The sequence below is a fragment of the Bubalus kerabau genome, chromosome 14 (assembly GCF_029407905.1).
Source record: "Bubalus kerabau isolate K-KA32 ecotype Philippines breed swamp buffalo chromosome 14, PCC_UOA_SB_1v2, whole genome shotgun sequence".
In the NCBI taxonomy this organism is placed as follows: Eukaryota; Metazoa; Chordata; class Mammalia; order Artiodactyla; family Bovidae; genus Bubalus; species Bubalus kerabau.
The window spans coordinates 9,221,242-9,509,599 of NC_073637.1; the positions used below are offsets into that span (position 1 = coordinate 9,221,242).

The 288,358-nt window shown below is 47.4% G+C and overlaps 1 protein-coding gene and 1 long non-coding RNA gene across 2 annotated transcripts; one reads left to right on the plus strand and one right to left on the minus strand.

Annotated features, from left to right (window-relative positions):
* Positions 1-19,522: 19,522 nt before the first annotated feature.
* Positions 19,523-25,352, minus strand: LOC129626566 (uncharacterized). Its single transcript, XR_008702041.1, has 4 exons — positions 24,938-25,352; positions 23,436-23,541; positions 23,181-23,240; positions 19,523-19,880 (listed from the first exon to the last, which is right to left on the minus strand). It is a non-coding gene; the product is annotated as an uncharacterized LOC129626566 (long non-coding RNA).
* Positions 25,353-46,771: 21,419 nt separating this feature from the next.
* On the plus strand, positions 46,772-205,056 carry ZFAT (zinc finger and AT-hook domain containing). Its single transcript, XM_055545717.1, has 16 exons — positions 46,772-46,986; positions 64,458-64,634; positions 88,552-88,788; positions 103,440-103,628; positions 105,831-105,981; positions 111,304-112,754; positions 113,580-113,812; positions 131,653-131,740; positions 132,662-132,811; positions 134,425-134,598; positions 149,022-149,110; positions 167,903-168,041; positions 176,049-176,167; positions 182,575-182,701; positions 186,128-186,258; positions 204,677-205,056. The coding sequence occupies exons 1-16, from the start codon at positions 46,812-46,814 to the stop codon at positions 204,914-204,916; spliced, it is 3,870 nt and encodes a 1,289-aa protein (XP_055401692.1). The 5' UTR covers positions 46,772-46,811; the 3' UTR covers positions 204,917-205,056.
* Positions 205,057-288,358: the final 83,302 nt, after the last annotated feature.

Here is a 288,358-nt window from a genome sequence, read left to right on the forward strand (position 1 = left end):
TTCTCATTTCTTTCAGCAATGGTTTTTAAAGAGAACTAAACCATGTTCTGGTAGCCCAACTTTCCAAATAAAAGTGGTACTCGGAGCCAAGGGAAACCTCATTCTGGACATAAGGCACTGTGAGTGTTGTAACTGCTCAGTTTTCATGTTTTTCCTAAGACTAATGAAAGTACAGATGGTAAATTCCCCTGTGCTGCGCATTCTCTGCTGGTCACCAGAGTCAGGAGGGTTCGTGGGCTACCAAGCAGGCGGATTCCTGCACCGGCCGTGTGTGCTGGGCTGCGCCCACCTGTCCAGAGTGCTTTGTAACACTGTAACTTGTATTCTACCAGCCAGTTTTCTTTGCGTGTTTGATTTGTTGTTGTTTGTTTGCTTGCTTTTTCTACCAGCCAGTTTTGTCAGATTTCAATTCTTGTAGTGTGTATTGTTAGGAGAAGGCAGTGGCACCCCACTCCAGTACTCCTGCTGGAAAATCCCACGGATGGAGGAGCCTGGTGGGCTGCAGTCCATGGGGTCGCTGGGAGTCGGACATAGCTGAGCGACTTCACTTTCACTTCTCACTTTCATGCATTGGAGAGGGAAATGGCAACCCACTCCAGTGTTCTTGCCTGGAGAATCCCAGGGATGGGGGAGCCTGGTGGGCTGCCATCTATGGGGTCACACAGAGTCGGACACAACTGAAGCAACTTAGCAGCAGCAGCAGCAGCAGTAGCAGTGTGTATTGTTAAAACAGCCCACAGTTTTTTCCTGATCTAAACATCTGTTGAGACCCACTCCTCCTGTTGAGAGTCACTGTCCTGTAGAAAATGAGGCAGAAATGAGACAGTCTTCATCACCCAACCTTCTGAATACTGGCATGCCCCTCGACTTAGCACATGATGCTTCCTTATCTAGGCTGGTGGTTTTCAAACATTTCTTATAAGGGAACATATCCTTTAAAAAAAATCTTGTAACATTGAAACATATACATTACCATATGTAAAACAGATAGCCAGTGGGAATTTGCTGTATGCACTTGGAGCTCAAACCCAGTGCCCAGAGGCGAGAGGGAGGTTCAAGAGGGAGGGGACATAAAGTATGCTTGTGGCTGATTCATGTTGATGTATGGCAGAAACCAGCACAATATTATAAAGCAATTATCCTTCAATTAAAAATAAACAGACAAACAAAGAAAGGAAACTTTCGGTGACTTCCCTGGCGGTCCAGTGGTTACGTTTCCACACTCCCACTGCCCTGGTGTGTGTTCTACACTCGGTCGGGGAGTTAAGATCCTGCATGCCACATGGCCAAAAAATAAATAAAATAGAAATCTTTCATCAAAACCCAACATAAGTCACACGCCTGTGAGCCCAATTGCTAGGCTACTCCCTGAATCTAATCCCTGGAAGCATGGGAGGAGCCTGACTTGACTGCCACTAACATAAGGCCGCCTTCCTTACCCTCCTCATCTTTGGCCACTGGCCTCAATGAACTCTCCAGTCTAGCCATTCCTACCTAACCTTGTCTGCTTCTGCAGAGTCCTTCTGTGTTGCAGTTCTGTGCCTCTGCATACGTTATTCTACTGGGAATCTCCCCCACGTTCCGGAGTTTTTATTTTGATGACATTTAATTATCCTTGATCTGAACTTTTCCTAGAACCCTTCCCTGATATCCTTGTCTGGGCCTCCGGGCCATTCATTTGGCTCCTCTACCAGAGAAGTGACCTCAGGATAATGGTTCACCTATTTGTCCGACTCACCCACGTGGCAGGTATGTTCTTTTTGAGGGCAGAAACACATTGTTATTTGATATTCTGCTTCCTGTGTTAGGCAGGTGGTTGGTAAAGTGATGAATAATGTCTACTGGATGGGTGGATGGGCAGGAAGATGGACAGATAAAAGAAGGAATTTACCAACAGACCCGGTGAATGAAGTGTCCCAAGACCTCGAACCCAGCAGGGGAGCAGACGGAACAAAGAACAGAATCCTCTTCAGAGGGCCGGCTGCCTTGGAACGTGCCTGTAGGTTAGGAGTGGACCTGCCGCCACTTCCCAGAATACAGTCATCACCGGGGTGGCCCTGGGGAACAGTCCAGCATGAGTCATATGCCCTCTCTCCCATATCTGATGCCGTGTATTTATAGCTAATGCTGGTGGTTTGTCACTTGTTAAACAGCACAAGAAAAATGATTGCATGAAGGCCAAGCAAAAGACTAATGGAAATGGTTTTAATAATTAATTTTTAAAAGGCTTACGAATGACAATTCAGCTGGGAAGCTATCAAAACATTTAAGCTGAAATTTCAGCTGAAGGATGCTGCTCTTTGGATTGTTCTTCTGGGGTTAAATGGGGGTAATTTGAAGCTGGCAGAAAGAAGGCCAGTGACACATCATTTTGCTTGCCTTTTTTTTTTTTCCTCTTAAACAGCAAACCATATCCATGAAAGGAAGAATGTTTTACATTCGAGTGCTCAAGGATGAAGAGAGACTGTGAAACAAACTGGAAGCTGTGTTCAAAACAGTTTTCAAAATTACTCAGATAATATTTAAGCTTCACTGTCCTCTTAGCCTAATTGGCACATTACTTCCCCCAGCTAATTATCACAGAGCAAAAAGTCCTGGAGAGATTTTCTCCTTAAGTTTTCCCTTTCCATATGGAATTCCTTAATGAACCCTCGATAAAAGGTTAACAAAATTAAATTCATAAGTGTAGCAATTCCTTTCTTGGAAAGAAAGAATGGAACTTGCATTTATTGAGCATCTACAATATCCAAAATGCTCTTAACTTTTTCATGAGGTGTCTCAGGAAATCTTCACTATCACCCCAAAAAGAAGTACCGCTTAGGCAGTTTTCTCTCTCTGCGCCTGTGGCACAGATAGAGCTGGACCAGGCCCGTGCGTGCATGCTAAGTCACTCAGTCGTGTCTGATTCTTTGCGACCCCATGACTGTAGCCCCTCAGGCTCTTCTGTCCATGGGATTCTCCAGGCAAGAATCCTGGAGTGCCCTCCTCCAGGGGATCTTCCCAACCCAGGGATGAAACCCAAGTCTCTTGTGTCTCCTGCACTGGCGTGCAGTCTTTACCACGGCACCACCTGGTAAACCTATTAGAGGGAGCGAAAGAAGTGCCCGAAACTGTTAATTTCCTCTCTCTACCTCTTCTTTCCTTCCTTTGAAGATGAGCAAAGCTGCACCCCTGATTACGCTCCCCCGCCCCCCGCCCCCCATCACTAATCTATTCAGTGTCTAGATTGATGTTATAAAAAGCTGATAATTTACATTTGAATAGTATTCCAGGAATTTACAAAGAATCTGCAACATCTCATTTCATCCTCATTGTGCAACAGAGAAAATTAAATTCCAAATAAGTTTGCGACTTTCCTAAAGTCACATAGCTAATTAATAGCAGAGGACTTTAACTCAATCCAGAATTCCTGATGCCAGATACTCTTTCCCCCACCTCCTTGAATGAGAACGTGTGTGAGTTTTTTTTCTAAGGATGAAGGTTGCACTCTCCAGAGCACCACTTGTTCCTTCTTATCTGAAGAAAAACTTATCTTTCTAAGACATGAAATGTATTAGCCACATAAGAAACCTCACTGACAAACCGCTCCATATCCTGCTGTCATTATCTGGATGTGCAGACACTAACTCTGTGTCAAAAAATGTCAAAACATTCCAAAAATGGGCGTAGCAGAGAACATGCAAATGGTTAAACCATCATTATTTATTCCAAACGATATGAGGGCGGCCTCGTCAGAGAAGGCCCAGATTAGAAATCCGCCCACTGAAAGAGAGTCCAGCCCACGCCTCTGCCTTCGCCTTCTTACGTAACTGCTACAAAATCCACCAGCTAAACAAGCCCAGAAGATGTCAGAATAAAAGGGGGGCGGTAGTGGTGGTATGGTCTCACCTTCACATTTTTCTTTAAAGATTTCTTCTTCTTTTTTTTTTTTTTTGCCATGGGCCATTTTTGAGGTCTTTATTGAAGTTGTTACAATGTTGCTTCCGTTTTTGTTTTAGGAGGCATGTGGGAGGCATGTGGGACCTTAGTGCCCTGGCCAGGGTCAAACTCAGCCCTCTGCACTGGAAGCTGAAGTCCTAACCAGTAGACTCTAGAGAAGTCCCTTCATATTTGACTTGAAGAAAACGAGGAGGAGGGATGGCCTTGGGCTGATTCACCCACAGTGAACAGGTGAAATGACAGGGTGGGAAGATCTCCCTAGATTTGGATCCAGGAGCTGGAGTGAGAGCAGTCTGCTTCTTTACGCCTCACTTTCCGTGTCTATAAAATGAGTATATAAAGCCCCACAATGCTGTTGAGTGTCTAAAGTCAGATGACATGTGCAATAGAGGAATTTGTGTTTATACATAAGAAGACTTAGGGGTAACAATTTGAAAAAATAGCTGGTAACAGCATGTATATAAATACGATCGGGAAGTGTGATTTTGACCTATCTATAGCAAAGAAGGGGGGTACTGTTAACAAAGCCTAGGGGGTGATTTAGGGATTGCCATTTTTATTGGAAAGTATTTGTTAGTTATTTGGAATATTGGACTTGGAAGTAAACACGAGAAAATATTTGTTAACCATAACGCTTTATTCACATCACAGCTTTTGCAGTTTTATTATGACGATAAAGAAGGCAAAATGAGGGGAATCTAAAATCTCCCTTTCACTTCTCTTTGTTACTCTCAACATTGAAGATGCATGTTTTGATGTATTACTAGAATAGAGAAAAACAGTTCTTTATCCTGTCAAAGAGCTTTAACCATCATGGGCTCTGGGAGGAAGTAATGATAACAGAGGGATTTTCTTCTTCTGGTAATGGAATATTTAATGCTGCTGCTGCTGCTACTAAGTTGCTTCAGTCGTGTCCAACTCTGTGCAACCCCATAGACAGCAGCCCACCAGGCTCCCTCGTCCCTGGGATTCTCCAGGCAAGAACACTGGAGTGGGTTGCCATTTCCTTCTCCAATGCATGAGAGTGAAAAGTGAAAGTGAAGTTGCTCAATCGTGTCTGACTCCTAGCGACCCCATGGACTGCAGCCCAGCAGGCTCCTCCATCCATGGGCTTTTCCAGGCAAGAGTACTGGAGTGGGGTGCCATTGCCCTCTCTGAGAATATTCAATAATTTATACCAATCCTCCAACAGAAGACAACCAAAAAGCCTGGACCAAATAATCTTTTAAGTCAAAGAAGAACTACTAATATAGTGAAGAATTGCCAGCAGCATCCACAACCAATTTCTTGGTTTTTTGGCCACGCCTTGCCACATGGCCTGCAGGATCTTAGGGAACCTGTACCCTTTGCAGTGCAGGCGCAGTGTCCTGACCACTAGACTGCCCAGGAATTCCCCGCCAACATTTCTGTCTCAAGAGAATTTGCCAAACTAGGAAGGAAGCCAAGAGTCACAGCTGCACATTCATGGCATTTGGGCTACAGGAACAAAGTCAATGTTTAGGACTTACCGAGGTGGGAACCTTCCTATAAATCACCATTTGGGTCTGGAACCCGAAAGGTTAATATCCCGGGAACCAGAGGGTACCAGAATTAAGCCAGTCATCAATCTATTTAACCAGGATTCATGTCACATGGGTCATTGAGAACATGGAAAACCTTGAAATCTGTAAGCACCACTCCCCCCCCACCAGGTGTCTACAAGAAACAAACAAAAATCCTCTTAGGCTTCAAATTATTTCTATAAATAAATTTTCAATTACAACACACTGCATACAATCGGAAACACAAAACAGAGCCACAGAGGTTTCAAATATTAGTATCCCCAAACATGAGAAAACAAATGAACTCTGCTCTAAGTAAAATTCTAGGATTCACTGGGAGGATTTAGCCCCAGATGAGACAGTAAAAGACACAGTTAAAGAGAGCTCGTGAATGAGAAAATAGATTAGAAAGAATCATACAGAATGAGGACTGGAAAGACATACAGCTGGGAGTGGGGAATAAACAGAAGAGAGTAAGTGTCTTGAAGAATACAGTGAGAAGACCTACCCCTTGTTTACTTGGAGTCCCCGAAGGACAGGAGAGAATAGGGAGGAGTCAGTTTTGTGTGGGATGATACCTGAGAATTTTCTAGAAACAGAGAAAAGCTTTAGTCCACAGATTCAACAGACCATACAAATGTCAAGCAAGATAAAGACATGGACATCCACAATGTAATGAAACTGTAGAAAACGAAAGACAATGAGAAAAATCTTAAGGGCAGGCCAAAAAAGTGGGGGAGGGCACTTACCTTTAAAAAAGTGAGAAATCTCAGGAGCAAAAGGAAACACCAAAGACAGGGAAGTGTGCTTAAGGAAGGTCAGAGTCGGAGTTCAGTGCTTAGGCTTTCACTGCCAGGGCCCAGGTTCTGTCCCTGGTCGGGGAACTAAGATCCTGAATGCTGAGCAGTATAGCCAAATAAATAAAGACATTGTCAGATGATAAAATCACACTTTATCACCAATAAACCTGCACAAAAGAAATTCTAATGGTAATCCTCGAGCTGATCAAAGCTCAATGAGGCAGGAATGATTAAAGAGTAAAGAAAGTGATACATGTGGAGCTAGAAATATTTGGACAGAACTAGAATACGCTCTCACACTAGCATACAGATCACGAAGCAGGTAAATCCCGCTCAGGTGCGCCAAAGTGCTCGCGACGCCTGGGAAGAGAGGAAAGGCATTGGTTCACGGTAGACTCTGGTAAGTCAGCCGTGGATGTTTTGCTTTTGTTGTTTAAGCTAAGTCATAGCCAGCTCTTTCAACCCCATGGACTGTAGCTCTCTAGGCTCCTTTGTCCATGGGATTGTCCAGGCAAGAAGACTGGAATGGTTTGCCATTTCCTTCTCCAGGGGATCTTCCCAACCCAGGGATCAAACCCATGTCTCTGGCTTGGCAGGCAGGTTCTTTACCACCGAGCCACCAGGGAAGCCCATGTTTTGCTTTGTGAGACCACTAAAAGAATCAAAATGTATTACTTTCACTAATAGTGAATCCGAAATAGAATGACTGAAAAAGACAGAGCTCTAGAGGGTGGTGGGACAGAGGCAGGATAGGCAGTAAACACAGTGAGAGTGGATTTAAATCTAAATATGTCATTAAGATTACATGTAAATGGAGTAAATGCTCCAATTAAAATACAAGAATTGTGAAACTAAAAAGTCCAACTGCATGCTATTTACAAGAGACACATGTCAACATATGAATACTAATAGATTGAAATAATGGAATTAAGTTACACCATGGTAGCTATTATTACATAAAATAGAATTTAAGGCAAAAAGCATCACTAAGAAGGTCATTGATAGTGGTAAAAGTTCACATCACCAGCAAAATACACTAATTCTAGCTTCTATTTAATATGACTTCAAAACACATGAAGCAAAAGAGGAGGAAAACAAGGAGGAATATATAAATCCACAATCATCATGAGAGATTTTAACACAGTAAGCTCACAGGGAGCAACCTTACCTACTAGGGGATGAGAAACGGTGGAAAAACACTCGTCAAGTCACCCTCAGGTGACTGATTCTACATGAATCCTCAGTCCCCAGAAAAAGCGCCAGTTCCTCTCAGCAGTGATCGACTCAGTAAAGCACCCTTTGAATTGGATTGTCCTCCTTCCTTTGTCTTATTCTCCCCAGATCCCATTCTTTTTCCTTGAAATCATATTCCAAAATAAACTCTTGATTGCAAGTACTTTTCTCAACCTCGTTTCTTTGGGAACCCAGTTTAAAATACTTGGTACCACAAGCAGCTCTATAAACAGACATTCCAGGTGGATTCTAGAATTGGACCAATTGAACAGTGATAAGGATCCCATCTTTGTTGATAAGTGGGGTGATCTTAACCCCTGGTATGCCGCAGCATCACAGTTACTGAGATTTTCACCAGCAGTGAACTGGAATTATGAAGATGGAAGATGAAGCATCTTTTATGAATTAAAACTCATTAAAAATAAATACATGGTCAGTGTTCGTGACCAGGAATGTAGAACTGGCTGACTTTGGTTGCTGGTCTTTAGAAGACTTGTAAAAGGAAAGGAAACTGGCAGGCTTGGTTAGGCAACTATCAACCTCAAGGAATGCTGTGAAACTGGGAATGCTTCCCCGGCAGCTCAGAGATGGTCCCCTTCCTGCCCACAGCCGCAGGAAGATGGCTGAAATTCAGTCCCGGGGGTTAATTGTCAGCACAACACAGTTACCACGGAGAACAAACACAGCCTTAGCAATCTCTGGTGTCAGTGTCAGGACCCAGATAAGGAAACAGTAGACCTTCAGACACGGTATGGAGGTATTTGAATGGACAAACCTGAGAACCTTTAACCCCAGAAGCAGTGCTCTCCCTCTTCATAGAGGACAGTGGTCTTTCTTGCCTGCAGAACTTGCAATGACACCACCAAACGCAGGAGCCACGCGAGATGGTGTTTGTCCTTAGATCTGCTTCTGTCGCCCTTCTTTCCTCCAGATCAGCAGAATCGGGTCACGCACAGCTCGAGAAAGGCGACCCAACTCCTTCTCTAGGAAGAAATACAGTATAGACCCAAAGAACTGCAAGCTTTGGTTAATATACACTCATGTGAGCTGGGAGACCTCATGAATCGAGAAACTTCATGTTGGAATTGGTCTTAATGAAATGCTGAGAAGTAGGACCTCTTTATATTTCAGTTTCTTCATCTGTCACATCTGCTTAATAGTGCCTGTCCAACCTACTTCATAGGATTATTACAGTAAATGAAGATATTAATATCTGTAGTGAACTCTGCCAGGCACTGTATTAGACACATTACATACAGCATTTCATTAGGATATAATTGGATAAGTGTAAACACTTTGGGGGCTTCTCAAGTGGTGTTCGTGGTAAAGAACCCACCTGCCAGTGTAGGAGACATAAGAAACATGAGTTCGATCTCTGGGTTGGGAAGATCCTTTGGAGGAAGGCATGGCAACCCACTCTAGTATTCGTGACTGGAGAATCCCATGGATAGAGGAGCCTGGTGGGCAATAGTCCACCTGGTCACAAAGAGGCAGATACAACTTAAGTGACTCAGCACTCATGCAAAACACTTTTTAAATTCATAATCTTGTTTAGAAAACTTTTAAAGTTTTATTTGAATTGCATACCCTAGGAGAAACTCAATTCTAAGATTCATGAAACCTTAATGGGTAATAGTTAAAAGGAAAGAAGAAAAGGAAGCTGATATTTCAAAAGTACAAATATATTAGAACATGGCTTTGGTAAGTTATTTTGTTTGGGGGAAGTTGGACCACCCAAAGAGTCTTTTTTTTTTTTCCTAACTTTTTGGCCATCCCCCAAGGCATATAGGATCTTAGTGCTCAGACCAGGGATTGAACCCATGCCCCTGCATTAGAAACATGGAGTCTTACAACTGGACCTCCAGAGAGGTCCCCTGAAAGTCTTTTGAGGATGGCTTTATTCATTGATCTTGGGAAAAGCAGGGCAGGAACAGTTTTAATGCACAAGCTCTGGATAAGCAGTTCAGTGTCCAGTGGAGCAATGAAAATTCCTGTGTGATACTCGGTGGTATCTGGGCAAAGACATGGCCTCCAAAGCCAGACTGCCTGCATTTGAAACCCAGCTCTTGTGCTTAACCCACTGGAGAATGTATTTTAGTTCTTTCATCTGCAAAATGATAGTATCTGTTGCATAGGATTGTTGGAAGATTAAATGGCTTAACTTACGAGATGAATGGTGGATTGCCATTCAGGAGAACTGGAAAGCCTGCTTGCTTTGATGGAATTATGTACGTAGTACACCGTATCTAGAATAGAGGAGATGCTTAAGATAAGGTACATATAAACTGGATAAATGAAATGCCCAGATATCATGGCGGGAGGTACAATGCATGAAACACGATTGGCTGTGAGTTGAAAATGGTTAAGGCTTAGCAGTAGGTACACAGGAATTTGTTATACTGTTTTCTGTACTTTAGCATACCTTCAAAATTTTCTTTACGAAAAATGCTTTTAAAAAATAGCCTATTGTTTTTGTTTTCTGTCATCTTTGTATTTAACCATTTAGTGGTCTGGGAGGTTGAGAACTCCCAGATGTAATGGTAAAAAATGTAATGTGATGTAATGGTGAAAAAAAAAAAAGTACTGTTCATCTCATATTCACATTTTAGAGAACATGTGATGATTAAAAATGTTGAGCTGAGTCATGTTAGAAATAGTTTGCTCGCCTTTCTGTTCTCAAGTTGTGGCTGAGTGCCAGCACCCCTCAAAGTCCTTTCTTTCCTTCTTCTTGGGCCTGGAGCACCCAGAGTCTCCCGTGAAGCCAGGTATGCCATGTAACCAATGGAATGGAGGCAGAAAGGGTGTGTGCACTTCTCCGTATAGCCTGAGCACGGACACGCCTGCAACTCTTCTTCAAACACACAAACGAGGCAACACTCTCAGGAACATCAGAACAGCATATGGAGACACCTACGTCTCTGAGTGACCTCACAGAGCAGTTACCCTGCTAACTGATTGGCCAGACTGTTACTGGAGAGAGAAATAAATCTCCCTTTTTTTGTAGCTACTGGATCTTTGTTATAACAACCTAGCCCTCACTCTAACTAATTCGCGAGATAAGAGTTTGAGGCTCAGGTATTAATAGGAGGAATTTCTTCCCATTCAGGGTCACAGAAAGGAAGAAACCGAGTCAGAACTTGAGCCACCCTCTTCTGATATCCTCTGCACTGTATGCCTTCCCTTGCTTGGTTGATAAATATACAGTATAACCCCTGCCAGAGTAATCTCACTCAAGTGGAATGTGTCTACACTTGTTTCTTTGGTGCAGGGCCCAGTTACTATTTCTTTGGCCACTGAGACCCAGTACTATCTTGAGGTTCCGTTTATACTATAAAATTAGTAATTCTAGGGTCTGAATGTTTGTGCTCTCCTCCCCAAAATCTTATGTTGAAATCCTAACTGCCAAGGTGATGGTAACTGGAAGTGGGGCTTTGGAGAGTTGATTAGGATGCGAGAGCAGAGCCTCACAAATGGAATCGATGCCCTTAATAAAAGAGGCCAGGTGGTCAAGTGAGTAAGACTCCACACTTCTAATACAGGTGGCATGGGTTCAATCCCTGGTCAGGGAACTAAGATCCCTCCCACATGCCACGTGGCATGGCAAAGAACACCAACAAAAAAATTGCCAAAGAGGGACTTTTCTGGCAGTCCAGTTGTTAGGACTCTGCACTTTTATTGCTGAGGGCCCAGGTTCAATCCCTGGTCAAGGAAGTAAGATACCGCAAGCTGCACAGTGCAGACAAAAAATTAAAAAATAAACAAGAAACATAAATGCACTGGTGGTGGTAAGGTAAGAATTGTTAAGTCTAAATGATGTAATGCACTTCTAATTTTTATCCAAGTACAAGATCTGAGACAGACCTAGATCTGAATCTAACTTCTCCTACTTAAAAGTTGTGTGACTGAGGGCAAGTTTCACAACCTGTCTGAGTCTCATTTTCCTCATTTGGGAAGGAGAGATAACTCCAGTCTCCAGTGAACTGGTGAATGGGTAACAACTGGTTCTCGGGGCAGAAAACAAAAAAATCCTGAGCTTAACGTTTGCTAATTTTCATGGTATAATTATTCCCACGATGGCTTATTTCAAGCTGCCAGTGTGATGCCCCTGAACACAGAGAGGGAAATAGATGGCCTGCAGAGTACAGTATTACATAGTATTCCCACCACACGGTAAGATGTCGTCACCTCTACGCTTAGACGATGAACAGATTTCTCCCTGGTATCTGTCGCAGGATGTATGACTGGCCTGTGACCCAGCATTCTGGCAGGCTGTTCTCCAGAAGGGCCATCGCAGCTTACCCGCCTTCCCCTCGGTAGCCTGAGGGCTTCCAAGTTCCCCTCACAAGGTAGGTCAGTGAGGGATGAGTAAACTCAGGGCGGACCCTGCAACATCACACAACAATCGAAACATCTGTCTTGGAACATGGAACCGTTGTATAAGCAGAGTGCTTAGTGATAAAAGGTAAAAGCAGGAGATCCGTAAAACAATACTATTTATTTGAAAGTGAAAGTGTTTATAGCTCAGTTGTGTCCAACTCTTTGCAACCCCATGGACTGTAGCCCGCCAGGCTCCTCTGTCCATGGAATTTTCTTTGCAAGAATACTGGAGCGGGTTGCCATTTCCTACTCCACAGATCTTCCCAACCTGAGCTCAGTCTTCCCGATTGAGCCCTGGTCTCCTGCATTGCTCACAGATTCTTTACCATCTGAGCCACCAAGGAAGCCCAAAGCATACAAAACAACAGACTTTCAAGAATATACAAATAAAGTGCATATAAAGGACTTCCCTGATGATCCAGTGGCTAAGACTCCATGCTCCCAATGCAGGGGGCCTCTGGTTCAATCCCTGATCGGGGAGCTAAGATCTAGCACAGTCAAATAAACAGCTTTGTTTTTTTTTTTAGGGCATTACATGGGATCACATATCTATAGGCGTCTGGCATGGTACTTGCCACTTCATCTCTTCCCTCACCCTGGTCATAGCGAAAGCCATGCTGACTTTATGAGCCACGTTCAAGGCTATATTCTTATTGCCTTTAATGAGCTGTGTAAAGTTGTACCTTGAAATGATTCTTTGCCAGAAAAATACACAGATCCTGTGTTTACTACATCTCCACAGTACACCAATATTTTCTTAAAAAAAAAATTGTGCTTTATTTGTTTGGCCGCACAGGGTCTTAGTTGTGGCTCCCAGGATCTTCGATCTTCGTCGTGGCAGGTGGGATCCAGTTCCATGACCAGGGGTCTAATGCAAGCCGTGCTTGCCGCTCAATAGCCCGGAATCTTAGCCACTGCACCACCAGGGAAGCTCCGGCAACAGTTTCGGTCCAGGAACGACACACGACAGTCGTCAAAGCGTACAGCATCATGGCCCGTTTGTCTGTCTGTGGCCGGTTTTCATTGTAACCGTTGCTGAGCCACAATCAATTTCAACCCTGTCTTATGTATATTACCCCACTTAACCTTCCCAGAAAGATTTGAAGCTTAGAGAAGGCACATGTTTTGCCCAAGAAGTGAGAGCTAGCAAGAGCAAGGGCCGTAGCCGTCTGGCAAACCCAGGAGTGACTGGGTCCTCTGCCAGGAGGAGCAAGAGAGGCGCAGGTGGACTTAGGAGGTGAGGGTGGGACTGCTAATGGCACACCCACATTTGAAGACTGTCCCTTGCATCCTCTGTTCCAAGGCAGGAAGCAAAGATGGCAACAAAGATCAACTTGTAAGTGTGAATTATTTGATAAATGAAGATAAATCTGGTAAAGACTTGGGAGGTTAAAAACAAAAACAAAACAACAAAAATCTTGCATTTAGAATAACAGGGTTTAGAAATTTTAGCTTTTCTAATTTGCCCAAGATCACACAAAACTGTCCATAGAGCCAGGACAGGAAGCCTGATTTCGTAACTCTTAGACTGGGTGTGGTTTGACAGAATCAGATAGACGGGAACTCCAGGAAATCTGCCGGGTGATTGATTAGCTAGCTATAAAGCATAGACAAGCTGCTGAACATTCCCAAGGCACTGTTCCCTCCGTCATAAAAGGGGCAGTACCTCATACACGCACATGATTCATATGGCTGTTGAAAGATCATTCATCCATCTTTGTATTCCTTCCGCAAGAGGCACCTTCTCTGCGCCAGGCACAAAGATGCACCTGTGAGTAAATCAAAACTCCTGCATTTGTGGAGCTTACATCCTAGTAAATGTATATTTGAGTAGCTAAATAAACGGATATATCAATCAATGAGCACCATAAAAAAAAATACAAGAGCAAGGAGAATGGTGAAGAAGGTTAAGGAGGTCAAATATAAGATATAAGCAGAGAACTATGTGAAATGAAGGAGCAAGCCATTCCAGTGTCTGGAGGAAGAACATTCTAAGGACAAAGATCAGCAAGAAAAAAGCTCCAAGACAGCAATAAACTTGGCTTGTTCCCAGCCTCCTGTACGCCCAAGGGTGACCTTGTAACCCGATCCTGACCAATGAGACCTGAAAACACATTCACTGAAGGGTACCTGGAGCAAAGCTGCCTCTAGGTTAAATAAGGGCCCTCTTTTCCACTCCATCTCTTTCGTCTTCCTGTCTTGAACATGGTTATGTGAGGACTCAACGGGCCGAGCTGTGAAAAGCCATCTTGCAAACACGAGGCAGCAAGCAGCTTCTCTACTCTCCACCGAACAGAACCAAAAATTGGCTCCAGGAGCCTGAGGTGCTTAGAGCTCACTCCTAAACCAAGCACAGAGAGGGCAAGTAACTTCCCCAACATCACACAGCTAGTATGATGTAGAGCAGGGACTTGAATCCAGGTTATTTTATTCCCAATTGGCTGCTTTTATTTTTTTCCACTGCCTCCTTTTCCTTACCTAGAGTCCTCCTCTCAACTCTACTCTTCCTACACTCTTCCTAGGCAGTCATATCCAGGACCATGCTGTCAACCATCTCTTCCAGGAGGGAATTCAAAATCTACATTGTTAGTCCCAGGCCCTCCAATAAGAGCCAGTCCTTCCTCTGCAGATTTCTGGTCCATGGTCCCGTGAATGGGACCATGGATGGTCCTGTCTTACTCCTCCAGCTGACCACATTTCCTCCTCCAGCTCCCTCCAACTACGTGTCCTTCCCCTGACACAGTTCATTTTAGGTCCTGAAAGCTCAGTCTTCCCAGTCACCACTTGGGTGTTGAGACAGAACATGGGTTTTGATATCAGACAGACTTGGGTTGGACTTGACCAGCGTTTGGCTGCAGAATCCTTTGGAGGGCTGGAGACATAGCTCTGGCTTTAGCTTCCAGGAGCAATAACCAAAGTTACAACTTTGCTGACCTGTCCTGCCCAGGGGACTGCCAGCTCCAGAGCCCCCCGTGCTGCTTTCCTGAGGAAGGGGGAAGCAGCACAACCAGGGAGCAGCCACGGCAGCTCCAGCCCCACAGCCTGTCTGCTGAAATTCACTCTGCACAGCAGGGGCCTTCCCCTTCTCTCATCCTGAGCCCGTCTTCTCTTTCCATCAGATCAGTGGTGCTCTGCAATAGCCATTGGTTCCACTCTTTCTAGCTACCATTTTCCTCATGCTTCTCTAGTGCCAGGAATATTACACCAAGAGGCTGTCCCCCGTCACTGGTACCCCATCCCAATTCACAACCAGCGACAGTTTTCCCAGCTTCTCCCTCCCTCCTTTCCTTACACATGTGTCTCCTGAAAACACTTAACGACTTTCAGCGCTTAACTCCCCATCTCAGAGTCAGTCTAAGGCAGTTGGTACTAGAAGTGACCCTGGGAAGTCAAGTCTGAAATGGATTTTAATTACTCAGCCATAGAAAAGAATTAAATAATGCCATTTACAGCAACGGAGGTGGACATAGGGATGATCAGACTAAGTGAAGCGAGTCAGAGAAAGACAAATATCATACGCTATCACTCATATGAGGAATCTAAAATAGTGATACCAAAGAACTTATTACAAAACAGAAATAGAGTCTATGGCCATACCACCCTGAATGTGCCCGATCTCTGATCTCAGAAGAAATAGACTCACAAACATGGAAGACAAAGGGGTTATGGTTACCAAAGGGGAGACGTGGGTGTGGAAGGGAGGGATAAGTTAGGAGTTTGGGATTAGCAGATATAAACCACTATGTGTAAAACAGGGCTTCCCAGGTGGCTCAGTGGCAAAGACTCTGCCTGCCAGTACAGGAGACTCGGGAGATGATGGTTCAATCCCTGGGTCAGGAAGATGCCCTGGAGGAGAAAATGGCAACCTACTCCAGTCTTCTTGCTGGAAAGTCCCATGGAAAGGGACATTTGGCAGGCTACAGCCCATGGGGTCACAAAGAGTTGAACACGACTGAGTGAATGAGCATGAACATATGTAAAATAGATAAACAACAAGGACCTACTATATAGCACAGGAAACTTTTCAATATCTTGTAGTAAACTATGATGGGAAAGAATCTGAAAAAATGTGTACATAACTGAATCACTTGGCTGTACAATAGAAATGAACACAACATTGTTCATTTGAAGTACAGTAAATCAACTGTACTTCAATTAAAAATAGAAAGGGATTTTAGACATGGACCACTCACTGACCAGCTGGCAGTGAAGACCCTTCACTGGTGGTCGGGGGAGGATGACAGCCCTGGGCATATCGCAGTGGAGTCGTGGTATGAGGGAACCCATGACTGAGACATAGCTAGAAAGTAAAGCTTCCAGGGTTTGCAACTTGGTCCCTGTGACTCTGAAGTGAAGTGAAGTGAAAGTCGCTCAGTCGTGTCCGACTCTTTGTGAGCCCATGGACTATACAGTCCATGGAATTCTCCTGGCCAGAATACTAGAGTGGGTAGCCGTTCCCTTCTCCAGGGGATCTTTCCAACCCTGGATCAAACCCAGGTCTCCTGCATTGCAGGTGGATTCCTCTGAAGGCTGCTTCTGTTCCAATGCCATATTCCAACTCTGTGACCTCGGCTTAATCACCCAACCCCTTTCCTCACTCTGAGATTCTACAACTCTACGTTTGTTGTTGCTTAATCGTTAAGTCATGGCTGACTCTCTGCGACCCCATGAACTGTAGCCTCCCAGGCTCCTCTGTCCATGGGATTCTCCAGGCAAGAATACTGAAGTGGCTTGCTATTTCCTTCTCCAAGGGATCTCCTTAACCCAGGGATCGAACCTGCATCTCATATCTCCTGCATTGCCAGGCAGGCTCTTTACCACTAGCACCACCTGGGAAGCCAATGACCATATCATTGAATCTATTTCTCCATGATCCCAGTCATTCAGGAGATAAAGTCTGAACTGACTTTTGCCTGTCTCTCTCATTTCTCACACTCCTCAATTTTCCATTTCTCTCACTTTCACCCAAACAAAATATAGATAGATTTTTAGGTGCAGAATACCTTATTTTGCCTCTTTTTTTTCTGTACCATGCGGCATGTGAGATCTTAGTTCCCCATCCAGAGAGGGAACCCGTGCCCACTGCAGTGGGAGCACAGTCTTAACCACTGGGCTGCCAGATAGTATCCATATAAGGAAAGAAACAAGAACTCTCCCCGCTATCCCTGTGTCATGTGAGGACACAGGAGGAACATGGCCATGAGTAGATTATAGAGGGGACTCTTGGAGTGCAGACATGGCTGCTTCTTGGTCCAAAAGTGACTGCATGGGTGTTCACTTTACAATAATTTATTCAACTCTATATGGACATTTCATGCTTTGTCTACACAATATGCTTTAAATTTTAAACTGCTTTTTTTAAAAAACTAGCCCCAAACCTCAGATATTTCTAAGATGAAATGAAATACGATATTATAGTAAATATGGACAAACTTAACTAACCCACACTAGGTACATTCATTATCAGAAATAAGCTTTGACAATTGTTATCCATCTTTCATTAATTCTTCATCAAGACAGTAGCCCAAGCAGCTTTCAGCCAGCGTCAGAGACCAGGGATGCTTCAGGCTAATTCATGTCTCCTTTGGTCTACTAAAAGCCCCTGGTGGCTCAGAGGTTAAAGTGTCTGCCTGCAATGCAGCAGACCTAAGTTCAATCCCTGGGTCTGGAAGATCCACTGGAGAAGGAAATGGCAACCCACTCCAGTATTCTTACCTGGAGAATCCCATGGACGGAGGAGCCTGGTGGGCTACAGTCCATGGGGTCGCAAAGAGTCAGACATGACTGAGTGACTTCACTTTCACTTTGGTCTACTAAGAACTTAATATAATGATGATGCCTTCATTATGATTAAAAAACAGAATTAGAAACAGAAAATTCGAGGTCTCCAGAGTCAGGAAAAGATTAAACTCAAAATAAGAAGAAATACAAGTGGCCTAGATTCCATCCCTGCCAACTGGAGACTGAATTACCTGTTTGGTTCTTCACAGTTACAAGTTCCATAAATTTATTTCAAAAGCATGGTGTGTGTGTGTGTGTGTGTGTGTGTGTATAAAAGCACACATATATATAAAAGCATGATATATTTAGCTGTCTTTTGGAGGTATGTGAGTTATAAATAATAGCAGTCGGAAAACTTTATAAAGACTTTGCCAATTTGGTGTTTTGGAGAGAAGTGTTGAATTTTTTAGAAAGTCTATTAGGAAAAAATATTCATATATACCAATCATTTAAACAAATGAAATTTCAGAAAATGAGCTTAAACAAGTTTCCAATCAGTCTAATGATGTTTAGAAAAGTGAAGAAGGTATACTCCAGGGCCAAATTATAATAGCACGGATTTCCCAAAAGCAGTCGACTATGAATGTTAGCAAATGGGCTGTGATCATTAGTAATGTTTAAGAATCAGCACAGTTTTTTTAGGGACAGTTTTTCTCATTAATCTTACTTCATTTTTAAGAGCGTTACTAGATTCATGGATAAAGAGAATGTCACTGACATACCTCATCTCAATGTTCACAAGGCATCGATGATGGTTCAGTTAAGAAGTTAAAGTTTTTTTAAGGCTGTCAGATTAATAAAATCGTCATGTCAACCTCTAAGAACTCAGTTCTTCAGCCTGTCCCTTATAAAACTTGATTAGCATCTGGATTGAGAGGAATAAATGTACTTATCAACTGTACAGGTGACCTAGAACTGGAAGAAGAGTTTACACCTTGCATTGCAGACTCACACGTAGAAGGGTTTAAACATGTTTCAAAAGAGGGCTCAAACTACTGAAAAACAGTAGAAAAAGTTCAGCCACACAAGGTCAGGTTTGAGATGATCCCACTTGACGTCAGTGTAGTTGGGAAAGACCCAGGGTTTTAGCCAAGTGTACTCTACAGTTGGAGGAGGGCATGGCAACCCACTCCAGAATTCTTGCCTGGAGAATCCCTATGGATAGAGGAGCCTGGTGGGTTACAGTCCATGGGGTCGCAGAGAGTTGGACATGACTGAGTGACCAAGCACAGCACAGCACTTTATACATTTGAGCCAACAATATGATGAGGCCACTTGAAAAGCTAATATGATTTTAGGATATATTGGGTTGGCTGAAAAGTTCATACAGGTTTTTCCCATGATGTTATCGAAAAACCCAACTGCACATTTTGGCCAGCCCTATATTAACGCAAGCATAGTGTCCACATCCAAGTGGGCAATGATCTCACAGTGTTCTAGACTCACTAGATAGAGAAGAAATGCTCTTCAATTTGGAGCACCTCATTTTGAGAGGGAGATGATGAACCAAGCAGTGACCAGAGGACAGGTGGGATTAGGGATATTATAGAAATCAAGCCATGTGAGAAGACCTGGGGAGATTTCATCTTAGAGAGAACATGGAAGTGGTGACTGAGGTGAGAAAGAGACAACACCTCACAACTGGTAACCAGCAAGGGCTTTGGAGTCAGATAGACTTGCTATCAGTCATATCTTTCCATGCTTAATAGCTCTGCAACTTTGAGCAAGTTACTTAACCTCTCTGAGCTTTGGCTTCCTTATTTATAAAATGGGAAGAATAATGGAAATATAACCATCTCACAGAACATTTTTAACAATTAAATAAAACAATGCTTTTATTGATAACCCTTGAGGAATTTCCTTCAGTGGAATGTTAGATCTCAGACCTGCAAGACAGAAAAATTTTTATCACCTGATAAAATCTCCTTTGCCTAGAAAACACGTTTGCCTATGATGAATTTTTCTATAAAAATTGTGAGTACATGGCACACTCATTATCCATATTAGGCAAAAGAAAGTTGTGATTTCAAGTTATCATCTGCCCCCATTTTTGCCATTTCTGTCATGGAGACAGTAGTAAGGTTCACAGCCTTCTTTCACACTTATCTCAACCCTCTCCCTGCTGGAATATTTGTTCAGCTGTAGACTCGAGGCAGAATCTTTCTGCATCCATCTCCATGGCCAGGCAAGCTTGAGACTGTATAAACCCCTGCAGCAGAGTACAAGAGCAACACGCATGACATCGGGTATGGCTTGGCATTGCATGGCGTGAGGAATTCAAACAGGGAGATGTGCTGGGCAGAATTTCAAGGTGGCTCTAGACTCTTGACCCCTGCTGTATATTCTTGCACAATCCACTTCCCTGGAGTGTGGGGTGGACCATGAATATGATAGATTTGATTCTGGTAGTTGAGTAAAATAAGGAAGAGGTTTTGTAGATAGAGTGAAGGTCCCAAATCAGTTGACTCTGAGTTACTCCAAAGGATGTTTATCCTGAATGAGTCTGACAACATCAGGTGAACCCTTTAAAGACACCTGGGTCTTTCATAAAGAAGAGATTTAAAGCACTAAAGATTCTCCTGCTGGCTTTAAAATAATTTTTTGTCTTTGGCTGTGCTGGGTCTTAGCTGTGATATGCAGGGCCATCAGCTCTGGCATGCAAACTCTTAGTTACAGCCTGTGGGATCTGGTTCCCTGACAAGGGATGGAACCTGGCCCCCCTGCATTGGGAGTGCAGAGTCTTAGACACTGGACCACCAGGGAAGTCCCTCTCCTGCAGGTTTTGAAGAAGTAACCTGCCATATGGGCCAGCCTAGAGAGGGAGCAATGTAGCAAGGAACTGTAGGCCTTGAGAGTAAAGTGAAATGAAAGTCGCTCAGTCGTGTCCAACTCTTTGCAACCCCATGGACTGTAGCCCACCAGGCTCCTCTGTTCATGGGATTCTCCAGGCAAAAATTCTGGAGTGGGTTGCCATTTCCTTCTCCAGGGGATCTTCCCAACCTAGGGATCGAACCCAGGTCTTCTGCATTGGAGGTAGAGTCTACTGTCTGAGTCACCAGGGCCTCAGCCAATAGCCAGCAAGAAAAAGGGAATCTCAGCCAAACAGTCATGAGTAAAAAATTCTGCCAACACCAGTGAGCTTATCATAAGACCCCGAAGTCTCGGATGGGACCCTAATGAGATGACACCTTGATTGTAGCCTGGTGAAACCCTGAGCTGAGAACCCACTGAACCCATGTCCAGACTTCTGACCCATGGAAGGTGTGAAATAACAGATGTGTACAGCTTTAATTTTGTCTAAACTTGTGGTAATATATTTTGCAATAACTACATGCAATAGAAAATGTGTGCAAGAGTGAGAAACCCATTTGGCCCATCCCTGTCATTTTATCTTTAGAGCCTGCATTCTCTGTGGCAACACAATAAAAAACCAATACCCTTCTTTTTTAAATTATTTTGGGCTGCGCTGGGTCTTCACTGCTGCTCAGGCTTTCTCGAGTTGCAGTGTGCTGGCTTCTCATTTCAGTGGCTCCTCTTGTAGCAGAGCGCGGGTTCTAGGCTCATGGGTTTCAGGAGTTGTGGCATGCAGACTCGGTAGTGGCAGCTTGTGAGCTCCAGAGCTCAGCCTCAGTAGCTGTGGTGCACAGGCCCATTTGCTCTGTGGCATGTGGGATCTTCCTGAACCAGGGATTGAACCCATGGCTCAGGTGGATTCGTCACTACTGAGCTGCCAGGGAAGCACCCCTGCCACCGCCCCCACCAACCCCAAAACCAATGTCCTTCTCAGCTCAGAAGAGAAAGTCTGAATTCTGGCAGGCCCAGGTGGAGATGTATCTCCCCAGGTGCCTGATGAGTAGAAAAAAGCTGGTTGTAAGTTCTACTGTCTTCACCATCCTGGGGAGGCCAAGAAGGAGAAGCAGGCTCTGAGGTCCAGTCCCACATCCCTGCCTACGAGTCTAGATCTGAAATCTTCTGGGCCTTATGCTAAGAAGAGCAATCCAGGCTGGATATGGCTTTAGAAAGCATCTGCCTAGGGATGGTAACCAGATTCCAGTAAATGTTTCCATCACTAGGAAGAGTGTGAATGGAGAGAACAGAAGATGTGGGCAAGAATCTTGGAAAACACCTCCATTTAAGAAGCAGACAGAAAAGAGCAGACTGGCAAAGTTGACTGCGGTGGAGCCGTACGCCCGAGATGGGGAGGGTGTGATGTCACAAAGCCAAGGAACAGAGGAGAGGGAAGAACAGAGTCACCAACCACAGCGGAGAGGCAAGGTCGATGCAGATCTGGGAAGGGCTTATTCACTTTCAGGTCGATGAGGTTGCTGGAGCTCTTGACCAGAGCAGTTGCCGAGGAGCCCTGGGGCAGGGGCCAGAAGGAGGTGATTTGAGGGGTATACTGGTGGTAGAGTGGATGGGAGTCCAGCCGCCAGTGTAGGGGACATGAGTTCAATCCCTGGTCCGGGAAGATCCCCCATGCCTCAGAGTCACTAAGCCACTAAGCCCAGGCATCACGACGATTGAAGCCTGTGCTCCTAGAGCCCCCGCTCTGCAACAAGAGAAGCCAGCACAGCGAGAAGCCAGCACACGGCTGGAGGAGAGCAGTCCCCACTCTCCGCAACGAGAGAAGGCCTGCTCGTAACTACAAAGACCCAGCACAACCAAACAAAAAAATTTTTCCAATTAAAAAAATTTTTAAATAGGTAAATAAATAAAGCTTAAATTAGGGACTTCCCTGGTAGTCCAGTGGTTAAGAATTCACCTTCCAATGCCGAGGACACAGGTTTGATACCCGGTCAGGGAACTAAGATCCCACATGTAATTAATTAAGCCCAGTGAGACTGCAAGCAGCTGAGAGAAGCCTGAGAGTGTCACAACTGATACTAGATGCAACTAAATCATAGCTAAAACTTAAAAATATGAAAAAAGCTGAAATTACATTTAAAGAAAATGCAATTTGGGGGACTTCCCTGGTGGTGCAGTGGCTCAGACTCCATGTTCCCGAGGCAGGGGGCCCATGTTCCATCCCTGGGCAGGGAACTAGATCCCACAGGCCGCAACTAAGACCTGGTGTAGCCAAATAAATTAATTAAAAAAAAAAGAAATTTAAAAATACAATTCGGAGTAAAGATAGAGGATCGTTCTTTCAAGAACTTTGTGTGGTGTGGGGAGAGACAGAAGTAGGAGGATGGTGAGAGGTTGTGTGTCGAGGGGAAAGAACTTGGTTTGAATTCTTTGGGGAAGGAGTTGATATGGATGGAGGAGACCTTCCACCATGAAGGACTTTTGTTCCCTAAGCCCAGGTCTTCTACAATATCTGCAAGCTTTTTGAGATGATAGGGGAGAATTTGGGATTGGTAAAGAAATAGGTAGGCTTTCCATTGTTTCTAGAGAGCCACATTTCTGTTCTTGTAAAGACTTGATTTGTAAGACAGTAGAGTTGCTTTTAATTCCTCAGAAAAAAAAAAAAATACCTGGGTGGCAACCTGAATGAAATCAAGGTGCTTACCCACTCATCCAACTACATTATGTGAAATCTGCTTCTTCGTATCAGAGAGAAGGTCTTCAACTAAGAGGGAAATCAAAGGGAAAAAATCAGAACGTATTTTTCTCTTATGTTTTTAGAAACTTCCTCGAGCACCTACCATATGTACAGCCCTGACTCTGTTGGTAGATGTGGTGAGGGCACGGCAGAGAAAGGCTGTGCATCCAGTTTGATAATTTTCCAGCCTGTTCTTAGAAACATCTTCAAAGCTGTGCTCACCGTTGGTCCTGGGAGATTAGGTACCATCAGCCCTTGCCTCTGATGTCTGGTACTCAGTCTTCTAGACATTATGGGCTTCCCACATGGCTCAGTGGTAAAGAATCGCCTGTCAATGCAGGAGACACAGATTCAACCCCTGGGTCAGGAAGATCCCCTGGAGGAGGAAATGGCAACCCACTCCAGTATTTTGCCTGGAAAATCCCATGGACAGGGGAGTCTGGCGGGCTACAGTCCACGGGGTCGCAGTCGGACATGACCGAGCATGCACGCACACACACACTTCTAGACATTGTTCCACTAATTGGCTTCTCCTGGAGCTGCTTGCTTGGCTGTGCCAAGGGTGATTACCAGGCTCGGCTGATGTGGCTCCCAGCCCTCCTGAGGGGCAGCATGTGAGCTGGAGCCCTTGGAAACCTGGGGGCCAGAGAGGGGTCCTTCCAAAGGCCAGAGCACCCCATGGTTCCAGAAGCCTGAGGCTAAATTCCGTGTGAGGGGCCTTTGTGCTTTATTTCTTCTCTGGGTTGACCTATCCTGGGAAAGACTTGGGACAAAGCACCGTTGTTAGCTTGTGGACACAAGAAACAGAAACACCATGGTTAAGAAAGGAACTGGGCATTCTAAACTTGGGCTTCTCGATGAGCTGTAATAAAGGTTCATTTTGTTCAATTTCTTGATGTAGACTAAGGCTTACTCTCACTTCCTGTCATTGGACCCATAACACATTGTTTGTGGACCTGCCCTGGATCAAAGACCAGGCTTTGGTCAATTTTTTCTTTTAATAAAGATGCTGAATCGGATGCCTTACTTGTGTCTGGAGGTTAGGGGTGGTCAACTAGGCTTCCCTTCAGAGACCCAAGAGCTCAGGTCAGAGGTTTCATTCCAGAGACTCTGTCTCCCCCTTCTTCCAGGTGGGTTTCCCAAGAAACAGGTTCCCAGACAAGGATTTGAGTGCTGGAGAACTATTGGTAAGTGACCGTAGAAAGTATTGTTAGGTTATTGGACAGTGAGGGGCTTCCCTGGTGGTCCAATGGTTAAGACTCTGCCTACTAATGTAGGGGACACGGGTTTGATCCGTGGTCCGGGAGGATCCCACATGCCATGAGGCAGCTAAGTCGGAGCATCAGAATTACTGAACCTGTGTTCTAGAGACTGTGCTCCTTAGCAAGAAACACCACTGCAATGAGAAGCCGTGCACAGCAAGGAAGAGTAGCCCTCATAGCTCCTCGCAATTAGAGAAAACCCTCGAGCAGCAACGAAGACCCACATATTTATTGTTATTATACACTTATTAATTATAATAAATCAATAATTTATTAATTTATAAATAAACTATAAAATAACAAATAAATAAAAGAAAAATATTTTAAAAAAGGATATGTTGAAAAAGAGAGAGATTGGGAAAGTGAAATGATGCAAGGAAGGAGTCACTAACAGGCGACGTGATAAACAAGTCATCATGAAGGCTTGTTCTGGGGAAAGTTCTGAAATCCAGGGACACTCACCTCAAAGTTGGCCTGCTCAGGGCACAAGGTTTGGTGCTGATGCAACACTGCCATGCATAGGTTGAGAGCTGCTGGGGAAGGTGGTTATCCCTCCTCACTTCCTGCCTGCAGGCTCCAGTGGGCGGAGAGAGCCTCCAGGCATGGATATGTGGGAGCTGTGGCTGGAACAGCGGGACAAGGGCAGGGAGTCAGCAGCCTCTGCTACATGTGCAGGCTCTGTCCTCAGTCCCATCACACCTGCATCTTTCTTTTGCTCAGTGCCCATCACATTGTATGTAGTTACCTATTTCCTTGTTTCTTTCTTAACATCTAGGACCTAAACTATGAGCTCCCTTAAGGCAGAGGCTGTTGCCTGATCTCTGAACCTCACTGTAGGGTGTGGTCTCTAGTACCCAGAAGATGAAGAATGCGTGACTCTGACCCTCAAGAACTCCAGGGTGGGAATGCTCTTATCCCCGTTTTACAACTGAAGAAACCCAGGCTCCGAGGGCTATCACCTGCACTAGATTATGTAGGTAACCAGTAGTGGACTCCAATCTCCCAGTTCCAAAATCAGGCTCTTCTCCTCTAATTACAGCTATCTAGAAATTTTCGTCTCCATTCCGTACCCCAACACTGCACACACCGTTGACTTCCAACTGTACATACTTGATACCTTTTTTGAAACTAGGCACGGCTTTCTTAACAGAAGAGAAGCTATTTTTGACCTAAGCCTTTTTGTGATGTAAGCCTGGCCACAGGGCTTGTGCTGGAATGGGTCTCAGTAATTAATGATCTGAAGGGAACAACAGAATGCAGGAACTAACCATTGTCACCAGGCCAGAGAAGTAACAATAGCAAAGATAAAGTATCAGTTGTGAAGACTCTCAGTCTGTCTCAGTAGTAAAGATCAGCCAGAAGCGCTCAACCACCAGATCAACTGGAACCTAAGAGATGCTGATGTTGACTTTTTCTGACCCTCAAGAGTCCGGTCAACTAAAGCTCTGACTGTCAACCGCCCAAGTCCCTTTGTGAACATGCAGATACCCTTAGCTTAAAACTCCCCCGATTCAGCTGTTTTGAGCTGCTGAATCGGGGGAGTTTTAAAGTCCCCTGTATTTTAAGTTCCCCTGTATTGTCCTTACTCGCTGCAAGTAGTAAACCATTCCTTATGCTACACTTGGGCTTGGCTGTGTCTTTTAGCTCGACACCCAACAAGAAGTGAACCCAGTTTTGGGGTAACAAGAATATTCTTTTCTAAATTTTTTGAAGTATTTATTTATTGTTGGCTGCTCTGGGTCTTTGTTGCTGCACACGGGGTTTCTCTAGTTGGAGAGAGCGGAGGATGCTCTCTGGTTGCAGAGCTCGAGCTCTAGGCACATGGGCTTAGTTGCCCCGTGGCATGTGGCATCTGGAGCAGGAGTCTAAGCCGTGTCCCCTGCACTGCAAGGGGGACTCTTAACCACTGGATCACCAGGGAAGCCCAATGAGAGTATTCTTTGTTTTTCTTTTCTTTCTTGTTTTATTCTGGAAGTTTTATTATGTGTTGCAAAACAATGACAATAAATATTTTATAAGATAATCAACATATTAATAAATCATCTTGTGACTCCTAAATTTTCCTATGTGAGCCCATGTATCTTTTTTTGGTGGGGGGAGGCCTGAGGTTTTATACTTTTTTGAACTTTTTCTTCTGTATTGGGGTATAAACCATTAACAATACTGTGATAGTTTCAGGTGAGCAGTGAAGGGACTAAGCCATATATGTATATGTATAGCCATCAAGAATATTCTGATAGATATTTACAAGTTGCAAACCTGACTGGATCTATGGAATTGTCCATCCTGAGGCTGTGCAGAATGGCCCTCGATGGACTTCACAATCTACAGGAAAGGGTAGAGCCTTCAGTTGTGGCCCCCTCAAGCCCACCGAGAACTATCACCAGGGTCATACCCACCCTGTGACTCCTGAAGGGGTTGCTGGTTTCAGCGACTCTTAGCAGGCTCAGCTGTGCCTGTCCCCTTGGCTGTTTTCCTAGAAGGGCTTCTGAGTCTTGCTTCTGAGCTTAGGCCCTGTGCCTGGTCCTACCACTATGTCCATCCCTCTGCTCTCCTGCTGTTGCCAAGTTCAAGACTGCTCTGCTCACTGCGCGACAGGCCAGGTAAGTCAGGAGACAAGGTGTTGAGGCAAAGAATGATGACTTTATCTGGAAAGCCGGCAGACTGAAAAGATGGCAGACTAATGTCTCAAAATAACCATCTTATCAGGGTCTGGATGCCAGTTTCTTTTATAGAACGAAGGTGGAGGAGGTGGTGAGGAAGTCTATCAGTCTTTCAAGTTTCTCCTTGCAAGACTTAACTCCATAACTCTGCCCTGGGTTGGGGGCGGGGAGTGTTTCTTCTTTCTTGAAGCCATTCCCAGGTGGACAGGGTCTGGATGTTTCCCTGAACAGAGGCACTTTGGTTTAACATTCAGGCAGAGGGTCAGGGTTCCCCCAGGCAGGCCATTCTGTATAGACAGTATCCTTTTAGTGAATACAAGCAACAGGAAGCAAGCATTAAAGTAAAAGGAACAGGGCCAACATGGGGTCAGCTCTTGTTCTTCCCTGGAACCCTGCCACACTGGGCTTCTGTGAATTCCTCAACCAGTGTCTCAATGTCCCCACCCAGGGCCTTTGCACATGCTGTATCCTCTGTCTGGAATGCAAGCCCCTTGAAAGTGAAAGTGTTCGCTGCTCAGTGGAGTCTGACTCTGCGACCCCATGGACTGTAGCCTTTCAGGTGCCTCTGTCCGTGGAGTGGATCGTATTTCATTTCCTTCTCCAGGGGATCTTCCTGACCCAGGGATCAAACCTGGGTCTCCTGCTTTGCCGGCAGTTTCTGTCCTGTTGCTTCTGCCTAATTCCTTCCTCTTTTTCCTTGTCTTCCTATCCCTTCTCCCCCTCACTCATCAGCTCAGGTGTCTTCCTGAGCGAAGAACTCTTGCTCAGCCTCCCTGTCTCCCCCACCCCAAACACCCAAATGAGCTCCCGTACCCCTGCCTGGAAATATTAATATATTACTTGCCTCTTAGACATTATTCCAGGGTAAAAGCAGACACTCTAGGGCTTCCTTAGTGGTTTAGCGGTAAAGAGTCTGCTTTACACAGATTCCATCTCTGGTCTGGGATGATCTCACGGGCTGTGGAGCAACTAAGCCCAGGCACCACAAATACTGAAGCCTGTGTGCCTAGAGCCCAGGCTCTGCAAGAGAAGCCACAGCAATGAGAGGCCTGAGCACCGCAACTAGAGAGCAGTCCCCGCTCACTGAGACTAGAGAAAAAGCCTGCGCAGCAACAAAGACCCTGCACAGCCATAAATAATTTTTTTTCTAAAATGGACCCCATTTATTGGCATCATTTGTGGGCAGGACAACTTCCCCTTTTAGGGTCTAAATTCCCTGAGAAGAAGGAACAGTGTCTGGGTTTCACTCAGCACTTCATCTCCAGCAGAGCTGGTGCTCAGATATTTGAAATGCATGAATGGATTAATGATCAAATTAAAAGCTAATCCTCACCAGATCCTCCCAAGATAACTATTATTAATCTCATTTTATAGATAAGGAGACAGAAACTCAGAAGGCTTGGGTTTGTCCAAGTCCAAATAGCTTTTCAGCATGACTGCTCAGCATTTGGATTGACAGCTGCCTGGTTTCAACACCTTGGGGACCTTGGGGAAGGAGGCTCGGTGGAGTCATCTAGGGAAATATGAGTTCTACCTGTTTATTTTCTTTGCCGACGCTCCTGAAATGATCTTATCTCTGTGTTGATAGGAAACTGAGATACAAGCAGCACGAGACACGAGAAATGGAGATGTGACAAACTGATGCTCAGCCTTGGACTGTCATGGGAATGAATGAAGTGGGGTGCCAGGCGCTTATGCTAACAGTTCTCCCAAGAGACCTGAGGAGCTACTCAATGCAGAGTGATTTCCTTGCACAAAAATTGGTGAAAGTTTGGAGACTTCCCTGGAGGTCCAGTGGTTAAGCCTTCGCCTTCCAGTACAGGAGGTGCTGGTCCCTGCATCCACCACCCATCACCTTTGGTGTATCAGCTGCCCCCTTCCCAGACCCATTCTGACTGGAAACTAAAATGAACTAAACAGCCCCAGCCCTTCACTATCCCGCTCAGGTTTATCCCCACCTCCACCCCTGCCCGAGCTGGGCAGTCCCAACTTGCATACGCAAAAATATGCCTGAAGGTAAGGGCTAAAAACCACCTGCCAGAAATGAGACTGTTTCCTTAACGATTTGTTACTTTGTAGACAAGATCTCTGACACTGCTTTGTCCCCAGAGTTTGTATCTGCTTAACTTTGTTTATCCCCAAGGACAGAACAGAAAGAGCCCCAGCTTGAGTCTGAAGACTTGTCTCTATTTGTCTGCTTTTTTTTTAAGTACTTATTTAATTGATTTATTTGACTGCACCAGGTCTTCATTGCAGAACGTGGGACCTAGTTCCCTGATCAGGGATCGAACCTGGGCTCTCTGTATCAGGAGCATGGAGTCTTAGCCATTCAACCACCAGGGAAGTCCCAACAAAATGCCGCTTTTGACCCGCTTACTATGAGTGTCTCTGCTTTCAGTGCCTCATTCCACTGATCTTCATGGAATAAAAATTACAGAAAGATCAATAGAACTATTGATCAAATAGTTCTAAAGATCAATAGAACTATTTTTAAATTAACAAAAAAGTTCTAACAGCAAATTTTTTTTTGTCTTTTAAGTGATACCTTTTATTTAGTTGAGCTTCCCTCATAGCTTAGTTGGTAAAGAATCCGTCTACAATGCAGGAGACCACGGTTAGATTCCCGGGCCGGGAAGATCCACTGGAGAAAGGATAGGCTACCCACTCTAGTATTCTTGGGCTTCCCTTGTGGCTCAGCTGGTAAAGAATCTGCTTGCAATGTGGGAGACCTGGGTTCGATCCCTGGGTTGGGAAGACCCCTTGGAGAAGGGAAAGGCTACCCACTCCAGTATTCTGGCCTGGAGAATTCCATGGACTGTAAAGTTCATGGGATCACAAAGAGTCAGACATGACTGAGCAACTTTCACTGATAGTTAATTATTTTTTATTTTGTGGCCTTACTCCCCAGCATATGGGATCTTAGTTCCTTGACCAAGGGTCAAACCCAAGAGCCCTGCATTAGAAGCACAGAGTCGTAACCTCTGAACCATCAGGGAAGTCCCACAAGTGTTGTCTTACAGGGGTACTCTTTGTGGGTACAACAGCTTGTGTTGGACGTTTCAAGGGACCTGGAGGCCAGCGAGGGCCAATCCAGCTCTAAGAGGGGTGGCAACGCCATCACTCTCAAATAATCACTTGAGTCTACCTGCAGCAAATTTCGTAGAACAAAGACGTCTACTCTGTTGAAATCGAGTTCAGATGGCAGACAGGGCACCCTTGTCCTGCCCTGAAATGTTTATACACAGTCCTTAAAACTTCTGATGTGTGAACGTGTCTGCTTTTGCACAAGAACAGCGGTCATGAGGGTGATATATAACTCATGAGAAAGGACCCATTGGTGCTGGAAAAAACATACAAGCAAAGGCACCTGCAGTAGGTGGCCAGGGTGTGGTCATTTTAAATTCTCAACCCACACCCCTCTTCTCTCCTTACCTGACCGGTTCCCATTTATTATGATTACTTTAAATTTGCTTGGCTACGCCACATGGCATGTGGATCCTGGTTCCCCCACCAGGTATTGAAACCACGCCCCTTGCATTGCAAGTGGAGTCTTTACCACTGGATTGCTAGGGAAGTCCTCTGTTCCCACTTTAACAACTGGGGCTCTGTGGGCATGGTCTTCTCTCAGCCCCATGACCCTGTTAATGAGCTTCAGTTCTAACATCTGGGGTCAACAGAGCCCTGGTCCTGGCTCCCCGGTCTGTGTCTCAACTGCCTGAGACTCCAACTTCCAACTAAAACCGGAGGCTGGACCTTATCCATCTCTGCCCACCGCCTTGGAGCCAGTGCCCCACCTCCTGAATAAAGTGCATGAATCAGGGACAGACTTAGAGTTGGCACTCAATATCATTTGCCATTTTTTTACTTTTTAAAAATTCTGACTCATGTTCTATTTTGCATGACCCTGAAACCAGTGAAAAACATGTTTCACCCTCTTGGGATCATGAGGTCAGCTTTAACGGTAATGGCATGACATGTCATAGTCATTCATATGCATTTAATCTCTATTTCAGGCCTCATGAGGGGTTTATTGATCTTATTTTAGAGCAAATGAACAAAGCCCCACACTCTCAGGTTGCTGTGATCCCTCAGTATTTCATGTGCAGATTAGGGCACCTGAAGAAACCCCTTAATAGGTAAAAAGATAATAAAATATGAACACAAAATATAAAACACAAAAAAGTCCATGAAAACTCCTGTGATAATGGTTACAGTAAATAGTCAAGCGCTGTCAAAGATCACAACTTTGGGACTTGCCTGGCGGCCGAGTGGTTAAGATTTTCCCTTCCAATGCAGTGGGGTACAAGTTTGATCACTGGCTGGGGAGCTAAGATTCCACATGCCTTGGGCCCAGAAAATCAAAAACATAAAGCAGAAGCAATATTGTAAAAATTCAAAAAGACTTTAAAAATGGTCCATATCAGGGCTTCCCTGCTGGCTCAGGGGTTAAGAATCCACCTGCCAATGCAGGAGATGTGGGTTTGATCCCTGGGTCAGGAAGATCCCATGTACTGCAGAGCAACTAAGCCCGTGTGACCCAACTATTGAGCTGGTGCTCTAAAGCCTGGGAGCCACAACTGCTGAAGCCCACCTGTGCCCTAAAGCCCGTGCTCTGCCAGAGAAGCCGGAGAACCACGACTAAAGAGGAGCCCCCAGTCGCCTCAGCTGGAGAAAAGCCTGTGCTCACAGTTAAGACCCTGCACAGCCAAAAACAAACAAATAAATAAATAAAAACGTGATATATTAAATAAATGGCCCACATTAAAAAATCCTTTTAAAAAATGAAAAAAGATCACAATATTTGCTTAATTTTGAATTTTAGTAACTTAAGTATTTTAGTAAATTAAGTGTTTTTGTCTTCCCTGTAGTCCGAACAGTAAAGAATCTACCTGCAATGCAGGAGACCCGGGTTCGATCCCTGGGTTGGGAAGATACTCTGGAGAAGGAAATGGAAACCAACCCCAGTATTCTTGCCTGGAGAATCCGAGGGACAGAGGAGCCTGGGGGCTACAGTCCATCGGGTCGCAAAGAGTCAGACAGGACTGAGCGACTAACACTACTACTACCTATTTACTGGATTGGATATAGGATCAGCTACACCCTCTGTCCATTCAGTGCTCATCTCAAAGCTGCTTCTCCCTCTGCTTATGCTCTTGGGAGAAAGCATAGGTTTTTTGGTTGTCCCTCCGGCTTAAGGGGTCTCAGAAACACTTTAAAGCTCGGATAAAAGCCGGGGAGCCTTTCCCTAGGAAAAGGAATGCCCCTACTGATGGAATCTTGTGTATAATTTCAGGGACAAAGACTGCTCTGAAATCTTTCTAGCACCAACATTGGAAGATGACAATGAAGTTGATATATGGAGAAGCACAAATTGGAGAGCTGACCCTCATAAATCATAGAAGAGGAACAGGTGACAAGCACGCATGTACCACGTGGCTTCACTTCTACCAGCCCGTGCCAGCACGGGACAAGCGGCAGGTGTGGCTCACCCGCCCCCTGGCGAGCTGCTGACACGGTGGGAAGGACAAGGCTACAGCCTACAGCCGGGGAGGCAGGACCAGGCTGAGCTGATCTGATAAGAGGATTAAGTTTCGGCACCCCTCCCACCAGCCCTAATGCCCTCAGACTAAGCAGCTGCCCCAGCTCGGCTCTTTCTCGGATGGAAAATGTCTCTCTGCTGGGGCAGTTGCTGTGTGCCCACTTCCAGAGCCACCAGCCATTCCCGAACACACGGTGTTCTGTACATTTTTGCCCAGGCTGTGCCCTCTGTGGGTGATGCCCCACCCTCTCATCAAGTACAGGCTTGCTCTTCGAGGCCAGCTCAGGTTTCACCTCTGAGCAGTTGCCCTGGTTCCAGCTAAGGGCTCAGCAGCTCCGTCCTGAACTCTCCTGGCCCCACGCCCACCCCGATCTCCCTGCGCTCACTACCCTGTCCATGTGCAACTCCTCCTGCAGTTATTCTTTCATATGATCATCTTCCTGATCAAGAGGATGAGTATCCTGAGGACCAGGACCAGCTTCCTACACAGCCACTGGCACCGAATAGTTACTTATAAACATGTCTGGCTGGGACTTCCCTGGTGGTCCAGGGGTTAGGACTCTGAGCTTCCAGTCCTGAGTGCCGGGGTTCTATCCCTCATCGAGGAGCTGAGATCCTGCAAGCCCGGCTGTGTGGCCAAAAAAAATTCTTAAAAGTTTCTGGGATACTACCACTGATAAATAAATGGCCAACTTATGAAAAGAAAGTGACCAGGGGCTTCCCTGGTGACTCAACAGTAAAGAATTTGCCTGCCAATGCAGGAGACCTGCATTTGATCCCTGATCTGGGAAGATCCCACATGCTTCAGAGCAACTAAACCTGTGTGCCACAATAAGAGAAGCCCCTGCAATGAGAAGCTTGCACACCACAGCTAGAGGGTAGCCCCTCTTCTCTGCAACCAGAGAAAAAGCCTGGGCAGCAACAAAGACCCAGCACAGCCAAAAGTAAAACTATGTATACAAAAAGAAAACAACCAACATGATACAGGATACATGCAGGAGACAGACACCCTGGAGAAGCACCAAGTTCCTGAAAGCTTCTTTCCTAAAAGTAAAGACTACTAATCACAAAGGTGTATAAGAGCAGCCTGAAGCAGAAGGAGTCGAGTGATACATGAGCAGCTCAAAGCGGACACAGGCAGTGCAGCTGGCAGGCCAGAGGCTCAGAGCCTGGAGCCTGGGGCCTGGACCCTTCCAGCATCTTTTCAGAAACCCTAAAGGGCTTCCTGGAGTAAGAAGACCTTCTCCGCACTCTGCGCCCTGTGAAAGTTTTCGTGCAGGGATCTCGTTTTCCTAGTGCATCTCACAGACTTTCTGTGTATCAGGCCTACAAGCTTTTATTTACTTTTAAGTAAATCCCTAGACCTTAACACTGAACTGAAAGGGTCTGGGAGGAGTGGTGTGGTAGGAGGACAAAGCTGGTCCAGCACATGAGCAGACCTGAATAGATGGGAAGGGATGCTCCATCAGCAGGAAACAGTCCTCAGAACAAGTCACATCAGAAACGGGTGATGCCAAGATGAACCACCAGTGATGAGACACACAAGGAAACAGAGGGGTCTGATGGCGGGGTACTTCAGAGGGACAATCAAGAGCCGGAGCGCCAGGCTTCCCTGGTGGTCCAGTGGATGAGAATTTGTCTACCAATGCAGGGGACGTGGGTTCGATCCCTGGTCCTGGAAGATTCCACATGCCTCAGAGCAACTAAGCCCCTGCGCCACAACCACTGAGCCTGGGCGTCTCAACTACTGAAGCCGCTGCAGTAAGAAGCCAGCGCACCACAACCAGAGCGTCATCGCTGCTCACCGCAACTGGAGAAAATCCCTCATAGCAACAAAGACCCAGTGCAGCCACAAACAAATAAGAGAGACCTAGCCCCACCTCCGCCTCTGAGCAATCCCCTCCAGCCCTTCCGACACTGCCCTCTGCAGACTCAGTTCCCCTGGTCATTGGGCTAGTCCAGCGTCTGCACATATATTTACCTACAGACCACTCTCTTAGAGTGCATCGTATACAGTTAAGCCCAACAGGTCCAGCAGATAAAGGAGAAGCAGCAGTGAGGGGCGCAGAGCCCTATCCCTCGCCTCCACCTTGTCTCCTCCCCAGACCCGATACCCCTGGAGGCAGGAAGGTCTGTGAGCAACCCAGTTTGAAACCCCTTGCACTAAATTATGGTCTTATTCCAGGCATCCCAAACTCCAAAGACCCCAAAGTCCAGATGGAAAACAAAAAAGTGACATTGGTTTGCTTTGACTGTGGCAAAATCGGGGTGTCCTACCGGTTCAGTTCAGTTCAGTCACTCAGGCATGTATGACTCTTTGCGACCCCATGGACTGTAGCACTCCAGGCTTCCCTGTCCATTACCAGCTCCCGGAGCTTGCTCAGACTCATGTCCATTGAGTCTGTGGTGCCATCCAACCATCTCATGTCCTAGTAGCTGCTGCTGCTGCTGCTAAGTCGCTTCAGTCGTGTCCAACTCTGTGACCCCAGAGACGGCAGCCCATCAGGCTCCCCCATCCCTGGGATTCTCCAGGCAAGAATACTGGAGTGGGTTGCCATTGCCTTCTCCTATCCTAGTAGAGGGAGCCCCAAAGGAGAAGCTGTGCCTCTTCCATGGGATTGATTGTTGCTGGAGTCTGGCAGACCTAGGAATGCAGCAGGCTCTGTGTTCACAGACCAGGTTTTCCCAGGGAATCAGAAATCCAGACTTTTCCATGAATTCATCAAAGTTTTTTTTTTTTTTTAATTAATAGACTATTTTCTAGAGCAGCTTTAGATTACAAGAAAAAAGCATGGAAAGTACAGGGAGTTCGCATATACTCTCTTCCTGACCCTCACTCCAGTTTCTCCACTTATTAACATCTTGCATTAGTGTGGTACATTGGTTGCGACTGATGAATCAATATTGATGCATTAAGTGTTATACATTTTATGAATCTAAAAACTTTTTTATTTATTTATTTTTGGATGCACTGAGTCTTCCTTGATTTTTTTTTTTTGCATGGACTTTCTCAGTTCTTTAGTTTCAGCAAGCAGGGACTACTCTCTAGCTGTGATGCCTGGACTTCTCATTGTGGTGGCTTCTCTTGTTGCAGAGCGCGGACTCAGTAGTTGTGGGACACAGCCCCAGTTGCCCCGTGGTATGTGGGATCTTCCCGGACCAGGGATGGAAGCCGACTCCCCTGCCTGCAGGCAGATTCTTATCCACTGCACCACAAGGGAAGTCCCAATTCTATGGGTTTTGACAAACATACAGTGACATGTATCTGCCCACACAGCATCAGAGTTTCTTCACCGCCCTCAAGCAGTGTTGGAGGCAGGGGACTGGGGAGACGGGGCGAGTCATCTCAGAAGTGGAAGCCATGAGAGAGAAATGGCTCCTGAAGGAAGGATGGCTTCCAGTTGGCAGTTTGGTTTCTGGTTTCAGGTTCAAGCTCCCTCAGCTTGGGAGGAGCCCCTCCAAGGTCAGCGTGCCTGCCTCCTCCAGTATCCACCTTGTTCTCATGCCTTCCTCTTTCTCCCTCACTCCCACGCACTCTGCTTGCTTCCAGAGAGAAGGTGAAAATGCCGGGGGAGATCTGGTCTATGTACTCCCTCCCGGCTGTGACTGTGGCCAGGGTTTGCCCAGAAGCAGCCAGCATAACCATCCCCTAGTAGGCCTGGCTGCCCACAGTCAAAGCCAGTGGTAACTGGATAATATTTCTTAACATGGGGCTTACAGTTTACTTTTATGCTCATACAATGCTTGTATAAGGAGAACCATGTTTGCATTTAAACCCGAGGAGCGGTTGAAGAACAGGGGGTCGGAAATCAGATAGTCCAGGGCTCAGATGACATTTCTGGTGCCTCTAACTAGCTAAATAAAAACCCTCTCTGGGCCCCAGTGTTCTCCACTTCAAAAATGAGCCCAATAATTCCTTCTCTGAGAGTTATTAGGAAGATTGAATGTTATAGGTGGCTTGCACACAGAAGTGTTCAATCCTTGTCTGCTTTTTACTGGGAGCTGGAGACCTGGATTTCAGTTCCAGCTTTGTTATCATCCAACTTTGTGACCAGGGATTAGTCATAAATCAGACATACAAGCCAACAGTTGCCCTGCTCCTATTTATTTTTAAACTTTTTATTGAAAACCTTCTTTTTTTAAAATTAAAAATTGAAGTACAGTTGCTGTATATTATGTATTATGGGTGTACAATATAGTGAGTCACAATTTTTAAAGCTTATACTCAATTTATAGTTAATTGTGAAATATTGGCTATATTCCCTGTGTTGTACAATATATCCTTGTGTGTGCTCAGTTGCTCAGTCGTGTCCAATTCTTTGCGATCCCACGGACAGAAGCCCATGATGCTCCTCTGTCCATGGAATTTTCCAAGCAAGAATTCTAGAGTGGGTTGCCATTTCCTCCTCCGGGGTATCTTCCTGACCGAAGGATTGAACCTGTGTCTCTAGTGTCTCCTGCATTCGCAGGTAGTTTCTTTACCACTGTGCCACATGGGAATCCTTGTGGCTCAGTTTATACCTAATAGTTTGTATCTCTTACTTCCCTACTTCTATTTTGCCCTTCTCTCTCCCCAGTGGTAACCACTAGTTTGTTCTCTATTTCTGTGAGTTTGCTTATTTGTTATATTCACTAGTTTGTTGCATTTTTTAGATTCCACATGTAAGTGATATCATAAAGTATTTGTCTTTCTCTGACATATTTCACTTAGCATAATGCCCTCCAACTCAATCTACATTGCTGCAAATGGCAAAACTTCATTTCTTTTTATGACTGAGTAGTATTCCATTGTATTTGTATGTGTGTATACATATATACATATATATATATGTGTGTGTGTGTGTGTGTATACACACACACACAGATATATAAGTTCAGTTCAGTCACTCAGTCGTGTCTGACTCTTTGCAATCCCATGGACTGCAGCACACCAGGCTTCCCTATCCATCACCAACTCCCAGAGCTTGCTTAAACTCATGTCCACTGAGTTGGTGATGCCATCCAACTATCTCATCCTCTGTCATCCCCCTTTCCTCCTGCCTTCAATCTTTCCAAGCATCAGGGTCTTTTCTAATGAGTCAGTTCTTCACATCAGGTGGCTAAAGTACTGGAGTTTCAGCTCAGTATCAGTCCTTCCAATGAACATATGTATGTATGTATGTATGTATGTATATATACCATCTGAGCCATCAGGGATAGTTAAATATACATATACCACATCTTTATTCATTCGTCTGTTGGTGGACACTTAGGTTGCTTCCATATCTTGGGTATTGTAAATAATGCTGCTATAACAATTGTGAGGCATGCATCTTTTCTAGTCAGGGAGAAATCTTTTTTTTTTAATTTGAAAATATTTTTATTTACATGTAGAGAGTACACATATCAGGGAGTTCCCTGGTGGTCTAGTGGTTGGGATTCAGCACTTTCACTGCCATGGGCCAGGTTTAATCCCTGGTTGGGGAACTGAGATCCCACGAGCCTCCCCAGCATAGCCAAAAATAAAGAAAGTACATGAACATTGCGCATAACTCTGCACATTGATGAATTTTGAAAAGCTGAAGACTACGTATTCAGAGCCCAGATGGGAAAAAGCATCCTGAGAGCCTCCTCATCCCCCCTTCCATAGGCTCTACCTGTAAGGGCACAGCTACTATCCTGACCTCCAACACCCTCCACAGTAGCTCTGCCTGTGCTTGGACCTCATAAAACTGGCATCACGAAGAACGTGCTCTTGGGTTGGACCTATCTTGCCCAACACGATGTTTGTGAGATTCATCCATATTGTTGGATATGGCTGTGAATTGTCCATTTTTACTACTGTTTTGTAACGTTGGCATTCTAGGGCTGGCAGCCCAAATTCAGCCTTCCATCTGGTTTCATAAAGTTTTTTTTAAAAAGCACAGCCATGCCGGTTCAGTTCTGTACATGCCTAGGGCTGCATTCTACACTGTACTACAGCAACAAGAGCTGAGAAGACCATATGGTCCACAAAGCTGGAGATGCTATCTGCCTCTTTACAAAAAGGTTTTTGACTTCTATATAGTATTCCATCATGTGAATATACTGAAATTCATTTGCTCATTTTACTGTTAATGGGCAGTTTTGTAGTTTCCAAGTTGGGGCTCTTAAGAGTGATGTGCAAAGAACTTGTATGTCTTGGTGAAACAAGCAGGTGCATTTCTATTGTGTCTGTTCCTGGGGGTGAACTTGTTAGATTACAGGGAAGATGTAAGTTTATCCTTGTCAAAAGCCATCAACCAGTTTTCCAAAGTGGTTGTGCCATGACTTGTCCCATGAGCAGTATTTGAGAGCTCCAGCTGCTGCTCCATGTCCTGTCCCACTGGTATTCTCTGTCTTTAGCATTTTCTCCACCCCTGTTTTGATTCTTCTCTTTATAAGTTATTTCTCAGTTTCATGGCTGGGCATTTACAGGGTTAAGAGCATTCACCACGTCTAGTGGCGACTGTTTCATCTTTGGACACTTTATTCTCTTTCTCCTTACTTTCTTGTTTTTGGCCATGCCATGCAGCATGCAGAATCTTAGTTCCCCGACCAGAAATTGAACTCATGCAACCACTGAATCACCAGGGAAGCCCCTACACTTTGTTTTCTTAAGAAACTCTTCTTCATAGAGTCTCCTTTTGGATATTTAAAGATCAACACTCATGTCCCCACTGAATGTAGTCTTCTCCAGAAAGGAACACTAAACATCTCCAGCTTCTTAAAAGTGGCAAGTAACACATGGTTTGCATGCTTTCACAATCCTGGTTGCCTGGTGAACAATAGGCTTAGCATCTCTGGGCCTCAGTTTATCCATCTGAAAATAAGGAGGTTTGATGTAAAGATCTTTAAAGTCATTTTAACCCCAACATTCTGTGTTAAGTTGGGAGCCCTCACAGAGATGCCTACATGCGTGTCTGAACACAGAATTCCCGTCCCCAGATATTCCTGTTAATGTTTATCTGCTGACAGTAGAAAGTGGAGACATTTATTCATTCCATTTCTCTTCCTTCTGACAAATAGACGATAGTTTCTGAGAGCCAAGGATGTCCCAGGTGAGGCAGAAGGTGCTCAGGAAGGTAAGACTGATCTAGGTTTCTCCTGGTAGATACACAGCTTCAGCAGGAGGGTGAGGTGGACTATGGACCTGGGGGACCCAGTATGGTCCATGGAATGCATTTTAAGACAGTAAGATGGTGGATTCATTTTGATATATGGCAAAACCAATACAATATTGTAAAGTTAAAAAAAAAAAAGACAGTAAGAGTCCTGGGAAATGTCGGCTCTGATGAACGTCACTCGAGGCTGGAAGGTGACTGGGGGGAAGGAGGCGCTGATGGTTATCTGAGTCTGCTCCCTGGAGGAGGTGACCTGAGGCATTGCTCCCTCTAGAGACCGGGAAATGCTGGTTTCACCCTCACTCTTCTCAGGATTCATTTTGTTTGCAGCAAATGACTCCCAGGCCAGACTGCTCTTTGCTTCCTCCCTGACATCAGCATCAGTGGTGGGTAAGGACCAAAGAACCAGTCAGCAAGCCTGGGTGGCAGGCCCCTCTGATATTCGAATTTTGCAGAGACCAGCATAATTTAACTGACCCAAACACTGCCAAAATGTGAAGGCAGGGTGGAGAAAATGAAAATACGAATTAGGTTTTTGAGATATCAAATTCCATAGTCTCACAGGATCACTGCTTTGAAATTTTAAAAGAAAACCTAGCTGGTGTGTGTAAATTCATTTAAGCCTCACAATTTAAGCCCATGCAGTGGAGATAATCAGCCTTGTTTTCTGAATGGGGAAACTGAGACACTGTTTTAGAACTTGCCCATGGCACCAGATTGTAAGGGTGAAGCCTAGTTGTCTTGCCTTACAGACATTGGTCTTTATAACGATCCTTTAACAAGCATAGCGGCAGGGCTTCATGCTTGCAAGGAAACCTTCACTAGCATGTTGGGACTAGAGGCTTGGCAGCTTGGCTAACTGGTGTTGGAGTGGTTAGTTGATGAAATCCCACTTAATCTAACTCTCCCCAGTTTTACTGATGGGCCCATGAATGGGAGTCTCAGGGTCACAGAGCTCAGTAGTGTCAATTATACCATCAATAATAGCGACATAAAAAAAAAACACCAGGGCAAGGAAGTTCCTGGAGGGAAGCTGGGTGCTGTCCTGGGAGAAGGCGGACCAGGAGAATGAATATTCACCCTGGACTGAGGGTAACTCACCCAAGGCCACACAGGGAACAAATGGCAGAATCAACCCCGAACTCAAATCCATCTTATATCGAAACTCAAGGTTAAAAATACATCCCTTGTTTATACCAAATCCTGAATGACCAAATCTTTTCTTCTATTCAGCCAAGCACATGGTCGGCAGGTTCTTTAGAAAATAAATTACTGGGTACCCTTCTTTAAAAAGTAATTAATTTGCTTTTCTGGTCTTAGCATGTGGATTGTGGGATCTTATTTCCCCAACCAGGTATGAAACCCTGGACCCCTGGCATTGGAAGAACAGAGTTCTAACCACTAGACTTCCAGGGAATTCCCCTGAGTACACATTTATGACTTTTTCCCTGTGGGTTCATGATGGAATGAGTGGTTGTTGTTATTGTTGAGTCCCTTAGTCCTGTCGGAGGACTCTGTGACCCCACAGTCAGAGGAGCCTGACAGGGAAAATCCATGGGATTTTCCACAAAGAATATTGGAGTGGGTTGTCATTTCCTTCTCCAGGAAGGAGTGGTAGATTATATTAATGGTTCTGTCTCTTCACTCTACCCTAAGGAGACACTCTTTGTACTGGGAATTTCTCTTCTCTTACCAAAAAGGTGAGTACGTTTTTCTTCTTGTTGATTCTGAGTTTGGTCATGTAACTTGCACTGGTCAGTGTGCTGGTAGAAGAGACTTGAAAAACCACTTGACATTTCTACTTGCCCTTTTTGGTTCCTGCCATCCCATGAGCAGGGCATCCCTAGGCTACCTTACTGTCCCAGAAGGAAGCTGGAAGCCACAGGAAGCAGAGCCGCTGCAGTCTTGAGGTCAGCAGACTTCCCAGCCAACTTGCACACACAGGTTCTCCCCAGTGTTCATCCCTTGATCCATCCTCCATCCCTCCAACCCTCTCCCTTCCTTCAATAACTGTTTACTGGGCCTCCGTGTTGGGTCTGGCACTCTTGTAGTGTCTGGCTGCTGCTGCTGCTGCTGCTAAGTCGTGTCAGTCATGTCCGACTCTGTGCAACCCCACAGATGGCAGCCCACCAGGCTCCTTTGTCCCTGGGATTCTCCAGGCAAGAACACTGGAGTGGGTTGCCATTGCCTTCTCTAGTCTCTGGCAGCCCTCCTGTTTTACCCTCCTTGCTGCTGGGATCCAAGGCCACTCCTCCCTTTTTAAAATTTAATTTTTTTTACATTGCCCAGTTACTACCCCTTGTGGTTGCTTTACAGAATATTTATTACAGTTATAAATCTATTAACTTTTCCTCGGTAAACTATTTAAACACAGCTGATAAATTTAAAACTTTTTGAATCAAATTTCCTTAAACATTTATCCACTGAGTCAAATTGCCCTGTTTCACTATGAGTCTAACATAACTTCTCCTGAATGTTTCAACCACCTTAACAACACAAAAGTTTTTACTGTACCCATACTTAAACTTATTTGTAAAAATCAGAACTATTGATTGACCAATGTGTTAGCTTACAGAAGATACATTTTGTAGTTCTCCAGGACTGCAAGATCAGATACAAGATAGAAAGATTATCTCCTTCCCAGGAACATGGAAATCACAGCCTCTGGGTCAATGATTGATGGATTCTTAGTGGGAACATTGAATCCTTCCAGGTGACTCATGTAGCAGCAGGTATTTGCCGGTTGGGATGCCCTCCGACCAGGTTCAACTGCTAAGTCAACAGGACTCACAAGTAAGTTTTTGCAATCTCCATGTCCATTGAATTTTGAGTACATGATGTTTTGCCTCAGTTTACAATTAACTTGATTATGCCTCATTAGCATTCATTATAATCAGCAGGACCATAGCGCAGCTTAATCCATCAACCATTCTGCAAGGACATCTGGCTAATTCATTAACTCACAGCACCAATTATGAACACTCCTTCTACCCGTTATTTTGGAGGCTGCTGGTCTTGACCTGCCCTTCCTGGTTTTGGTATAGTTCTTACTCTTTCTGGAAATCTTTGACTTAAAGTTATCTGTTCTTCTCAACTTATATAAATACACTGTTTCCCAAACAGATATACTGAACTTCAAGTAAGAAACAAGAGTCCCATATATGCCAAACTTACCTACTTACTAAAATGCTGTTTCTATACTTTGAGTTATAACTAGCTTTGTTATTACATATAATATTAACTTTTCCTTTTTGATCGCTAAGGACTCATGGCTTTTCACAGACTCAACTTGTTCTTGTAAATCAGCAACTGTAGACATAGTTACTCTTTGTTGTATCTAAGTTGTTACAACCTGACCTGGGGACCCTGTTTCCTTTTCACCTGATTCCTTTGTCCTTTCAGCAATAGCTCAGCACTTTTGGCAGCAGCCTGGTTTTCTGGCAATAGTAAGATGTCTCAGGCCATGGCAATTTCTTTTTGCTCTCAGACGTGAACTTGGGTTCTCTGAAGGAGCCCTGGCTACTGCTAACGAAAAATGCTATTGAGATCACTACGTGTGTGCTGAGGGTACATGATGTGTGTGCTGGTGATGAGACGGCACCCTACGGCAGCTGAAAAGAAAGAACGAGAAAAGATGTTGCTTCCTAAGGTCATAATTATGTTCTCAAATTGCTCAAATCATTTGAATATTACAACATCTTTTTTATATACAATTTTAAATGAATTCTTCCCTACAATGTGTCTATTCAGATTTTTAACACTTCACTCAGACTGTGATTACCCCAATCTCTGATTTTTAGCACTGTGCCTCCAGGTCCATTATTTTGCGGCCCCTCTTACATATCCTTTATCAAAATCTGCTTTCAAGAAAACATAAAATTATGTATACAAATTATTCTGGCTTCATGTAAATGCATGTTTGCCATATAGCTATTAGATATAATTATAAAACTATTGACACAAATGTATTAAATTATGTTAATTTATTATTGCATAATGAAATATCATTTCATGTAATACATTTCTGGCACAAATTCACTCCTGTGCCTGTCTTGAGAGGCTGAAAAGGTCACCAGAGGGCAAGCTGGGAGGCTCACGCCCTCTAGGAACTGTCGCTGAAGCAGGATGCTATTATTTAGACAATTTAGAGCAATTTATATTTACTTCTATTAATGTGCCTTCACTAATTGAAGGCATTCTGGGACAGTATGCAAATGGAGAGTATAAAGATGCTTGCTGACTGAATACGTGCCAATCACTCAGCAGGGCTGTGGGCGGACTCATCTCTCCATTTGCAAATCTGGTCCCGTAGAAAGGGACTGTCTCTTGGTCATTTCTGTATGACTGTGGCCAGTAATGATAGGGGCTTAGTGATTCTTCTTTGAACAGAGAAGAAGGAAAATACCATGAGAATAACAGAGAAAATCATAGCTGTCCAAATCATTAATTCAGGAATATCATTTACAATCCACTATTTTTTTTAAAATTTGACTTTATTAATATTCTGAGGCAACTGGGTTTTGAGACAAATTTTAAATTGCTTCATTTCCAAAATTCATTTTGGTCACAACATCCAGGAGTAACCCATCGGTTAATCAATAACATTTAAATGCTGTTGTTAGAAAGGCAACCCAGCACAAAACCAATACTGTCAGCAACTCAGAACAACTCTAATTTCCTGAAGGAAATCGATTCACAGCAAAATAGTGGTTATTGCAAATATTTATCCGTCTGAAAGGGAACCCTCATCCTTGCAGCTTTTTGAGCAGTTCATTTGCAAATCAAAGACTGTGATGAGTTCCACTCAGTCATCTATCTTGAGACTTGGGAAGCACTGTGGCAGGCGGTGGGTGTGTAGCAATAACCCTAGGATTGCCTTGAAGTGGCCCTTTTGGGGATGGGTGGGTAGTGTGGATATATCCCACAAGCGATGTGGGGCAAGTATTGGGCATGGAGACCAGGTCTACACCTGGGATGTCACTGACCTGCTGTGTGAGCTCAGAAAGCCACCTAACCTCTCTGCACAAAATCTCTTCTTGAAAAGAAGGATATTCTTATTTGTCCAATTTAGCCCTCCTATTGTTGTGAAAAGGAAGGGGTGGGGGGAGGGATACCTCTTAAGTTATATTTAATGGACTGGGTAAATTTAGGGTCTTAAAATCTTGAGTCTCTATTTCCCAAGAACAGGGTTAAGGAGCAAGACAAGGTTCCCGATAAATCCAAGCATCGTCCTCCAGCTCAATGCTCTGTGCTGCTGTTCAGTCGCCATGTCGCGGCCAATTCTTTGCAACCCCATGGACTGTGGCACGCCAGGGAACTGTCCCTCACCATCTCCCAGAGTTGTTTGAGTTTTACTAACTGTAAAACAAGTGCCAATGAGAACAAATGTGTTCACTGAGTAACACTGCAGTAGGAGCTGGAAACAAAGATAAAAAATCTGTGTGGCTTCTGTGCCCAAGAAGTTCATAGTCTAGATGTGTTGGGAGGGGGCTGTGCAAACAGATAAATGCAGTGGGCTTGGGATGGTGCAGGCCCGAAGTGTGAGCAGGAGTGTGGGAACAGTCATGAGCTGAAAGAGAATTCCTTAAACTGAGCCGCAAAAGAGGGGAGGTTATTTCAGGAAAAGGCTTACAACAGGCAGAGATTAGCATTTCAGGAGAACCAAAAAACAAATCAGTATTTCCCAAATTTCTCACTTCAAGTTCACTTTCACATTTATTTTACCTTATCTCTGTTACCACATAAAACCATTTTAAGTCGACTAATTTTAGAAAATGTAAACAAGTTGGATTTAAAAAGAAAACTTTACACGATTACTACCATAAATTACATTATTTGCTATAAACAGAAGCAAACCTTTAAAATAAAAGCAACAGGAACTCATTAATTTAATAAATCACTGTCAGGCTGTTCCTAGTTTTGGTGGCCAAAGGGGTGACCAGGACGAAATCAGGATAAATTAATGTCAGACAGTAATAAATCCTATGGAGAAAACAGAGTGACTTAGGAAGGTTCCTTTGGATGGGGTGGCCCGGCAGGGCCCGCTACAGTATGTCATTTGAGCAGATATCTGAAGAAAGTGGTAGACCGAAAAGGAAAAGGAGGTCATTACAACTCAAGCAGATGCTGCGGCTTGCAGAAAGAAGGCTGCGAGCCAGATTCACGGAGAGGGGTAAGTGATGGGGTGGCGGGCTCACAGCCAGCCGACACTTTCTGCAAGATAGTCTGGAGCGCGGAGAGGCAGGCGCTCGGTCGAGGGGGTTCCAGCTGCTGAATTCTGTCTATAAGACTAAATCTAAGCTGAAGCTCCAATCCTTTGGCTACCTGATGCGAAGAACTGACTCACTGGAAAGAATGCTGGGAACGACTGAAGGCAGGAGGAGAAGGGGACAACAGAGGATGAGATGGTTTGGATGGCATCACCGACTCGATGGACAGGAGTTTGCGTAAACTCCGGGAGTTGGTGATGGACAGGAGGCCTGACGCGCTGCAGTGCAGAGTCGGACACGACTGAGCGACTGAAGTGAACTGAACTGATTCCTAGCGGAAAGCATCTGCAAACAGTGCAACCTTGGAAAGAGAGAGTGAGCGAGGCCGGCTGTGACCGCCCCGACTGACAAATTAGTAAATAAATGAAAGCCAAGAAAAGTCAAGTCGCTGAGAACTGGGACAAGAAAGCTCAAACTCTCCTTCTTCGTCCAGCCCCGTGCGGTCCAAGGATGGGGCTGGCAGGCAGACGCCGGCTCCGGACAAAGCAGGGTAGACTCGCGCTTCTGCAATCCTCACTCCCGGCCTCCCGTGAGCCCCCTTCCGGGAGAGGCTCAAAACGCGGAGCCGGCAAATCCACGGAACCGGATGGCTAAGCCGGGATACGGAGTCGGCGCACGCGCAGTGGCCCAGCCCAGCCTGGCCGCTCTCCCCGCTGGGGGGGAGGGTCATCCGAGCCTGACGTCCGCGACGCCGACGTCAGCGCCCCGGGAAGAGGAGGGCGAAGACTCCATCCGCCATGTTGGATGCCGCAGATTCGCCATAACCGCGCCGGCTCTTTTCTTAAAAAAATAAAAATAAAAAGCGAAGAATCAGTGGGGCGCCCCGCCTTCTCGGTCGGCGCGGGAGGGGGCCCGGAAGAGCCCGACCCTTTTTTTTCCCTCCGCGGCGGGGGCGTTGCCATGGAGACGCGGGCGGCAGGTGAGCCGGGCTGGGGGTTGGGGTGGGGATGGGGTGGGGGTGGGGCGCAGCGCGGCGCGCGGGAAGCCGTTGCGAGCTCGAAGTCGGGAAGGAGCGCGCGGGCCGCTGGGCGGCGGAGGGATCCACGGCCCCGGGCGGAGAGCGGACGTAGCGGCGTCCTTCGACAGCACGTTCGGTCCCTGGCAGTATCCCGCCGCCTCGGGTTTTTATTGAGAAAAAAAGTAACGAAGATGCTAGCGGAAGAACGAGCGAGGGAAGGCAGTGCGCGCGCGCGTGCGCGGAGCCGTTTCCAGGGCAACGGGTGGGGCTGGGGCGCGCGCCAGCGACCGAGCGCAGGCGTGCCGGCGGGCGGGATGTTCGAATCCCCGCGGCGCCGACTCTTTGGCCGCTCTGCCTCCTTCTTGCCTGCCCTCAGTTTCCTCCTCCGTGAATTGGGTAGCTTCTTCAGACTCACGTTCCTTGGGCAGGATGTGTTGAAGGGACAAGGTTCCACCGAGCTGCTGAAGGAAAGTTTCCTTGTGTCCTGAAGAGGGAACCATAAACGCCAGAGATTATTAGCGTTCTGGCTGCCGGTAACCCTGTAACATCCTGTGATAAACTAATTTATCCTCTACCTGCCGCCTAGCCCTGCGGGCCCCTTGGTCCTCACCCGTTAAAGTTAAGCTGAAATGCCAGCTCCTCCAGGCAGCCGTCCGTCTCTGGCTTCCGGGCGGGGGGGAAGCAGCCTTTCTGCCCCTGGACACAAGAGCAGGATGGATCTTCTGAACACCTGGCCCGAGCCCCTTGACGCTGAGCTTGGGGCTCCTTCCTGTGTGATCAACAAGAAGCGTCTGCACTGGGGCACTGACCTCGCGCTTCCTGCCTCTCTGTTTCTACCAACAGTTCTGATTTGTATGTCGTTTACTGACGAGGAACAAAAGTTCAGAGAGGTCAACTTCATACAGTTTGGAAATGGCAGAACTGAGGCTTTAAAAATCAACTTCCTCCAGCTTGGGATGAAATCCAGACTTCGGGGTGCCTGCCCGAAGGCACTTGTACTTCTGGCTCCTGGAAGCTCAAGTGCCTGGCCTCCAGTGGGTGCTGTAGGGTACCTTTATCGAAGGGAAGAGTGAATGTCTGGCTGCACTGATCACCTCCTGCCCCTTCCAGCCTGGTTCCCTGGCAGAGCCCAGTGACTTAAGGAATAATTGATATAAGTTTGGTGTCATAAGGTGACTCGGACTGGAAAGAATCTGCCTACAGTGCGGGAGACCTGGGTTCGATCCCTGAGTTGGGAAGATCCCCTGGAGAAGGGAATGGCAACCCACTCCAGTATTCTTGCCTGGAAAATCCCATGGATGGAGGAGCCTGGTGGGCTACAGTTTGTGGGGTCCCTAATAGTTGGACATGACTAAGCAATTAACACTGAGTGTCATAGGGCATACCATCAACAATGGCCCCTCCAGCATCAACTTCTGAGTCTATAACCATGTTGAAGCAGTTATACTGAGTGTCTCCCATACTGAGGGTTGCAGAAGGCATTTGAGCTTATGTATGGTATTTGGTGCCCAGACACCAGGGGCACGTTTCATGGATTCTTCAGTTGAAGCATCTCTATATGCCAGGCAGGGATGAGTAAAGAGCCCTTGGACCCTTGGTTCTGCCCTCATACCATTGTGTCAGATTCCGACAAGGAGGGCCAGTACAGTAAAGTGTGTGTGTGTGTGTGTGTGTGTGTGTGTGTCTGTATGTGATGATGGAGCAGACCCAGATCCCCAGGAACTGTGAACTATGCCTGGCATGCTTTCTGACAATAATGATGTTACCGAATCCAAAACCCATACTGCTTGCTACACGATGGGTCAATAAATCGAGAGATGAATCGCTGGGGCAAGGAACAGTGAGTTTATTTGGAAAGCCAGCAGCTGGAGAAGATGATGGACCAGTGTCCCAAAGCACAGTTGTACCTGAGTTCGAATTCAGGCTTCTTTTATAATAAAAGGGGAGAGGGGGAGTGGTTGGTTGGTACAAACTTCTTGGTGTCTGAATCCTTAGTTCTTGTACCTGTGCTCCTAGGTCTGGTTACAATGTTCCTATAAACCTCCAAGAGAAACATTATTCTCTGTTCTGCAAGTTTTTATCTGTATGAATGGAAAAGTATTGTACTTTAAAGGTCAGAGCCTTGAGAAGGGGCCGTTCTGTATATTTCAGGCTGTAGGCAAGGGTTTCTTGACTGGTAGCAAAAACAATAGAATACAAAGGTTAAAGTAGAAGAAACAGATCAGATGTGGAGTCAGACTTGATCTTCCCTACTGAACTGTCTTTGGTGCTTCCCTTCTCCCAAGTATAGATACATGGCATGCACTGCCCACTTCTCTTCTGGAGTTTACCTAACAGTTTCTAAAAACAATCCTGGACATTGTTGTAGTTGCCTTGAATTTTCAGCTATAAGTGACACAGATCATGTTTTAGAATATATTGCTGTTAACTTGCCATCTCTAATTCCTGAAGAGAGTCTCCTGTTTTGCTTGGCTGTTGGGTTACGGCAGGAGAGTCAGTACAATAAGTGATAAGGTGGAGTTGCGTTTGGCCTCTAAGGTGCAGCTTCTAGGTGGTGAGCCCGCGGTGATGGTCACCGCCTTGAACTGGAGATCTGCCTGCTACCACACTGCTCCCTTGGTTCATTTACCTTGTAGAACAGTGATTGCTGTGTTACCTTACAATTTACCCAACAACTTGTCAAAGACAGCTATCCTTCAGTAGAATTAAGTGTCTGCCTAAGGCAAGGGCAGTCAGGAATTAGATATATTAAAAAGACTCTCCCATAATTGCATTTCCTTTTATAGACAGTTTCATGCAGGCTGCTTCTGCAAACCTCTCCAGCGAGAGGAGCCGATTTAATTATGTAGAAGGGATTTAGCCTGGAGTTAAGTTTTCTTTTTGTTCTCAACTGTTTATCCTGTTAAACTTTCACTGTCTTGGCAATTTCTCAAGGGCAGGTGTCAACTTTAAGGGCAGGAACGGCCTGGAGGGGCCTGGGATCTGCTCTCACCAGATTTCTGACCTGAGGGGAGTCCTGTAACTCTTGGGACCTGAGTTATGTCTGCAGGAGATGCCCTGGGCTGGTGCCCTGGAGGCAGGTGGTCCTGTTCCTTTCACCCAGACCCAGTCTGTCTGCCCTGCAGCCTAATGCTTTGTCACCTGCTTGTTTCTTGAAAACATTTGTGGTTGGAAAAGTGTGACAGATGTTGACTGATTTTTTTTTTAATAAAAAAAAATCTGAGAGTGAAGCAAATAGTCATATTAAAAACTTACTACAGGTTTGAAGTTACAGTCTTTTTTTTTTTAAGTGGAGTCACCTTAAAAAAATTTATTTTCCTTTGTTTGACTGTGTTGGGTCTTAGTTGTGGCATGCACGATTTTCGACCTTCCCTGTGGCACGTGGGCTCTTAGTTGTGGCATGTGAGATCTAGTTCCCTGACCAGAGCTCCGACCTGGGCCTCTGCTGGGAGCACAGCTTATAAGCAGATTATAGCAGCTTCCCCGATAGCTCAGTTGGTAAAGAATCCACCTGCAATGCAGGAGACCCCTGTTTGATTCCTGGGTTGGCAAGATCCGCTGGAGAACGGATAGGCTACTCACTCCAGTATTCTTGGGCTTCCATTGTGGCTCAGCTGGTAAAGAATCCGCCTGTAGTGCGCGAGACCTGGGTTTGATCCCTGGGATGGGAAGATCCCCTGGAGAAGGGAAAGGCTACCCACTCCAGTATCCTGATCTGGAGAATTCCGTGGACTGGGTCACAAAGAGTTGGACACGACTGAGTGACTTTCACAAGCAGATCATGCTTGGCATATTAATAGAAAAAAAAAATGGGGTTACAGACTTTTCTGCTTCTAAATCATGTAACAAATGGAGCTGCAAATTGCTTAACTCTGGAATCCGGCACCTTTGTGCCCCCGCTGGGTCAGGACCAAGGCAGGATGGAACGGTGGGCACCAGCTTCAGAGGCAGCTGCTGGTCTTGTTGGGGTGTAGGGGGTTGAGGGGACCAGATCAGTTATGGCACCTGGAGCCAAGGAGCAGGGGGTTTTGGGAGTAGCATTCTGGAAAATGGGGGTCTTGGATGTCCTGGCAACTTGGAAGCCTTGGTAAGTCAGCCCCAGGACTCCCTGTAGGGCCCTGGCTGGCTTCCTTCTTCTGTTGAATGTTTTCTTCCCATCTCTGCCAGCAGGACTCTTCTTCAGGGGCCACCACTGCCTTGCCCTGTAGGGTCCACCCTCCCTCCCTCTCTCCTTCTCTCCCTTCTTTCTTCTAAGCAGCTTCCCTGGTTCACCCAGATATTTGTGTGAAACTTTGTGCTGGGAAGCGAGAATGCAGAGTCAGATGTGACTCACCGACTCCTCTTGAGAGTCTCATGCAGTCCCAGCAGTGGAAGACGGATCCTTTGGGAGATGGTGCCAGACGTCATGATGGAACTAAGCCCCAAGAATTGAGGGTTTGAGGGGTGGGGAGCAGCTCCCCCTAGCCCAGCCACTTAGTCAACCTTGGTCCTTTTGTTGAAAAAATATGTGGGTCCATTTCTGAGTTCTTAGGTCTATTCCATTGATCCTCCATCCTCCATCCGCATCGCACTGTCTGAATTACTGTAGTTTTCTAGTCATTTTTGAGCTTATAAAGAATAAACAGGAGGGCGTTCTTCGGAGGGGCAGAAATGCAGGCAGGAGCGAGACCCGGTGTCAGGCACTGTCGTGGTGCAGCGGCGGCCGTGGGAATGGAGGTTGGGGCAGGTTTAGAGACGTGAGGCAGAGGAAAGCCCCTTGGAACTGGGCTGATCGGGCTTTAACGTAGAGACCAGCCAGTCTTCGTCTGTGTTTGTTTTTAGGGGAAAGAGCAGTGATGAACCGAACCAGCGCGGGGACATGAAACTTCACAGGCTCCGTACACACGGCCAGGGTCCATAATTTCCAGGAGGGCCACACGGCCACACTTCCCCTCACTGGGCAGGAGTCAGGCTCACACACATGGCTAGGGCCCATCATTTCCAGGAGGGCCACACGGCCACACTTCCCCTCACTGGGCAGGAGTCAGGCTCGCACACACGGCCAGGGTCCATCATTTCTAGGAGGGTCACATGGCCACACTTCCCGTCACTGGGCAGGAGTCAGAGGACCAGCGAAGTTGCGCGTTTGGGGGTCTGGGTTGGCTGGTGGCTGGCCCACTCTGAGCCGCCCCTTCTCCCCCAGCCCTGGATCTTGGATGTTTCTCTAGGAAGCAGGAGCTGAGCCTTGGTTAACGATCTTCTCAGGGGTTCTAAGGTGAACATTCTGGAAATGTTCTAGTCCTTCTGACAAAGGAAATGCAGCATTTCTGTTTACAAATAAATATGTTTGTTAGCCTCATTGATCTCTTTAGGCTTTTTTTTTTCTCTTTAAGCTTTTAACTGATTTTGAATTAAGTGATATTGATGGTTTTGGAGTTTATAATCTTTTAGAGGAGACAGAGGTTAAACAAACACACCACCAAATACATGATTACAAATTGGGGAAATTGCTTCAAAGTGGAGGGTGGTGAGGGAGTGGGCAAGAGAAAGTAATGGAGACCTAATTTGTATTGAAGGGGGTTTCAGAAAAGTCTCTCTGAGAAACTGAGGTTAAAGCTAAACCTAGGTTCTGGATTTTTTTTTTTTTTTTTTTAAAGTTTGGTGATCAGAAAGCAGCCCTCTCCACTTTGCAGAATTTTTTTATGATTGAAAAATTTTTTTATATTGGACTATAGTTGATTTACAATGTTGTGTTAGTTTTAGGTATACAGCAAAGTGATTTAGTTGGACATGTATCTATTCTCTTTTAAATTCTTTTTCCACTTAGGTTATTACAGAATACTGAGCAGAGTTCCCTGTGCTATACAGTAGGTCCTTGTTTGGTTATCTGTTTTAAACATAGTGGTGTGTACATGTCAATCCCAAACTCCCAATGTATTCCCTTTTCCCTGACCTTTCCCTTTAGTAACCATAAGGCGGTTCTCTAGTCTGTAAGTCTGTTTTGTAAATGAGTTCATGTGTATTTCCCCCCCCCCGCCCCCCCCGCATCGCTATCATATGATATTTGTCTTTTTCTGTCTGACTTACCTCACTTAGTGTGATCATCTTCAGAATTTCAGGCAGCTCAGAACTAGCTCACAGCCCAAGTTCTCCTTTGCCCTCTGTCGCCGCCTAGGGGTCATGTGTGGGAAAGGCCCTGCTGCAGGAGCTCAGGAGACACCTTTGTCTACCCAGGTGGCAGATGCCAATGCGGATGTCAGGCACGACTGAGGGACTGGGGTGCTGGGCCTACAGGGGAGGAGACCCAGGGGCCACTGGGTAGCCTGATCAGATGCAGAGGGAGGGACTGGTCTTGCCAGGGTCACCCCGAGGCTGCACTAGCTGGAGCCGGATCAGGGAGAAGGATGGGCTGCCTGACCTTCTAAAGTTCCCTGCCTTGTATACAGAGTGGTTGTAGTTGTTCAGTCACTCAGTCGTGTCCGACTCTTTGTGACCCCATGGACTGCAGCACGCCAGGCTTCCCGATCCTTCACCAACTCCTGGAGTTTACTCGAACTCATGTCCATTGAGTCAGTGATGCCATCCAACCATCTCATCCTCTATCGTCCCCTTCTCCTCCTGCCCTCAGTCTTTCCCAGCATCAGGGTCTTTTCCAATGAGTCAGTTCTTCCCATCAGGTGGCCACAATATTGGAGCTTCAGCTTTGGCATCAGTCCTTCCAATGAATATTCAGGGTTGATTTCCTTTAGGATAGACTGGTTGGATCTTCTTGCTGTCCAAGGGACTCTCAAGAGTCTTCTCCAGCACCACAGTTTGAAGGCATCAGTTCTTTGGTGCTCAGCTTTCTTTATTGTCCAGCTCTCACAATCGTACATGACTACTGGAAAAACCATGGCTTTGACTAGATGGACCTTTGTTGGCAAAGTAATGTCTCTGCTTTTAAATATGCTTTTTGGTCATTGCTTTTCTTCTGAGGAGCAAGTGTCTTTTAATTTCATGGCTGCAGCCACCACATGCAGTGATTTTGGAGCCCAAGAAAATAAAGCCTGTCACTGTTTCCATTGTGTCTCCATCTTTTTGCCGTGAAGTGATGGGACAGGAGACAGTGAGGTAGCTGCTCAACTAATAAGGGGAGTGTAGGGCACTGGCGGGAAGACTGGACTCTACCTCTTCTAAAGCAGGAGTCTATGAATTTGGGCCACAAACAAAACCACAGTCACTTTAAATTGTTTTCATGAACAAAATAGAATTATTTACTTATGTTTCTGGAGTTTGTATCTTACTCATTTGAAAATGTGCTTAGCATACATAGTATGCGGTACATCTTAGGCATTCATTAAATGTTGAATTGTGTGACTAAGTTGAAAATTTCTTTTTCCCCAGTATAAAACTGAATAACCCAGGGATGTGGAGAGTACACCTGATGCTTACTTCCTGTGTTAGTTACCAGGAAGGAGGGACCAGATGATTCTGGTGGCCTGGAGCTGGGTGGCTGGTGGGGTTTGGAAAATTCATTTCCTTGTGGTTCTTGCTTAAATTTAAAGGTCTGCTCTGGAATTTGAACAGACTTTAGACACATCTGAGTATTAGAGGGCAGTTCTTTCTTCTGGAATTAATTGTTGAGTTCAAAATGCTTTTTAACTGAGATCAATCACAGGCTTTCATGATAAGTAGAGCAGGTATTTCAAATTTGCCATTGAATTTGTGTGTTTCCCACAGTTCCTGTCGGGCTGTAATTTTATCTCCTTTGATTATGACCTCAGGAGCTCAGAGCAGACAGCCAGCTTCTAGATGATAATAAATGAAAAGGTCCCCGTCCTCAGCCTCTTTGTTTTTTTTTCACTGGAGGCTGGTTGCTTTACAATGTTGCTGGTTTCTGCTGTGCAGCAGCAGGACTCGGGCGTAAGTGTACCTGCCCATGCTGCCGCTCCAGGCCGCCCCAGAGCACCGGTCCAGCTCCTGTGCCCTGCAGCAGCTCCCACCCGCCGGTGGTTCCACTCCTGCTGGGGTCTTTGTGTCAGTGCTCCTTACTCAGTTCATCCTGCCTCTCCTTCCCCTGCCACGTCCGTAACTGCCTGTTTCTTAACAGCGTGGACAGGAGTTCTGGTCGACATGGTCTAAGCTTCCTAATTCCTTGTCTCCATTTTCCTAAGTCTGTGGGTCCCCAAAGATTTTGGGGTGCTGGAGGCCCTCTCCCGTCCCACTGGCTGCCAGGGAGTGGGCGCTGCAAACCACATTTCTCTAATCTGCAGCGAAAAAGCTGCCGGTGTCCTGGAGAGAACGTGAGACTAGATTTGTGTTCTAGTCCAGACTGTCACATGCTTGTAAGTGGAAAATACACACCAGATTGTGAATATTTAGTACAGCAACCGCAATAAAAAAAGAATGTTGAACTCTCTCATCCGTTTCTAATCTCATGGATTACAAGGGAAAGAATACTATTTGGATATACTGGGGTAACAAAGCATAGTATTAGAATTAATTTTCCTTGTTTCATTTTAATGCGGCTGCTTGAAAAATTTGAAATCACACCAGTGGTCCTATTTCTGTGGATGGCGCTGGCCTGGCCGGGGGCGTTGGGCCTCTTGAGCCCTGGTGGTGTAAGTGGCAGCCCTCGCAGAGCCGCACGTGTGTGTGTTTCTGCACGAGAGGCAGTGTCCGTGGGCAGGAGCCCACGCTGGCCATCTGCACGTTGGGGAACGGTGTGTGTGCTGGGCCACGTCCACCTACCGGGTGGGCTGTGTGTGCAAGCCCGTCTCCCCTGCCCATCCCAGTTCTGGGCACCTGTGCCACGTGGAGTAGCCCTTTGCCCGGTATTCCCTCTGTGCGATTGACCCCTGCCCCCCACCATCCTCATGAGGTCAGCAGGGCGGCTGCAGTGGTCTCCGTGGGTTTCCAGCCACGGACGTGTGGGTTCGTCAAGGGAGAGGCCCCTCTAGCCACGCAGAAGTAGCCACAGTGGGGTCTGAGCCCGAAGCCTCCATCCTGAGGTCCAGTGCTGAAGCCGGCGCCAGGCGGCCCATCACCTTCCCAAGTTAAGACTGACGGTGCCCCTCCCACCACACACACAAAGGAACCCAAATAAACTAAAACAACAAAACTCCCGGACCAGAAACTCAGAGGCCTGGTGGCGGCGGCCATGGGCATTGCGGAACCCACAGAAACGCTAAAACAGGAGAGCACTTTGCACATCTTGTTTATCCCATGGAAATGACCCCGGAGATGTGGTGGTCAGCCTGGGAGTTCCGGGGCCACCTCAGTGACTTGCATAAGGGAAGTGGTGATGTCAGGGGTCCCCGTGGGGGCTCCCACCTCCTTGGAGCCTCCCCCACATCTGCTGAGGCGGGCACAGCGCTGCCACTTAGAGAATTGGGTGATGGGGATGCGGTTCCTGTTTACATCAAATTATTTGTGGTGCTTTCCCACAGAAAGGGCCCCAGGGCTGCTCTTCAGTTGTGATTATGGTAAATGTGAGTAGACTCTATTGCCCAGGGCTCTCACTTTGAGAGTGCTTAAAAATAACTTAAAAAAAATTATGCCAAGTTTCAACGTGGAAGAAATGCGTATGCATAAAATTATAATGCCACTGTTTGGCCCAGGCTTAATTATAGCTGATACTGAGCATTTCTCATTTTATTTCGTTAATCCAGTTTCAACAAAGGAACACCCAGGGGCTTTCTCCTTTGCATCTAATAGAAATGTTAACTTTGTGGGGCTATGGAAGTTGGCGTGCTCATCAGCATTTCATGAGCTGCATGATAATAATACCACAAATGAGGGCATGCATTTATTGGAACTTCTGCCCACTGAGTCTCAGAGCTGGGGGGCGGGCATCTTGGGGGTGGAGGTGGCAGGCGGGAGGGCAGGTGCCTTTTGGGCTCCTCCGGGCGTGGGAGCAGCGGGCGCTGGCTGGGGCTGCTGGCACACCCTGAGTTCCATCCAGGCAGCTCTGTCCATCTGTCTGTAAATTAGTCTCTGGGTGAGGCTCGGAGAGCAGGTTCCGTTCTAAGCCATTCGAAGGCCACTTCTCACTGGGGCCTCGAGAGGCTCACAGACTTAGGCAGACTCCCCTGCCACCGTGGAGGCGGGGCGCGGGGGACCCAGGTCCTGACTCGGGTGGGTGCCCTTCCTGCTGTTTCATTTGCGGCGGTGCCTTGGAGGGGTCGGTCAGCGTGCTGGGAGTGCCCTGCCGCTCCAGCAGACGCCCAGCAGGTGTGGGCATGGAGGCCCAGGAGGCCGGGTCCGCGTGCCGGGGTGCAGGGCTGTGGGGCGGGTTCACGGCCAGATCTGGGCTTCTCAGCCCACTGTGTGCTCACTGCTGTTGGTGACCTTGGAGTCCCCTCGGAGTGGGGAGAGCCGCCCCTCCCTCACTGGGTTAATGTGAAAATGAAGTGAGTGGTGGACCAAGGATGGCATCTGGTGGAGTTAGGACTCAGGGAATGTTCGCTGTATTTTCGTGAGGGTCTGTCTGCCTCGTCTTGGGAGTGGCTTCATCCCAGGAATGGGGGGTGTAGTGCTCAGACTGGTCACCAGAGGGTGCTGCTGGCGCGTGTATGATGTGCACTCTGGCCTGAAGGCCTGGGTTTACTCTGTGTGCTGGTAACCTTTTTTTTGCCAAGGAAAGCTGGTCCGCTGTATGTGGTGGTTCTCTGTTCCCTGCTTCAGACCTGCTGCCAAGCTGTGTGGAGGCATGTTTATTAAATGTGTGTTCTGGTGGGTTGGTGGCCCTGCATCTGGCATTCTCATTTCCCAGCTTACTGCTTCTTGAAGGGAGTTGCTGTTGTAAATTGCACAAAATAAACACACAGAGAGTTAAGTTCCCTTTTTGGTGTAGCTCTTCTTAGTTGTGATTAATTGTTATAAATGTCTCTGTAGCCACGAAGCTGGATATAGGGTGGAGCCCAAGGCTTCTTGTGTCCTTCACAGGGTCCCACTGGCCCCGACCTGTGTTTCTACCTGATTTTTTTAAGTTCCTTATACGTGGACCGAGTAGTTTTGAAAACATATAGGCCTGAACTTGATCTGCCGGGGCAGGTTACAGCTGCTTCATCTGTAACATGGGAGAGTAATACCTTTGTGGCCAGCTCGTTAGGGCCGCCGTGTACAGCTGTGCAGGTTGCACACTGCACAAGAGCAGCCTGTCTAAGGGCATCATCTCACGCCGTGGATTCGTGTATTCACTATGACAGTTTTCTGCAAGTGGTAGTAAAGTATCTTGTTCTCACAAAATCAATATGTTATGACCACTTTCTGACAGGGGGAGCTAATGTCTTTAGGAAATGGCACCCTTTTTCCTTTCTCACAGAGGTGCCTTGTGGGCTGGCAGCCACCCTGCTCGTCAGGGTGAGAGGTGACAGGGAGTGTGGCCCTCAGGGAAGGTTTGCCGCTTCCCTTGAAAGCAGAGTTTGAAGTGCTGCTGTGGAGGTGAGCCCAGAGGCAGGGCCCCCAGGCAAGTGTGTGTGTTGGGGGTGCCAAGTAGGAATACGGGGCCTTCCAGGGGAAGAGCAGGGGTTGTTGGGAGTCCAGCCTGCCAGGCCCTTAGCCCATGCTGCGTCTCCATCAGAACCTGGGAATGTCTCTGCATTTCACTATTGAAAGACTCACATTTTAACATCTGTAACTATCTGGAGGTGTCTTACAGTTGATGTGATAAGACTCCGGCATGCCTTAATTTATTTGGTAGCATTTTAATCTTCTTTTAGTCGTATTGTAAAGTATCCATGCATCTGAGGATAGATGCTGTCTTAGATTTGAGGAAATAGGATAATGAAACCCATTTCACGGGAGTGTTGTGCAGATTAGACACGCCTGGCCTGAGCCTTGCGTGCTGCCAGCTCATGGTGGGGGTGTGATTGATTTAAACTTCCGACTCTTCTCCTGCTTCCTCTTTGAATTCCTTTATTTTGGTTACAGCGAGTTCTCAGAAAGTGCGATGGTGATGATGATGTTATATTAAGCATATCCACAGCTCGTTAAAAGTTGTGCAAAACAGACTAAATGGAAGGAAAGTATTTTGATCAAGCCCGGGCCCCCTTTCCTGAAGATAAAGGGAAAAAGTATTTTCGATTGCAGTAAGCTGCACGGTGTGAGGGTTTACTCCCTGCCTTGGGTGTGACCGCAGTCTGGCTGCGTGTTACTAAAGGGTTTCCACTCCTGTTGGGATGCTGCCAGCCTGGAAGAGTTTAATAACTTAAGGGCAAGTGAACAACAGGAAGACAAAACCTAACTCCAAAGGAATCTGCCATCCAACTTTTTTCATGAGGTTGGCAGTTTAATAGGATCTTAGCTTAGTCTGTTGAACTCTATTTAAAGTTGATCAATCCAAGTAAAAGACGGTTAAAAAGCAGAGGATGGCATACTAATCGAGGAGAGGAAGGAAGAGAGCTTTGTTTTTACACTATAGCTTTTAAAGAGAGAAATCTCATAGTCTGGTAATGAGCATTTTGTCTTCTTATGGTCATCAATAAGTATTTGGGCTATTTGTAGTCATCAGCTCACCTGACATTTATCGAGCGCCTACTGTGTTCCTAGTGGCAGCCAGGCTGAGAGGAGGATGGCTGATGTTGGGTCTGGTGGGGCTCCGGTGGCAGGTGGTGTGGGGGGTGGTGTGGGGGGTCCTGGGGCTGATCCCCATCTCCTCCCGGAGGTGGGCAGGGGCCTGGACTGAGCCCTGCTGCCCCCCGGGAGTCGCCTCACTCCAGCCCTGCAGGATGCAGAGACCTCTCAGACACGGGGCTGCTGCTAACGCCGCTTCTGTTAGACAACATCCTTTGAATTTATGCTCGGGGTCCCTGTCTGTGACACGCGATGTCCCCTCTAACTCCTCTGTGGGGAGCCCAGCACTGGGGGGTGGAGGGAGGGAAGAGGCCTCAGGGTGCTGGGAGCCCTGGGGGGACTTTGGGGGCGTGTAAGTGGGGTGCCCCTGCCTCTTTCTCTCCCAGACTCACAGCAAAAGCTCTGTGCTCCGGGATGCTCTCCTTCCCAGGGGATGGTCAGCTGTTGTCTCTACCCCACATGCTTCTGTGTTATCCGACTGTTCGACAGCTTCACCCTGTGACTCCTGTAATAATTAATAACAGTGATTTTAAACGGGGGTGCTGAGGGCCGGGAGACCTGGAACACCTGCATCCTGCTCTGCTCTTCCCATCCCTACAGGAGATGCCCTTACATAGGACAACAGCAAAATTCTCCTTGACCGTGGGCTGGGCTGGATGTGCTGGGAGCTGGCCAGAGCCCGAAACTTCAGCTCAAGGCTGGACTAACCTCCTTTGCCGGTTTCCTCGGGGGCCCGAGATGTGGGGAGGGGTTCCTCAGGAGCAAGCCAGCTCCAGCCGCCTGATTCCAAAGGGGCTGCCTGATTGCAAAGGCGGGGGCGGGGGGACCGGCCAGCCCACACCTGTGACCCATCAGCGCCCAGGGGCGCTCCCCAGGGTCCCAACCACCCTCCCCGGACTGCAGGCCCATCTAGGTCATGGCCTTCCTCTGGGAGGAGTGGACAGAGGCCCTCACTTACTTATCTCTGGTCCCCCAGGCAGGGTGAGCAGGTAGGGGTCAGAGATCACAGGCAGGACCCGGCTTTTCCTGGCTGGGAGTGTTTGCAAATCAGGGTTCAGAAGCGAGGACTTTTTGACGTGGTTATTTTAAGATTTTCCATTTTAACAGTACAGAGTAGCTGGTTACAAACTGGCAAAAAAAAATCACAGAAATTGAGTGCTCAAGCTCCAGACTTCTGTGACTTGCCTTGTGCTGAACACATCATTTCCCCTCCCGAGTCCTTTTGATAAGGATGAGTGCACAGTAATTGAACCTAAAAATGCAGCCAAATTATAGCATCTTCATCAGAACTAGATGACAACATAATTATGCTTGTATTTCAGGATATAAGATCTTTTTTTTTTTCCCTCTATGCGTCTACTATGAAAAAATGAGAAGAGCAGCTTTGTTGTTATTTGGGTAGATGAACAGTTCTTCATGTCTGGGGGCTGCAGCCCGACGTGCCCGTTCCCCGTGTTTCCGCGTCTTGTTGTCTGTGCTGTGGTTCGAGCATGTCCCTGCAGGGCGCACGGCCTCCTTCCGAGTCAGAGGCCTGGGGCCTCTGTTACGGATGCCATTCCAGCGCGGACACTGAGGATGGGGCGGCACTCGTGACGGCAGAGACGAGCTCATCCACCTGCACGGCTCTGGGGGCCGTGTGGTCCGGCCGGCTGTTGTGTAGCCGTGCTCCCATCAGTGCTGACCCGGGAGACCGAGTGCTCCCATCAGTGCTGACCCGGGAGGCCGAGTGCTCCCATCAGTGCTGACCCGGGAGGCCGTGTACTCCCATCAGTGCTGACCTGGGAGGCCGAGTGGTCCCATCAGTGCTCACCCGGGAGGCCGTGTGGTCCCATCAGTGCTGACCCGGGAGGCCGTGTGGTCCGGCCGGCTGTTGTGTAGCCGTGCTCCCATCAGTGCTGACCCGGGAGGCCGAGTGCTCCCATCAGTGCTCACCCGGGAGGCCGTGTGGTCCCGCTGGCTGTTGTATAGCCGTGTTCCCATCAGTGCTGACCCCGGGAGGCCATGTGGTACATTGTAGAGCTTGGGGCTGCTGCTGCTGCGGCTGCTAAGTCGCTTCAGTCATGTCCAACTCGGTATGACCTCATAGACGGCAGCCCACCAGGCTCCGCTGTCCCTGGGATTCTCTAGGCAAGAACACTGGAGTGGGTTGCCATTTCCTTCTCCAATGCATGAAAGTGAAAAGTGAAAGTGGAGTCCCTCAGTCGTGTCCGACTCTTTGCGACCCCATGGACTGCAGCCTACCAGGCTCCTCCATCCATGGATTTTTCAGGCAAGAGTGCTGGAGTGGGGTGCCATCGCCTTTTCTAGGTCAAGCCGGGTGCCCCCTGAGGCCAGCCTCTCTGAGCCCCAGGCCTGCAACTGTAGCTGAGAGCTCAGGGAGCACGCGAGGTCATGTTGTGGGCGGGTCCTGGAGCCAGTCTGGTGCCCTTGGGCGCCCAAGGGCCCTTCCCAGGTCCGCTTTCGAGATCCTTTCAGTGCCTCCTCCGGGAAGCCTTCCTAGCACTTTAGCCCAGGATCTCTGCCGTCCCTCTGCCCAGCGTGTCTGCTGTTTGCAGCAGTCTGAGAAGGCTCAGACGTTCCTTGAACAGCTACCCCGGGCAGGCTGGAGGAGGCAGCCTTGGACAGGAGGCTGCCCTGCCTGAGCCATTCAGTGCTCATCACTTGCCACAACCTGAATGCTGTGTATACCTGTCACCTCGCTTCTCAACCTTCCTGATTTTTAAACTCATGTAAACAGGAGATTCAAGAGACTTCGATTCTGTCCCTGGGTCGGGAAGATCCCCTGGAGGAGGAGATGGCAACCCACTCCAGTATTGTTGCCTGGAGAATCCCACGGACAGAGGAGCCTGGTGGGCTGTAGTCCATGGGGACCGCAAACAGCTGGACATGACTGGGAATGCACGCATAGACTCATTGTAGGAAATCCAGAGGTGACTATAAGAAAAGAGTCCGGCGGGCAGGATCCTTTCTGCCTGGCCATCTGTTCTTCTGTCCATCACCCGTAAATCTGTCTCTCCCTTAGGAACAAAGTCACGCACCTGTCGAGCTGTGGTGCGTCCCACTCTGTAGAAGTGAACGTTCATCCTGAGCATTTTATGCATCGTCCAGGGTTCTTCCCCCTTTGGTTCTCAGCGGCTTGTGGGACTGCTCTGGGGGACGTGTCCTGGCGTGCCTGCTGTGGAGCATGCAGGTGGTTTCTGGGACTTGTCATCCTGAATGACCTCCGTGTTGAGCATCTCTGTGCAGAGTCCTTGTTTACATTTTGGACGATTATAAAGCCAGATCTCAAGAAGAAGGACCACTGCTCAGAAGTCATGAGCGAGCGTCTTCGGGGCTCTTGGCCCCTTGGTTGGTGGCAGGCGTGTCTCCGTCAGCATTCAGGGCCTGGGTCCTGCAGGGGGGGTGCCAGGCTGGCCTCCCGACGCTGCGGCTTCCCTGGCCTCGGCGCAGGTGTGGGCTGCCTCCCCGCCTCTGTCTCCATTCCATGCTGCAGCCTCTCCTCTGTGACAGTCGTCCTGGGTTGGGTATGCTTGTCTCTGCCAGCACCCTGGGGACTCCAGACCCAGCACTGGACCCACGGTGGGCATTTGGGAAGTGTGCCAAATGACACAGATGGCCATGGCCAGGAGGCATCCCGGGCCACCCAGGCCTTCGGGCTGTGGGGGACCCTGGGCAGTAGGTTAGTTACAGGCGGTGCCATCGCTTGGTCACGTGCAGACACACAAGTAGTCTTATCTGTGTGGTCTCCAGACAGTGCTTGGCGTGCCTGGGGGCTAAGGGACCCTCACAGGAGCCCTGTGGTCCCCCAAAGTGCTGCTCTGTTACCTGTCTCAGAATTCCCTTTTCTCCTGAAAGCATAGCAGGAATCAAGAGTAAGTCCAGGCTACTTGGGTAATAGTTGCAGTGAAAACTCTACGATGCTGTTGTTCTGGGCGGGTCTGTCTCCCCAGTGGGCTGGTGGCTCGTCTGTGGAGGACCCCACGCCCAGTTCATCTCTGAGTTCCGGACGCCTGACGTGGGGGCCACCCCGTGGCTGCTGCTCCACAGACGCTGAAATGACCAGGAACGTACTTGGTATGTGGTTTGGGGATTATGTTCCTCTCTGGAGTGATTTTCATTTCAGACTCGGTTGACTACAGGGAAAAGCGTTTTAGCTTTAACTTGGAGGCAGCTCAGCTCACGGTCTGCAGCCAAACAGAGTTCATGTCAGCAGGCGGCAGAGTCCAGGCTTTGACCTGGGCAGGTTGCTTCTTCTCACAGCCTCAGTGTCCTTGGCTGTGGAATAGGGATGACAGCCCCCCCTTTGCCTAAATCGTAGGGGTCATTGTGGGGTCAGCAAGACACTCAGTGAAAATGACATGGCCTCTTATGAGGAAAGACATCTATCACTGTCATCTCTTCTTGTTTTGGAAGCATTTTGGGTTCCTTAGGAATGAAGCATTTCTTGGAAAAAATAAAATATCGATTGGTGGTATTCATGAGAGACTTTCATTGATGAAGCAATGTTCTGCTTTGTTAAATTTCCATTTTGTGTGTTATTTGGTAAAGAATTCTCATAGGTCATTACCCTGCCTGCTTATTGGTGGAGAAGCCCTTTCTTTGAAGGCAAGAGAGGGACTTGGTTTCTGGGACCCGGGTGCCTCCTGGGCACCACCCTCACTGTGGCAGCTCCGTGTCAGCCCACTGCCTCGTGAAATTCTGAAGAAAGAATTTTCTGGCAGCCGGGGCCACATAAAGCAAGAAGTGAGCTGCCTGGCCAGACGCAGCCTGTGGGAGGCTGGCCATCGCTCAGATGAGCAGCCTTCAGTATTTTTTCTTTGGCAGTTGGATGCAACCAATGTTTTTTGTGAAGATGAAATGACATATTTTGCTTTTGTTTTTGTTTCTTTTCCTTACAGAAAACCCAGCCATCTTCATGTGTAAATGTTGTAACCTTTTCTCACCAAGTCAGTCGGAACTCCTCTCCCACGTTTCTGAGAAGCACGCAGAGGAAGGGGTTAATGCGGATGAAATCATCATTCCCCTCAGGCCTCTGAGTACCCCTGAGCCCACCAACCCAGGCAAACCCGGAGATGGTAAGGGGGCTGGGGTGCTGGACGAGGGTGCCTGTGGACGGCGATACTGCTCATTTGCTTTCAAATACTTTGCTTCGAGGGCTTCCCTGGTGGACTAGTGATAAAGAACCCGCCTGCCAATGCAGGAGACGAGGGTTTGATCCCTGGGTCGGGAAGATCCCCTGGAGAAGGAAATGGCAACCCACTCCAGTAGTCTTGCCTGGACAATGCCATGGACAGAGGAGCCTGGTGGGCTACAGTCCATGGGGTCGCAAAAGAGTTGTGCACGCTGGAGTGACAACAGGAACAAGAACAACAGCTTTGATGCTGTTTCTGTCTGGCAGGTGTAGGGCCTCAGAGGAATCCAAGTTTCCAACCAGAAGCCACAATAATTTCCATTTGTAGATCTTCTCAAATAGGATTGTGTCTCTGAATTCCCTGTACTCAGTCTTTATAGGTCTGTATATGGAGTCAGTATATGGTCAGTCTGGTCGGTATATGGAGGGATGAATGAATGACTGAATGAAAGGAGTCAACACCATCCCAACAGGGCAAAAAGCACAAGCTTGTTGTCAGAGAAGTGTGGGTTTAACCCAGTTCCAGCACCGGCTCCTGTATTACCTGAAACAGGTGATTTCTCTGAGCCTCACCCTGCTCACCTGAAAAATGAAAACAGACCAGCCTATTGCAAGGGGGGGCTGTGAGGATGAGGTCAGAGATAGGGTGATAGCACCACGGATGATGCCTGGTACAGGGAGGACAAAAGGGAAGCCATTACGATAACATACGTCATGAGTGAATAAGTATAGATAATCTTAGAAACATATGGATGGCCCGTGTGTACCTGGAGCAAGGATTCCCGTCGCAGAATCCTTCAGGTTCATAGTCCATATCGGATGTGAAATACACTGGTTTGCAGTGTCCAGACACCTCCCACTGAACGGCGTCAGAGGCAGCAGGTGGCTGGGTTGGAAGAACCGTCCAGGCGCTGTAATTAGGTCCCTGAAGACAAAGAAAATGTATAGTCTGGGAGGAACAGCTGCAGGCCAGAGTCAGAAAAAGCCCCCACAAAACTCTTTTTCCGTGATGAGAGAGGATGGCCAGTCCCCTGTGCCTAAGCTCAGTCTGTGGCAGTAGACTTCTCGTCGCAGGATTCATTAGTTACAGTAATAATCCAATTGCTCTTTCCTGGGAATATTCAGGCTGGCATCTCGGAACAGGCTGGCTTATTGATCATCCGTCTGACACCGTTAACAAGGAGAGACTCTAGACACAAAGTGTTTTGGTTAACGAGTCCCTCTGGCCATCCCCAGGGTGCTCAGAGAAGCTTGCCTGACAGAGGATTGAGTTGTTGGGAAGTTAAGAGAAGTTCTATTTAACTCTTAGTGGCATGAGGAGAAACTGAGAGAAGCCAGCGTCTGAAGCTCCTAATGGCAAGTGAGGAGGGCCAGGAGGTGTCTGCGTCGCCGTCACTGATCCGGGTGGTATGTCCGGGGCGTTCCTCCTCCCCTCCCGCCAACCCAGGAGACAGGGCTGACCTCTACCCGCCAGAGGAAGCTGGAGTGAGGGGGCGGGTTACACATGATTGCTTTGGGGAGGAAGAGCATGGGGGTGGGGGAAGGTCTGTGGCAGACACTGAGCATCTGCCCCGTGACCTAATGAAAGGATGGGCAGACAACCTGAGTAGACCTAATGGCCATCGGGTATGTAAAAAAGTGCTCAACATCACTAATCACCGGGAAAATGCGAGTCAACACCACCGTGAGCTGCCACCCACCTCCCAGTTGTGAGAATGGCTGTCATGAAAATGAAAAGAGGTAGCAAGTGTCGATGAGGGTGTGGAGAACAGGGACCCCTCCTGCCCTATTGGTGGGAGTGGGAATAGGCGCAGTCATTGTGGAAAGCAGTAGGGCAGGTCCTTAAACAATTAAAAATAGCACCACCATGTGATCCGGCGATCCCACTGCTGGGCCTGTGTTCAAAGGAAACGAAGTCAGGATCCTAAAGAGATACCCCCGTCCCATGCCCACTGCAGTGTTAAATCTCCGCTTATCTGTGGTTTCACTTCCCATGCCTTCTCTTATGCTTGGTCAACCGTAGTCTAGAAATCGTAAATGGGAAAATTCCAGAAATAAAAATCACATCAGTTTTAAATTGCATGCTCTTCTGAGTAGCGTGATGGGCTCTTTCCTTCCCGAGGCCCCCACCCACCAACATGACATCATCCTGAGTTCCCCACCCACTGACATGACATCATCCTGAGGTCCCCACCCACTGACATGACATCATCCTGAGGTCCCCACCCACTGACATGACATCATCCTGAGGTCCCCACCCACTGACATGACATCATCCTGAGGTCCCCACCCACTGACATGACATCATCATGAGGTCCCTACCCACTGACATGACATCATCACAAGGTCCCTACCCACTGACATGACATCATTTGAGGGTCCCACCCACCAACATGACATCATCCTGAGGTCCCCACCCACCAAAATGATGTCATCCTGAGGTCCCTACCCACTGATACGGCATCATCATGAGGCCCCACCTACTGACATGACATCATCTGATCCTGACATCCACCCAGGATCACTTGGAGCAGGTGACCGTCCCTCTGACATGTGGTCAGAAGGTTATAGCAGCCTCACACTCCATCACAGTGCCTACACCATTCACTTAGGCATTTCTCATCTCACATCATCATAAGAAGAAGGGTGAAGTGGGACTCCTAAGGCAGTCCAGTGGTTAAGACACCATGCTTCCACTTTTGGGGGCGCAGGTTCAATCTCTGGCTGGGGAACTAAGATCGTGTATCCTGCAAGCCAGGCGGTGTAGCCAAAAAGAAAAAAAAAGGAAGGGTGAACATAGTAAGATGATGGCAAGAGTGAATGTTGACATTCTAGGAATCAGTGAACTCAAATGGACTGGAATGGCTGAATTTAACTCAGATGACCGTTATATCTACTACTGTGGGCAGGAATCCCTCAGAAGAAATGGAGTAGCCATCATGGTCAACAAAAGAGTCTGAAATGCAGTACTTGGATGCAGTCTCAAAAACAACAGAATGATCTCTGTTCGTTTGCAAGGCAAACCATTCAATATCACAGTAATCCAAGTCTATGCCCCAACCAGTAACGCTGAAGAAGCTGAAGTTGAGCGGTTCTATGAAGACCTACAAGACCTTTTAGAACTAACACCCAAAAAAGATGTCCTTTTCATTATAGGGGACTGGAATGCAAAAGTAGGAAGTCAAGAAACACCTGGAGTAACAGGCAAATTTGGCCTTGGAATACGGAATGAAGCAGGGCAAAGACTAATAGAGTTTTGCCAAGAAAATGCACTGGTCATAGCAACTCTTCCAACAACACAAGAGAAGACTCTACACATGGACATCACCAGATAGTCAACACCCAAATCAGATTGATTAAATTCTTTGCAGCCAAAGATGGAGAAGCTCTGTACAGTCAACAAAAATAAGACCGGGAGCTGACTGTGGCTCAGATCATGAACTCCTTATTACCAAATTCAGACTTAAATTGAAGAAAGTAGGGAAAACCACTAGACCATTCAGGTATGACCTAAATCAAATCCCTTATGATTATACAGTGGAAGTGAGAAATAGATTTAAGGGCCTAGATCTGATAGATAGAGTGCCTGAAGAACTATGGCATGAGGTTTGTGACATTGTACAGGAGACAGGGATCAAGACCATCCCTATGGAAAAGAAATGCAAAAAAGCAAAATGGCTGTCTGGGGAGGCCTTACAAATAGCTGTGAAAAGAAGAGAAGTGAAAAGCAAAGGAGCAAAGGAAAGATATAAGCATCTGAATGCAGAGTTCCAAACAATAGCAAGAAGAGAAAAGAGAGCCTTCCTCAGCGATCAGTGCAAAGAAATAGAGGAAAACAACAGAATGGGAAAGACTAGAGATCTCTATAAGAAAATTAGAGATACTAAGGGAACATTTCATGCAAAGATGGGCTCGATAAAGGACAGAAATGGTATGGACCTAACAGAAGCAGAAGATATTAAGAAGAGATGGCAAGAATACACAGAAGAACTGTACAAAAAAGATCTTCACAACCCAGATAATCACGATGATGTGATCACTGATCTAGAGCCAGACGTCCTGGAATGTGAAGTCAAGTGGGCCTTAGAAAGCATCACTATGAACAAAGCTAGTGGAGGTGATGGAATTCCAGTTGAGCTATTTCAAATCCTGAAAGATGATGCTGTGAAAGTGCTGCACTCAATATGCCAGCAAATTTGGAAAACTCAGCAGTGGCCACAGAACTGGAAAAGGTCAGTTTTCATTCCAATCCCAAAGAAAGGCAATGCCAAAGAATGCTCAAACTACCGCACAATTGCACTCATCTCACATGCTAGTAAAGTCATGCTCAAAATTCTCCAAGCCATGCTTCAGCAATATGTGAACCGTGAACTTCCAGATGTTCAAGCTGGTTTTAGAAAAGGCAGAGGAACCAGAGATCAAATTGCCAACATCTGCTGGATCATGGAAAAAGCAATAGAGTTGAAGAAAAACATCTATTTCTGCTTTATTGACTATGCCAAAGCCTTTGACTGTGTGGATCACAATAAACTGTGGAACATTCTGAAAGAGATGGGAATACCAGACCACCTGACCTGCCTCTTGAGAAATCTGTATGCAGGTCAGGAAGCAACAGTTAGAACTGGACATGGAATAACAGACTGGTTCCAAATAGGAAAAGGAGTACATCAAGGCTGTATATGGTCACCCTGCTTATTTAACTTATATGCAGAGTACATCATGAGAAATGCTGGACTGGAAGAAGCACAAGCTGGAATCAAGATTGCCGGGAGAAATATCAATAACCTCAGATATGCAGATGACACCACCCTTATGGCAGAAAGTGAAGAGGAACTCAAAAGCCTCTTGATGAAAGTGAAAGTGGAGAGTGAAAAAGTTGGCTTAAAGCTCAACATTCAGAAAACGAGGATCATGGCATCTGGTCCCACCACTTCATGGGAAATAGATGGGGAAACAGTGGAAACAGTGTCAGACTTTATTTTTCTGGGCTCCAAAATCACTGCAGATGGTGACTGCAGCCATGAAATTAAAAGACGCTTACTCCTTGGAAAGAAAGTTATGACCAACCTAGATAGCATATTGAAAAGCAGAGACATTACTTTGCCAGCAAAGGTCCATCTAGTCAAGGCTATGGTTTTTCCTGTGGTCATGTATGGATGTGAGAGTCGGACTGTGAAGAAGGCTGAGCGCCGAAGAATTGATGCTTTTGAACTGTGGTGTTGGAGAAGACTCTTAAGAGCGCCTTGGACTGCAAGGAGATCCAACCAGTCCATTCTGAAGTAGATCAGCCCTGGGATTTCTTTGGAAGGAATGATGCTAAAGCTGAAACTCCAGTACTTTGGCCACCTCATGCGAAGAGTTGACTCATTGGAAAAGACTCTGATGCTGGGAGGGATTGGGGGCAGGAGGAGAAGGGGACGACAGAGGATGAGATGGCTGGATGGCATCACTGACTCGATGGACTTGAGTCTGAGTGAACTCTGGAAGTTGATGATGGACAGGGAGGCCTGGCATGCTGTGATTCATGGGGTCGCAAAGAGTTGGACATGACTGAGCGACTGAACTGAACTGAACTGAACTGAAGATGTTTTGAGAGAGAGAGACTACATTTACATTTATTATATTATTATAATTGCTCATCACCCTCAAGATGATGTCATGTCAGTGGGTGGGGACCTCAGGATGATGTCATGTTGGTGGGTGGGGGCCTCAGGAAGGAATTTTATTATTAGTTGTTATTAATCTCTCACTGTCTGGTAAATTTAACTTTTTGTTTGATATGTGTGTATAGGCAGAAACATAGTACGTACAGGGTTCAGCACATTATAGGGTGCTTACAGGGTTCAAACCACAGTTTGTGGTTTCAGGCACCCGCTGGGGATCTTGGAAAGTGTCCCCTGTGGATAAGGAGAGACCTCTGTGTTCATAGTAGGTGAGGTACGAAAACAGCCTCAGTGTTCATCGGCAGATGACTGGATGCAGAAAATAAGATGCACGCGTGCACGGGCACACGCAGCCAGGACGATTATGCAGCTATGGGAAAGGACGCCTTGCCATTTGCTGTGTGGATGAAAGTGGGGGACGGTGTGCTAAGTGAAACAAGCCAGGCACGGACAGCTCCTGTGTGGCCTCACTGATCCGTGGAGTCGACAGCAGCCGCATCCGTGGACCAGGCAGCAGCGTGGTGGTTGCCTGGGAGTGGGGGAGATGGGGGGAGATGGGGGGCTGCTGGTCAAAGTGCATGAACTTTCCTGTTGGATCTAGGGATCTGACAGCCTGCCCGGCGGGTCTAGCTGACAGCACTGAATTGTGCACTTGAGGTTTGCTGAGAGAGCAGATCTCAACTGTTCTCGCCCGCACGTACAGAACGGTTCTCTGGAAGGTGGTAGTTGTGTGCATGGGCTTGATGTGGTAAGCACATCACAGTGTATACGAATATTAAACCATCTTGTACACCTTAAAAACCCACACTGTACAACCTAAATATATACAGTTTTTGTTTGACAGTGATGCCTCAATAAATCTGGGGGGTGGGGGGAAAAATTTGCTTGATATCATGGCTCAAAGCTCAGCCCCCCGCCCTGTGCCCCCAGGTCTGGGAGTGAGCAAGGCTCCCTCATCCTGACCCGTCAGGAGCCCTGCCTTCCCCACGGCCACCTCCCTGCTGAGCGGTTGAGGGGCCTCAGCTTCCCAAAGAGTGTAGCTTCACAGGCAGATGGAACCATGGCTTTAGTCAAGGACTTCCAAATGTGTGTGTCCCCGCCTCAACATCTATAAACTCAGAAAAACAGATAATCTCTTTTTGTAAAATTCCTGTGGCAGATGGTTGTCATACAGATTAACATGCAAAGAACTCAGAAAGGCTGTTAACAAAGCTCTTCATTCTATTTTTATTCAGCTTTGCTTATTAAGAGTTCTCCTCCTCCTAGGGACTTCCCTGGCCGTCCAGTGGTTAAGATTCCTTGCTCCCAACACGGGGGACCCGGGTTCAGTCTTTGGTCAGGGAACTAAGATCCCACATGCTGTGCATCCACATTAAAAGGTTTTTCCTCCTCCTGAAATGAAATGTGAGTAAGAGATATATTAATTTGAATTTTTCATTTCATTTCTAAACAATAAAGGAATAAGTCATAATAAAGCGGGTGGGTTGCAGTCCATGGGGTCGCTAAGAGTCGGAGACGACTGAGGGACTTCACTTTCACTTTTCACTTTCATGCATTGGAGAAGGAAATGGCAACCCACTCCAGTGTTCTTGCCTGGAGAATCCCAGGGACGGGGGAGCCTGGTGGGCTGCCATCTATGGGGTCGCACAGAGTCGGACACGACTGAAGCAACTTAGCAGCAGCAGCAGAATCCACATGGATATATGCATGTCAGTGTTGGAAGGTAACACGTGTTCTGACTTTTACCCCTTCCCTCCTCACCGATGTTTGTGAGAGGCATCCCTATGGGCCGGGCGGCCGTCCTGAATGCCTCCCTCCTCCTGGGAATGCGTGCTCTGGCCCAGGTGGGGTGGGAGGCCCTCCTCGGGGCTCCTACGGCCCCCCGGCCCCCCCACGCCTCAGTCTGTCTTTCCTGTCCTGTGCTTGCGGGGCGCATCGGAGAGGGGCTTTGGGCTGTCCTGGGTCCTGCTCAGGCCCTGACACAGGGCACTGATGGAAAGAAACAGTCACCTGTGTTGTTGGTTATTTTCCTCCCAACAGCCTTGCTGCTCCTCTGTCTCATGGAGTGTGTGTTCCATTGCGCCTGTCACCCCTCATTCAGGAAGCTCTAGTAGCTAGCCTTCATCCAAACCTCTCCGACCTGGAAACCCTTCTGACCGGCACGAGGCCCCTTACCTTCTCTGCGGCGTTGCGGGTGGCGTGAGGGCCGCGTTGGGGCCCGTTCCTCCTCCTCCTCTGGTACTTCAGGCCCCCAAGAGCCGCGCAGATTCTCTAGACCCCAGACCTTTCTCCTTAGAGCTGCACAGGAACCCATTCCCATAAAGCTGCCCTGCACTCCTGCAGGCACACCCCGGGGCTTTTCCTGGGCCCTGCACCCACCGTGTGGGTAAAGCTGTCAAAGCAATCACGCCGTTATACTTTTATTTTCAATTAAAAAAGTAATAACACTTTGCTGGAAAAATGTTAAAACAATATACAGTGAAGAAGGTACATCTCCTTAACCATCCCTCCGAGATCCTAGAAATACTAAAACTGAATCCAGCCTCTTAATCCCGACACTGAACTAAGTCTCAGGGACAGAGTTTTGGGTGGAGTAGGAAAGAACAGCTTTATTGCATTGCCAGGCAAAGGGGACACAGCAGGCTAGTGCACTGAGCATTCAGTGTCTTGACCTTAAAGGGGTATTGAGTTCTGTAGCAGTGGTTCAAAAAGGACGTCAGCAGCTCGGGGACGTTCTTTTGATTGGTTGGTGGATGGCATCCATGTCATCACGCTTATGACTCCAGCCCACCTGGGGTCCGCAGTGCTTGTGGGCAGCGTGCCCTTGCTCCTCTCACCTGGTAGGAATGTTAGTGTCTGCACAACAGCTCAGAGATGCTGTTGTGACGCTGTGCATCCCTTGAAGGGGAACCAGGACCCTGCAGGAAGGCGGCACTATCGTTTCTTTTGCTCGTTCCTCCCTGGTCTGTGCACCTCCTTCCTTCCCTGATCAGCAGCTAGCTGTCTGAACCTGCCTAATGGAACTCAGGGAAGGTCATGGAACGAAGCCCGTTTCCTACAATGAAGAAGAGAGGAAGACAGAAAGACGTGTGTGCCCAGAAGCCCCACAGGTCCTGCTCAGTTTCAGTATCACTGCTAACAATTAAGTGTGTTCCTAGACATTTCTATATGCATATGTAAGCATATAAACTCTGTTGTCTTGTTATTTAGCAACAGAACTGTCAGCACCGTATGAATAGCCTGCCACTTCACTACCAACACGTCTCCAAATTCTTTTTATTGTCTGTGTTTCATTCTATGGGTAATTCTTAATTTACATAACCTTTTTTTTTCCTGATGATATATATCTTCTCCCCAGCTTTGTGTCATTATAAACAAGGTCACAGATAAGGTTTACATAAAATCCATCATTTTAAAGTATATAATTCAGTGGTTATTAGTATGTTTACACTGTAATGCAACCATCACAGCCACCCAGGAAACCCTGTGCCCATTAAGAAGTCGCTCCCATGGTTTGCCATTTCCTTCTCCAGGGGATCTTCCTGACCCAGAGATCAGACCCACATCTCCCGCTTTGACGGGTATATGCTGTACCACGGAGCCACCTAGGAAGCCCCACCAGGGGCGGGGGAGGGGCCAGTGGAGAATGACCATTAGTAAATACGGGTTTTCTTTGGTGGATGATGAAAATACTCTAAAACCAGATGGTGGTGGTAGTTGGACAAGTCTGCAAATGTATAAAAATCACTGAATTGGACACTTTTAAATTTAAGGATGAATTTTATGGTAGGTGGTACCTACCAAATTTTATGGTATGAATTTTACATCTCTGTAAAGGTACTATTAAAATATATTTTACATATAATAAAGAGTTTATATGCTTACATATAAAATAGTAAGCATATACATTACAAAAAAAAATCACTCTCAGTTTTCCTTTCTTCTATACTTTGGCAACCATTAATGAACTTTTTTTTCTCTTTGGGTCTGCCTTTTTTGTAAATTTTATATGAATGGAATCATATCATATGTAGTCATTTGTGCCTGGCTTCTTTCATTGAGCATGTTTCCAGGTTGTAGTCTGTATCAGTACTTCATTTTTTTTTTTTTTAAATGGCTGAATAACCTTTCATTGTATGGATTGGCCACATTTTGTCAGCTCATTGATTTGTTGACAAACACTTGGGTTATTTCTTCTTTCTGACTATCATGAGTCATGCTTCTGTAAACACTTTGTAGGAGCATTTGTATAGACATAGAAGTATTTGTGTAGAAGCCTTTGTATAGATACAGATTTTTATTAACTCTGTACCTCAGAGTGAAATTGTTGGATCATAGGCTAGTTCTGTGTTTCACTTTTCGAGAAGAGGACTGCAAAACTGCTTTCCAACCAGATGAAGCCCTGGACCCATTCCTGTTAACGTCTGTTCCTGTTAATATACGAGGGGTTCGATTTCTTCGCAGTGTCCCCAGCACTCATTAGTTTTCCTGTGTTTGATGCTAGCCATCCTTGTGGGTCTGGGCTAGTATCACGTGGTGGTTCTGATTTGCATTTTCTTGATAATTAATGATAGTGAGCACTTAGGTCTTTGGGGTATGTTTCATTTCTGTATTCTATTTCATTGTCTCACTCCCGTCTTTATAATTTCTGTTCTCCACTTGCGTTGCATCTACTTTGCTTCTAGTTTTTCAGTTGGCGGAGTAGGCTACTGATCTCCTTTCTTCTTTATTTAACATTTACAGCTTTAAATTGGCCTCTAAGCACTGCTTTTGCTGCATCTCATTAGTTTTGGTCTGTTGCGTTTTTCTGCTTTTCCATCTCAATGAATTTTCTAATTTCCCTTATGATTTCTTTTTTGACTCATTATTTATTTAGGAGTGCCATTTAATTTCCATTTACTTCTGAATTTCCCAAATTTCGTTCTGCTCTTTATTTCTTTTTCTTTTTTAAAAAAAATTATTTATTTATTTAGGGCTGCCCTGGGTCTTCACTGCTGCACGCAGGGGCTGCTCCCTAGCTGAGGTACTCGGGCTTCTCAGTGTGGTGGCTTCTCTTATTGCAGAGCGCAGGCTCTAGGGTGCATGGCCTTCAGTGGTTCCAGTGCATGGGCTTAGTTGTCCTGCGACATGTAGAATCTTCCTGGACCAGGGATCAAACCTGTGTCTCCTGCACTGGCAGGCAGACTCCCAACCACTGGACCACCAGGGAAGTCTTTTTCTGTATTTCTAATTTCAGTCCTTATAAACTTATTGAGAATTGACTTATGGCCAATCATTGTGGTCTAACCTGGAGAATGTTCCTTGTGCACTTGAGAAGAATTTGTATCCTGTTCTTGATGGGTAGGCATGTCGTATACGTATGTGTTAGGTTTTGTTGGTTTATAGTATTGTCATGTCTTCTATTTCCTTGCTGGTGCCCAGATTTTATAATTGAGGAACATGTGTTTCAGAGAGTAGAAGAGTTAAAACAGCATACTCAAGGTCATCTGGTTCAAGGGTCCCCAACCTCAGAGTCTGATGCCTGATGATCTGAGGTGACGCTGATGTAATAGCAATAGAAATAAAGTGCATGATAAATGTAATGAGCTTGAATCATCCCCAAACCATTCCCCCTCTCCCCTCTGGACCCTGGTTCATGGAAAAATTGTCTTCCGCGAAACCACTCCCTTGTGCCAAAAAGGTTGGGAACCGCTGCTCTAGTAAGTCGGAGAGTGAGATCTGGGTATGCACGCTTGCACGTTTGCTGGGTTGCACTGCACAAACCTATAAGCCCTGTACTCGCCCACCTTCCAGATCCAAGAAAGAGCCTAGAGTCAGCAATAGAGGCATTGGTGGTTTAATGGATGGGGGTTTACACGTCTGAAGCAGGGCCCTGGAGCGACACGTCCCTGTGTGTGGCGGACAGCGGGCAGGACTTGGGGGCAGTCTTCACTTCTGAGGGGAAGGGAGATGTCCAGTAGTAGGGCAGTTGATGTCGGTGGACTCATTAGTTACTGGGGAAACTGGTAGAGGGGCATGCCCCTCACCGCTCCACTAAAAAGCTCTCATTAGCTGGGGTGGGTATAGATGAGGGTCACTCATGTCAGGAGGGCATAGATGAAGCCGCCGGGTCAGGCAGGGGATGGACAGAGAGCAAGGGAGCAGCCACCGGGAGAGGCCTGGCCATGCACTGCCTCGCTCCGCACCCCGAGCGACCCTCACAGTCCTGGCAGTCCGTCTTCTGTGATATTCCCGGGGTCAGGTGTGCTGGAGGCACTGCACCCGGACACCACAAACCTAGTGCAGACAGCAGCAGCCAGGGCGTCGAGAGGAAGGCGTCTAGTATGTTAAGGACAGCCCTTTGTCACGGTGTGGGCAGATTCTGGAGCCCGGTGCTTACGAGGTCAATGGCTGCCACGCCTTGGCCGTTATAGGGAAAGTCCAGCCACCCCTGGTTGTCTCACACACCCAGAGCCACCCCCTCGGGGAGGGGAGGCCCAGTTTTAATGGAAGCATTCTGGTGGCCTCGCCAGGAGTCAGCAGTCAGAAGACAGGCTGCCAGCCCGTGTTGTGTTGGGTGCCATTAGAGGTGACCCCTTAGGTCTTTCCAAAGAGAAAACAGTTAATCCCATTTCACTTTAGACAGCCCAGCCCGGGGAACTCATAGGCAGTCAGTCATATGGTGACCCTTACCGATGGGGTCCTTCTGACGTACTGGCCCGTGGGACAGGAAGGTGGAGGGACTTTCCGCACCATGGCCATAGTCTCCACGTTGGCACAGTAGCTGGTTGACTTTTCATGGGAGCCCAGAGGAGGCGGATGGTTGTGTCTCACTGGAGACGCAGCAGTTAGACTCATTTCACAGGGAGGTGGGTTGCTGCTCTGTCCTTAGACTTCCTCTCTTAGACGAGGGACTAAATGTAAGACACCTGATAAGTACAGCACAGGGGAGAGCGTGACCATTAAGCCAACACAAGCAGTGACCCCAGCTGAGACAATACCACCTGCCAACACAGGAGACCTAAGAGACGCAGGTTTGATCCCTGGGTTGGGAAGATCCCTTGGAGAGGGAAGTGGTTACCCACTCTAGTATTCTTGACTGGAGAACCCCATGGACAGAGGAGCCTGGTGGGTTATGGTCCATAGTGCTGCAAAGAGTTGAATATGACTGAAGCGACTTAGCACATAGATTGCAGTATAGTTCAGAAAACCCTGCAGTAATATAAGAACACGTCTAAAACCCCATATACAACGGCCACCAATTTTTACCTTGGATGTCTGAACTGTGCTGCTTCATTTTGGCTTTCAAATGCATTTCCCTTCCTCAGTGGTCAAAGTGAGTGTGCAGTATGTGTCTGAAAGGCCACAAAGCAGGCTGCACTGGTCCGTGAAGGCAAAGATAAACCGTGTATACACCAGAATGACTTCCTCATGCCTCAGTACATGCAGATTTTCCATTGTTTCCCCTTTTGATCGTAGATCTTCCAGTAGAAAGCACTGATGATCAAAAATATTTGTCCTGTGATGCTGGGGTGCTAGCTCCCACCCCTGGTTCAGATCGGGTCTCCTGGGTCTAGGCCTCCTTTATATTCACCTGGTCATTCATGCTGGGGAAAAGCTAACCAGGTCTCACGAACAGGCTCAGAGGTTTGTTATTGGGGAGACACTTCTTTATAGGCTCTACGTCGTATCCCTTATACCCAGCTGTCACTGTGCGTGTGCCTTTAGCAGCAGACTTGAAGCAGCAGTGTTACACGTCATGAGCAGTCATACCCTGTGACAATTTCACTAGATAATTTTCTCTCCGTCCCCAGGTGGCTCAGCGGTAAAGAATCCGCCTGCCAATGCAGGAGACGTGGCTTCGATCCCTGGGTCGGGAAGATCCCCTGGAGTAGGAAATGTCAGCCCACTCCAGCACTTCTGCCTGGGGAGTCCCATGGACAGAGGAGCCTGGGGGACTACAGTCCAGGGGGTCACAAAGAGTCGGACATGACTGAGCAACTAAACAAAACAGCATCATGGCAAAAGCACGGCTAACGCAGTAACTTTCACAAATACAGTCCTAGCTAGCAAAATTAGAATTCAGTGTCCACTGAAATATAACACTGTTCTGTCTAAAATGATCCTCGTCTCCACCAAGCACAGCCAATTAAAACCAATCCATTTGCAAAATAAATCTGGTCAGTTGCCCACATAGGCTTCTCCAAACTGGTTGAGGGGGGAATGAAATCCTCAAGAGTTCTTATTCCCAAGACATGGTTATTGCTAGAGTTTATCTAAAAGCTCTTTTTTTCTCCTTTACTTTTAGAGATCACAAAAGGCCAACATTCCAGAGAGTCCAGGTAGATAATTTTCATTTCGAAGGCACAATACCAGTCCCTCCTAGAAAGCTGCCTTGGGTGCTGTGTGCTCAGTCCACTTCCTCCTAGAAAGCTGCCTTGGGTGCTGTGTGCTCAGTCACATCAGCCCCTTTGTGACCAGGGATCAGGAAGAGAACCCACATCTCCTGCATTGGCAGGCAGATTCTTTACCACTGGGCCACCTGGGAAGCCCAGAATGCTGTTGATAGCTTAACCAACAACAAAAGGCTCACTGTGATACAATAGCAGAACTGTGAAGAGGCCACTGTTCTCCAGAGCACTTGGCAGCCCCCATTCAGCAAGATCAACCTTCCTGGGATTTCCCTGTAACTTCGGAGTGCCGTGCCCCCCCTCCCTACCCCCCACCATGTTAACGGACAGGCCCCCAGACTTTCCATATCCCATCCTGTATTTCCTGACATCTTGGCATCTTAGCGCTCACAGGAGTCTCCTCGGTCTCCTGGCCACTCTGCTGATTGTTGGGCTGCACCTGCTTGACCCAAGCACAAGCGCAAGACCCAAGGAAGAGCCTGGTGTCAGCAACAGAGACATCGGTGGTTTAACGGATGGGGGGCTCACACACGGAAGCCGAGTCCTGGAGCAACACCCCACCACGTGCAGTGGACGGCGGGCCGCGCATGGGGGCGGCCTGTGCTCCCCAGGGGCAGGGGGTGTTGTCAGTAGCAGGGGAATCAGTGTCAAGTGGGCTCATTAATTACCAGGGAAACCAGTTAGAGGCGCGCCCGTCACCACCCCTTGGATGAGCTATCATTAGCTGAGGCCTGGGGCAAGTACTGGGCTGGCCCAGAAGTTCACTGTTACGGAAAAGCCCGGATGAACTTTTTGGCCAGCCCAATACAAACGAGGGTCACTCCTGTTGGGAGGGTGTAGACGCAGCAGCCTGGTTGGGCAGGGGATGGACAGGCAGCAGGGGAACAGCCATCCTGAGAGGCCTGACCGCGGTGGTCCTGTGGCGCTCGGGGCATAATCAGGTTCTTACCACTAAACTTCTTTTAGAAGTTATTTTCCTTCATTTACTAATTTACTTTTGACTTAAATTTTTCTTGCATACATTTTCTGTGTGTGTGTGTGTATGAGAGAGAGAGAGTATATACTGAAAAGTTAGTTGCCTGTTTAATTTAAAAAAGTATTTCTTAAGATTCTAATTAGATTTAGACTATTAATATGAGAACATTTCTTCAAAAGTCTTTCATTAAGAGCCCCGAGTCTTTCCTTCCCTCTTTGTCCAAGCCCATAAAATTTGAGACTTCCAGAATCTCAGTTTCCTCTCTAATGATTTTCATTCAGGTTTAACCTTCACAATTCATTTTAAGTTGAAAGATGCTGGAAACGCTTTAATTAAACCTCTAACTGTGTAGTAATTGATTTATTATTTTGGCCTCCCTTTATAACATGAAGCTTCCTAAGTCCTCTGGTTTATTTTATAGCCTTTTAATCTCTTTTGCTCATGTTGGAAGTGGTCTGCAAAAGAACTTTTCATTTTTTTCTCCCTTCTTCCTAATAAAATCTCTGGCTCTGCTCCAAGAAAAAAATTCCCTAATGGACCAAGTTTATTCTTCCTCTTCTGTGTTTGTATGAGTATATAAAAGAATGTGTGCGTGTGAATGTGTGGTTGTATCTGTGAGTGTGTGTGGCGGTGAGTGTGTGTGTGATGGGTGAGTGTGTGTGTGCGTGATGGGTGAGTGTGTGTCTGATGGGTGAGTGTGTGTCTGATGGGTGTGTGTGTGATGGGTTGAGTGTGTATGTGTGATGGTTGACTATGTGTGTGATGGGCTGCATGTGTATGTGATGAGTATGTGTGTATGTGATGGGTGAGTGTGGGTCTGATGGGAGTGTGTGTGTGTCATGGGTGAGTGTGTGTGATGAGGTGTATGTATATGATGGATGGGTGTGTGTGATAGGTGAGTGTGGGTCTGATTGAAGTGTGTGAATGTGGGTCTGATGAGAGTGTATGTGTGATGGGTAGGTGTGTGTGAATTTGTGTGTGTGTGTGTGTGTGTGTGAGATGGGTGTGTGTGATGGGTGAGTGTGTGTGATGGGTGAGTACAGGCCTATGGGAGTGCTGTGAGATGGGTGAGTGTGTGTGATGGGTGAGTGTGTATGTGATGGGTGGGTGCAGGTCTGAAGGGAGTGTGTGTGTAATGAGTGTGTGTGATGAGTGTGTGTGAGATGGGGGAGTGTGTGTGATGGGTCAGTGTGTATGTGATGGGTAGGTGCAGGTCTGATGGGAGTGTGTGTGTAATGGGTGAGTATGTGTGTGTGTGAGATGGGTGAGTGTGTGTGATGGGTGAGTGTGTATGTGATGGGTGGGAGCAGGTCTGATGGGAGTGTGTGTGTGATGGGAGTCTGTGTGTGTGATGGGTGAGTACAGATCTAATGGGAGTGTTGTGAGATGAATGAGTGTGTGTGATGGGTGAGTGTGTATGTGATGGGTGGGTGCAGGTCTGATGGGAGTGTGTGTAATGGGTGAGTGTATGTGATGAGTGTGTGTGTGTGTGAGATGGGTGAGTGTGTATGTGATGGGTAGGTGCAAGTCTGATGGGAGTGTGTGTGTAATGAGTGTGTGTGTGTGAGAGAGGTGGGTGAGTGTGTGTGATGGGTCAGTGTGTATGTGATGGGTGGGAGCAGGTCTGATGGGAGTGTGTGTGTGATGGGAGTGTGTGTGTGTGATGGGTGAGTACAGGTCTGATGGGAGTGTGTGTATGATGGGTGAGTGTGTGTGATGGGTGAGTACAGGTCTGATGTGAGTGTTGTGAGATGGGTGAGTGTTGTGAGATGGGTGAGTGTGTGTGATGGGTGAGTGTGTATGTGATGGTGGGAGCAGGTCTGATGGGAGTGTGTGTATGATGGGTGAGTGTGTGTGATGGGTGAGTACAGGTCTGATGTGAGTGTTGTGAGATGGGTGAGTGTTGTGAGATGGGTGAGTGTGTGTGATGGGTCAGTGTGTGTGTGATGGGTCAGTGTGTATGTGATGGATTGGAGCAGGTCTGATGGGAGTGTGTGTGTGATGGGTGAGTACAGGTCTGATGGGAGTGTGTGTGTTATGAGTGAGTGTGTGTGATGAGAGTGTGTGTATGTGAGTGTGTGAGATGGGTGAGTGTGTGTGATGGGTGAGTGTGTATGTGATGGGTGGGAGCAGGTCTGATGGGAGTGTGTGTGTAATGGGTGAGTGTGTGTGATGAGAGTGTGTGTATGTGAGTGTGTGAGATGGGTGAGTGTGTGTGATGGGTGAGTGTGTATGTGATGGGTGGGAGCAGGTCTGATGGGAGTGTGTGTGTGACGGGTGAGTGTGTGTGATGGGTGAGTACAGGTCTGATGCGAGTGTTGTGAGATGGGTGAGTGTGTGTGTGCATGCTTGTTCATCCTGGTGGAGGTGGGGACGCTGGGCTTACCCTGGGAGGGATTTGCGTGGGTCTCCTGAGAGCCGGGTTCTGGTTCTTCCGTCGCTCCCCCTTTCGGATGTTTAACAGGACCTCGTCTCACTTTCCTCTCTTCCTCCCCCCCCCCCCATTTCTTGATCTGTCCCATAACTGCCTCTGCTGTATCCCTGGGCACTGGCACCGTTCACTGTCTCTTTGCTGCTGCCTGGGCTCCTTGGGACTACGCGTCAGAGAGGCTGACTGTCAGGCGTGGCAGAGTTAATGCTCCACAATTTTCCTAAATTCTTGAACTGGTGTGACTATAGATGGAGCTGCAGAGCAGGAGCTGGAGGGCTGGCTTTATCCTTGTTTTTAGGCAGAGCGGAATTTGTACTCCCTAGTTCTGTACTGTCCTTTTCAGTGTGTGAGATGTTTTAAAATGAAGAAATTGAGGAGAAAGTGCCTTAATGAACAAGAATATGTGTACGTCGAGAAATCGCATGATCTCACAGTGGACAGGCTGGGAGGGTAATAGTGTCTTCAGAGATGGCCCAAGTCAGCATATTCATGACTGGAGCCAGAGTAAGGAACCCTTGCCGTTTATCCTTCACTTCTTAAGTGCTATGCTTGGCATTTTAATGGGCTGCTTTTTATTTAATAGTGACTTTTTATAAAATAGCGGTTTCATGTTTATTTTTTGTGTTAGGCACTGAGTCTGGGGGGTCAGTTTCTTCCCTGGTGGTCTGGTGGCTAAGACTCCACACTCCCAATGCAGGGGGCCTTGGGTTCAATCCCTGGTCAGGGAACTAGATTCCGCATGCCGCAACTAAAGATTCCACGTGCTTCAGCTAAGACCTGGCATAGCCAAATAAATAAAATAAAGTCAAGTATTAAAATAAAAGGTATACAGTCTTTATTAAAAAGAGAGAGAAGCTGAGGCTGGTGGATTTGAACCAGGTTGGCTTAACTCCCGGCCACTGTTCTCAGCAGTGTGGGTCTTGGTTTCATTCCCGCATCCAGAATGGACCCAAGGACCACGTGGCTCAGCAGAAAAACCTGGGCCGGGAAGAAGGAACCCATGTCCCAGCCTTGCCCAGTTCAGTGGCAAGTTCTGGAAACCATGCCAAGTTCCTCAAACCTTTGGGTCCTTGATTTCTTCTCCCATGAGGAGTTACATTTGCTGCATCTATCTCAAGATTTTTATGAAGATAAAATGAGATAATAGCTGGGAAAGTGCCTCACAGACTTGAGTGATGTACAAATAAAGGGCTTATGTTATTAGATTCTTGATAATGTCGAGATTTTTTTTCATAGTGCTCACGTTGTCTTTTGATTAAATTTAAACAATGCCAGCTGGTTCTTTCTGTCCCTTGCTAGTTCGGGCCTTGGATCTGCAAGGGTGATTTTCTGACCGTGAGGAAGTTATCCCCAGACTGGATCTGAGATGGACTCGAGGTGCACCATGGCTCACCTCTTCCTTTCTGGTGGAAAGTTGGGACGTAGGAAATGACTTGTTTTCTAACTGCTTCCTTTCCTGTTAGGAAATGACTTTGTTCAGTAGCTCAGTTGTATCCAACTCTTTTCAACCCCATGGACTGCAGCACACCAGGCTTCCCTGTCTGTTGCAGTCCTTTAATGGACTGGAACCTGGTGGTCTGGAGTTGACGATAAGAAAGTGAGAGAGAGAGAGAAAGACATGGGGACCCAAGCTCTGATAGAGCAAGGGTGCTTTATTAGCAGAAGTGTAGACTTATATATCTTTAGTAAGATGATTACTCAGCTATTACACAGGATGAAATTTTATTGATAGCCACAATATGGATAGTCTAATACATACAAGGTCGCTGACGCTGAAAAGAGTCACTGCATGTCTCATCTTATGACCTCAGTCCTGAGAACTGTGTGCAGCTCTACTTGTTCTCGGAATAGGAACTGATAAGGAACAGAGAATCCTTGAGAGAGAGAAAACAGCACGCAGGAATCCTCCTGTTAAATGCTCCCTGACACCTGTCCTCACTATCTCCTGGAGTTTGCTGAAACTCACATCCATTGAGTTGATTGTGGTCCCTAACCATCTCATACTCTGCCTTCCCCTTCTCCTCCTGCCTTCAGTCTTTCCCAGCATCAGGGTCTTTTCCAGTGAGTCAGTTCTTCACATCAGGTGGGCAAAGTATTGGAGCTTCAACTTCAGCATCAGTCCTTCCAGTGAATATTCAGGGTTGATTTCCTTTAGAGTGGGACTCTCATCCAAGGGACTCTCAAGAGTCTTCTCCAACACCGCAGTTCAAAAGCATCAATTCTTCGGTGCTCAGCCTTCTTTATGGTCCCACGCTCACATCCGTACATGACTACTGGGAAAACCATCGTTTTGACAACGTGCATTTCTTGTATGGAGTGTGCACTGTGCCTCCAGCACTGCCCCAGATCCTGTGGGACTTGAAGCTGAAAGGCAGCTCACACCTCAGGGTGTGTGATCGATGGTGGGGAAGGGAAGCACAGCCAGGAAACGGTGTGGGAGAGTTTGTACATGGGTGTGCCTCACACGGCAACTGGGGGATGAACCATCTCACAGAGGACGTACTGGGATTTGAACGGGGCCTGAAGTGTTAGGGTTTGCAACAGGATTTGGATTCTGATCGGGATGCAAGAGGGGGAGCAGTACAGGTAAGTAAAAAGAGACAGGTGTCATCCCCACATATTTAGGGAGGCCTTGGACGTTGCCCCGAGTGAGTGGGTGGTGGGGGGAGAGAGGGAGCAAGCACAAAGCTGTGTATGTGTGTGTGTGTTTGCACACGCATTTGTGTGCACGTGCAGGGTTGAACTATGTGCTGAGGGGCCTGAAAAGCCAGGTCTGAGAGTCATGGGGCAAACTGCTCGAGGACCATGGGAAGTTCTAGCGCAAGGGGGCGGCAGTGAGACAAGGGATGGAGGCCAAGAGAGATCAGCGCGGAAGGCGGGCGGCTGAGATGGTGGGCGGGGGTCTGGGTGCACCGAGAGGGGGTTTACTGGGCAGACATCTTTAGGACAAAGTCCACAGAGTTCGGTGGCACCTGAGTACAGGGCTTCAGGGAGGAGGACGAGGAGCTGACGCTTCGTCCGTTGAGATGCCGTCACAGCGTGTGCCGGTAGAGGTGCCAGGCTCTTCCTTGCCCAGTTCCAGGATTCTCCGCTGGAGAATTTGTACCACGTGGGTAGCTGATGGCAGCAGCTCGTTTTTGGTGCTTAAATCTTCCAGGTTCACTTATGAAAATTTCATTTTTAGCTGCTAATTGGTCTTGAGGATCTGAATTATGGATGTGGTCAGATGTAAGATTCACTTCGTCACCATCATGTCAGAGGTTTCCCAAAGCTTTCGGGGTTGATTTTATGTTTACTCCTTGACAGCAGATTGCACCCTGCTAGTTGAGTTCATTCACCAAGATTTGCAGGGCGCCTGCTGGGTGGGACACCGGGTCAGTGCTGGGGGATGCAGACCACTCTTGGGTCTGGTCGGCTGGGCTGCGGTACCACTGCACTGGGAGGGGGTGGCACCCATGGGTGGTGCGGCTGCAACGTGCTCTGCATATCCCCATGGGGCGGACTCTGGGTACCCTGCAGCGATGAGTGCTGAACCTGAAGCTGAGATGGAGGGCACGGCTCCCACAAGGCTTCTACATCTGCTCAGGATTGCTGATGCCGGTGGTACAGTGGATAGGAATCCGTCTGCCATTGCAGGGGACACAGGTTCGATCCCTGGTCTGGGAAGATCCCACATGGCATGGAACAAGTAAAGCCCGTGAGCCACGAGCCCTGAGCCCGAGCTCTAGAGGTGTGAGCTGCAGCTCCTGAAGCCAGCGCGCCTAGAGCCTGTGCTCTGCAACAAGAGAAGCCACCGCCACGAGAGGCCTGTGCGGCCCAACGCTGGCCTCAACCAGAGAAAACTGCAGCAATGAAGACCCAGCACAACCAGGAAACAGGGTTGCAGGCACCTTGCAAATCTGGGGTTCCCAGGGCCTCCCACACTTTTTCAGTTAGGTGCAAATTTGGGGGACCCAAAGGACTCCCTCAGGTTCACTAGTCTGAATGACTCACAGAACTCAGGAAAGCTCTGTACTCGGAAGGCAGTTCTAAACAAAAAGGGTGCAGGTCAGAACAGGCCAAAGGCGGTGATGCCAGCGTGCGGTTGGGGGCCTGGGGGTTCCAGACACGGGGCCTTCGGTCCTCCTCCATCCCCCATGGTGTCCTGGACACCGCTGTCTTCTTGCAGCTACGTTATACAACAGGACTTAGGAGTGTTTCCAGCCAGGGACACTCACCCAAGTCCTTGGTGTCCAGAGTTTTTATGGAGTTTGACGATGCCCACCTGCGTGACTGGCCCCCAGTCTCCAGCTCCCCCAGGAGGTCAGACTGTGTTCAGAGGTCAGACCTGACCTCACCTGTCACAGAGCCCCAAAAACAAACCCCCGTGTAGACAGTCCCGCGGCCAAGCCCCCGGGTACACGGGCACTGCGGTCAGCCTGGGCCTTCCCGGGGCCTAGGGGCCACCCATGTGGCCAAGGGCAGAGGCCGGACCTCTGCACGGATGAAGCCCCCTCTCCACTGCACAGCTGCATCCTCAGGACACGTCAGAGGAGGACCTCTGTCCGCAGGGCAGTAAACTGTCCTGTGACACATGTCCCGAGCTTGGCGGATGTGACATGCGGTGGGCGGTTTACAGCCTCTCCGCTCATTCTGCTCCTCCAGCTATTAACTGCTGCTCCAGTAAGCTGCTGTTGTAAAGAATAATCAGGAGGAGAGTTTTAATGGCTCTGAGGTGAGCGGTTTGTCCTTACTTTGCACGTTTCTCTCTTCACCTCCCTCCCCAGCCTCCCGTACACAGTGGCTGGGCCTCCTGTCCCCACAGCTGTCATTCTCCTGCTAAGATCTCGGGGCCGACAGGGGAGCCTGTTCCCCAACAAGCCCAGCGAGATGGAGGCAAGCAGTGATGGTGAATCAGTTGGCTGCCCCGGCCATAGAAGGCTCTGGCTTGGAGCTCTAGGTCAAGGAGCACCTGCCTTGGCCCTGCAGCTCAGTGGAAACCCTGCTCCTGCAAGAGCTCCCCTGTCTCAGTCCCCCTCTCTTGAGTTCCTGGGGACCCCACGTCCGAGCAGGCGCCTCCATCAGAGCCCACATTGTCTCTCTGCACTTCCCCTGCAGAGCCTTCCTGCCCTCCTCTCCTGCCCCTGTGGCTTCTCTGTCTGATTTGGGAGCCCAGGTGACCCCCTTAAAGGGTCCTCACAGTGACAGCAGGGGGCACTGTGGGTGATGCTTTCTTGGGCACAACCACAGGGAGAGCAGGAGGGACCCCGAACACATCATAATTGCATAGATGACCATTCCCCCAAGATGGTGTTAGAACCTAGGACCCTTCCTCTGCCCTGATGTTCAGATGCAAAGATGGCTGGCTGCTGATATGCCATGCCTTAGCCAGACAGATGGCTCTCCAGCGATGGCAGGGCAGTCAGGCTGTGTCGGCCAGGGCACCCCTCAAATTGCATCACCTAAGACAGCACTCCACCTGCCTACAACGGCAGGAGGCCCCCTCAGCCCACTCACCCGTCTTAATTCCCACCTTCCTTTGGAGATGAATGCCTTAAAAATGAATGCTAATTAAGAAGAGATAAGAGGTGAAAAATGATTTGAAACTTGCTCCAAAGCAGCTCTGATGATGACATTTAAATCCTCTGGCCTCCAGGAAACTTGAAAAATATTGTCTCTAGCCCTATAATCTTTGGCTTTAGATTGCAATTATTTTTGTCTCTTTTCCATCAGAACAATTTGGACCTAATAATCATGATGGCTTAAATAGTTGGAATAGTTGTATAACTCATTAAGAGCATGAAAAGCTAAGCAGCCTTTGAGAACCCTTTGCAGAGACAGTCCTTAGCAAGTTTCTGAGAACTAGTTTTCAGTGGAAATGGTGGTTTCTAAGGAGCCTGGTTTGTGAACTGGAGCTGACAGTCACAGCTTAAAACCTTCCCCACTTTATGGAAGAGGCACAGTGCACAGGTTCTGATAAATTAATATTCGTAAATCACATGATTACAGAATTGACTGTGTAATAGCACAGAGGTGCAGAGATGTTAGCACTAAGTGATTGTCTGCAGCTGCTCATTTCTGGAACTGCTTCAAGCTTTCCTTTTTTAAATAAAATGTGGGAAGCAAAAGTGTTAGTTGCTCAGTCCTGTCCGACTCTTGGCGACCCCATGGACTGTAGCTGGGCCAGGCATCCCCGTCCATGGAATTCTCCAGGCAAGAATGCTGGGGTGGTGGGTAGCCATCCCCTTCTCCAGGGGATTTTCCCACGTGGGGGTGGAACCTAGGCCTCCTGCACTGCAGGTGGATTCTGTACCATGTGAGCTCCCCGTGGAAACAGACGTATTTCCACGCTTGGAAACCGAGTGCATGGCCTACCCTGTCGCCTTCTGTGACCCCACGGTGCCCTCTGGTTTCCTCCGCAGAGTTTTCAGTCATGAAGAGGAAGAGAGGCAGGCCCAAGGGGTCCACGAAGAAGCCCAGCCCCGAGGAGGAGCTGGCGGAGCGCAGCGCCCTGCCAGGCGCGGACGGCGTGCGGGCCCCCGAGGAAGGGAGCAGCCTGGAGTGCAGCAAGTGCTGCCGCAAGTTCTCCAACCCGCGCCAGCTCCGTAAGCACATCTGCATCATCGTGCTGAACCTGGGCGAGGCGGAGGGGGACGCAGGTAAGAGTGCACCCCGGCAGGGGGCGCCCACGGCTCGCACCCCCTCTTTTTAAACCAGCTGTCTCATTTGAACTTTTTTTTTTAAGATTTTAAAAATAATTTTATTTAATCCTTTATTTATGGCCGTGCTGGGTCTGCATTGCTGCGTGGGCTTTTCTCTAGCTGTGGAGAGCAGGGGCCACTCTCTAGTTGGGGTACAGGGGGTGCTTCTCATTGCGGTGGGGGGGCTTCTCTTGTTCCGGAGCCATGTTGTCGGGCCCAGTGAGCAGAAAGGCCGAGGTTAGGATGCTTGAGCCCCTTTGAGTGACCTTGACGGCCTCAACTATGGCCGGCGCTCTTGAAGAACATACAGGATACCAGGTGCTGCCTTCAGGTAAGAGCTTGGCAAGGCTTCGGCTCTGAAGCAGCTTCTAAGAGAGGCTGAAGAGAGTGTGTGCATGAGTGGGAAAGTCTCCCAGACACCTGTCTAGGAGGAGTGAAACAGCAAGGGCCTCTGCCGTGGGCTGTTGTCCTCGTTTGATTCTTGCAACCAGTTTCGAAGTTTTCAGAATATGTCTAAGAATGTAGAAAGTTCTTACTGTTTTGTGCCAGGCTAAGTACTTTACCCCTAGAGTAGGAAATGGCAACCCACTGCAGTATTCTTGCCTGGAGAATCTCATGGACAGAGGAGCCTGGCAGGCTACTGTCCATGGAGTCACAAAGAGTAGGACTCTCCTGAGTGACTGAGCACATGCGCACGTCACCTGGGCTCTGGTTCAGGATGTGGGCTTTGGGCTTTGGCTGCCTGGATTTGAATCGCAGCTCCAGTACTTAGTAACTTTATTCTGCTTTATTTTCCTTCTCTGTAAAATGGGAATAAAAACAACACTAGCTAATTTGGTTGCTTGGAGGATTCAGTGAGACAGGACTTTCTGCAGTGCTTACAAGCGCACCTGCCGTTGCAAAGCTCCCCGCACGTGTTGGCTGTCACTGTCCTTCACAGCCCTGTGGACGCGGTGCTGCTGCTGCCCTTCCTGTGTCACAGGCAAGAGCATTTAGACACTAAGAAGGGAAGCAGTTTATCCAGGGTCTTTTAATTAGAAAGGGATCCTCCTGGCCTTTGAACTCAGACTGTCTGACTCTGAACCCCAGTTCTTCAGTCCTAGAAACACCTCCCAACAGTGAAGCAAGGCCCTTGGTTTATAAAATCCTAGCACGTTAATGCTGGGAAAGATTGAAGGCATGAGGAGAAGGGGACAACAGAGGATGAGATAGTTGGATGACATCACCAACTCGATGGACATGAGTTTGAGCAAGCTCCGGGAGTTGGTGATGGACAGGGAGGCCTGGTGTGCTGCAGTCCATGGGGTTGCAAAGAGTGAGCGACTGAACTGAACTGAACTGAGCACATTATTGAGGGAATGCACCACCTAATGGGCCCCCCAGGTGGCGCTAGGGGTAAAGAAGTCTGCCAAGGCAGGAGACTTGGGTTTGATCCCTGGGTCAGGAGGATCTCCTGGAGGAAGGCATGGCAACCCACTCCAGTATTCTTGCCTGGAGAATCCTGTGGATAGAGGAGCCTGGCGGGCTACAGTCCATGGGGTCGCAGAGAGTCGGAAACGACTGAAGCGACTTAGCATGCTCGCACGCACCACCTAAGATTCGTCGGACATCGAGTTGGTGGCCAAGACTCATTGCCAACACCTGTGCCAGTTGTAGAACCCATAAAGTGCTCTTTCCTTTAAAGAACTGCTCTCAGGGTGACCACATGAACTCTTACTAGGCTGCAGGGGCTGTTGCAAATAACAGACAAGGATTCAGGCGAGATGAGGCAGCGAGCGGGGTGGCAGCTGTCCTAAGACAGAGTATGAGTGCCTGCCGTGTGGGAAGTGGAGGCGGGGAGCCCTGTGGTTTTGGGGGAAGCAGTGTCTTGCTTCAGAGCCTCAGGTGCTTTGGCAGACACACAGAAATCAGCAGTGGGATGGCCTGGGGAGAGAGGGGCAGGAGCTCACAGCACTGTACCTGAGGCGCCGGTCCCCAGCGCACTTGTTCCTACTGGACGTGGTTGTGGAGGAGCTTCCTGGCCTGTCACCTCACCGAGCTGCCCCCCGTGGCCCTCTGAGTGTGTCTCACGCTCACATACATGCACCCCGCCCCCACGTTTCCTGCACTGACCCTTAGTGGTCGTCACGGCGTAGTCAGAGGGGCCAGCTCTAGCCCCTGTTGAGAATCTGTTCTGATTCAGTGCCTCCCTGTGGCTGGCTTGTCTGTCAGCCCCCTCTGGGAGACCCCTGGGCTTTCTGCACGGCCGTGGTTAGAGATCGGGGAATTTCCCTCTTTGGCGATGCCGGACATTCCGGCTGCCTCCTCCCAGGCCTAGGAGTAACTGAGAGGCTCAGTCCTGTCCACGGGGTTCCCCTCCCCCCTGCCCCCAGGCTGTGCTTCCCCGGGGTTTCTTCCTGAGACCCACTCTGGTGTCTCCCCCACACAGCAGAGTGCAGGCTCTTCACCTGGGTGTTCACAGGTTTTGCAGAGAGTGTCTTTCCTGGAGCTCTGTGGCATCATTTTTCCATGCGATATGGTAAGTTTCCCGTTGTTTGTGCCGACCGTGGTGCCTCTAATGAAAGTTAGGTTGTTCCCTTGTTTTTTTTTTTTGCTGTTATAAATATTACTTGAATAAATATTCCCTTATGTACATGTGTGCATTTGTATATGTGTATATATGTGTATGTTATTTTTATAGGGTAAATTCCTGAAAGTAGAACTACTGGGCCAGAAAGTGTATTACATTTTGCCAGTTTCCCTCCTAGAAAGCACAGGCTAGTTGAGGTTCCAAGTGTCCAAAAGTACCAATTGGGTGTTATCATTTGTTTTCCTTTTTTAATACCTGTAATGATATAAAAAATACTAGAAGAAAGTAAAAATAGTGCACAATTTCACTGCCTAGGTATAATTTCTATTACACTGTATATAAGAGTGAAGAGAGACCTACATTCTGTGTATGTTCACATACATTTTTCAGTAATTGGGAGTCATACATAATGTTCTGTGTTCTTTTTTCATGCAGTTAATGGAGCGGATAAATTTTTCATGTCATGTATTTTTTTCTTCAACACGCTGTTTGTAGCACTTTCTGTGTTGCAGACATTGTTCTCAGTACTTGTACACTCTTCGCTCATTCCTTCTCACAGCGGCACTGAGGACACTATTGTCACGCCCACTTTATAGACAGGAAACTGAGGCAGAGCCGTCGGGAGTCTGCCAACATCACACAGCCCGTAAGGGCCGGAGCTGTACTCTGAACTCACATAGTCTGGCTGCAGGGTCTGTGCTTTTGATTGCGATGCTCTGCTTTCTGATGAAAGAGTCAGTAAATGGAGATTTTCGTTATTTTTAAAGGCTGCACAGCATTTCACTGTGTGTGTGAGCCTTAAGTTTTCCTTCATCGGTCTCCAGTTGATCGACATTGAATACTGTTTAAAATTTTTCTCCCTGATTAAAAAACAGAAAACAAAAAAAATACACAGGTGTATAATCTTGAGCCTACAATTTGATTCTATTATTATTATATTTTGTACTTGTGCCTTTGTTATCTTAGGTAAATATCTAGTAATGTAATTCCCAGACTAATAGGGCATCTTTTAGGTCACATATCATATGATTCCATGTATATTTAGAGCAGATAAATCTATAGAGACAGAGGACAGTTGGTAATTACCAGGGGTTGGAGGAGAGGGGAGGATGGGGAGAAACTGTTTAATGAGTTTTATTTTAAATGATAGGAAAGGTTTTGTATCTAGATAAAGGTGGTGGTTTCATAACATTATGGATGCTGTAAATGCCACTGGGCTGTTCATTCTGAAATGGTTAATCTTATGTGCTGTGAATTTTATCTGCCTGGTCACTAGTGGGCGATGTCGTTGCAGATATTCAGGTTTTTGTCTTATGTGTAATTTGGGGCATTCCTTGCTCATGGTTTTTACTTACTACACTTTTGGATTGCCAGATATTCTGAAGATATTTTCCAGCTTTATCATTTGTCTTTTCATGTGCAGAATTGCTTTTTCTTTCCTTTTGCATTTTACTGAAGTTTTAAATATCAGCATTTGTCACTACTGTCAAATTTCATGCCCTTCTTATCGTAGCTTAGGACACTTATCTATATACCCCAAATGATAAAAAGCAACCTTCTATATATTCCTCTGTTATTTGTATGGTTTCATTCTTTATCTGTATTTTTGATCCCTCTGGAAATTGTATTTTTGTGAAAGTTGTGAAGTAAGGCAGTCATACATATTTGATCAGTAAATACGGGCAAAGGAATATTCTTCATTAAGTGCAGTTTGCAGATAAACTATTTCAAATCATAGGGTCCACAGAGAATAAGGGTCTGATTCCAAGTCAACCCTTGAAAAAGTAAAAAACTTCATATTTTGAAAACAATTAGTGGGATAACAGGGAGTTGCAAAGATGGTACAGAGAGGTCTCGGACCGTTTACCCTGCTCTCCCCAGTGGTGATGTTTCGCGGAGCTGTAGCGCGGTGGTGTCAGGATCAGGAGCCCTGACGGTGAGATGCTGTTTGCGTAGTTCATCCTCATCGCCGTTCATCACACGTGTAGGGCTGTGTGGCCACCACAGCAGTCAGGAGGCATGACTGCCCGTCACCATGAGGGCTCCCCGTGATCCACTCCACAGTCAGCCCTCCCCACAGCCACTCATCTCCGACCCAGTGATTCTGTCATGTCGAGGTTACACCAGCCAAGTCACACTATGTGTGATCTTTTAAGATCGGCTTAGAAACCCCCCTTTTCAAACCTGTTTCATAACTTTATACTTGGGGAAGTTGACGTGCAGAGAGATGGTTCTCTGAGAGTCGCACAGCTCCCTGGAGGTGGGCTGGGCACCACCCGTGACTCCCTGCTGCTCCCCTGCAGACGGCCCAGCTCTACCATGTTGTGCCTTAAAACCAGCCTTCTTTCTTCTTTGTGGATGTTGATTTTGTTCGTTTCAGTGTACCACTCTCAGCTTTTTCTCTAACCTCATGTGAAAGGCAAGTTCTACCCTGTGCAGTCCCCACCTTTATTTTCTATTCTGTAATTAATTAGGCAGTCTCTTCAGCAGCAGCAGACAGGCATCATCCTTCCTAACACGATTATCAGCTTCCTCCAGTGCTAAGCTGCATAGACAGTGGCCTCGTAGTCCATTGATTTGAATGACCTAAGTGGACTCTAATTTAACAAATACCAAATGGAAAGGTGGAAGCTCCTGGTGTTTTTCCCTTTCTGGCCACTGCTGAAGCCTCTAAAATATGCAGAAATGACCTAACACCCGGCTGCCTAGCGGCTGACATACCCGTGATGATTGCTCCACGTTCCTCAGTTTGCCAAACACAATATTACAATTTGGAAATTTCTTGCATAATTGTTTTAATATATGCTTGGTAAAGAGCAGTTTAGTGACATTTCAAACAGTTGACCTTGACTCTTTGGCTTGTTAAAACAATTAGAAGAAAACAAAATAAGCTTTTTCCCTACACTGAACCATAGCAAGTTAAAATAACAATTTTGTTATGTATTCAACATTTATTTATTTCATTCTGCATCTGAATAGTAAAAGAAACCAGGCAAAGAAAATTTTTTTTTTTTTTTTTTTTTTGCTTAATGCCATTATGTGGAACAGCTGGTGTTTTTGAAAAATGTTTTACAGCCTACAGAAATCAATGTGTCAAGTTTATAAAAGTGACTTCTGAACCTTTCAAAGCTTGTTATTTCTGGGGTCATTTTATGCAAGGAGAGCTGCAAAAATTTGCTTTATACTTGTTAAATCCTCCCTAAAGAAGACAAGGCATTTATTCTAAGATCTTACCTAAGATGCACCTGCAATCTTTGTGAGGATTTCACACAACAGTATTTCAGGTGTCTTCTACTATCTTTGTGTTAGCAAAAGTGCTGACTTGATCAGTAGCTGCGTAGGCTGAAAACTGCTTTGCAGGAGTCGGGTTTGGAAGTCTGCAGGTGGAAAGGCAGAGCGGTGTCAGTCCTCTGAGCGTGCCCTTTTCTCCATGGAAAGATGTGGAACGGGACGGTCTGTTTGCTCTCGCTGCTTTGCGAACCCTCGCTTCACCTCTGCTCATCGGGGAAATGCAGAAGTGCAGCGGCCTCCAGCTGTATGTGGTCCGAGGCATGCTTGGAAATGTGGGACTTGGGGACAGTTAGTATCACCTTTCTGTGACAGCCCCCGCCCCCCACCACCTCCACTTGCCCCACTTTGCTCCCATCTCTCCAGCTGCCCTGTGAGGTCGAGTTCTGCTGTTAAGCCCTTCAGTATGGCAGGTGCTGCTGGTGTGTTCCAGGTTACATCCTTCAACCAGCCTCCCCCATTGCAGTGGGCTCACAGATCCGGCTTTCCTTCTTATTCTGCTGCAGACCCCCAGGAGGCTCTGCTCACCCAGGGATCAGGCGGGGAGAATGGCCACTGCCCTGAGCATGTCTGGTCACTGGGTGGTGGGGAGGAGGGCCCGAGGCTTACAGTTGGCCCAGAAGTGGCCTCTGTCATTCCTGCCCATGCAGTTCATTGGCCAGAACTGGCCTCACGGTCCCACCCAACTTCAAGGGGTCGTGGAGTGCGACCCTCTCTGTGCCTGGGGTGGGCCAGGACTGGACATGTTGGTGGCTGTCACTAGTGGCAGCCGTGTGACTCCTGCCATTTCCGTGGATTCGCCCACAGCTGTGGTCTGGGGACCGGCATGTGTCCTCCTTGCCCCAACCCTGTCCTGAGCTCAAAGTCTGTGTCTCGGTCTGGGGTCCCAGAGGCTCCTTATAAATGTCCTCCCCCACACCCGCACACAGCCTCTGTCCTGGTGACTGGCCACCCCATCCAGGTGTCTCATCCAGAAGTTTCTCTCTCACCTGTCATGTCCAGCCACTTGCTGGACTTTGCCCGCTAAATGTTTCTTTGATTCTGCTCTGCATCTCTGCTGCCATTCTTGTGGGTTAGGTAACTGTCACAGGCAGACCTCAGATACAGAATGGCAGCAGGAACCTGAGATGTGAGGACCAGGGTAGAAAGAAGAAAGAAGTGCCCACAGAGTCAGAAGCTGAGCGGGAGCCCGTGTAACGGCTGGACAGTCAGCAGCAACAAGCCTGGGGCCTCCACCATGTCACCTGACCTGCTCTGCTCACTTCCCTCCTTTGCTGGTGCTGTGCCATCCTTGGAGCTAGAATCTGAGTCCTCCTGGAGTCCTCCTCCTGCTCACCCCCAGCCTGCTGGCTGCCTCGGCCTGGTGCCCTGCTTCCCACGACTCTGGTGCCCACGGTCTCCTCTCTGGCCGTCCTCCCTGCCCCTTGTCTGGCCTTCTCATCTCTCCTGTGGACTCTCTGCACGGTGGACTGGCCACTCCACTTCTGGACTTGCTGCCCATAAGCCCGCCTTTCACAGAATGATGTCACACGCAATGGTGACATGCACATGCCTGCTGAGCCTTCTCTCCCCCTTGTGGAGAGATCACCCCCTTATCGTGGGACACTGTCTGCTTTCTAACCCCTACTTGTCCCATGGAGCCATCTCTTCTCAAAAAAACTACCCTCCACCCTCTAAGGCAGCCCCCCAGCTCCTTCTCATCCTTGAGACTGGCATGGCTCCCCAGTGCAGGTAGCCTTGGTAAGCTTTCCCTGAAGAAAATCAACTGCACGTGACCATTATCTCTGTAATAGCTTCTGAGACTTGGAATAAAATTCAGATACGTGATACCGGGCTCTGTCGTCAGAGTTGCCTAGGGAAGGAATGGAGTGTGAGATCCACAGCCTTGAGCCCCGGGAGCCCCGACCAGGCCCTGCGTGAGCTGACTGGGTGTGGAGCAGGCTGCGAAGTCTGGCAGGCATTTGTTTACCTGCTTCCAGGATTCCAGAGGCGAGCGGGCCCAGAGCTTCCCGTAGGTCCGCGGAACCCCAGGCCCAGGTCCGCGGGCCGGAGGCGATGCCGCCTGGTCTTCCCCTGGGCGCACCAGTGTCAGCCTCATCGGGCGCTGAGTGTCCGCTCTCACCCCCTGCTGGGAGCCGGGGTGGGGCTGTCCCCTCGTTAGATGAAGAAGCAGGCTCTGCCAGATGGAGGCAGCTGCCTGAGGGCCAGCTCGTAATTACACGAACCCTGGTCCCTTTGATTTCCGAGCTCCAGTTTCTGTCACTGGCATCCAGCCATCTTCCAATGCGAGAGTCACCTGAATTAAACCCCAGGCCCTTTGGTCACTGAGTGTCCCGACGTGAGACCTGGGACACGGAGCTGGCCCTGTGCGTCCGTGCTGTCTGCTGCAGACTTGCATGACTCTTGGGGAAGCAGAGGGCACTCATGACCCTTTTTTCATGGAGGGGAGTGGGGACCAGGAGAGAAGAGGAACTACCTAAATCCCACCAAGCAGGACTTTCAGTTGGGAATTTTATTTAAAAATTTTTTTGGCCATGCCATGTGGGATCTCAGTTCCCCAACCAGGGATCAAACCCATGCCCCCTGCATTAGAAGCTGGGAATCTGAACCACTGGATCACCAGGGAAGTCCTATGCTGGGACTCTGAGAGGAGGCCCTTCCTGTCCAGCGTCTTGGAGGCCGGCCGGGGGCTGGGCAGAAGGCAGCCCCATTGCATCGTGCTGTCAGCGGTTCCGGGGCTGCCTGCATCCCGCCTGGAGGGACGTGATGGGGTGGGGGGGTGGGGGGCTGGAGCCGGTGACACAGCGGGCCTTTGCTCCAAGTGACGGCTCTTCAGACGAGTGGCAGAGATGCGTTATGACCTCCGTCTTGAAAAGAAGTCTCTTTGACCATCACAGCCTGACTGCTGAGAAATGCTGCAGGGAAGGGCCTGCAGCCCAGGGCCCAGCAGCCTTTAAAGCTGGACTCGCTGCCACGCCTGGTGCTTCCCAGCTGCCGAGGAGCCGGCTGGAGCCGAGGGCTTGGGAGGTCCCCGCGGAGGCCAGCTCTCTCCTCTCTGTTTCCCCCTTATGGGGCCTGTGCTGTGGTGGCTGGGCCCTAAGCCAGACTTTGGGGATCAAAGCGAGTAAGACGAGTCTGTTCCCTGGAGCAGCTGAGCCTGGGGGGATGAGGACCAAATAGATACAGGATGATGCGGGGGCCAGCCCGGTGCAGGGGGTGCACGGCGGGACCACACTGCAATGGGAACATCCTGGAGGGCTCCCTGGATACGGGGCTGTGAACACCGCGTCCAGGGCTGCCGTGGGGTCAGGGGCGGGACAGCATTTCCCTTGTGACGGTTCCTGCGAAAGCCTGCAGGTGCTGGGGGATCGGGTGAGGAAGGCGGGCTGGTTCACTGCGGTGGGTGTGTGGCGAGAACAGGGTCAGGAGGAGGCGGGCTGCCTGGTGCTCTGCGTGTGCTCACACGTCGTGGACCCCTCTGTGGGGACGTGGTGCTCAGAGCGGGTGCTCACCTGGCCTTCCCTTGGAGCCAGAGAGACAGGAAGACGCGAGAAAGCCCGAGGGCAAGACGGAAGGCAAGAGGGATGCATATTCAGCAGATTTGATAGAATAATTGTGGGCTAATAAGTTCCTTAAACTGCTGCATTAGCAGCCTGGAATGAATCGGTGGCAGAGTCCCAGAGTATAATCCCTTATCAGTCAGCTGTTCTGACAACTGTTCTGGGCTTTTTTCTATTAATGTGGCTGATAACACTTGACTCTTTGGGGAGTTCTGAGATTTAATTAGTTCTGGGGCAATTTGGAATAGATACTTTAGAATATTAGCGCTGTTGTTAATTATAAATGAGCACGCATGAACTAATTTCTACAAATATATGACTGCCCCTACCGTTAACTCTTCATCAGCCCACTACCAGGTCAGCTTGCCTTGTCTGGATGCTATTAAATGTCGGGGACCCTGAGAGGTTCCCAGAAGGAGTTAGAAGGTGAACACAGACACAGATCATCCCCCACCCGCTGAGAGTGTGGGGTTTGGCAAGTGGAGTAACATCCCTCCGAAGGAAGCTCCTCTAGGACAGGAGGGGGTGCTGAGTGAGGAGCAGGGGGATTCTGAGATCAAAGGAGCTTAGTTGAGAGCTTTGTATCAGATAAGCTTCGTTTTCTTAGTAAAGTCAGACAGGCTCATCCAAGTTAAGGGAGGGTGTGTGTGTGTGTGTATGTGCTTCTGTTCCATCCCAGCCCCTCGTGATCACCCACTAGTGCCCTCACCCACAAAAGGCCCACCTGCAGACCCCCACCCAGGTGGATAACACCTCCTTGGAACCCTACACCCTACCAAACTCACTGTGTGACCAGAACTAAGTCATTCACTCTCCCCCAAACCTCCCTCCCTCCCAGCTGCTGGCGACTCCACTGGCCAAACCCCTGGGAAGCCAGGAGCGATGGAGCCCCGTGTGACCCACTACAGGTCAGCCTCCAGGAGCTGGTGGAGGAAGATGAGGGTCGGCCTGGAGGGACAAGCAGGAACTTTGTGGAACATGGGGACCCTGCTTATTACCCTTCGGATGGGGCCCATGCCCAGTCTCTGCTCCTGACGCTGTGCCACCTCCATCTGAAATCTGGACACCTCCCTGCATGCGAGGACCCTGGGCACTGTCATAAGAGTGGGGTCTCTGCACCCCCCTGGGAACTCCTGCTTTCATGCTGCGGCGTCAGCGGTTTTTAAACGCCATCGTCTCAAAAGGAGATGAAATATAAAGAATTAGGTCACTGTGCTGGGGTTGAAGAGCAATGACGCACAGATGTCAAGAAATTAAACGTTGTCTTTCCCGAACATCAGCGACTCCATGGAACATGCTGGGCTGGGGGTGCAGCCCTCCCTGCACCTCTCCTGTTCACACAGACCCGATGGGACCTCCCGGAAGCTGTGGTCCCGGCCCAGCCCCGAGCCACACAAGCGTGTCTTCAGGCATGCCGTCACCACCCCAGACGTGCCGCCGGGGGAGCAACAGCATGACTCCCCACGTGACAGAGGGCTCTGCGACCTTCCCAGGCCTGAGCCTCACAACCGCTCACTTTGTGGATTCGGATCCTGGGTTCAGAGAGTTCCGAGCTGGTCCAGCCGGAAGGCAGAGGTTGGAGTGTAGCTCACACACCCCACAGCACTACGATGGCGGCTCAGAGCGGCGACTGCGCTGCAGGTGGCACAGACGCTGTCCCTCCTGCGTCCTCATCCGCGCCTTTTAAAGCTGTTTCCAGGGCTCTCGGAGGCACCTGTGGCTGAGGATTGGAGGGCTGGGAGTACCGGTGGTGGTTGGCAGGGTGGCTGGTTTGGACCCCACCCACTGTAACCAGAGAGAAGGGAAAGAAAGAAAGAAAGAAACGGAAGTTGCTCAGTCGTGTCCAACTCTTTGCAACCCCATGGACTGTAGCCCACCAGGCTCCTCCGTCCATGGGATTTTCCAGGCGAGAGTACTGGAGTGGGGTGCCATTTCCTTCTCCAGGGGATCTTCCCTACCCAGGGATGGAACCCGGGTCTCCTGCATCGTAGACAGACACTTTACCATCTGAGCCACCAGGGAAGACCCAATCTACTTTAACCAGAGAAGCCACGCCTTTTTATTAGGTATATTGAAATTGCTTAAAGAACTCACTCAAAATGTCCTGCTGCAAAAAAAAAAAAAAAAAAAAAAAGTTTGAAAAGCACATCCTGGTGCAGCGAGGGTCACGACTGGATTCAGTTGGTGACACGGCGCAATGTGAAGTTTGACAGATGAGGGTGCTTCACCCAAGCACCTTGTGTTCTGAAAAGCACCCTTGTTAGAGCCTTTTGACTGTGCTGGGTCTTCATTGCTGCAAGGGCTTTTCTCTAGTTGCAGCAAGTGGAGGCTACTCTCTAGTTGCAGCGCGTGGACTTTTCATCGCGGGGGCTTCTCTAGTGGCAGAGCACAGGCTCCAGAGCACAGGCTCAGTAGTTGTGGCGCATGAGTTCAGTTGCTGTGAGGCACGTGGGATCTTCGGGGATCAGGGATTGAACCCGTGTCTCCTGCCCTGGCAGGCGGATTCTTTACCACTGAGCCACCAGGGAGGCCCAAGCAGTTCTCTTTTAAAAAAAAAGAAATCAGACTTGTTTATCTTCCAAATGCTTGCGCTCTTTCACTGGGCACAGGTACATGAGAAATGTTTAAGTTACCTGCTGATACATTATGTAATTGACTTACTATGTTTTAGCTATATTGTCTGTCTTTTCCCACCAGCACATAAACTCCAGGAGGCAGGGGTCTCTGTCTTGTGCCCTGCACTGTCCCAAATGCTTAGAACAGGGCCTGGCATTCTGCACATATCTTTTGAATGACCTGTGGCCAGTAAAGAACAAATACATTCTGCAGTGCTGGGATAATTTCCAAGTAAATATTTCTTTCTTTTGTGTGGAAATGATGTTCTGTTTGAAGATGGACCTTGAGAAAAATTGGAAATAGGAGAACAAAGGGGAAAAAAAAGCTCGCAAAGAGAATGTTTTATTAAGTACGAGAGGATCATTGTTGAACTTGGTGATAGAGAAATTCTGTTTCAGAAGAGCCGTACTTGACATGAGTACTTCATCACATGGAGGAGAGGGTCATCACGAGCAAACAGGCAGAGGAACTGGAGAGGTGGGCATGGAGTCAGGCCCAGGGTGGACCTGGCCTTTCTGCGCCACACGCAGGAGGCGTCCTACAGATGCAAGTGAGCGTGTCCACAGAGCCTGCAGGGTTAACTTGTCTCGGGTTCCAGCAGGGTTGGGTCTCCCTGATCCTCCACCCTCTTTCTCCTGCAGCTCCACTGCCCTGTCGGAGGGGTCTCAGAATGGAGAGATGCAGGGCTTGTCTGATTGGACGCCCCACCCCGCCCGCGGCCATGTGGTTCAGTTTTTCCCAGGGCATCACGATTGCTGCGTGAAGCCCCTCGAAACCCTCCTGAGAAATGCGTCTCTAAAGCCACCCTTCCCTCGTTGGGACGGCTTGGCTTGTGTGCGTGCTCAGTCACTTCAGTCGTGTCCCACCCTTTGTGACCCCATGGACTGTAGCCCGCCAGGCTCCTCTGTCTGTGGGGATTCTCCAGGCAAGAATACTGGAGTGGGTTGCCATGCCCTCCTCCGGGGGATCTTCCCGACCCAGGGGTCGAACCTGGGTCTCCTGTGTCTGCTGCACCGTGGGTGGATTCTTTATCTACTGAGCCACCTGGGAGGCCTGGGTGGCTCTAACTGCTAGACGTTTCTTCCTCTGGCGAAGTCTGTTGCTGATCTCTACCCATCGGTCCATTGCTTCATGAGCAGAGCAGGTCTGTGTTGTAAAGTTAGGTCCTCAGGCTCAGTAAAAAGAAGACACAGCCCCAAGCTCCCAGAGGACACAGCATGGGTGAGGCTTTGTGACAGATGACTGCAGAGCAGCGTGGGGAGTCCCCCTGTTAATACGTTGATACCGTGGTGTGTGTGTGTGTGTCCTGTGATTCAGCCCTGACTGGGGCCGGGGCTGTGCTGTGTCCCCACCGTCCCCCCAGCCAGCCTCACTCACTCACGCTCCTGGGTGGTCTCCACCGGCATTGGAGTTCACCCCCCCACCCCGCTCATCAAGGGACGGCTCTCCGCGTCCTGTGGGCATTCGAGGCCCTGGATTTTACTCCCTCCCCTGGTTCTGTTCCTCCCTGCCGGCTTCTTCAAGTTCGCCCCACAGGGTACCCAGCTAAACATTCTTCCTCATCTTCATGCCCCTTCCTTAGCACCGAGCCCACCACTGATCCCCACACCACTGTCTCCTGTGCCCTCCGCCCCCCACACCGCCACCGCTCCTGTTCCCTGCAGCCCCGACCACAGTTCCACAAATGCTTGCAGTTTACACTGGCTGAAGGGCTGCCTGCCCAGAGTGGCTTGTCTGACCCCTCGGGTAGAATCTTCTGTCCCTCCCCTCGGTCATCCGAGACCCCTTCTTGCTTCAGTGGGCGCACAGCGGACTGCCCCGTCCGTCTCTCCCACCAGACGGCAGGGCTTTCGAGGGTGGGCTCTGGGTCTGTGCCCCGTCAGCCTTGGTGTCCACCACGCCTGGCACACGAAGGCACCTAGAAACTGGATGCTGAGCACGTGAATGCCTTCTTCTTAGGCTGTCTAAAGAAGACCACCGTGTTTTCCCCGCAGTGTTGTTGGCTGATGACTCTGAGGTCCGGTGGGCTTCCTGAGAGCAAGGTGAGGGCCTGTGCCTGCTGTGTCCACAGCGGGCCCTCAGTGCCCATGTGGGGGCCTGTGCTGGGGGAACGGTGTTTACTGAGTCAAAGGCAAGACTGAGGAAGCGGAGGTGACCCCGAAGTGACACAGTGTCCACTTCGCTGGGATCAGTGTTTTTCTATAACTTGATTTCTTGGTTGCACTGGGCCTTTGTTGCTGTGTGCCCTTTCTCTAGTTGTGGAGCACGGGGGCCACTCTTCAGCCGCAGTGCATGGCTTCTCTCACAGGCTCTAGGTGTGCAGGCTCGGTTGTGGTGCGTGGGCCTGGTTGCTCCGAGGCCTGTGGAATCTTCCCCGGCCAGGGATGAACCTGTGCCTCCTGCACTGGGCAGGCAGATTCCTATCCACTGAACCCCCGGGAAGTCCAGGGACCAGTGTTTCTACCACACAGGTGTATCCCCTTTACTGTCAGCCCATAAAAAGGGTTCCACGCGCTCCCCGACTCCATCACTGGTATAAAAAGGGTATTTTATACATCCTGGTATTTGCCCCTTAGGTAACGAATCTGACCTTGAACTGGAGAAGAAGTATAAGGAAGACGATCGAGAAAAGGCCCCGAAGAGGCCGCGGGCGCAGAGAGCGGAGAAAATCCAGAAGGTCTGCTCGGGAAAGGAGGCCCCGCAGATGTCTGGGGCCAAGAAGCCCATTATCAGCGTGGTGTTAACCGCACACGAGGCGATTCCAGGTGCGCACGGCGGCTGGAGGGGGCGGCGGGAACGTCTGGCGGGGGTTGTGATCACTGGGGGGCTCTCCGTGGAGTTACCTGGTGACCTGGGGCTGTGGCTGATCATCCTCGGCCCTGGGCTGTGGTGGATCACCGTGTCCAGAGGTCAGGGTGCGAGGGCTGCTCCCATTGCCGCTGCCCACGGCCTGTGCGGCCGCAACCTGTGTTCGCATGTGAGCGGCTGCTAAAAGGAACAGTGGCCCTGGAGAGCAGTTCTTTCCTTGGGGCCCCCCAGACCCCTCAAGACCATCTCCAGGATGTCTTTGCTCCTTCTTCCTGCCCGGGCTGGAGTATAAGACTACTCACAGCAGAGGGTGCCAAAACCCTCCCCGTAACTTCTTTGAAGTTCTTTTTTTTTTTTGCATTTTTTTAGTAGGTTCATTATTTATTTTATAATACTAGAGATTTCTATCTCCTTTTCTTTTCACATAAAATAGCCAGTGGATATATTACCCCCTTTTAAAAAGGCCTCTTCCAGGAAAAGATACCTTAGACAAAGAACAGTTTAGGATAGTAGATGCTAAAGTATAATAATGTTTTTTTCCCCCCCCCGTGCATTTGGGGTGACATCTGTCAGATAAAATTAAAAAAAATCAAGTTTAGGATTTTGAGGTCAGCTAGAGCCTGGCATCGGAGAAGGCAATGGCATCCCACTCCAGTACTCTTGCCTGGAAAATCCCATGGATGGAGGAGCCTGGTAGGCTGCAGTCCATGGGGTCGCTGAGGGTCGGACATGACTGAGCAAGTTCACTTTCACTTTTCACTTTCATGCATTGGAGAGGGAAATGGCAACCCACTCCAGTGTTCTTGCCTGGAGAATCCCAGGGATGGTGGTGAGCTGCCGTCTATGGGGTCACACAGAGTCGAACATGAATGAAATGACTTAGCAGCAGCAGCAGCAGCAGCAGGGCCTGGAGTGCTGCAGTCCATGGGGTCACAAAGAGTAGGCCACAACTGAGCAACTGAACTGAACTGAGAGCCTTTTAAAGCATCTGTTTTCAACGCTAATGGTAACTGACTATGCAAAATGAAAACGCTAAATAAATACCTCTTTATATTATATACATAAAATATTTATATTTTATATCCCGTAACGTGTCACAGAAAACCCCAAACGAGCTTTTTGGCCAACCCAGTACTTCACTGTAGGGTGAGGTGCTCAGTAGAGAAAAAAGCCATGTAAGATTATGCGGCATGAAGTGGTTTCACCGTCCTTTAGACAGGTGTTATTCTGGGAAATGAAAACCCCAGGAGAGAGGTTCCTGTGTTAGTCGTCTTGAGAGAAAGTTTCTATAATGATTTCTTAAAAAAGGGTGGTAGTGTTTGAGATTTCTGTAAGTGGAGGGTGAAAAGTATAATGAATTTCCTTTACTATTCATGTGCACACACACTTCTATGAACTGTCTTTGATGGTTTCACATCGTAGACTTGGACAAGTAAAGGTGACCTCTGAGTTTTCCACTCCAGACCGTTCACTTCACAGGGTGGACGCAGGGGCCCGGAGGGTGGGAGGCTGATGTCCTGTTTGGGACCTGACCCCAGACAGCGGAGATTCCTGTTCACCGTTGAGTCCATTGCTCCTTTCTGTCTTGATGCTGTTTGACGTTTACTCAAAGTTTAACACACGAGGAGCTATATGAAATCTTGCAGGGAGGCATATATGTATATGTGTATCTGTCTTGTGTTATGGTTTTTCAATAAAGAAAAAAGAAAGTCTCACAGTCGTGTCCAACTCTTTGTGATCCCATGGACTGTAGCCTGCCTGGTTCCTGTGTCCATGGGATTCTATAGACAAGAATACTGGAGTGGGTTGCCATTTCCTTCACCAGGAGATCTTCCCAACTCAGGGAGCGAACCCAGGTCTCCTGCACTGCAGGCAGATTCTTTACCAACTAAGCCACTAGGGAAGCCCTTTTAATAAAGAGATCAAGTGAACATGTATCTCACAAGAAGGTTTTGATAGATTATTGGATAACTCCCCCGAAACACACACACACAGACACACACACCCCAACACACACACAAGTTAGATGTGTGAGCTGAAGGAGCACTAGCCCCTGCATGGGTGCCACACAGTGAAGAAACACGCTTCCCAGGCTGTGCTCCCTGCACTGGGGCAGGGGGTGCCTCTTTCTTTCTCACCGAGTTGTGCCTCCCTCTCAGGTGCTACCAAGATTGTTCCAGTGGAGGCCGGGCCCCCAGAAACAGGAGCTGCAGACCCAGAGGCCACAGCAGCTGACCTGGCGCCTCGGAGAGGGTACCAGGAGTATGCCATCCAGCAGACAGCCTACGAGCAGCCCATGAAGTCCAGCAGGTAAAGCATCTTCTGTTGTGTGTGACCCCAGCCACCACCTCAGAGGGTGGGAGAGTAGAATGTGCACTTACCAGGACTCTGCTGGCTAAGCTATAGGTAAGGTGTTCTGGTTTCTTGACTTGAACCTAAGAACCAGCCCCTCCTTGATGGCCTCGTGATGTGCTGGCTGAGCCCAAGCAGCCTCTGTGGGATGTGAGGCAGACCAGCTGGCTTGGGAAACTCAGTGCCAGTTGGCTTAATGAAGGTGGAGCATTTTACTCAAGGCGAATGTATGCTTCACCTGAATAAAAAGTGGTGTGAACAAGGCCTTACTTAGTAAGCCTGCTGGTTTTCATAGCTGCACAATTTATAATGAGAAAGATCTTTATTTCCCCCTTAGTTTTGTAAGTAACACAAGCGTCCTGTAGAAACTTCCAGAGTCTTTATAACGCACAGCTGCAGTAACCATCTCGCCTCTTCTGGTTGAGGTTACCTCTACAGACAGCTTGCTTCACAGGCCGCCATAATTTTTTCACGATGCTTCCCTGGTGGCTCAGAGGGTAAAGCATCTGCCTACAATGTGGGAGACCCGGGTTTGATCCCTGGGTTGGGAAGATCCCCTGGAGAAGGAAATGGCAACCCACTCCAGTACTCTTGCCTGGAAAATTCCATGGACTGAGAAACCTGGTAGGCTACAGTCCATGGGGTCGCAAAGAATCAGACATGACTGAACGACTTAACTTACTTACTTACTTAATTTTGTTACTTTTTTCCTAACACAAAACACCAAAGGCACTGTTATCAACCTATTTTTTTCTTAAACTTACCATGTTTAACTTTTTCCTTTTCAGAAAATAATGTTTTTTTTTAATTAATTTTATTTTATTTTTAAACTTTACATAATTCTATTAGTTTTGCCAAACATCAAAATGAATCCGCCATAGGTATACATGTGTTCCCCACCTTGAACCCTCCTCCCTCCTCCCTCCCCATACCATCCCTCTGGGCCGTCCCAGTGCACTAGCCCCAAGCATCCAGTATCGTGCATTGAACCTGGACTGGCAACTCGTTTCATATATGATACAGAAAATAATGTTTTTAAAGTGCGTTTGCTGTTGTGCGGATTCTCTAGTTTACCAGAGTCAGTTTTTGCTTGGCAGGCAATGCTGTGCTCAAGGCTTTGGTCCCTCCTTCTTTCAGTACTTCAGGACTTCTTCTGGGATGAATTGCTAGAATTGACATTGCTGTCTTTTTTTGAAAAAGATATTTATTTGACTGCAGCTGGTCTTAGTTGCTACATGTGGGATCTAGTTACCTGACCAGGGATCAAACCCTGGCCCCCTGCATTCTAAGATAACCACCTGAAGTCTTAGCCAGTGGATCACTGGGAAGGTCCCTGAAATTGCTGTCTTAAAGGATATGAGTGTTAAGACTTTAATCTACGTTGAAAACTGCCCTCCAGACACACTGGGTGAACTGATGCCTGACCCCTACACCTTCCCTGTGGTCACAGTCTTGGCCATGGTACGTACCTGCTGACGTGGATCAGCAAACTCCCATCGCCCGAGCTCTGCACACACTTTCAAGGCTGAGAGGAAAGACAAAGAAGATGCCAGACAGGGGGTTCCCTGTTTCCTGAAAAGGGGAAAGAAGGCATTCTGGATGACAGTGTGAGACTTAGTGCCAGTCCTGGGTTGGTTCTAGACCCTTCTGCGCGTACTCAGTCACTTCAGTTGTGTTTGACTCTCTGTGACCCCATGGCCTGTAGCACTCCTCTGTCCATGGGATTCTTTAGGCAAGAGTACTGGTGAGGGTTGCCATGCGCTTCTCCAGGGGATTGTCCCAACTCAGGGATCAAACTGGCATCTCCTGCATTGGCAGGCAGATTCGTGACCACTGAGCCTCCTGGGAAGCCCCTAGATCCTTCTACTGCACTTCAGTTCAACAGCTCAGACACCTGCTATGTTCCAGGCACTGTGGGGGTGGGGCGGGGAGGAAGATTAGGACAGACGGGAGGCTTCTGCTCTGCTGGGACTGGACACAAGTGGTTTTGCCTCTGAGCCTCTCAGCACCACACATGAGACTGTCTAGTAGAACCTGACTCAGTTTAGTGGTGGGATTAACTGATCACATCTTTGGAAAGTGGTCTTGTTAAATTATAACGTTGTGTCACCTGGGGTGTCTCATTAATTTCTAGCCTCAGTCCTCTCTTCTCGCAAATGTGAGCAACTGAATGTATCAGTGAAGTTATAAAAATATGGACTCCTTTGGCAAAACTGAGATACAATTAATTTTGAAGACCACCCTTGTCTCAACACAGCTTGATTTGTAGACTCTTCATAATATTTCAAAGTCTGTTGGGGAGAGTTTCAAAACTCCATGCTTTTCTGGTTACAGGTAAATATACTCAATATTTAATCAGTAGATGGATGCTGTATTCCTGTTGTCAAGCATTCTATTAATATTTTATAATCTAAATTATAAAATAGTTATGAAAGAGGCTTTTTATATGACGAAAGTCAGGAAAACTGTAAGGAAAAAAAATCAGTCGTAACCTCACTCCCCTAAGATAACCACTGTTAATATTTTTAATATATTTCCTTTCAGCCTTTTTTCAGCCCATATATTTTATAAAACTGAGTTTATAATATTTTATATTCAATTTTGTATCCTGCTTTTAATACTTACCACATTATACTTACTTTCCTTTGTTACTCAAATTATTCACAAACCATGCCTTGTAGTGACATGCGGTAATATCATGAGGCTATCCTGTGACCCTCTACTCAGCTCTCCACACTGTAGCCAGTGCGGTATAAAAATGCCCATTTGGTTGTAGCTTTTAAGGCTTCACATTGTTGTTAGGAGAACTAAGCCTATAAGGCCACGTCTCCCTCTGGTTCTCTGTGCTCCAGCATCTGCTCCAGCCATCTGGGTCCTTTTAAAAATTTTTTTATTTATTTTTGATTGAAGGATAATTGCTTTAGAATATTGCTTTGGTTTCTGCCATACATCCACATAGGACTTCCCTGTAGCTCAAACGGTAAAGAACTTGCTTGCAATGTAGGAGACCTGGTTCAGTCCCTGGGTCAGGAAGATCCTCTGGAGAAGGGAATGGCAACCCACTCCAGTATTCTTGCTTGGAGAATTACACAGACAGAGAAGACTGGAGGGCTACAGTTCGTGGGGTGGCAGAGTCGGACACGACTGAGCAACTAACACTTACTTACTTATACATCCACATGAATTAGTCATAGGTATACATATGTCCCCTCCCTCTTGCATCCCCCTCCCACCTCCCACACTTTCCCACCCCTCTAGGTTGTTACAGGGCCCTGGTTTGAGCTCCCTGAGTCATACGGCAAATTCTGCTGACTATCTGTTTTACATATAATAGTGGATACGTGTCCATGCCACTCTCTCTATTCATCTCACCCTCTCCTTCCTCCCCACCGCTCGAGTCTAAAAGTCTGTTCCTGGGTCTTTTTTGTTTGAAGCTGCATCATGTGGCATTTGAGATCTTAGTTTCCCAGCCAGTGATGGACCCTTGCCTCCTGCAGTGGAAGCCCGGAGTCTTAACCCCTGTACCCCCAGGATGCTTTGTTTCCCTGACCTCTCCCGACCTCTTCCTCTTTCTGGATGCCACCCTTCCCCCTCCCATACCCGGACTTGGTTACCTCCTGTTTATACTTCAGCTGCCTGCTCAAATGTCCCATCTCAGGGCGGCCTGCCCTGTCCCTTGGACAGCTCGGTCCTCCTTGACCTGGGCTCCCAGAGCATCCTGTCTTTTTCCACCACAGCAGGGAGCTGGTCCTGTTTGCACATGTGCATGGTTATCAGACTGGCCCAGTGCTTCCTCTAGAAGGTGGGCTTCGAGAGAGCATGGAGTGTGTTTGTTTTTGTCCCCATTGTGTCCCCAGTGCCTGGGACACTTTTTCAAATGGATGAAAGAATGAGTGAAAAAAAAATGTGCAAATTAGTTCCCTATGTTGGAGCCTTCAAGCAGCTTTCCACTCCTAACTATTGTGAAAAATGGCACAGTGAGCACCTTCACTCAAATTTTGTATTCTTTCTTTTGATAGATTCCTAGCAGATAGAGTCCAGTGGATAACTGGATCAAGGGGTCTGATCTTTTAAAACTCTGCCTGAATGCTTGCAAGCAGTGCATGAGAGTGCCTCTTGAACTGAATAAGGGGACATTCAGGGTGAGATAACGTGATAGGAATCACACGACATCACAGCTCAGCGAGTCAGCCCACAGACGCAGGCTCACACCTGGGAGCCCAGCACGGGTGGCCCGGCCACTTCTCCCAACTTATCCCGCTTGGTGAGGGCCAGCACTGAGGGCTTGACCAGGCATCCGTGTAATAATACGAAAGAAATCAGAGCCAGAGATTCTCCTAAGACCATTTAGACCTTGCATTTAGAGAAGGAAATGCCCGTGATTTGTTTATTTAATTAACACTATGAACCCAGAGTTTCTTCCACTAAGTAAAATGATCACCTTCTGGATATCTCTGTCATTTGAGAAATATCCAGATTTGTTTCCTTAAATTAGCCTTGGGTTTAGCATGCAGGCATAGTACCGACTTTCAGATCTGAATGTCTTAATTACAGCAGGAGACTTGTACCCTCTGGTGTTTACAGGCTGCAATCTGTTTAAATATTTTCCATTTAAAACATAGAGGAACCTGTGTTGGTCAAACATAGTTGTATGGTTAGTTCCATAAATACACTTTACAGTTACAATGTTAGTTTTCTAAGTTGCTGCAGTCCTGTCCTACTCTTTGTGACCCTGTATGTAGCCTGCCAGGCTCCTCTGTCCATGGGATTCTACAGGCAAGAACGCTGGAGGGGGTTGTCAGTGCCCTCCTCCAGGGGATCTTCCCAACCCAAGGATCGAACCTGTGTCGCCTGCACTGGCAGACAGGTTCTTTACCACTGAGCCACCAGGGAAGCCCTACAATTAACCGTGGGTACAGCTTAATGGTGTCTGATTAATGGGACTAAATGATCGTTGGTGTTTCTGAGGACCTGTCTGGAGAACCTGGGCAGAGTCCCGAGGCAGCAGTTTGGAGGAGAAAAAGCCTCACCCACCCCCTGTGCTCACCAGTCAACTCCTGTCCCTGGTACAAGGTGCAGCCTTTTGGTGACTATCATTTGTGGATTGCAGATCGTCCAATCTTGCTTGTTGATGAATGAATGCCTCCCCCATCCTCAGCCCCAGTGTCCGCTAGCTCACCTTTAAGCCTTGGGTGTTTTGGCACCTAGAAGGAAGGGGGGTGGGAGGCATGGGGAAGGTGCAGGGTCTCCACCCATAACTGTGCTGCCCTCTGTTCCCAGGCTCGGGCCCACCCAGCTCAAGATCTTCACCTGTGAGTACTGCAACAAGGTCTTCAAGTTCAAGCACTCGCTGCAGGCCCACCTGCGGATCCACACCAAGGAGAAGCCCTACAAGTGCTCTCAGTGCAGCTACGCCAGCGCCATCAAGGCCAACCTCAACGTGCACCTGCGCAAGCACACGGGCGAGAAGTTCGCGTGTGACTGCTGCTCCTTCACCTGCCTGAGCAAGGGCCACCTCAAGGTACACGTGGAGCGCGTGCACAAGAAGATCAAGCAGCACTGCCGCTTCTGCAAGAAGAAGTACTCGGACGTCAAGAACCTCATCAAGCATATCCGCGACGCACACGACCCGCAGGACAAGCCGGTGCAGGAGGCCCTGGATGAGCTGTGCCTGATGACGAGGGAGGGCAAACGGCAGCTGCTGTACGACTGCCACATCTGTGAGCGCAAGTTCAAGAACGAGCTGGACCGCGACCGCCACATGCTGGTCCACGGTGATAAGTGGCCCTTCGCCTGCGAGCTCTGTGGCCATGGCGCCACCAAGTACCAGGCGCTGGAGCTGCATGTCCGGAAGCACCCGTTCGTGTACGTGTGCGCCCTGTGCCCCAAGAAGTTCGTCAGCTCCATCCGCCTGCGTGCACACATCAAGGAGGCTCACGGGGCCGCCCAGGAGACTCTGGTCTTCACCAGCTCCATCAACCAAAGCTTCTGCCTCCTGGAGCCCGGTGGGGACATCCAGCAGGAGGCCCTGGGTGGGCAGCTGCAACTGGCAGAAGAGGAGTTCGTGTTCCAAGGGGTGAACGTGCCCAAGGAGGCAGCCAGCCCCGGAGAGGCACGGCCCGCAGTGGAGCCCAGGGCCCCTGCGGAGGTGCCCGCCTCGCCAGTGCGCTCGGCCGCTGCCCAGCCCAATGGCACCGCCCCGGCCCCTCCACCCAGTGAGCTGGCAGCCTCCGCCATGTCCCCGGACCTCCGTCCGCACGCGGGGCTTTCCAGTGAGTTCTTGATGAAGAGCAATCCCCCCACAGCTGAGGCTCCCGCTGCTGCTCCCGAGAAGACCGGTGACACCCAGCAGGGAGGTGCCGCCCCGATTCAGGGCCAGGACATGGCACCTCTGCTGTCCAAGGCCAAAGGCATGGAAGCAAACTCCGAGGCTCCGGGCGCTAAGAGCCCCCCGGCCGAGGGGCAGAAAGTGGCAGCCTTCTCATGCGACGGCCCAGATCCCAGCAGAGGTCTCAGGTCCAACCCAGCTCAGGCCTCAGACCCTCCCCCGGGAGCTGGTGGGAGGGAGGTGGCCCTGTGCCAGCCTGCCTCTTGCACGCCCGCCCCCGAGCACCGGGCCAGTCTCACTGCCTTCATGAAGATCCTGGACAGTTTGCAGAAGAGGCGGATGAACACTGGCCTGTGTGAGAGGATCCGGAAGGTGTACGGGGACCTGGAGTGTGAATACTGTGGTAAGGGGTGGGGCCGGGCACGAGGCTGGGGGGCTCTCTTCCCCGCAGCCCAACCGGCCACCTGGCTGCGGGTCCACCTCCTGTTTGAGTTGAGCTCGTGTCTCTTTGCAAAGAACACCTTCTAAGTGAGCTCGCCGTCCTGGGTAGATAGCAATGGTGCCACCATGGTGCAGTAGCCTGTGAAGTCTGTGAAGGCAGCTAGGATGCTGGGACAGCCAAACCCGCTGGCTTGGCCAGGCCTGCAAGGCGGAGGTTTATCCTATGGCCCCCGCCTGAGCTTTAGCCAAGAGGTACCTTTCTTCTGTCGCATGAGAAGTTTAAAAGTCCAGCTTTAGTAAGTTGTGGCTGTTGCCTAGGTGGGCAGAGAGATGTTAACGGGAGTGACTGCAGCTCTTTGTAGGGAGACGCTGAGTGCATCCCTCGCAGCTCGCGGTGGAAGCATGGCCTTGGGGTCTCCTGAGAGCGGGCAGGACCCATGGGAGATGGCCCAGGTGCCCGCGGAGCTTAGAGCCTGGTGATGTCACCCATGTGCATAAACATACGTGGCACCATAACTGGTCCTCGGTAAACGCTCCTTTACTCCTCCCAGCACTGATGTCATGCAGAAGGAGTAGCAGCACCCTTAATTTTTGCCACCTGCCACCTTTGAAAAGTCATTTCCAGACAGAGATGTGGTGCAAAGTGTGAAGGGTGACCCGGACAAGCACGAGAGGGAAAGGAAGATAGTTCTTAAAAAAATAAAATAATAATAATACTAATTAAAAAAAAAGATCAACTTCAGGATAAAAGAAACTTCCTTGTTCTCATGTGAAAATATTTTTTTAGGCAAACTTTTTTGGTACCAAGTGCATTTTGACATGCATGTCCGCACCCACACCCGGGAACATCTGTATTATTGCTCCCAGTGTCACTATTCTTCCATCACCAAAAACTGCCTTAAACGCCATGTAATTCAGAAACACAGTAACATCTTGCTGAAGTGTCCCACTGACGGCTGTGACTACTCGACTCCAGATAAATATAAGCTGCAGGCACATCTTAAAGTCCACACTGAGCTGGTAAGTAGCCCGCCCTAGTGGCAGCCCCATCTCCCCTGGGTGCTCCCTGCTTGCTCTCGGCGATGTGCACGGAGGTGCCCCTGCTCCTTCGGGAGCCCGGTGTGTGAGCATCCACCCCGGAGAACGGAGAGGCCCTTCTCACGACACAGGCCCTTCATGCTAACAGAGGCCTTCCTTCACCCCAGGGCTCTTCTCACAGGGAGAGCCTCGCGTCTGTTGGGAAGATGATCCCATTGAAAACATTGGCTTCCTCTGCAGATTTTTCAGCATCAGAGAAAGCCTATAGAAGAAAGATCTACAGAACAGAAATAAAGCAAAGGTTTCTTAAATCAGGGGTCCCCACCCCCCCATCCCCGGCCCCCGGGCCATGGACCTGTAGCAGTCCGTGGCCTGTTAGGAACTGGGCTGCACAGCAGGAGGCGAGAGGCGGGCCAGGGAGCCAAGCTTCATCTGTGTTTCCAGTGCTCCCCCTCGCTCACATGGCCGCCTGAGCTCCACCTCCTGTCAGAGCAGCGGTGGCATAGTAAACATGATATGCTTGGATCATCCCGAGACCATCCCCTCCTCAGCTCCTGTCTGTGGAAACTTTGTTTTCCATGAAACCTGTCCCTGGTCCCCAAATGGTTGGGGAACCGCTCTCTTAAATGACAGTTTAAAGGACCGTTAATAACAGGGCCGTTAATACTAATAGCCACCACTAAAAACTGTTGAGAGGTTAAGTTAGATGATGCCTGCCGAGCGTAGACACACTGTTTGAGTCATAGTAAGAGCGCAGTCAACATTGAAGATCACTGATGATATTATCTCGTTATTCCTTGGAGACCCTGCGAAAGAATGTCTGTAAAGCATTTTTTTTAAAGTGATATGTTAATTCAAGGTGCTGTTAAATAGTCTCATGGTGGTAAAAGTTGTCCGATTCTCCGGTGGGTGATCCTGTGACACAGTGAGTGAGTGTCTATTTTAGCGTATGCTCCTCTACCCTGGGGTGATTCGAGACGCTCCGAGTGGTAAAGGAAGCACACCTGGCCCGCACGCTCCTCTACCCTGGGGTGATTCCAGACACTCCGAGTGGTAAAGGAAGCACACCTGGCCCGCACGCTCCTCTACCCTGGGGTGATTCCAGACACTCCGAGTGGTAAAGGAGGCACACCTGGCCCGTACGCTCCTCTACCCTGGGGTGATTCGAGACGCTCCGAGTTGTGAAGGAGGCACACCTGGCCCAGGTGTGCTGCTCTGCCCGCGTTCCTTTCTCTGCGCAGAACAGGCTTCAGAAGCTTGATCTGACACCTCCGTTTCCTGGCCTGAAATCACTAACACTCGGGAACTGCATTGCCAAGGGAAAGTCAGGGTGTTTTGGGTTTAGTGGGTATAAAGAGCACGTGCTTTGGGGCTGGATAACTGGATTCAGATATTGTCTCCAGTAATCACACAGGCTGTATGACACTGGACAAATCACTTGTCCTCTCTGAGACTCAGTAGCCTTCTGTGAAATATGTATTAAAAAGCATATTGGCTCTTTATACACACACATATATACATGTCTATGCACAGACATACCCATACATGCATTATGCACACCCACTCACGTGTGCACACATGTATCACACACACCCCTATATGCAAAATATACATGTACACATACGCATGTCTTTGTATCCGTACCTAGGTCTCTTGGATTATTGGGCCGTTAAATGGATCGCTCTGAATAAAGAATGTGGCTCAGTGCTTGTACAGGCACTTCCCTGTAGCTGCTTCCCTCCATCTCCTCCCTCCCATCAGTGACCAGGCAGCGTGACTCAGAGTCAAGGATGTATTGCCATCAAGGAAACATGGGGACCTGGTCAAGGAAGTTAGTCAATGACATTTCTGAACCCATTTTTTTTTTTTTTAACAGCACTGGGCAAACGCTGTGAAAGGGAAACTTGAGAAAACCAAGTTTGGTTCTAGCATGTTAACGTTCAGACCCCATAGCCACCTCTGTGATCTTGGGCAAATTGCTTAGCGTCACTGACCCTCAGTATTCTCCTCTGTAAAATGGAGGTATGGTACTTTCTTTGACTTCTCAGGATAGTGAAGATTAAGCTAGAAAATAAATGTGGAACACCCAGGCCAGTGTTTTTCAGCCCCCAGGTCATGATCCATTAGAGGATTGTGAACTTAGTTCAGTGGATTACAACTCAGTTCAGATCAATCATGTCCAACTCTTTGTGACCCCATGGACTGCAGCATGCCAGGCTTCTCTGTCCATCACCAACTCTGGAGCTTGTTCAAACTCATGTCCATTGTGTCGGTGATACCATCCAACCATCTCATCCTTTGTTGTCCCCTTCTCGTCCCGCCTTCAATCTTTCCCAGCATCACGTCTTTTCAAATGAGTCAGTTGTTCGCACCAGGTAGCCAAAGTATTGGAGCTTCACCTTCAGCATCAGTCCTTCCAATGAACATTCAGGATTCATTTCCTTTAGGATGGACTGGTTTGATCTCCTTGCAGTCCAAGGGACTCTCTAGAGTCTTCTCCAACACCACAGTTCAAAAACATCAATTCTTTGATGCTCAGCTTTCTTTATAGTCTAACTTTTATACCCATACATGATCACTGGAAAAACCATAGCTTTGACTAGACAGATCTTTGTTGGCAAAGTAACGTCTCTGCTTTTTAATATGCTGTTTAGGTTGGTCATAGCTTTTCTTCCAAGGAGTAAGCGTCTTTTAATTTCATGGCTGCAGTCACCATCTGCAGTGATTTTGGAGCCCCCCAAAATGAAGTCTGTCACTGTTTCCATTGTTTCCCCATCTATTTGCCATGAAGTGATGGGACTGGATGCCACGATCTTAGTTTTTTGAATGTAGTATATCTTAAAAATGAAATAGAATGAAGTAGAATTTAATCAGCACTCTTTACCCATAACAAGGTAATAGGTATTGTTTTCTGAGACCTTTGGTTCCATGTTTCAGTGTGTTTATATGCCAGTGTGTGTGCACATATGTTCTAGGTGGTAATGTCAAAAGGGTGACCTCCTTTGTAGGTCCCATTAGATGAGTTTGCAAGTCATTGACCCCGATGATGTAATTTATGACATTCTGAATCAGCAATTCTCAGGGGTAATTGTTATGAATGAGATTCCTGGCTCATACCTCCACCATAATTTGTGGGGGGGGACCTGGGAACCTATTTTTAAATCAGGTTCATCCCGACACAGATGTGTGAAGTAGCAGGAAGTCAAGCTTCCAGTGGATAGTCAGGATATATCAGTCTCTCCCCCTTTGTTCTTCCTGCCTTGTGTGCCTTCACAGGAGCCCTTGCAGGCACCCGATGCTCAGGGCACTGTGACTGTTACAAGCCCTTCACCTGGGAGGAGCAGACTCATTCTGGTCTTGCATCCTGACTCCTTCACTTGTAAGTGGTGTGGTCTCACTATCTAACGTCTCTGACCCCTTGTCTGTAAAAGTGGAGTGACAGTCCCGGCCTCCAGGGTTTCCGTGGGGACATTTGTGAGGGGCCCAGCACAAGTCCAGGCATGGGGGGAGGCAGTCTACACTAGCTCTTCCTCCTTGTTACTGGTGGTAGCAGGAGAAGCCACAGTAACAGTGGAGGTGGTAGTGCTTCCATCCAGGGCGTAGTGGCTTTTCAGCAAACATTTAAAATCAGTGCCTGTCTTGGAGAAGTGCCTAGTCTGTACTTGTCCTTATTTATTATTATTTTTTAATAGAAATTTATTTATTTTAATTGGAGGATAATTACTTTACAACATTGTATTGGTTTTGCCATACTTTGACATGAATCCGCCATGGGTATACATGTGTTCCCCATCCTGACCCCCCCTCCCACCTCCCTCCCCATCCCATCCCTCTGGGCCATCCCAGTGCACCAGCCCCAAGCATCCTGTATCATGAATCGAACCTGGACTGGCGATTCATTCCACATATGATAATGTACATGTTTCAATGCCATTCTCCCAAATCATCCCACCCTCGCCCTTTCCCACAGAGTCCAAAAGACTGTTCTATACATCTGTGTCTCTTTCGCTGTCTTGCATACAGGGTTATCGTTACCACCTTTCTAAATTCCATATATATGCGTTATTATACTCTATTGGTATTTTTCTTTCTGACTTACTTCACTCTGTATAATAGGCTCCAGTTTCATCCACCTCATTAGAACTGATTCAAATGTATTCTTTTTAATAGCTGGGTAATACTCCATTGTGTATATGTACCACAGCTTTCTTATCCATTTGTATCCATTTGTCTGGTGATGGACATCTAGGTTGCTTCCATGTCCTGGCTATTATAAACAGTGCTGCAATGAACATTGGGGTACACGTGTCTTTGAATTCTGGTTTCCGCGGTGTGTATGCCGAGCAGGGGAATTGCTGGGTCATATGGCAGTTCTATTTCCAGTTTTTTAAGGAATCTCCACACTGTTTTCCATAGTGGCTGTACTAGTTTGCATTCCCACCAACAGTGTAAGAGGGTTCCCTTTTCTCCCTCTCCAGCATTTATTGCTTGCAGACTTTTGGTTAGCAGCCATTCTAACTGGTGTGAAATGGTACCTCATTGTGGTTTTGATTTGCATTTCTCTGGTAATGAGTGATGTTGAGCATCTTTTCATGTGTTTGTTAGCCATCTGTATGTCTTCTTTGGAGAAATGTCTGTTTAGTTCTTTGGCCCATTTTTGGATTGGGTCGTTTATTTTTCTGGAATTGAGCTGCAGGAGTTGCTTGTATATTTTTGAGATTAAGTCTTTGTCCATTGCTTCATTTGCTATTATTTTCTCCCATTCTGAAGGCTGTCTTTTCACCTTGCTTATAGTTTCCTTTGTTGTGCAGAAGCTTTTAATTTTAATTAGGTCCCATTTGTTTATTTTTGCTTTTATTTCTGATGTTCTGGGATGTGGGTCATAGAGGATCCTGCTGTGATGTATGTCGGAGAGTGTTTTGCCTATGTTCTCCTCTAGGAGTTTTATAGTTTCTGGTCTTACGTTTAGATCTTTAATCCATTTTGAGTTTATTTTTGTGTATGGTGTTAGAAAGTGTTCTAGTTTCATTCTTTTACAAATGGTTGACCAGTTTTCGCAGCACCACTTGTTAAAGAGATTGTCTTTTCTCCATTGTATATTCTTGCCTCCTTTGTCAAATATAAGGTGTCCATAGGTGCGTGGGTTTATCTCTGGGCTTTCTATTTTTTTCATTGATCTATATTTCCGTCTTTGTGCCAGTACCATACTGTCTTGATGACTGTGGCTTTGTAGTAGAGCCTGAAGTCAGGTAGGTTGATTCCTCCAGTTCCATTCTTCTTTCTCAAGATTGCTTTGGCTATTCGAGTTTTTTTGTATTTCCATACAAATTGTGAAATTATTTGTTCTAGGTCTGTGAAAAATACTGTTGGTAGCTTGATAGGGATTGCATTGAATCTATAGAATGCTTTGGGTAGTATATTCATTTTCACAATATTGATTCTTCAGATCCTTGAACATGGTATATTTCTCCATCTATTAATGTCCTCTTTGATTTCTTTCACCACTGTTTTATAGTTTTCTATATATAGGTCTTTTGTTTCTTTAGGTGGATATATTCCAAGTATTTTATTCTTTTCGTTGCAATGGTGAATGGAATTGTTTCCTTATTTTCTCATTATTATTGTATAGGAATGCAAGGGATTTCTGTGTGTTGATTTTATATCCTGCAACTTTACTATATTCATTGATTAGCTCTGGTAATTTTCTGGTGGAGTCTTTAGGGTTTTCTATGTAGAGGATCATGTCATCTGCAAATAGTGAGAATTTTACTTCTTTTCCAATTTGGAGTCCTTTTATTTCTTTTTCTGCTCTGATTGCTGTGGCCAAAATTTCCAAAACTATGTTGAATAGTAGTGGTGAGAGTGGGTACCCTTGTCTTGTTCCTGACTTTAGGGGACATGCTTTCAGTTTTTCACCATTGAGGATAATGTTTGCTGTGGGTTTGTCATGTATAGCTTTTATTATGTTGAGGTATGTTCCTTCTATTCCTGCTTTCTGGAGAGTTTTTATCATAAATGGATGTTGAATTTTGTCAAAGGCTTTCTCTGCATCTATTGAGATAATCATATGGCTTTTATCTTTCAATTTGTTTATGTGCTGCGTTACATTGATTGACTTGTGGATATTGAAGAATCCTTGCATCCCTGGGATAAAGCCCATATGGTCATGGTGTATGATCTTTTTAATGTGTTGTTGGATTCTGATTGCTAGAATTTTGTTAAAGATTTTTGCATCTATGTTCATCAGTGATATTGGCCTGTAGTTTTCTTTTTTTGTGGGATCTTTGTCAGGTTTTGGTATTAGGGTGATGGTGGCGTCATAGAATGAGTTTGGAAGTTTACCTTCCTCTGCAATTTTCTGGAAGAGTTTGAGTAGGATAGGTGTTAGCTCTTCTCTAAATTTTTGGTAGAATTCAGCTGTGAAGCCGTCTGATCCTGGGCTTTTGTTTGCTGGAAGTTTTCTGATCACAGTTTCAATTTCTGTGCTTGTGATGGATCTGTTAAGATTTTCTGTTCTTTCTTGTTCAGTTTTGGAAAGTTGTACTTTTCTAAGAATTTGTCCATTTCTTCCAAATTGTCCGTTTTATTGGCATATAATTGCTCATAGTAGTCTCTTATGATCCTTTGTATTTCTGTGTTGTCTGTTGTGATCTCTCCATTTTCATTTCTAATTTTATTGATTTAATTTTTCTCCCTTTGTTTCTTGATGAGTCTGGCTAATGGTTTGTCAATTTTATTTATCTTCTCAAAGAACCAGCTTTTGGCTTTGTTGATTTTTGCTATGGTCTCTTTTGTTTCTTTTGCATTTATTTCTGCCCTAATTTTTAAGATTTCTTTCCTTCTACTAACCCTGGGGTTCTTCATTTCTTCCTTTTCTAGTTGCTTTAGGTGTAGAGTTAGGTTATGTATTTGACTTTTTTCTTGTTTCTTGAGGTATGCCTGTATTGCTATGAACTTTCCCCTTAGCACTGCTTTTACAGTATCCCACAGGTTTTGGGTTGTTGTGTTTTCATTTTCATTCGTTTCTATGCATATTTTGATTTCTTTTTTGATTTCTTCTGTGATTTGTTGGTTATTCAGCAGCGTGTTTTTCAGCCTCCGTATGTTGGAATTTTTAATAGTTTTTCTCCTGTAATTGAGAAAATCTTACTGCATTGTGGTCAGAGAAGATGCCTTCAATGATTTCAATTGTTTTGAATTTACCAAAGCTAGATTTATGGCCTAGGATGTGATCTATCCTGGAGAAGGTTCCGTGCGCGCTTGAGAAAAATGTGAAATGCATTGTTTTGGGGTGAAATGTCCTATAGATATCAATTAGGTCTAACTGGTCTATTGTATCGTTTAAAGTTTGTGTTTCCTTGTTAATTTTCTGTTTAGTTGATCTATCCATAGGTGTGAGTGGGGTATTAAAGTCTCCCACTATTATTGTGTTATTGTTAATTTCCCCTTTCATACTTGTTAGCATTTGTATTACATATTGCGGTGCTCCTATGTTGGGTGCATATATATTTATAATTGTTATATCTTCTTGGATTGATCCTTTGATCATTATGTAGTGTCCTTCTTTGTCTCTTTTCACAGCCTTTGTTTTAAAGTCTATTTTATCTGATATGAGTATTGCTACTCCTGCTTTCTTTTGGTCTCTATTTGCATGGAATATCTTTTTCCAGCCCTTCACTTTCAGTCTGTATGTGTCCCTTGTTTCAGGGTGGGTCTCTTTTAGACAACATATGTAGGGGTCTAGTTTTTGTGTCCATTCAGCCAGTCTTTGTCTTTTGGTTGGGGCATTCAGCCCATTTACATTTAAGGTAATTATTGATAAGTATGGTCCGTTGCCATTTACTTTATTGTTTTGGGTTTGAGTTTATACACTCTTTCTGTGTTTCCTGTCTAGAGAATATCCTTTAGCATTTATTGGAGAGCTGGTTTGGTGGTGCTGAATTCTCTCAGCTTTTGCTTGTCTATAAAGATTTTGATTTCTCCTTCATATTTGAATGAGATCCTTGCTAGGTACAGTAATCTGGGCTGTAGGTTATTTTCTTTGATCACTTTAAGTATGTCTTGCCATTCCCTTCTGGCCTGAAGACTTTCTATTGAAAAATCGGGTGTTTTCCTTATGGGAATCCCCTTGTGTGTTATTTGTTGCTTTTCCCTTGTTGCTTTTAATATTTTCTCTTTGTGTTTGATCTTTGTTAATTTGATTAATATGTGTCTTGGGATGTTTTGCCTTCGGTTTATCCTGTTTGGGACTCTCTGGGTTTCTTAGACTTGGGTGATTATTTCCTTCCCCATTTTAGGGAAGTTTTCAACTATTATCTCCTCAAGTATTTCCTCATGGTCTTTCTTTTTGTTTTCTTCTTCTGGAACTCCTATGATTCGAATGTTGGGGCATTTAATATTGTCCCAGAGGTCTCTGAGATTGTCCTCATTTCTCTTAATTCATTTTCTTTTTTCCTCTCTGTTTCATTTATTTCTACCATTCTATCTTCTACCTCACTTATCCTATCTTCTGCCTCCATTATTCTACTGTTGGTTCCCTCCAGAGTGTTTTTGATCTCATTTATTGTATTATTCATTATATATTGACTCTTTTTTATTTCTTTTAGGTCTTTGTTAAACCTTTCTTGCATCTTCTCAATCCTTGTCTCCAGGTTATTTATCTGTAACTCCATTTTTGTTTTCAAGATTTTGGATCATTTTCACTATCATTATTCAGAATTCTTTATCAGGTAGGTTCCCTGTTTCTTCCTCTTTTGTTTGGTTTGGTGGGCATTTATCCTGTTCCTTTACCTGCTGGGTATTCCTCTGTCTCTTCATCTTGTTTATATTGCTGTGTTTGGGGTGGCCTTTCCATATTCTGGCAGTTTGTGGAGTTCTCTTTATTGTGGAGTTTCCTCACTGTGGGTGGGGTTGTATGGGTGGCTTGTCAAGGTTTCCTGGTTAGGGAAGCTTGTGTCGGTGTTCTGGTGGGTGGAGCTGGATTTCTTCTCTCTGGAGTGCAATGAAGTGTCCTGTAATGAGTTTTGAGATGTCAGTGGGTTTGGAGTGACTTTGGGAAGCCTGTATATTGAAGCTCAGGGCTGTGTTCCTGTGTTGCTGGAGAATTTGCATGGTATATCTTGCTCTGGAACTTGTTGGCCCTTGGGTGGTGCTTGGTTTCAGTGTAGGTATGGAGGCATTTGATGAGCTCCTGTCGATTAATGTTCCCTGGAGTCAGGAGTTCTCTGGTGTTCTCAGGATTTGGGCTTAAGCCTCCTGCCTCTGGTTTTCAGTCTTATTTTTACAGTAGCCTCAAGACTTCTCCATCTGTACAGCACCGATGATAAAACATGTAGGTTAAAGATGAAAAGTTTCTCCACAGTGAGGGACACCCAGAGAGGTTCACAGAGTTACATGGAGAAGAGAAGAGGGAGGAGGGAGATAGAGGTGACCAGGAGGAGAAGAGAGGGAATCAAAAGGGGAGAGAGCAAGCTAGACAGTAATCACTTCCCTATGTGCTCTCCACAGTCTGGACTGCTCCGAGATGTTCACGGAGTTACACAGAGAAGAGAAGAGGGAGGAAGGTGACAGAGGTGGCCAGGAGGATAAAAGGGGGAATGAAAAGGAGAGAGACAGATCCAGGCAGTAATCAGTTCCCTAAGTGTTCTCCACCGTCTGGAACACACAGAGATTCACAGAGTTGGGTAGAGAAGAGAAAGGGGAGGGAGGAGATGGAGGCAACCTGGTGGAGAAAAAGGATTGTCCAAAGGGGGAGAGAGCAATCAAGCCAGTAATCTCACTCCCAAGTAAAAATGGGTACTGAAGATTGAGTTCTTAAAGGTACAAAATTGATAACAAATACCCAAAAGCAGAGATTAAAAATCTAGAGTAGAGGTTGGATTCTCAAAAATACAATATTAAAGAAAAAAACAAAGTCACAAAAATTATAAAATGTATATATATGAAGTTTGCTTTAAAAAATAGGGTCTTTTTTTTGCAAAGTAATAGTAAGTTATAAAAATGAAAATTAAAGGAGTAATAGAGGACTTAAAAATGTAAAAAAATTTTTTTTAATTTAAAAAATGATAATAGTAAAAATATATCTAGGACTTTCTCACGTGTTGTTGTGGACAGTGTGGGGTCAATTCATTTTCGGATAGTTCCTTGTTCTGACTTATATTTCTCAAGATCTATAGGCCTCTTCCTATGTAGCCAGTACTAACTACAGGGTTTTAATCTATTGCACCTGTCACTTCCAAGGCAGTTCCTTTGGTTTAGCTTCTTTTGTTTGCTGGTCTCGTCAGTGTCTAATTTCCGCCCTGACACAAGGGGGCGGTGGTGGACACTTTTTTAGGCTCACTTGTTCAGTCCTGCTGTGGGGAAGGAGGGACGCTGCAAACGAATAACATTGGTGTGTGCTTACAGTGTCTCAACCACACTGGGCCTGGCCCCGCTCACGGTGCGTGTGCCCTCCCTGCCCACACAGCTCAGGCTCTAGGTTGCTCTGCCGGGAATTGTCTGAGTCTGGCCCTGGGTTGTATGCACTTCCCAGGTCTAAGCCACTCAGGCTCAGGCACTTGGGTAGTCCTCAGAGGCGCAGACTCGGTTGGGCCTGCGTTTTGTGCCCTTCCCAGGTCCGAGCAGCTCAGGTGACCAGGTGCTTGCCAAGCGCAGTCGCTGCAACTTATCGCCTCCCCTGTCCCTGCCACTCGGTTTTCTGGGTGTACAGTGGGTGCACCTTCTCAGGTGTGCCGTGTGTCTCTCCTGGGGAGCTGATCTCTGGCTGCGACCCTCCCGGTGGATGTCGCCTGTCCAGAATCCCAAGAAGTCTTGGTTAGCCATGAAGCCTACTTGCAGTTTGGTAGATGATGCCTCTCTGGGGCCGTGATTACCCTCTTCTGGCTTTGGCAGCCCTTGCCCGCCTGTCTCCGGGGGGGATGGGCGGGTCCGAAGCCGGCTAGCTCTGGTCAGTCCTTTGTTCTGTGAGCGGGCCTGGAGGTGTCTTAGGTTAGGGCTTTTCATGGGGTAGTTTTCCCACAGTCTGGTTTGCTATCCCAAGTGAGTTCGCTCAGATTGCCCTCAGGGCATTCAGGCCCGGTCCTTACTCTAAGCAAAGCAGCCTGTGCCTCCCTGCCCAGCCCCGGCTTGCTGGTGGCGGATGCAGGCATCTTTGTTGCTTCTCTGCTGGAAGTTACCATTGGGCACTTAATCTGTGGGGGTTAATTATTTATTTTTCCTCCCGGTTATGTTGCCGTCTGAGGTTCCAAGGCTTGCCACGAACTCGCCAGTGAGAGTGTTTCCTGGTGTTTGGAATCTTCTGTCTTTTTTAAGACTCCCTTCCTGGGATGGAGCTCTGTCCCTACCTCTTTTGTCTCTCTTTTTATCTTTTATATTTTTTCCTACTTCCTTTCGAAGACAATGGGCTGCTTTTCTGGGTGCCTGATGTCCTCTGCCAGCATTCAGATGTTGTTTTGTGGAATTTACTCAGAGTTCAAATGTTCTTTTGATAAATTTGTGGGGGAGAAAGTGGTCTCCCTCTCCTATTCCTCTGCCATCTTAGGACCGCTCCCCCTGTACTTGTCTTTAAAGATACATATATAAAACTTCACCTGTTACTTTCTGGAAGTAGACTAAAATAATATATTGCCAACAATGCACAGAGAAGTAAAGGGAGCTACTTTTTTGTGTGTGTGAAGTAGAGTAAAATGTTATTGAACTAAAGCAATTGCACAAAAGTCTTTTTCCTTTCCAACGGCTGAGAGCGTATATGGTCTTTTAGTCTGTTATCACAGACCATCTGTTTCTGTGCCACCCTGTTTGGAGATTTGTCCACTGGGGACCTCAGACTGCAGAGTTTTCTGTGTTTAAAGCAACTGCCCATAAACAAGCCTGAGGACTGAAAGTGAGGGTCATGGCCTGACTAAGTGGACAGGAAGAACCTGGAAATTGAAATCCAGGCTGGAGCACGTTTCTGGCTCTTTCCTAACTTGTTAACTTAGCCACAATGTTGTGTCAGTTTTCTTGTCTTTGTCATACTTTCTCCATTTGTTTTTCAGTTGCTCAGTTGTGTCTGATTCTTGCAACCCCTTGAGCTATAGCACACCAGGCTTCCCTGTCCTTCAGTCTCTCCTGGAGTTTGCTCACACTCATGTCTGTTGAGTCAATGATGCCATCCAACCATCTTGTCCTCTGTTGCTCCTGCCCTCTGTCTTTCCCAGCATCAGGATCTTTTCCAGTGAGACCACTCTTTGCATCAGGTGGCCAAAGTATTAGAACTTCAGCTTCAGCATCAGTCCTGCCAATGAATATTCAGGGTTGATTTCCTTTAGGATTGACTGGTGTAATCTTCTTGCTGTCCAGGGGACTCTCAAGAGTCTTCTCCAGCACCACAGTTCAAAAGCATGAATTCTTCGGTGTTCATCCTTCTTTATGGTCCAACTTTCACATCCATCCATACATACATGAGTACTGAACATGACTGTTTTCTCCTTGTCCCGTGATAGTTCGTGGCCTCTGTGTGCTGGCAGCTCCCATGAGCCCTGTGAGGGCAGGGTCAGAGTCTCCCAGCTCTGTGCCCAGCACCATGCCTGAGCCAACACGGGCCCCAGAAGGGTGGAGGAAAGGTTGAGTCCGTTGAGGTCAGCATCTGCTAAAACCATGGGCTTTTTATTCCTGAGAAATTGTTCAGAGTGGAATCTCCCACTTTATTTTTTTTTAATCTTGATGTCAGATACTTTATAGATGTGCTTATGTGATAGGTAATACACTCAGTGGCTGAGTGAAAGGCAGGTTTGATATTTTCCACCCACCACTAATTTCGGACTTGAGAATAGCCCATTTGCTTCGGGGGCCAAGGCGCAGGCCAGGGTGGGGTTCACTCATCGCTGTGAGCTGGGCTGGGAGCTTCACCCCCAGAGCTGCCCCCATAGCCCCTGTCCCCTGTCCCCACACCACACGGCTACTGCCTCCCTTCTTTCAAAGAGAAAGAGCCCTGTAGTGCTTTGAAGGCATTTCCATCAGAGCAAACAAACTCCGGGGGCTGGGCTCTCGTACCGTCATTACGGCATGGAGCCCTCACTCTCCTCTGCAAAGAACTCTTTTAACCACTCTTCTTTTCAAGTTTCCTGAGTCAGTTTGGGTTTTCATCTCCAGTTGGGAACTGAGGTTTTTGAAAAAGAAATAAATGAGTCCTTAGAGTGCACTCTTCTCCCAGCACCCTTTCCCACTGCCTGTGTCCTTCTGACAATCTTCAAAGGCATCAGGAAATGAGGGGCCCTGATAAGCTCTAAGATAAATTGCTTTCAGACTATCAGAGATTAAAAGGAAAAATCAAATAGCAAGGGCTCAGGAGAGATCACTGTAAACTCCTTCAAAGCCCTTCTGAATGCCTCCATCAGCTCTGACTATGCCCAAGCAGTAGTGGGTGGTGACAGCCCCCTGCAGAATGTGTGCGGCGTGTGCCCAGGGTGTCTTTCAGAAGGGCATGTGAGCACGAGTTCGTCTGCAAGCGCTAGGAGTGATGGTGTGACCTAGAAGGTCAAGGGCATTGGAGGGCAGTGACAAGCCTGGACCCTGTGATGTAGCCTGGGCGGGAGTCCATGGCATTAGCTGAGCAGAAAGCTAAGACTGTTTGATGGGAGCTTCCTGGACCCCTTAGGCATCTGGGCATGGCAGGCCTTGATTGGAACCCACATGCTTGGTGGGAAGTGCATCCAGACTGGTTGTTCAGAAAGTCTTCCATTTCATTTTTGGTTTTGAATATCAAGTACATGTTTCTTGGGCTTCCCAGGTGGCACCTGCCAGTGCGGGAAATGCAGGTTCAATCCTGGGTTTGGGAAGATTGCCTGGCAACCCACTCCAGTATTCTAGCCTGGGAAATTACATGGACAGAGGAGCCTGGCGGGCTACAGTCCATGGGGTCGCAAAGAGTCGGACACGACTGAGCGACTGAGCAACTGAGCAAGAGAACAGCACACTTTTCCTAAGTGTGCTTCAGGAACCCCAGCCTCAGGAGACACTCTGCAGTAGTAGCAATCCATAAAGGAATTTAGGGGAATGGTCACTCAGAGGCCCCTTTGGGGATTCCCAGTGTGCCTTAGCCCATAAGAAGGTCTGTTAGCTGAGTCTGAGTTGCATTACCAGCAAAACTAAAACCACAGCAACAAAGTCTTTCAGATTTATTGGGCTCTCATTTTTACAGGCTAAGTTCTGTTCTCAGCACATAGTATGTGTTTTCTTTTGATAAACCTTTTTAGAGCAGTTTGAAATGCATTGCAAAGCTAAACAGAAAGTAACAGAGATTTCCCCATATAGCCCCTGTCCCCCCACATGCACAGCTCCCCTCCTTTTGACATCCTGTATCTTAGTGCTGCCTTTACTACAGTTGATGAACCTTCATTGACTCATGGAGTAACACCCAGAGTCCATAGCTTACGTTAAGGCCTGGTCTGGGTGCTGCACATTTTTGGGGTTTGGACAAATGTGGAATGATGCATATACCTCATAAGAGTATCATGCAGGGAAGTTTCACACCCCTAAAACTCCTCCCTGCTCCTCCTCCTCATCCCTCTCTCCCTCTGCCCCCTGGCTACCACGGATCCCTTTACTGTCTCTATCATTCTACCATTTTCAGAATGTCCTCTAGTTGGAATCATATAATATGTAGCCTTTTCACATTGGCCTTTTTTTTTTCCTCGTCATTATGCATTTAAGTTTCTTATACATCTTTTCAAGGCTTGATAGCTCATTTTTTCTTAGAGCTGAATAACAGTCCATTGTTGAGATGTACCACCATTTGTCCATTCACATACCGAAGAACATCTTGGTTGCTTCTAAGTTTTGGCAGTTATGAATAAAGCTACTCTATCCATGTGTAGGTTTTGTGTGGACGTGAGTTTTCAGCTCTTTAGGGTAAAAAGCAAGGAGTGCAATCATTGAATCTTATGGTAAGAGTGTTTTAGTTTTGAGAGAAACCGCCAAACTGTCTTCCAGAATGGCTGTCTCATTTTGCATCCCCATCCGGAACTAACGAGAGTTCCCACGGCTCAGCGTCCTTGCTGGCGCTCAGTGTTGTCAATGCTGTAGATATGAACCATTCTGTAGGTGTGCAATGGTGTCTTGTTGTTTTGAGTTGGATTTCTCTGATGACACAGGATATGGAACGTCTTTGCACATGCTTACTTGGCGTTTGTATATCCTCTTGGTGGGGTGTCTGTTGAGGTCTTTGGCCTGTTTTACCAGATGTGTCTTTTGAAACAATTTTCTCTCAGTCTGTGTTCTTGTTCTTTCATTCTCTGGACAGTGTCTTTCCCTGTCTATCGATTCTTTTTCTTTTTTCACGGGTAATGCCTTCGGTGTTGGCTCTGAAGTCATTGCCACACTCCAGGCCATCCAGGGTTTCTTCTGTGTCTGCTGGGAGTTTTATAGTTTCGCATTTTGCTTCTAGATCTGTGATCCAATGTGAGTTAATATTTGTGAAAAGGTGTCAAGTTTTTGTCCAGGTTCACTTTCTTCTTTTTGCACATGGCTGTCCTGTTTCAGCATCATGCTGAGATAACTGTCTTTGATCCATTGTGTAGCATTTGCTCATGTGTCAAAGATCAATTGACTGTATTTAAGAGAGTTTATTTCTGGACTCTGTTCTGTACCATTTGATCTATTTGACTTTTATTTCACCAATATCACATGCTCTTCATCACTGCAGTTTTATAGTCTGTTTCGAAGTTGAGTAATGTCAGTCCTCCAACTTTGTTCTTCTCCTCTAGCATTTTGTGTAGGCCTCTGTATCTTTTGCATCTCCTTATAAACTTCAAAATCAGTTTATCAATACCCAAAAATTAACTTGCTGAGATTTTGATTGAAATTACATTGAATCTACCCATCAAATTGGGAAGAACTGTTGCCCAGACAACATTGAATATTCCTATCCTTGAACATGGAATAGCTCTCCATTTATTTATTGCTTTGATTCCTTTCATCAGTTTTGAAGTTTTCCTCATATAGATCTTGTACATATTTTGTTAGATTTATTTATACCTATTCATTGTAAATAATGGTATTTATTTGTACCATTTCATTTTTTGTGTGCTAATGTAAATAGTTCTGTGTTTTTAATTTCGAATTTCACTTGTTGATTGCTAGCATATAGAAAAGCAACTGACTTGTATATTAGACTTATACCTATAATTTGCCATAACTGCTTATTAGCTCCAGGAGTATGTTTGTGTATTCCTTCAGAATTTCTTCTTAGATGATCATGTCATCTGCAGACAAAGACAGCTTTAATTTCTTCTTTCTCAGTCTCCATATCTTTTATTTCCTTTTCTTGTTTTACTGCATTAGCTAAGATTTCAGGTATGATGTTAAAAAGCAGTGGTGGGAGGGGACATCCTTGCTGTGTTTCTAATCTTAGTGGGGAAGTTTCTGGTTTCTCACCATTAAGTATAATGTTAGCTATAGGTTGTTTGTGGATTTTCTTTATTGACTTGAGGAAGTTCCTCTGTATTCCTGGCTTATTGAAATTGCTTATCATGAGTAGGTATTTGATTTTGCCAAATTAATTTTCTGCCTCTATTGATGTTATCATGTGACTTTTATTTTCTAACCTGTTGATGTGATGGATTATATTATTTAATTTTAGAATATTGAATCAAATGAGATAAATCCCACTTGGTTGTGATTTATAGTTCTTTTAAAACATTTTGGGTTTTATGTGCTAATATTTTGTTGAGGATATTTGCATCTGTGTTCTCAAGAGATACTGGTTTGTCATTTTCTTTTCTTGGGCTGGGCTTGGGTATTTTCTTTCTCCCATGAAGACATGGCATTCTCCCTCTTGCAGGTCTCTGTCCAAATTTCCCCTTCTCCTAAAAACACCAGTCATATTGGATAAGGGCCTGCAATCTCATCTTAACTAATTACATCTGTAATGACCACATTTCCAAATAAGGTCACATTGAGATTCTGCGGGTTAGGAGTTCAACATGTGAATTTGTAGGGGACAAAATTTAACACATAACATCCACTCTCTGAAAAGTTTTCACGTGAAATGGCATTAAAGTGACCATTAAAGTGAGAGGAAGCGTGGATGAGCTATACAGCGTGATTGTTCACCAAAGCTTCTCCCTAACTGAGGATGTGGCACCACGGGCAGGCGGGTTGGTGTCAGTGCAGAGTGAATGCCTTCCCTGCAGCCCACGGGACGTGGCCTGGGAGAGGTCAGGGCCTGCGGTGGGCGCCCGTACGCTCGAGTTCCAACACCTGCTCTTCCTCAGAGTCCTGGGGCTCGTCGCCCTTGGCCTTGGTTTCTTAATCTGTAACAAGTAATAATGCGTGTCCTTCAAGAGTGGTTGTGAGTCTCAATAAAATAACTCACACGCACAAGCGTCTTGAGCACTGGAGGGAGAAATGCACGTCGGGTCTTGGAGATCATTGTACAGCATGGTGTCTGTAACCGACAGTACGTATGGTACACCTAAAATCTGCTAGAGGGCAGACCTTATACTAAGTGTTCTTATCGCACACATGATAATCTTGATAAAGGAGGGAACTTTGGGAGATGGAAATGTTAACGACCTTGATGGTCTTAGACCCTGAGGCTGAGCTCTGCTCTCCGCTGGCCCAGCTGCATCCACAGGACTGTCGTTTCTAAGGCCAGTCCCTCCCTCCTGAAAGGGAGGCGAGGCCACTGCCCTGCTACCCTCGAGTCCCTGGGCCGTGCAGGGCCAGCCGTAGGCGCTGGGAAAGGTGTCCATCTGTCTTGCTTTGGTATTGGTGGTGGTATTTTTCCACAGACCCTGAGTTTAAATGAGACAGTCCATTGATTATGCTCTCTTTCTGTTAAGGACAAAAGGAGTTATTCTTGTCCTGTGTGTGAAAAGTCTTTTTCAGAAGATCGATTGATAAAGTCACATATCAAGACCAACCATCCCGGTAAGGTTATGCATCTCAGAGTGGGAGACCGATTTTAAAAATGCTTATGTTTATTTTAAGATACAGCGTTGTATAGCAGCTATGTTAAATGAAACTAAAAGAGGGATGAAGATATGAGTCCATTCAAGGGGAGGAGTTATCTTTACTTAAAACTCAGGTGTTTATATAACGATTTGCTTTATTTCATCATTTTACCTAGTTTTCAAAGGCGTCTGGCCCCAGTCTTGTGGCTCTCCTCCCCTTTTTAAAACTGTGCTGCCTTCCCAGGTGGTGCTAGTGGTAAAGAACCTGCCTGCCAATGCAGGAGACTTAAGAGACATAAGAGATATTCGATCCCTGGCTCAGGAAGATCCCCTGGAGAAGGAAATGGCAACCCACCCCAGTATTCTTGCCTGGAGAATCCCATGGACAGAGGAGCCTGGCGGGCAACAGTCCATCAGTTCACAAAAGAGTCGGACATGACTGAGCAACTCAACAACAGCAACAACCAGCTGACACAAGACTTTGTTTGTTGCAGTTGGGTTGTTTGAATGAAGTTGTCATGTCGCCTGAGTTCCTTGTGTTCTACAGGACACCCCCAACCCCAGGACACTGATTCACTGGGGAAGCCCAGTCTTTTCCCCATATTTCCCATATTCTGTTTTTGTCTGACTATTGCCTTGTCATACTGCTCTCCATCGCTCACATTTTGTGTCAACAGGAGTCTAGGTCTGAGAGACTTGCTTAGATTCTGGTATAAAAGAGCTTTTTAGGCAAAATTTCTCTCCCATGACCCCACAAGGCACAACTTAACTTGCTGCCTCAGAGCTGCCAGGATTGACTAGGGTGGGGGGTGTCCAGGCTGTGTCACAAGGCCCACTTACCTCTCACTGGAACCACAGTTCTTTGGCTGCTTCTGGTTGTCATCTGCTTTTCTTCTAGAGGTTTCCATGAGCACCATCTCCGAGGTTCTCGGGAGGAGGGTCCAGCTGAAAGGGCTCATTGGCAAGAGAGCCATGAAGTGCCCATACTGTGATTTCTATTTCATGAAGAATGGCTCAGACCTTCAGCGTCACATCTGGGCTCATGAAGGTGCGTGTCCCTCCATCAGAACGGAGCTCGTGTGTGGTTTTAGAGCTGCCTGTGGGAGTTCTTGGGGCTTCCCTGGTGGCTCAGTTGGTGAAGAATCTGCCTGCAGTGTGGGAGACCTGGGTTCGATCCTTGGGTTGGGAAGATTCCCCAGAGAAGGAAATGGTAATCCACTCCAATATTCTTGCCTGGGAAATCTCATAGACAGAGGAGCCTGGTGGGCTACAGTCCCATGGGGTCACAAAGAGTCGGACACCGTTGAGTAGTGACTAACACTTTCACTTGGGGTTCTTTAGGAGGAAGCCATGTCCACACCCCCTGCAGCTAGAGTTCCGTTTACCTACTGCAAAAATGTGTCTGTCAGCCAGCTGAGACCAGTGATTTCAGCTGTGCATGGCTCAGTCGCAGTGAGCAGAGATGTGCAGCCTTCACGGCCTGCTGGGAGCTGTAGTTGAGCAAGTCACCACGATTCCTGTGCGGAAAGTGAGCTTCAGGAGAGCAGGGACCAATGCTCCAGCCCGGTCGTGGCGGTGACCCTGGCGGTCTCCCCGGTGCCCTGCGTGTGGGGGCGTTGAGGAGGTGCTGGGGTGCTGGACGAAGGAATGACCCGAGGACATCAGACCGTCTGATTCCCGTGGGCGGGGGAGAGCTGGGTGGGGACTGAGCAGAGGAGAAGGGAGGCAGCCCCTGCCTCAGGGCGCTCACCTGTGCAGAGAGGCGTGGGCCACGCACAGGCACTCGGGGCAGCTGATGGTTGGGGCGCCATCAGAGACAGTGGGGCTGTGCTTCTCCCCCTGGGAGGGCACGTGGCCTTCCCAGCGAAGAGGCTTGGAGCCCTGAAGCTGGGGGCCAGCCTTCCTGTGAGTTGGGAACCCACAGTGCTGCAGTCAGGAAAGCAACACAGCTCCCCAGGGGGATGGATGAAGTCTTTTCTACAATCTGTGATCAAATGAACGGTTCAGTAAAGAGAGCAGGAACTGATGGACACGGCAGAAGGAGCTGAGACCAAAGCCAAGGTCGGGAGGTACTTTTTCGTGGGCCCTGGCCGATAGTTGGGGAATGGAGGAGGACTAGCCCAATGGTAAGCGTGCCTCGGCAGTGGAGCCGTCCGCCCTGCAGCAGCCACGAGCGTCGTAAAGCTCCGCTTGCCTTACGAGCTGAAACACGTTCTCACGTGTGGGCCTGCGCGCCCGGGCCTGGCGACTTTTGCCAAGGCCCTCGGTTAACGCTTGTCAGTGTAACTCAGTTCAGTGGGATGAACGGCCGCTGCTGCCCGTGCTTAGCGTCTGTGCCTTTGGAGATCACAGACCGTGGGGAGGGGCTGTAAGGGACTCACTGTCAAGTGTGGTGGACGGTACAGCAGTCATGACAGGGGATTCGGGGGCGCTGATTAGGAGGCGAGGAGGAATTCTGCTGCAGGCCGAGGTGGAAGGGCATCATGGTTGGAAGGAATAGCATGGGTCGGAGAGAGGCCTGGGGGAGCGTGCGCTGTGTGCACTGCTTTATTCACCGTGGACAAGGGGATGTGTGTGTGTAGACATGTATGCGTATACATTCCTTCAGATACACACACACACGTATACATCTGTTTATCTCTGTTTTTTCTCTTCCGACAGGTGTGAAGCCCTTCAAGTGTTCCTTGTGTGAGTACGCAACTCGTAGCAAGAGCAACCTCAAGGCTCACATGAATCGTCACAGCACTGAGAAGACCCACCTGTGTGACATGTGTGGCAAGAAGTTCAAGTCCAAAGGGACGCTGAAAAGCCACAAGCTTCTTCACACTGCCGACGGTGAGTGACTTCACAGAGAGCTTTTCCCCCTAGGACTGTGGTTTGAAGCGGACCTCCCAAGTCCGCCTACACCGTGGTTGTGTGTGGAGCAGGGAGGAGCCAGGGTCTGGAATTTCTCTTCTGAAGGAGGGCAGAGTGACCTCGCCTGCTTCCTCAGTGCCCCGGGCTCTGTGCTGACCCCACCTGTGCTTGCTGGACACTTGCTGCACGTGTGTGTGTGTGTGTGTGTAAGCACGTGCATGCATTTGTGGGGGGTGGGCGTGGAGGGGACTCTGCCCCAGGGAATAAGGCATCCTCAGGAGACCTTGTTCTGGAAGTTTCAGTCCTGTTCAACCCTCGCTCCGCACCTGAGCCTGCTGACCTTGAGGAGCTGCCCTGACTACCTGGTGTGTGTCCCAGTCACCAGGAAAGTCATCTGGCAAGGAGCCAGAGAGACAGAGAAAGGCAGAATTGCACAGTTGTTTTAGGAAGACATGCAGCTATACGGTAAAAGAGCTATCACATTTAAAATTCTCCTTTAAACCGCACTCATTACATGGAATGTTGAGGGTCTTCTCAATATTCCATGTAATGAGATTAATAAACTATACCAATGAAATGTTATTTTAACACAATTACATACAAAAATCGGAGTCTGCTGTAAAAACTGAAGTGGTTTCAACGGAGATTTTTATTTCAGTGCACAGAGGAGGATCCTGCTGGTCTGCTCGGCCTTTAATTTGAGGTGGTTCTGGGGTCTGTCGTGTGTGCTGCCAGTGAGCCCGAGGGGCTCAGGGAGAAGCTGAGGGCTTAGCCCGGGATCCGTTGGGACTTAGGATCAGGTTTGCCTCGGGCTGCACCAAAGCCAGAGCCCTGCTGTTCATTCAGACTCAAGCAGTGTGCTGTAAATTAATAAATCTGTAATCAAAATAATTAAAAATACAATGACAGTAAAGCCGTTGTATCCTGAGTAATGGAAGCATTAAGTCGTGTAATTATTCATGAATTCTCACACCTCCACCAGCAATAAGCCTCTCTGATGTTTCTTGACAGGGTAAGCATATTATTCCCTGAAGTCCCCAGTGATGCCCCAGTTACGAGATGCAGCTTCCCCCAGAGCCAGGGAGGTCTGGAGTGTCCCTGGGCCACTGGGGTGGGGTCTGGAGGGCCAGGAGGGGCACCGTGGCCTCCGCCTGGCCCCGAGCTCCAGGCTTGGCCCTGAAGGGCATTGAGGCAATGGCACTCACATCTGATTGGGCACCATGGACAGGCCGTCGGGGTCTTGGGGGCATGACATCGGCGTGAGCAGCCATGTCCCAGCCAGCATCCTCGGGACACTCAGCCCGTCCCTCCTGTCTCCCCACCCGCTTCCCCAAGTTCATTGGCAAGGAGGAGAATTCAGATGGACAGAGATGTTTTTCTCATTTAGTTGTTGTTTCTTTGGGTAAGCTGCTGCTGCTGCTGCTAAGTCACTTCAGTCGTGTCCGACTCTGTGTGACCCCATAGACGGCAGCCCACCAGGCTCCCCTGTCCCTGGGATTCTCCAGGCAAGAACACTGGAGTGCGTTGCCATTTCCTTCTCCAAAGCATGAAAGTGAAAAGTGAAAGTGAAGTCGCTCAGTCGTGTCCGACCCTCAACGACCCCATGGACTGCAGCCTTCCAGGCTCCTCCATTCATGGGATTTTCCAGGCAGGAGTACTGGAGTGGGGTGCCATTGCCTTCTCCATTGGGTAAGCTAGGGAGCCTCATGAGCTGTTTGGCAACTTCTGAAACAGGCTTTGAATCCTTGGGGAAGTGTGCTCATATAGGGCCTGGCTACCTTGATGAGGCTCCCAGCCTGTAGCCGTAGGGTTCCTGCTTTACTCGGAGCCACACGTGCCTTTAGAGCTGGCCTGAAATGATTCAGTTTTCAGTGCAGTTGTAGCAGTGATAATTCCTTAGGTTGCTCCACAGAGAAGCTATGTTGGAACAGACAGCTGGTGCCCGCTTCCACCTGGTACAGTGACCTGGGTCCACTGACCTCTCTGCGCCTCGGTTTCCACCTAGGGAAGTGGGGATAGTTGTGCCTCCCTGTCTACTGGGTGTGAGGGTGAGCAGCAGGCGATGCCCCACTCCTTGCCCAGGCCTTCTTGTAGCCCCTGACTCAGTCTCCTTCCTGGTGCCTCCTCAGCCCCGAACTCCATGCTGAGGACTCTTCTGTCCGCAGCTGCCCCCTCAGCGGTCCTGTCTGCTGCATGGCCTCACACACAATTTTCGCTGCGCTGCGTCTGTTCCTGTTCAAGCACTTTCTCTAATTGTACCAACTGGGAGCTACTCTCCAGTTGAAACTAACAGGCTCTCGAGCTGGGGCTCAAGGGTTGTGGAGCTCAGGCTTAGTTGCTCCTTGACAGTTGGGATCTTCCTGGACCAGGGATCAAACCCATGTCCCTTGCACTGGCAGGTGGGTTCTTATCCATTGTACCACCAGGGAAGTCTTGGGTCTCTTTTAATTAAGTAAAAAGGAACTGAGTAATTATCCTTTCCTTTACCTGTTTGTGGATCTTAATTTTTCACGTGTATTGGCTTCTTTAAACTGATCAAGCCTTATTTATTCATTCCTATTTCCCAAAGGAGCTCATTACTGTGCCTTAGAAGTGATAGGCTGGAATGGGTGACGGTTTTAGTTATAAAGATTTGCCAGTCGACATGTACAAAGAGAGATATTGATCTATAAAGGGCTCAATTAAACCCTTTGCATGTATGCCAGCAGGTACAAGGATTTAATGCAGAAATCGTGCTGGTAACACATCTCCTCACTTTTGACTTTAAAGAGGGTCTGGACACATGTTACGTGGTCTAGAGGTTTGAACATGGTTCTGCCCACCCAGAACAGATGGGAAAGTTTCAGCGGTGTAGTGCCTTTGTGTTATGTAATCAAACAGGAATTCTCTAATCATGAAATGAAAACCTCTTTGAAGTTCAGTGCTGATTCCTTTGGGTCCCCTTCTTCTCCCAATCCAACCTTCCCTCTTACACTGGAGATGAAGAAGTTTCCTGGTAAAATTTGCAAGGAGGAATTACCCAAGCTTCAAACACTCTTGTGTGTGTAGTAATTGGACAAGTGGAGAGTTGAATATGGAAATGAGGTCTGAGCGGAGGATGTACCACTTTTCCCCTTGCTTCTTCAATTTATAATAAGAGATCCCATGGCTCCACATCGAAATATTCTAGGAGATTTAAGTCCGGAGTTTTTTCAAGGTGCTGTTTGCTCTGAAAAACACAATCATTCTAGGGTAAAGTACCCCCACTTATCTGTGTCCTCTTTACTTCAAAGAACATGCATTCTAGAACCAAGAAGTTAAAAGAAGATGGTACTTGAGCAGCCATTTGGGTAATCTTAGCAAGTCCACTGACGAGGCTGCAGTGAGCCTGGTCTCTCCAAAGCATCCTTCTCCTGCTCTTCCTCTGACTTCCTGCTGGAGAGATGGTCAAGGGTCATGGGTGGGAGTGGGGCAAAAACATGAACACAGTGGGTTTTTTCTGTGACTTATCTTCACGGGCTGGGTCCTGGTGATGGGCAGGAGAGGGGAGGGCTGACTCCAGGATCCAGGACACCCACTTCTCTGGGCACCCTGCCCGGGGCCACCTGAAGCTCTTTTTCTGAGGTTTTTATGAACCATAAGAGTAACTGAACTCATACTCTAAAATGAACACAAAGGTTTAACTGTTGAGTTAGGCTTGGTTACCTACAGTCTCACCTGGTCAGAGGAGTCTCAGCTGCAAATACCTGGCACAGTGTCTCGAATTTAATCCAGGTCTGGTGCCACATCCTTCCCTGGTCTTTTATAGCGCTCTGCCTTATGTTTCTCTCCCTGTCTAATGCTGATCCATTCCTCCTGGTATCAGAACCGATGTACTAATTACAGAGAATCATCCGTCCCTCACTACGATTGCTTCAAGTTCAGCTGCTAAAGTGCAGAGACTTCTTAAACAGCCTTTTTATTGCTGTAGCTATTTCTGTTCTGAGTTGCCATTGCACAAATTACCGCAGATGCCAGAACTGGGAAGATGCGTTTCGCTTTGCAAAATGCCTGCTGCACAATGCCTGCCTGCAGTGCTTCCCGCAGGGTGCATTTCTCACTGGAGGCAGCTGACCCGTGTGTGCCAGGCTGTGTGGAGAGGCAGTGCAGCAGAGTGGCTGAGACCTTGGGTCCCTGGGGCAGTCCTGGGTTGGAACCACTTCCTGCCTGAGTGCCCTTGAGCAGGTGCCTCGTCATCCCTGTTTGTAACTTGGTGTCGATGATGATTCCTACGCGTGCGGGTGCATTCATTTCCCGCGGCTGCCGTAACAGACCGCCACACATGTAGTGGCTTCAAACAACAGGTTTACTATGTGACAGCTCTGGAGGTTGGAAGTCTTAAAATTGAGGGGTAAGCAGGACTGCCTTTCTTCTGGAGACCCCCAGGGAGAATCTGTTCCTTTAAGTTCTCTGGCCTCTAGAAGCTGCCTGCATCCTTTGGTTTGCGAGCCCCTCCTTCATCTCAGCCAGCACATAGCTCTCACTCCCTCTCTCCCTGTGCTTCTCTCTCCTTTCTGAGTCTGACTCCCCCCACCCCCCACCAATAAGGACACTTGCAGTTTCATTGGTCCCACCTGTATAATCCAGGATCATCCCCTAACTCAAGATTTTTAACTTGATCCCATCTACAAAATCCCTTCTGCGTATAAGGTGACGTTTACAGGCTCTGATCCACTTGCCAGCGCAGGAGACGCAGGTTTGATCCCTGGGTCGGGAAGATCCACTGGAGGAGGGCATGGCAACCCACTCCAGTATTCTTGCCTGGGAAATCCCATGGACAGAGGAGCCTGGCTGGCTACAGTCCACGGGGTCGCAAAAGTGTCAGACAGAACTTAGCAACTAAGCAGTACTTTTGGGGGGAGGGCACGATTGCCTTAGCACAGTGGGGTTGTGGGGAGGTTAACTGGGCCCCCACACACTGAGTGTCTGCTCATTCTCAGCGCTGGGCGTGTGTGCCTGCTCTCTTAGTGATCAGTATTCCCATGTACCCCGCCACCTCAGCACAGGGTGGGCTTCAGCACAGGGTGCACCTCGACACAGGTGCAAATAGATATTTGTGGTGATTAATCTGGATCACCTGTATCATTTAGGAAGGATCAAATTCCTTTCTCTCAAATATTCCTTCACTAGGAAGGGACAGTGAAATAGTTAATATTTGAAGAGTATCAGTTTTAAAAAGGGTAAATGCAGTTTTCTGAAAAATTTGCTTATGCAAAATACCACCTTTTTCAGTAAGACTGGATAAACAGTCATAGGAAAGCATTTTCGCTTTTATGCCTCCTGGTATTTTTACAGTTTATACAGATTTTTTTTTTTTCTCTAAGTATTTTAGTGCTTCTTCAAGTTTAAGGTAAACACGAAGCTTGATTTGGCAGGAATTGTTTAGCTTAGCAGATATTTCAAACATGCTGCCTTAAAGCGTGTTTTCCATCTCTGCTTTGTGTTCTGATGGAATCCAAATGCCAGAAGACAAGGGGACAGTTTTATTTTCTTCTGACAGTTTAAGGTTTTTCTGCCATTCCATTCGTCCCTGGTTTTATATAGAGCTCTATTTAAAGTAACTAAACAGCTGGAGCCATCCTCAGGGAATCTCATCAAGCCAGATGAGGGTGTAGTAAGAAACAAAGGAAGACAGCAGGTGTGCGTTTCCTTTTTTTTTTTAAAGAATTTTTTCCCGTTTTATTGAAATACAGTTCACATATAATGTTGTATTAGCTTAAGGTGTACAACATAATGGTTTGATACACGCATATATTATGAAGTGACTGCCACAGTAAGTTTATTTAACATCCATCACCTAGTTATTTGGGGGCAGTGTATGGTTTTCTTTTTTCCCTCTCATTGTTACAACTGACATTGCCGGGAACTTTTTCTTGCATATAAACCTGTCCTTCTTTCGAATTAATTTCCTAGGACATATTTCCAGGAGCAGGAGGGCTGTTCCACTTTGGTTCTTTTAATCATGCACCGCACTTCCAGCTTACTTTTCAAAAAATTACATCAGAAACTTAGCAGTGTTCCCGCTGAACTCTTTCATTTTTAGCATCGCGTCTTATTAAACATCTTCAGTTTCTTAGTTCAGATCAGATCAGATCAGTCGCTCAGTTGTGTCCGACTCTTTGCAACCCCATGAATCGCAGCACGCCAGGCCTCCCTGTCCATCACCAACTCCCGGAGTTCACTCAGACTCACGTCCATCAAGTCAGTGATGCCATCCAGCCATCTCATCCTCTGTCATCCCCTTCTCCTCCTGGCCCCAATCCCTCCCAGCATCAGAGTCTTTTCCAGTGAGTCAACTCTTCGCATGAGGTGGCCAAAGTACTGGAGTTTCAGCTTTAGCATCATTCCTTCCAAAGAACACCCAGGGCTGATCTCCCCTAGAATGGACTGGTTGGATCTGCTTGCAGTCCAAGGGACTCTCAAGAGTCTTCTCCAACACCACAGTTCAAAAGCATCAATTCTTTGGCACTCAGCTTTCTTCACAGTCCAGCTCTCACATCCATACATGACCATAGGAAAAACCATAGCCTTGACTAGACGGACCTTTGTTGGCAAAGTAATATCTCTGCTTTTGAATATGCTATCTAGGTTGGTCATAACTTTTCTTCCAAGGAGTAAGTGTCTTTTAATTTCATGGCTGCAGTCACCATCTGTAGTGATTTTGGAGCCCGCCAAAATAAAGTCTGACACTGTTTCCACTGTTTCCCCATCTATTTCCCATGAAGTGGTGGGACCAGATGCCATGATCTTTGTTTTCTGAATGTTGAGCTTTAAGCCAACTTTTTCACTCTCCACTTTCACTTTCATCAAGAGGCTTTTGAGTTCCTCTTCACTTTCTGCCATAAGGGTGGTGTCATCTGCATATCTGAGGTTATTGATATTTCTCCCGGAAATCTTGATTCCAGCTTAGTTCAGTGGATATCAAATATTATCATTTCATTATACTTTTTAGTGTTTTGATGACTCATGATATCAATCAGGTGAATTAGAAGCAAGGTCCCCAACCCCTGGGCCGGGGACTGGTACCTCCTGTCAGATCATTAGATTAGCAATTAGGTTAGAAATAAAGTGCACGATGGATGTAGTGTGCTTGAATCATCCCAAAACCATCCCCCCATCCCCAATCTGTGGAAAATTTGCCTTCCATGGAATCAGTCCCTGGTGCCAAAAAGGTTGGGGACTGCTGAATCAGAGGATTTGATGGATTAAATCAGTAACATGTGTGAGGAATTTGTAATGTTGACTGGTTCCTAGCACTGTGTGTAAACTTCTTTGTGGTCATTGAACTTCTTTTGATTAATTAAATTGGATTTGTTCCTCTCTTGAGTGCGTTGTTTTTTCATGCCCTTTCTTCCGTGTTTACTTTGAGGAGTTTTGGTGTTTTTTATTCTTGCACTCATGGATTCATTCAACAGCTGTATTTACTGGGCCTCTTTTGGTTGCTGTTGACAGAAGCTCACTTGAGGTCACTGAAACAGAAAAGGGACATTTATTGTATCCTGCAGAGACTGTCCGTTGGACAGCAAGGAGATGAAACTAGTCCATCCTAAAGGAAATCAGTCCTGAATATTCATTGGAAGTACTGATGCTGAAGATGAAGCTCCAATAGTTTGGCCACCTGATGTGAAGAACTGACTCATAGAAAAGACCTTGATGCTGGAAAAGATTGAAGGCAGGAGGAGAAGGGGATGACAGAGGATGAGATGGTTTGATGGCATCACCGACTGGATGGACATGAGTTTGAGTAAACTCTGGGAGTTGGTGATGGAGAGGGAGGCCTGGTGTGCTGTAGTCCTGGGGTCACAGAGAGTTGGACATGATTGAGCAACTGAACTGAACTGTAGAGACTTAGACACTTGTGTGTGTGTGTGTTTTAAGATTTTTTTTTTTTTTGATGTGGGCCATTTCTAGTCTTTATTGAATTTATTACAGTACTGCTTCTCCTGATTTATGGTTTGGTTCTGGGGCACGTGGGGTCTTAGCTCCCTGGCTCGGGGTCAACCCCGCACCCCTGCATTGGAAGGCGAGGTCCTAGCTGCTGGCCCATGGGGAAGTCCTGGGGCCCTGGTGTTTGGGTTTCTCCTCCTCAGGACTGTTGTTGCCTCCTCTTCCTGTGTCTGGGCCCCATCACCCTTCAGTCTTAGCTTGCCAGTCGCTTCCCCATGGAGGCCTTCCCTAAAGGCCCGGCCCCACCCTGGCCCCCTCCTCCCCCACCCTGCCACGCTGTGCGCTCCCTCCGCCGCCCACTGTGACTGGTCGCGGTCCCTTATCTTCTGGTGCACGCAGGCTGTGAGCCCCAGTGGGGCGCGGGCTCCCGTCAGCTCCCGTCTGTGCTCCGGGCGCACGCCTGGCCTCGCACCGCGCCCCCACCCCCCGCCGTGGCCCCTCAGGGAGAGCTCCTGGGGTAGAGGTCTTCATCCCTCAACCTTCGCTTCTCTTGGCCTCCTTGTCCTGATGCTCTCTCTCTGTCTCCCTTTCCATTTGGTTTGTTCACTTGTTTCATCCACAGAATGGACGTCTAATGACCGACATCTCCTGAGTTACGTACTTCATATCCCCACAGTTCGGGTTCCTAGCTCCATCGGGTCACTGTCCACTGTGGTCCCATCATCTGCAGCTGCGGGCGGGGGGCACGGCGGGCGGGAGGAAGGGGGTGTGGGGATGGAGAGTGGGGGAGGGGCGGGGGATGGCGGGCGGGGGGAGGGGGGCTGGGGTGGTGGCAGGCAAGGGGAGGGGGTGTGGGGATGGAGAGTGGGGGAGGGGCGGGGGGAGGGGGGCTGGGGTGGTGGCAGGCAAGGGGAGGGGGTGTGGGGATGGAGAGTGGGGGAGGGGCGGGGGATGGCGGGCGGGGGGAGGGGGGGGCGCGTGGCTGAGCAGCCTCCTGCTGGGACGCTCCTGTCACCAGCACTGCCAGCACAAGGGCTTAGGATGCAGCGTCCACTCTCCTGTCCCCAAAGTACAGCCGCCTTGTGAGGGCACCACAGGGACCAGGGACCAGCCAGAGAGAACTCCATGAGCCACCGCCCCACCCCCCAGGTAATTAGGCATTTTGGATACAGCAACAGGGAATGCCAGCAGCAACCAGAGAGAAAACACAGATTCCCCCACCGTCATGACGCTGAATGAGAAACAAGACAAATCAATAAGATGGGGGAGTATTTTACAGCTGAGTTATGAAGATACCTCAAATATTGAGAAATGCAAGTATGAATGTGAGATGGTTTAATTTCAATGTGAAAATGTCACAAAATGAGGGATGTCAAAAAAGAGGAATCTTTTCTTTTTCCTCTCCAATGTAGGTCACATTGTGTTCATTTCTTTTTTAACTTTTTATTTTACATTGGAGTATAAAGCCTTTGACTGTCTGGATCACAATAAACTGGAAAATTCTGAAAGAGATGGGAATACCAGACCACCTGACCCGCCTCTTGAGAAACCTATATACAGGTCAGGAAGCAACAGTTAGAACTGGACATGGAACAACAGACTGGTTCCAAATAGGAAAAGGAGTCCATCAAGGCCGTATATTGTCACCCTGCTTATTTAACTTCTATGCAGAGTACATCATGAGAAACGCTGGGCTGGAAGAAGCACAAGCTGGAATCAAGATTGCTGGGAGAAATATCAATAAGTTCAGATATGCAGATGACACCACCCTTACGGCAGAAAGTGAAGAGGAACTCAAAAGCCTCTTGATGACAGAGGAGAGTGAAAAAGTTGGCTTAAAGCTCAACATTCAGAAAACGAAGATCATGGCATCCGGTCCCATCACTTTATGGGAAATAGATGGGGAAACAGTGGAAACAGTGTCAGACTTTATTTTTGGGGGCTCCAAAATCACTACAGATGGTGACTGCAGCCATGAAATTAAAAGACGCTTACTCCTTGGAAGGAAAGTTATGACCAACCTAGATAGCATATTCAAAAGCAGAGACATTACTTTGCCAACAAAGGTCCGTGTAGTCGAGGCTATGGTTTTTCCTGTGGTCATGTATGGATGTGAGAGTTGGACTGTGAAGAAAGCTGAGTGCCAAAGAATTGATGCTTTTGAACTGTGGTGTTGGAGAAGACTCTTGAGAGTCCCTTGGACTGCAAGCAGATCCAACCAGTCCATTCTAGGGGAGATCAGCCCTGGGTGTTCTTTGGAAGGAATGATGCTAAAGCTGAAACTCCAGTACTTTGGCCACCTCATGCGAAGAGTTGACTCATTGGAAAAGACTCTGATGCTGAGAGGGATTGGGGGCAGGAGGAGAAGGGGATGACAGAGGATGAGATGGCTGGATGGCATCACTGACTCGATGGACGTGAGTCTGAGTGAACTCCGGGAGTTGGTGATGGACAGGGAGGCCTGGCGTGCTGTGATTCATGGGGTCGCAAAGAGTTGGCCATGACTAAGCGACTGAACTGAACTGAACTGATAGCTGATTAACAATGTTATGTTAGTTTCCAGTGTACAGTAGAGTGACTCAGTTATACACGTATCTATCCTTTTTCAAATTCTTTCACCATTTAGGTTATTATATAACACTGAGCAGAGTTCCCTGTGCTATACAGTAGGTCCTTGTTGGTTATCCATTTTAAATATAGCCGTGTGTACGTGGATTCTTATGTGGCCGTGATCCAGGGCTTTGGGTGCACGTCCAGGCTCTACCACCAGCTACTTCACAACCTGACAAGTTGCTCAGCTTCTCGTTCCTGGTTCTTCTTGTGTAAGAGGGATGTCCTGCCTGTGTCCCGGGCTCTGAGGGCGCTGGTTGAGATCAGACAGATCAAGTCCTGGCACAGCTGTTGACAGCCAGCAGCTCAGTACTCAGAGCTTGCCAGGCATGTTGTGTGAAAAATGAATGAAGTTTTTTTTAAAAAAGCCCCACCTCCTCTTTCCTTTGTCATCGTTTCTTTCTCTTCCCGGGCTGCTCTGGGACTCACACTGACACAGCCATTTGCTGTGCATCGCCCAGCCCTTTGAGGTCACTCTAACCTCAAGTAAATTCTGTGTTTCTAGCCGGCTCTCCCTGTGATACCCAGGAGTATCTCAATGGAAAGCAATCTGATAGTCTCAAATCATTGTTTTTTTTGTGTTTAGTCATGTGTCTATATTGCATTATTTTAATTAGGCAGCCAAAGATTCTGTCCAGTGCTCTCCCAGGCCTGTTTGGTGGGGGCGTCAATGGTTGCTGGAAACATTTGTCATATTTATTGCCCAAGCTCTGTGCCTCGTAAGGGATGCTCTTAGGAGCTGCCTTCTCTCCTTGTCTCTTGCTGAGTCACGGGAATATATCCATAAAAGGCTGACTCTGGCTCTCCAACGAGGTGATTCCATTTATTCATTTCAGGCACTAATCATTTTTAGCACTTTATCTCTTACTCTTTGGTCCAGATGTATTAGTAATGAGTGAAAATATTTATCAATGTGGAGAGTGGTTTTATCAGCTTTCCTCCCCACGCTGTGCCGGTGGGGAACCCAGACACCATTCTGCTCAGGCTGCCTGGCACAATAATGATTTTCTGGGTGAGTCACACGCCAGCAGGGAAGTATGATTGTCTGAGTTTAGATAGGAGATGTACAGCAATAGATGGCCTTCTGTTGAAAAAAGATGATACTGTGTTCAAGAAAAGGTGTTAATTGCTCTCTTGTTGTTATTATTCAGTTGGTAAGTCATACCAACTCTGCCATTCCTTGGACTGCAGCATGCCAGGTTTTCTTGTCTTTTCACCATCTCCTGCAGTTTGCTCAAACTCATGTCTATAGAGGCAGTGATGCCATCCAACCGTCTCATCCTCTGTTGTCCCCTTCTCCTCATGCCTTCATTCTTTCCCAGCATCAGAGTCTTTTCCAGTGAGTCAGCTCTTCGCATCAGGTGGCCAAAGCATTGGAGCTTCAGCTTCCGCATCGGTCATTCCCGTGAATATTCAGGGGTGGTTCCCTTTAGGATTGGTGGACCTCTGTCAGCACAGTGTTATCTCTGCTTTTTAATATGCTGTCTAGGTTTGTCATAGCTTTTCTAGAATTCTAAGGAAATTGCTCTCCAATTATGACTGATTTGCCTTAAGCATGAAAAGGTTTTCCTCAAGCTTTGGACTTGCAGAATTAGTAGAATCTAGAGCTTGGGGGTCATTCACCTGGAATGACAGGTATAGTTGCCGTATTTCTGTTATTTCTATATTTCTGTATTTCTGTTAACTTTTTCTGTACTTCTGTTAACTTTTTCCCTTTTGCTGCTCCTATTGAAAGTATTATTCATGTGAGTTGTCCAAAATTTCCTTTTTGTTTCTTGCCCAGCTCAGTTTGGTAAAATGCACAGGCTAGTTTCAGTGTGTGTCATGCATTCAGGCACTAGGAGTGCCAGAATGAGTGAGACACGGTTCCTGCCTGTAGATGGCTGATGGCAGGTGGCGACGATGCCACAGAACCGGGGCATCGACAGAGTGTGTGGAATGCTGGCTCCTCGCCTGCTTGTGCCAGAGGTGTTGATCAGCTTGAGTTTTGTGTTAAAGTGAAGAATGACCAGATGCCAAGAGACAGTGAGTGCATCCCAGGCATGGAAAGTGTTAGCAGAGGCTCAGGGGTCTTAGACGGCAAAGGCAAAACAGGAAGTCAGAGAGAGGAGTTAGGAGGGGAGAGTCAGTTCTGGTTCTGGGAACCTTCTGTGCCCCAGCCCTGGAACCTCAGCTTTGACCCGTTGTTGGAGTCGTTGGGAGGGCTTGGCAGGAAGGTCTGTGGGCGTTTCTGTGTTAGATCAGAATGGAGGATGGGGCTTCAGGATGGATGGATGTATGGTGGAGGCGGGGAGAGGGTGGGTAATGGATGGGGGGTTACCTGAAGACAAGGAAACTGGTTCAGAAGGCTTTTACCACTGCCCAGAAAACAAATGATTGGGGTCTAAAACCAGTATGGAGGTTTTAGAAACAAAAAGAAATAGAAACATATTAGGAGTTGAAATCAGGTGCTAAAAAAATGAGGTGAGTGAAGCTGGGGTCGTGGCGATGTTGAGGCAGGCTGCCAGGTCTCTAACTTGATTGATGAGGTGAGTGATCCCCTAGGAAGGTCGGAAGTGGAACCCATTTGATGGGTGAGACAGTGAGTCCGGATTAGAACAAGTGTGAGTGGAAGATTGATATCAAAGGTTTACAAAAGAAGGAGAACGGGAGTGTGGCTGGGGCACTCGGACTTCAGTGTGTAAAGGATGGAGTTGGAAGACAGTGTCTCCAGCACGCAGAGAGTGAACAGAGAGGCACGGAGGGACAGGAGGAGCATGGAGTCAGAGGCACAGAGGGCTCCCTAAGCACGGCCCATCGCAGAGCCACGTGCAGCGGAATCTGTGGAAAATAAGGGCTGAAATCTGCCTTCGGCTTGGTTGGTTGGCATCGTTGGTCACTGGTCACCTTGGTGAGACAGGTTTTAGGGTGAGCTGGTGCCATCTCCAGAGGGTAGGTTCAAGAGCGAGTAGGGAGTGTGGAGGCTGTGGGGGGACAGCTTTTTCAGCCAGCTTGTCACGAAAGGAGAGGTGGGCGCGTGGCCAGAAGGGGCTGGTGTTCCTATGGTGCCGTGTGCAGTGACCGTGGTGCTTGTCCCTGAGTAAAGCGCAGCAGCCGTTAGGAGTTCATGACGAGCGACGCTGCCACGAGAAGCAGGTCACCTTTACATGTGGTTGCATGCTACTGTTTTTGCAAGTTGTTTTATTTTTCCTCATCAGGAGGTAAAAATGTAGCCTGCCTCATGTATCCGTCGATTTAATACGTGTGCTTGTTTATCGCATTGCTGAATATTTACAAATTTCTGAAATGTTAATCCTCTGTAAAGGCTGGTATGTCACATTTCTCTGTCATTTTCTCTGTCTCGAAATCTGCCTTTTATCTCCCCCTCGAATCTGCCTTTTACCGGCATTGTTGCTTAGTCGCTCAGTTATGTCTGACTCTTTGCGACCCCCATGGAGTGTAGCCCACCAGGCTCCTCTGTCCATGGAATTTTCCCATCAAGAATCCTGGAGTGGGTTGCCGTTTCCTTCTCCAGGGGATCTGCCTGACCCAGGGATCGATCCTGCATTTCCTGTGTCTACTGCATGAGCAGGCAGATTCTTGACCACTGAGCCACCTGGGAAGCTCCCTGCTGGAGTTGGGAATTCCCAAACACAGATCTCTTCTCTGGCTGAAGGGCATTCTGCAGCTCCTCTCAGCTCTCGGGCTGGGGTCCCGGCTCCTAGGGAGACCCTGAGACCCCTGGCGTCTGACCCCCGATTCTCCCCCGGCCAAGCCTGCTGCCTTGTGCCTCCCTGCCGGTTCCCCCTGAGGTCCTGGGCCCCCACCCGCCGATGGCCCGGGGTGTCCCAGGGCCTTCATTCCCGCCCCAGGCCTGAAACCGCTCACCTCCTTCTCCTTCTCTTCAGGCAAGCAGTTCAAGTGCACGGTGTGTGACTACACGGCCGCCCAGAAGCCACAGCTGCTACGGCACATGGAACAGCACGCCTCCTTCAAGGTAAGGGCGCCCGGCCGGCGGAGCGGACCTCCAGGTCGGAAGTGCGCCGCTTCTCAAAATGAAGACGGGAGAGCCTCCTTCCCCGCCCCTTCCGGGCTGAGCCAGTGCGTGGGCCGTCACAGGGCTACAGGCCCGCTCCTCGTGCAAGTGTGGCACTTCTCTGTACTTGGGGAACCAAGTCCTGGAAGAGCATTGCGAGGATGCAGACTGGAGAAGAGGCTTACTCTTGCTGCAGTAAGATGTATAGAACAGGCTTTTGGACTTGTGGGATTAGGAGAGGGTGGTATGATTTGAGAGAATAGCATTGAAACTTAAACATTACCGTATGTAAAGTAGGTAGCCAGTGTGAGTTTGATGCATGATGCAGGGTGTCCAGAGCCAGCGCTCTGTGACAGCCTGGAGGGACCGTCACAATATTGGAATAAATAGATTTAAAAATGTGTGTATCTTAGAAAAACCTGGCGTGATTTAGAGCAAAGAGTGTTTTTTTAAGGACAAGTGTGTGCACTGTCAGATCCTGGATTGCCCTGATGTGGCAGGTGTGATGATGCTGGGCTGGCAGGCACCGGTGAGAGAGCTGGAGACATGCTCACACGCCTGGCACGGCACCAGCCTGCAACAGGGATTCTGGAGACCCTGGCTCTCCTGATCTCTCTTATTCTCTTAGTACCTCCAGTTGACGTTTCTTCCACGTAGATGGTAATTCCCCAGGACCACGGCTTATGGTGGTTACTAGCAGCAAGAGCTCTGGTCCCGTGAATTTATTTCATAAAAAATACTGCTCAGCACTTGGCAACTTGACCCTTAAAATCAATGCTGCTGTTGCTGGCATGCACATGTGGAGATGGGAACACGATGCTATGAGATGTTTGTTGAAATCATGTCCACCTCTAAGTCCCGGTAGAACATGAAAGGGACTGTGGACGGCCACACTTGGAGGTTGCATTTATTGAGCATCTCCTGTGTGCCCGTGTTGTGCCAGGAACTTCACCCACCTCACTCTGATTCCACACAGTAGACGTCATTGCCCAGATTTGACAATTGAACAGCCTGCATCTCTGACAAGTGACCCCCATGAGTCTTGACTCGACGCCCAGATCCACAGACTTCAGTCGCTGTTATAATCTCGGCCAGCCTGTGTCATCACCCCTTCCGAGGTGACACTCCTGTCGACAAGATCATCTGATGCTCAGAACAGCCTTGGAGTGAAGTCACAGGAAGCCCATGATCCCTCCTCTTGTCGTTAAGAAGCCAAGTGGCTTGGGGTGGGATGAGGGCTCTGGTGGTTTAACTGTCCAGGAGGTGAGAGAGCCGGAACTGGGGCTTGGCCTCAGGGTCCCAGGCCTGGGCGTCCCTCACCAGATCTCAGCCCTTCGCTGTTGGCAGAGAGGGGCCAGTTGGGGCATCTGAGGCTGCCGTGCCTGTCGATTCTGTAGCTGCTTTAGCGTCTGTATTGAACACAGGTTTCTTAGGTGGGACCCACGTGTCACCCAGCGGGAGTGTGAAACGTCTCAATCGGGATGTTCTGTGTTTGTGTACATTGTATGTAGTGAAAGTTCGGGCTTTATGTCCATTCCACATCTCTTAGACGTGTTTCTTTGAGGAGGGACTCCGGATTTCCCTAGACTGGTGCAGTGACAGGACTAGAGGATGCACGTCAGGGCGACTTTCACTTCACAGATGAGAGACGTGGACCCGGGGAGGCTGATTTCTGGCCTTGCTGTTCCAGAGTCAGAGCTAGACTTCTAATCTGTTCCTTGGTCTCAGTGTGGAGCATCTTCCCTTCCTAGCCAGACATAGCTGAAAGGTTCTCTGCCCTGAAATCCTTGTGGATTTGTTCCTCACAGTTTTACTTCTCTGGTTTGTGTGCAGAAGAAGTGCATTTGGGGATGGTTTAATTGCAGGTGTGTGTGGTTTCCATCACACAGCTGCACTGGGGGGCTATGGGAGCCCCATGCTGGACCCCAAGTCATGGCCAGTTTCCTGTGGGCTCCCTCTGGATGTAGGCGTAACCACTGGCTGAGTGGTGCCCCTGCTGGGGATGAGGTTCAGTCTGAGTGAGAACCAGGGAGTCAGTCCTGGGCTCCTCCCTTCCTTCAGGTCTGGGTGCTCTTCTTGTAAACACGTGTGTAAATCATGCTTCTCAGTTGCCTGGGGCCAGCGAGCCAAAATGAAGCTGATGCCTGCCAGCTGCCCTCATCCCAACAGTAATTGTCCTTTTCCTTTCCTCTCGGTCCATTAGTTTTCCATTACGTTGTTACAGATTACCTCCACCTTCGTAACTTAAACAGCACAAGTTCTTTGTCTTAGGGTCTCATTGGTTCAGAATCCCAGCATGGGCCACCCCGGGCCAGCGTCCGCATGACGTGCTCTTCCTTCCTTGCTCTCTGGCTCCTGCAGGCTGTCCGAAGGCTCGTGGCCCCTTCGCCTGTCTTAGAGCCAGTGGCCATCCTCATCCTTGTCCTCCTCTGATTCTCTCCTGCCCCCTCTTCCAGCTCGTGTGGACCCTTGTGACTGCATCGCGTGCACTTAGATAACCCAGGACAGTATTATCTTAGAGTCAGACGATCAGCGACCTTAGTTCTACCTGGAGTCTTCATTCCTTTTTGCCTTATACATAAGGTTCCAGAGATTGGGACATGGTCATCTTTGTGCTTAGTCACTCAGTCATGTCCGACTCTTTGGGACCCCATGGACCATAGCTTGCCAGGCTCCTCTGTCCGTGGCATTCTCCAGGCAAGAATACTGGAGTGGGTAGCCATCCCCTTCTCCAGAGGATCTTCCCAACCCAGGGATGGAACCCAGGTGTCCTGCCTAGCAAGCAGTCATCTTCAGGGAGGGTGTTATTCTGCCCCTGAATTCCCCTCCTCTTTTTCCTTCCTCTCACATCTACTCTGTGGTAGAAAAATTTTCATGCATACCAATAAAACATAGCATGCATCTCCCGCTTTCCCTTTTCCTACCCTCAGTAAGCGTGATGAAGAAGTCAAGCCTTGGTGTTTTCCCATCCCAGGATGAGACTTCCAGTCTTGGGGCAGCATTGCTCATCTGTTGCAGTGGGCTTGCTAGAGGAAACCAGTTTGCTTCTCTAGACCTGGATGTGTGACTTTCAATATATAATTTCTATCAGGAAACACGGTAATAAGGGCAGACTCCTGGATCACCTTTTAAAATTACATGATATAATTTATGTATTTTTTAATGATGAAATTAAAATGTGTTCACTAAATAAGATTTGGAAAATGCTTTCTGCTCCTTTTCCCTGGAGGAATCTTTGGTGATATTTTTAGACACGATTGAGGTCACACCGTAAATGAGTATTTTATTTTTTTGATGGGGATTAGCGTGTCGGCTTTATCAGTGATAAAGCTCTATTGGAGAACGTGGCTTAGACAAGTAGCCAGATGGTTTGCTAAGAATACCCCACTCCTGAGTTTGAGTGATCTCAACAGCTAAAGGCTAGACTGGGGCACCTACATGCTTTAGGCATTGTACATATTGCCTTGCCTTTTTAATTAATTGGTTCTTGGTGGGCTTTCTCTAGTTGTGGTATGCGAGCTTCTCACTGGGGTAGCTTCTCTTGTTGTGGAGACAGGCTCGGTAGCTCGGGCTGCATAGTTGTGGTGCGTGGGCTTAGTTGCCCTGCAGGATATGGAGTCTTAATGGAGCATCAGGGATCGAACCCGTGTTCCCTTTATTGGCAGGTGGATTCCCAAGCACTGTACCATCGGTCCAGTATTGCCTTTTTTTTTTTTTAATTGTCATTTCACAGGCCTTTTCTCATTACATGAAAATTCATTTATTAACTACTTTTAATGGCTGCATAAGGATGGGACTCATAGTTTTAATTAACCATTCCCTTCATAACTGCACAGTTTGGTCATTCCCAGTTCTTGCTGTTGTAAGTAGCCCTATAGCGGTCATCATCCCGAAAGCATTTCCGGTTCAGTTCAGTCGCTCAGTTGTGTCCAACTCTTTGTGACCCTACGGACTGCAGCACGCCAGGCCTCCCTGTCCATCACCAACTCCCGGAGTTCACTCAAACTCATGCCCATTGAGTTGGTGATGCCATCCAACCATCTCATCCTCTGTCTTCCCCTTCTTCTCCTGCCTTCAATCTTTCCCAGCATCAAGGTCTTTTCCAGTGAGTCAGTTCTTTGCATCAGGTGGCTAAAGTATTGGAGTTTCAGCTTCAGCAACAATCCTTCCAATGAATATTCAGGACTGATTTCCTTTAGGATGGACTGGTTGGATCTCCTTACAGTCCAAGGGCCTCTCAAGAGTCTTCTCCAACACCACAGTTCAAAAGCATCAATTCTTTGGCACTCAGCTTTCTTTATAGTCCGACTCACATCCATACATGACTACTGGAAAAACCATAGCCTTGACTAGATGGACCTTTGTTGGCAAAGTAATGTCTCTGCTTTTCCATGTCACCCTAAATTGCATGGACTGTGAAACACCGGGCAAAGCCTGCCAGACCACTGAGGATTCACGTACAGTGAAGGTGTTGTGTGTGCTTCTTGAAGCTGTAAGTAAAGTGCACTCCCTAGGGTGGAGCTGACACCTAACCCTAAAGAGATGCCAGGGAAGATGCTCGGGCGAGGGGAACCAGTGCCGAGCGGGGCGTCTCTGAACAGACACAGGCTTGTTCTCGCGTCCCGGAAGCTCTCTGCTTCTTACAGGTGAACAAGTCACACACTGTGCTGTAGGCAGCATGACCAACAGGCAGACTAGACTCACCTGTGGAGTTTTCTCCATTAGGCTTAGATGAACCCGTGACTCTGCTGATAGACATGTCCTCAGTCGTAGGGCTGGTGGACACCATGCCAGTCTCCCTGCACTTTAATAGTAAAGAGTAACTTTACTTAAAGACATTTTTAAATAATTTTAGTCTGATCATAGTTTCAACTTATGTTTGCAAATCACTCAAAGTATTTTCCGGGCGTTAGGTTTTCCTTGTATGTACTTTTAAGACGTTGGTGTTATTTTACTATTGTTGTTGTTTATGGCCTTGGAGTTAGGCAGACAAGGATCAAAATCTGGATGCCACTGCTTACTGACTAGGTTACCTTCTGGGATTCTGATCCTTCGCCTTTTTGGGTCACTGTCTCCTTATTTGGAAATTGTGAATGAACAATGATACCATTATTTCAAGGGCTGGTTTAAGAAGGAGGGGTTGATTTGAGGGAGCAGATTAGAAGGAAAGTGCCCCCAGAGCTTGGGGCAGACTCAGACCATTAGCCCTGTGCAGATCACCCTGAGGGAGGAGATGCTGGGAGGACCTCAGACTTGCTGTCTTAGTAACAAGATCGGGGGTGGAGCAGTTCTGGCCCTGGCCACCTTTCCCATCAGACTAGTTCTTCTCTTTCAGTAAGCCTGGAGGCCAGCCCAGCATCCTCAACTCCACCGCAGCCCCGTGTGCTTCTGATGCAGGCACTCCACAAGTCCAAGCTGCCGGCCACTGTGCTGGGTTTCGAGCAGTGAAGGAAAGGTCCTGTCTGGGTGTGCATATAAAGTGCGCTCCTGTGATGGCATAGAGCTGGTCTTGTTAGTGCCTGTGTGTGTGTGTGTATCCGCATGCCTGTACACAGCCCTCTGACACTCACTGCTCTTTGATGGCAGTACTCAGTCCATTTGCATTTAATGTAAGTTTTGACGCGTCTCATTGGGGAGTTAACGTTGATGTTCTCCGTCATGTCCGTTCTTCGATCCTCTCGTCTTCTCTTCTGGCTTCTTTCAGGTGAATTAGGCATTTTCCAGTATTCCATTTTATCTCGTCTATTGACTTTTTCCTCTAAGAGTAGAAATTTTCTTTTTCAGGTAAACGTTTTAGGACAGATGTAGAATTACAGAAAAATTGTTACAGTAATACAAAGAGTTTCCATATTCCACATACCCAGTTTCTCCTATTGTTAGCATCTGACGTGTATATAGTACATTTGCTGCATGAGCTGCATGTCATTATTAGCTAAAGTCCATATTTTATTCAGATTTCCCTAGATTCTACCTGATGTCCTTTTTCTGTTCCAGGAGCCTATTAGGATACTATATTACGTTTAGTCATGATGTCTAGGCTGCTTTTGGACAGGACAATGTCTCAGACTTTCCCCAGTTTTTTGATGGCCTTGGCAGTTTTGAGGAGTACTAGTCGGACACAACTGAAGCGACTTAGCAGCAGCAGCAGCAGCAGCAGTGAATAGTATTCAGTCGTGTCTGACTCTTTGCACTCCCATGGACTATACTGCCTGCCAAGTCACTTCAGTCGTGTCCGACTCTGTGCAACCCCATGGACTGCAGCCTACCAGGCTTCTCCGTCCATGGGATTCTCCAGGCAAGAACACTGGAGTGGGTTGCCATTTCCTTCTCCAAGGACTATACAGTCTGTGGAATTCTCCAGGCCAGAATACTGGAGTGGGTAGCCTTTCCCTTCTCCCAGGGATCTTCTCAACTCAGAGATCAAACCCAGGTCTCCCACATTGCGGGCAGATTCTTTACCAGCTGAGCCACAAGGGAAGCCCAAGAATACTGGAGGGTAGCCTATCCCTTCGCCAACAGATCTTCCCAACACAGGAATCGAACTGGGGTCTCCTGTATTGCAGGCAGATTCTTTACCAGTTGAGCTACCAGGGAAGCCCCTTAGAGTACTCATGAGGTATTTTATAGCATATTCCTCAGCTAGGATTTGTTTACTTTTTAGATATACCTTTTTTTAAATTTAGTTTTTGTTGTTTTTTTCTTTTTTAGTCACTGCTGTAGACATTACACTATGCATATTCTAACATATTATTCTACACTATGTATTCTAACACATTCTAACTAACTGCAGATATGCTATTTCATAAACAATGGAAAAACTATGAATCATAATTCATATTACTCCCCTCCTACCCTTTGGGTTCTTATTGTCACATATATCATTTCCCTTTGTGTTCTAAATTCCTCAATGTAGTAATATTTTTTTCTTTAAAGAGCATTTAAAAATACATATGAAAAATAATTTTAAAAATTTCTTTCTCGTTTACTTACTTAGCCTTTCTGGTGTTCTTTATCTTTTCCTGCAAGCCTAGCTTCCATGTGATAAATTCTCCTTCAATTTGGAGAACTTCTTTTAGCATTTGTTATATGCTGGTTTGCTGGAGTTTAATTATTTTAGCTTGTGTCTGTTTGGAAATTCTTTGTCTTCATTTCTAGAGGACTATGTTGATGACTGTAGATTTCTAGGGGGGCATCACTCTAAAGGTATTGTTCCATTACATTTTGTCTTTCATTATTTTTGAGCCTTCTCATTTCCTCTTATATGTAATGGCTTTTTCCCCCTCTGACCGATTTAAGATTTTTTTCTCTTTGTTTTTTCATCGTATTAATGTCATTAAGCTTAGGTGTGGTTTCCTAGTGTTTACCTTCCTGACATTTTAAATCTGTTGGTTGATATCAGGTGTGAGGTTTTGGCTATTCTCAGCCGTGATCTCTTTAAATACTGCCTCTGCCTCATTTGTCTTCTCTTTTTTCCTTGTAGGACAGTAATACCTCTTGTATTGAACTGTTTGATATCTCATAGCATTCAGATGATTTCTCTCTTTCTCTCTCTAATTCTTCTTTCTTTTTGTGTTTCGGTTTATGTGATTGTATTAATCTTTAAGTTTACTTATTCTTTCTCTGATATGTCAGTTCTACTGTTTAGATGTTCAAATGAATTATTCATTTCCGGGTTTCTTTGATTTATAGCATTTACATTTAGTTCTTTTTCCTCTGCTAAAACGTACGTATCATTTGTTCACACATGTTTCCCATTAGAGTCTTGAACATTTTTATCATCATTATTTAAATATTTCTGTCTAGTAATTTCAATATCTGAGCAATCTGTGCCTTGGTTTCTATTGACTTTTTTCCTTGAATTGAGTTACATTTTCTTCTTTGCGCATCTCATAATGCGCAAATTTACTTGGATGCTTGATGTTACGTGTGGAAGAACAGTAGAGACTGATGGCTGTGGAAAAGTAGATCCCTCTCTGTATCAGGCCATCGCAGTGGGGACCACACAGAGGATAGCAGGCCTGATGCTGTCCTTTCAAAGGTGTGATTGTGAGCGTGGCCCTTGGTTGGTGCGTGGTTGCTGGGACGGTGCTGTGTCCCTGTGGCTTTCTGCGCCCTGGGCAGCTCTTTCCCATCTCTGTGCAGCCTCAGGAGAGCGTGCAGTGCACCTGCTGAAGGCCCCATGCATGGGATGCGGGTGGTGGGCTTCCTCTCCCCGTCCTGTGTCAGCCCTGGAGTCCTTGCTGCCTTTTCTGTGCACCCACCGTGTGCCAGGGCAGGCGTGTCGGGGTGAAGCCAGGCCTGCGTCTGATGCCAGGCTCACGGGTCTGGGGAGAGCCATCTGTGTGTAAGAAGCAAGTACATTATCTGCTGCGAGACAGTTATGCACTAAGCTCTGTGGGAACCCAGAAGAGCAGCTAACTATTCCAACTCTGTCATTTTTTAGAAGCTATGTTGTAATTGAGTTAATAGAGTATTATGTTATCATGTAAAACCTATAGCTGTTGAAACCTATAGCAACCGAAAAGTTATAGTTGACCGATGTCCACAAATCAAAGGGAATTAGTGTAATCCCTTGTTGTATTTCTGACAATGAACTTGGTCCCAGAGGCGTTCGTTCACAATGTGTCCATGGGAGGCTGAGTCAAGGTATACATATAGAAGATGTCAGACAGCTGAGCTCATGGGATGGGTAAGGGGCTTAGATGCTAAACTGAGCAGAGGGGCTATTTGGACGAAGTCAGCCAGGGTGTGGTTGTGTAACTAAATCACTCCCAGCTTCCGGTCTAAACTTGGCAAACAAGGGAGTGCAAGTTCAGAAATGATCTCAAGGAAGCAGAGTGTTGAGAGCCTCACATTCTTAAACAATTCAAGTTAATCCTGTTTGAGATCCTCAGTATCCCCCAGCATGCTGAGTCACCTGGTGTTGCTTGCAGCAAGCATCGTGGCTTTATTTCTGCTATGACATCTGTTACCCAGGAGATGGTTTTGCGCTTCCACCAGAAACTTTGGCCACAGGGAAGTCGTGGCCCAGTGGCTCCCAATGCAGGTGGCCTGGGTTCGACCCCTGGTCGGGAAACTAGACTCCGCATGGTGCAACTAAGGCGCGGTGCCGCCAGATAAGTAAATATTAAAAAAATAAGCTTCCACCACAGTGTTGAATGTTTAAGTATCTTGTGTCAGAATAAAAAAGACAGCTGGACTGATCCCTTTTATAATAGCCATCTGCTGGGCATTACAACAGGTGTGTCAGTATTTACTTTATTTTGCCTTCAAAGATGCTATTTTGTAGATATTAATCTTCCCGTTTTACAGATGAGGAAACAGGCCCAGAGCCCTGTTAAGTAATATACTCAAATAACAGTTGGTGAGTAGTGGAGCTGGGATGTTGAGCTGTATCTTTGTAGACAAAGCTACCCTTGTCCCCCACCCTCCACTTTATTCACTCTCAAGCCAAGTGGGGGGGCATTTTGACCCCTTGACCTCTTTACCCCTCACTGCTTTGATTGTGTAAGCCTGCAGTTAGATGTTTATCCATCAAAACTCAAACAGAATCTTTATGTAAAATGCTGACTGAGTGTAAACTTAGCAGCTGTAGCACTTCCCAAGTTCAGTGGAAATTACTGAACCATGGTACAAAGAGAGTAAGAAGTCAAGTGGAGGGCTGTTGTTAGTAGTGTTTATTTTGCTTTTCAGTTCTTAATTTCCACAAAAGCGAAGAATCTGAGATTGTTTCCCTTTTTTCCTTTAAGTGTGTGTGTATGTGTGTGGAGGAGGAAGGGTCATGGTGGGGAGCAGAGGGTCAGAGGGGGCCATTTATTTATTTTGAACTGAAACATCTCTGCTCAAAACCTGTTACACCATCTTCAGCTTCCTTGTATTTTAGATTTTAAAAAACACTTTGGGGGGGATAAAAAAGGGAAATTGGATTGTTTTATGTTAAAATCCTGTCCATCTAATAGTATGCAGTATATTCTCAGGAAATATTGCATTTTGACAGCATAAGTGATTACCAAAAAAAAATCAATAATTGGAGAACGCTGAAGAGTCTTCTAAGCTCTTGCATGGAAAGCAATTAGTATGGATTGATTTACTGTTATTTATTGTGATGAGATAATTGCCTCAATGTAAAGCCATTTTGGACCTTGTGGTACCCCATGGCTTTAAAACATTTATTCTTTTAAATTGTTTAATTTGTCTCAGGCCTGATTTTACAGCAGAGGTGGCTTTGTGCTTGGTGAATTATGTGAAGACCTGGCTTTTTTCTCTCTGGATCCTTGGTCCCAGGCTTAGTTTTGTTTCCCTGTAGTGGTTGGCCCAGGAATGAAGTCCCAGCCTTGTGCTCTCAGGCTCACAGTTCTCAAAAGACAGGGCCAAAAAAAAAAAAAAAAAAAATCACAGTTCTCTTCTCTTCTGCATAGATGGGCAGCTTTGACTGAGGGCTCAGGCTGCAGAGCATGGTGTGGCTGGTGGGACAAGGAGATGGGGGTGGTGCTCTCATTCATATCGGCAGCATCCCTTCAAAGGCTTTGGCACAAACCTCTTTTTTTTTTTTTTTTAATGAAAAAATTTTTTTTGGCTGTAGCATATGGGATCTAGTTCCCCCACCAGGGATTGAACCCTCCTGCAGTGGAAGCACAGAGTCTTAACCGCTGCCGTGCGTGCATGCTAAGTTGCTTCAATCATGTCTGACTCTTTGCAACCCTATAGACTGTGGCCCACCAGGCTGCAGTCCTCTGTCCACGGCGTTCTCCAGGCAAGAAGACTGGAGTGGGTTGCTGTGCCCTCCTCCGGGGATCTTCCGACCCAGAGATCGAACCCACATCTCTTACATCTCCTGCATTGGCAGGCGGGTTCTTTACCACTAGTGCCACCTGGGAAGCCCAGCCTCTGGACTGTCGGAATTTCTGGCACAAAGCTCTTTAAGGGTTGACCATCAGGAACATGAGTCCATGGATGTCTACTTGTCCCCAGACCTCCTTGGAATGCAGGTCCTTTCCTTTCTGGAGTGTATCTCTTTGCTTCGGCCTCTGTGTCCCTTTTCCCCTTGTCTGTCTCCTGTGCCGTCTGTGCATCCTTAGGCTCTTCGTGTGAGTGTCGGGTTGGGGATTAGTGTACCAGTCCCTGCGCTTGGTTCTGCATGTGTGTAGTTCACATCTGTCTCTGAACTCAGGCTGAGGAGGAGGCAAGGAAGCCAGGAATCTGGATACAAATGCTCTCTAGGAATGTCCCTTCTCAGCATCACCACACTTCTTACGATTTACAGTCTCGGTCCTTTTCCCCATGAATATGCATGCTTTTCTTTTTGAGTGGCTCACTCCCCAGACTGGTACAGACATACTCTTTGGCGATTGACCTGGCCAGCGTGTGTTTCTCTTGCTGGGTGAGGGGCCTGCACGTGGCTCTGCTGAAAGGGAGCAGGCTGTGGGGACGTGCTCAGAAAATTTGTGAAGCATTACAGTCTCCTAGCTCAGGACCTCATCCTGAACATCTGCCAAGGGCCCAGCTTTTAATTTTTTCCATGATGTCTGATGGTACCTGGCAGATGGTGTGGTTCCTTGTTTATGTTAGAATGTTTCGTCTGTAAGGCACTTTGTTCTAGATTTTGTTCTAGTCTTAGCACGGAGGCAACACTTAATTATCATTTGTGGAGTGAGCAAATGAGTAAATGAATTGATTCTATAGAACTGCCGTGACAAAGGCTGATCACAGAAGCCATCCAGGTGGAGGCGGGCTTCTGGGCTCCTAGCCGGGCTGTAGCCACAAGTAGGCACGGAGTTCAGCGGCTCGTCCCTGCTGGGCCCTGCCTGCTCTTCACTCTGCCCTCAGTTCCCTGCGTGGCCTTGAACCCTCAGTACTTCCTTGCCTCATAGCAGTGAGGGGCAGTGAGGTTAAAGTGAGAAAAAGCGCTTGTAACCAAGCATGCTCCCAAGGTCCCGGGGTCTCTAGATTGACCCAGCGCTGTTGACCCCCGGCCGTGAGCCAGACATGGCGTGAGTCAGGAGGCCTCACGTGGCCCAGCAGGAGCTGTTCTCAGCAAAGCACAGATTTAATGTCTAGAAGCGTGGTGTTGTTTCACGGCAGGTACAGTAACCCCGCTTCATCGTTGTGTCTCTTTCAGAAGTGTCTCAGTGGAGATTCCCGTCAAAGGGAACGTGTGCAATCTTTTTCTGGTGCGTTCCTTGGAAACCGGTGGAAATGTAGGCATGGGGGACTTCAGTGTGGCTGTGTTGCCTACCGTCTGACCCTCAGTTTTGGAGGTGGCGGGGAGCTCCACGGGCCATGCAGATGGGGGGCTGTGCAGTGAAAGGTCCCCATGGTGGGGGGCGCGGGGATAGCGAGGCTAGGGAAGCAAAGTGAGCAGTTTGTTTTACCAGAACTTTCCAGGCTGGAAATACTCTATGAAAACAGCACTATCTTACTGGTTCTGTAACTAGAAACAGAAAGTCATTTGCAAAACTGAAGATACATAATAATAGGGAAAGCTGCAGAAATCAACTGTTTAATCCATCCCCCAGGGGAGATTGTTGCCAACGCGGGGCTTGTCTGCACGCCTTGCGGTCCACGAATGAGTGGCTGAGGGCCCCCAGCGCAGCCCAGCTTCATGCTCCTCAGCCTGACTTGGTGCTGGCTTGCATTTTAGAAAATTGGTGTCCCCTTCAGACATTCATGAAAAAAAAATCTCATCTTCCTGCCGGGTTTCTTTGCTGCAGATTTACTGCTGTAAATCTTAAAGGTGTCCTACAACCCAAGCCCCAGGGCAGCGCTCGCATAATCCAGGACCTCTGTCCACCGCGTAGCTTGACTCAGGTTTGGTGATGCTACTGTGATAGTTGATACTTCCTCCGGACCTGTCACCAGCTCCTTTAGAGGGAGCTCCCAACTGCAGTCTTCTTTTCGGACGTTTTCAGACGTGCCGAAGGGCGGCTGTGTGAGAACCTTGGTCTAGTGTCAGCCTGATTTCCATGACACTGGTGAAAGAAAATAAAGGTAAAAATTGCTTTATATGTCAGGGTATAAATGCCATTGCTGCTTTGCTGTTATTAATCATGCCGCTCATTGGGTGCTATGCCATTTAAGGCATTTTATCGAAGTTATGTGTAATCATCAAAACCCTTGTGAAGACAGTTTTTTTGGCCATATATTATCCCATTTGATCACCCATTTCTTTTTTACTTCTCTTGTTGTGAGATAGAATGTATATCCAGAATGTCAGATATACATACGAGTATGTGAGGGCATGAATAATTGTGATGTGAACACTCATGTCCCACTGCCCAGAGATGGACCGTTGCCTATCCTCAGACCTCCTTCATGGGCCCACCCCCTTCTCTACCCGAGGCGTGACTGTTAACCTGAAAATTACTTTCTGGTTTTCTTAGTGGTTCTATCATTGGCGTATACATCCCTACACAGACTAATGTAGCAACATTGTATGCTTTTGAACTTTATATTATCCATATATCTGGATGTGGATATGTGTCTATTTATGGATTTACATATATATGGATTTATATATATATAAGGGCTTCCCTGGTGGCTCAGACGGTAAAGAATCCACCTGCAATGCGGGAGACCAGGGTTCGATTCCTGGGTTGAGAGGATCCCCCGGAGGAGGGCACGGCAACCCATTCCGGTATTCTTGTCTGGAGAATCCATGGACAGAGGAGCCGGGTGGGCTACAGTCCATGGGATCGCAGAGTGGGACACGACTAAGTGACTGAGCACACACACATACGTATGTAAATCCTCATATCTAGATATATATCTATATCTAGATATATGGATTTATATGTGGAATTTATTTTATTCTTTGTTCTGAACTCGGCTTCTTTACTGAATGGTATGTTGGTGAGACTGCATGTCGTCCTCCTCCATCCATTTTTTTCTTTTTAAACTGATGGTTCTGTCATTTTTTTTCTTCTTTTAAACATTAATTATTTATTTATTTGGCTGCACTGGGGTCTTAGCTGTGGTATGCAGTATCACACCCAGGCTCCCTGCATTGGGGGCTCGGCACTTAGCCACTAGACCACCAGTGACGTCCCCGTCCATACTCCCCAGTGTGAAGTAGCGTGTGCTGTGCAGCACTCGCGGGCATGCTCATCAGCTTAGTTCATCACCGCAGCTGTGCAGCCCTAGCGGGCATGCTCATCCACTCAGTTCATCCCCTCAGTTGTGCAGCCCTCGCAGGCATGCTCACCCGCTCAGCTCATCCCCGCAGCTCTGCAGCCCTCGCGGGCATGCTCATCCACTCAGTTCATCCCCGCAGCTGTGCAGCCCTCGCGGGCATGCTCACCCGCTCAGTTCATCCCCTCAGCTGTGCAGCCCTCGCGGGCATGTTCACCCGCTCAGTTCATCCCCTCAGCTGTGCAGCCCTCGCAGGCATGCTCACCCGCTCAGTTCATCCCCGCAACTGTGCAGCCCTCGAGGGCATGCTACCCGCTCAGTTCATCCCCTCAGCTGTGCAGCCCTCGCGGGCATGCTCACCCGCTCAGTTCATCCCCTCAGCTGTGCAGCCCTCGCGGGCATGCTCACCCGCTCAGTTCATCCCCTCAGCTGTGCAGCCCTCGCGGGCATGCTCACCCACTCAGCCCATCCCCGCAGCTCTGCAGCCCTCGCGGGCATGCTCACCCACTCAGCTCATCCCCGCAGCTCTGCAGCCCTCGCGGGCATGCTCACCCGCTCAGCTCATCCCCGCAGCTGTGCAGCCCTCGCGGGCATGCTCACCCGCTCAGTTCATCCCCTCAGTTGTGCAGCCCTTGCGGGCATGCTCACCCGCTCAGCTCATCCCCGCAGCTCTGCAGCCCTCGCGGGCATGCTCACCTGCTCAGCTCATCCCCGCAGCTGTGCAGCCCTCGCGGGCATGCTCACCCGCTCAGTTCATCCCCTCAGTTGTGCAGCCCTTGCGGGCATGCTACCCGCTCAGCTCATCCCCGCAGCTCTGCAGCCCTCGCGGGCATGCTCACCCGCTCAGTTCATCCCCTCAGCTGTGCAGCCCTCGCGGGCATGCTCACCCGCTCAGTTCATCCCCTCAGCTGTGCAGCCCTCGCAGGCATGCTCACCCGCTCAGTTCATCCCCGCAACTGTGCAGCCCTCGAGGGCATGCTACCCGCTCAGTTCATCCCCTCAGCTGTGCAGCCCTCGCGGGCATGCTCACCCGCTCAGTTCATCCCCTCAGCTGTGCAGCCCTCGCGGGCGTGCTCACCCGCTCAGTTCATCCCCTCAGCTGTGCAGCCCTCGCGGGCGTGCTCACCCGCTCAGCTCATCCCCGCAGCTGTGCAGCCCTCGCGGGCGTGCTCACCCGCTCAGCTCATCCCCGCAGCTGTGCAGCCCTCGCGGGCGTGCTCACCCGCTCAGCTCATCCCCGCAGCTGTGCAGCCCTCGCGGGCGTGCTCACCCGCTCAGCTCATCCCCGCAGCTGTGCAGCCCTCGCGGGCGTGCTCACCCACTCAGCTCATCCCCGCAGCTGTGCAGCCCTCGCGGGCGTGCTCACCCGCTCAGCTCATCCCCGCAGCTGTGCAGCCCTCGCGGGCGTGCTCACCCGCTCAGCTCATCCCCGCAGCTGTGCAGCCCTCGCGGGCGTGCTCACCCGCTCAGCTCATCCCCGCAGCTGTGCAGCCCTCGCGGGCGTGCTCACCCGCTCAGCTCATCCCCGCAGCTGTGCAGCCCTCGCGGGCATGCTCACCCGCTCAGCTCATCCCCGCAGCTGTGGGGGCGGTGGAGCTCTCTCTGTTGTGTCATCGTCACCAGCTCTGCTGCTCTGCGCTGTCTGTGCACGTGTCCTGGTATGCCCGTCCACGAGAACCTCCGGGGTGGATGCCCCTGGCGGGCGCTTGGCAGGGCCATAGGCATGTCTTCAGCTTTACAAGGTGAAGCCCAACCGCTTTCCACGGTGGCTGTGCCAGGTTATGCCAGCAGCAGGGGTGCCCGGCCCAGATCCTCTGCCGCTCCGTGTCGGGGCGGTGGAACGTGCAGGATGGCCAGCCTGCTGGGCCTGCGCTGGCCTCTCCGTGTGGCTTTATTTTCATTTTCATGATGGTTAATGGAATTGGGCCCCTTTCCATAAATTTTTCTGGCCATTTGGATTTATTTATCTTTCCTTTTTTTTTTTTTTTTTTTTTAATACTGTTCAAATATTTCCCCATTTTTTATATTGAGTGGTTTTGCTTTCTTGTTTGTTTTCAGGAATCCTTCATGTATCTGGGGTGGGGATCACTTTTTGGGTTACATATTATAAATACAGTCTCTCATGCTGTGGCTTCCCCACCCCCACCCCACCACATAATGTGTTTTAAAGTTGATACATTTAATGACATTTTAAGAAACATTTCATCCAGAGTTTTAATTTTAGTTGTGGTTTTTCTGTTCCACTCTCTCATTTTAGGCCTCTAGATCTCATTTTCACCATGGCAGCAGCTGGATGTGTGGTTCTTTGCCTCCAGTCTTGTTCCTTTCAAATAATCTGCTCTCCATTCATTTCCAGAGTGAAAACTCTTCTGAAGTTGGCACGTCACCCCCTGCCTGATACCCACCAGGAACCCCATCCTGAGTCAGTTTCCTAACGCAGCGCGTCCCCCTGTGACCTGGCTGCCTTCCACCCTCTTCCCAGCCCCACCCACCCCCACCTCGTCGCAGCCCTCCAGGAATAGCCTGTATTCCTCCTGGCTTACCTTGGCAGTCCTTGTTTGTCCAAGTTGACAGTTAGACGTGGGCTGCCTTATGTCCGGGAAATGCACGCAAACTAACCATGCCCCTCCCAGGGAAGATAGGTGGGAAGTCAGATCATCTGTTTGCTGGCTGGACCAGGGGTCCAAAATCCAGTGCACACAAATGGTAGGGCAGGGAGATTGTGAAGCTTTGGGCAAATTCCCTAACCCTCTGCATTTCGGTATTTTTTATCTGTGAAATGGGAATAGCAGTTGTACCTACTGCAGGAGGTTGTTGTGAGATTTGCAGGAATTAATCCATGCAAGACTTAGAACTCTCTGGCATATGGTAGCTATCAGTAAAGGCGAGCTAAAATAGTCATAAATTCTGTTAGGTCACGCTACTTCACAAATGCAGTGTAACACCATGTTGTAGGCATGACAGCACCTTCCTGCCTTGTTTTTGATCCACTTTCTTTCCTGTCATTTAGTCTCACATGCACTACAGGGCTGCAGCCTGCATATATTTTCCTCATAACTCTTAGCTGGATGCTGGCCCGAAAGCTCTCAATAAATAACTTTCCTTTGAGATGTAGCGTCATTTGCTATCTGCAAGTATCTGACTTAGGAAACAAGTGTTGTGATTTAGTTTGCCTAGATAGCATTTAATCTTTGCAGTTGATATTTAAGTCCAAAGACTCGTGTGCATTCAGGGAATCAGAAGTCTCTCATTTGTCACCATGTCCCCAGGTGAGAACAAGGTCTGACTCATAGCAGGATGTCCGTAAATACAATATATGCTTCATAAATGGAGTCCCAAGAGGTGCCCTGTTCATGATGCGGTCAGACCCTATCCCTGGCAGTGGCTATGGGGCATTACTCAGGCTCTACTTTGCCTCTGTCTCCTGCCCCGCAGTGACTACCCCAGCAGAAGTCCTTGCTGAAATGTGGCAACATCCCACAAGTTCAAGCTTGTTCTGTGTGAAAAGCCCAGATGCGGCTCAGCCATAACATTTAGGGAGAGAGGGTCCCAAGAAGATGTTAGGTAGTGATTAAATTCCTGTAAAAGGTGATGATGGTACCAGGGAATGGAATAGATGGAAAGGTTTGTCCTCCTAAACCCCGGAGCCGTTCAGTAGTGCAGGGGGCCAGGAGGCTGACCTCCATGCCTGTAACAAAGGCTGAGATCACAGACATCAGAGACAAAAGAAGGCTGTCTCGTCACGGAGGGAGATTTGGTCACAGCCAGTCTTTGAAAGCGTCCCTTCTGGCTTTAAGAATTGAAGATTTTTCTAGAAATCAGTAGTTCAGAAACTTGAGTTCTCTTTTGGATTCATCTGTCCATTTTTGACCTATCTACTCAAACGATTTGGGAGTTCTTTTCATTAGCATTTCCACCAAGGAGCAGGCGTGGGGAAATACATGGAGTTGAAACTCTTATGAGGCAGTTTGTCTGCTTTACTCTAAAAAGGATGGAATTGACTCTTGAGCCTGAAGTTAGGTTCGTAGGACCATTTCTCATTTTAATTGCCCCTTCCTGCCTCTGTGCCCACTGACCACCCAGCACTGGCAGGAGAGCATTTTTTGGTTGTTCTTTTTGACTTCTGTGCAGAATCTAATGTTACAAAACTAATTTCATAGAACTTGCTTATATGGAGATAGGCAAGTACATCAGAATTAATGGTAAGGGGAGCTACTTGAATAGCATTCATTCACTTGAAAAAAAGAAAAAAGTGATAGCTTCCTGTGTTGGGTTTTTTGTGATTTTCTTCTTGAACAAGAAATATAAACTCTGGGGTGAACAACAGAGAAAGATATGAAAGCAGCCTCGTTTAGCAGAGTCGCCTCCTGCTCTGGGGACTTCTGCCCAGTCACTCGGGGGGTTCCCTGCAGAGGCAGGACTCAGCCACCCCAGGTTTGTGTCTTTTCTTGGAGCATTTCCTGAGGGATGGTCTGCACCTCGCAGGCCTTCCAGGAAGTGGATGCTCCAAGGATAGGGGAGTCGTGGAGGAGGAGTGGGGTATGTGTGTGGGGGGCCTCTTCCTTCCCGTGGAGGCTGATGACACGGGGCCTGGCCTGGCCCTTACCCTCCTCCTTGTCCCCCCAGCCTTTCCGCTGCGCCCACTGCCATTACTCATGCAACATCTCAGGCTCCCTGAAGCGGCACTACAACCGGAAGCACCCCAACGAGGAGTACAGCAACGTGGGCACCGGGGAGCTGGCGGCCGACGCACTCATCCAGCAAGGTAGGCGAGCGGCTGCGCCCCTGTGCCTGGCCAGGCCCCCCGGGGCCACTCTGCGACCTCCCTCAGCACGACCGCACGTTCCTGGTCATCACTGTTCGCTCCCTCCTCCTCCCTGTGAGTGTCAGTGTTACTTGCGGCCAGGACCGTATCACAGCACCCTTAATGGAAACCTTAGGGCTTCCCCAGCGGCTCAGGTGGTAAAGAATCTGCCTGCCTTGTGGGAGACCTGGTTTCAATCCCTGGGTCAGGAAGATACCCTGGAGAAGGGAATGGCAACCTACTCCAATATTCTTGCCTGGAGAATTCCATGGACAGAGGAGCCTGGCGGGCTATAGTCCAAGGGATCGCAGAGTCAGACACAACTGAGCAGCTAACACTTTCACTTTTGATGGAAATCTTAAAAAAAAAAGTGATCACTTGCCCACACATTTTAGCACCCTTCCCATAATGTTCATTTATCGGTACAGTCATCCCTCAGTATCGGCAGGGGATCAGTTCCAGGACCCTCATGGGTCCCATAGTCTGAGAATGCTCAAGTCACTTGTGTAAAATGGCAGAGAACAGTTGGTGTCTGCATTTTCAGCCCCACATAGGATGTGGAACCTGGGGGTTCAAAGGGTCAACTGTATGGCCGTCTGTCCTTAGTCCATGCACACATTTTGAACAAATGAAAGTTCATGGCTAACTTTCTTTACTTAATGTTGATTAATACACACAGTTTGTTTTCCTTTGCTACACTGTCTTCCTACTTTAACTTCTAAGGGCCTTTGCAATACAGCATGAAGTGGGAGCACCCCACTTTATTTATTTTAAATATTTACTTTGCCTTTTTGGCTGCGTTGCATCTTAGTTGCAGCACACAGGCTCAGTAGTTGGGCACACGGGCTTAGCTGCCCCGAGTCATGTACGATCTTAGTCTCCGATCAGGGATGGAACCCCTGTCCTCTGCATTGGAAGGTAGATTCTTAACCACCAGACCACCAGGAAAGTCCCACCCTACTATATTTAACCATACTCCTGTTGTTGAACATTGTAGGGTTTCTAGATTTTTCTCTTATTACAATTATGAATAGCAGTATATTAAGCACATCTATGGGTGGGGTTCTTTATCCAAAAATATTTGAGTGCTCAAATTACATATTCCTCCTGAAAAGAAGAAACGATTTAGAACATTTAAACTAAAGAGAATGAGTGAAAACTCTAATATCTTTGAAAAGTTTTGGGGCTTTTTCAATACATGGGCACATTTCCATTTGTGAGGGTTTAGCTCACATGCTGTTGCTACATAGAAACGCTGTTGTATTTTCATCTGTGCTCCGGTAATTCAGCTGAAAAGTGATTGCAGAGCACAGTGTGTCAGTGGTTGCTCTTCCCTGGATCTTGTGACTCTTTGAAGCTGAAGACCATTTTAGAAACCTATCCCCTCCCCTCTCCGCCGGCCCTGGTGCGTGAAGCTCCACTTGCTGTAACCACCATGAATGGCGTCCTAATGTAGAACAAATGAATTGACTGTATCCTTCAGGACTTCCGGTGACAGGGCTGACGTCCGGAAATAGACGAGCAGCAGAAAACTCTCGGATAATTTTAAGTCTTCCATCTGGGATAATGGGAGCATGTGCCTGGTGTTGGTATTAAAGGCAGTTTCTAGGAGTTGGAGGGCAGGCCAGTGCGTTGCCATTCGGGCAGGTTACCCACCCTCCACCGGCGGCCCTGAACCTCACCTGGAGCTCACAGCCGCCATCACACAGGATTGCGGGAGGATGAAACGAGAACACTTGAGTGTCTGGCACTCAGTACATTTGCATTCCTTTCTTTTGTATTTTTTTTTTTTTTTCTGAAACTATGCTAAGGCTTCTATAGCTGGTGATTCATTTTTGAGGACCCCGCTGTCCAGGAATCACAGAGGAGAGGGTGGATTGCCTTCAGTTCAGTTGTCACTCAGTCGTGCCCGACTCTTTTTGACCCCATGGACTGCAGCACGCCAGCCTTCTCTGTCCATCACCAACTCCCAGAGCTTACTCAAACTCATGTCCATCAAGTCGGAGATGCCATCCAATCATCTCATCCTCTGTCCTCCCCTTTTCCTGGGTTGCCTTCGAGTCACAATAAATAATTGGAGTACAGGGCTAGTGACTCATTTCAACATCCTTTACACTCTTAGGCTGGACTGGTGGGAAATAGACATTTACTTGGTCATGGGAACAGGTGTGGGGATCTGATTGATACCTCTGTCATAGTTCCCTGCTTCCAGACTTTCATCACTACCTTGCACAAAATGTGCTGAGGTCAAGTTGCTTCATGTCCTACATTTTCTTCATGCCCTAAGTAAACTTTCTAACTTGCTCTATAATCAGTTGGCATTCCCTGACAGGGTCTGGGTTTTCTAATTTTGAAGGGCTATTTTTGGCCTTCATGTGTGTGTTTATTTATTTTTGCTATGCCCCCATCAAGAGACTCACCTGGAAGGAAGCAACGGAATATGTTTTGGCTCATAGGAGACACCGTGCCTCTGTGTCTTGGCAGGAGAACTATCTCTGAAATCTGAGAGCTGGTTGAGGATTAGTGCAGCTCAGAGCCCTCAAGAGCACACAGCTCTCGCTGACCTTAGGTCTGAGGGAGAGAAGGAGAGAGGAAGAAGATGGGGCTGAATAAAAAGAATCATAATGCTGAGTTGTTTGGGATCACTCACTGGGACTTTTCTCATTTTCTTTTGATTAATTTCATGTAATTCTCCCCATCCTTGTTTGCTTTTATTTTCCTCTTCTACCAACCCCTTAAAAATTATCTTCCTGGGACTTTATAATTTCTTGTTTTGAGATAGAGGAATAGGTCTTAAAATGACATAATAAAAAAACCACATATATATCTATGACTAATTCATATTGATGTATGGAAGAAACATATCGTAAAGTAATTATCCTCTGAATAAATAAATTAAAAAGTATTTCTAAAATTAAAGAAAAAATCATAAATGTAGTTTTCTCAAAATGATGTTGCAGTCTCTTGAAACCAAGTGCAGGACTCCTTGTCCGTCCGCTGTGTTGAAACAGTGACACACGGGAGCCGTCGATGGCTGAGAAGGATGGTTCTGCCCCAGGCTCAGGGGTTTGGGGAGGGGGTCCAAGCACTTTTGTAGAGGAGGCTGGGAGAGGACCTAAAAGGCTGAGGTTTCTGCTCCCCGGCAGGTTTCTCAGGGAAGGGACTGTGGTGTTTTTCCTGCAGTTTGGGTCCTTTTCTGCGAACCCTGGAGTGGAGGCTGCTGGGGTGTCCGCCTGTCGTGTTCTGGAAATGTTCACCAGCTGGCTTTCCTGGGGCAGGGGACGGGATGCTGATATGTAGCCTTTTCCAGTTTCTGTACTGTGAATATTTCCACTGGGGCCAATTTCAAGCTTCCCATGTGACATCGCTGAGTTGGGCAGGGATGTGCCCAGCCAGCTACTGAGCTGGTTCCCTCTGGCTCCAGCACACATCTGGTCCTGGGGGCACAGGCTGTGTGCCAGCCGTGTGCCACCTACGTGCCAGCCATGTGCCAGCCGGGCCTCAGCTGGAGGCACTTGGACTCCAGTGCTTTTCTGGTAGTTAGACTTGTACTGAATGCTGTATAAATGCTTTATCTGCTGCTTGTGTTTTATCTACTTCTTATGTTTTGAAAGCCAATTATTTTGCCATTCTGAAGGTAAGGAGCCCAAGCTGGTCTTACTGGCTCAAGTCAGGTTTGCTGACAAGTCTGTATTCCTTCTGGAATCTCAAGACCAGGATGTTTTCTCTTTCCAGCTTCTGGAGGCTGTCTGCAGTCCTTGGCTCTGCCCCCTCCTCCATCTCCAAAGCTGGCAGTCTTTCTTTGTTAGGTGATGGCACTGGGGTCTGCTGTCCTGCCTGCTCTTAGAAGGATCCTTGTGATAACATTAGGCCCGTCCAGATGGTGCAGGATAATAGCCCCATCTCCAGCCCCTTACCTGATCCTTTCTGCCACCTGAGGTTTTATTTTCACACGTTCCAGGGTTTAGGACATGAATATCTCTGGGGAGCCTGTTATTCTGCTGACCGCACACTGTCTTTTTTTTTTTTTTTTTTTCTGCTTTTTATTTTGTACTGGAGTATAGCAGATGACACCACCCTTATGGCAGAACATGAAGAGGAACTAAAAAGCCTCTTGATGAAAGTGAAAGAGGAGAGTGAAAAAGTTGGCTTAAAGCTCAACATTCAGAAAACAAAGATCATGGCATCTGGTCCCATCACTTCATGGGAAATAGATGGGGAAACAGTGGAAACAGTGTCAGACTTTATTTTTTTGGGCTCCAAAATCACTGCAGATGGTGACTGCAGCCATGAAATTAAAAGACGCTTACTCCTTGGAAGAAAAGTTATGACCAACCTAGATAGCATATTCAAAAGCAGAGACATTACTTTGCCAACAAAGGTCCGTCTAGTCAAGGCTATGGTTTTTCCAGTGGTCATGTATGGATGTGAGAGTTGGACTGTGAAGAAAGCTGAGCGCCAAAGAATTGATGCTTTTGAACTGTGGTGTTGGAGAAGACTCTTGAGAGTCCCTTGGAATGCAAGGAGATCCCACCAGTCCATTCTGAAGGAGATCAGCCCTGGGATTTCTTTGGAAGGAATGATGCTAAAGCTGAAACTCCAGTTCTTTGGCCACCTCATGTGAAGAGTTGACTCATTGGAAAAGACTCTGATGCTGGGAGGGATTGGGGGCAGGAGGAGAAGGGGACGACAGAGGATGAGATGGCTGGATGGCATTACTGACTCGATGGATGTGAGTCTGAGTGAACTCCGGGAGTTGGTGATGGACAGGGAAGCCTGGCGTGCTGTGATTCATGGGGTTGCAAAGAGACAGACAGGACTGAGTGACTGAACTGAAGTGAGCTGATAGCTGATTAACAATGTTGTGGTAGTTTCACGTGAACAGTGAAGGGACTCGGCCATACATATATGTGTATCTATTCTCTCCTAATCTCCCCTCCCATCCAGGCTGCCACGTGACACTGAGCAGAGAGTTCCCTGTGCTATATAACAGGTCCCTATTGGTTATCCATTTTAAATACAGCAGTGTGTCCATGACCATGCCAGACTCCCTAGCGGTCCCTCCCCTTGGCGACCATAAATTTGTTTTCTAAGTCTATGAGTCTGTTTCTGTTTTGTAAGTTCATTTGCATCATTTCCTTTTAGATTCCACATATCAGGGATGTCACAAGATATTTCTCCTCCTCTGACTTAATACACCACCTTTTATAAGGATATAAGCTTTAGCATTTTTGCCTTCATAGGAAAAACAAAAAACCAAGACCCAAGAATTCAAGGAAGTGGTTCTGAGTCATGTGAGCCAAGTGACAAATGCAGATCTCCTGACTGTCCAACCGAGTATCCATGCCATTCTGGGAGTTACATTATTGAAAATGAAATTGAATTTTCAATAACATCAGCCACTGCAAAGGAGTGAAAATAGTTTACTTGAAATTCCTCTGAAATAGATTGAATTTAAAAAAGAACAAAAGATGCCATGATGGAGTTTCCGAATTGCTCCTGAAATTCTGTCCTTTGGCTTGGTTTGTCGTTCCTTATGAGGAAGATTGCAACTTGAGGGGAGGGGGGGTTGTGGTTTTTATGGGGTGCACTTAATATCAGGGCTGCAAGGAAACTCACTAGGTCTCCCTGTGACCTTTGCCAAGTGTCGCCTAAGCATTTAATGAATTGAAATGGAAATTAACTTTTCTCGGCTTTGATGTCAGTTACCTGCACAGTTACACCTTCTGTCTAGATTACATATTTCCATTTGTTGTTCTTTAATTAAAGCCACCGTGATAAAGGTGGGAGTTTTAATTAGTGTGGGGGCAGTCTCATATTAATTTTAATTTAAGCATAATATCAGGATGTTTTTTCTCCCTAAATTAGTTTCCATTAAAGAACAGCCCAGAAGGAATCCTTAATTTCATTTTAAAGCCTAAATTTAACCTTCGGTAGTTTGTTTGTGTTCATTGCCACAGATTAAGTCTTTACACAAGCAACGTCAGCTTAACCGAGAGACAAGGTAGTGGTTCTCATGCCTTGGAGGGTTTTAAAAGATGATTGTAAGAAAATGCATCATTTTAGATGATGAACAAGCAATAACAAAGAAGAACTAAGTTTAATTATCCTCCAGGCAAGAAAGAACAAGCTCATTTGATTTTGCCTAAAAAAGTGCAGTGTGTTTGAGTTTCAGAAAAACAACCGTCTGAGCTGCCTTTTCTGTAGAATGTTCTAGAAGTTCAGGATTTGGTAACTGTTGCCAGTCTCTGTGGGCTTCCCAGGTGATGCTAGTGGTAAAGAACCCGCCTGCCAAGGCAGAAGACAAAAGAGACACAGGTTTGTTTTGACCCCTGGGTTTGGGAAGATCTCCTGGAGGAGGACATGGCAATATTCTTGCATGGAGGATCCCATGGACAGAGGAGCCTGGCAGGCTGTGGTCCATAGTGTCACAAAGAGTTGGACACAACGGAAGCGACTGAGCACTCACATGCATGCACTGTCTGTGCTGACTCTGCCCGCTGTCTCTGTTGTACCTGCTGTGCTCCTCTGTGCTCGCCCAGCATGGAAAGGCCAAGGTTCAAGGGATTGTGCCGTCAGCCACCTGGGTTAGCTTCCATTCCCGCTAATTCCTGTTCTGGCTGTGAAGGGAAGCCGGTGGAGGGGCTTACACCTATGTGAGATGTGATTTCAGCTGAGTTTTTAAGACCAGCCGTTGTGCCGGGTGGAGAGCAGACCCACTGTGGCTGTGGGAAACCAGTTAGAGGCCTGTGTTCCCATCTCACTGCCCGGCCCCTCGGGTGCAGGCCTGATGCTGCTAGCACTTGGCCTGACTCTGGCCTGCTCCATGTCCGGTAGATTAGAGGCCTGATGCCGGGCTTCTCTGGTGGCTCAGATGATAAAGAACCCATGTGCCAATGCAGGAAATGTGGGTTCGATCCCTGCGTTGGGAAGATCCCCTGGAGGAGGAAATGGCAACCACTCCAGTATTCTTGCCTGGAGAATCCCGTGGATGGAGGAGCCTGATTGGCTACAGTCCATGGGGTTGCAAAGAGTTGGATGTACCTGAGCACAACAGGATGCACCTGAGCACAACAGGATGTACCTGAGCACAACAGGATGCACCTGAGCAACCTGCAGCCAGTGCAGCCTCGCTGCTGGGACTGCAGCTGTCCTCCCAGGGGACTATTCTGCTTCTGAAAGCTCTCCTGTTCAGTCACTTCCCTGTGCTAACACTTAGGTTAAACTGACACAGCATTCATTGTAAACCCACTGTGCTTCAGATGAACAAATAAACAAATGATTTTTGTCCAGCTCCAAATTTAGTTACTGCTTCTGATAAAATTTTAGATAGTCTTTGTATGGCTCTCATTTTTTTTTTTTTTTTTTTAAATTCTAGAGTTTTATATTCTCTTAATTAAAACATGCAGGTACTTCCTGGAACATTTGTCAAATTTAATCAGTTAAATAAATAGTGACATTTCAGGATGTGACCAGCTTTTTCATTTGTCCTTTACGGGGATATTCAAGTGGGGATTTATATCCCTGGCTTCACTTCTGACATGAAGGAGATGGAGCATCTGGCCCTCTGTCTTAGTGTTTTGGGACAAAAGAGATTGAGAAAAGCAACTGTTGTCCTTCAGTTATTTTTCGCTTTCTAAATTATTTGTTATTTTCAAATAAAAATATGAAAAAATGATTTAAGCCACTTTATCCACTCAGCCAAAGGAATATTACTCATCTTGACTCTGTCACCTAAAATATTAAATGTGTATTAGATTCTCTGCAAATTCTGATTCAATAAATGAAAAGAAATGCACTAAGTTTTAAAATCTCTGCCTGGAAAAACATATTGAACTGCTGCTATTCTGTTTACTAGTAGAGTAAGCTTGGATTGAAAGTAGATACTGGAGACGAATGCATCTCTTAGGTTTGCGGCATGTGGACGGAAGTCTGTGAGCACGCTCTTACCTGTGTCTGTGCTTCCAGGCGGTTTGAAGTGTCCAGTGTGCAGCTTCGTCTATGGCACCAAATGGGAGTTCAACAGGCACCTGAAGAACAAGCATGGCCTGAAGTTGGTGGAGAGCGAAGGAGACCCCAAGTGGGAGGTACTTTTGAAAGCTTGGTCTTGATCGTGACTTTCCTCAGCACAGACAACAAACCAGGCAAGCCCGGTGCCGTTCCTTGGAGCAATGGGTTTTCTGGTGGGAAACTTGGACATCTTTTTGAACCCTGTCTCCCGTCTGAGGGGGTATACTGGATGAGGTCCAGGCCATGCATGTGACTTCTTACGCTGTGTTGTGTTGCGACTGGTTTGTGAATGAATGTCTGCATTGGACTCATTGATACCTTTACTTCTGCTATCTGAATCCAGAGTTTCAGAAGCTGCATCTGAAAGAGCAATGCTTGACAGCATATATTGTTGGTCCCCGCCCCGAGAACAGAGAAGGGCCCCCGCCTGCTGATTTTAGGTCCTTGTCTCCCTCAGCTGAAGGCAGGCGCTCCTACCTGTCACCTTTGTTTTCCAGTCGGATGTTGGAGCCAGTTTCCTGGCTGGATTCTATAAAAGCCAGTAGCTGTATTTTGTAAGCCAGTAGCTATTTCTCTTTTCAGGTACCAGGGGTCACTGCCAAATTGCGGTTTACCTGAGGCAGAGTTTCTCAAACTCAGTGCTGCTGAGATTATGATCTGGACAGTTCTTTGTTGCAGAGGGCTACTCTCCGCCATTTTAGAGCGTTTAGTAGCGTCGTTGACCTCTGCCCACGAGGATCCACCAGCACAGCCAGTTGTGAAAACCAGACAGAAAGCACAGACACTGCCAGGTTCCCCAGGAGTCACAATGGCCCTCAGTCGAGGACCACTTCCTGAGAAGTTTCTGTCATATCAGTGTATCCAGTGGGTTTACTCCCGTTAAGAGTAAGGGCTCAGAAACAAATCCAATGACAATGTGGGGGGTGTTCCAGAAAGCAAGGGAACGGTTGTCCAGTGGGAGGGAATGTGTTAATCTGTTAACATAACCCATCATAGTATCAGAACTAGGGAGAAAACTGAAAGGATCATCTTCATAGATGGAGAAAAGGCATTTGACAAAATTCCACATCCACTGATTAAAAACAGTCAATAAAGCAGAATTTGATGCGTACATCTTTAAGACAAAAAACAAAATATATGTGTTTCAGATCAAGAGCCAACATCTTGAGTTTCTTATTAGATTTGGGAACAAGATGAGGATGCCCTAGGGGCTCTGGTCTTTTAACATCATGGGAGGCCTCAGCTGGCATGTTGGACAAGGTAGAGTAAATAGAGATGTAAGAAACAGAAAAGAAGAAATGAAGTATCTCTGTAGATACAGGATTATGTTTTTGAAAATCTAAGAATGAATGAAAATCTACTACACATGATAAGCAGCAGATTAAAACATCAATATACAATAATCAATGGCTTTTATAGAGAGAGAACCTAGAATAAAAGAACAGAGATTTAAATGTGAAAAAAGAGATATTTTACAAATACCAGAAGAAAATATAAATGAATCTATTTGTAAATTTAGAGTGTGGAGAACTTTCCTAACTATAACTCAAAATCCAGATTCAATTAGGAAAATGATTGAAAACAAATTAACCACATGAAGAACATTTTAAAAATCTTATGTAAAAGAACTCATAGAGGGGCAAATGACAAAAAAAAAAAAAAAAGCTATTTTCAGTCATATCATTGAACAAAGGTAAATATCTTAATGTAAAAGGCTTCTAGGAATACTAGTGAAAAAGATCAACAGCCCAAAATGCAAGAGATAAGAAAGGTTCAAAGAAAAAGAAATGCAAATGACCTTGGCTATCTGAAAGCATGATCAGCCTCACATGTAATAAATGTAATTAAAACTAGACAGAGATAGAATTTCTTACCTATTCAACTGGCAAGAATCCACCAGTTTGACATCATCTCTGCTGGAGAGGCTGAGTAAATAGGCATTCTCATACATTGCTGGTGGGAGTGTAAAACAGTGTGACCTTTATGAAGGGGAATCTAGCAATATCTACTGAAATTACATATGCGCTTCTTTTTCCATTAACTAAACAATCCCACCGTTAGAAAACTGTCCCAAGGTTATACTGACAAAAATGAGGGAAGGTGTCTACACAAGGCTGTTTATTACAACTCTGTTAATGTAGTATGTGAAGATAGACTGTGTGTGTATATACAGCAATAGATTGATGCAGAAATAATTCCAGATATATGTGTATACATGGTTAGTATACATGCATGTACACTTCCCTGGTGGCTCAGACGGTAAAGCTTCTGCCTATAATGTGGAAGACCTGGGTTTGATCCCTGGGTCAAGAAGATCCTCTGGAGAAGGAAATGGCAACCCACTCTAGTATTCTTGCCTGGAAAATCCCATGGCCAGAGGAGCCTGGTGGGCTATAGTCCATAGGGTTGCAAAGAGTCGGACACAACTGAGTGACTAAACTTTAAACTTTATACATGTGTGTATTTCTTAGCTTTTTGTGCTTAGAGGGCCTAGAAACAGTGACCCCAACTGTCAATGAGCACACCTAGTCTCTAGGTCTTGGTTTCTAACAGGATTCTCCAAGAAGAGGAACCGGGGTCCCTTGGAAAAAGTGGTTGACTTCAGGGCAGAGGCAGAAATTACGGAAGATGATCCTGGAGCATTTTGCAGTGCTGGAAAGTAACACCAATGTGTTCCACAAAAGTAAGAGAGAAGTGTGTCAAAATGGCACAGGAGACAACCCAGAGACTTCCTAGCTGTTCCCTTCTCCAGGGGTTCTTCCCAACCCAGGGATCAAACCCAGGTCTCCCGCCTTGCAGGCAGATTCTTTACCAGCTGAGCCACTAGGGAAGCCCAAGAATACTGGAGTGGGTAGCCTATCGCTTCTCCAGGGGATCTTCCTGACCCAGGAATTGAACTGGGGTCTGCTGCATTGCAGGCGGTTTCTTTACCAGCCGAGTGACCAGGGAATCCCCTAGAGAGTTCCTAATGGCCCCAAACTGGAACAATTTGAGTAACAAAGTAAATCATGATAGTATTGGACTAAAAAATCACTTAAAGCATAGAGTAAATATCTCTGCATCCATACTGATAAATGATTGAATAAATAGTAGAGAAGGAACAGTTCTTACTACAGAAGAATTCTGATCAATAGATCTAGAAAGTGAGGGAAATAGAAAATTACCATTAGAACACTGCAGCAATAATTACAGTAGCCAAGGTCCATTGATGAATGCCAGAATTAGTCAACAGAAGTTTTGAGGAGAAATAGAGTATTGATGTAACCTCAAAATATCTCCCCCTAAATAATCATGAATTTACAGGGAAAAGTAGTAACATCACAGACCAGACACCTGGCCAACACCACCTTAGCCACCCGACCGAGGTCAGAATCCTCGGTAGTGAGACAGAGTGACATCATGTACCTGCCCACCCCCCCACACCCCGCCAGCCCCCGGTGTGATGTGATCAGAAGGGCCCTCATCACACCATTTGGATTCATGTGATGGTTTCTTGTGATTAGGTAGGGGCCGAGGATTGTAGGAAGATTATTGATGGCCCTTCTGATTTTATATAACAATAAAAACAAAACTGAACTTTAAAAAAGCAAGCCCTGAAAATTAAGAGTAGAATGAAATCAAGGATCTAAACTGTATGTCAAAGCAATGGCAGAACTACATAGAGAAGAAATATTTTAAGAGATTTTAAGATAGAAATTGGATTGTTCCTCCCCAGTGGAATAGAACATAAGGGTGAAAGGAACTGGCAAAAAAAACATACTGTTCTTAGTTATTCCACCAGCAGCGGTTGATATTGTTACTCTAAAGCTGTTGTTAGTATTTGCAGAGTGGAGTGAAGCACATCAAATGTGTTTAAATCCATGAGTTTATAATAATCCTGGGAGAAAACTCCTTAGTTACCTGTGCAGAGTAATAGTAAATCAACTCTATTTTGATAAATAAAATTGTTACTTTGGTAAGGCTCAGAATCGAACAATTATTCCACCTCATCGAAACAAACCGTATCTCAGAATAACCGAATGTTGGAGGAGAGAGATTTCTTTGTGTAGAAGTATTCCAGCCAACAAGTGAAGGTTTTCATGACTTCTGTTTTACAACCCTCCACTGGCATCGTGGGTCTAGCGATGACCGTCAGTCTCCTGCCAACACAGCAAAAACAGGGACGCTCAGTCACAGAGTGTCTCCTGATGGAGGTACACGGTGTTACCGTGGGGTCCTCCTGCCTCCTGATCGCCTGATTAAGCGTCCACGTCTGACTGTCAGTGAATACACTCAGTGATTCCCTGGTGGTGCAGACAGCTGAATCCAGGCTGTTGGAAACTCTGACGGCAAGCGACCACTTTTCACAATGAAACCATAAGCAGAGGAGAAAGAGTGGAAGGAGAGCCTATAAATGCAAGTCTTGTGAGACTTTTATCAGACGGTTCTAATATATGGATTTCAATAACTTAAGTACGACTTGTGGGATTAAGTTGTGAAAAATGAATTGGGGAAATTAGAACAGCTCTTAGGGATGTGAAGTCATTCAGGAATCACTGTTAAGTGTTCTGAGTGTGATGGCGGTGTTGTAGTTCTGGTTTGAAAGAGTTTTATCTTTCAGAGGTGCATTCTGAAATATTTACATTGATGTGACGTCTGCATTTGCTTCAAAATCAAAGGGCCGTTGTGTGGAGCGTGGTGGGGGCGTCGGCAAAAGCGGACTGGCCGTGAGGTGGTGACTGCTGAAGTGGGGCTGTGAGCATGCAGGCTCGCTTCTCCGTCTTGTGTATGTTTGACATTTTCTATAAGAAAATTTAAGGAATGTGCACTTCGAAAGACTTCCTTGCGATTTCCTGGCTCTTCCTGTAAACAGTTTGACCTTGAGCCATTGCTTGTCGAACCTCTGTGACCGCTGTGTTCTAATGTCTATGGTGAGGCTCCTGCCACTCAAGAGGTCAAAAGGATTGAGAGACAGGATGTATGAAATGCCAGGGTTACTGTCTAGTCCCCAGCAGGTCCGCTGTACGGCAGCGATGGTGTCAGCAACATCACCGTCGCGTGCCCATCTATGGAAATCCTCTGGTACTTTGAGTCCATACTTGCAGGGCTTTGCTCTCTGTTAACAAATAGACATGGAATGCTGGTTCCTGATGTAAACAGCATCTCTTCTGGCCAGCTGGTGCTTCTGTTCGTGCAGTCATGCCCCTCTCCTCTGAAGACCTGGCTTCTTACAGATCTCGACACCTTCAGCAGAGCTGTGACTCGACAAATACAGTTGACACAAAGTCACCCACTAGACTCCAGAAGTATGACAGTTGAGCAGCCAAGACGCTGGCCAGGGGTGGTCCCCGAGTGATGACAGGCTGCCTGTTCTAGCCATCACGCTGTTGCCAGGCTCCCTGGAGTGCCCTGCAAAGCACTGTCTTCCCACAGATGGTTATTACAGAGAGTACCCCAAAGACCGGGAGTCATGCCACGCCCTTCCTGTTCATCACAGGCTGAGATCCAATTCGCATTGGCCACAGTGTTGCCTAATGGTACTTATAAGGAAGCATGCTTCTTTTTGTTCATTTATGCGTTCATCAGATACTCATTGGGTGTCTACTAAATGTCAGGCTGGAAATGAACTAAATGAACTTGACCACTTGGCTGTAAAAGAATAATCACATTCTATTCTGAGCCTTTGTGAATAGCTGATAAGTGCTTACAGAGTATGATAACTTTGGCTCCTATAAATTGTGTATAAAATCTCCTTTTCGTTCTTCTTTATTGGTGACATTCATGCTTGCCTGCTTTCCAGTGCCAGGAAGAGGTGATTATGAATATCTAGTTCATGTGAAATGTCCACCTCTCCTCTCCTTATCGGTGTGAGATTTCTGTAAATGTCCCTTTAGCTTCTTCTCTCGTAGGGTCCTGATTCTGCACAGGTGTATCTTCTCTGGTCAGTTGCATTTGTCATACCCATCCTGTAAAAATAAAATGAGCCGCAGACTGCACGAGTAGCTGAGATCTCCTGAGATCTTGCTGTGTGCCGGGACCCATGCTCTAAGCTGGCCAGAGGTTGTGGTGACTAGTCCTCTCCTCCCATCCACCGCCACCACGCTGTGTCTCCCTCTTGACCTCATAGCAGGAGGCCCCAGGCCCAGGGGATCAGAGCAGTGTTGGTGGCAATGGGAGGAGCAGAGCACACATGAGGGTCTCTCTGTGCGTGTCTCATCTCTCATTGTGAACAACATCCTCTATTCCCTGCGGCAAGAACGTGTCACCAGAGGCTTTCCTCCGAAGCTGGTTTTAAAGCCTCGGCACTTGGCACAGAGAAGTTTCCTCTTTGGGAGATGGGTTTTTATCGAAGCACTGGTTTCTCAGGGGTGCCAGGCAAATGAGCTGCTGCAGACGCATTGCTGGTGTGTGTTTGTTTTGTTTGAATCCGTTATCCCGGGGCTTCTGGGGACCTTCTAGGGGATCTTTTAGGCGGTCCCATCAGTGATTCTGTGTTTTCATTTAGCCAGCAACAGAAGCTCCCGAGGAGCCTTCCACCCAGTACCTGCACATCACAGAAGCTGAAGAGGATGTTCAGGGCACACAGGCTGCCGTGGCCGCCCTCCAGGACCTGAGATACACCTCAGAGAGTGGTGAGAGCGCCCCCCGCCTCCCCGACACCTTAGAGCTGGTCTTTGGCAGGCTGAATGAATGAATGAACTTGTGAATGAGTGATGTCCGTCACTCGATCTCCTTCAGCTGCATTGTGCCCTCAGGAGCGCTCTAGTTGTCAGGCTTGGAGGTAGAGATCTCTTTCAGAGTGTTCTAGAACAGAGCTTCAGGTGAAGTGGTGCCTCCAAACGGTGTTGCCGGATGTCCACGCGTATCGTCACGTCTCTCCCTTCCAAGTGCTAACCAGGCCCAACCCTGCTTAGCTTCTGAGATCAGACGAGATTGGGCCCGTTCGTGGTGGTATGGCCGTAGACTCATCACGTCTCTGAGCAGCGTATGGGAAGACAGGTCTTACAGTCCTCACTTCACAAGAGGCAGGAGACTTCCTCCTTGTAAATGGTTGGCTGAGGCTTGGGTATTGGAGCTGGTCTTGGAATCTAGGTCTCCTAACTTCTTGTTGGAGTGCCATCCCTGCTCCAGGCTCCCTCAGAGTCATCTGTTCTGGGGGGCTTGTTCCAGGGTCTACAGGAGGCAGACGGGGGGCGTGGCTGAGACCGGGGGCCAGTCTGCTGGCCTTCCTAATGGCCCCTTATGGACCTGTGGGCCCAGGACTGTCTGCTGTCCAGTTCTTCTGAAAAGCCCCAAGTCAGGATCTTCATGTCAGATGTCATCATTGTCAAATGTTAGATCAGTTCAAAAAACAAACCACTGTGCCAGCCTAGTGGCAACTGGGGCATTGGGCTGAGAACACTTTTTCTTAATGCTCTTTAAAAAACAGGAACAGAAGACAAGTTAATATAAGGTGCCACAGTGCTCTGTGTATGGTGGGAGCAGAGGTCAGGCAGGCGGGATTAGAGGAAGCGTGCGGTGAAGTCAGACGGTGACAGGAGATGGGAACTCACCATTTCACCCAGCTCTTAGTCCCTAAGCCCCAGGTGGTAAGAAGGATGCACAGAACGTCCTGTGAGCCGCTGTCTTTGGGGAAGATCCGAGGCCGGCGCCGTGCACACTGCCCAGTGAGCTGGGGTGACCCGGGAGACACCACGCAGCCTGTGAGAGCGGCAGGCCCTGCAGATGGGGCGTCCAGGCCCCGCCGTCAGCGCAGTTCCTGGAGCTGACACCGTGCCTGCTCGTGTTTCCTTCCCTCACGTGCAGTGACTTCAGCTAGTGCTCACACCGGGCTGGGCCAGCTGGAGTCCCCCACGCACACACTCCCTCGCTCCCACGCTCCCTCTCTCCTTTGACAGGTTCTCTGTGTCCCCTCCTGGCTGTTAGGAAACGATGCAGCTCAGCAGCTGGGCCTCCGCTCTGGGTCCTGGCCTCCCTGCACTGCGTCTCCGGCCACCTCGGAGCTGTGCCCGCCTGGGCCAGACTCTGCACGTCTCAGCACGAGCTGAGTCTGCTCCCCCCGCCCAGCACTTTCCCTAGCAACGGCATCTTCATCCTCAGGGTTCAGGCTGTGTGTCACCTCCCGGGAGCCCGCCTGACCGTCCTGCAGAGCTCCCTAGTCGCCCCCTCGACATGAAACTGCCCAGGGGCTGGACACAGTGGCTTACCATCTGTCTCGGTCACCTGCGAGCCCCGGAAGGAGAAGGGGGGAGGCAGCATTAGGTCTTTGTCTGTGTTCCCACTGGGAACCATGTTGCTGGCTGACACTTGGGACTTGATAAATGGTCATTAACAAAGGAAATGGATGAAGAATTAAAATCTTACTTCCGTGCATTTTTTTAAGGGTCAATATTTTGTTTAGTGTTTGGCTGTTTAGAATGGTTGGCTGCAAGGCACGCCCTCCCCCCCTCCTCCAGGAGTGTGTGTGTGTGTGTGTCTGTTTGTGTGTGAGGTGTGTGCAGGAGACCCTAGGCCTGTGCATGGTGAGCAGGTGCCCATGTCATTGCTTCAGTCATAAGCCATGTCCTACCCTCCATGTAGAACACAATGAATGCCCTTCTCTCATCTCTTAATGATTCACGTTGGAACGAGGCCCGCAGAAAGCTGTCCAGGAGGATGTAGACATTGGAGGAGACTTCGTACTATTATGCTAACCTGGAGACCAGGCAATAATTTCCCTCCTGGTGAATTAACGATCAGGGTCAGAGTGGCGTGTTCAGGAGAGTCGCAGATGGTCAAGCATATGGCGAAAGCAGGCAGGGTGTGCTCAGTGGCTGTCCTGATGATGTCGATTCCAGGCTTCTGAGATGAGTAAAAGAAAACCCGGATTTAGAAGTCTAAAGACCACAAACTTGATGACTGGGACGTCCTCGCGTGTCCTGCCCATATCCTGTGTAGCTTACCTGGCTCGCGCTCACTGGCCACCTCCCACCGTGCTGGAGGGAAACCAGCTCTGCCGTTTGCTTCCCAGGAGTTCCGTTCTGAGAGGCAGCCCGGTGTCCACAAGTTTGCATTCAGAACATCCAGGCTTGAGCCCTGGCCTTGTGACGTAGCCGATCCGATGGCTCAAGGCAGGTCTCTTCGATTTTTTGTGGTGAAGTGATTAATTTATAAAGTGGGGATATACCACCACAGTGTCATCTCCTCACAGGTTGTGTGGAGTTTGGAGATGTTCTTACAGGGAGTGTGTTGTGAGCTGTGATGTACCACTCACTTTGTTTCTGTGGTCACAGTGAGTGCTTACCGAGAACGCGTGCATCCTTGGAGAAGGCACCACCCAACCATGGCCTGCTGGGCATACACACTGAGGAAACCAGAAGGGAAAGAGACATGTGTACCCCAGTGTTCATCGCAGCACTGTTTATAATAGCCAGGACATGGAAGCAACCTAGATGTCCATCAGCAGATGAATGGATAAGAAAGCTGTGGTACATATACACAATGGAGTATTACTCAGCCATTAAAAAGAATACATTTGAATCAGTTCTAATGAGGTGGATGAAACTGGAGCCTATTATACAGAGTGAAGTAAGCCAGAAAGAAAAACACCAATACAGTATACTAACGCATATATATGGAATTTAGAAAGATGGTAACAATAACCCTGTGTACGAGACAGCAGAAGAGACACTGATGTATAGAACAGTCTTATGGACTCTGAGAGAGAGGGAGAGGGTGGGAAGATTTGGGAGAATGGCATTGAAACATGTAAAATACCATGTATGAAACGAGTTGCCAGTCCAGGTTTGATGCACGATACTGGATGCTTGGGGCTGGTGCACTGGGACGACCCAGAGGGATGGAATGGGGAGGGAGGAGGGAGGAGGGTTCGGGATGGGGAACACATGTATACCTGTGGCGGATTCATTTTGATATTTGGCAAAACTAATACAATTATGTAAAGTTTAAAAAATAAAATTAAATTTAAAAAAAAAAAAAAAAAGAAGGGCTGCTTCTGCGTTCAGTGACCTTCACCGCCCTTGGACTTAACCATCTCCTGTTTGCTTCTTCCTGCTCAGGTGACCGACTTGACCCCGCGGCCGTCAACATCCTCCAGCAGATCATCGGGCTGGGCACCGAGGCCCATGACGCCACCGCTGTTGCCTCAGTGGTCGCCATGGCACCGGGGACCGTGACCGTCGTGAAGCAGGTAGGGCCCGCCCCTCGTCCTTAAATACCGTCTCCTCACACTGCCACACAGCCTCTGCCCCCTGCCCACTTTGGTTTTCAGACCTTTGACCTACCCGAGGGGGAATTTGGAGTGAAACTGACCTGGGTCTCATACATTCTCTTATTCTTTTTTTTTTTTTTAAGTTATTTATTCATTCGTTTTTGGTTGTGCTGGGTCTTCATTGCTGTGGCTGTGTTTTCTCTAGTTGCAGCGAATGGGAGCTACTCTCTCTAGTTTCGGGGTGAGGGCTTCTCACTGTGACGGATTCTCTTGTTGCGGAGCACGGGCTCTAGAGCCACAGGCTCAGTAGATGCAACTCGCGGGCTTAGTTGCCCTGCGGCACGTGGGATCTTCCTGGACCAGGGGTTGAACCCGTGTCCCCAGCACTGGCAAGCTGATCGTTAACCCCCTGGACCACCAGGGAAGTCCCATTTTCTTCCTCTTATTATGGGGTTGATTGTATCTGCAAGAGCTCCATATGTTAGGGCCGAGATACTGAGGCAGGTGCATCACCCCTTCCAGAATGAAGTTCTGGAAACTTCATTCCTTTCCTTTCAATGAAAGGAATCCCTGAGTGACACGAGTGTGATGTGGACCGGTCTGGACACATCTGTGGTCAAAAGCAGCCTTGGTGCCTAAGACACAATGTCAGTGGAGCAGGGGGCCGAGGGGACCGCAAGAGGAGCCAGGAGGGCTTCCAGGCCTGGCCTTTTAAATACTGAACATCACCTGATGCAGTCAGCACGGAGGATGGCTGAAATAAACGGATGGGAGCGGATGGCCACCTGTGAGTAAAGGTTACTCCACTTATTGATGGTTGTTACACTGTTTGGCTCATTTCCTCTCCTGCTAACCTCAGAGGAGACTTCACCATCTGTTAGGATGTGGTGTGCGTCATGATCAAGTCAGCCTGTTTGTCTTTCCTACCTCTCTCTCTGTACTGCCCCTGGCTTCACTGTACAAGACTTGTAAGCTGGCTTAGGCAAATGCTTAAGAAAACCAACACAGCAAGCACGTCGGAACCAGGGCAGACCCACGGTGTGTCGTTTAGAACCAAAGTTCAAATTCGTGGAGAAAGTTGAATGGCAGACTGTAGCATTTTACACGGTTATCCATTGTTTTAGCGATTCACTCAGGAAGTGTTTAGTAAGTGCCTGCAGTGTTCTCATTGCTGGTTCTCCAGGAGAGAGCTGACATTTGCCATCAAAGTGGTTATTCCAGTGGGAAAAAGATCAATAAGACAGAGAGGTTGTCACACGGTGAACAAGGGCAGTGGAGAAAAGTAAAATCAGAAAGGGGGAGGGCCGGGGGCTGAGGGAGCAGGGGTAGGGGGGTGGCTGAGGGAGCCGGGGAGGGACAGGGGCTGAGGGAGTGGGGCTGGGGGCTGTTTCATGAAGGGTTGTTGGGACAGGGCTCTGACGTTTGCCCTGAGACCTGGGAGAGGTAGGCTTCACTAGAACAATCCAAGTTCTGCTGTACATGTGGTACCAAGTTTGATAATAACAAGAAGGAAGCATGAACAGTTAACAGTAGAAGAAGTAAGGTTTTCTTGGCAAATAACAAATAATTTCTTAATGCAGCTCTCCTCTCCCTGAGTGATGTGTTGTTTGTGACTTGCCTTCGATGACTTGGTGGACTTCCCAGTGCTGCCCCCTTGACTGTCCACCCGCCCGCCTCCCCCCCACCCCGCACCCCCCTCGCTGCCCAGGGCCAGGCCACAACACAAACAGGGAGTTCAGGCTATGGAGCTCCCAGCGGAATTAGTGCATGTGGCTTCAGCTCTGGATTTCCGGCTCCTCAAACAAGACTTAGTGCGTCTAGATGGTCGTTTGAATACTCCACGTGTTCGTACTCCTCCGTTAGGATGCTGTCTCTCAGTGAAACCCCGGGCAGAGGTCAGACAGGACAGCAGGAGTCTGATGTTTCAGGCTGCAGGGGCTGCGTGTTCTGCATCGTTGGGAGCAGATTCATAACGCCTCTAGGCCAAATGCTCTCTCAGCTTTTCTTTGTATTTGTTAGATTGCAGTCCTCAGTATGTCTGGTAATCTCTTCTGAAACTCCTCGTCTGTATTGTGGCATGTGGCGTCCCTAGCTAGACCTGGCCACTTCGGGAAGGGCATCAGGGGACCTTTGGCTGTTTCGGGCATGCCAGATCCTTTGGAGAACTGCAGGGAGGCGCCACCACTGTGACTCACGACTTCCTTCTAGGAACAGGATGGATTTGCTGCTCCCTGGAGATATGATTTATTGCGTGTCACAGGCGGAGTGGTGATACGCGAGGTTGCGGGTGGAGGAGATAGCTTAGCTGTGCTCCGAGGCATCAGGCTGACAGCATGACGAGGGATGAGGCCGATAAGCCTCCGCTGCATCCCTGTAAAGAGGGATGATGTGTTCGCAGTGCTGGAAAACAGGATGTGAGTCCTGTCTGCCTGGCTGGCACCTGGCACATCAAGGGTTAACTGGGGGTGTCCCTGGTGGCCCAGACGGTAAAGAATCTGCCTGCAATGCAGGAGACCTGGATTCACTCCCTGGGTGGGGAAGATCCCCTGGAGAAGGGAATGGCTACCCACTCCAGTATTGTGGCCTGGAGAATTCTGTAGACAGAGGAGCCTGGGGGGGATGTGAGTCCTGTTCGCCTGGCTGGCACCTGGAGCTCTAAGGCTGTTGATAAATGATGGATGGGAGAATGGATGGATGGACAGATGGGCAGGGAGGCCTCAGACTGCCCCTGAAATGCCTATGGGGTTGCACTGTGTCAGGTTCCCCTAGCTAAAGGAATGACCTCTCTATTCAGTTATCTTATTTAAGCTTAAATATAGCTGTTTTTAAAAATTTATTTGGCCACGCCAGTTCCTTATTTGCATTAACACAGGATCTTTAGTTTCAGCTTGCAGGCAGGATCTAGTCTCTTGACCGGGGATCAAACCCGGGCCCCCTGCATTGGGTGTGTGGCGTCTTAGCCACTGGACCACTGGGGATGTCCCAATATAGCTGTTTTTATTACAAAAATCAGTTTCTTTTTCTTTTAACTAAATTCTGGTTTAGGATTTTCCAGTAGAGAAATCATATCTGTTTACCGAGAGTGCTTAGGCCACTCAGATGTGGACTCTGGGGCACCTACTGGGAATCAGTGATGTTCCCTTCACCCTGGATTTAGGACTGACTGATTTGATCTCCTTGCTGTCTAAGGTACTCTTAACAATGGTCCATATAGTCAAAGCTTTGCTTTTCTCAGAGTCATGTATAGATGTGAGAGTTGGACCATAAAGAAGGCTGAGCACTGAAGAATTGATGCTTTCAAACTGTGGTGCTAGAGAAGACTCTTGAGAGTCCCTTGGACAGCAAGTCAATCCAAAAGGAAATCAACCCTGAATATTCATTGGAAGGACTGATGCTGAAGCTGAAGCTTTAATACTTTGGCCACCTGATGTGAAGTACCAACTCGCTGGGAAAAAACCCTGATGCTGGGAAAGATTGATGGCAGGAGGAGAAGGAGGTGACAGGAGAAGGAGGTTGGATGGCATCACCGACTCAATGGACATGCGTTTGAGCAAGCTCCAGGAGATAGTGAGGGATAGGGAAGCCTGGCGTGCTGCAGTCCATGGGGTCACAGTATCTTATGGCCTTGTGATAATCCAGTGTCTTTCTGAGATAATTCGAGTGCTGTCTGTTGTGGAGGTTACCCCTAAACAGTAGGCGGCAGAGCTGGGCACCCCTTAGCCCAATCGAGCTGACACACAGTATTAACCTTCACACGTGTTCACGTGGCACGTTTCAAAGTATGAGGACCTCTTTGTTAACCCAGGCTACTGCTTACTGAGATACTCCATTGTCATAGAGACGACTTTGAGTCACAGACTTCAGGGTGAGGTGGCAGCCTTGAGACACCCTTGTTTCTAATCACAGGTGACATTTCCCTCAAGGTTCCAGAACGAGAGCCACCTTGCAGGGCCTTGAAAGAGTCATGGTTGAGGAGGGGCCACCCTGAGGGGTCCTCCACTTTCATCCCCAGGTCAAGAGCGAGCAGGTGGCTCTCCTTGTTCCTCCCCTGTGGAGTGAGGGGCTCAGTAGCGACTGTGGTTTGCAGACTCTCTGTGGACAGGCCTGTGTCTCTGTCCCCGCTCCTGCGTCTCTGCAGCGCTTCCTAGAATTGCCACTCTCCTGCTTTTGTTTCCCACTACGTGCTGGAGGCTAAGACTGCCCCAGACCTGCAGGCACTCACCCATTTCCCCTTGTAGACCCTCAGCCTGGCACAGCCCAGAATGCTGCTGCCGCCATCCTGTTCAAAACCCCAAGTGTTCTTCCCACTTGATTTTACTTATGATGAAAAACATAGGCAAAAATCTAACCTCAAAGCAGAAGTTCCAGCTTTGTCAAAAGCACCCCACCTCTCGAGGGTGCTTTTCCGCACCCCCTGTCACATCCGGGCAGGTCCCCTGTGGTGGCTGGCGCTGGAGGCCGAGGTCAGTACGTGCCAGCCTGGAGGGGCGGAACCCGCCCAGCCTCCCTTGCGGGCTCAGCAGGCAGCCCGAGAGGCAGTTTCCGCAGCAGGTCTCGCTGGAAGGGGTACGTTGGTTGGCAGCCAACACTGGAACTGCTGTCTGTTATTTGTGGTTCATTGTTTCTGTGAGGAAGTGCTGTCTGCTCCAGTGGCCGGCCGTGTACATCAGTTGCCTGTTTTCAGGTAAAGTGGGGTCCAGCCTGTCCTGTTTTTCATGTAAGGCCCTGAGTCACATGGTCCCTGGAACCTCTTTCATGCTGTCTGTCAGTATGGGGGCATCTGGTGGGGAGAAGCCACTCTTCAGAGGGGACTCCTCAAGTGCGGCCTCTGAGTGGGGGGCCTCGCTGCTGTGGTCCGTCCTCCAGGGGAGCCCGGGATGGGCCTCCTGCCCCGCTGGAGGCAGATGTTGAGCATCCTCATAAGATTTGTGGCAAAATAATGGCGGGGAGGTACCTGGAAGGTCATTTGTGTGAGGGAACAAAAGCTATTTTCATTACTACTTAAAAACAGTCACTCCATCCCCTGAATTTGATCTCTTAACTCTCAGCGAGAGACCTGACAGAAGAATCACGTCTGCACAAGATGCTCTTGTAAACTGTGGAAATCACAGGAGATACTGGCCGCCTGCATTGCCATAAAGGGAGACTGAGTTGAGGTCTCCCCCTCGTCCTGCCCGCAGACACAGCTGGGTGGAGACACCCTGTTCTCTTACCGCTTTAAGCTCCAATAATTTGGGAATTAATGAGTGTCCTTTCCTCGTTCCTGCAGAGGCTCTGTTGGACTCACACCATAAACAGACCTCTCCTCGACTCCCCCGCACGCATGGAAATAACAGGAGAGCCACCCCTTCTTTTCTCTCCATTCACATCTCTCCTCAGAACCTGCTCTGTCTTCAGATCACTTGCGCGTGAGCGCGGGAGACGTCATAATCGCAGATTTTTATTCTTTTCCTCATCGCCAAACCCTGGCACCTTCAGTTGACTATCTGTTCTATTTCCCCGATACAGTGGCTTTACCACCGCTGTGGTTCATGTAAGGATTCTGTCCTGGAAGAGGGAGACTGTACATAGTGTGGGAGGAGCTGAGGCAGCTGCAGCCTCGCCCCCTGGGAGTACTGCTCGTGCCTCTGTGTGTCCTCGCCGTGTGATGGGGATGCCCCACGCCCTCCCACGCACGCTGACTCTGCAGGGTGATGGCAGTCGCGATGGATTCGTGCCTTGGGAAGGCCCCTGTCGGGAAGCTGCCTGCCTTTTGTGGGCAGTCAGATTCGATGTGGACTGCAGGACTGAGGCATCAGCGTCCCCTGTGCTTGCTGACCCTTGGATGATCTCATTCTGGGTTCTCTGTTAGCGGTAGAAGCGATGCCTGCCATCCAAATAGACATCTACCTTTTATCTTCTGATTCCCAGTTCTTCTGATTGGTATATAAATGGGGACGTCTCACCGACTACTTTCTCTGTTTCTCCCTCTTCTCATGGCCCTTCCCATGAGAGTCAGTTTTCACCTGCATGTTTTGATAGGTGAGGTCTGGCTCCTACCTAAAGAACTTTGTGGCACAATTTATTTGATCCTGGGGCTCTGCCAACTTGAATTACATCAAGCGTCTAATTACACAGACAGGTAGCCTCTTCAAATATTTGCCCACTTCACATTCCTTGTGGAGTGCCTGCTGCTGAGCTGGGTGGTGACCTTCAGCATATAGATCCAGATGGTTCGCTCAGGGGCTTGGCTGTGGGTTACCCTCCCGGTCACGCCATGCCAGCTGCTGTCCTTGCTGAGCCTGCCTTAGTTCTCCCTCGGCCATTTCAATCTTTGTCTTTGTCTCAAATACAACTTTCCCTCAGTGATTTCTACTTCTGGTATGATGTCTGAGGCTGATATTCACAAGTGCTTCCTTTCACGGCTCTTTTGCGACTTGCTAAGCCCTCCTCTTCCATGGCAGTGACTGAAAATTCCATCTCTTTGTGAAATTTTAAAAGTAAAAGTAAGTTCCATTATATATCCATGATCATATGGGAAATTGTCTGAAAAAAACAGAATAAAAGGTTTTCTCTACTGCCGGGAGCCGGCATATTGCATATTGAGTGAGGATCTGTAATAGCTCAACTGGAATTCTATCACTGCCTGGAGCCAGCGTGAGGAACTCCGCCCATGACAAAGGTCATGAGGAAGGAGGCTCGGCATACGCAAAGGCGGGATCGAGCCTCAGGAGTCCCCCTGGAAATTCTCGAGCATCTACCCCCAAAACCAGAGTCTGCCTACTTTCTGCTTTGTGCTTTCACCTACACCTCTGACTTTACAGGGGGCTGTCCCCCACTACCTCTCTCTGGAAAAAGAGTTAGCTTACAGCTCCAGTTAATAATTCCTGGGTGTGACAGTGTTTAACCTACAAACTCCTTTGGAAATCCTCTAGCCTGCCTGAATAGGTTTTTCCGGCCACATGTGATTGTTCAGAGCCTCCCAACTGTGAGAGGCAGGAGATGTTCTAAACTGCCTAAACACAGATTCCTTTGAGTAGTTAAAAGATTGATTAGAAAATGTATTGGTGAAGGGTTTTTCACTTGTTGGGCCAATGTTTGCTGCTAAGTCTCCATACTCCTTACCTACTGTGTCCTTGGCAGTGTATTGATTGATATAATGGGCGTATAGAAATGTAAAATGCAGCTTTGTCCAATGCTTTTTTGGAGGCTGGTGCCTGACTTTGGAATAATCACCTTTAGAGAAAAATAAGTTTCTTAAAATGTTAACAGGCCTCTGGGCCAGAAGATGATGTCAATCACCTGAACTTTTGCATATGATAAGTTTGAAAGCCTGGCTTAGATTAGAACCAGGAACTGCTGTCCTTGCATGACTCCACCCCTTCCCCCATTATCCTCTATGCATACCTTAAGGTATAAAAACTACTTTGGAAAATAAAGTGCGGGCCTTGCTCACCAACGCTTGGTCTCCCCATGTCATTCTTCCCTTTAACTTCCAGCTGAGCGTCCATCTGGAGCGCGGATGTCCTCTGCGACCATTTATTTGCCTGGGCTTCTAAGACCCACTCGAGAAGGTGTCTAAGGTGGGGCACCTTCCGCTATTCAAGAGGGCGCCTGCGGCCTCCGTGGTCAGAGCTAACCTGGTGTCACGGGTTATATTGATTTTCCGCGTAAACCAAGCCACTCAGCTTCTTTTCTCCACTGAATTTTCCTACTGAGCTATCCTTATTTCAGCCGCTTTTCTCCAATGAATTTCCTCACTGAGCTATCCTTATTCTATTACTCTTTGTATCCTTAATTAAAGTGTAATTAAGCAGTTGTTCCCTGACCCTCGCCTAGCCGTCTCTCCTTCGAATACCCTGGATCAGCCGGGGCTGGTCCCCGGCACTCTACTCCATCCTGACACTCTTTTTCACATAAGACGTTTGTTAGCTGACCTGAAGGTGTCCGTCATTGAACCTTGCTTCTTTTACCCTTTTCCCTAAGACCCGATTTCCCCTTGTGCCTCAGAAGCTGCAGCTCGGTTGGTGAAGTTTGCAGAATCCCACTTTATTTGAGTGTTAATACTCTTGTCTTTGAGGCTTCCCTGATGGCTCAGTGGTAACCCCCCTGATGATGCAGGAGATGCGGGTATGATCCCTGGGTCGGGAAGATCCCCTGGAGAAGAAAACGGTGACCCACTCCTGTATTCTTGCCTGGGAAATCCCATGGACAGAGGAGCGTGGTGAGCTATGGGCCGTGGGGTTGGGTCACAATGAGTCGGACATGACTTAGCAACTTAACAACAACCCAACTCTCGTGTTTATTAGTTTGCTCGGGTGCCCGTTTCCTGATCCGTGTCCTTGGCCAGGATAGCTGGGTTTTAGCTGCCTCCTCCCGTCCCTGCAGCGTGCCCTTGCTGGCTGAGATCTCTAGGTCTGCTGCAGGTTTGGGGCAAAGGCAGGGCTCTGATGGGAGGAACCAGAGCTGCAGTCCCCATCCGAAGGGGGTCTGTTCCAGCCTCAGGCTCAGCCCAGGGCAGTGCAGCTGCAGACTGGTTCTTGCTCGTCACTCCCACATGGGCAGGAGCGCCCATCTTAGCCGAGGAGCTCCCCCTGCCTCCTGTCCATCTAGTAAATGCAGCTCTCCACTCCTGCTCCTGGGAGTCTGTCTTCCCTCCTCGGCCTCTCTCACCCCCACATCTGATCCATCAGCAAGTCCTTCCCTGCTGTGGGCGCTCCCTTCATAAGGTACCTTGAATATTTCCTCTGTTCCCAGGCCGCTGCCCCCATCAAGCCCTGACTATGCAGAATGTGGTCCCAGGGCCAGCAGCATCAGCATCAGGGAGATTGTTAGAAATGCAGACTGTCTGGGCCCCTTCAGACCTGCCGAATCAGACTCCACATTGCACTGTCGTCCCCTCCCTGGGCGGCTCGTGAGTGTCGTGGAGCCCAGGGAGCTCCGCCCTCAGCTGTCAGCTTCCCTTCCTGGTCACAGACCTGGCTCTTCACCAGGCTGCGTACTTTCTCTTCTGTGGCTCTAAATTCAAGTTTTCAGACAGAGTGATCTTTTCAAAACGTGAATCAGAGCCCAGCATCCCTGGGGGACCAGACTCTGGATGCCGAGCTGGGTGGGCTGGGGTGCCTGTGCTGGGGCAGCCTGTGATTTCCAGGTGCTGTGGATGCCTTGCCCAGGGAGCCTCAAGCCCTGAAGACGGAGCCCGTCCCTGGATGAGTGGTGCACAGGGCACTCCTGAGAAGCCCGTTTTAGGGGTCATCCCAGGCCAGGTGACAGTGGGTGGAGGAGGACACAGCCAGTAATGCAGCAAGCAGCTGGAAGGGAGCCCGACTGGCTGCACTTGACCCTGAATAGCGTGTGGCCTGGGGCAAAGCCCTTCTCCTTTCGGAAATTCTGTTGTTTCGTCTGTAAAGTGGGAAAATAATAGAACCTACCCTGTGGGGCTGATGTGCGGGTTATGCATAATTACGCAAATGAAGCAGCTGGCAGGGTGCCTGGCTCTGGTTGAGTCTAATCTTAGCTCCTGTCATAGGAGTGACATAGCTCCTTAACTCCAGTCTGAGCTCCTAGAAGTCAGCCATAACTGTTTTTGCTTCCGGAAGCTTCTGTGCAGCAGGCAGGTTCCGATGCAGCCGTCCAGGCCCTGTGCTCAGCAGTACGAGTCCCAGCATGGATGAAATGCCTCCTGCTATGTAGGAGAGTCTGTTGCCTGGTCCAGGTAGATGGTTGCATCATGTTCACGGCTGGAGACAATGTGACCCTGTCTGTCCCACGTGCCGTGGTTGTGACATTCAGGGTCACCCCGCTGGAGAGTGGAGAAGGGAATGGCAACCCACTCCAGTATTCTTGCCCAGAGAATCCCATGGATAGAGGAGCCTGGCAGGCTGCAGTCCATGGAGTCGCAAAGAGTCAGACACGATTGAGCGATGAACACTCACACATCCCTGGAAAAGCCCTGGAGGAGGCTGATATGGAAAATCTGGTGCCAAGCAGCATCATGGGACCTCCTGCCCAAAGTAGCAGGGAGTTGGGTAGGCGGCTCTGAGCCAGAAGGGGCACCTGACTTCAGCACAGGGCAGGAGAGACGCCAGGTGGGCTATCTCCCTACTCAGAGAGAGAAGTACAGGAAGGAAAGGAGTTGTGGCCAGATGAGCAGGAGGCGGTGTCCACGTGGGATTCCCACCCAGGGTCTGGGGCTGCTCATGTCAGCGCACATGGTGGGCATCAACCTCGGAGTTGCACTGGCCTCAGAGTAAGACCCTCACAGTCCCTGACTCTTCTTAGATCTGCTTTGTTACCAACGAACCTACCTGGGTGAGTTTGAAGAGTGATTGAAGTGGTTTATGTTTTGTTATGATTAACCGTCTCTAAACAGGATACTCTGACAAACCTAGACATCATATTAGACCAGCGGAGGCATCACTTGCCGGCAGAGATTCATCTAGTCAAAGCTATGGTTTCTCCAGAAGCCATGTACAGATATGAGAGTTGGACCATAAAGAAGACCAAGTGCCAAACAGTTGATGGCTTTCTAATTGTGGTGCTAGAGGAGACATTTGAGAGTCCCTTGGATTGCAAGATGAAATCAGTTAATCCTAAAGGAAATCAACCCTTCATATTTATTGGAAGGACTGATGTTTAAGCGGAAGCTCAAATACTTTGGCTACCTGATGCCAAGAGCCAACTTACTGGAAAAGACCCTGATGCTGGGAAAGATTGAAGACAGGAGGAGAAGGGGTCGACACAGGATGACATGGTTGGATGGCATCACCCATACAATGGACATGAGTTTGAGCAAACTCTGGGAGATAGTGAAGGACGGGGAAGCCTGGTGTGCTGTAGTCCATGGGGTCTCAGAGTCAGACACGACTTAGCAACTGAACAACAACAAACAGAACTCGGATGTGCTCCGTCGCTGGGAGTTTAGTCTGACTCCCTTGGGCAGTCTGTCTTCCCTTGGCGGCTCTGAAGGTCCTGGGGGGAACAGGGTGTGTACTGCCAGCTCCATGTCCTTGTCCCCAGGGTCTCCTGGAGGCTGCCCGTCACCTGTGTAAAAGGACACGGAGAGAAACTTCTAGAGGAAATAGATTGTTGGCTCGCAGGGAGCAGAGTCTCCATTGATGAGGCGAGAAGCCAGTGCCACCTCCCCGTCCCAGCATGGAGAGGGGCCCTGGGGACGGCAGAGGGAGGGGAGGAGTCCATCGGGCCCAGGTCTCCATGGAGCGCCCACCCATCAGGTCCGGGGGCTGGTGAACATCAGGTGGGCAGAGGTCTTTTGTCCTGAGCCACACGCAGAGGGAAATACCCCCCAAATGCAGTGGAGGGGGCTTCAGTGAGCACAGTATTGGAACCCCTGACTGACCCAAGAGTGGTCCACCTTTGGACGGGCTTCCAGGCAGGGGGAGGGAGGCTTCCAGGAGAAGCACATTCCCCCCGCCACCCCCTCCACCCGAGGCCGGGTGCCTACCAGCGATGCGGAGCCCAGGCATGCGTGGCATTGAGTGGAAATTAACGTATGTGTGCTGACAAGTCGCCAAAGGGCAGGATCCTGCACAGCAAACTTGTCTAAATATCAGAAGATACTCAGAGGCGGTTAGAAGCCACCGCCTGCCCCCTCCTTCCCTGTCGCTGGGAAGATGCTCTGTTTGGGTTCCATTTAAAAACATCTCCTGCGGCAAACATTAGGCTCATTCACATCAGGCCTGCTGGAAGCTCCGTGCTGCGTGCACATTGTCCGGAGGAGGGTGTGTTAATCAAGACCCGGGGGGCGGGTGGGGGTGCCGGGGGAGGTGGCAGTGGTGGGGGCACTGCCCCGGAGGGGCCGACCTGCCAGCAATTGTGAGCACCTCATGCCGCTTCACTCTCCCTGTGCTAGGCACTGGGTCCCCACTGTTTATTAATTCTCGAGTGAGGCCATGCTGCCCTTCCCACTGTACCACTGTTCACAGCAGAAGGATTCTGATTTCCCGAGCCACCTGGTTTCCTGAGATCACACCAGTCTGCACTCAGACGCCTGAGAAACACAATGGGTCCTGGCCACGCACTCCCGCTTTTTGCTGCCCGGGCCCCTGCCTCTAACCCAGCTGCCTGCCCAGTCTGTCTGGCCAACGTGCAAGCCTTCCCACGCTCATCCTGTGACGAGCTCGAGGTCTCTCTTCCCGTTTCTGGGCAAAGAGACCCGCCCGTTCGCCTCAGGCCAGCCCCTACCCGGCCCCTGACCAAGGCCACTCTGTGCAGGGGGCTCCCCAGTGCCCTGGTGTCTCAGCACCGGGGGGCCCAGTGTTGCCAGATGGACCCCTCAGCGTCTCTGAGAGCAAGGACACACTCATGGGGACTGTTTTTATCGGGCAGTCAGTCTTTACAACCCGGACTTTGCACTGTTTATGGGGTGTGTATTTTCAGAAAAGAAGAAAGTATCTGCTGTCTCATTGCAGCCAAGAGCAAAATACGGTGGAGGGGAGGGATGTCTCATGAATGCGGGCATGCGTCACAGTCCTCCTCCCTTCCGGGAGGGATTCGTGCTCTTTTTTTAAAGGCTTTAAATTTTCTTTGATCTCTGGAATGGTTTCTCCCTGTCTGTGAATATCTTTTGCTATCTTGTGCTAATTTCTTGCACATAGTATTCACCTCCTCTTTTTTTTTTTTTGGTCCCCTGGATGTGTATATATTTTTAGAGTTGGGAATTTATGATGCTTTTTTATAAACCACATTTGTTTATACCTTTTCTTTCCTCTGTAAATTCAGGATCATATTTACCATTTCCCTTTGGTTCCAATTCAGGCAGCGCCACACCTGACCTAGGGTTGTTACAGTAAACATGCTTGCTTATTAACCTTGGAAAATGGGTCTGCAGTCTCCTGTTGAGAATGCTGGAGGAAGCTCTTGCTTGGTTATAATTTAAGCGGTGAGTGAAACCCTAATTGCTGCAAAAAATAAGACACCTTCCGTAGAGCTTCAACACACCCAGGGGAGCATTTCACCTAAAGGAACTGACCGCAAGGTTCTTTTTCATTGTTTTCCGGTTTGTTGTGTTTGGATTTTTGTCTGCAGCCCTCTAATTCTCACTGTACCCTGGAGTCTGAGAATTTCTGCAGTGCAAGGGACCTTAGAGGATGTTTGCATTCTTTCGATTCCTGGAAACCCTCCAGTGTTCAAGACAGGGGTCATCTCCTGCAGGAAACCACTGCTGACCACCGCCTGCTCCCCACCCACCCAGCTCCTCTGCACCCTAGGGGTCCAGGAGAAGTGTCCTCTCCAACCCCTCCACTGAACTGGCAACCCTTTTGTGTCTAGAACGTGGGGGACCCACGGTTCTGTCTCCAGCCTCTAGCAGAGTGTCTGACAATTAAGCGTTTGAAATACAGGGGGCTGCGTGTATGACAGACGAGAGCCAGACACTTGTCCAATGGCTTATTCAGTAAATGGTTCAGTATTCAGAGGTGTCCAGACAGAGCTCACTGCTCTGTCTTGCAGAGCAGGTGCTAATGTAACTCGTCCCTGTTCCAGCCAAGGCCGCACCTTTGCTGCCCTGCAGCCCATTGCAGGCACCCGCCCTTCAGATCTGCTCCTGATTTTAAAGCTTGTTTTCATCCCTCTTCTGGTTTCTCAGCCTCCCTGGGCCCGGGTAACCTTTGTCCGCCCACCCACTGGCCACCATCATCAGGCGATGCTCCGAGGGGCCTGAGTGCACGTGGGGACCCCGGCGAGCAGCGTTTTATGCTGCAAGGTCCCTTCAGAACCAGACCTCGTCTTCCTGAGGAAATCAGCCTCCACCCGGTAGCTGCATCCGCCTCCTGCAGGGTCCACTGCATTCACTCTGCACGGTGACTCCCATTCCTGCTGCTTCAGGGGACACATGGCCTTGGGACCTCTTTCATCTTCTCGGGGTGCAGGCTGAGGGGGCACGTGGCCTTGGGACCTCTTCTGTTGTTGTCTTCTCTTGGGGTGCAGGCCAAGTGCCTAATGGACTGCTCTGGAGAGGTCAGCTTTTCCACAGCTGTCCAGGTGACTGCCCTATGCCCAGCCCAGCGCTGATGACTGTCCTGTGCATCTGAGGGACAATGTTTTTTCAGCCAAGATACCTTGTGGCATTTGAAAGAAGCAATTCTGCATATTCCTTTTTCCTTTTTCCTTTTTCTTTTTCCTCTCTTACTTTTTGCTTCATTTCCCCCATTTATTAAAGGACTGTGTTATTTGAAAAAAAAAATTAGGTAACAGAACAAAGACAAGAAGGGCCCTTGGTTGCAAAGCACGTAAATGACCGTGGAGAATGCAGATCCCCCTCGAATGCAGTCATGGGGCCAGATGCTGACTGTTCATGAGGCCCTGGCCAGACCCTTCCTCATGCCAGGCCACGTAGTAGGTGCTGGAATCAAGTAGCCAAAACATGGCCTGGGTCCCTGGCTTCTAGAAGCTCCTGATGAAGAATAGATAGATGAGCAGGTGACATGGTCTCCGGGCGACAGTGCACTGAAGGAACAAGGGCAGGAGAGGCGGGGGTGTGTCTGAGGCCGCTGCTTCTGCTGGGGGTAGGAGTTGTCTGGGAAGCCCTGTTGGACACGGTGACACTGAGGAGCTCGAGTGAGAGAGGGGCTCCAAGCAGGGCAGTCACATTTCAGGGAGGGCCCAGGCGGCTGGCAGGGTACTGGGCGTGGGGCGGCGGCTCCGGGCACACAGGCTCCGGCTGGGCAGGGACACCCGTGGGGACACGCAGTATGGCACGTGGGGTTGCGTGCTGCCCTCTTTTCATTTATTTGCTCAAAAGCCCTTTTGTCACTTATGGCCGAGTTTGTATGGCAGGTGACGGGTGCTAAGCATCCGGGTCTTAGAGATGGAACCCCCTCCATATCTTTCGGAGGCAGGGCAGAGGTGTGGACTGGGGCACAGGCCAACCCCATTCATTTCCCAGATGCCCCTTAGCTGCTGTATCTCTGTGGAGAGGGTGGGGTCTTGGCGGAAAACTCCAGGAGAGAAGAGCCCTGTGGAGCCCTGGGCTCTGTTCGTGCTCTGCTGCAGACAGCGTTAGTGGTAAAGACCCCGCCTGCCAGTGCAGGAGGCGTAAGAGACCCTGGTTCCATCCCTGGGTCAGGAAGAGCCCCTGGAGGAGGGCAGGGCAAGCCACTCCAGTGTTCTTGCCTGGAGAATCCCATGGACAGAAGAGCCTGGTGGGCTACAGTCCATAGCGTTGCAAAGAGTCGGACACAACTGAAGCGACTTAGCATACACACACACAGGGAAGAAAACCAGATTCTGGAACACTTGAGATGGGCAGAGCTACAGAACTCAGAGCCTGATTTAGTGAATAATTTGCACAGTCCTGTGGGTTAAGGTTTTCCATTAAGCTCTCTGTGCTGCTAATAATTTAGCTGGAAGATGTGTTAGATACAGCACTTGGGGAAAATGGAGTACCCATCTTGGGGGATAATGACACCGTGAAGGCAGATTATTTCTACCGTGGAGAACAATTGTAAGCCTGTGCTAATAGATTAAACTGCTAGAGCGATCGTTCTGAACAAAGAAAATGGTCGAGAGCTATACAGTCAGCCCTAAACTGATTAGGACGGGTGGAGACTCATAATTTAACCCTACTGATCTATGACGCATCATTTCCTTGGTCACTGCCACACAGCACCAGCCAGGGAAGGTCCCTGGACTTGAGGTCACCTGGATTAACGTCCAGATCTGAGCTACCTTCCAGCCCACAGACCTTACATGAGTCACTGGGCACTAGAGATTTCCCTGAGGTGCCCAGGCCACAGGACGCCGTGTGCAAGTGATGGGCCTGGGGTGAGGAGAGTGTCCACTGGGTGCCACGGGGGCAGAGAAGGAAGTCTGTGGTTGGCAGAAACATAAAACATAGAAGCAGAGTGTGAGTCCTGGCAGAGGTGGCGTGCCTGAGGGTGGGGGAGGGGCTCAGCACCCCCTCTGTGATGTAGCCCTCCATGCCCCCCAGTTCCCGTTTCCACAGCCTCACACGAAGCTGGGCATTTGCACACTCAAGCTCATGAGAACGTGAGCTCGAGCCAGTACCAGCTGGCGACCGAACCCTGGGCATCATAGTTACTCTTTGAATGCCCCTCCCGTGACACGTGTGCCGGCCAGGAGGGTCACCCTTCACAGGATTTCCGTGGCTGCACGTTCACTTTCGTCTCCATCACTCTTCCTGGTGAAGTAAGCCTAGAGGATCGAATTTGGAAAGTTCATTTTGCTCTCAGAATTGGCAGTGCGTGAACCGAACTGGTGATCCTACCTGCCCAGTGAGTTTGGTGACTGGCAGGGCGGTGAGCACACACCTGCTCTTCGCTGCCTCCCCTCTGCCCGCCATGCCTTCTCCCATCATCTGCAGACACCACCGGCTTCCACGAAGTGGCCCCAGCCCTCATGGGACAGAGTTATTTTCCCTTGTTTCAAGCCCGGAGGCCTCATCTTGGTCTCTGCCCTTCTTCCTGCACCTGGGTTATCCTGGGCCGGCTCCTGGGACCCCACCCTGCCACCCTGGGAGCAGGGACTGCAGGCTCTGTTCATCCGAGGCCTGGGCCCGGAGGGACCTCCTTGTCTGCGCAGCGGGGTCAGCCCTGATCAGCATTCAGGTGTTAGAGTTGTTCAGAAGGACAGTGAAGTCCTCGTCCTCGTTCCGAGCTTCACCTCCGACGGCAGTCACTGTATATGAATCGTGCTGTCGTGCCAGGAGTGCGTCTCAAAGCTCACGTATTGGTGGGTCTTGCCCATTTTATCATGATTGTTGGCATCTGTTTACCTGAAGTCGATGGGCTTGATTTGCCCACGTGAGGTCCTGGGACCCCAGCGTAAATCCCGTGTGCCCCCGACTCCTTACTTTCATGTGGAATTGACCGGCAGTTCAGAGAAAAGCATTTGTCCAGTATTCCCTCCTCCCTTGCCCACCCGTCTGTCAGGTTCCCTCTTTCAAAGTGAAGTAAATCAATATTTACTTCTAAAGTCTTGGTTCACAGTACATTTTCCCATTTCATGAAATTGAAACAAACAGTAAAAGAAAAGGGGATGAAAGGCCTCCATCTACTGTAGAAAGACAGCTCGGGCTAAATGTGCTAATACTTCCCACTCAGGGTATCTCTCTAGCTTCTGGAAAGTTCTGTGCAAATTGGAGGTTCCTTCCAATCAGTAACTGTGTGACGCCCACCCCAGACGGGCCTCCTCCATTTTCTTCTCTGAATTAAACCTGACCACGCTCCCCCCAACACAGCCCTTCCTGCTAGCAGGGAATGGCTCAGGCCCAGGGCAGAGGGAGGCCCCCGGAAGCCTGAACGTGGGTCCCAGAGATGGTGTGGGTCGTGTTTACAGGGGGCTGGGCAGGGAGGAAAGTGTAACCCAGGCTTCAGCCTCCGGGGAGTCAGAAAGTATTTCATGAGTGGGAGCTCTCAGACGGCACCTGAGCAAGCCCGCTGCTCCTGGTCTCTCCTGGGGGTCCTGGGAGTCCTTGCTCCTTCTGTCCCCACTCTGCCTGGAGCCCACCCCCGTTCCTCCCCTGGAGGCTGCCCTGACGCTCTGTCAGAGCACCGCCCTGTCCTGTGTCTGCCCCCCTGGTTTTCCCCCGTGTGCTCCCCGAGCATCCATCACTCACCTGCACCCAGCAGAGCACCCTTCCACAGATACTGGGTGCTTGCCCTGGGCCCACACCTGCCCCGCCCACCTGTATCTGGGGAGAGCTGTGCCATGGCAATGACAGCCTGGCCCTCAGAGAGCTCAGTCCACTGGGACCCTGATGAAACGAGGACGGTCTTGTTGAATGAATGAATGAATGAATGAGTAACTGACATGCCGCAGTACCATAGGGAAACATTGTTAGTACATGAATGAGGGCCTGGAAGGCGTGGCGATGTTATAAGCACCCACTCTACTTACAAAAGCGTCTTCAGTTCTCCGAGCCGTTCTCTGAAGTGGGCATTCTAATCTCTGTTTCACAGATGAGACAGCAAGGGTCATGGGGGAAAGTGGCCTTTCCAGGCTCACAGCCCACAGCGAGGGAGGTGCTGTGTGCACCCCACCAAGTGCAGGACAAAGAGGCTCTTCCTGCCTCGCCTTCACAGACCCCTGGGCAAGGCCAGTCACCCTGACGTCTGCTCTGTGTCCGAGGTGGTCATTCCCCAGCTTGGCAAGTCTGGGCCCGTCACATTCCTCCTCGGCTGGTTTTCTGTCAGTCACTTTTGCACCTCTTAGGGTCTCAACACTTTCTAATTTTTGCCTATGTTATCTGTATTATTTCTCTTCTCAAGATCAAAAGCAGTTGTAAAACAGACCAGAACAGAGTCAGGGCATTAGCACCAGCTGGAGTTTGGCCTTGTCTGGAATCGGCCTGCTCTGTAGCCAGTCGCTGGGATTGCTCTGGTCCCAGCTGGACTGGAAGCGGGGCCCGCCTTGTGACCTCTCTCTCGCCCTCCCGCAGGTCACGGATGAGGAGCCCAGCTCCAACCACACGGTCATGATCCAGGAGACCCTCCAGCAGGCCTCTGTCGAGCTGGCCGAGCAGCATCACCTGGTGGTGTCGTCCGACGACGTGGAGGGCATCGAGACGGTCACCGTCTACACTCAGGGCGGGGAGGCCTCAGAGTTCATCGTCTATGTGCAGGAGGCCGTGCAGCCCGTGGAGGAGCAGGCCTCGGGGCCGCCGGCCCCCGAGCTCTAGGGGCATGCCACAGAGCCATGAGGCTGGGCTGCGCCCGGGAAGGCCCCAGACCGATGCTCTGCATGCACTCGCGTCTGCCCTCCTGGCTCCAGTGGCCACATGTGGCCCTCCTGGTCCTCCTCGGGGTGGGTAAGACCATCGGTTGGCATCACCAGCAATACGGGAGCCCCCCTTTCCCCTCCCTGCAGCACAGACACACACACATCCTCCCCCACTTCACCCGCTTCCAGGAGGACTTTAGCATCAACTTCCCCAAACAGGGCCCTCCCTGGGCAGCCCCTTTGTGTCAAGATTCAAACAGAGACCACCCCTCCCCACCCCAGTCCTCATCAGCACCTTCTCTGATTTATGGCCCCAACCCCTGTCCCCCTGACCCCATGTAGGTGCCCCGTCTTTATCTGGGACTGCCCTGCAGCCCGGTGACTGAAAGACAGCTGCCAGAGGAGGTGACCTTAGCATTTCTGAATCACTTAGCAGAGAAAAGAGGGGAGGGATGGGCCTGCAGAGTCCCGCCCTCCTGGAGCCTCCGAAGCACTTACTATCATGTGACATGAGCGTGATTTGATGACCCAGTCCCATCCCAGGTGGAGGGGTCTCAGCTTCCTCTCTTAGAATTCTTTTGCTTTTCCAATAAATGCACTTTTTCCTATTTGCCACCTGCTCTAAGGAGGTGGGGTGGATAGAATCAAAGCATTCCTCTACCTGAGTCCTTCTCCTCCTTTAGGTTGGCGGATTTATGTCTGCACCCCACCACCTCCCACCCCCTCTGAGACCCCGGGCCCCAGAACTCGATGGTGACGTCGTTCTCCCTCTAAAGCGTGAGCCTTGTTTCAGGGTCACTATGAGAGGCCAGTGGTCTTCCCTTCCACTTCCCGGCACCTCACTTTGGTTTGCTGCAGCCTAGAGGAGGCAGCAGCCGCTCCCCGCTTCAGGAGGGGCAGTAAACCCACCGTCAGGCCTTCCCGACGCTCCTAAGTCTGACCTTTTCATCCAGGGGCTCTTGGTAAAGCCCACACCTTTTGCGCCTCTGCTGTGTGACAGCTTTGTGGGGGTGTCAAGGCACGTACCGCCACCCCCCGTCCAGCCCTGGGGTCTCCTGATGGCGTCACTCACTGTCCAGCTCACTGAGGTCAAGATGTTTTTTTTATTAAATGAAATTTTATTTAATTTATAGTGATTCTAACCAATTATTTGAATAAACCATCCTTTTGAGGTGTAAATTGCCAAACTGTTGCTTCATGGTTTTAGACTTTCACATTTCTAAACAATGAAACAATGGAAATACGTGACATAGGAGGACTCACAAAACTGTTCACACGAAACAAAGTCCTTGACGCTATTTGGGTACTAAAAACAGCCAAAGATTTCCATTCAGTAACAAAGAAAAAAGCTTGAGAATTGTTTTTAATCCTACAACGGCTGGTTCTCTTTTGTGGCCAAGGACGACATTATTGACCCATTTTCAGTGAAGAATGGGGCCTCCGTGGGGGATCAGTGGTAAAGAATCCACCTACAAATGCAGGAGATGAAGGTTTGATCCCTGGATCGGGAAGATCCCTGGAAGAAGGAAACGGCAACCACTCCAGTATTCTTGCCTGGAAAATCCCGCAGTACGTGGGGTCGAGAGTTGGACAGGACTTAGCGGCTAAACACCACCACCACTAAAGAATGACCTTTGAGTCATTCTCTAGTAAGGATGGTGAGCTTTTACCAATCTTGGTAGAAGTGAATGGTACAACCAAATGATGGATTTTTCCCCTCAATGTTTAGAAGCCTGTGTGTGTGTTTGTTTCTTGCTATATGATTGCCCCACAACACTATGTTAGTTCTAGGTACATGGCTTAGTCATTGGATGTTTTTATACATTACAAAATGATCACCACAGTGAGTCTAGTATGCTAGACGCGTCATGCACGTGACGGTAAGACTCAGAGGCAGTGAGATTCACCGAGAGAATACATGAGGTGCTTGGCACAGTGTCGGGCAGAGAAATGCCCAGGAAGGAGGCTGTGACCTCCTAGTGTGGCCGTGGACGCGCAGCAGCATCGGTTGCTCTGAGTTTTGAGGGTTTTTTAAAAAATTATTTTATCTGGAGATTTCCTGTTATCTTATATTGTTGACCCCATGGACGATACAGTCCAAGGAATTCTCCAGGCCAGAATACCGGAGTGGATAGCCTTTCCCTTCTCCAGGGGATCTTCCCAACCCAGGGATCGAAGCCAGGTCTCTTGCATTGCAGGCGGATTCTTTACCAGCTGAGCCACCAGGGAAGCCCGAGTTTTGAGTTGTCTGAGGAGATGGTGACTTATTTTATAACTGTATCTACAGGGCCAATTTAGCAAATTAGTTTTTCTTATAGTAAGTATTTAAAATACATTATCTGTTGTCACCGATGATGTTCCCTGTATCCTTTGGTTCCATCCTTCAAGGCTGAAAAGACTATTTGATTCCAACTCCATCACCCCACCTCACCCCTTTTAAAATTTCAAAATGAACTGTCCATCTCACCTACAGATGAAGTCCAGGTCCACGTCCATCTTCCCCCAGTGGTAACAGTTTTAGGTAGTAGCAGGAAGTCTTTGGGAATCAATTAAGTGGAGTATTACTTTGGAAGAGGAAAACTAACAAAAAACAAAAGCAGAAACGTGTTCTGAAGGGAGGACTTAATTTACCGTACATCACAAAATTTTCTAAGTAAATTACTTTCCAGTCACCTCGGCCCTTCCCTTAGCCGTGACGGGGACACGTTTGGGTTTGATTAAAAATTCTGATCTATCACTACTGTCACTATTCCTGCTGCAATTTAAGGCTTTGGTGGTTTGTGGTGGAGAACAGGTGTTACACTTCCTGCAGGCTAAGAAGGCAGTGTGACGGCTCGGTGTACTAAACTATCACGAAACAGACGAAGCAAGGCAGGTCGGTGTCGACAGAAAGCAGGTCAGGTCGGAGTCATCTGCGGCGTTTTCACACCGCCCCCTCCTTGCTCCTTCCATGTTGCACCTCTTTTAGGGCCACCCATCCCAGAACCAGACCAGAGGGTGATGGAGAGCAGCCCCGCCCTCGGTGGGGGGCCCTCGGGTGATGGTCCAGGAGAAACTGATGAGGGAACCACCAGTGGCAGAGCCACCTGTGGTGAGTTCTTAGGTCACATACATCCCTCCCAGGTACTTCGAAGGAAATGAGCCTTGAAAGAAGCTTCTGCCAGGCCTGGAGGGCGGGATGCTCACCGTGCCTCCTTGGTCACAACAGATTGACTGTAATCATCAGTAGACTCGGCCCAGGATGGGGGGTCTCTGCAAACCTATCACCTGGCACCCTGTGAAGTGTAGATACACCTTTAAACCTTTGCTATGTCTGAGGTCAGACTCCTGGGTTGAAGCTGGGGGTTCACCACTTACAAGCTGGTCCATCACACATTCTCTCTGAGCCTCAGTTTTTCCATCTCTAAAATGGAGATCACAAGAGCACCTTCCTCACTAAGTCATTGTGAGGCTTAGAAAAGGTGAGCCTGTTCATCTCCTAATGCAGCACAAGCTTCCGAGCTGGGTTAATTATTACCATCCCTACAATTATTGGAGCTTCCCTTGTGGTTCAGCTGGTAAAGAATCCGCCTACAATGTGGGAGACCTGGGTTTGATCCCTGGGTTGGGAAGATCCCCCAGAGAAGGGAAAGGCTACCCACTCCAATATTCTGGCCTGGAGAATTCCGTGGACCATACAGTCCATGGGGTCACAAAGAGTTGGACACGACTGAACAGCTTTCACTTTCCACGATTATTGTCATCGTCTTCTCTCATAACTGTGTTGAATGTGTGAATGAATGATCTAGTGGCTGGAGGGTGGGTTACCACCAGAGGAGCCCCAGAGCCTGGGAGAGGCCACAGCTGACTCCCTGGTTTATGATAATCAGAAAGGACAGAGCAGGGCTTCCCTGGTGGCTCAGTGCTAAAAGAATCAGCCTGCCAATGCAGGAGATACAGGCTTGATTCCTGGGTCAGAAAAATCCCTAGAGAAGGAGATGGCAATCCATTCCAGTCCTCTTGCCTGGAAAACCCCATGGGCAAAGGAGCCTGGTGGGCTACAGTCCATGGGGTCATAAAGAGACATGACTGAGCACACACACACACACACACACACACACACACACACACACACAGGAGCTTCATGGATACTAAGCTAAGAGCCTTGATCCAATTTAGCCTCCTTGGTTTTCAGAATAAAATATACAAGACACTGAAGTCAGGTCTGGCCAGCGTCACACAGTCAGGCGTCTGCATACCCAAAGTTTAGTAGGGCAGGAGGTCAGAAGATGCTCAACAAATACTTCTTGACTGTTACTTTTCTCCCCAGTAATTGTATGAGGGAAAAGAGGCCAGGAGGACGTTGCCCTGGCTGCTGGTGGCCCGTGGGGATTTGAATGCAGGCATGCCCAGCTCCAAAGCCCTTTGTCTCCAGCCCTCCTTCACCCTCGTGTAGTCTGCGTGCGTGTCACTTGGGCCAAAGCCTGTGGAATCTCTTTGTAACCTGCAAGCTCCAGGCAGGGGGGAGTGAAAACTGAGCCAGAGCAGGTTTTTAAGTCAGAGAGGTGGGGCTGTGGGATCAACACCAGCAGGGGGAGCCAGGAGCTTCCTGGATGACAAGCCCCTGAGCCGGGCTGGGTGCTAGGCAGGTACACAGTGGGTTCAGAGGATCAGGACAGCCCCCAGAGAGCAGAAGGGGGTCATGACTTTCTCTGCTGCTGTCTCCAGTTCACCTGGAAGCCTGAGGCAGAGGGAAGAAACAGACTTGGGGCTTGCGGGAACCTGTGTCCATGCGTGGGCTCTGCTAGCTGGGTGCCCTGGGACACAGCCCTTTCTATTTCTGAGCCCCAGTATCTTCATCTGAAAAGCGGGATACTGAACTTGTGTTGGTCACTCTTCTGTGGCTGAACATTAGGTTTGGTACCTGCTTAGTGGGGCTTCCCACAGAGAAGGTGCTGGCACCCCACTCCAGTACTCTTGCCTGGAAAATCCCATGGACGGAGAAGCCTGGTAGGCTGCAGTCCATGGGGTCGCAAAGAGTCAGACACGACTGAGTGACTTCACTTTCACTTTTCACTTTCATGCATTGGAGAAGGAAATGGCAACCCACTCCAGTGTTCTTGCCTAGAGAGTCCCAGGGACGGGGGAGCCTGGTGGGCTGCTGTCTATGGGGTTGCACAGAGTCGGACACGACTGAAGCGACTTAGCAGCAGCAGCAGCAGTAACGGGGCTTCCCAGGTGGTGCTAGTGGTGAAGAACCATCTGCCAACGCAGGAGATGTAAGAACTCTGGCCCGGATTCAATGCCTGGGTCGGGAAGATCCCCTGGAGGAGGACACGGCAACCCACTCCATTATCCTTGCCTGGAGAGTCCCATGGACAGAGGAGCCTGGAGGGCTACAGTCCATGGGGTCACAAAGAGTCGGACACGACTGAAGCAACTTGGCATGCATGCCCTCACCTGCTCAGTGCCTCACCCGACTCGGAGCGGGTGCTGCGTCATTCCGGCCTCCACATCACCTTAGCCCAGTCCGACGGGATGCATGGATCTCTGCGTAGGGAGCCAGGAGCCCTGGGCTTTTCTCCATCTCTGAGCGGCCTCGGAGGTCTCTTCCACTGTCTGGGTGTCCATTCCCTACCACCGGGCACAGGGTTGGGGCTGGAGGACCACTGAGGACATCGCCCCATGTGGAGGAGCTGGTGCCAGGGGAATGTGGAGCAAGGCTCTGTCTTTGGCTCACAGCTCCGTGGTCTCTGGGGTCCCTCAGCCCCCCTGAGGTTCTGTGAGCTCCTCTGTGCATGGGGATGTTCTCACCCACGCATGGGGTCAGCGAGAGAGTTCCCCGTGGCAGCGTTCTAACAGCCAGCCTCTGGTTTCCTTGGCATGCAGCCTGCACCCTATGTACCATAGCTATTATTACTCTGATTTCTCAGGGAAGGTATTTTGACTCCTCCAGCCCTGGGAGGCTTCTTGATGAGATCACAGACTCTCACCTGGGGTTTAATATTTTAGGCCTTGTGGGCCACCTAGTCTCTCTAGCAAACTATTCACCTCTGCCCATGACACCTGAAAGCAGCTGTAGATGGTATGGTAACTGTGTACAAATGTGTGTGTTCCAATAAAACTTTATTGGCAAAAATAGGTGGCAGGCCAGATGGGGCCCACAGGCTGCTGTTAACTGACCCCTGTCCTAGGTGCCTGGGTCTACTAGGCCAGATTCTTAGGAACTGCAAAGGCATTTGTCTCAATGTTGATGTCCAGCAACCAAACACTTTTGCACTCGAATTTAACTTTGATGGGCACCATGCCATTTTAAAGAGGAATAAACTGGAGTCACTGGTTGAAGATTCCAGCCCTTCATGGAGTGGACGGAGGGGAGATGGAGGGGATGGGTTTGTCATGATCCAAGTCTGCCACTGGTTTTTGAGATGACCCCTCTTCTTCCTGGGCCTCGATTTCCTGCTCTGGTTATCGGGTGGGGGGTGGGGGTGGAATGGGGAATGGGATGTGAGTGGGAGACGGGGTGTGGAGTTGGGGGATATCTGAGTCGTTGTGTTGGCTCCTTTCTGTTCTGATAGGGAAGCAACTCTAGAGACTCTGGATTCTTTTACTGCTTCTCCGAGGAAAATGAGACATTCTTGTAAAAGGGAAGATCCTTTAATTAAATTGCTGGGAAATTAGAAGGATTGAGTGATTGAGAACAGAGGGTGATGCGGAGGTCAAGGCGCTCTCTGCGGATTAATTAAGATGCTGCTCTGCTCCCTGCTGTCCAAGACAGCAGACCCTGGAGCCTGGACCCCAAGGAACACTGAGCAGACCCTTCACTGGGGGGACTCTTGCTCTACCCAGAGGACACTCCCCCTTTGCACCCCATTCCCTCCTCCCACTCCCTGCTGTCTTCCTGCTACTAACAGGGATGGGCCCAGGGTGAGCCCATCTTAATTAAGTTGGATGATCTTCCTTGGGCTTACAAAAGCAATGAATGCTTTCTACCTCAGCCAGGGTTTTAGGTTCAGTTTGATCTGGTCGTGCCTCCCAGAGAAGCTGGGAAAATGTCCTCTCTAAATATAGGCTCTCTGTTGTTAATCCTGTGCTCCATTGGTCTGACCTGATCCCCCAACTTCTAACTGATCCACCCCACCCCCAGCCCGTATCAGACAGGGATGTGAATTTTGACCCGGACTTCAGATTCCCATTGAACCAGAAGTGTGTTCTTTGTTGGGCTTCCCTGGTGGCTTAGCGGTAAAGAATTCGCCTGCCAGTGCAGGAGACGTGGGTTCAGTCCCTGGTCCGGGAAGATCCCCTGGAGGAGAGAATGACAACCCACTCCAGTATGTTGCCTCTAGAATCCCATAGACAGAGAAGCCTGGTGGGCTACCGTCCACGAAGTCACAAAGAGTCAGTAATGACTTAGTGACTAAACAACAAGCGTTCTTTGTGGCCCAGCGTTATCCCCACCCTCTGAGGCCTTTCTCATCCTGCTGGCTTTTCCTGCCTCTGGTCTCCTGACGGCGCCTGGCCCGTGTCACTGCCAGCACCCCGTCAGGTCAGCACGGAGAGCCTGCGTCTTTTCCTCCCTTGGACGTGCACTTGGCCTCTGCAGCCAAGACACACCGTCAGCTTCCCTGGCTGTGGAGGGAAATAGTCTGCTTAGTGTTTCCCCATGGAGTCGCACATGTGCACTCCAACTTTGTGTGTTTGTTTACTTTTGTGCAATCCCTGGAGACCCACATTTGCACCACCACACCACACACAGAGAAAGAGACACACACACACACCCACCTCATATTGCATACATCACACAGACACACACACACACACACCACCCCCACCCCCATCTCCGAAGCCCCCACCCACACGACACAGCAAGGGAAGCCCTGCTTCTTGCCCGAGGAACGTCTCCTCATATCGCTGACTTGTTAATTGACTCTGGCCGCAGGCCTGTCTGTCATCTCCCCTGTGCCTAGGCACCAAATGAAGACAGATTCCAGGAAGCTTTGAAAATGTCTGTGGTGCAGAAGCCTCGGATTCACAGGCTTTAAAGATTAGAACGAGCTTTAATTCTCCTGTCCCTACCCTGGCTCTTGAATTATTTTAAAAATATTTCTCTGAAAATGCTCTGCACCCTGTGATTTTACAGCAAGTCAAGGCCATCGTGAGACCTGTCACTCACTCAGCTTGGAGGGCTCACCGGAGAACCACCCGCAGTTCCCTGGCCCCACCTCACTGGTCCTGATAACAGCCCTAACACAGTGGCCGAGGTGTTCGTATGACCCCATTTTGGAGAAGAGAAAGAAGAGGCTGAGGATTGGCCGCAGATCAGAGGAGTCTGTGGGGCCAAGGATATGAATCCAGGCCTCCCGGTCCCAGACTCCATGTTCGTAAACCTGGTGCAATAATGCCTCTTATAAATGGCAGGGAATTTGGAGAAGTACAGAAAAGGACAGAGAAGAAAATACAAATTCTAGAGAACAAAACTGTTTACCTTTTATGGATTTATTTTCAATGTATCTATGTAAGCATAAACATATAGTTTGTTTTATAAAAAAGTTTATAGAATCTATATTATTCCTATAAAATCACTCCTTTTCAAAGACTTAAAACCAAGGGAAGACTCGGGGAAGGAACGGCAGAAGGTGTCTTTGTGAGTCAGTGAAAGAGTTGAGCCAGGAGAGGCTCACAGCCTTGTACCAGGACCAAGGGAGAGGAAACCAGAATTCTCTTAAGGGAGAAGAGAAGTGGCTCAGAGTTGTGTGGCCCAGGTGTGAGCCTCGCTGGCTGCCTGCCAGCTCTCGGGGCCAAGACCCTGCAGGGTTAACCCCACCCATGCTAGTTTGAGATGCCAAGACACCCATCTGTGAACTGGGGGACTCAGCAGAGGTCAGTCGTGAAGAATGGCCTAGGGTCCTCAGGGAAGGGCCTGGCCAAGCCATGCGCACAGTAGGCCCTTAGCACGGGAAGGCCCATTTGGTCATCTTGTCCACCTAGCCCTGGGGACAAGCAGAAGCAGCAACACCCAGGGCAGAGCTCGTCTGGTGCCCGGGGCCTCCCGGGAGTGAGCTGTGGGCAGCAGACAGCACCACCTCCAGGTGTAGTGGACGGCATAGGTTCTGTCGGGAGGAGAGGCGTCTATTTGCCCCACATCCAGCCCATCAGCCCACTCATCACTCTCCCTGTAGAAGTGTTGCTGAGTCAAGCTCGCTCTGGTTTAGAGAATGAACTTATGGTTGCAGAGGCGGCAGGAGCAGGGTGTGGGGAGTGGGTGGGAAGAGGGAAGGGATAGTTAGGGAGTTTGGGATGGACACATATGGACATGTACCCATTGCTCTATTTGAAATGGATAACCAACAAGAACCTACTGTGCAGCACAAGGAACTCTGCTCAATGTTCTGTGGCTGTCTGGATGGGAGGGAAGTTTAGGGGAGAGTGGATACATGAATGTATGGCTGAGTCCCTTTGCTACTTACCTGAAATTGTCACAACATTGTTAATTGGCTATATCCCAGTACAAAATACAAAATTAAAAAAAAAAAAAAAAAAGATCGTTCTGCTCACCAAACGACAACCAATAAGTTGGAGTGCATGTGTGAGACTCCATGGGGAACACACTCAGTAGACAAGTAGAAAGACAAGTGTATCGGGCAAGGAAAGCCAGCAGGTGGTCAAGATGGTAGATTAAGGTCTCCGAATAACCATCTTATTGGGGTCTGTATGCCAGTTTCTTTTACAGAACAGAGAGGGGAGGAAGTAAAGTAAAAAGGCCATTGATCTTGCAAATATCTCCTGGAACGGCCTTGAGGAGGAGATGTGTTAACTTTCAGGCGGAGGGGCAGGGCTCCCCAGGCAGGCTGTTACGAATAGACAGTGTCCTTTTAGTGAACAAAAGCAACAGAACAACTGGAAGCAAAGATTAAAGGAACAGGTTTTTCCCTGTAAGAGTAGCACCCAGAGGCTGTCCCCAGGCACCATTCCCAGCTACCTGCTGGGTCTCAGCGCCACCTGGCCTGGTCCTGCTCCCCACTGGCTCACCTCCCTTCTCCTGCTGTTGCTCTTCATGGTCGTTTTCAGCCCAGCTGCCGGAGGGGCCTGTGAAGATACGATTAGGGTGCACAATTCCTTCTGGTCTACCATGGCCCCTCCATCCGTGGGGCTGAGTCCCTGCTCAGGCCACGACCTCCCAGCACCTCCTCCTCCTTCCAGCCTCCCAGCTCCCTGCTGCCCCTCCTGTGACCCCACCAGGCTCGTTTGCCTGACGTTCAGTAAACGAAACACAGAGACACCAGGGTGTGCAACAGAGAAAAGGTGTATTCATGAGGCGGCCAAGCCAGGAGATTCAGGAACAAATTTCAAACCCATTTCCCTGAAGGTGAGGGGCTGGGATATTTAGGGATAATGAAGAAGGGTGGTCTAAGGCTTGGGGAGCTTGGGGGAGGGAGACTGGAGGTGAGGAAATGTCTTCATTCTGCACCAGTGCAGCTAAGCTACGTTCTTCTTGGTGGGACACGTGGTCAGAAAATGGCAATGTGAGCATTGCTTTCTTTTAACCATTTTTAAAAATGTGTGTTGGTTTCAGGTGCAGAATTGAAGACTCTTTATCAGAGATAGCATCCATAAAGGGAGTGAAGGGGTCTTGTGATGCATTTGCACCCTCCCCCAACTCAGTGCTAACATCTGTACCTGCATCTCTGTCGGCATCCACATCTCTATGTTGTGATTATTGCCCCTCTCTTCCCCTCACACTAGAACCCAAGCTCCAGGGGCTGCACTCTGCTCTCTGCTTCACCCACCCAGCGCCTGGTGCACAGTGCCTGGCACATTGTAAGGGTTCCATAGTTATTGAATAAAAACATGAATACCCTCAGGAGGTAAATGGGGAAAGAAAAGCAGCGCCAAGAAATGATGGTGTGAAGCATGGGGTCCGGTGAGTGGTGCTCACCGTCTCTGGATCTCCAGATTCCCGGGGCGCCTGCAGTGACCCTGCTTTATGGTCTTGGTTTGATTTATTGTGGGCTGCATTGACCTGTAAGCGCCCCGACATGGGGTGAGATGATGGGCTGCATTGACCTGTAAGCGCCCTGACATGGGGTGAGATGATGGGCTGCATTGACCTGTAAGCGCCCTGACATGGGGTGAGATGATGGGCTGCATTGACCTGTAAGCGCCCTGACATGGGGTGAGATGAGAGGGGTGCACCAGCTGGGGGCGGGGGGCTGAGTCACAGCTGCCCTCCCCACCACGGGGACTGCGTGGTCACCACCATGAGAACGTGTGGGGCCACTTTGAGGAGTGGAGTGGAGAAGGGATGGGAGGCGTCCTGACGCTCTTCTCAGGCAAGAATGGAGACGGCTGTCTGGGGATGTGCCAGGACAACCTGCACCAAAAATTAGGGTTGTGAGGGGCAGGAGGAGGGAAATAACATAGACTTCATCATCCCCTTTGAAACCTGCCCAGTGGCCTGAAGACATTGCAAAAGCTGGTCCCACGGCTGGATGTCCAGGCCCACATGGGTTCATCTGCTGCTCTGGGGCAGAGGCCAGTGGGAGTTAAGCTGCCACCCGGGGACTTGTGCAGCTGGCCTGCATCCTCCGAGGGGCAGGGGTGAGGCTGAGGACATGGGGAGGAGGATAAATCGCCACATTGTAGCCCGTCTGATTTGGGGTGGTTGGAAGGAAACGCTTGACGCAGGATGTCAGCATTTGTCACGGGCGTGTCAGGCACGGCATGATACAGCAGGCCAGCGCTTCTGGTCCCAGGCAGAGAGAGGGACCGCGGTCCCCCAAAGGGGTCGGTGGCAGGGAGCAGGTGCTGGTGGCTGGGGGAGGGCGCTGATGACAGCGCCGACTCTCGTCATCTCGCTGCGGCATGAATTATTAATGGTCGGCTATTACACACACAGAGCTGAGAATCAATTTGCCACCATTCAGCTCCTGGACTGTTCTGTGCTGTGATGATGAAAGTGCCTTTTGATCAGGAGACAGGAGTGGCCCCGAGATGCCTGCCCCTGCACCTTAACATTTGCCAAAGACGACCTGAGCCCAGCCTGGGCGGGCTCTTCTCCTTCCTTGGTGCTCTCCTGTCAGTAGTTGGCCCTCTCCCCACCTTCTTTCATTTTCCTCTTTTTTTTTTCCCAGCTGTTCTCTCTGCCTGACGGAAGGGCTTTGCCCCCTCCCCACGTGACCTTGGCTGCCTTGGGGCTGACTCCTTCCAAAGCCTGAGTCCCAACACCTGTACCCACTGTTTCAGTACCAGGAACTGGATTTCCAACTTTAGTCTCTCTTGATGCGTTATCAGGGAATGAGAAAAAAGAAAAAGAGTGTCTCTTCCAGCACAGGTATCAAGAAGCGTAGGGAGCTGCAGACTGTTTTGGAGGTAGGGGTCCTCCGTGGGTAAAGAGAGTGCAGGTACCCTCATCTCTGAAAAACAGCTGTCCTATGGAGGATGCTGGCATAGGGGCGGTTCACCCCAAACCAATTCGTTTGGGACCAATCAGTGGAAAGCCATTTTGCCAAATAAGCAGGTAGCCTGATAACAAACTCCTAAGGATACAAACCAAAATACCACTTTCTAAATAAAGATTGATTATAGGAAAACTGACGGGAAAGATCCTTTTCAAAAATTATAAAAGGGGGATAAAAAATAATAGGACATCTAAATAGAAGGAAAAAGACCCTACGCAGGGACGGATTTTAGGTGAAATGATCATTTGGTAGGGGAACAACGTGTGCTTTCCCCAGGAGCTTTCCCTGGGCTCATAGAACATAAACCTGATCCACCAAGCAGAGTGTGTCTTGATGCTTGCTGCCTCTCAGGCTTCAGAGGACTCAGCCCAGAGGCAGCCCGGACGTGGGAATCCGAGGACAGCATCCGCAGGCTGTAAGGCTGGGCTGCATGGCCTCCACACGGGCAGCCTGGTTTGTGTTTGCTGTAGCCCAGGAAGCCTGGCAGCCTGGATCTCTCTCCTGGAGTAGGAATGGACCGCATTCTTCAATGCAGCTGGTGTCTGTCTACTTCCTGTCCCCTCCCCCACCTCTGAGCGGCCTCCTGCCCTCTCACCTCTCACCTGGGTGCCCACCCAGCCCTAACCTCCTTCCTCCAGGCCCGACCCCTCCCATCCAGTCTCCAGTGTTGCCCCAGAGCACCCTGAAAACAGAGTCATCTCACCTCCCTGCTCAAGGCCATTCCCTGGCTTCCTAGGAGGTTTTCAGTCAAATGTGAACTTCATCCACTGGCCTGCGGGGTCTTCTCTTACCTCTTTCCCACTTGCTCACCAGCCTCCTGCCACTTTATTTATTTTTTAAAAAATTTTTATTGGAGTGTAGTTGCCTTACAATGTTGTGTCAGTTTCTGCTGTACAGCAAAGTGGATCAGCTCTATGTCTCCATATACCCCCTATTTTGTGGATCTCCTTCGCATTTAGATCACCGCAGAGCAAGGAGTAGAGTTCCCTGTGCATATAGTAGGTTCTCACTAGTTATCTGTTTTGTACACAGCAGTGTTTGTATGTCAATCCCAATCTCCCAGTTCATCCCACCCCCATCTCCCTTCCCTGCTTAGTGTCCACTTTGGCCTCTTTTCTGTTTCTGGAACATTCCAAGCTTTCCCATGCCTCTGTAATTCTCTTTGCCTGGAACAACCTTCCTCCTCTTCCTCTTTGCAAGACTACCTCATTCTCATCCTTTGGGGCTCAGCTCAGGAGCCCTCCTTGGAGAGGTCTGCCCTGCCCATCCCATCTGAATAGCCTCTACCCTCAGCCCAGGTCATACCATTCACATTAATTGGTCCCCTTTCCTCACAGCATGGATCGCACATGATGTCATCTCAGTCATTGACCACCTGTGTCCCCCACTGTCAGGTGAGTTCCAGAGAGCAGGGACTAGGTCTAGTCCACCTCTGTGTCCATCCACAGCCCCTGGCCCCCAGAGCAGCACAACAAACCTTCAGTCAACATTTGATGAATGAATGAATGAGTGAGTGAATCCTTTAGCACCTAGGAAGGTGAGGCAGAGGGCTGCCCTGGTGGCTCAGGTGGAAAAGAATCTGCCTGCAGTGCAGGAGACCTGGGTTCAATCCCTTTTGGGGAGATCCCCTGGAGAACGGATTGGCCACCCACTCCAGTGTTCATGCCTGGAGAATCCCACGGACAGAGGAGCCTGGTGGGCTCGAAGAGTCGGAGACGACTGAGCAGCTAACACACAAGGTGAGGCAGACGGCACTCCCATTGCTGAGCTGAGGTTAGACCAGGGACGGAGCACCTTGGCTCTGTCTACATACCTGCCCAGAGCCAGACCCAGGGATATGGCAGGAGCTTCCTAAAACCTCTCCCACAGAAGTCCTCAGCACATTAGTGCTCTTAGTAGAAAAAGAAAAGGTATTTGTGTGCAAAGCCACTTATCTCTGTAGCTCCTCGAGATAAATCATTTAATTTACGGGTGAGCTGACACCCTCCAAGAGCCAGAATCAATGTGCGTCACCGTAAATCCAAGCCAGGCGTCTGCATTGACTCACCCCTGCCGACGGGTGGCTTTTGCTTCTGCACTGGGCCTGGCTGGTGCACAGATGGTTGGGGCAGAGCCTGGGGGAGGGCTCCTGGAAGCCCCCTGGGGGACGCCTGACCCTGTCTCCCCGGCTATGGTCCTCCCCCACCAGACGCCATCGTGGCTCCAGGGCCACGCCACTAAGTCCTTCCTGTTTTCTGGGCGGCCTTCCCCTCCTCCCAGCCAGCTCAGGTACTCCCTGCCCTTGGAAGTCTTGCCAGGCACATCCACTTGGAATTCACTTCCTTTTGTGTTGCCCTGGGGGTGTGCCTGGGCAGTGGCACTGTGCCAACCAACTTCTAATGGTAACAAGGCATGCGCTTTCCTCTTCTACAAGATGGGAGCGCTGTGATCAGGGCCTCCTCCCTCCCCACTTTCTTACCCACTGGCCCGGGGCCCGGATTGTATCTCATTAATTCACTGAGCATCTGCTGTGTGCCACTCACTGTGCTTTTGCCCTGGGTCCAGGGCAAATAAGGCACAGCCCCAGGCTGGGGGTGCTCACAGTCTAACCAGGAAGCACGTGGGAGATTAGACATCGCAGTGCAGGAGAAGCAGGGAAACGCAGGGCAGGTGTCTGCATCGGGTGGAGAGGTTGGGGCCCCGAGGAGGGTCTGGTTGTGCTGAGATCTGACAGTGAGAAGGAGTAGCCAACTGAGCAAGGCAGGGGAAGACCACTCCGGGTGCCACTTGGTGCCTTTGCTTGGCAGGTGCAGAGAGTCATGCAGGCGCCCTATGAAGATGGAAATGAGGGAGGGATGGGTGAGGATGAGGAACACAGAGAGTCTCTCTGACCTTCTGGCCCAAGGTGACTGGGTAACAACTCCATTGGCCACGACTTTGTTGCTTGTAGGAATCAGGGCTACACCATCTTCCAATACACCCATGAGAGAATTCAACATCACCGCAAAACACCACACCCAGCAGCTTCAGGGTTTTATACATACCAGTTTGACTGTGGCAGCATCATTTCAGTCTGGGAGCCCTGGCATAATTCTTACTAGAAGCCCCTCCCACTCTCACAAGTGCTCCATTTTGCATGATAACTTACATGATCATATGTTCTTGTTATTGCTGTTTAGTTACTAAGTCATGTCAGATTCCTTGAATCCCTATGAACTGTAGCCCACCAGGCTCCTCTGTCCATGGGATTTCCCAGCAAGAATACTGGAGTGGATTGCCATTTTCTCCTCCAGGGGATCTCCCCGGACCAGGGATTGAACCTGTGTCTCCTACATTGGCAGGCAGATTCTTTACCGCTAAGCCACCAGAGAAGCCCATGTGGTCATATATTGATATCCTAATACACGGGACATTTTCCTTATGAGAATATGTCTTCTAGTCTTAGAAATATTCCCTGCTAGAATATTTCTAGGCTCCAAACTGCAGCGTTCCTTTATTGCCTCTTGCAACTTTTTTTTCACTTAAAATCTGTGAACTCAGACATTCCTAAAGGTGTTAGAATTGTGGCAACTTGTTATGGGAGGGAGATGATTTCCCAGCCTGGTTCTGAGCAAAAGCATTCCATCCTCCCAGGTCCTTTGACCTTTGGACTCTCAGGACTGGCCCATAGACATTTCTTGCAGCCCCAGTGTGGACCACAGTCAATAAGCCATCGATTAGAACCATGTTACAGCTGTTCAATTCAGCCCCTGAGATCCCAACACTTGTTCTTCAATTTAATTCAGTAACATTGATCTAGCAAACACTAGATGATTTCCAACTTTGAGGGTTTTTTTGCTTATTTGAATTTAAGCTGTCACGATAGGAAGATCTGTGGTTCTGTGAACTCGTTGCATTACACATCTTTTGCTGAAAGTTTGCTTCTAGTAATCGTGGAGTCATTTGTACTGGGTCTGCACTCCTAGAAACAACAACAGTAAACTCTGGACAAAATATTTTTTAAAAGCACTATGTGGAGGCCCTTTTGTTGGTCATTCCGTAAGTTATGACCCCATGGACTGCAGCATGCCAGGTTCCTGTCCTTCACTATCTCCTGGAGTTTAGTCAAATTCACGTCCGTTGAATCAGTGATGCTGTCTAAGCATTTCATCCTGTCTCCCCCTTCTCCTGCCCTTAATCTTTCCCAGCATCAGGGTCTTTTCCAATGAGTTGGCTCTTCGCATCAGGTGGCCAAAGTATTGAAGCTTTAGTTTTAGCATGTATCCTTCCAATGAATATTCAGAGTTGATTTCCTTTAGGATTGACTGGTTTGATCTTCTTACAGTCCAAGAGACTCCCAAGAGTCTTCTCCAGCACCACAATGTGAAGGCCCTGTGACAAAAAAGGTAGCAGTGAGAGGGGATTCCTAAAGAAGGAATAATCTCTGACTGAATTTCCCACTTTGCAGCTTTGCACCTGAGAGCAGGTAAGGTAAACACTCCCACTAAACTGATTTCAAGCTACTGATAGGATGCCATTGAACTCAGAGTCGGGAAGAGACGTTAGAAGCATCACTGATAGATTTTCCACCAAACAGACACTAGATGCAAATTATCTTAAGCATAGATACGGTGAACCATAGCAACATAATTAACAAGTGGTGAAGTTTTATAATTTTTTATCTTTGCTGTTAATATCATTATGTTTGTATAATTTAATTTTCCATGAAGGCTAGATTTAACAATCAACTTGCAAACTTCCTGAAAATTTAGTAATTGGCTCTTGCAAGCCCATGTGAGCTGGCTCTGGTGTACCACTGTGGCTTCTTTCCTTTTTCTCCCTGCTATTAGGAATTCTAAGGACAATGAATTTATGGGAGAAATTTACCTGTTTCCCTCATAGTTGTATACCTAGTACTTAGCATGACACCTGGCCCAGAAAATGCCCTCAGTAATGTTTATTGAACAAATAAAGTCCTAGGCTTTTTCTTTTTAGAACCTGTGATTCTAACGGGTGAGCCTCTGTGGCCACTGCTACTACGAGGGAAAAGGCAATGGAGGTAAAAGTCAAGGCTGCCTGAATTTGGGCCCCAGCTCTGCCACCGACTAGCTGTGTGACTTTCCACAAGTTAGTCACCTTCCCGTGCTTCTATTTGTCTTTTGTAAAAGAGGAAAAACAGTAGTAGTTCCCTCATAGGGGTTGATCATGACACATGAACGAGTGAGTATTTCAAGTGCTGGAAACTGGTGGCTAGCAGATCCTATGTGGGTATTCGCCGTCATTAATAGCTGTATCATTTACTGGGCATCTGTTGTGTGCCGGATACTCTGCTGGGGGCTTTCCATGCTTTCTTTGTAATGTTTTTGTGTGGGGGGCCGTGCTGGGTCTTTGTTGCTGTGCCACGGCTTCTCTAGTTGCAGCGTCCAGCCTAGGTTGCCTTGAAGCATGTGGGCAGACCCACCTACCTTATATTAGAAGGAGAATTCTTAACCACTGGACCACGAGGAAAGTCCCTCTCTGTAGTTCTTTAAGACAAGATGAGGTAATTGAGGTCCAGGATGACTTCATGATGTCATTAATGGGGAGCTGCAAACAGGACCCCGGCTGTTGGCCCCAAAGTGCAGGCTCATCCTGTGAGGTCAGGAATCTGTGAGCCTTGATTACTGTCTTCCCTGCACATCATTCAAAATAACTGTTATTGCTCTGGATGCGTTACTTACATTTATCAACTTGTTTCCAGAGTCCTTTGTTTTGCTTTCTTTAGTTTAGGGTTTCGGGTGTGCGTGCGTGCACATGCATGTGTGTATGTGACATTTAAGTGGAATTTAAAAATGTTGACATTTCATCAATGCTCAACCGTCTCCCAGTTTCAGTGCTCACATTCCTTACTTTTTCCTTTCTCCTTTTTTCTCCTCCTGCTTCTCAGGCCCGCCCCCAACCTGTGGGGCGCTTGTCCTTCAGATGCCCGGCTTTGGTCCCTCTGCCCTGGAGTTCCCTAAGACTGTGTGAGCTGTGCTTTATCACCACTATTTATAGGTCTGTCTCCTCCACAGACTGGTGATAATAATAAAAACAGTGCAGTTATTATTGTGAATAGCTGACATTGTTTGGGTGCCTTCTACAGGCTAGGCACTGGGCTAGTTGCTGTACATAGAATCCCATTTAATCTTCATATCAACCCTGCCTGAGATGCGATTATCCTCCCCAACTTTACAGCTGAGGAAAATGAAAGCCGGGAAGGTCAAAGACATTGTCAAAGGTCGCACAGCAAGGGCGTGGTAGGGAAGGAGTCGAATGACCCTGATTCACAAACATACATTATCTAGCAATTGCATGTATAATTGTACAGAGCTCTTGGACAACCCTAGTAAAAGGATACAGTTGCATGGACAATTACTGCTGCCTTATTTCGTAGGTGGAGCCCAGAGATTTGTTTAACTTTACCAAAGAGCATATAGGGATGTTGGAATCTGAACCTAGGTATGTCTGCACCAGACACTCAAGAATCTTCAGAGCTTCAGCTCAGAGGCAGTCTGCTCTTCTGGAGAGTGCCTCTGCCTCTGAAAGCTGGGTGGGCCACCCAGGGAGAGGGAAGGCACCTTACACAAATACCCCAGTTAACATGAGGACGCATCTTCTTTGTCAGTGTTAAAGGTCTTTGAGCCGTTCACTTGCTGAGCTGAATTAGAGTGAAGAAATCAATGTGACTTCAGTCTGTTTGCTTCCTGTCTGTCTGGATCTGTCTCTCTATTTCCCCGGGATCTCCTTGGCTGTGCAGGGCAGCACCTTCTGCGTTATAGACCTGTATAGGTAGGGTGGTATTTTCGATAACTTGAAAAGTCACTTTGAACACATGGTCCCTTAGCAGATGGTTTTATTGTTCAGTCGCTAAGTGGTGTCCAGCTCTTTGGCAACCCCATGGACAGTAGCCCAGCAGTCTCCTCTGTCCATAGGATTTCCTAGGCAAGATTAGTGGAGTGGGTTACCGTTTTCTTCTCCAGGGGATCTTCCCAGATCAGGGATTGAACCTGTGTCTCCTGCATTAGCAGGTGGCTTCTTTACTGCTGAGCCACCAGGGAAGCCCCACTAATGGATGGGCAGGGGGCGGTTGTGGCTTGAGGTCCTACAAATTGTCTGACACGTTGCATATAGAATCAGCTTTCCATCCCTCAAGGTTTAGGCAAGCTTGTCTTCAACCTCCCACCAAATGCATGAACTTTGGAAATCTGGGAGTCTATGACTTCTGGTAGTGGGGGCTTCCTCACATGGGTGATGAGCCTAATAATTCCCATTTCCCTAATTTTGTAAGTTAGAATACGGTGATCTAATGAGGAAACTGTTTTGAAATCTGCATTCTGGAAGCAACGTCCTCTTCAGCCCTTATGCACTGATGTTTCCTTAAGGTACCCAACCATTTTCACTAATTATACAGAAGGGTTTTTCAAAGTCTTCTGAATGACATCCCCGAGGCAGTAAAATCATACATTCTGTTGTAAATCAACTCGAGGAGCATTCACTGAACGTGTGGTGTGTCCAAGACACACTTGTGTGATCCGTGTTCCTTAAGACAAAATTTAGTGAACGGCCCGCAGAGCATTAAGTGGGATTCAATGTGAAGAAATTGAATTGTTAGCTGTGTGTATCTGTTAATCCTGTACTCTTAATCTCCCCCATTTCGGTAACCATAAGTTTGTTTTCTGTGTCTGTGACTCTGTTTCTCTTTTAGATTCGTTTGTGTTATTTTTTTGATTCCACATTCAAACGATATCATATAGTGTTTGTCTTTGTCTGACTTACGTCACTAAGTACAATAATCTCCAGGTCCATCCACGTTGCTGCAAATCTTCTTATCCCTGTTTTACAGACAAGGAAACTGAGGCTCAGAGAGGCTGAGCACCTTGCCATCGTCCCTCACTTAGAAACCAAGCTGGGACTGCAGCCCAGCTTCTTCCAACCCTGGGCCCGTGGCTCGTCCTATGTCACACCCACTGGTTTAGCCAAATAACTTCAGCCTCTTCACAGGACACTGCAGTTGTCTCAATGCAAAATGCATGTGCTTGCACGGAGCATCGAGAGCGACTGTCTGGACCTCAGGGTGTGGAATCCTGTGCCCAGGTCTGTGTTATCACCCCTGCCTCCCAGATGCACCTTCAGACCCAGGACAGACCACAGAGACCTGCTCTGTTCGCTCATTCTGATTGGAAGGCACAGATAATGGGATCCTACTTGACTCCCTTTTTTTAAAATGCTAAGATCAGGGCCTGTTCCTGATGCTCCTACAGTCCCAGCCCACCATCTGAGTGCACACTCTCTTGACAAGACCAAGAGACATTTAAATCTTGCCTTTGAAAGTTTACCTGCAGGCTTGGAGGAATCCATTTTTTGTTTGTCTTTTGATTAACTTATTCATTAATTCATTTGACAAATATGTCCTGGGGCTCTGTACTTGTTGTGATGGTGGAGACAGAGATGGAGCAAACATTTGTTGTTACTTTTTTGTCACTAAGTTGTGTCTGACTCTTTTGGGACCTGCAGGGACTGTAGCCCATCAGGATCCTCTGTCCGTGGGATTTTCCAGGAAAGAATACTAGAGTGGGTTACAATTTCCTTCTCCAGGGGATCTTCCCAGCTGCGAGTCTCCACCATTAGCAAGAGGATTCTTAACCACTAAACCACCAGGGATGCCTGAAGCAAGGCTTACTATTGTCCTTTTCCTGGTTAGGTTTCCAAGTCCTCAGACAGAGGATGATCCTATGCCATACCAACTGCCCATTCACCAGGGTCCCTTTAACTCTCTGTGGGCCTTGAAAATGACCATTCCATGCTGGAGCCATCCTAACCACTGGTACCATTTCCCCTGGCATGGTCCTGCCACCCCTGCCCTCTCCCAACTCTCCATGGACACGGGAAAGCTCTCAGCCTACCTTGGGCTCTGGTCACTTTGCTCAAGACAGAAGCCAAGGTCAGAAGGACATCTTCGAGATGGAGAGGGGGGAACTCAGTCCTTTACCCGCATGCCAGAGCCCTTTGTGTTAAGCACAAAAAAGGACACGTGGGTGAAATTCTGGGTTGATCGTGTGTCCCTAAATAGCTGCTATAATAGCATTGTGCTGTGATTATTGAAAGCTTGAGTTAGCAATTGATTTCGGGCTGAGAGATCAATGGAAAAAGAGATTGCAGTGCAGGATTATGAAGAAGCCATCCGTGACTCCTCGCTTGAGCTGGCCTCTACCATAGCCTTGTCACCTTATTGTAATTGTCCGTCTGCTTGTCTGTCTATGTCAGTGTGAGCTCCTGGAGGTTAGAGGCCATGGCTGACTCCTCATGAACAGCAGCTGGCTTAGGGTAGGTGCTTGATCGATGCTCACAGCAGGCCCTACTTTATGATGAAGAAACAGAGGCATAGAGCAGTTATATTACTTGGCCATAACCAAATAGGGTGACAGAACGGGGATCTGAACCCAAGTCACGGTCACTGCAGATTCTCCATCTGGAAGAGTTAGAGAGAGTCCATGCATGCACGTGGGGCTTCAGCTGTGTCACTGTGCTCTCATCAGCTCCGAGGACCAGCTTTGCTCCATGGTCTGGGTCTCGCCCTGGTGCCCTCTGCTATTGGAGTTATTTATTCTCTGTTCTGGCCTGATGCTACTAGGCATCATCACCCCAGCACATGACTATGGACAAGATCCTTACAAGCTCTGCCTCAGTCCTCATGTATTTCCATTTCTCTGACCACTGATTTTCTTTGTGTGTGTGCCCAACTGCTCAGTCATGTCCCACTCTTTGTGGACGCAAGTAGCCTGCCAGGCTCCTCTGTCCGTGGGATTTTTTTTCCAGGCAAGAATACTGGAGTGGGTTGCCAGTTTTCTTCTCCAGGGGATCTTCCTGACCCAGGGATTGAACCTGTGTCTCTTGCATCGTCTCCACTGGCAGGATTCTTTACTACTGAGCCACCTGGGAAGCCCTAATAAGAAATCTGTTATGGTTTTCTGCTCATTACCAGGTCTAAGAGGGAAGAACAGCAGCATTAACGCATGCATGTGGGGTAGTTGACTTGCTTCCTTCATAAGTTCAGTAACTTGTTTTTGTATGCAACCCACTATAATTCAAATTCAAGTTTGAGGAGGTAAATATTTTGAGTGTTTTGAGGAAATTCTCCAAGATCTCATAGCCAGGGCTTGGATAAGATGGCTCTTGAAGCCTGCAGTCTCTTGCTTTGGAGTTGGGAGTCTTAATACCAGGCTTTCCTCTTTCTCAAAGTTTCTAGAGAGAGAAGAGAGCACAAACCCTAAGGAATACAAATCACCTTGGCATTAAATGTCTCAACAATGGGGTCAAGAAGACAGTGGAGAAATAATTTCAAAATATTATGAAAAAAAAACTTATAGTGTGGAATTAGCTAAACTATATTTAAAGAGGTTAGATACATTGAATGAAGAAATACATATAGTAAGGGGAGAAGCAATCTTGGTTGCAATCCATTTATCTTTTAAAATACTCTCTCTGCTAAATGTTGGGAGAACTGAGTCTCTGACAACCATTTTTTCCCCCTGAAAGCCTAATTGACTTCTTGGGAAGGAGGACAGAAAATATACAGTAGTTGAGTTGGGCTTGAACTTTTACCCTCTCTGATAAACCAGGGCCAGGGACCCAAGAGCAAGGCTGTCAATAATGTTAGGTAAACCCAGACACTCCCTTTCTGCATAGGTTGGTGGATGGAGACAAATTTGAGGGAAGGAACACAGATACATTAATTTTATGATGCAATTTCCAGGCTGTAAAATGGACAGAGTGGATGCTCTAGAAAGCCCCAGAGATAATTATAAAGTCAATGATTGAGTTTCATTTCCACTTAGCATAAATACACTTTAACTGGACGTGTGCTGATCAACCTTGGTATCACGCTCTGTAACGTCAGTGTTTGCATTAAAGGGCTGTCATTAAAAAGTCATCCAAGGGCAAGTTCCCTTATTCTAATGTCCCCCAAAGGCCCACCATCATAGATGGTAACGTGCCATTTAAAAATCAGATGGAATTGCTTACTAGGGTCCTTAATTTTTATGGATAAGAAAACAGACTCAGAGGACATGAACATGAATGATTTTTTCCCCATAGTCATCCCAATAGAAAAGGACAGTCAACACGGGAACACACATGTACTCCATTATTCCGTGTGTACTCACTGTCTATTTGTCACACTTTCCTGGGTCCTGATGTACAGCAATGAACAAGAGAGACATGGTCTCTGTCTTCAAAGAGTTTACATTCTAGAAAGGAAAGAGTGACTCAAGGTGCAAAGCAACAAATCCTCAAAATAATTAAGATGATTAAAGATATAAAGCCAACAAAAGAGGGAGATAGATGGTAGAACGGTCAGACTACTTTAGACCAAAGAGACAGGATAGACTTTTTGAAAAGATGCTATTTGGGATGAGATTTAGTCATTTGAAAATGTGGTTTGAGGGGAAAAAAAGGAAGCCAACAGGTTCCAGCTTGGTTAAGTTACAATGGAAAGAAAGCAAATGTTCGTAAAACAGTGAGGGGAGAAGATGAAGTGAGAGAGATGCACTTGGGACAGATTGCTGTAAAATATTTGGATTTTTACTCTGGAGGCAATGGAAGCTAAATAATGTCATAATCTGATTTACATTTTCCAGAAAGATCACTCTTGGTTGCTGTGTGGAGACTGAACTATAAAGGGGCAACAGAGGAGGTTTCAGGCGTAAGGTAGGGGGAAGTTTGGCCAGCAGCAAAGACCCTGTTTCTGGCTAATCCCTGAAATTCTTCTCAATCCAACTACCCCACGATGGAATGAGATTCCAGTCAGGTCGTTTTCCCTCCACTGCCCCAGGTTTCAACCATCTTTCACGGTACTGGAAGAAATGTACAAAGCCAAACATGTTGATTTTAATGTTTATTCAAACAAAGAAAACATTACTCTTGGTCTTGCTAAGTGCTAGGCATTCTGCCTATCTCTTATCTGGAGATAAAGAGATGAGAGACTTGGTCCCTGCTGCTGAATGTGGTCGGGGAGACCCTCATGTTAACAGTAAGAAAACTGTGCACAGAAGGAGGATCTGCAACGTGGCAGGAGGCTGGTGTCCTGGAACAGCCAGCTGCACTGGCATGGAACCTCAGTGGGAGACATAAGACCTGTGTTTGAGTCTGGGAAGTGCTTTTATTATTATTATTATTTTAATGTTTATTTACTTATTTAATGTTTTGGACTGCAATGGGTTTTGTTGCTATATGCAAGCTTTTTCTAGTTGCAGTGATTGGGAGCTACTCTTCATTGTGGTGTGTGGGCTTCTCTGCTACAAGACAGCATAGGTTCTAGGTGCCCCGGCTCAGTTGCTCTGCTCTGAATTTGACCTGGAGTCAAACCTGTGTCACCTGCCTTGGCAGTCAGGATTTTCAAAACCACTGCACCACCAGGGAAGTCCCATGAGAGGTGCTTTTGAGCTGAGTCTTGCATGATAGATACAAGTGTACCAGACCAAGGAGGGAAGGGGTCTTTAAGCACAAGGATCAACATTTGCTATTCAGGTAGATAATAGGCAGAAAGGAGAGTTTAAATAATTTGCAGTCATTCCATTTGGCTGGAGTGCAATGTGAGGATGTCCAGAGGGAGTGTCAGGAAAGGTAGTGTAAAGAGTTCAACTGTGTGGTAGGTGAGAGTCCAGTCTTCCTTCATCTGAAAGACTGCTGTGAATCCCTGTGTACCATCTAGGTGTCTTTTGGGGATGCCTTAGTTAGGACTCTTAGTTTTCAGAAAAGAGACTCACTTAGACTAGTTTAACCAAATGGGAATATTTGTCTTTAAGTTTTAGGGACACTTGATGAATTCCCAAGGGAGGAAAGGATATAGCTAGGCCTCTGGTATGAGCTTGTAGAACTATAAGAAATCTGAAAGATTTTCTATCTTTCATCTTTGCTTCTTTCTGCATATTTATTTGGGGCTTCCCTGGTGGCTCAGAGGGTAAAGCGTCTGCTTGCAATGCAGGAGACCTGGGTTTGATACTTGGGTCAGGAAGATCCCCTGGAGAAGGAAATGGCAACCCACTCCAGTACTCTTGCCTGGAAAATCCCATGGACAGAGAAGCCTGGTAGATTACAGTCCATGGGATCACAAAGAGTGGGACATGACTGAGGGCATATTTATTTGAGTAATTCTCACTGCAGTCTGAATTACTTGCTTCTCAGTCCTCAAGACCACAAAAAATTTCTAGTTTTTGTCTCCTTTGTTCAAGACACAGAATGAAACAAAAATAGCAGATTAAGATCCAAATTCCCAGGAAAGGAATTATCATTAGCCCATTTAGAGTAAAGTATTCAGTACAATAATTTGCTTCCAGGAAGGTCAGGCCAGGTGGTAAAACATGGCTTCTGGGATCCAGCCTTGTATTTATGTGGCTCATAAGATAATTTGTATAAAATTCTCAACAATATGCTTGGCATGTGGAAATTGTCCTAAGGATGCTCATTTGAATGAGTTAGGAGGTGTGGGCAGGGGTCAGTACAGAAAGTTGTGTTTAAGGCTGTTTCTCTTTGATGGTGTCAAATGACGCAAAGCCTACTGTCTGGCACAGAATAGGGGATCAATAGGCGGTATATGCTGCTATAATTGTGCCAAGTTGCTTGGATTATGTTTTTGCCCTCTTTACTATCCTGTTAGTTTCTGAGCTACTGAAACTTTCCTTCTAACCTGCATTCTCAGGACCTCGGACAGCTCCAGAGATACAGAATTGTAAATGTTGTCAGTCGGAGGTTAGAGTTTCCTACCCAAGTGAATTGCCATGTTCTCCCACTTCCTTTGTCCCCCCTAAGCTTGGTCTTTCTTGAGTCTTAGAGTCAGGACCACTCAAGCCCGAGTCCACTGTGCTCCTGAACGCCTTCTTTATCCTTCCTCTCAGCAATCATGTTAACAACATCCCAGCATGCCTTGCAGTGTCTGAATTTTCTCATTGCAGAAACACAGTTGCCAACTAGCACATTTGCTGCTTTAATTAGACTAGTTTTGACAAGCTCCAAAACTTTGTTTTTGATTGTTATCTTTGGGATGATTTAAAGCACCATAAAGTTGTGTAATTGTTGTGGGCAGGTCACATATCCACCAACATCCATCTGGTTCTTCAGAAAACTAACTATCCCAAGCTTGGAACAGAGCATGAAAAGCAGATAATAAAAAAAGAGGTTGCCATAGGTTAATGTTTTTTCTCATGTCGAACACTCCCCCCCCGCCCCCGCCCCAGCTCTTGTGTTTCTGGCAATATAGCTAAGTCTCCATTTTGACCTTCTGTTCATCTTTGACCAATAAAAAGTAATTAGCATGCTAGTATTTTGGGGTTTTTGCTTTCAGTGAAGGTGAATCTGTTTGCATGGTGCCTGAGAGTTTACAAAAAAAAATTCATGTAAATTATCTCATTTAACATAAGCCTAGGAAGCAAGGCGCAGTGGTTATTATTGGTGGCATTTTACAGATAAGAAACCTAAGCTTAGTTAGGTGAAAGGTATAGAACAAGATAACCCCAGTTTAATGAAATGAGTATTTGCTGAATTTCCACTGTATTGCCATGGACACTGAGATGATACCAAATATATAAAAAAAATTACTTGGGGCTTCTCTTGTGTATCCCTTTTTCTTGCAATCGTGCATTCCCTCTCTGCCCTCGTGTTTATTGAATTTTTTTTTTACTATTTATTTATATTTATTTATTTGGCTTTGCTGGGTCTTAGTTGTAGCATGCAGGATGTTTGCTGCTGCATCTGGGATCTTTGCTGGGGCATGTGGGATTTAGTTCCCAGACCAGGGATTGAACCCAGGCAACCTGCACTGGGGTCTCAGGAGTCTCAGCTACTGGACCACCAGGGAAATCCCTTTATTGAGTTTCAATCACTGGTTAGTCTATTTCTATAGAGCATCTCCTTGTATTTCTTAATATTGAGACAATTTGGAGGTTTCAGCTCCCAGGAGGCAAAGTCTGGGATCTGTAAGGTCAGTTCTCCTCTTAGATATCTGTAAATTTATAATTTCATGGTTGTTGGGCTCCATTTCTACTAATAGCACTGAAAAAAGCCCTATTCTCTCTGTAGTTTTTCTTTCCCAGAATTATTTGATGTAGCCTTTAGGATGTACACTTCCTTACTTGTATAGGTGAATAAAAAACATCACCTACCTGGGAATGTTCATTGTGGACTATTTAACAACAGAGAAATAAGCTTAAGGGATTGGTGAAGGCTTCGGCCACCCTGACTACTACATTGACCGTGGGTGGGCTCCTTCTCTCAGCTTCTGGATCATCCAAAGCCAACCACATAGTCTTGAATAATAAATGGTTGCTTGTGACAATTATCTAAAATCTGTTCAGGACTCTTTTTTTAATGAATCTGCTATTTACTGCATTCTCTCCTTTCCTATTCCTTTTACAAGGCCTTTACTCCTCAATTTCCCTTCTTGGAACTAACCTCTGAAATTCCTTCTCCTGGGAAATATTCCAGTGAATACAGATACATTGGGATCATTATTTTCCTTCTTTGCTATCAAGTGTAAAACTTTGTCATCCTTCTCCATCCCAAGCACTCAGCACAGCACTGATTCACATGGTCCCCCAGCTGAGTCTTCTGAGTTCCAGCAAGAGCACCACAGGAAGGAAACGGGACTCCCTTCAAGTTTGTGGTTTATGACCAGTCATGACATTATGCTTCCCAGGTAACGCTAGTGGTAAAGAACCCACCTGCTAAGGCAGGAGACATAAGAGACGTGGTTTCAATCCCTGGGTCAAAGATCCCTTAGAGATCCCCTGGAGAGGGAATGGCAACCCAGTCCAGTGTTCCTGCCTAGAGAATCCCATGGACAGAGGAGCCTGGAGGGTTACTTCATTGCAAAAGCATTAACCTATGACAACAGTCCATAGAGCTTCAGAGTGTGGACACGACTGAAGCGAGAGCATGCACAGGACACTGGACAGGGGGATGTATTTCAAGTAAAACAGAGGAGATGAAAATTAAGTATTTCCCCCTTGGCCTCCCCTCCTTTCTTGTCTGTCCAATGCTCCTGCTACACCCATCTGCCTCTGGGCTCGTCCTCATGGAGTTCCCTGTGCCATGTCTCACCTTTCCCTCACCTCCACCTGTGACCTGTTCATGCCTCAGCATCTCCATGAAATGACAACTCTTCTGCATGGTGCGGTGTGGCCTTCCCTTGCTCTGTGTGGTCAGAACATTGACAAGTATTGCTTGATCGATGTTTTGGGTCTAGATCGCTGGAAACCATGTCTGAAAAGTTCTCCTGAAGGCAATTGATTGAGGGGTTGCTCAAAAGTGCGTGTGTGCTCAGTTGCTCAGCCGTGTCCAACTCTTTGTAACCCCATAGACTGTAGCCTGCCAGGCTCCTCTGTCTACAGGATTTTTCAAGCAGAAGTACTGGAATGGGTTGCTATTTCCTCCTCTAGGGGATCTTTCCAACCTCAAAAAAGGGACCTACAAGGTAGCAAGGTCAGCAGGATGGGTCAATGAAAGGAGTGAGACAAAACTGGGTTTCATGAACTCATAGAAACAGAGACTACAACGGCAGTATGGGGTCCCAGGTGGGGGGAAGCGTATATGTTGGTCAGAGTTATAAGATGAACAAGTTCTGGGAATCTAAGCTATATAACATGGTGGTTATAGTTATAATACTGTGTTATATACTGGAAAGTTGCAAGAGAGCAGATCTTGAATAATCTCACCACAAAAAAGGAATGGTCATTATGTGACATGATGGAGGTGTTAGGTAACCCTACAGCTGTAAGCATTTTGCAACATATAGGTGTATCAAATCAACATTTTGTATACCTTAAACTTATACAATGTTACATGTCAATTACACCTCAGTCAGGATTGGGGGAAACAACCAAAACTAGGCAATCAGAGAAAGCCTGGCCTCAGCCTGGTCCCAGGGAGCCCAGGAGGGTGAATTGCACACAATAGTTGTCTTGCCCAAAGGAAAGGTGGCTTAGACCAAATTAGACATTGTCTAGATGCTCCTCCCTGCTGTGGGGCAGGTGTAACCTCTAGGCAGATCTAACCTCTAGACAGCAGAGAGATGTGCTGTCATGGGTAAGCCAAGGGCAAACCTTCAGAGGAGGTGCAGAACTGAGCCCTGAGCAGCCAACCCTGCCAAGTGCTGATGAATGCGCCCACTCGGTAACAGATCTGGGCAGGACACCCACATCATCTGCTATAAATAATCAATGAGGTCTCTGTTAATTTTATCAAACATCTGATGGATCTGTGTTACATCCCAGGCACTATTCTAGGCAGTTTGGAATCATAGATGATGGAGTCGTGCTTGTGTGGAAATTTCCTGAAGGCAAACTGGCAAAGGCACACAGAGTGAGACAGGACCCAGGCTCTACAACTGGAGACCTCGGGGGAGCTTGTTTATATGAACAAAACAGCACTGGCATTATTGACACTGGGGACCAGAGAGGGCTGGCACGTGCATGCCTGCTCAGTCGTGTCTGACTCTGCAACCCCGTGAACTGTAGCCCGCCAGGCTCCTCTGTCCATGGGATTCTCCAGGCAAGAATACTGGAGTGGGTTGCCATTTCCTCTTCCAGGGGATCTTCCCGATGCAGGGATCGAACCCTTGCCTCCTGCATCTTCTGCATTGGCAGGTGGGTTCTTTACCACTGCGCCATCCGGAAAGCCCCATATCAGCAAAAGGTAAAGTGAAGCCATCAAAGCTTTTGAATTACTATTCCCTAGCTCCTCTGTTAAGTCCGAGCAAGGACAGGCTTGTTGCTGAGCTGGTTGAGGATTAACCTAAATGGTTCCAGTTGGGGAGAGGTGCTGTTCAGGGCACAGAGAGTGCAGTGATTATATCAGGCAGGATGTTAATCAAAGCACCTTATGGATAAAAGGAAAATTTAGTGGCCTTTGCTGAAGCCAGGAGTGGATCTCACCTGAGTCAGGCAGGATTGGGGCCCAATGGGCATGCACTCACCTCCTCATGCTCCATCCCTCTGCTCTGTCTCCCTCTATGTTCTCCTTATTCTTATACAGCTTCTATCCCTGTACCGGCTTCCAGAAACTCCAGATTACATTCTAGCAAGTTCTCAATCCCAGAGATGAGAGAGAGATCATTTCTCAATAGTTCTAGCAAACTTCACAGGATTGACTTCATTGGGTGGATTTTGTCGAAGGAGGTCATGGAGAAGGTGTGACCACCGGTTGACCTGAGAACCAGACCTGGAGAGTTGGAGGCTCCTCACCCCTCCCTTGCCCTTGGACTGTATGCTCTGCCCACTGTTCTCATGGCCTTGAGAGACCATCTGGATGGTATATGTGGCTGAACACTGTTAAGGCCTCTCTGTACATCTTTAAGAGTCCCGTGGGTGGGTGTGGACATCTACTCATTTTGCAGCCTGAGATAATTCTGGTCCTAAGTCAGTCCCCTTGCTTATTAAACCTGCCACCAGTAACCTAGACCATCTGCCTCTTGCCTCAGCCTCTTTGCCCTACATGTACTGGGGGCTCATTTGTGAACTAACAGGATTTGAGTCATGTGAACCAAACATAAATAATCACCATGGTGAGGGATGGAGCTTACTGATTCTTCTGGCTGGTAGACTGCATACCACCCCACCCATTGAACCTGTGCAGGTCAACCTTGAGTGAACCACATGGTCTGAGAAGGGTTAGGGGAAAGGAAAACTTCTTTCAAATGAGAGGAAAGGTTTTTTCATTAGAAGAGATATGCAAAGAAGGCGGAATCATCAGATAAGTTTCACTGCAACTCTCTTCCCCCAGATTTTCACTTTCCTGTCTTGGACCATATGCACAGCCAACTACAGAGCCCTGAGCTCATTGCCACTGGCAAGCTCAGAACAGGGCGGATTTGATAAGTCATATTTAATGCTGGGCTTGTAAAGAAGGTTCTCATTTTCATCTGACAGTTTTTATGATGGAAGTCAAGCTCACTAGTTTATAATTGACAGGAGTTTTATTCATTTTGGAGAAGTTACAGCAGCTGGTGACCTGCAGTTTGCAATCTATACAGACATTTCTGTTAACCTTGCAGAGCCGGAGAACTCAGCATCCGCATTTTGTTACCGGTCTTGTCAATTTCTAGACAGGTGACTTCACCCCAATCTCTTCGGGCAGTTTCTCTCCTTAAATTCAAGATTTATTTCCCTGGACAAGGCCAGTGCCAGAGGCTTGAATATTATTGTTTGCTGACTTGTGTAACTTCTGGGAAAATGATTTTCTTGCTGTGATGTGAAATTGACTTTTCGTCTTTGGTGACCAACCACTCCGCTCACCTTCCCTGGTTTGGAGGGGCACAGATCTATTGAGGGCATATACGTGAGCTTTGAGAATCAGATTGCTTGCTTGTAAAGAACTGGAGAGTAATGATTATCTCTGAGATGGCTTTGAAAGAAGTGTTCTAAAAGTCATTCCTAATACTTTATCATCAAAAAAAACAATAGTTGCAGTTTAAAGACTTTAGGTTTTTGACTCACAGTACTGGGGGTGGGATCTCCTTTCTGCTCCTAAATATTTCATTGTTTCTCTGTAATAGCACCCTACAAACCCTCCTAGAAATATCTCTGTGTGGTACTTTCTATTCTATATCATGAACCTGATTGCACTCACTCATTCAGCTATGAATTCAGGGGGCATCTTAATTTTAAGCTTGGGTAAAAGTCATGTAGGGCTTCCCTGGTGGCTCAGCAGTTAAGAATCTGCTTGTAATGTAGGAGACATGGGAAGACGCGGATTCAGTCCCTGGGTCAGGAAGACCCCCTGGAGGAGGAAATGGCAACCCACTCCAGTGTTCTTGCTGGAGAATCCCATGGACAGAGGAGCCTGGCGGGCTACAGTCCGTGGGGTTGCAAAAGAATCAGACAAGACTGGGTGACTAAGCAACAACAAAAGTCATGTGGCTGGTGGAATGGTTTGGGGTAGTGTCTTGGGCTTGGAGTGAAGTGGGGGTCAGGATACAGAGCCTGGGGAGACTGGGATTGGAAGCCAAGCATGCAGGATGTCTGTGGTGAGAAGGATGGACAGATCTCCTTCCTGTCCTGCAAGGATAGTTTTAAAGCTTCTAAAGAATGAAGCGACACCCATGAACCCAGGCTGATATTTCATGCATGTGAATCAATCTTCTGGGATAAGGTTGGAGGAAGTTGGCAGCCCAGGCTCAGAGAACCTGCTATGCTACCCCCTTGGCTAAATTTATTTTCTGTCTCCATAGAAATCTTCAATTTTTGTACTTTTTAGCCTAGTGGTAGTAAATTCAGCATCAAGAAGAACATTTATTTGCAGGCGTGCCTGGGTTCGCTGACTTTGCAAGATGGGAAAAAAATAATGGGACGCTGTCGCTCTGTTTCTATTTGCCACACTGTTATTTTTATTTCCAAATGTGAATATAGACCCCACCTTGTCACCCTTTGTCCCCTCATTTTCGTGCATTTTCCACTTTTTCTTCTTGGGCCTCCCTCCTCTGAGTTTAACCAGGCTCCCTAGGCCATATGCATAATATGTATTTCACATCCTCTCAATCTGTTAAGGTATTTTTCATGTGCATTTTACAGCAGATCCTGATTGTAAATTGGTTGTAGAAACTTCATTGGCTTCCTGTCTCTGACATTCTTGATGGATGGTCCCTATTTATACCGAGCAGGATGGCGTGTGCAGAGTTACACAGCTCCATGCCATGCTTAATGGATTGGAAGGAGGGAGCCAGCAGCCCCACTGAGAAGAGAATCATTTGCTTCCTTTGTGTGCAGGAGTCAGAAAAGGCCAGGGATGGAGCTCAGGCTGTGAGAGGCCCAGGAGGCTGAGTCAAGTCCTGGCACTTCCGTAAAATGGGTTCCGCGAGAGCTCAGCCCTGGAAAGGACCCCAGGCAATAAATGCAGGGTGAAGGGCATGGCTGCTGGGGTGCGTCGGCAGACGTGGACCCCCGCCCTGGTCATTTGCTGGTATGTGTGTGTTACTGTCCTCATATCAAAGGATGGGGGTGTCCTGTTTGGGGGGACCGTTTTGTGATTTTGGCAGGACAGCCCACCTCTCCACCTTCGTCCAACTGGGAGAGAAATCTTGGAAAAATAAAAGAATGTTGGACCTATGCCTTTTAAAAAAATTAATTTATTTTAATTGGAGGCTAATTACTTTACAATATTGTAGTGGTTTTTGCCACACATTGACATGAATCAGCCACAGGTGTACATGTGTTCCCCATCCTGAACCCCCCTCCCATCTCCCTCCCCATCCCATCCCTCAGGGGCATCCCAGTGCACCAGCCCTGAGCACCCTGTCTCATGCATTGAACCTGGACTGGTGATCTGTTTCACATATGATAATATACATGTTTCAATGCCATTCTCTCAAATCCCACCCTCACCTTCTTCCACAGAGTCCAAAAGTCTGTTTTTTACATCTGTGTCTCTTTCATTGTCTTGCACATAGGGTCATGGTTACCATCTTTCTAAATTCCATGCTGCTGCTGCTAAGTCGCTTCAGTCATGTCTGACTCTGTGCGACCCCATAGATGTCAGCCCACCAGGTTCCCCCATCCCTGGGATTCTCCAGGCAATCACACTGGAGTGGGTTTCCAGTTCCTTCCCCAATGCGTGGAAGTGAAAAGTGAGAGTGAAGTTGTGTAGTCATGTCCGACTCTTTGTGACCCCATGGACTGCAGCCTACCAGGCTCCTCCATCCCTGGGATTTTCTAGGCAAGAGTACTGGAGTGGGGTGCCATTGCCTTCTCCGTTCTAAATTCCATATATATGCATTAGTATACTGTATTGGTGTTTTTCTTTTTGGCTTACTTCACTGTGTATAATAGGCTCCAGTTTCATCCACCTCATTAGAACTGATTGAAATGTATTCTTTTTAATGGCTGAGTAATACTCCATTGTGTATATGTACCACTGCTTTCTTATCCATTCGTCTGCTGATGGACATCTAGGTTGCTTCCATGTCCTGGCTATTATAAACAGTGCTGTGATGAACACTGGGGTACATATGTCTCTTTCAATTCTGGTTTCCTTAGTGTGTATGCTCACCAGGGGGATTGTTGGGACCCATGCTTTTTGTTGTCAAATTGATGGCTTAGGATTGGGGGCAGGAGTGAAAATTTTCTTTCTTTTGTTAAAGATCAAAACTATGTTCGTGAGAGGAAGGCAAAACTCTGTTGTAACCTGGTGAGAGTTTCATCAGGAAGTTCATTTTTATGTTTGAGGGATTTCCGGTTTATTTAGGATAAGCGACGTATCTGATATGAATCCTTCTGTAGCAATCAAGACAAGACAAGACACTCGAATGGCTTAAGAACAAAGGGGACAATATTGTAAAGTAATTAGCCTCCAATTAAAATAAATAAATAAATAAATTTTACAAAAAAGAACAAAGGGGATTCCCTGGCTCGCAGAAGAGAACACTCTGGGAGGACTCAGACTAAAGCGTGGCTTGATTCAGAGACCTGAACTGTCAGTGGGGCCCAGCTTCCCCTCATTGTCTCTCAGGCCCCCTTTCTCTCCACTCTCAGCAGCTTCTTTCCTCATGGCCCCCTTTTCTCCCCCAGTTCTCCTCACTGAGGAAGAAAGGGATTCTCTTCATCTGTCAATGTGGGGCAGGAGGAGATTATGGCCCCTCTGGGGAAGGAGTAGGGTGGACTTTCCTGAGTTCCCTTCGTTTGTGATTCTTGTTCAGTCGTCAAGTCTCTTTGCGACCTCATGGACCGCAGCAAGCCAGGCTTCCCTGTCCCTCACTGCCTCTTGGAGTTTTGAGTCAGTGTTGCCAGCCAACCATCTCATCCTCTGTTATCCTCTTCTTCTGCCCTCACTCTTTCCCAGCATCAGGGTCTTTTCTAATGAGCTGGCTTTCAGATCAGGTGGCCAGAGTATTGAGCTTCAGCTTCAGCATCAGTCCTTCCAGTGAGTATTCAGGGTTGATTTCCTTTAAGATTGACTGGTTGGATCTCCTTGCTGTCCTTAGGAGGACATAAACTATATACAGCGAAAGAAAAAAAGATGGTCACGCAACCTTCAGGAGATCTAGCACTCTGTGGGTCAAGCACGACTGATCATAGAGAAACAACTCAACAGAACCAGCGTTGGCTCCACCAGTGCACGGGCTGAGGTCTGTCTTGTCTCTGAGCAACAGGCAAGTCCTCAAATTTCATGTTCTGTTTTTAAAATAATCACAATCTTGACATCCCTAAATGGCTTTCTGTGTATCAAACTGGCCTTTCTGTTGCTATCCTTCTAATGATGACTGGGAGCCGTCTCGCGGGGGTGGAGGGGGTGGATGGGCTGCATGCCAGTGGCTGTGTGACGGAGGAAGATCCAGGTCTCTGTTGACTCAGCAGCAGTTGGCGGTGGGTGTGCAGAGAGGAGGTGCTACCTTCCCTGCCCTTCTCCTGCTTTAGCTGGGGAAGCAGAGATGATCCCACATCTCCAATCCTAGTTTTCTTTTTTGTTTTGTTGTTGTTTTCTCTCTTTCCTTTTTATTTTTTAAATTATGAATGCATGATACCACATTTACAGGAGATTTGGAAAATTCAGAACAAAGTTACATGTAGTTCTACTATATTTTTTAAAGTAGATAAATTTAGTTTTAGTTGGAGTTTAAACTCTCAAGCTCTTGAAAATTAATAGAATGAATATAAAAAAAAAGGATTTAATAGACCTAAAAAGCACCATGAACCAATTCAACATAATTAAGATTTGTAGAATTTTCACACAACAGTAGGATACAAATTCTATTCAAGTTTCCATAGATTTATAAACTAGGAGACACTGGAACAGATCCAGGGACATAAAACAAGGTGTAAAAATTTCATGGTCTAAAGGTATTAAAATCTTGGAGAGTCTGTTCTTTTATCACTGGAATTATGCTAGAAATCAATATCAAAATGTATTTGAAAATAACCCACATATTTTCAAGTGCAATGTGACATTTGCCAAGAGAAATCTTTGACTCTGAAAGCCTCAATAAAGTTAGAAGACTGAGGAAACAGAGGGTGTCCAATCCTAGTTTTCTTCAACCTAGGTGTCAGGGGGAACCACCAAGTCTACAGATGGCTGAGGTCCTAGAGTCTCTTCTCCTGGACCAGTCTCCTCCCCAGCCTCCTCACTCATCAGACTGTGCTTCCTCTATCTCCTCCTTCTCTGGGGGTCGGTTTGATTCCAGTCCTACACTGTGAGTGGGGAGACTCACCACTCCATCACAAGGCCTTGATTTACAATGGTGGGGCATGAAAGTTGATCCAGTGCTCTTTGGTATCCCTTGTTTTCATATAAGTTTTATATCAAAGTATAATATACGTACAGAAAAGTACACAAACCATGTGCGTGAAAGTGAACGTGAAAGTGAAAGTGAAGTCGCTCAGTCGTGTCTGACTCTTTGCGACCCCATGGACTGTAGCCTACCAGGCTCCTCTGTCCATGGGATTTTCCAGGCAAGAGTACTGGAGTGGATTGCCATTTCCTTCTCCAGGGCATCTTCCCAACCCAGGGATTGAACCCAGGTCTCCCGCATTGTAGACAGACGCTTTACTGTCTGAGCCACCAGGGAAGTCCTAACCATGTGCATAGCTTGGTGAATTTTCACAAACGAAACATTTACTGGTGCCCCAAAGTTACCCTTTGTCCCCATTCATTGTCAAATATCTTTGCTGATTTTTGACTTTATGCAAAGGAAGTCATTTGTCATCTACTCTCTTGTGTTTATCTTCCTTGGCTCAATGTATTTGTGAGCTTCGCCCATGGTTTTGCACGTAGCAATGGTTCATTTCCATCAGTGCACCATTTACTGCTACAAGACTATGTCACAATTTGGGTTTTCCTGGTGGCTTAGTGGTAAAGAATCTACCTGCCAAGGCAGGAGGTACAGGAGATATGGGTTTCATCCTCGGGTTGGGAAGATCCTCTGGAGGAGGACATGACAACCCACTCCAGTATTCTTGCTGGGAAATCCCATGGACAGAGGAGCCTGGAGGACTACAGTACACGGGGTCACGAAAGAGTCAGATATGACTTAGTGACTCAACAGCAGCAAAATATCACCATTTATTTGGCTGTTTTTGGATATTTTTGTCCAGTGTTGGGCTACTGTGAATTATGTTGCTTTGAACATGTTCTATTACATGTCTTTTGATGCATGGATGTGTTTATTTTTGTTGGATACATACCTCAGCATGGAATTTTTAGGTCTTAGGGTGCACATTTGCTTTGGTAAGTACTCCCAAGCAGTTTTCCAGAGTGATTGTAATATTACAATATTACATAAGTGTCATAATGTAAATCCAGGTCAGCAGCCATGTGAGAGTTTCAGCTGCTCTACATATTCATTATTTTAAAAAAGCCTCTTCTGATATGTGTGTAGCTGTGTCTTACTGTGACTTTAATTTTGCATTTCTTTGTGACTGAAGGTGTGGAGGAGCCTTTCGTGTGTTTATTGTTTGATATTCTCTCTGTGAAGCACTTATTCACTCTTCTTAACCATATTCTATTGGGTTACCTGTTTTTTTCTTATTGATTTGGAGGAGTGTTCAGGAATCTTGGCTATGAGCCCTTTGTTGGGTACATGTGCTGCAAATATCTTATTCAATGGTGCCTTTGATTTTTTAAAAGATTTAAATCTTTAAAATGTTCAGTTTATTCATCTTTTAACCATCTTAGTGGTTACATCTTTGTGTATGTTTGTTTTGTTTAAGAAGCTTTTCTTCCTCCAAGGACATATTTATATTTTCCTGTATTATCAGCTAGTTTATTATCTTTCACATTTAGATCTATAATTCATCTGGAATTGATTTTTGTTTATGGTGTGAGGTAAGGATATTATTGTATGCATATAAAGAAATATTTATACATCTATGATTTGCATTGTTATCTGTAGAAAGTAAACATTTGAAAAGATCCATATGCCATTCATCAAAAGATGGAATAGTCAGGGCACAGAGAGACAACAATCTATTATTCATCCATTTACAGTGTGAATTAAAACTGACAAGTAGATAAACAAAGTGTAGTACATCCAGAAGTGGAATGTTACTCTGCCATGAAAAAGAATGAAGTGCTGATACATGCTGTGCCGTGGGTAAACCTTGAAAACACTATGCTAAGTGAAAGAAGCTTGTGACACAAGATCACATATTCTATGACCCCATTAATATAAGGGCCAGAAAAGGCAAATGCATAGTTAGACCCTCACTGACCTGTAAGTTTCCCATGATATTTATTAACAGGAAGTAGTGGCATTTAAAATGATATATATATTAATATTATGATTTTATTTTTTATTTAAAGAAAAATATCTTTTGAAGGTGTTTTAAAAATGGAGTGTTGCTACGTAAGCTGAGTCAAGTCATCTATATTAATATGTCTTTCTCATTCTTCTCAAAGTTTAGACACTTTTAAGACATCAGTCATGGGCTAAAATGTGTCTAAACTTTGAGAACAAAGAGGAAGACGTATTAATATAGATGAACTTACTGCAATGCAGGAGATGTGGGTTCTATCACTAGACTGGGAATATCCTTTGGAGGAGGAAATGGCCACCCTCTCTAGTATTCTGTCTTGGAAAATTCCATGGACAGCGGAGGTTGGTGGGCTATAATCCATAGGGTCTCAAAGAGTCAGACACGACTGAGTGACTGAGCACACTCAGACATCAGTCATTCTGCATGGACTTCACTATTAAATGATACGCACTAATTTTCATGGATTCTGCATTATTATGGTGATGATGACCTGGAGTTAGAGAGACTTGACATGCTGGGCAAAGATGAGATTTGTGTTTTAGATCAGCCTAAGCTCTGGAGCTACACTGGGAGATGCCAATAGCCTTGCTCTCAAGACATCGGTCATCATCCTGCATCAATAAAGTTGCTTAAGGTTTTATGATTCAGGTTTTTGTCTGTACTATATTACACCATACCACAAAGACCACAGCCTATAAAAAGATGACAATGAGATATCAGTTGTATATCTGTATACATATTGAACCTGTTCCTGTGTGTATGTGTGTGTATGTAAAACGTATGTTTCACTTCCATCTCTATACTTTTGGTATTGTCTAGGTTATTCATCGGAGAAGGCGATGGCACCCTACTCCAGTACTCTTGCCTGGAAAATCCCATGGACAGAGGAGCCTAGTAGGCTGCTGCAGTCCATGGGGTCACGAAGAGTCGGATGTGACTGAGCGACTACACTTTCACTTCTCACTTTCCTGCATTGGAGAAGGAAATGGCAACCCACTCCAGTGTTCTTGCCTGGAGAATCCCAGGGACGGGGGAGCCTGGTGGGCTGCCGTCTATGGGGTTGCACAGAGTCGGACACAACTGAAGCGACTTAGCAGCAGCAGCAGCAGCAGCAGGAGCAGGTTATTCACAATCTGCTTGAATAATTTTATAATTAGAGAAATGGACAATTTTCATTTTGGAGGAAAAGCAGTTATTTATAGTATCAATTCTGCAGGAATCAATATAGGATGAGGCAAGAGGACATTATATCTAATGTACACATTATTTTTTTGTTTTAAAGCACTTTTCTATGCTTTTATTTTTTTGGATACTTATGGGGTGGGCATGGAAGAAATCATTATCACATTTTATGAATGGAGAGAGTGAGGCAGAGAGAGTCAGTATCTTATCGACCCGCCTGCCAAAGCACACGACTTAAGAGACACGGGTTTGATCCCTGAGTCTGGAAGAAGGAAATGGCAACTCAGTATTCTTGCCTGGAGAATCCCATGGACATAGGATCCTAGAGAGCTATGGTCCATAGGGTTGCAAGGAGTCAGACATGACTAATGCGACTCCACACACACACACACAGAGGAAGAGAAGAGCTGCCAGGTTAAGGGCAGTTCTGGGAAGGGGTCTGATGGTGGGGATGGTGCAGGTGGGAGCTGTGATGAGAAGAGAGACTTGGAAAAGGGAGTCGATAAGGCAGGCTTCTGACAGCATTGCCAGAGACTAGCCCTGGCTGGCTCCTTTCTTTTCGGTTGACCTACATTTGTAATTTTTACAGGATTTTCACCAATGTAAAAATTTTACGGGATTTTTACTAATGTAAAATTTTTAGTAAAATTAGTAAAAATTTTCACTAATGTAATTAACCCTAATTAATAATGTAATTTACTAAAGTAATTTTACTAATTACTAGTGTAATTAGTAATGTTTACTAATTATGTGGTCTTTGGAAATTCACAGTACTTCCCGAGCTTCAGTTTCTTCACCTGTAAATTGGAAAAGATGCTTCATGTGCTGTCACGAAGATCAAGTGGAATAATGAAAAACCAAATGCTCTCTACATGAAAGGATCATGCCTTTGTATGATTTTATCTATTTATTTTTAAAATTTAGTTATTTATTTGGCTGCATTGGACGTTAGTTCGCTGCGTGCTAACTTTGATTTGTGGCATGTGGGATCTAGTTCCCTGACTAGGGATTGAACGCTGACCTCCTGCTTTGGGAGCTCGGACTCTTAGCCACTGGACCACCAGGGAAGTCCCTACAGGATTTTAATATGCAGCCAGTCACATGACGTCTCTTTTCGTCATTACTTGAGTTTTTGTTTTATATTTTGTGGTTTATTTCGTTTAATACCCTCTGGGTTCTCCCATTTCTCACATGGGAAGAGTTGGTCAGGCTCAGCTGTGATCCAGAGAGCTGTGTTTTGTGGTTTTGAGCTGTTTCTTTTATATCGGGTGACCTTCCTTACAATTCTATCACTTTCAAAAAAAAAGAAATGAAAACACAAAGCAGTTGTCTCCACCTGAACACCGGCGCTTCTCCAGGGCTCCTGTCTCCTTTGGTGGAAATGAGCTTTCTGAGTGTTGGACCCAGATTTCCCTGGGGACTCCCAGGGCTACTTGAGCTGAATGATGCTTATGACCCTGAAGCTGTTAAGCAGCACTTGGGGGGGGACTGGCTCGCAGCCACGCTCGGACGGTAGAGGGTATTTATCCTCAGTCCTTTCTACCTCCCTTACTGTGCCCTCCCTGAACTCCGACAGCATTCTTGTCATTGTAACTGTCACCCGCCTCTGAATGTCATCCCCTCTGGGAACCCCGGATCCTGGGGTTCAAGAAACCCCCAGAAATACCTGAGCTAAGTTTTAGGGGGATGTTTCCCAAAGTGAATTCTATAGCACGTGGTTCTGGGATACGCTCCCTGGTAGAGTGGTCCTGTTGTCGCATTAGTTGCTCAGTCATGTCTGACTCTTCGAGACTCCATGGAATTCTCCAGGCAAGCACACTGGAGTGGGTAGCCATTCCCTTCTCCAGGGGATCTTCCCAACCCAGGGATTGAACCGAGGTCTCCTGCATTGCAGGTGGATTTTTTACAGTCTGAAGAACCAGGGAAGGTCCTAGACTCAAATTTTGTAGTCTCTGCTTATGATGGTCTGTTTTGGAAATTCTTAATGCATAGCTTATTAACGGCTCTGAGAATTCCTGCTTTTTATCCTGATGCCTTTCTTTTTGAAATATTCAGTTCAGTTCAGTTCAGTCATTCAGTTGTGTCCTCATCTTTGCAGCTTCATGGAGTGCAGCATGCCAGGCTTCCCTGTCCATCACCGACTCCAGGAGCCTGCTCAAACTCATGTCCATTAATCGGTGATGCCATCCAACCATCTTATCCTCTGTCATCCACTTCTCCTCCCACCCTCAATCTTTCCCAGCATCAAGGTATCTTCAAATCAGTCAGTTCTTCCCATCAGGTGGCCAAAATATTGGAGAGTCAGCTTCAGCATCAGTCCTTCCAATGAATTTTCACGACTGATTTTCTTTAGGATTGACTGGTTTGATTTCCTTGCAGTCTAAGGGACTCTCAAGAGTCTTCTCCAACACCACAGTTCCAGAGCACCAATTTTTCAGTGCTCAGCTTTCCTTATGATTGAAGTCTCACATCTACATGTGACAACAGAAAAACCACAGCTTTCACTAGATGGACCTTTGTTGGCAAATTAATGTCTCTGCTTTTTAGTATGCTTTCTAGGTTGGTCATAGCTTTTCTTCCAAGGAGCAAGCATCTTTTAATTTCATGGCTGCAGTCACCATCTGCAGTGATTTTGGAGCCCAAGAAAATAGTCTGTTGCTGTTTCCATTGTTTCCCCATCTATTTGCCATGAAGTGATGGGACCAGATGCCATGATCATTTTTTGAATGTTGAGTTTTAAGCCGGCTTTTTCACTCTTTTCTTTCACTTTCAACAAGAGGCTTCTCAGTTTCTCTTCACTTTCTACCATAAGGGTGGTGTCATATGCATATCTGAGCTTATTGATATTTCTCCTGGCAATCTTGATTCCAGTTTGTGCTTCATCCAGCCCAGCATTTCCCATGATGTACTCTGCATAGAAGTCAAATAAGCAGGATGACAATATACAGCCTTGACATACCCTTTCCCAACTTGGAACAAGCCCATTGTTCCATGTCTGATTCTAACTGTTGATTCTTGATCTACATACATATTTCTCAGGAGGCAGTTAATGTGGTCTGGTATTCCCATCTCTTTCAGAATGTTCCACAGTTTATTGTGATCCACACAGTCAAAGGCTTTGGAGTAGTCAATGAAGCAGAAGTAGATGTTTTTCTGGAACTCTCTTGCTTTTTCCATGATCCAGCGGATGTTGGCAATTTGATCTCTGGTTCCTCTGCCTTTTCAAAATCCAGCTTGAACATCTGGAAGTTCATGGTTCATGTATTGCTGAAGCCTGGCTTGGAGAATTTTAAGCATCACTTTACTAGCGTGAGATGAGTGCAATTGTGCAGTGTTTGAGCATTCTTCGGCATTGCCTTTCTTTGGGATTGGAATGAAAACTGACCTTTTCCAGTCCTGTGGCCACTGCTGAGTTTTCCAGATTTGCTGGGATATTGAGTGCAGCACTTTCACAGCATCATCTTTTAGGACATGAAATAGCTCAGCTGGAATTCCATTACTTCCACTAACTTTGTTATTAGTGACTAAGGCCCACTTGACTTTGCACTCCAGGATGTCCGGCTCTAGGTGAGTGATCATACCATCATGGTTATCTGGATCATTAATATCTTTTTGTATAGTTCTCCCATGTATTTTGGCCACCTCTTCTCAATATCTTCTGCTTCTGTTGGGTCCATACCATTTCTGTCCTTTATTGAGACCATCTTTGCATGAAATGTTCCCTTGGTATCTCTAATTTTCTTGAAGAGATCTCTAGTCTTTCCCATTCTATTGTTTTCCTCTATGTCTTTGTATTGATCACTTAGGAAGGCTTTCTTTTCTCTCCTTGCTATTCTTGGAAATCTGCCTTCAGATAGGTATAGCTTTCCTTTTCTCCTTTGCCTTTCACTTCTCTTCTTTTCACAGCTATTTGTGAGGTCTCCTCAGACAGCCATTTTGCCTTTTTGCATTTCTTTTTCTTGGGGATGGTCTTGATCCCTGCCTCCTGTACAGTGTCATGAGACTCTGTCCATAGTTCTTCAGGCACTTTGTCTATCAGATCTAATCCCTTAAATCTATTTGTCACCTCCACTGTATAATCTTAAGGGATTTGATTTAGGTCATATCTGAATGGTCTAGTGGTTTTCCCTACTTTCTTCAATTTCATTCTGAATTTTGCAATGAGGAGTTCATGATCTGAGCCACAGTCAGCTCCCAGTCTTGTTTTTGCTGACTGTGTAGAGCTTCTCCATCTTTGGCTGCAAAGAATATAATCAATCTGATTTTGGTATTGACTATCTGGTGATGTCCATGTGTAGAGTCATCTGTTGTGTTGCTGGAAGAGGGCATTTGCTATAATCAGTGCATTCGAAATATTATGATTGCTTGTTGTACCCCATGTCCGAGGTAAGGAGTGGTGGCTGGGCTTTGCTGGAGCAGCTGTGAAGAGATACCCCACGTCCAAGGTAAGAGAAACCCATGTAAGATGGTAGGCATTGAGAGAGGGCATCAGAGGGCAGACAGACTGAAACCACAATCACAGACAGCTAGCCAATCTGATCACATGGACCACAGCCTTGTCTAACTCAATGAAATTAAGCCATGCCATGTGGGGCCACCCAACATGGATGGGTCATGGTGGAGAGGTCTGACAGTCCACTGGAGAAGGGAATGGCAAACCACTTCAGTATTCTTGCCTTGACACCCCATGAACAGTATGAAAAGGCAAAAAGATAGGATACTGAAAGATGAGCTCCCCAGGTCAGTAGGTGCCCAATATGCTACTGGAGATCAGTGGAGAAATAACTTCAGAAAGAATGAAGGGATGGAGCCAAAGCAAAAACAACACCCAGTTGTGAATGGGACTGGTGACAGAAGCAAGGTTCAATGCTCTGTAAAGAGCAACATGGCATAGGAACCTGGAAGGTTAGATCCATGAATCAAGGCAAATTGGAAGTGGTCAAACAGGGGATGACAGAATGAACTTTGACATTCTAGGAATCAGCGAACTAAAATGGACTGGAATGGGTGAATTTAACTCAGATGACCATTATATCTACTACTGTGGGCAGGAATCCCTTAGAAGAAATGGAGTAGCCATCATAGACAACAAAAGAGTCCGAAATGCAGTACTTGGATGCAATCTCAAAAACGACAGAATGATCTCTGTTCATTTCCAAGGCAAACCATTCAATATTACAGTAATCCAAGTCTATGCTCCGACAAGTAATGCTGAAGAAGCTGAAGTTGAACAGTCCTTTGAAGACTTACAAGACCTTCTAGAACTAACACCCAAAAAATATGTCCTTTTCATTGTAGGGGACTGGAATGCAAAAGTAGGAAGTCAAGAAACACCTGGAGTAACAGGCAGATTTGGCCTTGGAGTACAGAATGAAGCAGGGCAAAGGCTAATAGAGTTCTGCCCAGAGAATTCACTGGTCATAGCAAACACCCTCTTCCAACAACACAAGAGAAGACTTTACACGTGGACATCACCAGATGGTTGACACCAAAATCAGATGGATTATATTCTTTGCAGCCAAAGATGGAGAGGCTCTATACAGTCAGCAAAAACAAGACTGGGAGCTGATTGTGGCTCAGATCATGAACTCCTTATTGCCAAATTCAGAATGAAATTGAAGAAAGTGGAGAAAACCACTAGACCATTCAGGTATGACCTAAATCAAATCCCTTATGATTATACAGTGGAAGTGAGAAATAGATTTAAGGGATTAGATCTGATAGACAAAATGCCTGATGAACTATGGACAGAGGTTCATGACATTGTACAGGAGACAGGGATCAAGACCATCCCAAGAAAAACAAATGCAAAAAGGCAAAATGGCTGTCTGGGGAGGCCTCACAAATAGCTGTGAAAAGAAGAGAAGTGAAAGGCAAAGGAGAAAATAAAGATATACCCATTTGAATGCAGATTTCCAAGAATAGCAAGGAGGGATAAGAAAGCCTTCCTAAGTGATCAATGTAAAGACATAGAGGAAAACAATAGAATGGGAAAGACTAGAGATCTCTTCAAGAAAATTAGAGATACCAGGGGGACATTTCATGCAAAGATGGGCTCAATAAAGGACAGAAATGGTATGGACCTAACAGAAGCAGAAGATACTGAGAAGAGGTGGCAAGAATACACAGAACTGTACAAAAAATATCTTCATGACCCAGATAATCATGATGGTATGATCACTCACCTAGAGCCAGACATCCTGGAATGTGAAGGCAAGTGGGCCTTAGGAAGCATCACTATGAACAAAGGTAGTGGAGGTGATGGAATTCCAGTTGAGCTATTTCAAATGCTAAAAGATGATGCTGTGAAAGTGCTGCACTCAATATCCCAGCAAATCTGGAAAACTCAGCAGTGGCCACAGGACTGGAAAAGGTCAGTTTTCATTCCAATCCCAAAGAAAGGCAATGCCGAAGAATGCTCAAACTACCGCACAGTTGCACTCATCTCACACTAGTAAAGTGATGCTTAAAATTCTCCAAGCCAGGCTTCAGCAATACGTGAACCGTGAACTTCCAGATGTTCAAGCTGGATTTTGAAAAGGCAGAGGAACCAGAGATCAAATTGCCAACATCCGCTGGATCATGGAAAAAGCAAGAGAGTTCCAGAAAAACATCTACTTCTGCTTCATTGACTACTCCAAAGCCTTTGACTGTGTGGATCACAATAAACTGTGGAACATTCTGAAAGAGATGGGAATACCAGACCACCTGATCTGCCTCTTGAGAAATTTGTATGCAAGTCAGGAAGCAACAGTTAGAACTGGACGTGGAACAACAGACTGGTTCTAAATAGGGAAAGGAGTACGTCAAGGCTGTATATTGTCACCCTGCTTATTTGACTTCTATGCAGAGTACATCATGGGAAATGCTGGGCTGGAAGAAGCATAAACTGGAATCAAGATTGTCAGGAGAAATATCAATAAGCTCAGATATGCAGATGACACCACCCTTATGGCAGAAAGTGAAGAAGAACTAAGGAGCCTCTTGATGAAAGTGAAAAAGGAGAGTGAAAAAGTTGGCTTAAAGCTCAACATTCAGAAAACTAAGATCATGGCACCCAGTCCCATCTCTTCATGGCAAATAGATGGGGAAACAGTGGAAACAGTGGCTGACTTTATTTTTCTGGGCTCCAAAATCACTGCAGATGGTGATTGCAGCCAGAAATGAAGAGACACTTACTCCTTGGAAAGAAAGTTATGACCAACCTAGACAGCATATTAGAAAGCAGAGACATTACTTTGCCAACAAAGGTCCGTCTAGTCAAGGCTATGGTTTTTCCAGTGGTCATGTATGGATGTGAGAATTGGACTATAAAGAAAGCTGAGTGCAGAAGAATTGATACTTTTGAACTGTTGGAGTTCAACAGTTGTGTTGGAGAAGGCTCTTGAGAGTCCCTTGGACCGAAAGGAGATCCAACCAGTCCATCCTAAAGGAGATCAGTCCTGGGTGTTCATTGGAAGGAATGATGTTGAAGCCGAAACTCCAATACTTTGGCCACCTGATGCAAAGAACTGACTCATTTGATGCTGGGAAAGATTGAGGGTAGGAGGAGAAGGGGACGAAAGAGGATGAGATGGTTGGATGGCATCACCAACTCAATGGACATAGGTTTGGCTGGACTCTGGGAGTTGGTGTTGGACAGGGAGGCCTGATGTGCTGCGGTTCATGGGGTCACAGAGTTGGACAGGACTGAGTGAATGAATTGAATTTGAATAGTTGTAGGAAGGCGAGTCTGATACTAGTTGGGCCATCATACCTGGAAGTTCAGAGGTGATAATTTAAGTACCTGTTTTGCCTCCATATGCCATGTATCGCATTTTCAAATGGTAATGGCATTGCTCTTGCTTTCAAACTTAAGCTCAGAAAGAAAATCTCAAGTTCCCATCTCTAACCATTTGTTTGATTCTAAATTCCATATCAGCAAAAATTAATGCAAGAGATAAAAATCAGCTTAAATATTTTAAGCAGAAATGCATTTGGTGTAAGGATTTCAGTGCTAACAAAATCATTGAAAGGAATTACTGCCAAATCAGCATAGAATAGATTAACGAGGGGTGCTTCTATTTTTGAGGCTGTCAAGGAAGCTTTTCTAGATTAAAAGAGTCCTACTATCATATCTAATGCTTATTGGAAGATAGAGAGTTGGACAATAGACCCTGAAATGCTACTGCAGAAAATCTTTGAATTTCCATAGCCTTTCTTAACAGCAAAAGCAGCTCAAGAAAAGGAAGATATGTTGGCTCAGCTTGTTTACTCCTTTCAAATCCCACTCAAAAGCATCTAATTGGTGGAATCTCATTTGTTTCCAGACCTTGGTTTCAAGGGAGTCTGTGAAATGTGGATTTTGGCTTTCTAGTCTCCCCTAGAAGGATGTAGGGAAGGAGTTTGAGCCAGCCCAGAATATCCCATACATACTTTTCTCTCTGTTTAGGATTGCCTCTTCATCCTTTGGACTTCCCAGGTGGCACAGTGGTAAAGAATCTACTTACCAGTGCCAGAAACGCAGGAGACTCTGGTTTGATCCCTGAGTCAGGAAGATCCCCTGGAGGAGGAAATGGTCACTTGCTCCAGCATTTTTGCCTGGGAAATCCCATGGACAGAAGAGCCTGGTGGGCTACAGTCCATGGGGTTGCAGAGAGTCAGCAGTCCATGGGGTTGCAGAGAGTCAGACATGACCAAGCAACTGAGCACATACTTCATCCTTTAAGATGGATGCTAAGCACTACCTCCTTCTTCAAGTTCATTTGTTAATCTCCTGTTGTGTAGCTCATATATCCATTGCAATGTTTTTCCAAATGGTTTTATAATTATTTATGATTCTCTTTTTCCCTCTAGACAGAAAAAAAAAACCCAAACCAAAAAAAAAACTCAGGAGTGAGAGTCACCTGTAAGTCACTGACTGAGGGTTAGGAACTGGCTTTTTCATTCTTTATTATTATTACTTTTTGGCTGCACCTTGAAGCTTCTGAGATCTTATTTCCCCAACCAGGGATCAAACTCTTTCCCTCAGCAGTGAAAGTTTTAGACTGCCAGGGAGTTCCCTGGCTTATCCATTCTTAACACTAATGTCTAGTCCAATGGCTGGCATATTATGCTGGGTGCATGCTTACTGACTGAATTAACATGTTCTAATAAAAGAATAATGGCCATTCCACACTTTCAGGTCACATGGCATAGGAAGATAGACCTGTGGGGGGAATGACCTTGAGCAGAGGCTAATATCTCTCTCACCTTATATTCATTTTCTTTCTATGTGAGCCACTGGTGAAGATTGAAAACCCCCCACACATCTGGCTCTTCTGGAATCAGGAAAAGAGACAAATGATGCTTTGACTTAACCCTGAAGATTTAAAGAAAGTAATTCATCACGATGGTTTGTGTCTGTGACTGTAATCTTGGATCCAGTGGGACCAATCTGGGCCCTGGATCCAGGTTTTTCAGAAGGGATATAATAAGTCACTTGCCACCTGAATAATTCTGGTCTGTGAACTGGAAAACAGCACGCTCCCTGGAGGGTGATACATGCAGACACCAGGCAAACGGCTTCCCTTGCATTGGCTGGAATGGATGATTTGCCTCTTGTAGGCAAACACTCCTGTCCCCAGAGGAGCCCTTCCCACTCCCTGATCCCTCATTAGATGTAGCCCATTAGTAGCGCTGACCCAAATTCTGCCTCCTGGAGTTTGGCAATGGGGCTTGAGCTTGTTTCCGGCTTAGCCCAGCTCGTTGGGATTTTGCTGGTCCTGCATGTGATGGGGAAGCTTGTGTTTATGTGTGCACTTTGCAAGTCCAGCATCCTCTATCTATTCTACTTCTGCCTGCCACAGAATCTTAGCACTGAGACTCTGGAGAACCTGGGAGGGCAGGAGGGTTGGGTGGGGTGCTAGAGAATAGACTCCTGCCCAGCTGCTCTTCCATGTCATCCATCGGCAGTCACATCATCGTTCAGCCAGGACAGCACAGCTGCCTAACCTGCCTGCAGTTGATCTGACATATAAGAGCAGTTATTTGTCACTAAGGCTTTTTGGGTTGCTTTTTTTGCAGCATCATTTTGGTAACAGATAACTGCTGCTCCAACAATCCTCCCATTAATAATGCTCATTTACTGGGACTTCCCTGGTGGTCCAGAAGTTAAGACTTCGCCTTCCAATGCACGGGGTACTGGTTCCCTAGTTGGGAAGCTAAGATCCCACATGCCCCATGGCCAAAAAACCAGAGCATGAAACAGAAGCAATATTGTAACAGATTCAATAAAGACTTTAAAAATGGTTCCCATCAAAAAAAAAAACTTAAAAAAAGAAATTAACACCACGCTGTAAATCAACTATACTTCAATAAGAAAAAATAATATTGATTGAGTAAATTTTTATTGAGCACTTCCTTCATGCTGGGTACTTCCCAGGTCCTCCGGTCAGTGATGGGGGCCCTGGGTTATGAAAAGCTGTGCGCCTATACTTAGATGTTACTACTTCCCACTCTAAAGGATGTGTTAGGGTTCAGGTTTATTTATAATCATGCTTTTGTTTTTGTGTGTTATGGTGTAGAGGAGAGGGGATTTGGTGCAAATCTGTCTCTGAAAGAATGCTCAGTTCTGTGGTCCAAGTCTAAATTAAATCCCTGGACCCAGACTATCTAGGCTCTGAATCAGGCTACTGCCCACCATACCGTCCCCATCCCAGCTCAGGAGGTGTGGATTGGGTGAGCTATGTTTGTTTCTAACAGCAACTGAAACCATGTGAGCAAATATATGAAGAAATATGGTTAAATTCCAAATATGCAGTACAGAGATGTTCTGTAGGAGTTTAGGAAAAGGAATGATTAATAGGCAATAATTCTTAGGATAAGTCTTCATGAGAAAGATAGGGCTTAACTTCATTGGTAATCTTGACGATCTTGATTATATTTACATTTTATAGTGATTTATAGATTACATTGGATGGCATCACAGACTCAATGACTCATCACAGACTTGAGTTTGAGCAAACTCTGGACAGGGAAGCCTGGTGTGCTGCAGTCCATGGGGTTGCGGAGAGTCGGACATGACTTAGCAACTGAACAACAATAATAGCTTACTTTATCTTAAGGTTATTAATACTGCTACTGCTTCGGTAATTGCTTGGATTTCTACCATGTACTAGGCATCATAAACAATTTGTATACACATTTTTCTAATTTGATACTCACAAAAACTCTTGCAACCATAGGCAAGTAATCTTCGTATTTCCAATTATGGATGATGACACTAAAGCTGAGAGAGGTTAAGTGACTTTCCCAAGGCCATACAGAGAACAAGGGCAGGGTCAAGATCCAGTCCAAGTCTGCCTGTTTCCACACCATGGCACTGGGCTGCTTCTAGAAGTATTTTCCTGGTCCTTGATATGATCCTGTGAGAAAGACAATTGATATATAATTTTTCATCCTCATTTTATAAGTCAAAAAGCCAGGTTTCAGGAAAGCTGCATGTTTTCCCCAAGGCCAATTAACTAGTTGGTAGCATGGACCATTCAATCTGATTTTCTGAATATACTTCATTTTGGTTCAGTTTTTAAGATTGAAGGGGCTAGAATATGAACTCAGTAATTCCTTTCAGCCCCTTTGGGTGATACAGGGGGAGGAGGAGAGACTCCTGAAGGGGAGCCCCAAGGCCGTTGTTTGGTCGTGATTTCATCGCTTGAATCTGAGTGTGGAGATGGCTGGCCCAATATTTTCAATCATCTGTACCAAAACAAAGCTGAGCAGCCCTTTCTTGCTGCCGTGGGTGACTGAAGCAAATGGCAGGAAGAACAGTTTTGTGCTCTGGGGCTTCGACTTTGGAGAGAACGCATCCGGGCTCCGCCCTGCTGTTGCGGGGCATTCAGAACCTCAAGGCTGGGCTCTGGGCTTCTTTCCCACACTGCTCATGTGGCCTGCTCCCTCTAGTCTGTTCCTCCGTCAGGTGAAATCGGCACCTTCCAACGTCTTGATCTCTTCCGCTGCCTGAGATGTGAACCAGGACACGCACCTCCACACATGGTGCAATTAAATCTGGATGGACCCTTAACACGTGACTGGACAGCTGAGATTGGGAAAGCTGACTTTTCTCTTAAAGAACAGAACCTGAGTTTCCCTTTCTTGTCTAAAAAGATATTTTTTCTTGGATTCTAAAAGTAAAAGGAATTTTGTAGGTTATGTACTCCAAGATCCTTACAGTGGTTACTTCTTTCATTTATGTTGTTTTTAATTTACTTATTCAGCAAATATGTATATATATATATACACACACACATAATATTTATAATATGTAAGTATAGATAGATAGAGAAAGAGTCACTGTCACCTGGCAGGTACAATGCCAGGCACAGGGCTGGCATGATGGACAAAATAGGTGAGGCTTAATTTATACCCACGTAGCCTCAGTGGTAAAGAATCTGCCTGGGATGCAGGAGATGCAGGGAACACGGGTTCAGCCCTTGGGTTGGGAAGATCCCCTGCGGAAGGAAAAGGCAACCCACTCCAGTATTCTTGTGTAGAAAATTCCATGGACAGAGGGGCCTGGCGGGCTACAGTCCATGGGGTCGCAAAGAGTCCAAATACAACTGAGCACAAACACATGTGGTCAATTTAGTGAGAGAAATACGTGTTAAATGAATTAGCAAATAATTTCTTACTTTAGTATAATAAATCATAAAAAGAAAAATATAAACACCCAACAGGGCTGTGAGACTGAAGCCGGAAGACCTCCCCTGAGCACGTGAGTGTTCTCCAAGTTGAGATGAGAAGGCCAGGTAAGAGGCTGGAGGACAAGGGAGCTGGGGGAGGAAGGAGACAACTCAGCTGAAGGGATCCAGGTGTGTGAAGGGTATAAGGTGGAGAGAGGTGGAGTTTTCCACATTAAAGAGACGTGAGCAGACCAGTGTGGCCAGAGTGTGGTGACGAGGGGACAGGTAGAAAGGCGGAAGGTCAGACTGGACCTTGGGGGCCTGGACATCCATCTCCTGCCTCTGCCCTAAGTAGCTGGGTTCCTGTCTGGTCCCTCTCCGAGCACTGCAGAAGCAAACATGTTGAATGATATCCGGAGAACAGATCATGAGAACAAACGCTCACCCTCTTCATTAAAAAGCAAAGTGAAAGTGAAGTCGTTCAGTCGTGTCTGACTCTTTGCGACCCTATGGACCATAATCTACCAGGCTCCTCTGTCCATGGGGTTTTCCAGGCAAGAGTTCTGGAGTGGGTTGCCATTTCCTTCTCCAGGGGATCTTCCCCACCCAGGGATGGAACCTGGGTCTCCTGAACTGCAGGCAGACTCTACCGTCTGAGCCATCAGGGGAGCCCACAGCTAGAGAAGAGCCTATCAAATCAAAGCATAGACCTAGCATAGCCATAAATAAATAAATAAAATATTAAAAAAAATCTCCCACATTGCAGGCAGACGCTTTACCGTCTGAGCCACCAGGGAAGCTCATTAAAGAGCAAAATCCCCCTCAAATAAAATCTCCCAGTTCCTGCAGCTGCTCTTCTTGGCTCCTGAGGGCTCTGGCTGGTGCTCAATGAGTGGAGAGAAGTCGCTGCATCTGGGCTGGCCCCCCCAACTCCTTGCCCGGTCCCACCCAGCCCCCGACCTGGGTGATGCACGTGGACAGCTGGAGGCATGTGTTTTCATCCCATTCTGCTCCATTTCACCCTGAAATGCATTCCCTCCGCTCCTGAAGTGCTCCGATCCTGCTCGGGCTGTTAAGAGATGCTCAGAGAGGGAGTGGAAGGAGGTGGAAGAGCCCACAGTATGTGGGATTCCCACGGAATTTTCTCCCCGTTTTGAGATCTTGCATTTTTTCCCACTTTTCCAGGGATGGCATGCTGTAGGTGTTAAGAGTACAGGTCGTGGACACTGGACACGGGGTACAAGTCCTGACTTTGACATGTGATTGCTGTGTAACCTTGCAGGGCGTTCACCCTCTCTGAGCCTGATTTTCTGATCTGTAATATGGGGGACACTGCTTTTATCATCTGGTTGTCATCAAGGTTAAAATATTGAATTTATACAAAGTCTGTAGAACAGAGGCTGACACGTAGGAAGCACATTATTTTTTAACAATGTATTATAGAATCTTATAAGGATTTTCTGCACAGGAACCACATGGTTAACTCTGCACATGAGAAAGATTCCTGCTGGAAAGGAGACAGAGAAGATGCTGAACGGGCTTGAAATCCAGAGGATGGACTCTACGCCCCGGGCTCCGTGTCCTGGGCGGGGTGGAGGCCACGCTCGCTTTCAGTGGGAAGTCAGGGTTAATTTAGCTAAAAATAAATGGGCTGGACTTGAATTTCTTCATTCTTCAAGTCCATTTGGCAGGACCCTTGAGAGCTGGACCCGAGCACTTCCGGGAGCCCGAGACCAGCGCTCGACAGAGAAAGAGGCAGAAACGGGCTTGTCTCGGGGCTGGACCGCCTCCTGTGCGCTGACGGGACTCTCCCCTCACACTGATGCTCAGCCAGGGTCGGGAGGATTAGAGACGATACGTTCGTCCCATCATCAGTGCGCCCCGTGTCCGGAAATGCAGGGGTGGGGCTGTTCCCAATCAGCCCTGAGGACCCCTTTACCTTCCTCACAATGGCTATTTCAAAACCTCCTCAAGGGTCTTCTGGTGTTAAGACCCCATCTCCCACCTGTGCTTTAAGAATTGTCTGCGTCCACTTCAAAGGCATCCATAGGAGGCATGAACAAGTCTCTTCCTGGAGCCTGAGCAGTGAAGTTAAGGAGGGCCCGCCGGATCCCGGGTGAAGGACACACCCTTGTGTTTTTCTTTTTTAAATAAATCTATTTCTATTTGTGATGTGTGGTTTCCTCTGAAGAATGAGATCAAGGACTGAGACCCCTTTTGCATCGGTCCAGGAGCAATCTCAGAGAAGGCAATGGCACCCCACTCCAGTACTCTTGCCTGGAAAATCCCATGGACGGAGGAGCCTGGTGGGCTGCAGTCCATGGGGTTGCTAAGGGTCGGACACGACTGAGCGACTTCACTTTCACTTTTCACTTTCATGCATTGGAGAAGGAAATGGCAACCCACTCCAGTGTTCTTGCCTGGAGAATCCCAGGGACAGGGGAGCCTGGTGGGCTGCTGTCTATGGGGTTGCACAGAGTCGGACACAACTGAAGCGACTTAGCAGCAGCAGGAGCAATTTACTAGAGGCCACAACCTCCAGTTCTAAAAATTTGTCTGTGCTGTGCTTAGTCACTCAGTTGTGTCTGACTTTTTTTGACCCCGTGGACTGTACCCCACCAGGCTCCTCTCTCCATGGGGAGTCTCTAGGCAAGAATACTGGAGTGGGTTACCATGCCCTCCAGGGGATCTTCCCAACCCAGGGGTTGAACCCAGGTCTCCCACATTGCAGGTGGATTCTTTACCATCTGAGCCACCAGGGAAGCCCCCCAAATTGGCACTTGACCCCAAAACAGTCAGTCAGTTCATTATAACCTCCTGGAAACCCCACCTTGTTCGAGGTGACTGGTGATATGATGGGCCATTCCAGGGAATGTTTGCCTTGTTTCTAAACCCACTAGGACTGAGAAGCTATTTCTTTCTCTAGTGCTAACGTAGCAGGGAAGATACTGGACTGAAGCTACCAGAGGTGACTCTGAAGGAAAATTTTGCCTAGAAATAAAGTCAATATGGAGGAAACAGAGGTGAGAAATGGAGACAGGTGTATTGGAGAAGACTCTTGAGAGTCCCTTGGACTGCACGGAGATCCAACCAGTCCATCCTAAAGGAAATCAATCCTGAATATTCATTGGAAGGACTGATGTTGAAGCTGAAACTCCAGTACTTCGGCCATTTGAAGCGAAGAGCTGACTCACTGGAAAAGACCCTGATGCTGGAAAAGATTGAAGGCAGGAGGAGAAGGGGACGCCAGAGGATGAGATGGTTGGATGGCATCACAGACTCAATGGACATGAGTCTGAGTAAACTCTGGGAGTTGGTGACGGACAGGGAGGCCTGGCGTGCTGCAGTCCATGGGGTCGCAAAGAGTTGGACATGACTGAGAGACTGAACTGAACTGAACTGAGTGCAGACTGAGCAAGATCCTTGATGGCTGCCCATGCATTTGGCCCTAGGGCTACCATGTTGTATTAACCATATCTGCAACTCTCCGTGGGTCAGGCTCTATTTGGCTGTCACTCCAGCCTTATGATGCTTGCACTCACCTGGCATGTGAGGGTCACACACAGCACCCGGACTCTGTTGTTCTAAATCCCACATCCCCATTGCTATCACTGAGCCCAGTTCTGTAATGGCATCTCCCATTCAGCCCTGCCTCACCAAGCTTCTCAGTGACGATGGTGTCCACTCACTAGCACGTTTCTTGGGGAAATAGCTGATCCTCTGGCTCTTCCCATGGAAGGGAGTTCTCCATGGGGATTTACAGCTTTCCATAGTCTATCCGCTTGAGCACGTCTGCTTTTTTTGGCTGTTTAATCCCTTCTTCCACTGTCTCCCAAAGAAATCTAGTGCATCTGTCTCATGTATTGGGAGACATCTTTTCTTTTCACTTTTCCAGGAGTCATCAGCAGCATCTTTTAGGGCCTGGCCTCATGTCACTCCTATGTCACAAGAGAGCTTCAGAATCAATACACTCACTTGTATCCAGCTTTAGGGTCTGACTCCTTGGAGCATAAAGAAGGCTGAGCACTGAAGAATTGATGCTTTTGAACTGTGGTATTGGAGAAGATGCTTGAGAATCCCTTGGACTGCAAGGAGATCAAACCAGTCAATCCTAAAGGAAATCAACCCCGAATATTCATTGGAAGGACTGATGCTGAAGCTCCAATACTTTGGCCATCTGATGTGAAGAGTCGACTCGTTGGAAAAGACCCTGATGCTGGGAAAGATTAAAGGCAAAAGAAGGGGGCAGCAGAGGATGGGATGGTTAGGTAGCATCACTAACTCAATGAACATGAATTTGAGCAAACTCCAGGAGATAGAGGGCAGAGGAGCCTGGCGGGCTGCAGTCCACAGGGTGTCAAAGAGTTTGGGACACGACTTAGTGACTGAACAATGAACCATATCCAGCACCCTCAGAATGCAGGCCCATGTAGACTCCCCTGGCTCTGGCTGGAAAAGAACATACTGACAAGGTTAAGTTGCTCCTGGAGTCTAGTTCTTTTTGGTCCCTTATCGGGTGAGTTTTGTAGTGACTTTGCCTTAACAAATATATCGACCTACTGGCCCAGAGGGAAGATGGGGCCAGATCCTGAAGGGGCTGACTGCTTCCTTGGAGGCAGGAGGACTTTGCGTTGCCCTAGCTCTAAACAGGGAGTGAGGGGAAGTTGGGGCTTCCCGGGTAGCGCTAGTGGTAAAGAAACTGCCTGCCAGTGCAGGAGACATAAGAAACCCCAGGTTCGATCCCTGGGTCGGGAAGATCCCCTGGAGGAGGGCATGGCAGCCCACTCCAGTATTCTTGCCTGGAGAATCCCCATGGACAGAGAAGCCTGGTGGGCTACAGTCCATGGGGTCTCGGAGTCGGACACGACTGAAGCGACTGAGCACAAGTGCACACATCCAGATATTGTCCTTCTGTGCATCGGCAGCTCATTGCTTGGCAGTCAAGCCTCCTGTCTTGGTCCCTGTCACAGCAGACCTTGCTTGGTTGCAAGCACAACCATATTTAGAACTTGACCACTCTTTGTACTTGACCCTGGGCTGTGGCGCTCAGCTCTCTCTGTGCTTTTACTCCGGGAAAGGAGCGCCTGTTTATATGCTACTGAGGAAGCCTTCTGGCTTTCACGTTACCTTTTAATTGGTGTTTAATTACTCTCAGCTGTTCATTATTTTTTTTTTCCCCAGTGCATCCATCAAAACCTAGTAACAGCACTTGATTCTGCTGTCCTTACAGTCACTGTTCCCCTCATATTTCTCAAATGTCTGATACATCACACTAATTAATGTAAATTCTTCCTTCAGAATCCCGTCCCAGTTCAAAATTACTGACAGTTGTATAATTGCGTTGCTGCCATGCCACAGGCTATGTGCCACCTCCCACCAGTGATGGAGCCTCATTGCCAACCGGGCGAAGGGTGTCTAGCTCCAAATTCCCATATTAATATCTGCTTTCTTAGACTACTGCAAGCACCAAATATTACAAGTTGGGCTTCCTGGGACCTAGACACTGAGTTGGAGGTTAGCATGCAGGAGTTTGTCTGGGGAATACTCTTGGGCAAAACAGCTATGAAAGGGAAAGGGACTTAAGGAATGGTCAGTGGAGAATTTGAGCTGTGAATTGGTCCCTGTGGAGCTTAGCCCACCCCATGGAGAGCTCAGAGGCCTAAATGGCTTTTATAAATTGTCCCGAATCAAGGCAAGTGCCTTGGCCTTTGTACCCTGAGTGTGGACTATTCAGTGATGTTGCTCACCCTGGGAAAATCAGGCCAGATGTTGGGTGGAGGTCACACTCTTCTTTAGCCGAAACAATCCTGATGTGGGTATTTAAAGTTACATTTAAGATAATTAAAATTAAATTAGAAATTCCATTCCTCAGTTGCACTTGCCACATTTCAAGTGCTCAATAGTCAGATGTATTTTGTGGTTTCCATGTTGAACCCCACAGAGAGAGGACATTTGCATTGTATGGAGAGTTCTGTTGGACAATCCTGGCTTATCAAAAATATGTTTGAAGGGGCTTCACTGGTGGCTAGGGGTAAAGAATATGCTTCCCAATGCAGGAGACACAGGTTTGAGCCCTGGGTTTGGAAGATCCCACATGCTGTGGAGCAACTAAGCCCATGTGCCACGACGATTGAGCCTGTGCTCTGGAGCCTGGGAGCCGCCACTATTGAAGTCTGCATGCCAAAGAGCCTATCCTCTGCAGCTAGAGAAGCCACCACGATGTGAAGCCCACGCACGGCAACCAGAGAGCAGCCCTGGCTCACCACAACTAGAGAAAAGCCCGTGCAGCCAAGAGACCCAGCACAGCCGAAGATAAAAGGTAAATAAATAAGTAAATTTATAAAAAAGATTTGAGTGTTTGTGAAAAGTGTTCTGTTTCACGTGTTCACCAGCTCTCATGGATTCATCCTTCAGGAATTCCCACTGAAAACCCAAGGAAATGTCTCTCCTCAATCCTGGTCTCCAGGTTTTGTTCCTCCAGCTCACAAGCCTCCTGGAGGCTCTTGGTTCAAAGCAGAGGGGGGAAAAGTGGCATGTAATAATTTTAGCTTACATTGCTGTGCTTTCCTTTTCTTTGTACGCTTGGTCCTGATGCTCTCAAGGACCGAGTAGTTTTCCAATATTTTAAATAGGTTTTTTTTTTTTTGGAAAATTTTATTCTGATCGTGCTTTATTCTTGGCAGAAGTGTTGATCTGTAAAGAACTAGCTTGCTGTTGCCTGAATTTGCTAGCTCTTGCCTGCTTTTTGAATGTGTGTCCAGTTTGGCTACCATGACATCCTTCACCTGCTTTTCTCCCCTCTTGCTCGGTTCCATCTCTGTCTCCTTTGTTGGCTTCCATTACTTGAAGTTCTTGGCCCTCTCTTTTTTTAAAAAAAATTTTAATTGGAGTATAATTGCTTTACAATGTTGTTTTAGTTTCTGCTGTCTAAAAACATAAACCAGCTATCAGTTCAGTTCAGTTCAGTTGCTCAGTTGTGTCCGACTCTTTTTGACCCCATGAATTGCAGCATGCCAGGCCTCCCTGTCCATCACCAACTCCAGGAGTTCACTCAAACTCACGTCCATTGAGTCGGTGATGCCATCCAGCCATCTCATTCTCTGTTGTCCCCTTCTCCTCCTGCCCCCAATCCCTCCCAGCATCAGAGTCTTTTCCAATGAGTCAACTCTTTGCATGAGGTGGCCAAAGTACTGGAGTTTCAGCTTTAGCATCATTCCTTCCAAAGAAATCCCAGGACTGATCTCCTTTAGAATGGACTGGTTGGATCTCCCGGCAGTCCAAGGGACTCTCAAGAGTCTTCTCCAACACCACAGTTCAAAAGCATCAATTCTTCGGCGCTCAGCCTTCTTCACAGTCCAACTCTCACATCCATACATGACCACTGGAAAAACCATAGCCTTATGTACGCATATATCCTCTCCCTTTTGGGCCTCTCTCCTGCCACAACCCCCATCCTCTAGGTCATCACAGCACCAAGCTGAGCTCCCTGTGCTTTACAGCAGCTTCCTATGAGCCATTTCTTTTACATATGGTTGTATATATACATCAATGCTAGGCATATATATGTCTATTGTCCCACCCTCTCCTTCCCACCCTATGTTCACTTTTTATCCTTTAAATTCTCTCAAGTTAAAAATCACATAATCCCAGGAGTTTACCACCTGTCTTATGAAAGGCCCCTCAGAGTCTATATTTTGACCACAGCAAGTTAAGCCCTGCTGTGTGTTCCCATGGCATCCCATAATCGCCCCATGATAACATTCACCATGTATTATTTACGAATAATCAGTAAGCGACTTGGCACTACAGCACAGAATTTCGGATTAGAGCTGTTTAAAGTAGGTCAGGATTTAACTAGGGACTCAGTCATGACTGGTGCTACTGAGATTCAAGAAACTCTTGACAGGAGGGTTGGAACTTCGTGGGACTAACCCTCTGAGAGTTCTGGATTATTTATAAAACACATTCGAGCAATGACTGAAGTGGTTCTGCAGTGAAGTGCAATGTCTTCCGCGAGCAAACGTTATTACTTGTAATCCCACATGCACCAGCTGTGAGAGGCTATTTATACTCTCAGTTTTCTGCCTGCCTCTGTACTACTTATGGCCTGGTTGATTTCCTTACTCCTGGGGATCTCATGAGGACAAGCTTAGAAATATTGCCTTGGCAGAATGTGACTCAAGTGTTTTGTGAAAGTTCAAGGTTGGGCTCAGTTAATAATTGTCTGTATAGTCAAAGCTATGATCTTTCCAGTAGTCATGTGCAGATGTGAGAGTTGGACCATAAAGAAGGCTGAGCGTCAGAGAGTTGATGCTTTCAAATGGTGGTCCTGGAGAAGATTCTTGAGAGTCCCTTGTCAGCAAGAAGATCAAATCAGTCAATCCTAAAGGAAATCAATGCTGAATATTCATTGGAAGGACTGATGCTGAAGCTCTAACACTTTGGCCACTTGATGTGAAGAGCTGATTCATTGGGAAAAAATACCTGATGCTGGGAAAGATCTAGGGAAGGAGGAGAAGGGGGAGACAGGATGAGATGGTTGGATGGCATGTGGCATCATAAGCTCAATGGACATGAGTTTGAGCAAACTCTAGGAGGTAGTCAAGGACAGGGAAGTCTGGCATTCTGCAGTCCTGGAAGTCTGGCATGCTGGGGTCACAAAGAGTTGGACATGACTTATTGACTGAACAACAAGAACAGTAATTGTCTGAAAGGCATTGTGGAGTTCTGGAAAGAGAAGTGGATTAAGAGGCAGGAGGTCTTCAGGTTTGTGCTGTGTCACTGAAAGCCCAGGTGAGCTTCTTCTTGCCTTCCATGTTTGTATCATTAACTGACTTCTCAACTCCTTATCCAGCAGACTAAGCCAGTGTAAGGTAGAGAGGAAAGGTATGGCCTTTGCAAAATCCAGCATCTTATTCACTAGTGAAAGGGTGGAGGCCTGCCTTCTTGGTGGGAGAGTCTGAAAAGTCACAGTGCAGAGGAAGGGGTAGATGGAGGGAGACTTAGGCCTTTTTTTACAGTCCGTCAAGGAGGGCAGGGGATGTATGGTCAGGTGAGACCTCACTGAGAAGTTTACATTTGAGTGTATGTAAGGAGTGATGGAGGAGCTACCTCTGCAAAGCTGAGGCAGTATCATGCATAGCATCTCTGATAAATAGTGAGAAGATAGAGGTGGGTGGGTGGGTGGGTGGATAGAAATAGAGGGAGTAGAGAGGGTAGAAGTAAGTGAAGATGTCACAGAAGTGGGACTTTCTAAGAGAAGACCTTGTAGGACACAGAAGAGATCTGGGTTGAGATGAGCAGCCATGGATGGCTTTGCACAGAAGTGTAAGGTGATTGGGGGCTTCCCTGGTGGCTCAGTGGTAAAGAATCTGCCTGCCAATGCAGGAGACATGGGTTTGACCCCTAGGTTGGGAAGATCCCCGGAGGAGGGCATGGCAACCCACTCTAGTATTCTTGCCTGGAGAATTCCATGGACAGAGAAGCCTGGTGGGTTATAGTCCATGGGGTTGCAAAGAGTTGGACACGACTAAAGTGACTGAGCATGCAGGCATGCATAAGGTGAGTGGAAGAGAAAAGTGAAAGTCTGCTAGTCTTCTGTGTCCATGGAATTCTCCAGGCAAGAATACAGGAGTGAATTGCTGTTTCCTCCTCCAGGAAAGATAATTGGACTTCATTTTAATTCACTCTGCCCACTGAGTTAACAGCAAATTTTAAGGCAGCCAGGGTAAATCAGGGAGATGTATGTTAAAAGACTATTGTGATTGCCCAAGATGGTAGCTGGCTCTTGACATGGTGGTAATATTGACAAGTGGTGGGTCTCTGGATATACATTGAAAAGATAGCAGCATCTGCCAACAGTGGATGTGGGGACAAAAAAACGTTCAGGAGAGGCCAAAGCCTTTTTGTCTTGAACAAGTGGAGGAAGTGGGGAGTCTTAACTGCTGGGCTGCCAGGGAAGTGCCCGGAAGGAGGTTTAGAGTGCCCTTTTGGGTTGGCCGTTTCTTAAGTAACTTAAGTATACCTTCAAGGCACATTTTGGGATGGCCTTCTCTGGGCCCCATCAGCACCTTTATCTAGTTCAATTGACTATAAGTAATAAGGATTTATTTCTGGACTCTGAATGGTCTATCCTTGATCTATCCTTACGCCAGTACCATGCCGTCTTTGTAACTAGCTTTATAGCAAGTTTCCAGAATGGGAAGGGAAAATTCTCCAACTTTGGTCTTTGTCAAAATTTCTTTGGTTGTTCTGGTGTTTTGTTGTTGTTGTTTTGACTCCTGATTGGTCAGGATCGTCCTGGAAGTCCAGCAGCAGTATCTACACTACAGTGACCATGGTTCTGAATGCCAACCAATCTCTAAATACTCCTCTTTGGGAAAGCCTCTGTGACTCTTTGCGACCCCGTGTACTATACAATCCATGGAATTCTCCAGGCCAGAATACTGGAGTGGATAGCCTGTCCCTTCTCCAGGGGATCTTCCCAACCCCTGGAGAAGATCCCAGAAGTTCTTCTCTATGATCCCCTGATCTTGGAGAGAAGACTTGGGGTGAAGACTTGGGCATTGTCTCCTGCATTGCAGGTGTATTCTTTACCAGATGAGCTACAAGGGAAGCTCAAGAATACTGGAATGGGTAGCCTATCCCTTCTCTAGGGGATCTTCCCAACCCAGGGATCGAACCCAGGTCTCCCACATTGCAGGTGGATTCTTTACCAGCTGAGCCACAGGGGAAGCCCAAGAATACTGGAGTGGGTAGCCTATCCCTTCTCCAGCAGATCTTCCCAACCCAGGAATCGAACCAGGATCAGGATACTGCATTGCAGGCAGATTCCTTACCAACTGAGCTATCAGGGAAGCCCTCTGATCTCTAATGCCTTCAAAAATAATGCTCTTTGCTTTGTTCAGAGAGTCTGTGATTTGCAAGTACAGCTTTCTTCTGCCTAGAAAGGAATAAACCCAGCATCTTTGTCCCAGCTATTGTGAGTGACAGTCTCTTCCTTCACAACTGGAGGCACTCTGATGGTGGTGGTTTTGATCTTGGGTGGCCTCAGCCTGAAATAGCTTGAAATGGGGCTTGGGTTTCCAGGCAGAGATTGAGTCTGGGTCATGGCAGTGAGAGCATCAGATCTTAGCCACTAGACCAGTGGTTAGAGACAAGGACCTTGGCTCCTCAGCTTTGCAGAAAAGAATTTTCACAAAGATGAAAAGTAGCGAAGCAAGTCAAGTATTTATTAGGAGGAAAAAGAGTACAGTCTGTGTTAATAGACACACACTCAAAGAGAGACACAGACAAAACACACAGACTCAAAGAGAGAGTTTTGTTGAGTCTCACTCCCATGGCAGTTTGAATTACTTTTATGGGGCATCTCTTCCAGGTTTCCTTTGGCCAGTCATTTTTACCTGCCTGGTTCACAATCCATATTTGGTGTATATCAGGATCCTTCCCAGGTGGTGCAAATGGTAAAGAACCTGCTTGCCAATGCAGGAGACATGAGAGACATGGGTTTGATCCCTGGGTCAGAAGATCCCCTGGAGGAGAGCATGGCAACCCACTCCGGTATTCTTGCCTGGAGAATCCCATGGACAGAGGAGCCTGGTGGGCTACAGTCCACAGGGTCATGAAGAGTCAGATACACCTGATGCACACCCATCTCTTTCCAAGATGGATTCTAACAAGAAGACCTGTGAGTACAGCATCCCTTGACATCACTTCCCTTTTGATCTCCAAGGAGCCTTTCTATGCATGTGTGGTTGGGGAGATCTCCTGACTTTTGTGTGTGTGCTAAGTCACTTCAGTTGTGTCCGACTCTTGGTCACCTGTGGACTGTAGCCCTCCAGGCTCCTCTGTCCATGGGATTCTCCAGGCAAGAATACTGGAGTGAGTTGCCATTTCCTACTCCACGGGATCTCCTGACTTGGAGGATGAGAAATATGTGGTCTGCACAGGGCCCAGCCTCCTCCTTTTAGTTGTCCTGCTATTCTTATCTTGGAGTTTCAGTCCTCAGGGAGTGAATCCCATATCACTTTACCCTGTGGGGGGATCCATGTACCTCCTGCCTCAGTTTGAACCTTCCTTTAATTGATGTGCTCCTTGAGCCACTTTTGTTCCACCCTAATTATCCTCCACCTTCTCTGGGGAAGTGAGTCATTCTCAACAGTGATCTGAGCTCGAAAGGGTTTTATTGAGGTTTCCTTGCTGAATTTACTATGCAATCCTTGGATCCATGAGCAAATAGGTATTTATTTAAGGGAAATAAAAATTCTTGTTTAGGAGGTAAAGCTTTTTTTTTGTATTCTTCCACTATTGCTTTTATATTTCCCTTGCTTTATATACGTTCACTTTTCATTTTTCTATTTATACATCATCTTGGCCTGTGTGTTTTTGCATTGTCCTTAATTGTCTGGTATATGCTGAATGGTACAAGGATGTGCTTCATAAGTTACAGATGAAGGCATAAACTCATTAATCCTGTGGTCCATTCTAGCCCTGTTGATTAATGGTTATGAAGCTGAATCCAGTCTTTGTACCCTGACACGGAATTAAATCTTTGAGACAGAGTTTTGGGTGAAATAGAAAAGAATAGCTTTATTCCTTTGCCAGGCAAAGGGGGCCACAGCAGGCAAATGCCTTCAGAGCTGTGTGTCCCAACCTGGGGGGTGTGTGGGGAGTTTTATAGTCCAAGGGGGTGGGGCTGCTGATAAGGGTCGGGTGTGTGCAGGGCCCACTTTCCTTCAATTCAGAGGTCCTCTGTCATCAGGTGATGATGAACAAACTGTGACCTTTTCTGCAAGGAGCATTGCTTCTTATCAAGCAGTTACCATTTCCCGTTTGGTGGGGCTTTTAGTTCTGCATACGCGTGCTCAGTCGTGTCTGACTCTTTGTGACCCCACAGACTGTAGCCCACCAGGCTCTTTTTGTCCACGAGATTTTTCAGGCAAGAATACTGGAGTGGGTTGCCATTTCCTCCTCCAGTGAATCTTCCCGATCCAGGGATCAAACTCCCATCTCCTGCACTGCAAGTGGGTTCTTTACCAGGAGCGCCACCTGGGATGCAGATACTAATACATGTGATACACATGTGCATATATGACATCTTTTCATAATTAAGTAAATGAGATTTGGGGGATATCATTATAAAAATTAGACAGGTGAACGAGACCAGGGATTGAACTGGCATCTCGTTTGTCTCCTGCATTGCAGGCAGATTCTTTATCCGTTGAGCCATCAGGATGAAATGAATCTTGCTGCATCTTTTTATTATTATTATTTTTTTCCATGGTTTTATTATTATTTTTTTTAATTTTACATAATTGTATTAGTTTTGCCAAATATCAAAATGAGTCCACCACAGGTATTTAGACCTAGACTGATTTGTTGCTGAGGGAGTAGAGAGCATCTGGGGGTTGCCTAGAAAACTTGCTGAAAACATGTCACAGGGTGCCTCTTTCTGTGAAGATGTCCGTCCCCTTTTCCCTTTGCAGGTGGTTGCAGGGGCCCTGGCTGCTGGAAAGGGGTCATTCTGCCCTGAAAGCTTCCCTCTGAATGATGTGTCATAAGCCATCTCTCCCCCCTGAGCCCTGACTACACGGCTTCAAAATGCAGCCCCCCACTGTACCCTGCCCTTGAATATACTCTCCTGGCTCTTGTTATGGAGAATGGGAGTCATCTGCTAGCATCAGAAAAGAGAATTCAGTCAGTGGAGCTTGATAATAAATGCCTAGGTTACTTCTGCTGAGCTCTATTAGAGGCTGCATCCATCCTGCTGTGCTGGGAGCACTTGGCGGGGCCAGACCGTGAATGTCTCTCTGGCCTAATGCCTCTCCAGGATGCGTGTGTGCGTGTGCCTCCCTGCCACCTCACTATTATATGAAGACGTCCCCTTAGACAAGGTAGTAGAATCAGCAGGTGACATTTAGGGATGGGGCCTCAGTTCCTAGGGCAGAATTCAAATAGTTAGTGGGAAGATGCTGTATAGCACAGGGAGCTCAGCTTGGTGTTCCGTGTTGACGTAGAGGGTCACAGGGTTGGACGGTGGGTGGGAGGTTCAAGAAAGAGGGGATATGTGTATACACACGGCAGACTCATGCTGTTGTACAGCAGAAACTAACACACCATTGTGAAGTCATTATACTTCGGTAAAAAGCAAACTGTTGTGTACATCGTCTTGAAAAGTAAAGTTCCTTTTATCAAGTCTTAGGAAGGCAATATAATAGAGTGGTGAAGAGCAAGGATGATGAAGTCAGACTGAGTGTGAATTCTAGTTTCATCCTTTACTGGCTGAATGATTTGGGGTAACTACTTAGTCTCTCTAAGTCTCAAAGCCCGCTTTTGTGAAATGGGAATGACGGTAGTGTCGACTTACAATGATGTGGTGAGAGCCTCGTAAGCTGGTGAAGTCCTTACTTAGCACAGTGCCCAGCACATCCAAAGCACTCAGTAAGCGTTGGTTCTTCCTGTTATTGTTGAGATGAGCCCTCTCACACTCTGCCCTGCAGGATAGATGGACAGCACAACTCCAGGGGATGCCATTGCATTGAACCCAAAGTTGTCAATAAGGATAGTGCTGTGGAGTTGTGCAAGAGGCCACTGGTTCCTGCTCACCGCCAGCCCAGCTTTTTCACTCTGATACATTCTCGGGAATGTGCTCCACTATCGTGTGGAGTTCCCACGGTGCCCTGGGTTTGCAAATCTGCCTCCATTCAGAGCCTTGTCTCAGCCATAGCCCTGCTCTCTGTTGCCCCTGCTGGTCCTTTATGCCACCTGCACTGGGCACCTTCCTGATTAATTAGCTGGGACTGCATTGGTGATCTTGCCAATTCAGTCTCCGGAGTCAGGGCCCTAAGCGAAAAGCGTAGGAACCCAAAGGACGTGAAGAAAAGGTTTCTCTAATTCTGTAACAAACGTGACATTTATATGTCACTTTGATCTGACCAATTATAGCTTCATACTGGAACCCCTAAGTGACAGAGTAGACAGTGCCTTTCAGTTTTCCACGTGGAAGACAAGAGATTCTAGCTTCAGAAAATACTTTCTTATACTGACCTATATATGCCAAAGACATGAAGTCCAAGTTGCCTCATCGATGGGATCTAAGAATGCCACGAGGGAAATAGTGTTGTGAGGGTTCTTTTTCCTTTTAGCTTTCGAAAATTAAACTTTTTATTTTACACTGGAGTGTAGCTGATGAGCACTGTCGTGATAGTTTCAGGTGGACGGCAAAAGCACTCAGCCATGCATATACACGTATCCATTCTCCCCCAGTCTCCCCTCCCAGCCAGGTTCTTAAGAAGGCGTGTGTCTATCTGCTCCTCCAGGTCATCAACAGTTGTTCCCGAACCAAAGCAGATGAGCAAAAATTGGGGTTTGGAACCACAGGATGCTGGATTCCCTACAGAATTTGCTTTTTCTGTGTTGTGCTGTGGTTTGATGTCATCAGTATGTGGGGCTTGGGAAAAAATGAGGACCAGCCACAGATCACTTGCCATTGGGTCCACTGTAAGCATATGACGAGGAGGCCCTTCATCACCATGTGGGCTCATCTTTATGAGGATCTGGGAGGACATGCCTCTGTGTCTCAGTGCCAAGTATGAATGGCCCTCAGTCTTGATTGCTTTTACCTGATGATAAGCTTATCATGGACTTCTGTGGACCAGGAACTAGGCTACATCATGTGTGTATGACTAAGTACAGACAGACTTTGTCCTCCATGAAGCCTTTGGTCTATGAGAATACAGACACTAAATAGTTAATTACAGATATAATAACAACTAAGGAATATCACATTTTGACTCGGCTTCCAGGAAATTCAAAGCTAAATTTAGAGTGAGTGTGTAAGTCATTAGTGACTGCATATTTAGCTATAATCATGGTTCCATTTCATATTGCCATTCTGTTTTTGCTTCTTTTTATTTTTCAATTAAGCTGTCTTAAATTTTTCCTGGAACAAAGCAAGCTAGGGTATTTAAAAGTGAATGCATACACAGAAACTCAGTGAAAGCCATTCATTGAGAGAGGTTCAAATTTTGCCTGATTTTTGTCCCTTTGGATGGATAAATGAGGATAGGATACACTATTTCTTCTGCTGAAAGGCAGATGGCGTGAATCTTATGCTTCAGCCAGTGCCGTTGGGTAGTGGCTGGATACTACTCTGGGAGAGAGAAGTCTGTCCTGTTATCACTAATCACTCAGAACCAAGTACATGCTTCGTCTCTATTAGCTGCTCCATCAATACTGTATTTGTTGAATATTTAGTGCAGCAAGAGTGTTATGTAGGACATTATAATTTAAAAAGTACCTTCTTATCTGTCTCTCTTTTGATTCTATCAGTAGCCCCTGTGAGCTCTGTATTGGTGTAATGCTAGCTGCTGTATCATATGGACCCCAAAACATATAGTGGCTTAGATACAATAGAAGCTTATTTCTTGTTTGTAAGTATCAGTGCCATGTGGACGCTCCTGGCTGGTAGTTGGCTTTGTCATGTGGGGACTTAAGACCCAGACTCTACCATCCACTAGGGTCTCAAAATCATCTGCATCAAGCTTGTGGGAAACTAAGAGTGTGAAGACACTTCCTTTAAGCTCTGATCCGGGCATGAACACATTGCTTCTGTTCCTGCTCTTTTGGTGAGAATTAGTCTCATGATTACACATATATGTGAGGAGAGGCTGGAAAATGAGGGGACAAAATGAGCAGCTGCTTTCCAGCAATAGCTCTGCACTGCAGAAGAGTAGGTAAATTATATTGCATAAGGAATGTCTGAGTAAGTCTAGAAATCCCCAGACAGGGAGGTGGTTTCCTTATCTTATACCAAAGTGAGGACCAGCAGGGGTTTTATTCTGACCCTATACACAACAAGTCAAGGCCAGAATACATAGAGTTGTCTTGTCCCTAGTCACGGAGATCACACCCTATTGTTTATGCAAAAGTCTAATGAAAATTGATGAGGCTTCCGAGGTGGCTCAGCAGTAAAGAATCTCCCTGTAATGCAGGAGAATGTGCATTATTGAATGTGGGTTCAATTCCTGGGTCAGGAAGAGCCCCTGAGAAGGAAATGGCAACCCACTCCAGTGTTCTTGCCTGGGAAATCCCATGGACAGAGGAGCCTGGTGGGCTACAGTCCATGGAGTCGCAGAGATTCAGGCATGATTGAGCGACTAAACAGCGGGAAAAAAAAAAAAAAAGATACGGTGTTGTGGCCTAAAAACACACGTTCAACTCATTTTTCTGTTTAAGGCAGAATTCCTGGATGTTTTGATTCTCTTCACCTTGGTGTAGAAGATGAAACACCCAATTCAGCTTTCAAGACCATATGCGTGTGTGTGTGTGCTAAGTTGCTTCAGTCGTGTCTGACTCTGCGACCCCATAGACTGTAGCCTGCCAGGCTCCTCTGTCCATGGGATTCTCCAGGCAAGAATACTGAGTGGGTTGCCATTCCCTCCTCCAGGCAAGACTATATGCTGCTGCTGCTCCTGCTAAGTCACTTCAGTCGTGTCTGACTCTGTGCGACCCCATAGACAGCAGCCCACCAGGCTCCCCCGTCCTTGGGATTCTCCAGGCAAGAACACTGGAGTGGGTTGCCATTTCCTTCTCTAATGCATGAAAGTGAAAAGTGAAAGTGAAGTTGCTCAGTTGTGTCCGACTCTTAGCGACCCCATGGATTGCAGCCTGGCTTCTCTGCCCATGGGCTTTTCCAGGCAAGAGTATTGGAGTGGGGTGCCATCGCCTTCTCCAGGCAAGAGTATTGGGGTGGGGTGCCATCACCTTCTCCAGGCAAGACTATATGATCCACCCCTAAATACTGGTCAAGCTTTAGCTCTCACTGAGTCCATTCATGCATCTGAATGCATCAGGTACTGTTCTGCTGTTTTCCTCTATGGATTTCCTCTGCTTGAATTGCCTGCCTCTGCCTCCCCTTCTTCATCCATTGAAGTCCTGCACATACATTACTGTCTGTCCCAAACGCTACCTTTCCCAAGAAGGCACTCTGATTTTCCAAGTCAGAAAATCGTTTCCTCTCCTTGTTACTCACCTAGCACTTTGCATAGTATTCTACTGCTCTGTTACCACTAATAGGATGCAAACGTCATGGGGGCAAGGGACTGTCTTATTAGATGGCCCTTCATACACACCATCTGCTTCCCATTTAGGCTGATTGCACTGGGCTTTGCTCCATTTGAGAAGGTCCAGCTCTGCTCTGTCCTTGTTGGGGCATAGATTGATCAGGTCTCACTGATGGATGGATGGATCCAGTGGATCAGCTGCTTGGCTACATGGACCTTTCCTTCCCATTCATGAGAGGATTTGATGTGACTGTGGGCAAGTGCAGACCCTGTCCGAGCTCGGTGCTCCTGGAACTTTATTGTGCTTACGAATCACGGGGTGATTTGTTAAAAGGCAGACTCTGATATAGGAGACTCCAGGGTGGGACCCACGATCATGCATTTCTAACAAGCTTCCAGGTGATGCCCAGGACACGCTGTGTTGAGAGAATCTTATGTTTCGTCAAGACTTTGCTTCAAAATAATTCAAAAGCTACTCTTTGAATGTGACCCAATCTTTTACTTTGGTGACCATTTGAAGTCCCAGCTGCGTTATTAGAGATGTACACATCTGGTTAAAGAGGAAAATTCAACCCAGCTGGTTTTGCCCTGCTTATCCATCTGCAGGGCTCACATAGTAGACTGGCAACAATAACAGTGGTGTAATAATGGGCAGGGTTGAGTAATTACTTATTCCGTAGCTGGCACATTACATACGTTTACTCGCACAGTCCCAAAAGCAACCCTCTTGGTTACGAATCCCATTTTCCATAATGGGGAATAGAAGCTTGAGAAAATTTCTAAGGAACATATAGTAAGTGTCAGACCTGGGATTTAAATCCATCCATGTCTGATTTCAAAGAACTGAGAGCTTACAACTACTCTCTCCTACCTTGGCCATTTCATGTTTTCTGCAGATGTTTGATTTATTTCATTTCATATGGTATCTCCCTCACGTGCACATGAGTACACACACACAGTGTCACACAACTCATGTGCCCCACCCCCACAACACACACAGTCTCAGACAGGTGCTTGAATGCTCTCTCCAGATGCTCGGTGTCAAGGTGGAATAAATATCTGGATAAATAATTCTTCTTTGCCAGATGCCATGCATCTTTCCCTCCCTTTCTGGATGTTTTGATTACAAACTGTGATCCTCTTGGATGGCTCCCTGCAGAGTTTATAGACCTTCCTCACCTTCTCTCATCATGGTTCAGAAACCCATTGGTCATGTTATCCGGAGTTAATTGCCTCATGGCGTGTTTTGCTCCTGCTTGAACATCTCCAAGCATTAAATCACTCCTGGAGTTCCTATTTCATCAGGGATGTTTTCTACCTGGGTTGGTGTCATTCAACATTAAATCATCTCTCCTCTGGAGTAAAGGTTAGTTTTCTCACAATTTAATTTATAGTCCCAAGTAGAAAAGAAGAAAGCACCATGGGGGCTTGCACTACTTGCCTTGCTAATAATCTTCAGGCAGTTATGATTTTAAATTAAGATGCTGATGACAATAAAAATTAAATAAAATAATGTGAGTATTAATAATAAAGTGAAAGTTGCTCAGTCATGTCCGACTCTTTGTGACCCCATGGACTATACAGTCCATGGAATTCCATAGGCCAGAATACTGGAGTGGGTAGCCTTTCCCTTCTCCAGGAGATCTTCCCAACCCAGGGATCTATCCCAGGTCTCCCACGTTGCAGGTGGATTCTTTACCAGCTGAGCCACAGGGGAAGCCCAAGAATACTGGGGTGGGTAACGTATCCCTTCTCCAGTGGATCTTCCTGACCCAGGAATCGAGCCAGGGTCTCCTGCACTGCAGGCAGATTCTTTAATAATAAAAACCACAGTAAACTCCTTACACTTTGGTGTATATAGTAATCATTGACAATGCTCTATCTTATTAACTGTCTAGAGAATTTACTAGATTGTCTAGTAAATTAGAATTTACTAATTGTCCAGAGAAGGTACTAGACAGATATTAAACAGAAAGACGCATAGATGTGAATCTTGAAGCGCTTCAACCTTTAGGTTGGCCTGTTCGGTCTCCACGCCAGATGTGATAAAGCACTGCGTATGGAGGTGACTCATCCAAGAAGCCTGGGTCTGAATTCAAGGTCTATCACTGACTGGCAGGGACAGCTTGGGGACGACATTGTATCTCCCTAAACTCAACTTTCTCATCTCTAAAGGGGGGAAACTGCGTAAAATAGATGTAAGATAGAAATACAAAAGACACAGAACACAGTGGCAATAAAAAATGGCAGCCAGTCTGATGGGCAGGTGTCAATCAGAAACTCCATCCAACCTCTGCAGCAGGTGAGGTGTAGCATCGCTTCTCCACTAAACTTAACTCCAACATGTGGGGGAATTTCAGCCTCCCCACAGCGTCTGCTCTGTAGGGTTTCCATGGTTAATATTGTTTTGGGGTGGGTATCTGAATGAATATCTGTCCTTGCAAACCACAGTCTTTGAAATGAGATATTTGAGTCCTACAGAATTGTTGTCAGTCATCCTTCCTGGGGCCGGGTGAGCATTAGTGAACGTGTGAGCCTGGGAGCGGCCGCATTTAGCACACACGCTCCTCCTTCAGGGACCCTCATCTGCTTCTGAGCGTCGTCTTGTTCTCCAATCACTCTCTCTGCTCCTGATGAATCATTCTACTTGCTTGTTTCCTCAATGTGCCCAGCCATTTGGTACCCCATGCAGTTGTTCACACCTGGCAAGCCTGTCTCTCTCTCCCCAGCCCTCTCTGCCGTCTGAAGCTCTGCTCAGCTCCTGACACTCAAATCTGGTATCTTCTCTGTGAAGTTCCTCCTTAGATCTTTCTTTCTAAATGACCCCATTTCCCTTTTGTCATTTCCTCTGCTGTTGGAGGAAATAGCTTAGATACTGAAATTACTGTAGGATCTGGATAATATGCATTGACACAGACTGGAGGATCTACAGTATACAGCTGGGTAGGAGGAAATTTATTGATATGAGGGCATTCTCCTGTGATTCAAGATTTAATGTCCTGGCAAAGACACCTTGGAGCCAATTCTAATCTGTTGGGATGACTTCCTGAGTCTTGGAAACAGTGCTGCCTTAATGAGATGGAGATGTCTTAGCAGAAAAATGAGGAGGAGGTCTGAAGGCTTAGCGAGATGGGAAGAACAGACTGAATTTATTATGTGAAACCAGAGTATACTACTTGATTATGTTCCCTGGGAGGGTAGGCAGGACACGCCTTGGGTTTAGCCAATAGGGATACACTGCTGGTGGATGGGGCATGGATTCTGAAAAGCTCTGTGGCATTTATGAGCCAGGTTTGACAGCAGAAGGTGCCCTTGAGATGGACACGATGAGGTCTAACTAGTGGGAGCCAGGTGTCCACGCTTAACTCCCAGAATCAGGAAGACATCGTTACTACTGTATAAGGGGACAGCAAGGCCAGAGGGACCAACGGATGATGTGGACTTACAGGATCGATAGCACGGTTCAGTAGATCATGGTGAACTATCATGCAGAGATAAGCAGGTAGCCAACGGAGATGTAGCTTGACTTGTGTAACTGGAAGATAATCCAGAGCTGGTGAAGAGAGGGCTGAAGCTGGCCATTCCCAGGTGGCACCAGTGGTAAAGAATCCTACTGCCAATGCAGAAGATGCAAGAGCTGCAGGTTCAATCCCTGGGTTGGGAAGATCCCTTGGAGGAGGAAATGGCAACCCACTCCAGTATTCTTGTCCATAATTCCACAGACAGAGGAGCCTGGTGGACTACAGTCCATGGGGTCTCAAAGAGTCAGACACAACCGAACAATTGGGTACATACATAGTGCATATAACAATGATGTTGCATGACTTGTATAAATGGAAGAAAATCAGGAGCTGGTGAAGACAGGGCAGAGCTAGCCATCACCATGGACAACTTGTGGTCTGTCACCCAGTTTCTAGATCTGAGGCTGTTCTCAAACATAGAATCCCATGTTTAAAGGGGAAACTGAGTCCCCTCATGGAAGAGATCTGCAAAACAGCAGCAAGCAAACACGGTAACAACACCTCCAGAAGATCCCCCCAAACTTGTGACCATTGGCTGAAGGAACCATCTGCTGCGGGAAGGGTTCAGCATCATCTTTTCAGTTCCTTGCTGTCACTGACTGAGGGGGAGGAACACTTGGGCCTGGTTAGCGTATGGGTCAGCACAGTAGATGAATGTGTGAGTTGTACTGCAGCCCCACCCGTGGGATCCCTGAATGACAAGGACAATGGAAGGCTGCAGAACAGTGGCCATACACCTGGTCGTTTAGGTTGGGTGGAGGCAAGGGAGAGCTAAGCTAGGAAGTATAATATGCTCCGACTCAGGGCCAGTGCTCAGGACTAGACAGAAACCTGGGGAAGAGACTGGTGGCTGGACTTCAGTATGTTCAAGGTGCAAGGGTCTTTAATGCCCACCTGAGGGCGTCCACAACAGAGAAGGAACTTCGGAACATCAGGGTGGATGGAAAGACAGCAAAGCCAGTGTTCATCAGCTGCTCCAGTGCACTCATCACCATATAGTACAGCACATTTTATTTACTATCTATCTTGTATATAGGAGATGGGCTTCCTAGGTGGCTCACTGGCAAAGAATCTGCCTGGGTCAGGAATATCCATCTCTGGGTTAGGAAGATCCCCTGGAGTAGGAAATGGCAACCCACTTCAGTATTCTTGCCTAGAAAATTCCATGGACAGAGGAGCCTGGCAGGCTACAGTCCATGAGGTCGAAAAGTCAGGCATGACTTAGGCACTAAAACAGCAACAGTATATAGGACATGCGGGTCAGACGTTAATGTCTGTTTTGTTCTCCACTGTAATCCCAACCACCTAGAACGGGCCTGGGCACATGGTGGGTGTCAATAACGTTCAATAAATATCTGCCCAAGGACTGAATATATTATGTATGAATCATTTTTGACACAGCTAATTTTTTTCTGATAAGAATTCTGTTTTTTCCCTTGTGCAGCTTAGAAATGGCCGCTCTTGTCCTCATCACTGATCACTTCTTTTAAAGGAACATAGGAAATGGGTCTGATTTTTTTTTTTCTTATAATAGCTTCCTAGAAGTACACTTATCAGAAAATGAATTCTTTTAAAGCTTAAGCTTTATTTTACTAAATTTATTTTGATAATGGCTATGTGCTTACCTGGCTATTAGGATTTTTAAGAACTTGTTACATACTGCACAGGTGCTTCTATACGGATCTGACTGCCACCAGAATTTCTAATTCATCACTTCTTCCCCTGGCAGCACTAATTTGCAAGTATTTTCCAGTTGGATAGGTGGAAAAATGCCCCCATATTTTGTTATTATTCATAAAATTGAACATTCATTAGCTATTTGATTTTCTTCTGTCAATATTATTTATTCATTTTCTAATTAAGGATTCATCCATTTTAATGAACTCATTACATAAAAATGTTAAACACTAGTGTGAAGAAGTTATTGGGTGCATTTTGTTTGGTTTTATTGCTGCCTTTTGCATTTTGTAGGTGTTTTCTTTTCTGCAGGTGTTTGTTTACATTGTAAGGTAGCACACTCCTTGGTGTTCTAATTTGTGGCTTTCTTCGGTTGTTTTTATGCTGAGAAGGTCTATCCTCTTCTGTAGAGCAATAAATACTGTATGTTTGTGCCCAGCTTCTTTATACATACAGATCATTAATCTTAACAGGATTTATTTTGCCGTATAGTGGTGAGAATCTAAATTTGATGTATTTTTTAAGCAAAGCCATTTTTTACACTATGTCCTGAATAATCTATTCCTCTCTATTTATTTGCTGTTCTTCCCTTATTGTATATTAATTCTTATTTATATGAAGTTCTGTTTCTGATCTATGTGTTCCATTTCACTGAAACTGTTGTCTAACTCAGAGTCAGTTATATGCTAATCGACTTTAAAATGATGGCTTTATTGAGATATAATTCATGTGGCATAAAATTCAACCTTTAAAAATGTATAATGCAGTGGTTTTGTTGTGCAGCCTTCACCACTGTCTAATTTTGGAGCACGTTTATCACTCCCCAAGAGAAACCCTATACTCACTCGCAGCTCCCCCTCAATCTCCCCCTCCCTCCAGCCCCTGGAACCACTGTGGTTCTACTTTCTCTATAGGTTTGCCTTTTCTGGACATCATCTATAAATTAAGTCATATATTACAGCATGTGTCTTTTTGTGTCTGGTTTACTTCCCATAATATCATGTTTCAAAGTTCATCCATACTATGGCATGTATCAGTGTCCATTCATTTTCATGACCCACTAATAATCCTTTGTGGATATACCACTTTTGCTTATCATTTGGGTTGTTTTCATCTTTTGGCTGTTATGAATACTGCTGCTCTGCCATTAGTGAAAAGGTTTTTGTGTAGACACATGTTTTCTTTTCTCTTTCATATGTAACTAGGAATAAAATTGCTGGTTAACAATATACATAGATTCTTGAGGAACCGTCAAAGCCTTTTCCCAAGTGGCTGAACCATTTTATATTTCCATCAGCAAAGTATGAGGGCTAGTTGAAAAATCTTTTCTTCTATGCAGCATTTTTAATTTTTAAAATATTTATGTATGCATTTGGCTGCTTCTGGTCGTAGTTGCGGCACACGGGATTTGGTTGCGTCATGCGGGGTCTTCCCTTGCGGCGCACGGATTCTCTAGTTGTGAGGCTCGGGCTTGGTAGTTGCCGCATGCAGGCTTAGCTGCTCCGTGGCGTGTAGGATCTTAGCTCCCTGACCAGGGATTGAACCTATGTCCCCTGCATTGCAAGGCAGATTCTTAACTACTGGACCACCAGGGAAGTCCCTATGTAGCATGTTTTTTAATTTTAAGTTTTCCTGAAATTAATTTTTGAATTCCTTAATATTTATTTTAATGTATTATTATGTTCTTGCTATTTTTTCAAATGAAAGTGTTTTCTTAGCTTACTATTTAAAATAAAGTGTTCAAAATTATGATTTCACCTGTCTCATTTTTAATATGTTACAATTTCTCTCATCCCTTTTAACAAGATGGTGTCTCACTTTTAATATTTAAAACACTTGTATTTATCTTTTATTTTCTGTGTTTTATATTCAAGAGGTGGTAGTGGTGGTGTACGAAGTTGTTAAATGATTTTAAAAAAATGATTGAGTGGAAAAAAAAGGGTCTATAAAGCATTTAGAACAGTAAGGACAGGCACACAGTAGGGACATCTTCAATGACATGACAGACTTTTTTTTTGGAGATTCAATTTATTGGTATTCATCTGTTTATTTTTAACTTAAAATTTTTTTATTTTGCATTTTTTGATAGAGATTTTTAAAATACACTTTATTTTTTAAAAATTTTATTGGCATATAGTTGATTTAAAACACTGTGAGTTTCTACTACACAGAAAAGTGATTCAGTTACACACATGCCTCCACTGTTTTTAGATTCTTTCCCATGTAGGTCATTACAGAGAACAGTAGACTCTATTTTTCTCTTTCCCCCATACCTCTGTCCCTGGCATTCCTCTTTCCTTCTTCCAGATTCTTTGTGAATAAAGACAACCTGAAATTTGTAGTTTCTGTTGATCTTGTAATTAATGAGGTGCAAAGCCGTATCTCCGTGTGTTCCCTGCGTTCTTGTTCCCTGGAACGCAGAGCGCCTTACGTATTTAGACTCTGGAAGCTTTTCTTCTTCCGCTCCCCCTGCTGCCCCTCCTCCGCCTCCTTGTCCACCGTTGTTACTGCTTCTTCCTTTGTTTTTCCTTCTAGAATTAGCTCTACTCAGCTTAAGAACTTTTTCTTACATATCAAACTTCCATTATGTTCATTTTATTTCTTTTCCTGTCTATTCTGAGACGAAATCTATAGCTTGTTCTCTCCGTTGTTTTTCTAGCAGTGTTATTTCTATTTTACCCCCTTGTAATATTGATTTTAACTATTCTTGTATTTTTAGCCTTAGCAGTATTTCCTGCTTGGAGTCACTGACCTTTTCATCTTTTCTAGTGTTCCTCTTTATGCTTCCTTGTTTTTCTTTTTAAAGAGTGTTGTCTTTTGCGTATTATTGATGAAACCAAGCAAATGTCTTTCAGTTAGCTTTTATTACATTAAAAAATAAACACCACAGAACTTGATGACTTATAACAAAATGTTGATTATTTCTCACTCTTCTGCAGGTTAGTTGGGTGATTTTTCTGCTCCGGCTGGCTTGGCTGGGTATGGATGTCTGTGATTACCTCACTCAGCTATCTGGCAGTTGGCAGGCAGGCTGGTATAGAAGGCATCGACTGAGACACGTGCTCTTCCGTCCTCCAGTTGGTAGCCCAGGCTCCTGCACGCGCAGTCCCAAGGTTCTTTCGAGCAGCGGGGGAAGACCAGCATGAAGGCACAAATACCTTTTAAGTCTTGGTTTGCATAATATTTGCTAAGGTCTCAGTCAAAGTAAAGTCCCAGACTAGCCCAGAGTTTCACACGGAAGAGCAATACCAAAGGACTAGGAGTGAGGATACAGTACGGTATGTGGTCATGTTTACAAACTCCACAGATTTAATGTTTTCTTTAATTTCTTATAGTAAATCACCTTTAGAGACTTGCATTGTTGTTATTGTTTAGTTGCTATATCGTGTCTGACTCTTTTGTGACCCAGGGACTGTAGCCCACTAGGCTCCTTTGTCCATGGGATTCTCCAGGCAAGAATACTGGAGTGGGTTTCCATTTCCTTCTCCAGGGGATCTTCCTGACCCAGGAATCGAACTCCTATCTCCTGCATTGTGGGTGGATCCTTACTGCTGAGCCACCAGGAGGACCAATGATATGGTATTACAAATACCCTGGTTGATTCTGACATAGGTGGGACGTATCAGAGCACAGCGTGGGAGACGCCGGGGCACAGGAAGCTCAGGGACGTGGAATCAGACAGCCGGGTCCCAGTCTAGACTCTGTCACTTACTAGTTACCCGAGAGTGCTCAGTCTCTTCAGTCGTGTCCGACTCTTTGTGACCCCGTGGGCTGGGGGCCCACCAGGCTCCTCTGTCCATGGGATTCTCCAGGCAAGAATACTGGTGTGGGTTGTCATGCTCTCCTCCAGGGGATCTTCCCCACCCAGGGATGGAACCCCAGTCTCTTGTGTCTCCTGCATTGGCAGGTAGGTTCTTTACCACTAGTGTCCCCTGGGAATCCCATCTACTAGTTACATAACCCATTATATAATTGGCTTCTGATATCTAATATGTGCCCAAGAAATATTTATTGAGTCAGTGAACCGACATCTATCTCCTTATCTTTAATACCAAGATTAAGAATCCAAACACCTGTCATAAATGCTGTGAGTGTTAAATTAAGTAGGGCATACAATGTACCTGGACATATATTGTGGCTCAAAACAGGTAACACCTCTGAGGCAAGTGAATTTCATAGGTATTCTATTGTGTTTGGAGCAGTAAACGTTAGAGGGTTTCTGACGTTAATCAGAGTTAAAGAAGCTGTCGTTAGCCCTTTTCCTTTTGAGATGGTCAAAGGTGGCCTTTGTTACACAGACACATCAATAGTGTTTATTGTAGCCTTGATCCACAATGAGACATCACAATTAAGCCTTGGAAACCACCCTCTGCAAAATAATGTAAGTTGTTCACCGTGAAAATTATTCTTGAGTGTGAACATGAGTGTGAAGATTACATCATACTGCTCCCACTGTAGGTTCTATTTATTACTTTTAGGGCAGGGTTTTTATGTCTCTGGAAAAATGTCATATATTTAATAAACTAAGATTTATAGAATAACTGATAAGGCAATAAAAAGACTTCCACTCTGGAAATATGAGCAAATTCCTGTTGGATATGTTTGTTAGCTGCCCAGTCATGTCTGACTCTTTGCTGCCCCATGGACTGTAGCCCACCAGATTCCTCTGTCCATGGGATTTCCCAGCCAAGAACACTGGAGTGGGCTGCCATTTCCTTTGCCCTTCCTGACCCAGGGATCAAACCCTGGCCTCCCGCATTGCAGGCAGATTCATAATTTAAGATAAAATTTTTACAACTGGCAATTGGAAAATATACAAAAGCATAAGTAAAGTATATCACCTTGAGCTTTTCAGAATGAGGATATTCTAAAAACGTACACATATTTGAGAATGTTGACACAAAAAGTCTCTATTGGAGGCTCTCTGTGTTGTGGAAAAACAGATTCATATACAGAGAGTCTGCTTTATTTGTGAATTTCCATTCCTTCTTTATTCATGATCCAGACTTTCCTGTTTAGACATAATCATCTGACAGGAGATTCGGAAGTGAATTTATAGATTGCAGAACCCAACAAACGCCTCTGTTGCCCAGCCACTGCTCCTGGCAGACACTACTAATCCAATTCATGTCTCTTTCCAGTTGAGTCTGTTTCATCATGGACTCTCTCAACACAGGACTTCTGGAAACTATCATGGATTAATTAAAGTTGGAATGTAAAAGAAGATGTTTGGCTCACCCTTATTTAGATTAGAGTAGGTTACCAGTCAGTCCTAATGGAAATCAACCCTGAATATTCACTGGAAGGACTGATGCTAAAGATCCAATACTTTGGCCACCTGATGTGAAGAGCCCACTCATTGGAAAAGACCCTGATGCTGGGAAAGATTGAGGGCGACAGAGGAGGAGATGGTTGGATGGCATCACCGACTCAATGGACATGAATTTGAACAAACTCTGGGAGATAGAGAAGGACAGAGAACCTGGCGTGCTGCAGTTCATGGGGTCACAAGAATAGGACGTGGCTTAGCGACTGAACAACAAAAACAATGCACAGGTTTTAATGGCAGAACTGAATTTCAGTTCTAGGTCTTGATCTGCGGGCAGCTCTCCTAAGCACATGGACATTGAAGAGCATGGACCAGTGACAAGAAACTGACCAGGAAGAATCCTTTCCCTGCCTCCCCTTCCTTGGCTCTTTATCCATTCTGCCATTGACTTCTAGCAATTCACTTCATATTCCTGGGCCAGTAAAGATTCATGCCCATGAAGTTAGGGATAGTTATGTATCTCCAAGTGCTTATATGAGCATCAAAGGAGGTAATAGATGTCACTGCATCTTTCAGATTTTAAGCATAGATGAGTTTCCACTGTTACAACAAAATACAGCTTCCTAGAATCTCAAAAGGGAGCTGCTTTCTCCCAGGTATCTGAGGAATCATCCTTTTCAGAGCCAAGTGTTTTATTTTAAATATTTCAGATGGATGTTTTCCTGTGATGAGTTGCATCTGATCGTTTAAGCATAATAGAATAAACATAATTTGATCTTCTGGATGACTCACTGGCATTATGAAAATTACCTTTTCTAAGACAGTTCCCAGGGACTTACTGAGGCATGCTGGAATGTGGGTTTCTCCACGGACTAGCTTTGAGTGCCTGTGGCTTTTGTGACTTCTTGTGTCCTCTCTTAATGTATTTTTTCAGCATTCTATTCCTAACTGGCATTTCTCTTCCTTCCAATCAGTCTCTAGGAATGTCTCTCCTTAGTTACTTTTTTTTTACCTTGCTATGGATCATCTAAAGAGATAATCAAGTTTCTATACAAATTACATCATAGTCAGTGATACCAACATTGGCATTTTTGGAGTGCCCACCATGTCATGTCCCTTTTTCAATGAGACAGGTCAAAATCCTCAAGTCATCCTGACTTCATTCTTTATCTCGCACTACATGATCAATTCTTTTGGCTCTACTCTCAAAATATACCCAGAATCTGACCTCTTCTAACCACTCCCACAACAGCTCCCTGGTCCAAGCCATCACCACCTCTGGCCTTGCTGCCTAGCTGGCCTCCATCCTTCTGGGCCTGCTCGCTTCAGTCTGTTCTCAACACAGCAGCCAGGGATCAATAAGATAAAAGTCGGTTCCCATTACCCCCTGCTCCAGTGCCCATAGCATCCCCCCTTTCACTCAGAGCACAAGTCAAGGACATCAGCATGGACTTGGACTTGGATGGTCTGCCCTTGTTCCCTCTCTCTCCTCCTCTCCTTGGTCCACTGAGCATCAGCCTTATTTGACTCTCTTTTGTACTTCACACTTACCCAGCTCATTCAAGTCTCGGGGTATTTGCACCTGCTGTGCCTCTGGAGGACTATGCCCCAGGTCTCCACATGGCTCTCTCTCTCTCTTGTTCTTTAGGGCTATGTTCAGAGTCCCGCCTTGACTAGCCCAGTTTAAGTCTTAGTTCCCCTGATAACTCCCTGTCCACCTTTCTTGCAGTATTTTTCTCCATAGCATCTACCATCTCGCATGCAATATTTTATTCATTTGTGTTGTTCTTTGCCTCTCTTCCTTTACTGTGGTTGTTGTTCGGTTGCTCAGTTGTGTCTCTTTGCAACCCCATCGACTACAGCTTGCCAGGCTTCCCTGTCCTTCACTATCTCTTGGAGTTCGTGCAAATTCATGTCCATTGAGTCGGTGATGCTATTTCACCATCTCATCCTCTGCTGCCCCCTTCTTTTGCCTTCAGTCTTTCCCAGCATCAGGTTCTTTTCCAGTGAGGAAGTGGTCAGGTGGCCAAAGTATTAGAGCTTCAGCTTCAGTCCTTCCAATAAATATTCAGCGTTGATTTCCTTTATTAGAACCTTGGTTGTTTTTTTTTTTTTTGGATATATCCTTGTGTGTTTAGAACAATGCTTCACACATTTTAGGCACTTCAGAAATGTTTGTTGAATCTTCGAATGAATGAATGAGTGGATGCATGTTATGAACAACCGAAGAAGGAAGTGATGCATTGGACATATGCGAAAGAGACAGGGCTGGGATTTGGAGCTGACGCCTGTAAACTTTCAGCTATGTTTGAATGTTATCCAGAAGAATAATAAGTAGACTCTAAGTAGGGTTTGGTTTCCTCCCAGGAGTAAAATGAATAAGCAATGACAGTGTAGTTAGTTAG

What these genes read in the sequence shown, in the direction of transcription:
- ZFAT (XM_055545717.1), top strand. Translation starts at nt 46,812, where the DNA reads ATGCCGCAGATTCGCCATAACCGCGCCGGCTCTTTTCTTAAAAAAATA. An exon ending in TTAAAGTCCACACTGAGCTG is followed by an intron (nt 113,813 to 131,652) that starts GTAAGTAGCCCG and finishes CTTTCTGTTAAG; the next exon opens with GACAAAAGGAGTTATTCTTG. An exon ending in GCTTCTTCACACTGCCGACG is followed by an intron (nt 134,599 to 149,021) that starts GTGAGTGACTTC and finishes CCTTCTCTTCAG; the next exon opens with GCAAGCAGTTCAAGTGCACG.